Source organism: Ruditapes philippinarum, unplaced genomic scaffold, assembly GCF_026571515.1.
Source record: "Ruditapes philippinarum isolate M1 unplaced genomic scaffold, ASM2657151v2 ctg411_1_1_1_1, whole genome shotgun sequence".
NCBI lineage: Eukaryota > Metazoa > Mollusca > Bivalvia > Venerida > Veneridae > Ruditapes > Ruditapes philippinarum.
The window spans coordinates 118,629-331,159 of NW_026854764.1; the positions used below are offsets into that span (position 1 = coordinate 118,629).

Here is a 212,531-nt window from a genome sequence, read left to right on the forward strand (position 1 = left end):
TTTGTTATTGAATAGAAATTTCTCTTTGGTTTAAAAAAATAAACATAATGACGTTTTTTCTTTCGTTTCTGTATATTGTAATACTAAAAGATTCATCAAGCCAGTTACACCGAAAGTGTAAATGATTTATTGTCATTCTTTTCAGGAATTTAATTAACTAATTTAAAGACATGTGGTACAGTATTACTGCGGTATTTGTACTCTCCATCGCCATTTTGTATTTGAAACTACAGAACAATGCTTCTTATAATGAACATAGGGTAATTGTATCTGATTCACTTGAATCGACGTATATGATTATGTCATAGGGGTGGAGAACGGCAGGGTCAGTGATTGGGCGGCAAGAAATTTGCTGAAGACCAAAAATAATAAACGTGCTTTGCTTGAGGCTGGTGGATTTTAACGACGAAAATCATGGAAAGTTCCACGTTTTGCCGCTTTGGGGCGAATTGCAAGGTTCCAAATATGACTGGGAAAATATTACACGAAGCAGAAAATTCCTTTTTGGGATTGGAGGAAAATAGATCATACTGGGCCGCGGGCCGTGTTCTTGGAGGCTCGGTATTTGATCAATGTTGCTAATACACCAGAGGAATGCCGTTACGACTTTGACGAATGGGGCTGCAAATGGTTGTGAGGGATGGGGCTATAAAGATATCCTCCCATACTTCTTAAAGGCAGAAGACATTCACATTGACGAACTCAAGTCTTCAAAATATCATAATGTTGGTGAACGATGGTGCTGGGGAAGTAGCGAAACCAGCTTTCAGACTTTTTTCTAAGCTGGAAAAATTTTAGGATTGGGATTTTACGGATTATAATGGAAAGGCCCAACTGGGGTTTTTGCAAACCCAAATTTTCCCAAAAAGGGTTTTGGAAGAAATCCGCTTTTCCTATCTTGGAGTCAGTAAGAAAGAAAACCTTGATATTGCAATAAACTCGTTTGTTACTAAAGTGAAACTAAATGATAACGTAGCAACTGGCGTGTATTATATACGAAATAACAGAAAATATTTCGTGCGAGCTAAAAAGGAGGTGATACTCTCCGCTGGGACTGTAAAGTCACCTCAGATACTAATGTTGTCTGGAATTGGACCAAAGAAGCATCTTGAAGATATGGACATCCCTGTAGTTGCGGACTTGCCTGTTGGAGAAAATCTTCAAGACCACATATTTTTTGGACTTCATTCTAAAATTAACAAGTCTATTGGTTTAACACAAGAAAGTTTTAAAAGTTTCTCCAGTCTTATAAGTTATCAACTTTTTGGCACTGGACCGCTTACTTCTTCAGGTGTTGAAGCTACAGCTTTCATGAAAATAGGTGAAAAGAAAAAAGAAAATTTGTATCCCGATCTGCAAATAGCATTGTTTAGTGTGATTCTTAATTACAATGGACTTAAACTTAATAATAAAGTGAGGGATAATTACGAAAGGTTCGTGGAAGATGTAGATGGATTTACATTCTCTATTATAAACACCCACCCCAAAAGTCGTGGTCATATCAGACTTCGCACCAATGACCCCTTTTGATTACCCGTCTAGACCCAATACCTACAGAACAAAAAAGATATAGCGAACCCCATAGCTGGGAATAAAAATATGGGGAAGTATATGAAACTCCTATATGAAAAAACCGGGCTAATGTTAATGATTGAAAGAAAAAGGTTTTTTGTTCACAACACGGTTTTGGTTTGATGCATACTGGGAAAGCGTAATACGTCACCATGGCACTTACATGTTACCCATAATTTTGGGCCCCATGAAAAATGGGTGCCGTAGATTCCCGGGGATTTGCATTTTTTGGGTTTAAATTTCTTGGCGTTTTAAAAGGGGAATTTAAAACCCTTTCGTGTTGTGGATTTAAGCTTTTCCCCAAAGTCATTTTGTAGGAAATACAAATGGACCAACAGTTATGCTCGCTGAAAAGGCTGCTGATATGATTCGAGGTATAGATTCAGTTAAACAATTTAGGGAAAATCTCCCTGTGGATGTTTAATAGTAAGGCTTTATATTTCCTTAAAAGTTTATATGACATATAAGTTCCCCTATCCCTCAAATTTTTTGTGTTTTTTTAAATTATTTAATAAATTTTATGCTTTACAAAGAACTTTAAAAAACCTTTAAAACCCCAAATAAAAGTTTTCATTCGGGGGCGCATTTTTTTCTGTTTTTTTTTATTAAATTCCCTATAATTAATGGGGGATAAAGGAAAACCTAAAGGTCAGGACCCCCTTAACTTACTTCGCATATAAACATACAGAAAACCAATGAGCTGTGAATAGATATTACAGGAGATATGTGACTGTAGCGTATGTGTTAATATCAATTAATAATTATTGTGTAATTTTGGACTATAATAAATATACATGTATGTATGTATGAAATAGATTAGAAAAGGAAGGTGGCACATTTCACCCCTTGTTTCTTAATTACATTGTATATAACAAACTAACCAATTTCAGATATCCCCCCCCCCCCCCTTCGAAGAGGGGGTATATTGTTTTGTCGGTCTGTCTGTCTGTCCGTCGGTCGGGGTAGACCACATGGTTTCCGCTGATTATCTTAAAAACTATTTATCACAGTCTTCATATTTCACATACTAATTTGTCATAACTAGAAGATGACCGCTATTGTTTTTTGGATCACTAGGTCAAAGGTCAATGTCACAGGGGCCTTAAATGTCAGAATGGTATATTGTCTTGAAAACTATTACAAAGTCTTCATATTTCCCAAAGTGATTGGTTATAACAAGTAGATGAACCCCTATTGATTTTGGGGTCAAATGTCAGATACAGAGGTCTTGACAGTAAGTATGGTTTGGACCGCTTTTTCTATTGAAAGCTATTTATCATAAAGTCTTCATATTTGACAAAGCGATTAGTCATTAATGGAACATGACCTCTCTTGATTTTGGGGTCACTAGTTCAAAGGTCAATGTCAAAGGGGCCTTATATGTCAGAATGGTTTCCGCTTATTATTTTGATAAAAATGTATCACAAAGTTTCATATTTCACATATTGATTGCTCATATGTAGTAGATGACCCCTATTGATTTTGAGGTCACTATTTCAAAGGGCACAGGGGCCTTAAATATCAGATTATCTTGAAAGCTATTTATCACAAAATTTTATATTTCACATATTGATTGGTCATATGAAGTAGATGATCCTATTGATTATTGGGTCACTAGTTCAAAGGTGAAGGTCACAGCGGCCTAAAATGTAATAATGGTTTCTGCTAATTACCTTGAAAACTTTTTAACAGAGTCTTCATATTTCACGTATTAATTAGTCATAATGGGGGTCACTAGTTGAAAGGTCAATGTCTTTATATTTCACATATTGATTGGTTATAACTAGTGGGTCATTATCTTTCTTTTTTCCATTACTGAACACTTCCATGAACCCATTTAGGGAAAGTTTCTATAAAAAAAAATACAAAAAAAATACGAGTCAAGGGATAAAAGGAGGCATATGTGTCGTTCGACATTTCTTATTGTTGTTTTAGTGTTTTTGGCTTTTATAACTACAGTTTAAAGTAACTGTAACTATTACTTGTCAACAGCTGACTTAAATTCGAAAGATAGGAAGCTGTCCCTATAGATAACCTCTGTTATATACCATACATGTTACATCGAATTGAAAGTTTTATAAAATTGTGTGCATAAATTCCATTGTCCGTTGCTGGAATTTGATTTCAGGTTTTTCCCCTGTTCTGATTTACCGTTCTGTATTAATTTTCCCCAATCAGAAAGCAACAGGTTTTTCTGAAAATTGTAAAAAACATCCCTGTCGTCTGTGACCGTCACTTTTCATATATAGTGATCATCTGTAGTATCAATTATACATTACAATGGCACAAATAAAAGTTTGATTTGATGATACGAACATTCGAGACATGTAGAAAAGCGTGGACGATGCCAGTGTATGCCACATTGACGTGCTTGGGTCCATCCGATGTTATGCTTTGCTTAGCAGGATAACATCATAGTAGTGTTATATCAACGCCATATGGACACTTTTTTGGGATGTTTTTAAATTCAAAATTTCACCATATTATGTTTAAGTAAAGGGGAGCGTTGGTGGTAGCTTGCTGTTAGCCACTATACCGTCCATGAACAGGCTCAATCAAACCGAGACTGCAAACATTTAAAATTTTTAAAGCGCTTTTTAAGGGTCAAAAAAACCCGTTGGGATCAGGATTTTAAAGTTAATGAAAATTTAAAAAAACATGTAATAAAATTTTGTTGTACGGGCCCGGCCCAATTTTATAAAAAAATAATAAAAATTAAAGGGAAAATTTTTGAAAACCGGGGGAAGGGCCCTTATTTTTTTTGACCCTCGTCACGCCCCAAAAACCAAAAATAAGGGGTTTTTGCAAGGGAAACCACCCTGGAACCCCCCGGGCACCCTGCGGCATCGGCGCAAAACCCGTCGGATACATCCCCTTCGCCTTTTAAACAAACACCTATAGCAAGAAAGAAAAAACTGATAGCGAACAGCATGGTTTCAAATTCAGACTGCGGGGTTCCCAAGGGGGTCTGGATCCTCCCGGGCCCGCAAACCCTTTATTTTTGGTTTTTGCCCGTGACGCGGCTCATTTATTAATTCAACTAACAAATAACTCTTCAATTTTTTTATAAATTTTTACAAACGTTACATTCACGTGGAGACAACTGTATAATAGGCATAATCAAATACACGTGAAGATGATCTTTCTTTGATACAAGCCGATGCATACCGTATAATTACTCTATTTTGATTTAAAAGCTTTTTTGTCATTTTATCATTTTTGTTATAGTGTCAAATGCTTGAATGATGTTTATTTCCTAAATATAATCATTTAAAGAAGATTCTTAACAACAAACAGTAAAGGAAATTGCTTCCACAATTGCCGCAAGGAAACGTTTGTTGTTGTTGTTGTTGGTGGTGGTGGTGGGTTTTTTTTTGTGCGTCGCATTTAAAGTATCAATATTTTGCCAAATTACCTAAACTCAGCCAGGCATTTTGCAATCCCTTTAACGCTCTGGCCATTAATAGGTGAGATGATCGATATTTTGTATCTATTTCATGTTTAACAGGGTATAGTGCGTCGGAAAAGATCGATAAGGTATCGTGACTTATTGAGTAAAATAGTGTTTGATTATAACCAATTATCAAGTTTGTACAAGAACTAACAAAATATTGGAAAATTTAAGTTAACGGACACACTTCATTGGCTGTTCAAATACCTCTATTTTTTATCGAACGTAAATATACCTTTTTAACACTGTTTAATAGTGACACTACGCCGTTCTTATTGACATAATAGTTTAATTTTAGTTAGGACAAGGTTGAGGATAAAAAGTTATATTTCATACGACCTTTATAAAATTAATTTGTGCTTTTTATGAAATATTCACATTCAGATATTTTGGATTTAATCAAGCAGACGATTTTTACTGATGAGTTTATCCATCATTTGGAGTAGACAGGTAATTATCATTTTTCATTTGTTTACATTTCTATCTAGGTCAGTGTACATGTCTTGTAAACACGAATAAAAATCGTTATTAAACATAAACATTGACTGCTATGATAATTATATAAATTCTGCAATAGCAATATGCTTCCGTCACATACTCGGTTACAATGCACATGGTACTACGCATGTTACAGGTATTAAGGGTTTTTAAGGGACCAGGGTGAGTATAAATTGAGATGTAGCTCTTTGTTTATTAACGCAAAATAGCCCTTCGTATCGTACATGAATTCGAGTCAACGCTAGCTTAAACTCCTGAATTTGGTTCATCAATGTTCATGATAGTTATATATATTTTTTTTTATTAAAAATAGATAAAATATTTTATACACATTTTAAGCTATACCTTAATTATCATGTGCATCATTAATCCTGACTTATAAATCATTAAAGGAAAGATATAAGCATGTTTTGGCACATTGTTGACTGATCAACAACTAATTCTTTATGACAAGTTAACTGTTTTAATCCTATCAATTACAAGGCATCAGATATTGTCTGTTTTTACGTTGTCATACATATCCAAGTAACCAAGACCACATATATACAAAGCCCGTTTTATTTTACTATTTTTGGACACATTTAGCTTTAATTTCACGGAATTTTGAACAAGGTAACACACCAAGGTTTATATTCACATTTGACATTATATGAAAAAAAAAAACGGACAATAAACGAAGATATTATCAAAATTCGTAATTGTACCCTATACATTATCTGTAATCAATATTATTGCTTCTGACCCAACACATAATCATCATAATACCAGTCATAAACAGAGTTTTAAAGACCCGACACGTCTTAGTTATTTTCTTAAAGCTTTACCATTTAGTTTAAAAATACTATTATTGTTATTGCTCAATTTGGTTTCCAGTAATAGTTTCTAACAAGTTACTCATTGGCCAAATCTGAGCCGTACTTATTTTGTGTTTCGGCAATAAGTACAATGATGATTATTAAGTATTTTGTATGGAAGTCAGAATACCACTTTGTCTACATTTTGCTGCCTGTTTGACAAACACATTCCACATTCAGTGTTATTTTTTCAGGTGATAAGAATCTAACTTGTTGTAAATCTAATATAATATTATGATACACACACTTTCACTATCTACAGAAGAAAAAACGTTGCTGGGGCTTAATGTGCCTTTAAGGTGTATATATTTGCAAACGCATCATTGTTCAAATTGTGCGAACTTATCTGAAAATGTAAAGCGTTTAAACGCCCTTAACGCAAAACAGGCAAGTAATCGCAATTAATAATCAATTATCAAATTAGTTCTTAGTGCCGTTCTTAATGATCCCTTTGTATATCTATTCCTGATAATTTTTCAAAATTTTCAAATTTGATGTTTTCAACTTACGGACCTCAGTGATCTTAAATATTAGCACCAAGTTGCTTTATGACAGTAAAAGACTCAGTATTTCTGTTAACGAAGAAGTATTATATTTAAAATCCGAAAAGGAAACCGGTAAAAGTTAAGAGTTAATACCCGAATAGGAAATATATCGGTTTGTCTTTTGGTACATTGTAATTAATTGAAACATATATGGGTGGGGGAGAAGAAAGAGTATAAACTGAAATGATTAGAAAGAAGGTAAGACTAAACGAACGAACAGATTATGAATTATAAAAACTAATAAAATCTCGTATACTATATTGATCTCACTGTATATAATCTATGCTAATTTTATGCAAATTAATTGACTTTTGACTTCAAATTATCCATTTCTCACGGCAAATTATCAACGCAGATTTTTAAAAAAATTTTATAGCAAAACTTGAAAGAAACGGAAACCGTGAAACAGAAAATTAAGTAGTCTACGATTCTATAGCAATACCGTGTTTAACAATCACCTCACCAAATAGTGTACTTTCTTTTATTTTGTGTTGCCAGGCAACGTGAAAAATAGCCAATATTTTTATGTCGAATCGTCAAATAGAAGATGATCTAATGACTGTATATAGATAGAATCAAGGAAAATGGTGTGTTGTTCCCATGACTATCTGTTAGCATGATCGATATACTGTCTTAAGACTTAGCATAAGTACCTTTTATAAACGTTTTCATGAGTGTAAATTATAAAAATGTGTATATATTTATTAGAGAGTAAAACAAATAGTTGTCAAACTAAACTTGTGTTGAGTAAAGGATGGGGATTCTTCTATCAATGTGTTTTTGAAGAAGACAATATCGTGTATTTAGAATAGTAGACTAAGGATATATACATATATAAACAATCTAATGAAACAGTTCAAGCGTTGTATTTTAAGTGACAAGTTTATATAAAAGTTGAATAAGAGGGCATTTGACGAGTTTGTGAAACGAGAACGAAAAGATAATAAAAGGACATTCTTTATTGTCTGAATAGAAAATATACAAATAGTCACAGATTTACCTTGATTAGAATCTTCAGAGAAATCGTGCTGCTGAAGCTGTGATAGGGCGTGGCATTTAGTTATGGAAGCAGAAGACAACATTTCTGCGGTAAGGCGCTTATAAAAATTGTTTTTACTTTTCAGATATCAAGCATCTTTTACAGGCTGCAATTGTAAAAAAGCAGCAGAAAAGTTTGCAAGATGAATTCTGTTGCGCCGGTTGACGATTTAGATCCGATTACGGTAAGCCGGAAATAGTGCACGTGACTTTTTTAAAACCTCAGTAATTATACTGCATTTTATTGAAATTTGCAGTCATTTACAGTATTTTTCATTGTGTGTTTATTGTTTTGCAATGCAAATCTTTGAAAAAGAAATTAGATTTCTAATATGCGGTATGAAAACATCACGTAAAACTGCAACTACTCTCTTCAACTTTCTCAAAACAAATTGCCATAGGAAACTTTATTAAGGTAATTTGCACAGAAAAAGAAAGAAATAGCATATAAAACAAAATTTGAATGTCAACATAAGTTTCTAAAAGGTTGAGGTTGAATAATTATGATGATGATTTTATTTTTTAAGCAGTTCCAAGAATTATTCAAATAAGTATAACTAGATTATTATACAGTACATGTAATTGTATATATCTGGATTAAATACAAGTTTGGCAGGTTTTTTCTTTTCTTACCAACAATTTTATTTATTTATATTGTACATGATATTGCATGGACATATTATATGATATAAGTATAATATGTTGTTGTTTTTTTACCCAATTTCACCCAATTTAAATTATTCGTTCTTATTTACAAGTATGGTTTTACTTAATAAATTAGTTGTATTTCACAAAATTCAATCGCGTAAATTATCCCCACATGGGCAAACGTACTGTGATATGTTGATGACCCGTTGAATTCTTCAAGATCTTGTGGGTTTTTTTCATTTCCATGAATATTTCAGGGTGCTGATAGTGGCGCCGAAGAAGCAGACGATACTTTTCCGGAAGGAATTGTAAACCCCGCCTCGTACCGTGAACCGGAAGAGGATCTGGATGGCATTAAGATTACGTTTAATCTGTTACAGGTAGGTGCATTACATAAATAATACATAGCAACATAATTATTAAGTGGTGAGTTTTTACTCTTGATTGGAATTCAGTTTTTAAATGATTTTTTCGGCCATAGACAGTTTGTTTTCATCTACAGTTCCGTTAAATATACGGGCTACTTTCCCGGTATTTGCCGGCTAGGTCATCCATTATCAAACAGTGATAAAATTTCTGCATAACAAGAACACTCTGAAATCAGCCAATCATGATTAAACCTGCTGATCGTTCATAACCGAAAATGTGCGCCAATGTTCGAAACTACAGAGCATGCATATTCACAAAAATGTTACATTCCATCTACATCGTACATTTTCCTGATATCATGATATCATATATCGGAACAAGCTTCATGATTATTATTGTAATCAACTAGAGTCAAATATCAGTCACCGTAGTAATCAAATGTCGTGCTAATTCTCTACAGAGAAGAGTGCGTTAACAAATGCAAATTTCCATAAAGCCACGGCTCATTAATGCTAACCCTCTAAAGCTACTCGTACAACAACAGTCAATCCTGATACCATATATTCCTTCTGATGAGAACCACCGTGGAATTAAGACAAATGTCATGATCTACAGAGATATATACTGAACGGTCTGCAAACTTCTTGCTTTTTACTAATCAGGGGAAGTAACCGATGCATGGAGTTTGCCTATTCCGCCGTGTATACATGTTAAATAGTGTAGAAGTCACGTCTGAGGCGATTGCCACATATGCTGTTCCGACGTAGTTACCGGTACTGGTTAGTCTTGAAATTTTCACTTTAAACAGCAACAACAGTTTTTGGCTCGACTATTCAAAGAACAGAGCTATTGCACTCACACCGTCGTCGGCGTCACTTTGGTTTTGATTTTGCGTGCAAGTTGGTTCTCCAAATCTAGTAAATAAGTTGAATAAATAAAGCGCTTGGGTTTAAACCTTAAACACTTATTTGAGAGCATAAATGGAGGTAACTGTCAAAGACCCATAACTATGACGTGGATTTTGAAATTTGAAGGCTCTTGTTTTACTATCAAGCACTGAAAAAAGCCGAGCACGCAGTCCTACCAACAGGTCTTGTTTTTTTTCCTTTAAAGGCGTAGTACTTTTTGAAACTCCCACCCAGAAATGAGGCTCTTTAAATACTCAGAACTCAGCTTTTTAGTCCCCAGACTACATAATTACATTAAGTAAATTAAGTACACACGAAATATAGTCACATCACGGGTGACCTAAAATAGGGCACTTCAAAATTCTAAAAAACTACTAATATTCTATATTCAACGAAACAGGGTGGCCCTTATGGTGAATTTTTATTTATTAACTGTCAATTGTATATAAATTAGTTCCTCCGGCTTTCAAGTGGTTAAAACTCTTATTCAAGAACCAAACTATTGGCTTTTTACAAATTACATTGTTTTCCATAGTATTGTTTTCATTCTAAATTAAACAATAAAAGGTAAATATTGTCGCCTTGACAAAAACGCGGTTAACTTTTGTTCAATGAAATGTTAATCATAATCATTATTCATTTCAAGAGTTTCTATGTAAGTCATATTCGAAACCGTAGTTTAAAGAAGTCAAAATAGTAAGTAAGTCATTTTCCGATTATTTCAATTGAAACTCATGTAAACAATTATATAGATCGTATAAAAGATCTTAATTTAATCTGAATGGTTTAAAGTAAAGCTTTAAATCTCGATTGTTAAACTGTTAAACATAACATTGCAGTATATATGAAATAATACACCATTTATTCAAATGATTTACAACTACGTGAAACAAATTCTTTTTATTGCCCTTAAGTTTGTTGTAAGGAATGATTTACAAGAATAAAAAAAACGTTGATTTGGAATAAGGGTATACACATGTAATTGTGTAGTTTTCATTTTGAAATAATGCAAGCAGTTGCGTGCACATAGTTTTTCTAATTGGGATAACATTTAATAAAACACGGATAACTTTTGTTATAATGACAGACGATAATATTATTCATCCGCTTGACCCTATGGAGGAATGTCCTATTGACGGTGAACACTTGAAAGCTAGTATATATCAGGTATATTGTTGTATTTCAGTTACATGTACAATTGTACATCTTCTGGCGTCATTTTGCAATCGTTCTTTGAACATTTAATTAACTGTTAAAGATAGCGGTCTATTTATTTATAAGTTTTTGATCTCGAGCAGCGTAAATATAAGCAATGGAATGAAAATATCAGACACCGAACGCCGGGTGGGGTTAGAGAGCAAGAGTCAAATAAATGTCATGAAAATATATTAATTTTAGCCAATCTATGCGCTTATGTCTTCTTGTATGACCTAGCTATGTTATTGATTTCCATCACTTACCACCGATTATATTTTGTCAATTAGAAACGAGCTTAAGATACCAACAATTTTACATTCTAGAATACCAAAATAATCTAAAACCTAATATTTAGCAGTGCTGGTTTATAGTATGAGGTTATTAATTATACATTGTTGAGTACAATACGGAATTCCATATTGAACGAGTATACATCTGTCAAACTTATATTGGACGATGCGCTAGCCGAGTCTAATATAGATTTTGAAGTTGTGTACAAGTCCAATAGAATCAGCATTGACTTCAACAATGGATAATACTGTCTTTATTTCACACAGCCATATTGTTCATTTTAACCATGTGTACTTGGTTCCAACTCGGTTGCCATTATATAATTATGATTTATGTATTGATGATTTGCCATATTTATAATGAAAAAAGTGTTTACAAAAGAATCTGTCATGGAATGTTTGGCCTCTGAAAACGAGGCTTTACGAAGTACAATAGTGATTTAATATAGACTTGGTAAATTTTAACAATACTTGGTGTAGTACAATATGGATTTGCTATGGATTGTTTAAACTCAAAACATGGCAACAAGGCTAAACAGATTAGATAAGATCGAATAATGATTTATGCTTGGAGTGGACATAACACTAAAACTGGAAGATCATTGCTTACATTTTAGTATGTGTGAAATGAATATTTATCTCTAACATCAAGAAAACACAAGATTCCCCATATTATAGTTTCACTACATGTATATGATAATTGCAAAAATGTAAAAACAAAGAAAAACAACAACACAAAAAAAACAACAACACTTTTCATGCGTTTAGTTAAAGTTCAAAATCCAAATCGCCTGTAATAATGCCCCACGTTTTTACAAATGTGTTCAGATAAAAAAAAATGCGACATTGTGTTTATATTTTAGTGCGCCAGGAATAATTATGTCGATGCAGCCCAGAGACTGATGAAAGATGAGAAATGTTTGAAAGAAATCAACAATGAGGATGAAGAAGGTTTAACTCCGTTACATTATGCTGCCAGATATAACCATTTCACAATCGTGAAACTGTTGGTGGAAAATGGAGCAGGTATAATTATTAAATAGGCATTTCTATGACTTCTTGTCGGTGTGCACCGTTAAAAGTGTTTTGCCGTCATGAAATGGGTCATCATATTTTTCGCTTCAAAAATGTCACTTTTACGGAAGCATGGAGAGGACATAGTCGATTTATTTTAATAATCTGTGGGAACAACTTATTTGTCGAAGTATTTTTTATTAATCTGTGGGAACAACATATTTTGTGAGAAAAATCTTTTTTTTATTGGGAACAACATATTTTGTGAGAAAATTTTTTTTTATTCTGTGGGAACAACATATTTTGTGAGAAAAATCTTTTTTTAATCTGTGGGAACAACTTATTTTGTGAAAAAAATTTTTTTTTTATTTTGTGGGAACAAACTATTTTCTGCTCTATTTTTTTTTTTAATATCTTGTTCCCTCAAGATAATAAGTTGTGCAAACAAATTAATTATGTTGTTCCCACAACATAATTCAACCAATCAAATTCTTGCATCTTGTTGTCAGAAAAATGGATAGAGATGTTTTTATTAAACAGTATTTTGAAATGGGTTTGAAGTATCAGGATATTCAAAATATGTTAGAAGAGAGGCACAACATTTGTATCGGACTTTGATTGGTTGAATTATGTTGTGGGAACAACATAATTAATTTGTTCGCACAACTTAATATCTTGAGGGAACAAGATATTGAAAAAATATCGCAGAAAATAGTTTGTTCCCACAGAATAAAAAAAGATTTTTCTCACAAAATATGTTGTTCCCACAGAATAAAAAAAGATTTTTCTCACAAAATATGTTGTTCCCACAGACTAAAAATTTTTCTTTACTCAAATTAAGTTGTTCCCACAGAATAAAAAAAGATTTTTCTCACAAAATATGTTGTTCCCACAGAATAAAAAAAGATTTTTCTCACAAAACATGTTGTTCCCACAGATTAATAAAAAATATTTCGACAAATAAGTTGTTCCCACAGATTATTAAAATAAATCGACTATGTCCTCTCCATGCTTCCGTACACTTTTTAACATTTTCTTTCGTTTTTTCACGAGAAATATATGTTACAATATCTTATTTTTCATACATTTTGTATATTTTTGTAAAATATACAATGACACAATCCTTTTTTCCCCGCAGTTATTTGAGAATTTTCGTCAAAGCTTGTAATAGATTTTTACTTTCTCAATATACATAATTAACATTATCTTCAATCAACCACGGAGGGATGCGATATTTGTAATTTGTAAATGATATTCATTTTAAATTACCATTACATACTAAGTTCAATTACACTGTTCTCCGAAAACATACTTATTAGTGAGTCTTGGATTTCGGTAGGTTGTATACATTTGAGCGTAGTAAAACAAAAGTAAATGTATCCAAATAGAATTGTCATTCTACTTAAATGTTGCGTTAGGTAATAAAGTTAACTAATAAATACCTTATACATAATGATTTATGGCTCGCGTGGGATGTATACAAGTATTTTAATTTCTTAACCTAACTACAGTGTTTGTATCAACGGCACAATGTACACTCAGGAACGTAAGCATATCGTAATGTGAAGGTTATCACAGTGTCGGGAAACAATTGGTTATTCACTTTGATCATTTGTTATTCTGTTTGAGCTCCTATTATTCACTTCGAGCGTTTGTTATTCACTTTGAGCGTCTATTATTCACCTTGCCCGTTTTTATTCACTTGGAGCGTTTTTTATTCACTTTCAGCGTTTGTTATTCATTTGGAGCGTTTGTTATTCACTTCGAGTGTGCGTTTGGAATTCACATTGAGCGTCTATTATTCACCTTGTTCGTTTTTTATTCACTTTGAGCGCTTGTTATTCACTTCGAGTGTGTGTTTGTTAATCCCTTTGAGCGTCTATTTTTCATTTAGAGCGTTTGTTATTCACTTTGAGCGTTTGTTATTCTCTTTGAGCGTCTATTATTCATTTGGAGCGTTTGTTATTCACATTGATCGTTTGCTATTCAATTTTAGCGTTTGATATTTACTTTTAGCGTCTGTTATTTTATGCCTAAATGTACAAAAGATTAGTTGCAATGTTTGACTCTTGAAATAACTCGCCTGGCTGTATTTGGATGTCGCCTGACTGGCTGGATGATGTTTGTCTCTAATTGGATAGTTCCTAAGTTTAGCCGGATGTCTTCTGACTCTAGCTGGATGTCTCCGATATATTCTAGCTACAGCCGGATGTCGTCTGGTCCCTGGTCCCAGCTGAATGTCGTCTGACTGTAGCTGCACGTAGTTTTACTCTATCTGGAGGTCGTTCTTGACTAATGTTATTTACTACGAGGTCCTCTGTAATTTTATCCCAAAACTCGCCATGACTCATATACTATGTAGGTTTTGAATTTCAAGGTCAACCTATACCAATTAAACATTTTGAAACGATCAGGCTTGTTATTCTGGCCAAATTTCAATTATCGATTAGTAAATAGGTGATTTTCTTATTTTGAAGTTTAGATCGATACCCGATATGACTGATATAATATAATAGGTGTGGGTGTACGGTTCATTATTTCCTATAGGAAAATGCGCAGTATTTTTGACGATTTTAGAGTTGAAAAAATATAGGGCAAAATAAATATAGTCCATTTTTATGTTGACAAAAGAATAAACATTATCGTAGCTATAATAATTGATAAATAGTTTTGAATAATTGAGTATTTATATTCGTTTTTGTATGCATACGTGTCCTTGTAAAAAAATTGAGGTCATCTAAAAGTTTAAAAGATATCGTATGTGCCCATTTGTAATTTTAGTTTAAGTATTACTGGCTAGATTATTAAAATACAAAATTTTGCATTTCTGGACAATATGCAAACAGTTGACAATATAAATATATAAATTTTCTGTGAAACTTATGAGGTCCTATACGCTCACATAGTTCCCACATATTTATAAAGAAGCCGTTCAGCTAACTATTTTATAGGCACATGCATTCATAATATTTGCTAGACAAAGGTATATATTAAAGAGATGATGAAAGATCTGAATCATTTTACCCTGAAACCAACTACTGCAAAATCGCGTTTTTTCTATTCAATATATAAATGTGATAAAATGATAGGTTACAGGCCTCTGGTCATTGTCCATATATTTATTTACTCTCTGTGCTGCATAACCATGAAATGGTAAATCTAATTGTGCTAAAGCCATTTGAGTTTGGTAAACTGATAGTCGCGCACCAAACTCGTACACTTTTTTATGTTGACCATCATGCACCTGTTCTCGCACAAATGTTGTTAAAAATTCCGTTGACATACTCTCCTAGCTCACATATAATACGAATGAATTGCAAGCACATCCGCTCTTACATATTACTTACATGTACTTTAAAAAAAGACAAATCTCCAAAATAATGTGAATCGGTTTTTACATCCCTGGGTTGAACTAGTCTAAGATACAAAATATATAGAGGATATTCAAGTTTTTTCTATAAATACATGATTTATTTTCATCGAGTGGTATGAAAATAAATATTTCATGAGTGGCGTAGCCACAAGTGAAATATGGTAATTTTCATGCCACAAGATGAAAATAAATCATGTATTTATAGATAAAACTTGAATTTTCTGTTTATTATATACATTTTTCTCTTTTTTTGCAATAAAATTTCAAAGACTTTCCCTTAAATTTTGTGTACTGCCAGAATTTAAAAGAAAGTAGTCTGGTAAGACACCAGTGAAAATACGGAAAATATGTTTCACTGCAGTGAAAAATAAATTTTTACAGTGAAAATACGGAAAATGAAAATACACATTTTATTTCATCAATATTTCTCAATATTTCATTTATAAGTATATAATAAAAAAACTTATTTTGCTTTTTCGCTAAAATTAAGAAAAATATTTCTTTTTTTTTTTTGTGACTTTGTGTCCTGACGCTGAAACATGATTTGATGGGTATATAATTATATTTTCTAATCGTGTTATTTGAATTGTTTATAGACGTGGAGGTCGGGCTCTGCTGAACGGTCTTTTGGTTTCCTCGTATTGTGCATATATATAGTATACGTTTGTTTGAATTCGCCGTCAGTTTTAGATTAAAACCACTTCCCGCAACAGAATGTATTTATTTTAATGAATTTTGAAATTCATGTGTTCCTCATTATTCTAGAAAGATTAACTTTTTCTGTTAACAAGTATGTTTCTTAAACAGAACGCGAGATTTCGAGTGCAATTTTATCTATAGAAACAAAATACCAGTATTTCATATAAAGTAAAGGATATCATTTATTCATTTAACCCATTTTACTTTGCGTTTTGATTGAAGTTAAAATTGATTTTTGCAAGTTATTCATCGACCGTAAGCTTTAGTTTATTAATTATTTAAATGTTTTTAAATTTAATTCATTTCATTTCAATATGTGTCATGCTTGATGGTTAATGTTAACCAGTCAGCTACCAGGGTTATTTTATGGGATACAAAATTTATTTTTAGACTTACCGGTTTGCGCATGTCTTTGAATTTTTTTCTGCAATGATTGGTCTGATGCCTTCCGTCAATTGACTCCAAAATGCAAAGTCCGAAATATGTTCAAAATAAGCTATAAAATAGCAATTTGTGAATGAAAAATGACTTCCCCTCGTCTTGCGATAGTGTGTTTCTATGACTACGCATAAAACAACGGAATACAAATGAAAAATACTATTTTAATTTCAAACAGAATCAGTTTGTTCTGAGTTACGTTTGGTACAGACTTCATGCAAAAATCGTGAGGAATAAATATTTTAGAGAGTAAGTCCGGTTATTTCTGGATCACCCCTCGTAGTATCACATCTCACACATGCGTTATATGTGAAGAAGCTGGCAGTTTCTTGCAGAACTTGATGTAATAATAATATCTGTCATATTTTGCGGTTCGGATCGGAATATCCGTCCCGAGGTGACCTGCACATTGGGCGGTAACGAGGCTTGACCGATGTCAGATATTTTTTCTTTCATATTCTACTATATGCCAATATATTTTAAATTCTTTTTCTTTATTTTAAATGAAAATGTATATCATTACAACCGTAACTACTTTCTTACAACAGCGTATGAATTACTAAATCATTCATAACGGTAAAATGACGTCATCTTTATCGTTCCATTGTACATCACGCGACTCATCTGGAACCCCCCCCCCCCCCCACCCCCATGCCAGATGAAATTTCCGGCATGGGTAAAACTAACGGAAACGCCAGTCTGATATGCAAGAATAACATTTCCCATATCATAAAGCATTTTCACTCGGGGACAAAATTCCAGCAATGTCTAAATAAAAGTAAGTAAAGTATGTTGGGGCATCAGTGTCATATGGTCACCTTAAAAGTTCTTTCTTGCTTTTTCTCTCTTTTTTACTAAGTTACAAAGCTGGGTAGATTATGTGCGTTTACAACATTTTTATGAGATTCTTGCACATTACAGATGTGAACTCGGAGGATCGCGAGGGGTTAACGCCATTACATTACGCATGTAGGATCAAACGGAAACGGAAGAAATCCAAGCAGACGAGACTAAATTTGGCTCTGAGTGAAACTATGGACAACTCGCCGGTTAGAGGAATGGTAATACATGTTATTGTTTTATCACGTGATCTTAATGCGATACTTTTACTGGGTTAGACAACTATTTGAATGATTGAAATTTCTCAGATCTTATATATTCATCGTTTGATATATTTGGTTGTGAAAGTATCGCCATGCATTCGTACAGGAAAGATGTGTATTAGATTAGTTTCATGGTGCATTCCGTTACACATGCATTTTTGTTTGCAAACGTTACAAAACTTGCATCACGTCCTAATGAAATTCATTGAGTCCAGGTGAAATTCACTAGAGCCGTGTATAATATAAACTATTTATAGTCATTTACAAAAACCCGTTATGATTTTTCCGTACTGACAAAGAATTGAAATACCGGAAAACGAGGACATATAGTCGTGACCCGAATAGGGTTCGAACATACAACGACCTCTGAGCTTAGAGGTTGACAAAATAAGGCGAATGCTAGTAACTGTTTTCATTGGTTCTTTATCACGTTTTTAACATTGATAATTATATACATATTCAGTTAACTATAGTTGACCTGAATTATTTCATTTGAATATTTTTTGTTATAACTGTGTGAAATTTATATCAATTTTGTTGATCATAGACGAAATAACAATGTATTACTGTCATGTTATTTAGTTGTTTAGTCTAAATGTTAATACTGAATAGCAAGACATTTGGTTTGAATGTTCATTTTTTATTTAATTATTTTTCTTTTTAAAAGGTGAGCCCCTTAGGTGGAAACGATTCGGTATTATTTTTAACTGTATAAAATCGCTTTAAATTTTTTCTTAGCTGATTTTCTTTATATCATATGCATCTATTATCTTATGCATATACAAGCAGTATAGTGGCGACGAGTGATGTTAAATATTTCTAATCTAATTATCATCGCCTTTAGTTGCAATGCTTTTCCTTCAAGAAGTAGTATATACACTTACTTTTTATTTCTTTTTTATATATTTTCATAGACCTGTATAATCCTTTTTTATTGAGTAAGCGCCCAGATTGATATGTGACATTTTTCAACTCTGTAATGTTACGTATTAATTTGAGAAATAAAAGTAACCCTTTCTTTTTACTTATGATGCATTGTTTCCAGGCACGGACTCGGCAAGAGAAAGTTCGTTATATTCCATTTGCTGTTTTGCCTATATAAAGCTTCTAATGTTAGCCGCTTTATTTCTTTCATTATGCAATAATTATAAAGAGTAATAATGGTTCTGTTTCCGGTCTCCGGTTCCAAATAAAGTGGATAAGAGGCGATCTTGTTTTAATAGTTTTATGTTAAAATTCGATATATGAAAAAGCGAAAAAAGATAAAAAAAAAAAAAAAACGCGTCTACGTACTGCAGATATAGTTACGATGAAGATAGGTACTGTGATCCGAAACCGAACTATTTTTTTAGATTACTAGATAAAAGTTTTAAATAGATTAACAGATATTTTATTGGCTTATTATTATTTTTCTATGGATTTTGAACGTCAGTCTAGTGAATTTGTGTAATGGATTTACCCTGCTATAAATTTGGGATAGCTTGTTTGAAAATTAAGAGATTTTAATATTAAAATGCAAAAGCTAAGCTACCAGGTGAGGTACAGGTTGGCCTGACTCTATAGTCTTGTATATTTAATCTTATTGCAAGTAGCGAACCATTCTTGGCACATCAAGAGCAATCCTGGACCCTCCTCCACACACAAGTTAAATAAAATAAGAAATAAAAGAAATGGGTACATAAATAAATAAATAAATAAATGAATAAAAGATCAATACAAACATCAAAAACACCGAAAAAAATAGGATGGAAAATAAACACGATAGATAAATAGTAATATTTGTATGTTATCATATATCTGTAGTTTAATGTAAACTTATATGTGGACAATTATTTTCATTCAAATTACTCTGCGAAACAATCAAAACTGGTTGCCAATGCAAGATACCATTCAAGCAGACTTATTAACCGTAACATTGTAATAGACCGTTTTAACGTAACTTCGTAAGAGACCATTGTAACCTAACATTGTAACAGACCATTGTAACGTAACCTTATAAGAAACTATTGTAAGAGACAATTTTCAAATACCATTGAAAAACATCAGACAATTGTTAAATACCGTTGTAAGATACCATTTTAAGAGACTATTGTAAGAAATCATTGTCGCATACTATTGTAACATAACATTGTAACATACCATTGTTGAAGACCATTGTAAGAGATTTTTTTGTAAGATACTAATGTAACATAACATTTTAACATAACGTAACATTATAAGAGGCCATTGTATGAGAACATTGTAGCAGACTGTTGCAGCATACTGTTATGGCTGACTATAGAAGCATACAGTGCAACTGTAACAGACAATTATAACACATACCATTTTAACTTTGTAAGAGACTTTTGTTAAGTTGTAACATACCATTTGACATACTATTGTAATAGACTATTGCAACATATCATTGAAACGTATCATTTTAACATACCATTTTAATATCAACATATTTATTTTATTTTTACGCTACAGGATAGCTCTGCGGAGACACAAGTGGTAAATAATGTATATTGTACTTGTTTGTTGTATACTTGTATCTAATACATATATATATCCCCAAGATGACCAACACGCTTGATAGTTGGGCATTGAAAATCGGTTTATTCATTTAATATTTCGGTCTATATTCAGATGAAAATTTAATAGATATTACTATTTCATCTATTCAGATAATATGAATGGATATTTTTCTTACTGAATAGAATATCCATCGATTTAGAAAACAATTTTATGGATATAAAATATATTATATATATTTTTTATTCTTGATATGAATATCTTAACCATCAAAATATCATTCTAGATGACAGTGGATAAATTATTCTTTTTCCTGATTTCGCATAAAATGTTTAAGTTTAAAGTACAGGCTCCCTAGAAAAGTACAGTTATCAGAAATAACAGGTGCTTGTAATCTCAAGACAGGGTACACATTGAATTTTATAAGCTTTAAAGACATCAAGGTTTTTTCCATCCACTGTTTATTCAATCTATTCATGTGGATTTACAATAAATTACAATGAATGCCACTTTTTATCACAACAAAACAAATCGGTATATTTAATTCATAACAGTAGCACGATGCCAAAATGTACACCAGCAATAAAAAAAAAGTCCCATAAGTACGGTGTCCTTATCGTGCCATTTAGAATGTCGTCCGTCGCGTCTAAGGGTAGACACACGACAATGCGAAGTGACATCGCGACAATGCGAAACGACGCTCGACAACGCGAAGCGATATGCGACAATGCGAAGCGACGCTCGACAGTGTCAAACGATATGTCGCACTGTCGCCTAGAAATGTCGCGGTAAAAAAGGGCGACATTTAAGAAATGTCGCTTCGCGTTGTCGAGTGTCGCTTCGCATTGTCGAGCGTCGCTTCGCGTTGTCGCGATGTCACTTCGCGTTGTCGCGATGTCACTTCGCGTTGTCGCATTGTCACTTCGCATTGTCGAGTGTCGAGGTTGGTAGAAGTGCATACCACGACACTCGACAATGCGAAACGACAACGCGACAATGCGATACGACGCTCGACAATGCGAAGTGACACTCGACATCGCGAAGCGACATTTTTAAAATGTCGAGTAAATGTCGCGTTATTTTTATGATTTTTACACCGCGACGCTCAACATTGCGAAGCGACACTCGACAATGCGAAGCGACACTCGACAACGCGAAGCGATACTCGACAACGCGAAGCGACACTCGACAATGCGAAGCGACATTTGGAATAATATCGTATCGCATTGTCGTGCGTCTACCGGTGCTTGGTCAGAATTTACTAACTCACCGACAAACGGTGCGATCATGGAAGGGGTCGCACTAAACTGCTGACGAATTAGCTGACGATATAGAATATATAGGAAACTGCTGACCAGTTAAACAAAGAAGGATTATCGAAAACTGCTGACCAGTTACACAAAGAAGGGAAACATTGAAGGTGTCAAATTGCCGTTGGTGATATTACAGGCGAGGTCGAGAAATACTTGATAAAATGTTTTTTCAAGATGTCAATATTACAAATGATACATATTAATTATAAAAAATTCAATTGATATATACTGTATATTTCTCAATTTATTTTGATATAATATTTTATTTAAGTACCTTAATGAATTTTCTTCAACGTGTTATATATTGGTTAAAATTTTAAAATGTAGTCAAAATATGATGTACGAAAAATCATAATTTGTTTCAAGTATGTATAAAACTTTAATACACTTGTTACTATAAATAGTAACAAAATTGCCTATGATTTCAACTGATTATGAGTGTCACGTGACCTATTATGAGTTTGCGGCCCGGGGCCGAGAACTAGTTATCAGCCCGCAGAACATGTACACGTGCACAAACTGAAACAATGACGTCATATTTTACGTCATCAAACAGTTAACTGTAAAATTGAAAGTAGGTTGTCAGCACGAATCGCTTTATTTTTATTATGAGAGCTTAGCGTATTTAGTACAAACACATTTTTGTTACTATTGAAATTTGAAGAAATAATACGACAAATTTATTCCGAAAAAAATGAAAATAAAACTTGCTTCTAGATTCTACTGCTTTGAACACACAAACAGTAAACATCTCTGTACAGAACAGTAGAAGAGTAGACAAGAATTTCAACGAAAGAACTTTGTTTGTTTTTTTTTCTTTTCTTTTTTTAAATGCTACTATTAGATCATCCAAGTGTATTAAAGACATTAATACACGTCAGAGTAGGGCCGGAAGGTGATAATCGGCCCTAAATGAATAATGGCCCTCGGGCTAAAGCCCTCGGGTCCATTATTCATTTTGCGGGCCGATTATCACCTTCCGGCCCTCACCTGCCGTGTATTAACCTCTTAATGCATCATAGGTTAAAATATATACATGTACATATACGTAATGTATATTTTAACAAAAATATAATTATTATGTCGTATTTAGTGCAAATATGAAATAAAGTGATTTATCACACACCCGTGCCGATTTTGCGACTCCGTAAATATGGTATTGCACGGCCGTGCATATATTTTGACTTGACGTCATTAGCGTTATACAAACATAGTGTAATGACGCGCTAAATGTTAGCGTTATACTATAGGCGCGTCAATGAAAAAATGACTCTTATTTCTCTTTAAACGGTCTTTATTTTGGGTATGTGATAAATAGAATATTAAATTCGTGTAAGTTTATTACTGAATTTATTGCACTTGTTGAATAAAATAATATTATGCTCGCCAGAGGCTCGCATAATATAATTTTATTCAACTCGTGCAATAAAATTCAGTATTGAACTTACACTCATTCAATATCCTCTATTTCTGTTTCCTTATTTGTTGTTCGTATAATTGTATAAGTAATATTGAACAAAAATTAATAATGTGCAATTGTTATAGTTAATAAGCTTTTTTCATTAAAAAACAACATTTTTTCCACGATATCTTAAATTAAATTTTTGAATCGAAAATGCCCCAAGGGATATTTTAAAAACATTTCCCCCGGAAGTGTCATTCTTGATTTATCTTTTGAAAAAAACAATAAAAAGTAAAAAAATGTTTATTTTAAAAACGGGCCCTATTGGTTTGAATCTGCTGAAAAATTTGATATTTTAAAAAAAATTTCATCCCAAGGGCGTAAAGAATTGATGGGCGTAAAAAATCAAAAAAAGAAAAAAACAAGTACTGGCCTAGGATGGGTAAATTTTGGGGCTTAACGGTACATGGGAAAATCCAAAAAAGGGGGTTTTTGGATTATTTCCATACCCTAAAAGTAAAAAACTTTAAAAAATACTAGTATAGATTTTCTTCAGTATCGTTTGCGTTTACCTTCATGGGTTTTGCGGGGAGATCGAAATTATTTGTAACTTTTAGAGTTTTGTTCTCATAGGTTCGAACCCCAAGTAGTGCCATTTTATAACCACAGGTTTTTCTTCTTGCTCTGTTTTTTTTATCATTATAATTATTCATTTTATTTTCGTTTTCCTTTTTGTTTTCTTCTTATGATATATATTTTATAGTATATATTTATTTTTTATTTCTATTCATTTTTTTTTTTGTATTTTTTTGATCACAGTAAAATAAAATATTCGATCTCATATTCATGTATGCATAAAACCGGTCAAACAATTGACTGTTCTGAGGTAAAAAAAAAAATGTACCAGTAGTCGAACTTCTGTCTGTACGGATAAACTCATTACTGACACGGTTGCTCTACCTGCTGCGCTAACAAGACATATGATAACATGTAGTTTTATTTTCATTTTTATAGATTGTGGCATTGATCTGCCTAACCTATTTTTCGCATTGTTATTGGTCTTTGTTATGTAAACAAAGGCTCAAGTTATCATCCTAGGACAGTAGTGACATATTTGTATACGATACACCAACAGTAAGTAAAATAAATAGTGAAATGAGTACTAATGGAACTTTTCAACAATCATTTACTGGACAATTATTTGCAGTCACCTCCGTATCAGTATAATCAACAAATTATCTTGGTCCACTACCGCCCAGGTACACCAATTATGAATCAAGGTACAAACCAAACTCCCACCATGGGCTATAGCCCTATGATGGAAAAATATAACTCTCCGTCTTGATAAGAATCGACTCCCGACTTGATCAAAATTGACCAATATTGAAAAAGTAGAGTAAACTCAATGTGCTTGAAACTCAATGATCTAGGATATTAAAGGGAAAAAGTTATAGAGTCGCGAGTTTGCGAATGTAGAAAAACAACAGTACATTTATCAGTGAAAGTACGTAATCAAACAACAGAAATTAGCGTCAACTAAAAATAGTGTAAAGACCATAGCCAAAATCTGTGACACGTTAAATTCTATACAAAAAAAAAAACATTCAAACATTAAAAACCCAGGAAGAACTTAGAACAGGGATCTTGGCAAAGAATTTTAAAATGGGCCCAAACTAATTTTTATTTGGCCCCCCCCGGAAGCCTCCCCCCCCATCCCCCCGGAACCTCCCCCTGTTATTAAAAAGTTCCCCTCCCCAATAAAACCCCTTTCCCCAAAATATTAATTTTTTTCCCACCCCCCAAACCCTAATACCCCCCCCCCCAAACCCGAACCCCTTTAAACAAAGTGCCCCCTTTGTAAAAGAATTTAAAAAAATCATTAAAAATCAACTGAGATAGAGTTTAAAGCCCCTCGCTTGTTTCACTAACCAAAACCCCAAAAACCAAAACCGATTGTTTTGAAAATTTCCAAAAAATTTGTCACAAGAAATAGTAAGGGAAAACAGCCCTTCCCTAAAGAAGGGTTCCTTTAACAACATGGGTATGGTGTTGGAGTACAAAAACCCAAAAATCGGGTGCCCTTTAATGCTATGAGGCCCCGAAAAACATTAAATAGAGAAAAAATGTATTTTTTTTGGGAAAAAAAAACGAACCGGGGAATAAAAACCTTTCTAAAAAAAAAAGGTTTTTAAGAAAATAAAAAATTTTGTGTAAAAGTTTTTTTCAAAAAGACAGAGGGGAAAAAAGAGTGTCAAAATTTTGCAAAAAAGTAAACCCAAAACTTTTTTTGGGAAAATGGAAAACAAACAGGCAAACCCACCCATAGGGAAAAAAGAAAAAAAGTATTGAAAGATAGTTTAATTTTTTTATTTGTAGGGTTTTACACCACTGTAGTCTGAAAAAATGATGAACTAAAGATTTATATGTAATGTTTAGATGTTGAATTTAAACGATGGGATTAAAAAATTTCAATATTTTCGCAAAAAAATTCCAAAAGCCCCGGGATGACCATTATTGCAGAGAAGTATTTAAAAATTCAATTGATATAATTTGTCCTTTCTCACACGCTTTTAATAATAAAATATTTAATGATGGCGTATTTCCTGAATGCTGGGGAGAAGGTATTATAGTACCAATTTTTAAAGGTGGAGCTCATGAAGCAAAAAACTTTCGCGGAATTACCTTAAATAATATTTTGTCCAAAATATACTCAAAATTATTTAATTTTATCCATGAAATAATGGTGCTATATCAGTCAAATATATTTCATATTTTAAAAAAAATAAATTATGAAATAAAAATATGAAAGTGGGCGGAGTTTAAAACTTCATATTATTTTAAGGGACTTCTTTCGCCATTTTGTTTGAAAAATCTTGATAAATAAAAAACAACTTTTTGTTGAATTTTGCTTTGAAAACTATCTAGAATGATAGGAAAATGGTCTAACTAAGAAAATTAATCCGAACACCAATATCTTAAAATTCAGTTTTTAACGCTTACGAGTTTAAAAAAGTTGTTTTCGTGAAGTCACAAAAGTAGCGCCAAAAATATCGGTTTCAAAACAAGGGCGGGAATAAAATTTACTGCGCGGGTGGGACAAATTTCGTTGCGTTTGCAAGCAAAAAGGGTTTTTAACCCTTTTTCTTTGGAAAGAAAATTTAAAAAAAAAGGGTTTTTTTTTCTTTTTCGTGAAAAATGGTATATATTTTACTAAAATGATAAAATGCACATATTTTCCTCCCGTCCCCGGGTCGTGAAAATATGTGGCATTTTTTTCATTACAATATCCTTTTTATTATTATAGACTATTAAAAGGGCTGATAAAATGAAAAATTTTTTGATAATCAATTTGGGTTTTCAAAGGGAAAAAGTTTAAAATATTGACTGGTTTTTTTTGTTCTAAACTATAAAAACAAAGCTTTTTTCGAGTAAGAAGAAACTCTAGTTGCATTTCTAGATTGGGAAAAAAAGTTTTCCGTATGATTTGGGGTTTTTTTTGAAAAGGGGGTTTAAAGAAAAATAAATACAAAATAAAGGGAAACAAAATGCAATAGTTTAATGATGGGATTTTTAAATCTTTTGTTAAATATAAAAAAATGATTCTGACAACTTTCAAAAATTGGGTAAAACAAGGAATCCCGCAAGTGCATATTGGGGTTTTTTTTTTTCCCCAATGATATATTAAATAATATAAATAGGAAAATTTCCCGGTATTTAACCCTTTATGATATAAAGGGATTTTTGGTTTTTTTTGCAAGACGCGTAGTTTTTACAATGATCCAAATTATTACAAATTTTCTTGAATGATATAAACCTTTTGAATATTGGGAATTTGAAATTAAATGGGATCTAAACAAAAAAAAGATTTTTTAAAAAGGTTTGACATACATCTTATGAATTTTTTTTGTTTTAAATAAATTGAAATTGTGAAACTTTTAAAAATTTAGGTTGTAAACTTTTTAAAAAGGAACTGAACAGAAATAAAAATAATTGCGCAAAATGCGTTATATTCCTACACAAAATTTTTTTATTTTATGTTTAAACCCTTTTGGGAATTCCGTTTCCCAAATGATGTTTAATTTTATGTATTGTTTTTCCAAAAATTAAAATTTTTGCAAAAAGTGTGGGGGGATTTTTGTGGCCGAAATAGAAATTTTAAAACAAAATTTTTTAGAAGGGTTTTTTATGGTGAAAACAAACAAACCCGTAGATGTGTTATATTTTGGGGTTGGTCGGCCCAAGTTTCCCTTCATAAGGGAAAATAATATTTATAAATTCGGGGGTTAAAAAATTCTTAAACTTTTGAAAAAATATATTTGGAAAAAAATTTTTTTATGGTTAAAAAAAATCCCCACAAAGGTGAACTTTTTGGTAAAAAAGGGGTTCTTTTTAAGGGGCTATTTTAGAGCGACTGGGTTGTTTTTTTATTGGGAAAAACAGTTTTCTTACTAAGAAAAGTATTATTTTAAAAACGAATTTTAAAATATTTACAAAATTTGGGATTCCCCAAAATTTAAAAACCCCCCTAATTAGATTAAATATTTTTTTTTAACTTCATTCGAATTTAAAAAATATTTTTGGGTTTTTCGTTTTACCCAAATTTAGGGTTTTGCTTTTTCCAAAAATTTTGTTATCTTCTCTATTTGGCTATTGAACGTGGACGGGATAGAAAAATTTCCAAGAAAAAAAGATTGGTGTAATTTTAAAGCCCCTTATAAAAAAGGTATCATTTTTTATTAAAATGTTTTAAAAATTCCCCGGGCTTTTAAAATCAAAAAAATAAAGAGTATTTTTTAAAATGGCCTTTCTTTTAAAAGGAAATTTTTTTAAATTATATTGCAAAAACAAAAGCAAAAATTAAAAAATTTAAAAATATATTTTACTATCAAAATTGCGAAATAAAATAGTATCTTTAAGAGATACATATATATATTATATTATTGTTTGCTCTTCTGTAAACCATGTCTTTGTATAAAAAAAAATTGTATTGCTATGGAAACATGTTGTTTTAATGCCAATAAAATATTTGTAGTTGTAGTTGTAGTTAGATATATAAGGAAAAACTGCTGACCAGTTAGATATATAGAGAAAAATATATTTTGCCGTGAAATTGTTACTCATTTTAATAATGTATGCAAAATCTTTATATATTATATAAAATTATGTCGACAATTTATTAAGTAAAAACACTGCTGACCAAATTTAATGTTAATTCAAATTGATTTAAGCCGTAAAACTCTTCTTATTCTATATGGTCAGCAAATTTAACGCTCTTTACATTCAGGCGAGAGAAATGTTGACCAGTTAAAACATACAGTAAGAATCTGCTGACCAGTTAGATATATAGGGAAACTGCTGACCAGTTAGATATATAGAGAAAAAATATATTTTGTCGTGAAATTTTTAATTCATTTTTATAATGTACGAAATTCAATATATTGTATAAAATTTTGTCGACATTTAATTAAGTAAAAACACTGCTGATCAATTTAATGTTAATTCAAATTGATTTAAGCCGTTTAAAACTCTCTTTATTCTATATGGTCAGCTAAATTTAACGCTCTTTACATTCAGGCGAGAAAATGCTGACCAGTTAAACATATATAGTAGAATCTGCTGACCAGTTAGATACGAGGGATGTCCGGAAAGTTCATATAACATCTTCATTTTTTTTATTGTAAAACAATACATACGCTGTACAAATTTTGTCAGCATAAAAATTACATATCTAGCGAACACATTTATCAAAAATTACTGAACTGTGACTAACGTTTGTATTTTTAAAAGTATTTACATACAACATATATACATAATCATGGAGCACTTTGACAACGTCAACGGCGTCAAAATTAAATTCATGTTTACCAACTATTTAATTTCTTCCGATTTCAAAAGCCATTCATGGTACCTGTCTGACGTATACTTTTAATACATGTTATTGCTTCATACATTCATATTTAAAATTATTATTAAAAAATAAAGATTTCACTGGTTCCCATACTGTGGTTGTAAATGTCTGCCTTTTTTCAAAAATGGTTGTAACGCAATCTACGATAAATTTCATTCCATGCTACCCTTTTGGTCCACTTTCTGGAGCGTTTTCTTATACAATATCCTGTCATCACCGCTCTTCTTTTGCTTGTTTGACATTTATTTATTTAAAACAAGTTGCCTTTTAACATTTCCCATGTTAATTTTGTTTTAAAAGGTAAAATTATAATCTCAGTTGGCGCCATATTAGCGTTTTGCTATGAAGTTTAAATATTCATTTACGTTGCTCCGTCCGTTAATTTGACGTCATTTTTGCAACACAAAATGTACGCACCTTCATTGCCTATAATCTACGGAATGCCGTTAGGGCCATTGCCTATGAATGTGTTGATCTGAAACGCGATAGTCGATAGTACGATGGTGAAAAACGCGAAATCACGAAACTACGATGGTGAAAACGCGAAAGTACGATGATGAAAACGCGAAAGTACGATGATGAAAACGCGACAGTACGATACTACGATGATGAAAACGCGATAAACTATCGTGTTTTCACCATCGTATTGTCGCGTTTTCACCATCGTAGTTTCGTCATTTCGCGTTTTCATCATCGTACTGTCGTGTTTTCATCATCGTACTATCGCGTTTTCACCATCGTACTATCGCGTTTTCATCATCGTACTGTCGTGTTTTCATCATCGTACTATCGCGTTTTCAACATCGTACCGTTCGTGTTTTTCATCATCGTACTATCGCATTTTCATTATCGTACTATCGCGTTTTCATCATCGTACTATCGTGTTTTCACCATCGTAGTTTCGTGATTTCGTGTTTTCACCATCGTACTATCGACTATCGAGTTTCAGATTAACACATTCATAGGCGATGGCCCTAACGGCATTCCGGAATGCCGTTAGGGCCATCGCCTATGAATGGTTTGATCTGAAACGCGATACTCGACAGTACGATGATGAAAACGCGAAATCACGAAACTACGATGGTGAAAAACGCGACAGTACGATGGTGAAAACACGATAGTTTTGTCGCGTTTTCATCATCTTAGTATCGTACTGTCGCGTTTTCATCATCGTACTATCGCGTTTTCATCATCGTACTTTCGCGTTTTCACCATCGTAGTTTCGTGATTTCGCGTTTTCACCATCGTACTATCGACTATCGCGTTTCAGATCAACACATTCATAGGCGATGGCCCTAACGGCATTCCGTAATAATCGCCGTAAACAAGCTGTTTATTTACGTATGACATCATAATTTACACTGAATATCATGTTATACTATCCTATGATGTCACAAAATTAAAACGAGAGATTGCATTAAAATTACATCTTTTAGCAACTTTTATTCGAGTAGCTTTATCATCATGAAATCAAAGTGCTCCGTGGTTCGTTGATCATGTTGCCATGGTGATCGGCGCTTTGCGAATATTACTTTTATCATGTTTTTTTAATTTAGAAATATGTAGCAGATAAATACTTAAGTAAAGTATTAAATCATCATATTGATATGTCTGCTGCTTAAAATAATTTTATAGCCTTGTCTACGAACTTTCCGGACAGCCCTCGTATATAGGGAAACTGCTGACCAGTTAGATATATAGAGAAAAATATATTTTGCCGTGAAATTGTAATTCATTTTTATTATGTATGCAAATTCAATTTATTTTATAAAATTATGTCGACATTTAATTAAGTAAAAACACTGCTGACCAATTTAATGTTATTTCAAATTGATTTAAGCCGTAAAACTCTTCTTATTCTATATGGTTAGCAAATTTAACGCTCTTTACATTCAGGCGAGAAAATGCTGACCAGTTAAACATATACACATGTTAGTAGAATCTGCTGACCAGTTAGATATATAGGGAAAACTGCTGACCAGTTAGAAATATAGAAAAAAATATATTTTGTCGTGAAATTTTAATTCATTTTATAATGTACGAAATTCAATATATTGTATAAAATTTTTGTCGACATTTAATTAAGTTAAAACACTGCTGACTTATTTAATATTAATTCAAATTGCAATTATTGCTTTTGAAAATACATTTTTTTTTCCGTTACAAGATTTTTCTATTGAAATATCACTAACAAAGAGATTTTGATAAAACTTCATAACATCATAATTCTTTATAAAACATTAATTCAAATTTTTGCATATCTTTAGAGGTATAAAAAGCTGTTTAATATATCCTTTTAAAATCACGGATTTATATTACATGTAGTAATGTAAATCCGTGTTTAAAATGTATGATATTATGGTACTTTAAATGTATATATTAATTTAGTTTATGAACATAGTCATATAAATGCAAAAATTAAAAATATAATTAAAAGAATAAAAGTAATTTCCCGTCTTTTTATTACCCCCTACGGCGTGTTTATATAACTTCACACCTTCAATGTTTCCTTCTTTGTGTAACTGGTCAGCATTTTCCGATAATCCTTCTTTATTTAACTGGTCAGCAGTTTCCTATATATCTATATCGTCAGCTAATTCGTCAGCAGTTTAGTGCGACCCCTTCCATGATCGCACCGTTTGTCGGTGAGTTAGTAAATTCTGACCAAGCACCGGTAGACGCACGACAATGCGATACGATATTATTCCAAATGTCGCTTCGCATTGTCGAGTGTCGCTTCGCGTTGTCGAGTATCGCTTCGCGTTGTCGAGTGTCGCTTCGCATTGTCGAGTGTCGCTTCGCAATGTTGAGCGTCGCGGTGTAAAAATCATAAAAATAACGCGACATTTACTCGACATTTTTAAAAATGTCGCTTCGCGATGTCGAGTGTCACTTCGCATTGTCGAGCGTCGTATCGCATTGTCGCGTTGTCGTTTCGCATTGTCGAGTGTCGTGGTATGCACTTCTACCAACCTCGACACTCGACAATGCGAAGTGACAATGCGACAACGCGAAGTGACATCGCGACAACGCGAAGTGACATCGCGACAACGCGAAGCGACGCTCGACAATGCGAAGCGACACTCGACAACGCGAAGCGACATTTCTTAAATATCGCCCTTTTTTACCGCGACATTTCTAGGCGACAGTGCGACATATCGTTTGACACTGTCGAGCGTCGCTTCGCATTGTCGCATATCGCTTCGCGTTGTCGAGCGTCGCTTCGCATTGTCGCGATGTCACTTCGCATTGTCGTGTGTCTACCCTTAGACGCGACGGACGACATTCTAAATGGCACGATAAGGACACCGTACATAAGGGTTAACAAATGTCCGTCGATGTTTACTGCTTCGGAAAAAAATCTCTTTTTTTCAATTTTTTTAATTAGTTTTTACATTGTTATCAAAAAAATGGTTATATTTCCGTTATTGTCTTCTCAGGTTCATTTTATAGTAAACTAACGCGGATGAAATAAAGAAATGGAACCCCATTAACCCCCAAAAAAGGATAAAGTAAAAAGAAATTTGTTATACCTTTCGCCCTCTTTAAAATGAAATGTCATAAATAAAGATTTTATATGTATGTTGTACATATATTTTTCTCGTTTGGTATTATTCTAAGTCATAGCATCGTTATGTTATGACGTCATAATGATGGAACCCCACTTAACATTAAGAACAATAACCACGCTTAAAATAAACATTTTGCATACGGTAGATTTAATTTTTTGGGAAAATGGAAAATGAGATAATTATCTGCTTTTCTTAGTTGACTTATTCACTGACATGTTACTGTTTAATGTTGACGTTCCGTGTTGAAAAATCACATATCTTTACCTCTTTGTTTGTGTGTGAAATATATTTCAATATACACATGTAGTTATATATCCCATCTATTGTGCTCATTTACATGTCAACCTTTAATCCATGATAACATCTCTTAATTCTCCTACCACTTACTCAATTTGTGTGAAATGTATAATAATTGAGCCGTGTCACGACAAAACCAACATAATGTGTTTGCGACTAGCATGGATCCAGACCAGCCTGCGCATCCGTGCAGTCTGATCAGGATACATGCTGTTCACAATTATAATTTGTAAGCGAACAGCATGGATCCTGATCAGACTGCGCGGATTCATGCTGGTCGCAAACCCATAATGTTGGTTTTGTCATGACACGGATCATATAATCCTTACAATTCGCTTAAACAGAATCCTTGTGTTTAAACTCTGCTTGAATAATATTTAGATATAAAAACTTTTTCCTGAAGATAAACTGATTCTTCTGCATTGCGGACGACATGATAGTTCAGTATTTAAAACAGATGTTTTCAAACTATAACAATCCTTTTTGCATGCTGATGGACCAACCACTTAGAGTTACATGTATAAATATATGCATACAGTTTTTTATGTTGCCGTCGTTTAATTTTACCCCTAACAACCCTTATATTTATTTGCTGGTATGAATATTTTTAATTAAAGGTCAAATAATAATTTTTCACACGAAAAAAGGCCCCAGGTTTATAGTAATTGTTGTTCATAGATAGCGGGCACAACATAATTGAATGACTTGAAGCTTAATGGCAATTTAGTGCCGAGTTTTCGAATAATTCCAGATCAGTTTTCCACCAAAGTTCTTAGAAATACATTTATCACATACATCGCGGCGCATGAGTGTAATATAGCCATTTAATAAAAACGATATTACACTAGTGTAATAACACTTTGACGTGACGTCATTTGCGCTATATAGAAACATAGCGTTAAAGCGCGCCAATGTTAGAGTTACACTATGTGCGCGTCATTGAAAAATTACTCACTTTTACAGTTTACTGTTCTTATTTTATATATGTGATAAATAGAACATTATATTCGTGTAGTTTCAATACTAAATTTATTAAACTCGTTCAATAAAACAATATTATGCCTGCCAGAGGCTCGCATAATATGTTTTTATTCAACTCGTTCAATAAATTTAGTATTAAACTACACTCATTCAATATCCTTTATGTATAACGTTTAAAAAAAAAATAATTAAAGAGAGACTATAAAGTGATTACATCTTACATCATTTACCCTTTTATTGTGTGTATCTTTGTAAATGTTCTTCCTTTGCTAAAATATTTTATTCTCTCCTTAACTAAGTTGTAACAAGGCTTTAAAGTTTTACCAAAGGTGTAATTTAAATACATCGTCTTTTTAAAACATACATTTACGTGTATACTGCATGTAAAATTTTACGAATGTATTGTAAATGTATAATAAACTATATTTAAATTATATTATGTTATAATGTGTATAGATCTACACGCACCTGAACTGATTATCGTGACTTTTAGGACAAGTCCATTGCTATTTACTTTGCATTCTTTTATATTATGTATTTGAACGCCTTTGTGACCGTTCATATAGCATACGGTGATTAAAGAACATATCCGCACGACACATAATTAGACGGAAAGTCCGAATGTCGTATTTTTGGTTATTTATCTAACGCTGTTTTATTGATATTTTCAGTCGTTATATGGCGGAGTTATATTGATATTTTCAGTCGTTATATGGCGGAGTTTAATTGATATATTCAGCCGTTAAATTTTACAGTGGAGTTATATTGATATTTTCAGTCGTTATTTGGGGGAGTTTTATTGATATTTTCAGTCGTTATATGGCGAAGTTATATTGATAATTTCAGTTGTTATATGGCGGGGTTATATTGATATTTTTCAGTCGTTATATGGCGGAAGACAAATAGACCCGGATGCCTCAGCAATACATTATCTGATCCAGCACGGAGCTGTCATCACACATCAAGATGATTACGGTCTTACGGCACTCCATCACGCGGCGTTACGCGGTGACGAGGTTGCCTGTCAACAACTTCTCTTACATGCCACAGAAGAAATGCCACTTATACATGTATGTTTATATTTATATTTATAACCTTTTCTAGTAACGCATATTAGTTTTATGTGTGGATGGTTTAAACAAATTAATGCGATATATTAAAATTTTACTCGATGAACAATATTTACGTTAAAGTTTAGTTTTATAGGCTATTTGTTTTTTTTCTTTGAAAATTAACACGAATAAAGTTTTCAATGACAAATTGTTTTGAAAAATGTGTATAGTATTTAGAATGTCACTTTAGGTAGCACAGAGATGTTATTAACAAAATCATTCAAAAAATAAATCGTGTGTACTCCCATTGTTTTTTGTTATGGAAACAAAACTTTGAAGTAGATAAATGTTGTTATTTTTTCTTTTTTGAAAGTTGACTATAAAGCATTACATTTTGTTTGGGTTACATATAGTTAAAAGGAAAGTGTTGCTCTTTTTATCAAGTCAGAAAGAAAGTTTTATTTAGAAAAATATGTAACAAATTATTGCATGTTTAAGGCAAAAGACATACAGCAGATGACGCCGCTTCATACCGCGTGTTGTCAGTGCGAGTCTGATATTGCCAGGCAGCTGATACTAGCGGGGGCGGATATTAGGTGTGTCGATGATGAACAGTCCACGCCCCTTCACGAGACAGCTACTGTTGGTGACACTAAAATATTGAGAGTGATTTTAGAGTCGTGCAAAAAGGGTGAACAATGGGACAAAAGCAAATTGGTATGAAAATACAACTTTTTTTCTAATCTTGATACAATGAAAGCTTATTCTGTAAATAAGATACAAATACATAAAAACTCATAAAAAATATGACTATAACTATAACTACATGTAGTCTGAAAAATGATAAAGATAAAAAAATTACTCTTTCATAAATTGTTAAGCAAAATCTTTCATAACGATTTGTAATAAAACTAATGACATAGAAACATACAAAGGCAAATTTCCTTTTCTGTAAAACTATCAAAAGCTAAATTCAATGAACATCAATCAATAAATGATGAGAAGGGGTACATTTTCAGGATACTATTATTTACATTTCAGGCGGAAGTGTTGTCGGACAAAGACGAGGACGGAAACACGCCATTAATGTTGGCAGTGGAGTCAGGAAGATACAAATTTGCCGTAAATCTGATTAATAAAGGTAATTCAAGAAGTTCAAATCAAAGAAAAATGTATATTCAAAAGTACTGCGATTGAAGATCATATATATCCAATTACAGAATGTTCTGACATATATAATGTACGATATAACTTAACAACAATATTTCGTGTATCAGAATGATACTGTCATTAACATATCAAATGTTGGGCGGAGAGTATTGTGTCACCGTTTATTATAGTAACTTAACAGTTTGTCATTTGACAGTCTCTGCGTAGTCAGAACGAACGTTGTCATAGTGAATGCATAAATTATCACATCGTTATCCACAAATAACTAGAAAATTGATAAAATAGTTAAAGAACTAGATAATAAATGAAATAGTTAAAGAACCGCTTTAATTAAGCTGGTGTGTAGGAAACAAGTCCACAAAACATAAGCCCAGTTTACTACTTTCTTCTAGGTGCAGCTATTAATACGACAAACAAATGGCACATGACACCGTTACATCTTGCCGCCATCAAAGGAGATATACGTATTGTGAAACTGCTGATAGAACAAGGCGCCAAAATAAACGCATTGAATCACGAACACCAATCACCATTACATAAAGCGGCTTTGTTTAACAATGAAGACTGCATATCATGTCTTTTAGATAAGTATGTATTTTAAAATGATCAATTTTATAATTAAAACCCTAGCTTCTTACTAGTTTTTGAGGGGCACTTAAATGTTTCAGTATTGTTTTTCTTATTCGTATAGAAGCTGTATGTTATAACATGTTTTCGATTTCCGGTTTTATTTTTTCCGGATATATTATTTTATGGCGCATGCGCAATTTGTGAGACATGATTTATGCACCGCGACGATAATAAGAAAATCAATGTGTACTAAAATTACATTGATTTATTCACATTTTCAGTCGAGAAATTTACGTTGAGCTCCATAAAGACGACTTTATTACAAATACAGTATCGGTGCATTCAATAATACCATTACCCTTCCCTAGTTTAACAAGTGCTCGTGAATGTTCTTTTTCTTCTGTAAATGCTTGAAATGTCTAGCATTTCATTCTACCCTATTAAGGAACTCACAAAAGTAACACAACCGTGTACACCATTGACTTTATGAATATCCAGTGATAGTTAAAACATCAAAATCATCTCCGTTTCAGTGGCGCCAACTTGGAGTCCAAGGATAAAGACAATTTTACGCCGTTACTTTTGGCGGCATGTTACGGCCATGCTAAATCAGTGGAGCTGTTGATAAACAGAGGAGCTGATATGTCAGTAGAGGACAAGAATGACAGAACTGCTGTATACCTCGCTGCTGAAGAGGACCAACTCGATGTTCTAGAAGTAATTTTATGTTTTAATAGCTTTGTTCTATTTAATACGATATTGTGCTCGATTATTTGAATTTGTACTCACCCAGGCATCGGCGTCGGCGTCACATATACGTTTTTGCATGCAAGCTGGTATCTTCAAAACTATCTAAGCGGATTGGTTGAAACTTCACACTCACTTATTTGAGAGGATAATGGAAGGTCACCATCTAAGACCCATAAAATTTACATGGGTTTTGACATATTTATGCTCATGTTTTAATACCCAATCGAGCACGCTGTTCAACTGACAGCTCTTGTTTGTTTATATTTTTACAATTGGATTATTCTTCTACTTTTTCATTTTCACTCACATAGCTGCTGTTGCAAAAGTTAAATATATCAACTTTCAAAAAATAAGAAAAGTTGTTACAATATGATCATGGCCTTTGTTATCATTTTGGAGAGAAAAATGTGAGTGTTGTGTAACAAACCGATGTTTACGAAATGTCATGTATTTTAGTGTAAATGTTTCTAGTATGGTCTACTGTATAATTATTTGACTGAGTCTGTTCTTTAGCCAGTTTTATAATACATATAGTTACATTATAATGAATCAAATCGATTATTGTTTTGTTAACTTAAAATACCCTGAATTTTAAAGCAAGCATATTTATTAGACCTTGTATTTTATATAACAAACAATAACCAACTTTCAAATTTTAAGGTAAGTACCACTAGGTAAAACTATTTTAAAATGATAATTATTCATGTCTATTGTTTCAGGTTTTATTACGTCATAACAAAGAGAAATACATGGTAAATCATCGTGATGAATGCAGTAATGGGCCTCTACATATAGCATCCAAATTAGGTCATCTCAGAATTGTTAAGGTAAGACAAGAATACAGTATGGTTTGTAATTAATCTAAATTCTGTCAGCCGTAATGAAAGACATTTTTATGAAAGAACATCAAAGATTGGCTACGCACAATATAGAAAAGACAGGAGAAAAATATTGCCATCGCATATGTCCCAAATAAGCATCTAGAAGTCGTCAAAATCGAGCTAAAAATGGATGCTAATCGTAATGATTTTCATCAGTGAATGATTTTGCATGTTAACGTTGTTGCAGCAGACGGACAATGCTCGAAATATGACTGTTGTTGACGAAACAACATGTGAATGGATGACAATTGTGTGTTATTGATGATGTGGGAATAACAAAGGTTACTGTTACTGCGTCAGGAGGTCATATCATGGCAGACAGATATATACTACACGTGCTATTGAAGACATTGTGAACTGAGCTATGCATTGTGCATGTATTCTAATTGTTTTTCAAGTAATTTCTAGTAGTTACATGCTACCTTGTCTTTTAAAATTCATATTTTTACTCCTTGTTTACAGTGTTTGCTCAATAATGGCGCTGATCTGTTTTGTAAGAATGATATGGAACAAACTCCTATCCATATGGCATCTGTAAATGGGTGGACAAGGTAACCCTATCACATATACTTGTAATCCTATTTTTTATCGAGATATGAATCCCGTTAGTTTTTTGAGTTCTTTACAATTAAATTCGTCTGACATTGTTGGTAACCTCGGTAACTGTTTAATTTGCATATTGATAAATTAGGTAGATTTTTAATTATACATTATTTGTGTTTTCTATTAAAAAACAACGATTGTTTTATAACACAAAAGGTTGAGAGAAAACGAATTGGTTAATAATTAGACACCTTAAATACAAATGTCTCTGCTGATGCTTGGAAAGTTTTTATTGACCTTTAAAGGTCAATATTTTTCAGGCAATATTAATGATAAAATATATATTTCTTCTTATTTATTGCAGTAATATATAATAAAAAACGAATTTCTCATTGTTTTATACAAATCTATTTGAAGAATTGAAGATGGTGTGCTATAATCTTTATATTACTTATTTTCTTATATACATATCCATGTACTTATATTATATTGTATCATATCAAATGTTTGATCATAACAGTGTCGTTCGTGAGATTGTTAGCAAAGAGAAGAACACGATGAGTGATGGAGACGAGGATTCGAACACGGCCCTACATCTAGCTGCATCAGGAGGTCATGTCAAACTTGTTGAAACATTGCTCAGTCTGGGTGCTGAACCCGAAGTCAGGTATGTTAGGCTACTGTACTGTTAGAATTTTTTTTTAAGTTCAAAAGTAAAAAAAATAGAATGTTGTTCATTCTAAGATTAATACTCTTTCTCTATATTCTAGTTCATTTGTATTTGTGCTAAAATTTATGTTTAATTTCAGCTGTAAGGTTTTCTAGCTCACCGGATGGGGATAGAATTGATGCTAATATTGCTCCTAAGACATATTCATGTACAAATTAAAACAGTAAAAAATAAAACACAACACACAACTATTTAAATATAATTATAATGATTTATAATAAAACATCGGTAAAGAAGTAATTTGGATAAAGAAACAACACGTAGAAATAGTATTCTTTGTTGTTTATTTTTACTTATAAAAAATTAATGCCTTTATTTATAGAAACAGCGCGTTACGGACACCACTTGCTTGTGCCGCTGCTCAGGGATATATGAAAACAGTGAAAGTTTTGGCGGAATCAGATGCGATGATTGATGCCACAGACAAAGTTGACGTAATCCAAAACATCCTTTTATATTCTATAATGTCTCTTTAAGAAAGATTTTACGCAAGTTTGAATTAAAGTTGCAAAAATAAGACACATTTATGCAACTTTGCATTTAATAAACATGATTCTTTAAGCTAAAGATCATTAAAAATGAGTATGCTTGTTGTATTATAATTAAAAAAAGTTAAGATGAAACTTTTTTGACTATGGCTCATTTAAAAATGTACAAATTGAACTGATAATATCGTTACTATTTTATTTCAATTTTAGAATCATAAAAAATGCATGCATGTATAAATATTATAATTTCCTTATTGTTTGTTGTTTGTTTTTTTCAGATGACCCCATTGTTGTTAGCATCTATGAATGGTCATGCTAATGTAGTGGACTATCTTATTGTTAAAAAGAATGCTGACGTCACATTACGTAACCTTGACGGTCATAACTGCCTCGATCTGGCCGTAAAAGAGGATCACCAGTAATGTTTACTTTATTTCATCTTGCATGTCCTCCAATAAGCTGAATTGTTGCTTTTGTAAATTAATTACTTATATTCAAATTAGTCTGAAATTGCACTCAAAATAGGTTTTGATTATGATTGCTGAATTTTTGGACATACATGTAGTACTGTTCCAGGGTTCATAAAATGATCTTCCCATGAAACTTGGGTAACTTTATATTTATAATGATTTGATTACACTGAACAATAAGGTAATACATTATTAAAACAAAAGAAATCAGTACAGGTTATCACAAGCCAGTATATAGTTAAACATCTTTTTGTGAATAAATTGGTTAACTTTTTAATAATTGATAGTTTTAGAGAAATATTTATAGTTATTAAAACATCATGTCTCCAGATTCATGCTTATTTTCATGAAATTAAACAAATTTATTTAAAAGTAAAATGTGTTAATTACTCTATTCACTGCACAATATAGGTACTTATTACTTACGAAGTTGCTCACAATGAGGGACAGATGTGTATTGCGGTAATACTCTTTATTTCTTATATAGGGATGTTGCCATGGAAATTGTCAAATCTAGTTCCTGGAAGCACGCTCTAAGAAACACTGTCATAGAGAAAGGGATGGTTAACACACCACTTAGAAGACTTATCAGGAAAATGCCAGGTATGAAAATCCTCTTCATCATAAAACCATGCTTATAACATTATAAAATTATGATTGAAAAGAAAAGTTATTTCAAATGTTTGCTATACATTTGATTAATGTAAAATCTTGTTTGGGTGATTCATATGATAATGCGGTATCTTTTTTAATAAACGCAGACACGATGTAATATATTTTTTGCGTCCCAATTTGGAAGAAAAAAGGAATAAAAGTTGTTAGAAATAGTATATTATTGAGCCCTTGCTGCTTTCAGGCAGTGTCTCTTTCTGACAACTCTTTCAAACAACTTTAATAATTTCTATTTTCAGAGGTTGCAGAAGTTGTATTCGATAATTGCATTGAGGTCAACAAACCGGAAGATGGTAGTCAGGCGAAACTGAATCACCGGCATAAGGTGGAGTTTAACTTTGAGTTTCTAGACGACCTGTACAGTATACACGAGTGGAGGAAAAAGCGGACAAACAGACGACGAGAGAAAATGAAGATTAAAGATAGTATGATATTTACATTAGCAATATTATAACGCTTATTAAAGATATAATATGCTCATCTTTAAGTGAAATATTTTTATCACAGAAATTTATTGAAATCTATAAAATTCTTACTGAATTTATATGTCTAGTTTGAATAAAAGAATGAATAAACGATGTGTGGCTATTCAAGATCAAGTAAAGTTGGTCATTTCTTAAAAGAACTGCCATGTTTTAATGACACTAATTATTCATAATGTTATCATTCATAATGTGTAGGATTTTAAACTTGTGTGAAGTCAAACATGTTTATTTGATATTTACAAAGAGACTGTGTAGCAATTATCAATATTTTCTAATGTCAAATTTGAGCATGGTATATCTTTAACGAATATATGGTTTACGGAAATAATCTAAGATTCACTCAATAAAGCATGCAAGTTCTGCTTCCGCTGTACTGTTTTGATCAGATTAAGTTAATAAAAACTTCATGCTTGAAAATTTCAGTTGTGAATGGATTCTTGTTTTTAAGAAATGTGGTTTTGAGTAGTTCTACGTCATTGATATAGTTTTGTATGGTTATGAATTGGTGATTACATTTAATGCTAATTGTGCTGAAGGTCTGCATTCTTCTGTTTCAAACGTCGGGTGCATTTTAAAGTCATATCATTTCTCATTAAAGTACGTAATTATGTGTATGTGAAAACTGCCAAATTTGCTTGCATTTACATGTATGTTAAAACAATGTAATGACCTTGCACTCACCAATAAGATACCTTGTTAAAACATGCAAAAGTAAAGCCTTTTCTAAGATAGCTTATTTCTTTTAAAGATATATTTAGAAATGTATAATCCTGAACATTTTGTATGGCATGGCGAATATACTACTGAACATTTGATAGGGATTTTTTAATAGTTTAACATATCACACTTTATCAATTGATACCTGTATATTAACAAAAAACTTGTTTATCTAATGAAAAATAAAGTATAATCTGACACGAAAGCTTATGAGTCATAACTCACTCATAAGTTATTCAAATTTTAATAAGAAAATCCCTATCAAAGATTGAGTAGTATGTTTATACAATGTATATGTATGATGCATGAAGATCATTGCCTTGCTTTTATATTGATCTTATTTATATCATCAGTGTGGGATAGATAATCGCATGTCACGTGATCAACCGGACAGAGATACAGTTATTAAATCAGATCTGCAAGAAATCAAGAACGGTTACTCTTGAATTTCTTTTAAGTTGTCTGTCTATTACATGTATATAGATTGCATGCTTCATGATTTAATGCTACTTACGTTACAGCTGGAAAGTTGGAGCCCGAGAAGGAAATATTAGACGGATTCGACTGGGATAAACTTAAACCATTCAAACCTAGAGGTAAAAATGAACTATTTTTTTTATTTAAATGGTTCCTTTTTTCAGAAGTGCAGTTTCAGATACAGTGAAACGAAGGTAAAGCGGACTCGCCGAGACCTTGGCATTTTGTACGCTTTATCTGAGGTTTCTTATAACCGTTATAACGAATAAGTATTTTATAAATGACCAAGATATTGCGAACATAACTATATAACTTATGGCTTATTACATGCACCACGTAACATTTTTAAATGCAATGAAACATGATTATATTAAAATATTCGTTAATGAAAATATTAATATTCTGAAATCGGACCTTGTTCTTGTTGAGAGAATTTACCTGTTTATGATTCTACATCTTGTACTATATGTACGATAATGAATTTAATACACTTTTCACAGGAAGAAATTATGGTAAATTTTTCTCTTTTTTTTCAGTTTTATAGTTATATTTTCCTAATTTGTTGTTGCACGTTCCGATATTATTTACATTGTACAGCTGATTTAAGTACATTTTATTTACTGTCTGTATTGTTTGCCATGGAGATTTTTTTATATATTATTATTAACTTATTAAAAAAGAGGACATAACTCACATAAAAATTATGTTCATATATATTTGACGTCAGAAAATTGAAACACCTTACCTTTGAAAACCTGCCAATAACTTGTTACATACATAAGATCTAATAGCTTTAATATATTTCTTAATTGGCTGGCCACTTGTAGAAGAAGTATGTATTATCAACAATATCAGCAATATGAATAAGAACAACTTTCTTAAGTCAACCCGGTTTTAAAAATTAAGCAAAAAATGGTAAAAAACGCAAAGAGAAGTCTTAACAACTTCACAAAATTTTGAAAACTGACACAACTTTAAAAACTATATGAAAAAGATATATATATCTATTCTGTGTTTTAAATAATATACGTATTTAACATGTGTTTCCAGCGTCGATGATAACAGATTATTTGTTTGGTAAATGAAATATTAGTACTTTTATCTTTGAAAATGTTTCCCATCCTTACCCTAGATTGCTGTGTCCATCTTTCATTTGACAAACCCATTCATCTTTTTAAGGGAAATTTTTAAAGTATGTACCGACTGAATAGCCAGAACGTGATCAAACAGTACAGGTGTGCCTTACTTTGCCGATTGTTGACATTCATCCCGGGAAATTATAAAATATGTGATTTTAAAGTAGAAAATATTATCACTTCCTACCCATACTAACCTGTTTACGAGCATGTTTTCATGCAGTTTTACATGTTTTGTTAACCATTTAAGTCACACCAATTATAACATGTCATTTGTTTGAAACACCCTAACGAGAAAGTCAAGACCATTGGGAGGTTTGAATATTATACATATTAATGTCGAGGTTGAGTGAAGTTTTTCCAAGTACACAGATCTGTAAATCTGTTAAACATTTACTGGTATTGTATTTCTGTGGTTTAGTTGTTTTATTTGCTGACTAAACTTCACTTACGTATTCGAATCTTACCACAGACTTCGATTCACCCCCTCTTAGGATGCTAGGCGCAACTCAGATGACAGTATTTTGTCTCAATAGTGCAATGCATAGGAGGTTTTAGGTCTTCTTCAACTGCTGGACACTTGGAAGTCGCCGTATAGATTTCACAGTGCCAAGTTTGTCACTTTTCAGAAATTCGAATTCGTTCACAAGATCTATATGTAATGACATGTATTGACTTTGTAATAAAACAATAAATCTCCATGTTTATGTTCTATTGATGCTTTTGTTGTACTTTTGTTTTTTATTAGAACAAATATTTTTGCTTACTTTTTTTGAAAATGTTGACTTCACCTTTTCTTTGTCAAATACAATTAGTTTAGTTATGTTGTGTTTGTATCTTTCATCGTTTTTCAGCATGTAAATAAAAATGTCGTGTTAAACTTTTTTTTTGTTTCCCATTTCATTACCTCATAAACATGTCATAGTTCAATATTTTTATCGTTTTATAAAATTGTATTATATCATCGAATTTTGGCAATGATTTCATCTTTGTCTTGTTTCTTGTTTTGTTTAAAAAAAGTACACAAACATTGTTCTGTTAATTTCCATTTCACACCACATTTAGCTGTTTTGAATGTATGAATATATGAACGAAATGTGACATTTTATTTCCAGATAAAGAGTTAGTTCCGTACACGACAGAATCAAATATATTTCTAAGAAATCATCCAATGAACATCATGGTAGGTATTTACGATATTGTTGTGTTTTCATATCATTATCCTCGGTAGCCCATGCTATTTACCGTATACCAGCTATACAGTATATACATGTACGGAATGTGTACCGTGAGTTCCGACGATACTATATTTTACTTAACTTATTAAATATGGTATCAAAAAGGCCTTCAATGTTAAAACTTGTATGCATGACTTGCCTCGAGATTTCTCTGTGATCTTTAGGATTTTCCTCGGTCAGTGCACATTTTGTGCTGGATTCTGACCAATGAAATGCCTTAGATCAGAGTTAGAGTTTAGAAATCGTCTTCATTGCCTCGGTGCTATATTTTGACTGACTTAAAAATCAAGACATAAATATAAAAGTTTAATATAGTTATTTTAATCACTGAATATTTGTTAAATATGATATGACTTATATTGCAGTATATTGTAGCATATTTATTGTTTGAATAACATTGGTTTCAGCTATACGTGTGATGGATCACTGTATATTTCACAAACGTGTACACTTAGTACATTGTTATACAGTGAATAGAAAACAAACATATATATAAATATACAGATACCAGTATTGTGTTTACCACATTTAGAGGAGACCTCATGAAGCTATATTACGCAGATCAAATCTTGTCTGTAATTACTGACCGCTGTGGGTTCGAATCCCGACAGAAACTTTGGATTCTTTCATGTGAGGAAGCTATCCAGCTAGCTTACGAAACGTTGGTGGTTCTACTCAGGTGCCGATTTATGCCTGAAATAATGCACGGAAGGGCACCTGAAGTCTTCCTCCACCAGTAAAGCTGGAACGTCGCGATATGACCTATACTGTGTCGATGTGACGTAAAACCCAAAACAAACAAACAAAACAAACAACAATTACTGACCATTAAATCATGTGTTGCATTTTGTTTTACTCCAGGTTGCTTCCTCCAGTGAAGAACTTTTAGATCACCCATTGGTAACTGCTTTACGACGTCATAAGTGGGTCAGCTTTGGTCGTCTGTTTTATTACGTCAGCTTCGTATCTTACCTCATTTTCCTTTCGTTCCTGACAGGATATATCTTAGTCACATTACCTCCCTTTGCTATGTAAGTAATTTTCTGACATTACATACCTTTGCCATGCAAGTTTTCGTTTTACGCTTTAGTATTCCTCTTTTTAAATGCTGAATTATTGCGATAACAGATTGCATTGATTAATGATATAGCCCAATGTAGGTTAATCTTTTTAAATAATTGCTTTCGTAGCAATTGCAGTTAATTGTCTTTAAATATTTTTTTCAAGAGCCGTAACTTAGACTAAGGCTTTGTCTTAATATGAAACTTTAAGTTTAAACATGCTGGTACAAATTGATTGATGTCAAGTAAGTGCAGGTCTTGCATGAACCTTATATTGTGATTTTATAGCAAATTAGTTAATAAGCATACTTTTATAAGCGACAGTATGACACGTGACTTAATGGGTGTTAAGGCAGTAAGATATCATAGTTTATACACCGGGTATACTGTACTACATGTTTTAACAAAATCACCATCTTTAACTAGTTGTTTTTCTTTTTTGCCATACCTAAGCCTACAATCACAGGAAACTGTACTATTTTAATGTATTTTCATTCACAGTGACAAGAGTAATTTTGACAGTGTTGATGGTGATAATGATTGTGAGAAGTATGAGAACACGGGGCATAAAGAACACACGTTTGCAAAGATAGCAAAATATGTGATCCTTGTGATGGATATTATCTACATTATCAAGGAGGTATATAATATTAATTAACATTGTCTTTTTATGTTAACCTTCACTCTACAGGAACAGAAAGTTATCAGCCATTAGCCAGACCAGCCTGCATGTCCATGAAATCTGGCATGTCTTTAAATTGTTGGTAGCTCAATATTTTATAAATTTTGATACTGAAATCCCAAAGACTTGGAATTCACTGTTACAAATTTTAAGGCTTACTTATTACCCAAATTCAGCAGGGAAAGAGTTTATGTCAGTTTGATACTTTTACAACCATTACACTCATAGGTCATTGTTCTCTTTTGAAAGTTCGTAATACTGAGCAGGTCTGAATGTATTGAAACAAAGTCAGCTTCTTAAAAATACAATATCAGGGCCCTAGACAATGTTGGGAGGAAGAACTTTTGTATGAACATTATAATACTTTCGATATAAATATGTTAATTCATGTTTATCATGCATAGTAATAATCTTATTAAATAGTACTAAACGTATCAAATGTTTTCTTTTTCAGTGTGTTCAAGCATTTCACGGAAGATTGGGCTATATCAATATAGAAAACGCTTTAGAAGTGTCTGTATTTATATCAAGTTTTCTCCTTGTGCTTGATGTGAAAGCATGCCAGAGCCAGACAGGATACAGAATGGTTAGTGACATTTGTTGCCTTTTTTGCGTGATTTGATTTGGTCTAAATTCGGTTCATTACCAAATTTAATGTAAACATATAGTGACTTTTCGAAATAAAAATGCAATTGATGTAAAATAATATTTGGCAAAAGTGTTTGCTCACAACATTAGCAACTGATCTCGTCTTATTTATTTATTTGAAACTAATGCAATGTAAAGTTAGTTAAAATTGAGTTTGCCTTCTATGTATGGCTGTGAAAATTATGCTTAGGCTAAAGTAAAAGAAAAAACGCGACATTATAATAATTATACCTTATGAAAGATCTCTTAGGCAAATGGCTGCGCAAAGGGTTTCATATCTTTATGTCCTTACTAACTCTGTCATAGGCACATTTGAGATACTACTTGATAAAATGTAGGAGAGTAAAATATATCAATATATTATTGAAGAATCAAATACTTACTTCTACGTGAAAATGGAAAAAAAAAGTTGGGCAACATACACATTCATTATATGAACTGGACTTCTTCTTTGGAGTTGTCTTGCAAAATCAAATTAGATTAGCAAAAATATTGTATACACGACTTACCTGACTTGATTGCTGTTATTGTAAACCTAGTGTTTATGAAATTTATTTTCTTTTTTTCAGCCATGGCAGTGGAACTTCGGCAGCATATCTATTGTTTTAGCTTGGATAATGCTTGTGCTTTTTATTCAAAAGTTTCCTAAACTCGGAATTTATGTTGTTATGTTCAGATACATTCTCTATACTTTCTTCAAATTCTTCCTCGTGTTCGTCTTGTTTATCATTGCATTTGGTCTAGGATTCTTTTGTCTCTTACAGAACCAGGTAAGTCGGTGATTTTATATGTAGAAATAATATTGATTTGAAGGTTAATTAACTATCTAAAAAGGTTAATGTAAATTGATAATTCATTTCATTATATATGAATGAAAATCACATCATATTTCTTATTTTGATGATAAAAGACTGGTAGTAAACTGTTGGTTTTTGATGAACTATGTACTGTAAAACATGCATACTAAAATAGTTAAATTACAGTTTTATTTAGTGTTTGTAAACAGAGTCAAGATACAGTTTTACACATTATTTTAAAAATACGAACTCAAGAGAGATCTTATAAACTCAAATTACAAATCTCGTCATTTTAATTTATTGTGCCCTATTTATAGCATAAATGCTTTTATATAACCCTCTATATCTTTTGATTACGGTCTTTCTGAATCTGAGCATTTAATGTCAATATACGGCGTTATTTGCTTCTTTTAAATGATTGAATTCGATATATTCGTTACAGACTCCCTATTCTACGGCATGGAATGCTATTATACGGACCTCTGTCATGATGATAGGAGAGTTTGACTATAATGATATATTCCATGGCGAGGATGACATGCATTATTGGTTGACATACGTTTTGTTCTGTGCTTTTCTTATTGTCATGACCATCATCATCATGAACTTATTGGTATGTGTTCTTTTACTTATCATTACCTTAATAATAACGTAAACAAAGAAAGGTGGATGAAATTACTACGGCCATTCTGTGAATGATAGATAAATTCTACCCTTTGTTTGTTTATTGTAGCATTGTTGAATTAGTGTTATGCATTTAGGAAATGAATTTTCTTTTTTATCATCATCAACAACAATAATGATTTATAGTGTATCTATATATGTATTTATGTACCGAAATAAGGGACTATATTTCGTAACTTTGAGCTTTTGTACAGCTTTGTTCAACATATTTTGTCTCTTTAGGTTGGTTTGGCTGTAGATGACATCAAAGGTGTTCAGGATCAAGCAACATTGAAAAGAATTGCAATGAAGGTTAGACTGATTATTGTTTTGTAATGTAATTTCAGAAGAAACTTTAGAAGTTTTTGCAACTTTTTTACTTTTTTTGTTGGAATTTTCAGAAATTGGCATTTTTTCTCCTATTGCTTGCTTTAAATTAACAGAAACGTTATAACTGCCAGTAGTTTTGGAGTTTCGAGTTGCTTCAATGGTTCAGGAAGTTTCCTTGTTCTTCTTAGTTTCCAGAAATCATTTAATAATTACAGCTTTTAACTGGATACCCATTACTAGTACTAAATATCTGGTATTTAGCTAATATGTAGCATATATAATAGTAATGACATTTATTTTATTAGTGTACAATGTGATTTTTGCACAGTATGACTTATACTCGTATATATTTGTTATATATTTATATTTCAGGTACAACTTGTGTTAGACATAGAGAGGATAAATATTAAGTTTACAAGCCGCTATTATGAACGGTGTTTGGTGGAATACTACGATGATTATGAGGAAATGCAATTAGCCATACGACACTCAAAGGAGGTAATAAATATAACTAAAATTTTCTATAGGCTTGAAATTAGTTCTACTTTGTAAATGCTAGCACCTAAGTAACTTGCCTATTCTACCAGTATAGAGCCTTGTTTAGTCGGCATTGTTGAAGTCAAAATTTATTTCATTTATTTCCATAACTGAACCGGGTTAGTTTGCTTTCTATCGACAATAGAAACTTCACTAAGTTACAAGTGTAGGGTGAGACCATTGGCCGACTACCGGCTTAAACCATGTAAGGATTGTACTTCGGTCAATATTCTGACGTACCGCCTCCGTGGTCGAGAAGTTAGAGTCGATGACTTCTAAGTACAGTCAGATAGTCTAGTACAGGTGTAACTCTCCAGGAACGTTTGTTAGGAAACTACCCGACTATATGACTGAAATACTGTTGGGAAAAGGCGTAAAATGAAACAAACAAACAAACAAACAATATTCTGACGAGGTTCTGTACCGTTGACAGCTGATATTGCGAATTTTTAATAATGAAATGTTTCAAGTTCTCAATATGCATGTTATCATCCCTTTAAAAAGGGGGAGGCGTCCGTCATCTAGTGGTTTAGGTCGTTAACTTAAATCACTTGGCCCTCAACGCTGTGGGTTCGAATCCCGACAGGGACTTTGGATTCCTCCATGTGAGGAAGCTATCCAGCTAGCCTACGGAACGCCGGTGGTTCTTCTCAGGTGTCCGTTTGTGTCTTAAATAAAGCACGGTCTTCCTCCACCAGAAAAACTATGACCGATACTGAGTTGCTGCGACTCCCCCCCCCCCCCCCCCCCAATAAAAAAAAAGTAATCAGCACGATAATGATTTTTAAGATAAATACACCAGTCTGTGTATTGTGCATGAAACTTAAGACTATATATCAAAATGCACTTACAGTCACAACTTGTATGATTTGTTCCTCATCTTCATGGGTATAACCTTTCCCAACTAAGATACATTTTTTCATTGTAGTTTGAAGATCAGATGCACAAGAGCCAACAGAAAATGTTGAAGAAGGTGGACAAGGTGAAGAATACAGTTAAATCATTAAAGAATGATATCTCTAGACTTGAAGATATGTTAGGAACAATTATGAAAGCTCAAGATATCAGCATGAATACAGATGATATCTAGAGAATCGTGATGCTGACGAATGATATTTCGTGAATAACGATACACTCGGGTTATATTTAGCGAATCACGATACAAAAATGATAGTTATATTTAGCGAATCACGAGGCATACGAATGATATTTTGTGAATCACGATGCCGACGGATGATATGTACAGAATGAACATAATTCAAAGAATGCATGATGGCAAATTAACGAGAAAGTGATTGAAATGATATACATGTGTTAGGATAGTATAGGATATCTAGTAATTTCGATGACATTGGGGAGGTTTCAGTGTTGCTGCACGGATACCATTGGCATGTATCTGAAATTCTCGAGCTTTAGTGCATTTTTGTTATGAGAATCATGATTTTCGAACTGGCATTGGCATTCACTTTTAATAAGTTGTTTTCATTAAGTATGAGTTGTTAATTGAGATTATAATGTATATAATGCATTCATGAATATAAGCTCATATTAAGCTTGTCATACTCGGTTCTAAAATTAACCATGTCAAAGTTACCACACATTCCACGTTTTATTTAATTTCTGCATCCGCGGAAAAAACTTTGTATTTCATAAATAAATACATTTTCTAAAAAAGGTACAATCAATATGCACTGGTGTAGTTAGTTTTCGACCATGAAGCAGCATGCCTCAAGACTTAAGCTTATTTTTATGAAAATATTGAAAATGTATTTAAAAGTAAAATATTGTGCAGTGAACAATTATAGTAATTTACAATTACGGTCCTCGTAAATTACCAAACTGATCAAAATGTGTTGAATTAGCCCTTGCTGCGTTAGACACGCAGTTGAAATATAGTGATAAATACTGCAAAATAGAAATCACCAATGAGTCGTTAATCGAAAGTTAATACTTTAATCGTTTTTACTTTTCTTAAAATCTGCATCATACATCTTTTACGTTTGATTTCATGAAATATTTTGCCTCATATGAAGGCATGCAGCTTTAAGGAAAAATTGAATGTTACTTTTGATAGAGATAGTTGATTCGGAATGAATAAAATGTGTACCAGTGTTTGGTGGTCAGTATGATTTATTTTTATATGCTGAAACGGGTAATATTTATATTTAACGTAGTGAATCATTTTACATAACAGGACTTATATCTATTTAATTTAATATGTAGTTTCTAGTCTTGCTTGGGCGATATAAGTTTATAATGTAAAAAATGAAAAATATTAACTGGAGCTATACGTGTTCTTTTTATTACTGAAAAAGATTTCTGCATGCAGAAGACATAGTTTAGATATAACTTGTTTCAAGAATTTTTTTTTTGGTCCGTCAAGAAAACTGAATTAGAAAATTATGTTTCAAAACTTTATATCACTTCTTGCGTTCACGCATTTATTTAGTAAAGCATATAGTTGTTACTGGCATGGAGAGAGATCACTTACAAACTGATGCTCTTACTGTAAATATTTAAAGGTATATTTTTCTAACTTTGTTCTTCATGTACAAATTTTCAACCACATGTTTAAAGCTTTTTTTTGCAAGGCGTGGTATTCTTAGTTTCTATTTTTATGCATACAATTTGTCGCGATGAAACAATGTATATTAATTGTGCGAAAATCATTAAAAACAATGAAAATCACTATATTACTTACATTAAAAGGGCGTTAAACACTTTTATATATTACTATACATGTATACTACTATACTGCACTCTGTGATAAATTCATGATTTTATATTTATTGTTTTTAAATACTTTAGTATAATTGAAGCATTTTGATACTTCGTATGTCTTGAAATAAATATGTATCTGAACTAATCGTTTTCTGTTTTCTTTTGTTTCTTCATATGAGCCGCGTCACGACGAAACCAAAGTAATGCGTTTGCGACCAGCATGGATCCAGACCAGCCTGCGCATCCGTGCAGTGTGATCAGGATCCATGCTGTTCGCTTTCAGTTTCTCTACTTGTAATAGGGTTTGTAGCCGAACAACATGGATCCTGATCAGACTGCGCGGATGCGCAGGATGGTCTGGATCCATACTGGTCGCAAACGCACTATGTTGGTTTTGTCATGACGCGGCTCAAATGCTGTTTTAGGCCGGTGATATACTGAAGATGTGAGAAATGTTTCACGATGAAACAGTCTTTTTGTGATTCTTGTTGTTTCATTACTTCCGAATGATCCAGTACTTTGTTATGTTGCATACCCACAACGCTTATAGCATTGTATTTTATTGAAATATTAAATGCTTTAAATGACTGTCAAAATTTGTTACTTATTTCACAAATTTATTGATACTATCACCAAAGTGTGTATTTGTATATTTGCACATGTACTACAATCATTAAGTCTGTTTTTCTTATAGTCAAGAGATTCAGTTAGACCAAATGATCGGAAACCAGTCTTGGATTGTAATGGCTATCAAATGATATTAGTGTCAACCATACGAACGACCCGAATAATAATTAATCAAAATACATATCTAAAGCATACACTGGATGCAAGTAAAAATATCTATCTATCTTGCTTTTCTGTCAAATAACTCTCAATGACAAAGACAGTCGAACCACTGAGAAAAAAAAAAGTAAAAAAGACGTATTTAACATACTATACACATTTAGACTAGAGTGTGGGAAATTAATAGGGTTTGTTAAAAGTGTCTGACAATCAGTTATTGCGAGATATGCTCAAATTGCCAACATTCTTATAGACTGGTAAAATGTGGACAATTAAACAGTATTTGGCGGTAAGCTGTTCCAGTGGAAGTCTGTTCTAAAAAGAATGACAATTTGTAGTAGTCTGTTTGTTTGTTTGTTTGTTTGTTTGTTTGTCTTTGGCTGGGATTGCATATGGACATGTTAGAGGGAAAGATAAAATTCAATCGGAATGGCAAATATATCATAAGGTATTTTAAACATTATGGAGACCATACAGTCAATACGACGAAGATTCAGTCAGCATCATTTAAAAGACTCTGGCATCTGGTAAACACTGGATTAGATTGACCCAAAGCGCAGATCCTCTTTCGTCAGATTCTATCTAATCAATTGGGGTTTGCCTAATGGGGAACCAGACATTAGATGCATATTCTAGTTCTGGTCGAACAAGTGTCTTATAAACCATGGCCTTGAGGTGTTCTGAGTTTACTTTTATATAACGGCGTAAGATGCCAATGATTTGGTTTGCCTTTTTGAGTGACCTGTAAATGTTCTCGTAACAGGAGTGATCATTAAAAATTTTGATATTTTGCCTATGTTTCTGCCTAAGAGTAGTTTCATGAAAAATTTAATTAGTTGACATAGGATGTTTCCTCTTTGTGTCGTGGATTACTTCTTTTTTTAAGATTGTTGCCCTGATTTATAAGGGTTATGCATATAGCAGTATCACAGTCTCATCAGAAAATAGGCGAGCCTTTAGTCGGACCTCCTTTTGGGGATGATTTATGTACGCAAGAAAGAGAAGGGGTCTAAACACCGACATCTGGTAGACTCCAGAAGTAACCAGTATGACTTCAGAGGATCATTCGTCAAATACTACAAATTGGAGCCTAAGAATACTTGTTTCTTGTTGTAGACGTATGCAAGAATGTCATTTACTAGCATCTTGATTTTTTTTCACGAAAATCATGTTGGAGATGGTAAAGAATGCACATGTTAGTAAAATGTTTTGTGATTCAAGAGGCGACATTGTGTTCTAAAGTTTTACAAAGTACACATGACAGGGCAATTGACCTGCCATCTTTCTTATAGCATTGATGAGGCATGTTGCCGTCATCTATTGATGTCTGAAAAAGGTTCTAAAGGATGGCCGAGAATTCAGATGCCATTATTATAAGGACAATTGACTTTGTCTTATCAGGGTCACTCGCTATTGTGTTTTTAGGTTGACCAAAAGATTTTCTATCCCACTGAAAATAAGTCTTATTAAGATGTTGGGTATTCTTCGGCATTTCTTACTGTTGATTCCAAGTGGTTACACGTGATTTGCATCATACACGTCCGGGAGTTCCATTATGAAAGTATAAGGCAAGGTTAAAAGGTGGTGATTTACAACTTAACACAGATTACAATTGTTGATTTGGTACAATTTTTATACAAAATGAATATATCAATGTCTTTTGTAATATGAATTCAAGATATCCTCGTATCTCATATACATGTATGTTTATACAATAAACAAGCTGATGAAATATTTTGAATCCTAAATGTTATATTTCATACGAAGCAATCTGTTGATTCCAATCATGAATGGCAAACGTTGTCTATAGAAAGACGCAATCGTATATATATACAACGAGATATTTATATATGCAATATTTTCTCAAATAAAGTAAATGAAGAAAGTTGAATGTCGGGACATTGGTGAGAATTACTAAACAGAAATTGTGATACAAAGGTGGTGAAACATATTCTCTCGGCAAATACAGCTTTGTTCCGCACTGACACTATTCAGGTGATATTGTGACTTCTCAGATTTCCTGGTGGATGTAGATCTCAGGTGCTCCTTCGTGTATTATTGCATAATATTAGCAACATTGGACACCTAAATAGAACCATCGACCTTCCGGAAGATTGATTTGATCTTTTAAAAAATGTCAATACGTCTTTCATATGATAAGAACAAATCATATGAATATTTTTCTGAGATTCATGATAAAAATATGTTTACTCTATTAATTTGTTTATTATCTGCACAGAGCTATATCTAAATATATTATCTGTAATATAAGTCTCTGTTATCTACGATACAAGATCGTTATCCAGATCTTCTACACATTCAGAGAATAGGATATAATTTTACCTTACATAGCGTATGTAAACATAAGATGACATTATCATTAACCTCTTTTGAATTTCAGCAATGCTATTTAAGGACGAGCTAAGGTGCGGCTCGGAGTTGTTTCCCAGAAGAGATCGCAGAAGTTCAACAATTTTAACTTTTTTTTCCAGAGGGGTCATACTTAAATATTTGCAATTTTCTTTTGCTAGTGTTTGACTGTTTTTGTAATTTTCACATAAAGAAAAAAAAACAACATGAATTTAACCAAATTTCAGAGGGATTTGACATAGTAGCAAAATCTGGTAGGTGGGGTCATGACCCCCTTACCACCATCTGGATCCGCGCGCATGTAGTTATTAAACGCGACTATTTTTCTTGATTTTTAAATGATATAGTATAATCGAATAAAGAGCTAGGCTACTGGATGTACATTTATACTACCCGTAATCAATATATTGATCACAAAACTTCACCGGGATCTATTTATATAAATACGAGTATGTAAACATACAATTGTATAGGCTAAATTTGGCGGAGTTGTTAACAAAGTTGAAAACGAATATGTCGAAAAGAAATTTTAACAAAATGGATGATGATCAGATACGGGGATCATCCAGGGTTTTACGAAGTAGTCTGGCAAAGAAAGGCGGACACTTGGGTAAGATTATACACAGATATTTTATTTTATTTGCATGCATTTATGTTAAGATATAATGTCACTAGGGTTTTCCTAAGGGTTAATATAGAAATACGTCATTTCTTGGTGACTTTATGACATGATCATGATACAAAACAGCTAGCAACAATACAGCTCTTTTTGTGGCTATATATAAATATTGAAAATGAATAATACTTATATCTTATTGAAACTTTAAAGTAATATGCATCCATTTCGTTGAATACGTTCATATTGAATGAATATAATTACAAATGTTGAACTGATCTATTTTCAGACGAAAAGTTTAAAAAACGGAAAATGACTGACTTGGATCCTAGATCTTCACAAGGTAGTTTAGTTATCCATTATATAATTAGGGTTGATGAAAGTCAATATTGCTGAGGTAACAGCACGAAAAAGTTCACAGTTTAAAAAAATAAAGTTATTTTTTCCTATAGAATAAGTACAAGAGAGGAGTTATTTCAAAGCCTAATCTTTATAAATGTTAACTTTTGATTTCATTAAGAGAAACAGATATGCATGTTGAGATTCGGCTTTGTTCAACATTTCAACTCTTGAATTTATTTCAGATGAAACTCATGTTTACAGCGATATTTACTTGTAAGACTATTGTAAGCGAATTTGATCAAAAATTTGTTTTCTCTTTCATTTAAAATATATACGGTATTTACATCAATATTAACATACATTTTTATGTATTGTTTGTGAATTTTAGTAAGAAATCAAAGAGGGAGACTCAATCAAACAAAAGTGAAGGGCACCAAAAGGTATGCAAACTTTCAATTTTCATTTTATATGAGGTCAATATGGCAGGTCCTCTGATTTCTGGATTCATTAAGACAACTGGATTGATAAGTCTATTTTTCATCAGAACTCATATATAGAAGTTGGTTATTTGAAATAATTTTCGTTTAATTTGTTCCTCTTCTTAGTAACCTGAACAAGATTTTTCATCATACTTCCTTTATTTTAATTAAACAACGTACTATATAATAGTAAAGTATTTTCCTTTCATTTATACGAGTATATATATAATATATTATACATGTTTTGCATACTTTTTACAGCAATCAGAGACGTCTTTTCATTTTAAATGATGACACAATCATATTTAGTTTCAATCTCAAAAAGCTGTTACTAATTGGTGTAGAGTTACATTTAATCATTTAGTACATATCGAATTATTTCTGTGAAGACAGCAATGCTTCTTTTATAATGATTGTTTAATTGTTGCTCTTCAGTCTCGCAGAGAAACACGTAAGTACCGATGCTAAGAAAGGGAAACAAGGCACAAAGACTACAGTTTGGTCAATAAAGGACAAACATGAATACAAAATACAGTTACCTCTATCTGTTGACACAAGTATTAGCTGGATCACCGGTTGTCATTTAATGGATTCAGGGGAGATAATTATGACCGATTTTTACAACAAAAGTCTGAAGAAGTTGGATAGAACGAGCGCAACAGTCACTGTGTGTGATCTCCCCTCGATACCTTTCGGAATGTGCTATATTGGTAACAACACGGTTGCTGTTTCACTTGGACAAAAGCTCCAGTTTGCCAATATCAGTGGTGATATGAATTTAATGCAATCAGTAGATACCGATCATTACTGTAAAGGTTTAACGTACCACGACTCTAAAATACTTACTGTAAATGATAACTCCGTTTTTATACACAACTATAATGGAAAACAGGAACGCTGTTTGTTTACATATGACTCAAATGCATATTTTCAAGGCATTGCAGTGAGCGATGATGGGCAAAGAATTTACATCGCATCTTGGAACATTGGACTTGTTACCATTGACAACAAAGGAAATCATCTATTTACGTTGTCTGATCCGGAGTTGAACGACCCTTTTCGCTTGTCTTTAGATAACCATGGAAATGTCTTGATTTGTTATCCGCATTCAAACATTGTGATGCAAGTAAGTCCTGATGGAAAGAATGAGATGGGAAGAATTATTAAAGCCACTGATTCTATTGAATGGCCGAATTCACTTTACTTTGACAGAAATACAAGCTCGATTATCGTAGGCTGTGGCGGTTCTGCATATTTATATGTTTTTGATCTGAAATGATACCAGAACATTGAAGATATTCCAGTTTCACTTGATTCTGGCATTTAACTGTAAAATATTGTAAATTTGTTTTGGAAATTTGCCTTAGGTAAATAGATATTACTTATTTCCGACCCAGGTTTGTTTTGTTGTAAAATGTAAATATTTATTTGTAGTAGATCTATATATGTACCATTTATTGAAATAAAAGATTTTTTTAACTAATTAATTCCGATGTCCTCAAAAGATAATGACCAATAAGGTATTTGTTGACTCCATTGTCACTTTTACGCCGGCTACGGTATTCATTTCTAGTAGATTTCCTTTTCTCGAGATAAAATACATTGCAGTTTTTCTACAATTTTATTATAAATCTATTATAAAATAAAAAAAAGATATGTGGAAAAGAACTATATATTGTGTACATTATAAAAATACATTTGTATAGGGATATACCTCTATAATGATCTTAGATCCTCTGGATCTACCATTTTATTTAGAAATTTAAATTTGAACATCACGAATATGAATTGTGCGGGTATTGTTCTTTCTATCAGTAACATTTTCCAGCATATGAGATAGGATTATCAACCTGCTTACTATGGTGGCTTATTTGTGCCATTCGTGTTTTTGCCCCGCGACCCCGCCAAACGAAAAGTCGAGAATAAAGTTAAAATGGCAAGGGCGCGGAGCTAAAACACGTTAATAAGCTCCCCTGCTTATTAGCACATTTTTGCTCCGATCGCCCGCCGTTTTATTTCTTAAATCTGGCCCGCTAATTTGAATGTATTAGGACAAATCAGCCACCATAGCTTACACCCGGTGCTGGAAAAATATAAATTTGCCTTTCAGACTGGTGTTTCCGTTAGTTTTACACATGCTTAAGATGACGTAATTTTTCGCCGTTATAAATGAAGTTGTAATTTCATACATTCTTGTAATAAAATAGTAGCGGGTGTAATACCAGGAAATTTCAATGGAAAAGAATATAAAACATATTCTACTATATTCCAATTATGATGGAAATATAATAGAATATACAAGAAAAAAATATCTGACACATGTTTGGTTTAAAACCATATTTATTGTGCATATATTTGTAAATCATAGATTATAACATACATTTTCAATAACCATGGCTGGACGCGGAGCGAAAACACGCTAATAAGCACCCCCGCTTTGCTTTTTAGATAAATTACAATAAAACTAATACATGGCTGGTAGATGAGCAATTTAGGAGCATATAACAAATGTGTACCACAACCGCTTCTATTGATTGTATACAAAATATTTTTGAAAAAAAAATCACAAAACTAGGTTATGTGGTAAGGCACTTGCATTATTTGTAATTGATAGATATTTTAATATAATATATTAATAGAAAAAAAAAAGAGAAAAAGAAGAAGGAAGATTAAGATGAAAACCAACGTTTAGAGATGAAGAGACAAATGATTTTTTTAGCACATAGACAGTATAAAAACTATTATTATTTTTTAAGTGTTTACCAGTGTAATTGTTAAGTCGTAGACAGTACTTTGCAACATTTACTCGTCATGCAAACCTCCCACTATCCATTATGTATTTTTGGACGGCCAGAAATAACTCCGTATTGTCTGATTGAGAAAGAGAAACATCCCCAAACAGAAGAGTATGAAGAGAAACATTTTGAGTGATTTGACGCACTTTTGTAAGAAAGCATGTACGGTGGCAACTATAAAAGTGACATTCGAGAAGATAGTGATAGTTGTTTTCAGGTTTTCCACAATGGCAAAGGGGAGATTGGACTATATTACGAGTGAAAATGTGATGATTTAGTTTGCTACAATTCATGCGAAGCCTAGCATGTAAGACCTGTGACATTCGTGATCCGCTGTAAAATTAAGCGGGAGTACTATCACGGACTGGCATAACTTTACTTTTAAAAACTTTTAACATGTTTAAAGTGGATGAATTTCTTACATCTGTTGATAGGTTATTCCAATCGCGAACTGTCACGGGTAAGAAAGAATTGTCATATTGGTTAGTTCGGGAATGTACAGGTCTCAACTGGTCTAGGTTTCGAAGGTTGTACGAAGACGTTGATCCAATATTTGGGGGAACGAGATTTGTTAGATATTCTAGTGCAAGACCATTTATCATCTTATAGAACATTATAAGTCTGTGAACGCGTCGTCTCTCTTCTAGGGATGACCAATTCACTTCCTGTTGAAGTTTATCGAGAGAGACCAGTTTGGTTGCTCCCGATACAATACGAGCACATTCGTTTTGGATCTTGTCAAGCATATCCTTTTCAGCCATAGAGCAATTATACCATATAACATCAGCATATTCTAGAATTGGTCGGATGAAAGAGGTGTTTATTACTTCAAGAGATTTCCTATCAAGAGTAACTTTCAGTCTACGCATGATGTGAACCCGTTTCCATGCTTTATTTACTATGTAGTTAATATGTTCATGCAAAGAGCAGTCATTTGAAAGAATGATACCCAGATGTTTGTGGTGTTCTACTTCCGGTATAATTTGGCCATGCATGTTTAGAGATTGGTGGTTTTGCTGATGCATTTTTCTACTTAGCAATAGGCATTCGGACTTTACAGGATTAAAGTTAACTAACCACGTATCGGCCCATTCTGTTATTTTTAGGATATCAGATTGGAGGAGTTCTGCAGCAGCAATTTGGTTTTCAACAACAATATATAAACTGGTATCGTCAGCAAAAATACGGATATGACTTTATTATCATTTATAAAAATAAGAAACAATAGGGGTCCTAAAATTGAGCCCTGGGGAACTCCAGCATTTACTGCATCCCCTGTAGATTGAGTACCAGGTAGCACAATGCGTTGCCGTTTTCCGGAGAGATAATTAGAAAACCAGTCTAATAATTTACCCGAAATACAAGCATTTTCTAGTTTGACCAACAGGCCTTTGTGCCACACCTTATCGATTGCCTTACTTATGTCAAAGAAAACCGTTTTTACTCGAGCGCTTTACAAAATGTATCGTATAAAAGTGTTAACTGATTAACTGTGGAGTCACCTGGTCTAAATCCAGACTGAAAAAGGGGACAAAAAGCGGATAGTGTTTAAATGATTATAGATGTGTTTGAAGACAACTCTTTCGAAAACCTTTTCGATGCAACTGAGTAATGAAATAGGTCTATGGTTGACAGGGAGACAAGTGTCACCTTTTTTGTAAATAGCACATACATTTGCGTCTTTCCAAGTTTCAGGGACTATACACGAAGGAAGAGAGAAATTAAAGAGAGAACATAGAGGGATTGATAATTCAGCTGATGATTCTTTGAGAATATGGTTGTTTATTCCATCTGGGCCTGATGCTTTTCCTGTAGAAAGATTATTTAATGCGTCTTCTATTTCTTGTGGACTAAGAACCAGAGATGTTAGGAGATTTGTGTCAGTTGGAGGAGTTGCTTGTGGGACTTGCTTACCACTACCATTCAGTAAAGTTTGGCTACAAAAATAGTTATTCAGCAGTTCAGCATGTTCGAAGGAATCGTGTATAAGATTGTCAGTATATGGGTTTTTTAAAGGATGTATAGTTTTGTCCGTATTTGGTGAAATAAAATACTTAAGGGTAGACCACCAAGACGAGAGAGGTTCGGATTTAAGTTTATTTGCCATTTGTTCATAGTAATCAAGTTAAGAGCGTCGTATTAATGTGACGGTGTCATTACGAAGTTTCCTAAATTTTTCCCAAGAGGACTCGCTGTTAGTTCGTTTGGCCTTCCTGTATGCACATTTACGTTTTCTAATAGCTTTACGGACAGATGTATTCATCCATGGTACATCGTTAGGGCGTATTCTGACAATTTTATTAGGGATACATTTGCTGTTGATTTCTAAAATATTTTCTGTTACATTGGTTGTATGAATATTGATGTTCAACAAGAGTGCCAGTCGAACTCACCTAGTGCTTGTTTCAGAGTGTTAAAGTCACAACGGTCATACATCCATATGTGTCTTGAATAGTAAAGCAATTTTGGCTTATGAAATTTCAACAGAGCAAATACTGGACAGTGCAACCGAACAGTTTGGTCAAGAAAATGGTCACCGACACCAGAAAATAAAACATTTTTAGCTTTGTCTTTCATGGAGGTGTAAGACTGATGATATCTGTCATATGTTTGCGAATCCGATCGGAATATCCGTCTCTCGGGAACCCACCAATGGGTGATGAACTAGTTCTCGACGGACAAATATTCCGATCTGAACCGCAACATATGACAGATATCATCAGTCTTACACCTCCATGAAAGACAAATCGCGTGTTTTAAATGACGTCAATCCTACGCGCTTTTAATGAAATGCGTCCTTAGAATGATGCCATTATGAATTATGAATGAAATTTATTTATAAATACACTACTGTCGTCACAGACAGGAATATCTAGCTCTCGACAGAGCCTCGTTACCGCCGTAAACAGTTTCCCTCGAGCTAGATATTCCAGTCTGTACCGGCAGCCAGTGTAAGATTCTTATAATTGTTAATTTCAGGTACGTAGAATAATAATATCTGTCTGTTTTGCGGTTCAGATCGGAATATCCGTCCCGAGGGAACCCGGCCTTGGGCGGTAACGAGGCATCCTATCAGTTTTTCCCGATTTCTGTTTTAGAACTATGTCTGAGAAATAAATACCCTCGAAGGGTAGTTTGTTACCTAAACCCTTATAAATGATGTGACAGTGCTTGATTTTTCTTACATAAGGAACTGCCACCCTCGCCACAAATCGTTTGTTTTAAATTTATCAGTGGCAACAAACAATGCGATTAAAAATAAAATAGTGTTGTCAAATCTGATTGATGCACTCAGATCAAACTTTCAATTTAATAATATTAATAAAAATACAATAAATGTACACTACATAACGCCAACAGCAACATTTTATAACAATTTTTAAATTAGAAGTCAAGTGTACATGTTTAGTATGGTGGCTGATTCTGCCATTTCGTTTCACGAAAATAATAAGGCGTTGATACGAAGATTTCTACTCATCGACATGATAATTTTACAGAAAAGATCTCGTGTCTTCGCCTATTAAAATATCGTTCGTTCGTCTATAATATGTCGTGCCCTCGTGTCGACGCCCTCAAAAGTCGAAGGCGAAGACACGATAAGTGATATAAGCGTGTCTTCGCCTTAGTTTTTTTTTTAGGTACGAAGACACGAAATGGCAGAAATCAGCCACCATATTTAAGTGATACTATTTTGAGAATTTGCTAGACTGTGAAAAATTTTAATGCATTAAAAATATTACTTTTCAATTCTACTTGTATAAAATTGTGCTTATAGTATGACTTTGATATATGCAACAGTATGCATTTACATTTGTCGGATCCATCAGAGCGGGAAATACTCTGATCTGTTCTGATAATGTAGTAATGTAATAAAATGATTAAAGCGTCTACTTACCTGTATGAGTCTGATCAAAGTTCAATAAATAGAAACAGTAATCGGGACAAATTAGGTGCATTATAGGATTATATATAGCGTTTTAGTATATACAGTATTGTTACTTATTGTTCCAATTTTTTCCCAACAAACTTAAAAGCGTTCCAGATATTAATGTATAAATATATTGAAAAGTTTTATCCAAGAATTTATTACCACAAGAAATATCATATATTTTTGAGTTATACAGCCATGTCAACTGTCGCAAAGTTGATCAGTAAACCAGGCGAATTTATTCGCAGAGACTCCCAGTTTAGGAAATGGATAACAGGTATGAATATATTTGATTAATTTAATAAATGTTGCTTTTTTCGTAAAAAAAAAATCTAAGTCTGTTTTTAGCTCAAATGATTTATATCTACATATAATGTATTTGTGAATTTTCTTTGTTTTTAGGATGGAGGGATATTTATGAATATGCCTGCGATAAGGGTGGTGATTTTTTTAAAGACTCATATGTTTAGTTGCAATATTAAGAAATGCATAAATTAAGATACATGGTTTAACTATCATGGTAATCGATTTCACAATTGCAAGGTTATATTTCAAAGTTTCATATGGATTTACTAGTAATAAAATCGGTTTTCAGAAGTACTGTTGATGTATAAAAATGTATAAATTGTAAATTTTCGATACATTTAATGATCATTCGTACAGAATTGTGATACAAAACACATTTTCAAAACGATTTGTAAGTGGATGTTTGGAGAGTTCAGATACATACAGAGAATTGTCTCTTCTGCTAGCTCTTTTTAATGCTCTATAAAACGCATTTTTTTTTCTCCAGTAAGGAACTCAGACCTTTTCTTTTCTTGTAGATTTGCTTATTTAAATGTTAGTCTTCATGCTCATCCGTCTATCAATGTAAAATATATATATACGGAATCCCTAAAGAATGCCCAAAGCGACAAAATTGAACATGTTGCAGGCTCGGTTTGATTGCAGTTTACCGTCCACGCCTTCTGGCACTGGTTTGAGCAGAATTCAACATTTAATCATGGTAATGGTGAAATTTTGAATTTAGAAACATCCGCAGATGTGTTCATACGGCGTATATCATGTTACCTTAAATGTGACACATTAGTGCCATTCCATGAAAAGCGGCTTATGATCCCCAATTAAAAGCAGGCAACATATCCTAAGGATGAATATACAATATTCAGGAACCACCCATGTTAAAAAAGGTCAAATAGAAGAAACTAAAAATTCCAAATGACATGTATATACACAACAATAATGCCGTGCTGAACTATCTTCAAAGATCGAAAATATGACATCTTTGATTATATGTACGGGGCGACTTTTTACGGCCTCCACACAGTATTCTGCATACTCATTCCTCTGTCAATTTCAGTTTGCATGCTCATTGTCAATTTGAGTCTGTATGTTTATTCTTCTGTCAACCTCAATATAGTTTTATTTGTAATAGTTATAGTATTTGTAATAGTTATTGTACATGAAACGAGTTAGTTACGAGGATATAGACAATGTTTTCTATATATAAAGATGGATTTTTTCGACCTTTTTGCTTTTGTTAATTTTTGTATTTTGTTTACCACTTTGTCTCCTGATTTACATGACACCTGTTATAACGATCAATGCAGGTATAAAATTCACTCGGCCCCTTTCATGAGGTTAACCCATGGTCATCTCCAGTATTTTACACTATCCGGATGACTGGCCATGCGCCATAAGAAGGTTTTATTTACAAAAATCACTGTGGTACATGTATAATGTTCTATTTTTTGCCAGAAGTCCCAGATATTTATACTCAGTTTATAACTTGAGTAAAATTAGCTATCTGCCACTTATAAAAATGTCGTCTGTTATAAAACATATCAGTAAATCTGGTGAATTTATTCGGAAGGATTCAATATTTAGGAATTGGATTACTTGTAAGAACATATTTATTTTAATTATTATTCATATCTGTATTTATTTTATTCTATTCTTTTCTTTACTATTCATTTTTTATTGTATATTTATTCATATTTTTGTTGTTGTTAGACTGAATGATATTTCATAATATTTGTTCGTTAATTTTCCTTCTTGTTTAAAGGTTAGAAAAATACTAATACTATTAGGAACGGTATGTAGTCTTAAAGTAATGGATAGAACTTAAACAGAAGGTTATGAGTAAATACGATGTTTTTTGTTTGTTTTGGGTTTTACGTCACATCGACACAGTATAGGTCATATCGCGACGTTCCAGCTTTACTGGTGGAGGAAGACCTCAGGTGCGCTTCCGTGCATTATTTCAGACACGAACGGGCACCTGAGTAGAACCACCGACGTTCCGTAAGCTAGCTGGATAGCTTCCTCACATGAAAGAATCCAAAGTCCCTGTCGGGATTCGAACCCACAGCGGTGAGGGGCAAGTGGTTTGAAGTCAACGACCTTAACCACTCGGCCACGGACGCCCCTAAATACGATGTAATACGATGGTTGCACTAACTGTCTATAATTAGTAACACATAATTAGTAACAAAGGAAATAAATATATAAGGATTTCGTATCATGGAAAACTCGATTGTTTAGCTTTATGATATTTAAAAATTGAAACCATTGGAGCATAAACACATATATATTTTGTTTATGAAGAAACCATCCGTACCTTATTATTACTGTTTATTAGTATTGTGAAAATCTTAAACGATGTATCCGAGTATATTACACTATAGAGTGATTTCACTTAGCTTAAAACAGTGTAAAAGTAGAGGTTATATTTATATAAGATATTTGAAGTATTTGAATTCAACATGATGTGATATAAATCATTATGTTTCAACTTTAATAAGGTTTAAAATATGCGTAAACTTAAAGGATAATGACAACAAATCCTAGATTTAGTCTGTTATTGATTCATTTATGTTATAACATTATAAGTAAAAAATCCTCGTGCTACAGATTATAAATGAAGTATAAATTTTCTAAAGAATTTTACTGATCATGTATTATTAAACATAACTGCGTAACCAAAATAACTATTGATAACATCTGTGTTTTAGTTTAGGTCGGATATACCATTTAAGCATGAAAAATATTAAATAACATTTGAGTCTTTACACTCGTTATTATTCAGTTTTTGTGTGTGAAGTACATACTTCTTTGAAAGAAGTTTTGGAGCAACTGTCAGGATTGTGTGAAATTTTACAAGGTTGCAACATTGCAATCATGTTTTACATTAGAACTTATAAAATATGCTGAAAACTATTAATTTACTAAATACCTATATTATATATCAAATGACATTAAAGATATTAACTGTACCTTCTTTCTTTTAAAGTATTCGAACATTATCTCCTGTCAATATCAAGCCTGCGTTAAATTATGGAGGAAGTTGTAATAGTTTGTTTGTTAGCCATTTACATATATTTGCATATACATATAAAAATAATTAATAATGGAAAGAGAAGGATTTTAACGTGAAAAATTAACTCTAATTCTGTATTATGATTCATTATGATGAAAATCTATATTTACAGATCCAATCTCAAGACGGAACATGCACATTACACACATTCAATAAAGTTAGGTCGACACTGTACTCGCGGCTGTCAACACATTATACATGTATAACTTAAAAATAATGGGGAGGGGGGATAAATACAAATATTTCATTATAGCCTACATAATATATGAGCCGCGTCACGACAAAACCAACATAGTGCGTTTGCGACCAGCATGGATCCAGACCAGCCTGCGCATCCGCGCAGTCTGATCAGGATCCATGCTGTTCGCTATCAGTATCTCTACTTGTAAAAGAGTTGGCAAGCGAACAGCATGGATCCTGATCAGACTGCGCGGATGCGCAGGCTGGTCTGGATCCATGCTGGTCGCAAACGCACTATGTTGGTTTTGTCGTGACGCGGCTCATATTATATATTTTCAGCTGACGGTTCCAGCGGATTTAAGGCCGAGGCAGGGCGGTACCATTTGTATGTTTCATTGGCATGCCCCTGGGCCCACAGAACGCTGATTGTCCGGCACTTGAAGGGCCTGGAGGATGTGATATCTGTAAATGTTGTAGATTTACTTCTTACAGAAAAGGGCTGGCATTTTAGTGATGAGGTACAGGCATTTGAAAGTTTTTAAACGATGTAAATCATTTTTCGAAACAAATCACATATACATGTATAAGAAATCTATAAAGCGTTTTTTATAAGTTATATAGGTTTTTTTTACAGGTTATATGACCCAATGTAAACAATTATTTACATATATAATCCGTGCAACTGAACTAGGGTTATATTACAAACAACCCTTTATATTTGACCATATAAATTGTCCAGAATCTTTATAAAGAATTTAAAATACACTAAACTTCCTTTATTAGTGAAAAAAACTAGTGTGGAAAACGTCACGATTGTCAAATTAAAAGCGACGTTACAAACGTGCAGTTTCATAAATTTCCAGTCAGATAATTTTAATGGTCAATTGTCATTACACATGGATTTTCTCTTACACCTACAGCACCCTAACAACACATTAGATACAGTTAACGGATGCAAGTATTTAAAAGATGTATATAGGAAGGCTAACCCAGGTAAATATCAATAATTTCTCAGAGTAAATGATGTTGCTGCGGAGATATAAAAGAGAACACTCGGATAAAAACATGGTTGCTTATTTTAGTGTAGCATTTCATTAAGAAATATATAACTTGTATGATATTTATCTAACATCAGTCATGACCAATTGCAAGGTTCAAACTTGTTACTAGCTTCACCATGATAGATTTAATCACTTCTACTTCACGATAACAAAAGAATATACGTGTGTTCAATTTTCCTGTTATTTCAAGTTATGTAAATGCTAAGTACGCATGCCAATTTGAAGTCCGCGGCTAACATTTAAATTTGTATAATATCGGAGAAAAGGGTGCTTATAATTGTGAAGTTTGAAATTTAGATTGAAAATGTACGAAAGACCGGTGGGGACATTTCAACTTCATGAATTCCCGATTTCAACTTCACGAATTTCCAGTTACTCCCGGAAAACAGGATATTGCATGTACTTGTCACGAGGCCAGAAAAGCTTGCTCATTGACTGGGGTTCGAACTCAAAGCCCTCAGAATATTGTTTCGTATAGTCCCACCAAATTGAACTACTCAGACGCTTATATATATTTTTCGTCCTACTAATGATACACAGAGACACTGGTCAGCTCACGAACTTGATCAAAATATATAGTGAAGTTAACGCAAAAACACGCACACAAACAACACACGATCAAAATGAAATACTCCGCAATGATTTTACACTCGTCGTTTCAGATTATGACGGAGCGATTACGGTACCTGTGCTTTGGGACAAACAGAAAAACACTCTTGTGAATAATGAATCCAGTGAAATAATCCGTATGCTGAACTCTGAATTTAACAGTTTCTGTCAGACGGACGAACAGAGAAAGCTAGATTTATACCCTGAAAATCTTCGAGATGAAATAAATGAACTTAATTCATGGATTTATCCGTAAGTATAAACATGTATCACGTCTTATGCACTTATTTTTAAATTTAAGGACAGTAAGACCTTTCGTTTAGCAAAATAAATGATGAAAGAAACAATCGAACACATTTAACACATGGAAAGTGAGAGCGGTCTCTTATGGAAATTTATCTAACCGCAACAGTTGTTCTAATATATTAAACTGATAACCATGCTTTAATTAATATAATGGAAATGGGTACCACGGATTTATAAATCCGTGTGGGTACATACGACTCTTCCAGTCTACCTTTTTGATTATTTTGATCAAAATTATACAAAACCTTTTTTCTGACATACGACAAAATTTTATATCATCTAATATAAATCATATCATTTTTGTATCACTTAAGTTGTTGCAAGTCTTTTCTGCAATCCATTTTTATTTATCAGAAACAGATGGTGTTTATCGTGATGGGTTTTTATTTTTCAGAAACATTAACAATGGTGTGTAACGTTGTGGGTTTCTTTTTTTCAGAAACATTAACAATGGTGTTAACCGTTATGGGTTATTATTTTTCAGAAACATATGGTGTTTACCAGTGTGGGTTTTTATTTTTCAGAAACATTAACAATGGTGTTTACCGTTGTGGGTTTGCAAGAAGTCAACAAGCTTATGATGATGCTGTTATAAAACTGTTTGACCATCTAGACAAGGTAATTAATTATCTTTAAAGGTTCTCCTCTCTGTGTTTTAAGCAGGGTATTTTCAGGTTTACAAGTTTCACCATTTTTGTTTTCGAGTGCACATATACATTTGATATTGAAATAAGATAAATTTAAGCGTAAAGATTTCTGAACTTCTGATTAGAAGATATATAATTATAGTTTTAAATCTGCTTTTAAGAGTAACAAATCTAGGCTGTTTACTTTCTAATATTTAATTTTATATGAAGTTTCGAAGAAATCAGACAATAATTGTTTGTCATATTTTTGATGTTACGTTAGACTAATAATGTATCATACTAATACATAAAATTGTTGCCTCGGTCAATATGACATTAACCGGTGAATATCACAACATATTCGATGGCTCACTAGTCAAAAATTGTATAATAACAGAAGCACTTTAGGAAAAACAATTGATATATACATTGTATAAATTAAGATGTTCTTTGTCTTGTGACCAGGTTGAGATTATTTTATCTAAACAACGCTATCTAACTGGTAACCAGTTCACGGAGGCAGATGTTAGGTTGTTTACAACACTGGTTAGATTCGACTGGGTTTACCATGGTCATTTTAAAGTAAGTATGTCTTTGTATTTATTTATTTATGGGCGATTCCCACGAGATCCACCCATCAACCCACAAAGAGACGTGGTTACCGGTTCAAGCTGTAGGAACATTGTTGAGTTTACGGATCACACCTGTGATCCTCTGAAGTTTCAGTCATTCTATGATATAATTTGAGTACATTCCAGTTTTTAATATGGCACATTATTATGACCATGTAGATATATATTTGGCTGTTATCTGCGGGCACGAGTTTAGAAAATATTCACTGGCTTAACATACGAACATGTACTTAATGATAGTATACTAGTACTGGGATGGTGCAAACATTATAAATTTCAATTAGAGATATCGAAATAGATACTTTTTATCATTTCAATATGACAAACCACTTTTTGAATTGATAGATTGGTTTTCAATTTGTTAACATCTATATATGTCATCTTTTAATTTAAAACACATGTATAGTATATATTTTTAGTGCAACAAGAAGATGTTGAAAGAGTACCCAAACATTTGGGCTTATGCCCGAGAAATTTACCAGATGAAAGATATCGCAGGGACAGTTGACAAGGATCATATCCGCAAACACTATCATGTGAGTGATTTAAGTTTTTCTCTCTATATTATTCACTTCGTGATATCGGATAAGCAACTAATGCCTACGTCACATTACAAGCGGGGACCGGCCGATATAGAGGGATCGAAGGGACACCGTTGATAATTTGAGATCGGAGAGAAACATTTCAATCATGTCCGGGAAGCAGTAGGCGGTCATTCTCCCTCTGTGGTCAGTTAGGTATACGGACGGTTTCCGAAGGGTACTCGCCCGGCCAACCGGTGAAAACCCTTGGCGTCTTCTTTCTGGACACCGGTCGATACTCGTTTGGTACCCGGCAGACTACCGTACGATAAGTGTCCAATTGCCTTCCGTTATCTGGAATGATCTTCCATTAAATATCAGACAATGCTCATCAGTTGATAGTTTCAAGAAACACTTGAAGACTCATTTCTTCAGAGACTATTATAATAATCTTTTTTAGTCAAATTCAGTAAAGTGTAGAAACTAAGAGACAATGTTTTTCTGCGCATTAACTCTGTGATGAATATCTGATTTTACAATGTATTTATTATCCAAGTAACATTTGCATGTCTTTTACCATGTCCTTTAATAATATAGCCATATTTTTTATTATTTTAAATAACATTACTTTCTTTTATTTGTGATACCATGTTTTAGATTTAGAATTAATTGTTTTATTATTCTTAAACTACATTTATTTATTACTTTTAATGTTCTGATGTGATATTGTACAACGCCATTGAATATGTATTATATGTAGAAATAGGCGTTTAAGCAAATAAAACAGTTTGGAGGACAGCGCAAGATACAGATAGCAAGATGCCCCAATTTCAGAAAAATATGAAAAGGAAGGCGGCGTTCAATGAACGCAACCCCGACATTATCTAGCAAAACAGGATGACCAACGTCAAAGAGCCAAGCAGTACACCAAACAATCTTCTCCTTCTTCTTCACCTATCCAAGTGTTTAATCACTCATACACGGGGCCTCGCTTTAAAGTCTCGTCCGAAAGATTCCTAGTAATTTCAGTTGGTCATCCCGGGAATCGAACCCACAATGTCCAGATAACAAGTCTAGCGATTTAACCGATTCAGCTCTGCACACTGGCCAATGAAAGAATGATGGTGTTATTTGTTATTTATGATTTACCCTGAGGACTTTGGCAGTAAGCCAACAGGAATATACATGCCAGAGTACAGTTCAGCAACCGCATCGTTCGTGGACAGTCTGTCAAACAGTAATAATCTCTTCCTCACTTTCCCAAGGTACTGATAACTTCTGTACAACGGAAGTGACCTTCACCGTCGTCCGGGAATTGAACACGGGTCAAAGGCTTTACCTGCCGTAAGGTCTGTTTAATAACCCCAACGCTATCCTTACGGACATTTTAGGACCATACGTGCGACGTACTGCGTCCATCCGGGTCAGTAACCTGCCGAGACGCGTTCGGTGACCGCTCAGATACCGTTCTGAAACTGGAGGCATATTTGGCGTCCAGGAGGTACAAATTCTAACCGGTATGCAACTGATAACTAAAGGTGTCCGACCGGGTATCGGAGGGTATTTTACCGTGTCTGCATCGTTGCGCTGGCGATGTACCGGATGCCGGAAGAAAATAACTCTGCACTAAAATTTTCCGATTACCCGGACGGTGCCCCACCGGTCACTTGACACCGCAGGGTCACCGGCCGGAGACCTTTAAAAAAATTAGCAATTTCAGCCCGTTCAGGCATCGGTACTCAATCGTAAACCTAATCGGAGTGTAATGTGACGCAGGCTTAAGCAACTAATGCCTAAGTCACAGATGACAAACTACCGCCGAGCGGCGTCTATTTTTCCAAAAAATCATAATATCGACCGATGTCCGGCCGGCCACCGTGATAATCGGACGGCAGCAGTTGAAAACTTTGATTACTTAAAAGCTAACGGCGGCTGGACGATAATTTTTGGGGTCAGTGAGTTGAATAAAAGTCTTATTAGTTGGTGTAAAATTACTAACTAAAAAAAACTAGAAGTATGCTAGAAGTAAAAAACTTAAGATGGCAAAACAGGTAGTAAGTTCGATGCAGGTACTATTTGGATTTGATGTCATGTAAAATGTGTCAACGGCGTGATATTTCCTTGAAGTTGGCCGTTCTTTTCTCACTACAAGTAGACATTATGAATATTGCCTTTAGATACAACACTCAAAACTATTATTAAAATGCAAATCAAAATAAGATTTTTAATTTTGATTATTATTTTTTTTCCTTTTCAGGAGTCTCATACAAGTATAAATCCATTTAGAATTTTGCCAGTTGGTGCAGATCTTGATTTTCTCCAGCCACACAGAAGAGAAAATATTGGAAAGTAGCACCTTAATGACACGTGTACCTGGTATGAAAACACGCGTCTAAAATTAACGAAAACCAATGACAATTTTGTGGACTATTGCCCTGCGTACTTCAATAAAGCGATAGGCGCCATATTGGGACAGGGAACCAGATTATCAATTTTGTGTCGTCACATTCTTTTCAATTAGATGAAAAACAAGGACGATTTTAAACAATTTTTTTTCTAGTTCAATTGTTTTTTGTTTGTTTTGTTTTTTGTTTTTGTTTTTGTTTTTGTTTTGTTGTTGCGCCTATTTGCAGATATTCATCCTGGCGGACGGACAGGCAGACATACACACGTAGGGGACATATGTAACGTCCACTGAGTGATGGTGATAGCCCGACCCGATAGGTTGTATGACGTTTAATAATTTAATCTGTAACTTGTATGACGAGTGACTTGTTTTTCATTATATAAGTATGTTACATATTTATTGATATTTGTACATGTAATTGACTTAAATATTTTATAAATGTTGAGAGCAATTCAAATAAAAAAGGTAAAAAGTATGATACTTGCTGGAGAACGTTTGAAGGACTAGTGATTGTGGGCTAGTAGTTAAAGTGTCTGCCTTTCGACCAAGGGGTCGTGAGTTCAAGTCTTACTCTGGACACGACCTTGTGTAACCTCAAAGGTTACTTTTGGAAGCCTACTCGAATGTGATTCAATATACATTATAATATATTGTTTCATAATTACACTTAAACGAAACTATTATGTTAAAGTCAGTCGTTTATTTCACGAGTTACTTTGAGACATAATTATAAGTAAATTTATATCTTTTACATTGAATATATTGTGATTATAAACCGCAAAATAGTTGAACTAATTCATTATTTAATCAAATATGAGAAGTCGCAGTAAATACTTGACTATTCTCAATAAATGCTGTGATAGTTACAAGTTAAAGTAATTTAAAATGCTATGTTGTTGTTTACTAAGTGCCAAAGTTGGAGTAATTCAGTAAAAGAAGAATAATGTGCTGGAGTTATGATTCTTCATAGATAACATTCGTTTATTATCATTATGATAAGTAACAAATTCCAAGTGAATGCCTAGTTATATGAGCCGCGTCATGACAAAACCAACATAATGGGTTTGCGACCAGCATGGATCCAGACGAGCCTGCGCATCCGCGCAGTCTAATCAAGATTCATGCTGTTCGCTAACAAACCCTATAGCAAGTAGAGAAACTGATAGCGAACAGTATGGATCCTGATCAGACTACGCGGATGCGCAGGCTGGTCTGGATCCATGCTAGTCGCAAACCCATTATGTTGGTTTTGTCGTGACACGGCTCATTTATAGAAACATCACTTGTAACCAGGAGTTTTACTAATTCACAAAGGGAAACAATTCAGTTATTATCCATGCAAGAGTAATTGATTTAATCAGTAACATTTCAAGTGAAAACTTTCAGTGGTATGGGGCTAAAGCTTACATATTAATCTTAATCAACTGATACAGTAACGGAAGCTCCTACATCGGGAAAGGAATAGTTCACACAATACATCAAATAGTCAAAGCTGATACGGCAAATGTGTCAAGAAACTATTAACTGGATAAAAACTGTCTGAGTAGTATGTCTCATATATAGTTGTAACAAACCGTCTTAGTCAGTCGGTATTTTCAAAAACAATAACCCATGAATCAAATGTGATTTGTAATCGCTTGTGTAAATGTCGTTTTTGAGTTTGTTGGTATACGAAATTATAACATAGAAATTCTTTTTTAACAATTAGGAGTTATTGCACTAAGGAAGTAATATAAAAAATGGTAAATTACCATCAGCATTGTATCTATCTAGACAATTGTGTACACCCGGAGTTTTACAAGGCTGAAAAATGTTTGTTGTATAGTTACTTTTGCCATGCGCATTTTTCCCGGCAGAATAAATCCAGTGTTCAGCATGGCGGAAAATTTCTTTACCATATCGGTTTCTCATATAATGTCCCGGATTACGTCCAAAATTAACCCATTGTCCGTCAAAAAGCACCTTTGTTGGTTGAATGCCGGCTTTAACTAATTCTTCACTGTCCAGAACTGGATGAGCAGTAAAGTCACCTTTGTAGCCGTTAACTGTTACTTTAAAATTATTTCTATACCCTAGTTTCGGTGGTTCCTCCATACAACATTCATATGCAAAAGGTTCAAACTTTACTCCTGATCTTTCATATAACTTTTCCATTTGGTGACATTTGGAACAGTTTGTAAGTGAAAATCTTATATCATAATCCAATTCCCAAGGTAGAGAACTACCGAATTTCAATGCACCCATCGCAGTACCTTCCTGAAGTTCACAAATCAAATCAACTTCCTCACAAGCTTTCATAATGAACTTTACAGCACCAGTGTTTAACTTTAAACCGCATGGTGATAATGCAAAAGATTTCCTACTTTGAGTGTCCTGGTGTTCACATCCTCGAGTTACCGTCCGTCCACTTGGAGTTATCATTTTTAATAAATCCCATCTTTGCATAAATTCTTTGTATAAAAACAGCGAATCGTCGACTTTGTCTTTTAAATGGAACATAGAATCAGGACACAACACCGCTTCATCTCCCCTTTGATACATCCCTAGATACCAGTCTTCGTACAGTCCATCATTCTCGTTAAAATCACCGAATACATTAGTTTTCAAATAAGAAGTAGAAGTGACAAACGGCCCTTGTATATAATCACAGAACAGGCACTCGTGGAACGATTCGTCGTATCCAGAAATATACTTTAAAGTGTAGTTTCTATAAACAGACTGAAAACAACCTTTATGCCAATGTCCATTTGGATAACGGAACGCCCCTCCTACTGCGACAACGTATAAACTTTCTAGTTCTCGGACCATTCTTTCTAATCTAGAATCATTGGTAAAAAATTCCACACCTTTAGCTATAAGAACGTATGGTGTTTTCACTTGATGAACTAAACTATTGAGAGCAAATCCTTCGTTTGTATAACTTGACTGCATAATATTCACGTGTGTGTATTTCTTTTTTAAACCATTATTAACTGGTCCGTTATTTAGTGCAATCAAAACCTTTACACCGTTTATAGCTTTAGACGCTGATGCTACAAATCTTTCTACAGGATCATTTTTTGATTCCAAATTATCCTGCTTCAAGTCAAAATACTTTATCACTGTAACAAGACTAGCTATTGGAGAACCGTAATTACACTGATCAACCTCAAACCCTTTGTAATACAACGGAAAACCAAATGCCCCACCCATGTAAGACTCTGGGCAAACATTTTCAGATTTTACGCTTGGTCTTTCAAACAAACCTTTCTCATCAATATTTAAATCTTTAAGTACATGCTTCATCACAGATAAAGCGTCTTTAAGATAACCAGATGTTTTGGATCCTCGAACATGTTTGTTTGCATTGTTTATAATCTTAGCTAGCGTAGCAACTTTTACACCTGTGCTTTGTCTAGCAATGTCCTTCATGTTTATATGATCGGGTAATTTGCTTGCTCGTTGTCTTGGTGGAATAAACAAAACTGGTTTCTGAAATGAAAATAAGTTTAATTTTACTTAAAAGTACATTTATACTTTAGTTCCTGCACAGTTTCTGGTAAATAAAAGTCCGTACATCAACAGAATGTTTCGATATGGAAGATAAGGAATAATATGCTCATCTGATAATTTAATTACTGTTAAAAATATTTGATTGTCAATTCTTGTATTTTAATCTTGTTCTTCAGATAGCTTTTATGTAGTCTCTTGGCAAAATGGTGATATGGTTGGGGGATTAGGGGCTTTAAAGATGGCCTAAAAGACAATGTAAGCAATTTGCTTCATGATGTTAGTACTATTTACCCTCTGTTTACCCTCTACATTTGTCACAAAATGAGTTTGATATAAATGCTAATATAAATCATTACAGTTTAACATAAGTAATTAGGAAATACAACATGTATTCTTAACATCTAAAATATAAGCATCTATACCAGGCTATTTACCGTACATACCAGTATTAAATGTAGTATATACGGAATGTGTACCGTGTATTCCGACGATGCATCTAAACCGGAATTACTCATTTGTTTAATATCGCAGTTGAAAGAACTTCACGAGAGGCGGCGTGGCCGAGTGATTAAGGCATTGGACTAGTTAGAAATCTGGATTGCTAGGCGCTATGGTTCAAATTAGCCCCCAACGCATCTCCCGTCTGAGGCAAGGCTTTGTCTTTTTAACCAAGAAATTTAACACGCATTGCTTAGTACTGGTTGGTTCAAGGAACGGACTCGAGAGTGTTTCAAAAAGCTAAAAGTTTCCAACATAATCGAACTAAAATACCATCGTATAAAAAACTAAAACACCTACGATAGAACATGTCCGATGAATAATTGAATATACATCCATTTGAAACACAAATATTGTTAAATTGTAATATTATTGAAAACGCAATAGATGTGTTTGCATCATTCATATATTTCATTCGTTCCTCTAACATTCCTCTTACATTATTGTATTGATAAAAACATAAAATAAATTTATTTTCAATATTATACAGTGTATGTATACTTACAAGTTCCATGTATGCCATGTACGAAGAAACTGTTATTAGAACAGATGCAACCCCGAGGAAAATGAAACATATCCTCCGTTTATTCTCCATCAATAGCGTCATTTCACTCACTGAAATAAAAGTTGATAATCAGTACTCTTTCAGAGCAAAAAGCAACATTTGTAATGAACAATTACGCATTGAGTTTCAGGTCAATTTTTAAAGATCTAGATCGTAAATTTAAAACCTTCAAAATACGGTTATTATTTTTAATGGGTAAGTTATTTTCCTGCCGTGACATATATCTTGCGAAACAAATAACTGTAAAACCCTCAATTAAGACCACCACCGGGACTGGTCCAAAGTGGTCTTAATTGCGGGATGGTCTCAATTATGGATTTTCTATCATTGCTTACATACTTTATGACAATGGTCTATTTTAGTCATTTTGTATGAACAATTAATATGTATCTTAACCTACAAGTATGATATAAAAGTACGTTATAATATTTAATCTGATGAGAGCAAAAACATATTTGTGAAAAATAATAATGTTAAATTCTCTTTGGTCTGATTTCAATATTAATTATTATATGATGTACATAATTCACATATCATATAGGAAATTAATTCTTCACAAAATAATTGTGCCGAAAGCAACATTAAACCACACTTTAAAATGTACTTTTTCAACTTTTTTCATAAAACAACCCAATAATAACATGTTTTGACACCTTGTGAAATCAAGTGTCGCATTCAAGCAGCTTATAACAAAATAAATGGTCTAAGTAGGTGTTGACTTTAAATGGTCTCAAATGTGGGTTCAAATGTAGAATATAACAAAGATTTGCGGCTGAATCTGGTGGTCTTAAAAGTTGATAAGCGGGGTGGTCTTAATTATGGATCATGTAACTATTGACTTAAAGAACAGAAAAAAATCGTTCTTTTAAAAAATGGTCTTAATAGAAGGGTGGTCTTAATTCCGGGTTGGTCTTAAATAAGGACTGTACATGTATACGTGTTGTGTTCGATCACCAATTGCAATCGTTGATATTCGTATATTTAAACAGTCTTACATACATTGGTCATATGAATGTTCCGCGTGTTTTTATTCTTGTTTATAGTCGTACTATAGACAGTTATATAAATTATCAGTAAATATTGAGGTCCATCTTAATCCTTTAATGACTGTCTAATTTTATAAAGATTGTTGATAAGGTTAATAACATGTTTAAAAGAAGAAAAAATCGGCTTAACTCAAACATACTGGATTTTTTTGATATCAACAGACATAAACATGTACATTGTAATCAGAACATGAATATAGTAATAAAGAATGTGAATTTTTAATTAGGGGAAGCGATAACTCGGCAATGTCTCTGGTGTTGGTATAGACCTTTTCGAAAACCTAGCTAAACACCGTTTTCCGGTACGTTGCGGATTTAGCTCTGGGGAATTTCACCAAATGAAGTACATAACACAGTTACATGATATTTCTATTTTTCTATCATTATTTACCGTTTAAGGTGAAAAAAATGATGTTTTTGAAAATTATCAATATTCCTTTAATATCTATTGCAAACTTTTGTAAAAAATAAATTGTTTATAATGAAAATCAATAAAATTTAAACAGACGTAGTGGAATCTTCCATAATAACTAAGGTTATTTTCTGCGTAAACTTGTGTATTTATTTTATTTTTTTGTATGGAATTATTCATACAATGATATTCAATTATTTTCTTATAAAGAAATAACTGTTTTATTTCAATTTAATTTTAAAAAAGGCCGAAAACATCGAGTTCGCTATTACACTCCATTAGGTGAATTCCCCAGAGCTATGTACAGAAAGTACCGGAAAACGGCGTTTAGCTAGGTTTTCGAATTCGTGAATTCGTAGTTTACCTTCCGGATCACGACAGTAAGCCACATTCAATTTAACTAAGCACAGTTCAGTCACCGCATCGTTCATAGGCAGGCTGTCAAGCAGTTAACCAGCACTACTTGCCTTCACTTTCGCAAGTAAATGACAAGTAAAATGGTTTCCTGCGGGGAACATTTTTAATGATATAAAGATATTTCATTTAACTATTTTCAACATTGTTTGGGGGGAAATAAATAAACGTTTGTATCAGGAATATAGTTGAATTCAATGATCATGTAACTATTGACTTAAAGAACAGAAAAAATCGTTCTTTTAAAAAATGGTCTTAATAGAAAGGGTGGTCTTAATTCCGGGTTGGTCTTAAGTAAGGACTGTACATGTATATTCGTGTTGTGTTCGATCACCAATTACAATCGTTGAAATTCGTATATTTAAACAGTCTTACATACATTGGTCATATGAATGTTCCGCGTGTTTTTATTCTTGTTTATAGTCGTACTATAGACAGTTATATAAATCATCAGTTATTATTGAGGTCCATATTAATCCTTTAATGACTGTCTAATTTTATAAAGATTGTTGATAAGGTTAATAACATGTTTAAAAGAAGAAAAAATCGGCTTAACTCAAACATACTGGATTTTTTTGATATCAACAGACATAAACATGTACATTGTAATCAGAACATGAATATAGTAATAAAGAATGTGAATTTTTAATTAGGGGAAGCGATAACTCGGCAATGTGTCTGGTGTTGGTATTCGTAGTTTACCTTCCGGATCACGGCAGTAAGTCACATTCAATTTAACTAAGCACAGTTCAGTCACCGCATCGTTCATAGGCAGGCTGTCAAGCAGTTAACCAGCACTACTTGCCTTCACTTTCGCAAGTAAATGATAACATGCCAGAGCAGAGGTACAGTCCGATTCACCACTCAGCGCTCTACCAATTGAGCTGTACGGACGGTCGGATAATGTGTCTACATCAGGGATTATACCGTGACTTCGACCACTACTGGGGTCATGACACAATTTTCTTGCCACTAGATATGGTAAGTTCCAGGTAGCAGTCTCGAAAATGGTCAAAAATGCTTCCTGTATCAGCTTTTTTCGACAAATGAATTTATGTTAAACTAATGCTATAGAAAATCATAAAGTACCCACGGTTTTGCAGTATTCGATTTCTAAATCCTTCCTTTTATCAGAATAAAATACATGTATCACAATGAATCAAAATAACACAGCCATCAAATATATTGCCTACACATGTTACAAACTGACAAAAGATATGCTCAATCTTTTATAAGATCTTTCATCTTTGTTAAATTTCATTTAAACCGTCGTGTCTTTTCACGTTGTATATGCGAAATTGAAAATATTGGTAATACATTGTTACGGTATTATAAAAGATTAATTTCGGATTACTTTATTTTTCTGCTTGAATAAACATACAATTGTGGAAAGGAAAATTTGAAAAGGCAGTTTAATTATGTCTTTATTTTTTGTTATTTAAATATTTATTTACATAAAAATATTTCTATATTTAGATCTCTAAATTTATTCAATTAAATATATATTTGTTTACTTATTATAAAAAGAAAATATTTTTAAATATCTATTTAAATTATATATTTGTTTTATTTTTTATGTTTATTTATTGGGATCTATTGATTGATCGATCGATCGATCGATCGATCGATCGATCGATCGATTGATTGATTGATTGATTGATTGATTGATTATAGCATACTGGTCCAAATGACTTGTTTAAACCTATTTTGTTTCAGTTTATTTTGATTCATTGACACATACATATAGTTCATCGTCATACATGATAATTTGTATATTGGCACGTGTCAACCCTATTTTAAACAAATCGAAAAACATACGCACGCGCTCTCGCAGAATACCTACAAACACACACTATCAAGCACAAGTACACACAGACACACTCACCACTTATTTTTATCAATACAGGATATGTGACATATAACTTTTCTTAACATATCATGTTAATTATGTACTAAAATTTATGTTAAATGTCACGATTAGTTCCACATATACAGAATTACAGCAACAACCTTGCACAAGTCTAATAAGGGGCCATGATTCTGTCAAGATGTAAGTCAGTGTGAAAAACCTCATTTTGCCGAATCACTATTTTGGAAGCAGGCAGGTAACTTACTTTTTGAGTAAATCATCTTTCATCATTTCATTATGTTCTTAGCATGTTAAGTTAGGAATCTAAAGAAACAAAAAGGTTAACTTAAACGTTTGCAGTTGGTTAGTTAGTTGCTTTGTTGTTGTTGGTGGTGGTGGGTGATATTGCATTATGTACTTAGCTTTTTTGCATTTTTTCTTTCAATGTTTACAAATATTATCTTTTATATAAAGAGTTACTGACAATGTGGAAATGGTGAGTTTGGTGTGTAACGGCTGTGAGTCTTCTGGTATAAAAATAATGAGATAAATAATGACAAAAAGAATTATACAAAGAATGACATAAAAATGTCGTAAAAATATATAAAAACAAACATTAAACATGACAAAAAGAATGAAGTATAAATGGCATAAAGAATGACACAGAATAAGACAAAAGATGGTATAAAGAATGGTACAAAAATGACATAAAGAAAGAAATAAAATATGACAAATGGTATGAAAAATGGTTTTTGAGTAAAAATGACAAAAAGAATGACAAAAAGAATGACATGAAGAATGATATAAAGAACGGTATAAGAATGGCATAAAAATGGCATAAAGAAGGACATAAAGAATAACATAAAGAAAGGAACAAAAATGGTGTTTTAATAGGTTAGCTGTTTCTCAAGCCTTGTCAAAAGTTTTAGCCGAACCAATTTGCATATAAACACATGCATATGTCTTTTTGATATAAGTATTATAACTGCTAAACGAATATTATCATTTCTTACAACCTTTTATATACATGTATCAGATTAACGCACTGCTTTCTCTGTGTGTTTTATGAAGCAATCATATTAATATAACAATAACACTATTTGAGCCGCGTCACGACAAAACCAACATAATGTGTTTGCGACCAGTATGGATCCAGACCAGCCTGCGCACCCGCACAGTCTGATCAGGATCCATGCTGTTCGCTATCAGTTTCTCTACTTGTAATAGTGTTTGTAAGCGAACAGCATGGATCCTGAGCAGACTGCGCGGATGCGCAGGCTGGTCTGGATCCATGCTGGTCGCAAACGCACTATGTTGGTTTTGTCGTGACGCGGCTCATTTTATCTTAGTGTGCATCATATGTGCCTCAACCCTCATTACATCTCAATACAGCCTCTACGCATCCACGGAATATGTCGTCTTATCAGATTATTGTGAAATTATATGATTAATTCAGCGTTTGACAACATAACTTGTTTTATTGAACATTTATTTAACAAAATAGCATGTTTCATTGATTATTGGCAGAATAAGTCGATTTCCCGATTGTTTGACAAAATTACATAAATGCATGTCATTTGGTGTATGACAAAATTACATGGCACATGGTTGAATTTATATGGAACGAAATAGCTATGTTCTCTGACATAAGATGACAGTCAATCGAGTAACCAAAGCATGATATTTTGACATAACAATATATGTAAAATTGAAACCCTCAGTCAGCCTAAAACAATTAATGTTATTATGTAGCTTGAGTACCACATTTATTTGACAGAATAACACCCAAAACAAATCTCAGTACCTGTCTTTAAATACCCTTATATATTCTTGTTTGTGCCCTTATTTATTTCATTTTTTTTTCATTATTTACTGAATTTGAATTAACATTATGCGATCCTATTATTTTTCAATATTTTGTTCGCTTTTAATCGACCTCGAGGTATTTGATTATAATACCCGTAGATCGTTATATATTTCTTTTATAGACACAAATCACAAACACAATTTGCGTGAAGTACAGCAATTTTATTTTTGTTTTATTTTTTATTCAATCCATACGTGCACAAATCTTTTATCATTAATAGATCTTAGTCCCTACCTAAGCAAAATACACTGAACAAAACTTATAAACCGCATCGAATATTTTAGAATTAATGTGATAACTTTCAGTAAAACTAGCAAACGATTGCATGTGGGGTAAGTACATTTAATTCCAATTATCCATTAGAAATTTCATTAACGTTTAACAATGATTAACAAGAGGGTGAAACATGGCGACCGAAACTTAACGAAAGAGTGTTCTATCGGCATGTGCTTAAAAGAAATGTAATAAATACTTCGTAAGAAACAAATATAGAATTTTCCTTACTAGTAAATTGCATAAAATTTATCCCTGCGAAGCCTTGGAGATATACTTTAAAAAATTGCCTTGAGCATCAGATTTAGTTTAATTTTTTGTATTAATAGTATCACGTTAACACTTTAAGTCTTGGTTAAAGAACATGGATATTTGGAATAAATTGTGCTAACCTACATTGTAATCATTATTTAGTTTTGCTCAAAGGTATAACCAAAATTCCAAAATAAGCAGGGGGAGTTAATAAGATTTTTATTTACGTTTAACTCATTTAGTCGCTAGTTTGTTTCTTTTTTAATATACGAAAAACAAAGTGGTACTTAACTTTCAATAACATGTTCATAAGTAATATATCTACAAACTAAAATAACAAAAAGATTCTATACTACATGTAAGTTTATTTGTGTTTCGCTATGGGAGTAATTCTGTAAATTGTAAATTTCCATCAGCATTGAACCTATCCAAGCAGTTGTGAGCACCTGGTGAAGTACAACGTTGGAATATATTTGTTGGATAGTCAAACCTGTGATGAGCCCCTTTAACACCACTAAACATCCAGTGCTCAGCATGGCGGTACATTTCTTTACCATATCTGTTTCGCACAAATAGTCCTGGATTCCGAGCAAAATTTACCCATTGTCCGTCATAGAGCACTTTTGTAGATTCTAAACCATCCCTGACAGGGTCATCACTTCCCAATAGGGGATGACCTGTAAAATCACCCTTGTATCCATTTACTGTTACTTTGTAATTTATTCTATCCCCTAACTTAAGCTTTTTAGTACAACAATCTGATGCAAAAGTGGCAAATTTTATATTTGCTTTTGTAAATGCTTGCTCTAATTGTTTGCATTTGGAACAACTTTCAAACGAAAACCTTATATCATAATCTAATTCCCAAGGCAGAGATCTTCCGAACTTGGCTGCTCCAAGCGCCGTGCCCTCCTGTAATTCACAAGTTATTCCAACTTCTGCGCATTTCCGCATGACAGTTTTTACAGCTTCGTTGTTTGATCTCAAAGCACATGGTGATAATGCAAGTGACTTTCTACCTTGAATTCTCTGATTTCTACAATCTCTAACTAGTGTTCTTCCTTCCGCTGTAACCATTTTAAACAAGTCCCACTTCTGCAAAAAGCCGGTCATGGGATCAGATTTCACGCCATCTTGGCTTCGCATATGAAACATTGAATCAGGACATACCACTGTTTCTTCTCTCTTTTTGAAAATCTTAAGAAACCAGTCTTCATACAGCCCATTGTTTTCATTATAATCACCGAATACATTACTTTTCAAATATTTAGAAGTAGTTAAGAAAGGTCCTTGTATATAATCACAGAACAGGCACTCGTGGAACGATTCGTCGTATCCAGAAATATACTTTAAAGTGTAGTTTCTATACATCAACTGATAGCAACCTTTATGCCAATGTCCATTTGGATAACGAAAGGCCCCTCCTACTGCGACGACATTCAAGCTTTCTAGTTCTCGGACCATCCTTTCTAATCTAGAATCATTGGTAAAGAATTCTACACCCCTTGCAATTAGAACATAAGGTGTTTTTACTTGCTTAGCTAAACTGTTGAGAGCAAATCCCTCGTTTTTATACTTTGATTGTAATAAACTAACATGCGGGTATTTGTCTTTCAAATTAATTGAACCACTTCCGGAATTAATAGCAATCAAAGTCTGTATACTATTTATGGTTTTATACACCGAGGCGACGAATTTTTCCAATTCATCGGATGCAGATTTCAATTCATTCTGTTTTATGTCAATATATTTTATCACTGTTACAAGCTTATTTAACGGCAAATTATAGTTACATTTGTCAACCTCAAACCCTTTGTAATACAACGGGAAACCAAATGCACCGCCCATATAAGATTCTGGGCAAACACTTTTAGATTTTACACTAGACCTTTCAAATAAAGCTTTTTCGTCAATAGCCATCTCTTTCATAATAAGTTTCATCACATATAATGCGTCCTTAAGATAACCGGATGTTTTTGACCCTCGGACATGTTTATTAGCTTTGTGTATTAATCTAGCCGCAGTAGATATTTTCTCTTTTGTACCTTGTTTGAAAACAGCTTTGACCTCTTCATGACTAGGTCTCTGATATTGTGAATGTGTAGATTCAGCTGGAATAGGTTCACTTAATGTTGACTGGAAATATAATGAAGCTTTTGTTAACAAAATTAAACATCAATTGTTTGGGCTGTACGACATAAGTCTCAGTCAATCAACATTTTATCAAAACAAAGAATCGAATGGTTCGGTATCTGTTTCTTTTAGTCAATCAGTACAAAATATAGGCTCTAAACTTTCAATTGTCATAATGAAAAACAGGATTTAATATAAAATAGATATGTTCTCAAAAGAACATGATAAGAACAAGAATCCTGAAAGTGTTTATTTCCAAAAGCGGTCTTTTAATTTTCCTATTTTAATGTTACATATACATGTAATGCTTTCTGTCACAATCGAGTGTTTTTTAGAATCTGTACCAACATTAACCTAATTTTCAGAAACTAATATTTACCTTCGACTAAAATAGAAATTAAAACAGCTTCAAAGGACGAATGAATGTAACATATTGTTATTGTTGGAAACCAAAACAACACATAATGCACGCGCAAAGCCAGGGGGGTCGTAATAGCGAAGTCTTAGTATATAGAGAAAGAGTTGTCCACCCCGAGCAAATTTAGAAAATTGTCTGCCACAATATTTAAGGTTTTGTAAATAGTAGAAGTCTCCTGCGTGATTGTTTATTAAACATTGATCTTTCATTTGGTAGTTACATTCATATCATATAATGAAACGTATGTCACAGGATGAGAAAAATGTGCAGCCTGACCGGGACTCGAACCCGGGACCCTCGAAATACCGTTCCGCGGCTCTACCGACTGAGCTATCCGGCCGCTTACACATCTTCTCCCCCTATATAGTGAACAGTTCTGAACCGTGACACGTATATACGGGCTTTATAGAAGGACATGGCGGATTGAAAATGTGAATTAAATATTAAATATGTATACTAACTTCCTGAACGGACAGCATGCGTGAACCGATCGTCAGAAATACCAAAATCACCACAATGATAATAAGCACAAGTTTCCACTTCTTCTCCATGATTAACGAGGTTGCTGCCTTTGAAAACAAAGAAAAGAATAAATCAAAATTTATCTTGATTTCCGTGAAAAACCATTCACTTCATTTTGTTGAGAAAAGCATTCGCTCCACTTCGTTGGTGTAAGCCTTCACTTAATTTTGTCGAGAAAAGCCTCAATGAAATGTGTTGATAAAAGCCTCCACTTCATTTGGTTGTGAAAAGCGACGAGTCAAAAGATGTCTGTCTTTATGTCTCGTGTCAGAGTACATTTTTCTTGAAAAGAAGTTAGTATTAGACTACTGTTTTCTGAACCGAGCGTGTCTAAATGTTGCATGCTAACTTAGTCGTTACAACATACTTGTTTACACAACGATACATTCATTTTCATCTTTACTGGACCGTTTGGGAATCGAATGCATTTTATGTGAACACATCTGAGAGAAGGTAACTCAAAAAGATTATATTCTTAAAGGGTACTGTACATTTTACATTTTATTTTAGCCCCTAAGAAGTTCAAATATATCATTGAAACATAATTAGTCTAAGTAAATAATAATTAATACCCGTTTAGTTCCGAGTTTAGCTCGTTCATGCTTTAAAGTGAATTGGTCTATAATGGAAGGTCTGTTAAATGTTAGATATTTACGTTGATAGTGATAGTATTCAGTATCACTCATAAAAAACACGAAAGAATCATACATGATCCGATATAACATATATTTATATATCAGATTATAAATTGTTCTAGACCAAAATATTATAATTATTCACCAATAAAATGGTTATATTACATCACATAGAACTTATAAACATTTTTCCTTTCAAGCAATAGTTTACATGAATATCCAAATTATGCATTTATATAATTTTGCTTTATCAATATTTGAAATACGTATGGAAAATGTGCCCATTGTAGACCAATTCACTTTAAGATGTTGAAGCGAACTGTTTATTGCTTATCCGTCTCAACTTTAACAACAAATCTCATAAGAACCTGATTGTTGATAAAATCAGGAGGAGAACAGTATAACAAAGTGGCTAGGAAAGGTAATACATACGTGGAAACATTAAACAGTGTTAAAGTAATTGCTAACCAAAATAATTTGAGTAAATAGGATAGCAATTTCCATTTAGCGATCAGTCGTTTCATTTTTGTTAGAAGACGTTTTTTTCTTATTTCAGCTGACCATAATAAAAACCAAACAAATTGATTTCCCAAACACATGATAAGAGCATTAAGAGGACCATCTAGGAAATCTGCTGGTCATTCACTCATCAGTTTATGAGAAATTGCTGTTAAAAGATATTTTATACAAAGTCTTTAACTTGGTCGAAGTGATACTGGTGAAGAATTGATAACGACCTGTTCATTCGTTCAAAGTTAAAATGGATCAGTATTTGCAAAGAATAACATTGCAATAGCTGAACGCCGGAGCGTCTGACTTATCAAAGAAAAATAAACAAAAAATATCATACCCGGGACCAAGAGAGTGGTAATTATATTAGATCCTGTCCTGATTCACAAAAAAAATCCGTTTTTATTTTACTCTATATTCATTTTTAATTTTTAATACATATGACTCAATATTCCTGGTCAAAGCAAATAAATCGCCACTTTAAACACATCAATAACTGACCATACCATTATGAAAGTAAATATGTTTAAACACGTTTTAAATAGTACTATTGATTGTCTACATAAAACCCATTTATAGCATTGAATACAATGGTAATGTCACTTCACTTCGAAAATAAATTGAAAATATTTGTAATGTATTGTTGAGAGATTAATTTCGGATTAGTCTCTATGCTCTGGTTGAATGCACTTTAAGGTGGAATTTATTTATTCATTTATTTATCTATTTATTTATTTATTTTGTTTGTTTGTTGTTTGTTTGTTTGTTTGTTTGTTTGTTTGTTTGTTTGTTTGTTTGTACGGAAACGTATACTGTCGTATTTAGTTAAACAACTGTTCTAAAACGTTACAGCCAATATTCGAGAAAATACATATTTGACATGATATTTATAAGCTGCAATTGTTAGTTTTATTTAAACAGATAAGAGCAAGAGTGCTTTAACAAGACTTAAAATATTTCGCACTATATATCGGGATGAAGCATATTATTTTCTACCCGCGCTAGTAGTGTAGAGGAGAAGTGAAGAGAGTGGAGTTGAAGAGGTCATACAGAAGGTATTTTTATGCCATAGTTATATACAGCAGAATGAAATCTGTATAAAAGCATTTTTTAAATATTTCTAACATTGTCTTAGAATTATTATTGTGATATTATAAAGATTACAATCACTATTACAGTCATTTTCGAGTAACCTGCCATTTGTTTTCTTGTCAATTCAAGGGCAGATAACCTAATCTTTATGTCTCGTGTCAGAGTACATTTTTCTTGAAAAGAAGTTAGTATTAGACTACTGTTTTCTGAACCGAGCGTGTCTAAATGTTGCATGCTAACTTAGTCGTTACAACATACTTGTTTACACAACGATACATTCATTTTCATCTTTACTGGACCGTTTGGGAATCGAATGCATTTTATGTGAACACATCTGAGAGAAGGTAACTCAAAAAGATTATATTCTTAAAGGGTACTGTACATTTTACATTTTATTTTAGCCCCTAAGAAGTTCAAATATATCATTGAAACATAATTAGTCTAAGTAAATAATAATTAATACCCGTTTAGTTCCGAGTTTAGCTCGTTCATGCTTTATTGTGAATTGGTCTATATTTAAATGTTAGATATTTACGTTGATAGTGATAGTATTCAGTATCACTCATAAAAAACACGAACGAATCATACATGATCCGATATAACATATATTTATATATCAGATTATAAATTGTTCTAGACCAAAATATTATTATTCACCAATAAAATGGTTATATTACATCACATAGAACTTATAAACATTTTTCCTTTCAAGCAATAGTTTACATGAATATCCAAATTATGCATTTATATAATTTTGCTTTATCAATATTTGAAATACGTATGGAAAATGTGCCCATTGTAGACCAATTCACTTTAAGATGTTGAAGCGAACTGTTTATTGCTTATCCGTCTCAACTTTAACAACAAATCTCATAAGAACCTGATTGTTGATAAAATCAGGAGGAGAACAGTATAACAAAGTGGCTAGGAAAGGTAATACATACGTGGAAACATTAAACAGTGTTAAAGTAATTGCTAACCAAAATAATTTGAGTAAATAGGATAGCAATTTCCATTTAGCGATCAGTCGTTTCATTTTTGTTAGAAGACGTTTTTTTCTTATTTCAGCTGACCATAATAAAAACCAAACAAATTGATTTCCCAAACACATGATAAGAGCATTAAGAGAACCATCTAGGAAATCTTATGGTCATTCACTTATCAGTTTATGAGAAATTGCTGTTAAAAGATATTTTATACAAAGTCTTTAACTTGGTCGAAGTGATACTGGTGAAGAATTGATATCGACCTGTTCATTCGTTCATTAGAAGATATTTACATTTGTTTTTTTTTTAAATTTTGACTTGGGTGGCACCTGAATTGTCTTTATTGGTTTAACAAGGTAAAATAGTGTAAATAGCAAAACAAAGAATACACGTTCATACTTAATCAAAGTTAAAATGGATCAGTATTTGCAAAGAATAAAATTGCAATAGCTGAACGCCGGAGCATCTGACATATCAAAGAAAAATAAACAAAAAAATAACATACCCGGGACCAAGAGAGTGGTAATTATATTAGATCCTGATTCACAATCCGTTTTATTTTACTCTGTATTCATTTTTAATTTTTCATACAGGTGGCTCAATATTCCTGGTCAAAGCAAATAAATCGCCACTTTAAACACATCAATAACTGACCATACCATTATGAAAGTAAATATGTTTAAACACGTATTAAATAGTACTATTGATTTTCTACATAAAACCCATTTATAGCATTGAATACAATGGTTGTGTCACTTCACTTCGAAAATAAATTGAAAATATTTGTAATGTATTGTTGAGAGATTAATTTCGGATTAGTCCTATGCTCTGGTTGAATGCACTTTCAGGTGGAATTTATTTATTTATTTATTTTGTTTGTTTGTTTGTTTGTTGTTTGTTTGTTTGTTTGTTTGTTTGTTTGTTTGTACGGAAACGTATACTGTCGTATTTAGTTAAACAACTGTTCTAAAAAGTTACAGCCAATATTCGAGAAAATACATACATGTATTTGACATGATATTTATAAGCCGCATTTGTTAGTTTTATTTAAACAGATAAAAGCAAGAGTGCGTTAACAAGACTTAAAATGTTTCGCACTTTATATCGGGACGAAGCATATTATTTTCTACCCGCGCTTGTAGTGTAGAGGAGAAGTGAAGAGAGTGGAGAGTTGAAGAGGTCATACAGAAGGTATTTTTATGCCATAGTTATATACAGCAGAATGAAATCTGTATAAAAGACTTTTTAAAATATTTTTAACATTGTCTTAGAATTATTATTGTGATATTATAAAGATTACAATCACTATTACAGTCATTTTCGACTAACCTGCCATTTGTTTTCTTGTCAAATCAAGGGCAGATAACCTAATCTTTAGTCTGACACACCTTATTTTTACAACTGTAAAGGATATCTATGCTCATTGTACTTACTTATTTACTTATTTAAACACAATATATAATATTCTGTATCAGTTTAATCATTATGACACTAAACGAGGCTTGTTTGGAAAATTTGTTTAATTTCTTTGTTAAATACTCAATAACCACAAGAAACATTTCATTTTATTTGTCATTCTTGGTACGTATTTCCATTCTAAAATGCGCTAAAATGACGCCATTTTCACGGAGTTCATTCATAAAATATGATTAAATATTAATGACGCCACTCAAAATCATACGACTCATCTGGCCCCACATTCGGAACTGCCTCGGCTATTATCTACAATATTAATAATATACAATACGGATTGAAAGTAGTTCTACCACGTGGTTTACAGATGTAAACAGAAACAGAGATAATGTAAAACGAATGTATATATTTGACACCTAATGTCTGTTCCGGTACTCTTATGCTTGAAAATATGTCCGACAACAATTTGTTATTTAAATATGCCCTCTGATGTTCAATTTTAAATAAATCCGACCAAATGTCAACAGGTTGGTTTTTTGAACTTTCGGTTTCACAGCCATATTAGTAAATATATAAATAATGTATTGTTTGCTTTTGTACCTATGAATTCACTTATTTCAGGTGGACTTTTACTACATATATTGGAAATAAACATGTCAACAACTCCCAGCATTAAATTACTATTTGTTTACATGTTTAGTTTCTTAGCGTAGGTTAGACCGGAATACTGCATCCGTTCTGTGTATTCATACTATTGTGTTCGAGGTCCTTATCCGAAGACTGACGGAAAGGGCCGAGTAGTTGCGATTGCTGGCCCCAATATCAGTTTGACAGAAACACATGACATGTATTTGCGTTAATCTAGAATACCTTCCCATTGGCAGCAACGCGGTCAGCCTCGTTACTGCTAAATGGATGGGTAACTTCGAGATGTATTTTCCAATCCAAACTGCAAGATATTCATGACTACTTTATAGTTACAAGGCAATAGCCTACAACACTGTTTCCTAGTTACAGAGAACTGTTCCCTAGTTACAGGATAATAATGCGCACATGACTATTTCCTAGCAGCGTAAGTGCAACATGACACAGTTCCCTAGGGCAAGAAGCATTTATTTAATTTACAGTTTATAGTTATTACAGTGTAGTACATAGCATATGACTGTTTTTCAGTCACAGAACAATAGTCAACATATGACTGTTTGCCAGTGACAGGGCTATGGACTGTATTTGACGGTTTCTTAGTTTTCATAACTGCTTCCATAAACGGCATGTTAGATTTTTCAATAGTATTAGGGCAAAAAACCACACAATAGTGGAAGGGCAACATTTAATTACATGCTTGTACTCTGATTTTGTTGAGGTTTGGGTCCATCCAGAGTCCATCATGTATACAGTGGAGTACATGTACTTGCATCAAACATTTTCAAATACAGTAATTTTTAAGGCAACCTTTTTTCTTTGGTCATAATGTTATCATGACACGAACTTAAACGTACAAAAATATGTAAATTACTATCAGCAATGGCATATTTGTCAATTCCTTTGTCTTTCTTAACATGCAGATTGGTAATGGGGACTAGCGTGAACCTTAGCCTTCTGATATGGGAATAGTAGAAATTAAAATAAAACTCTTTCAATGCAGTTTAGCATCTTTATTAGACCTAAAATGTTTTACAAGACTTACGTCGGAATGAAATAAGGATCACATTAATCATTTATGATTTATCATATACTGTTTATCACATAAGGAATTGTATAAACAGTACAAAAATTATCTTACAGTCAATTTTATAATGAAATTATCGCATTCACTTTGTAAAAATTTTTAAACATGTAATGTTCAACTAACAAGGGAATAATGTAACGATTTTTATTAATCTGTTGGAGATCCCCTCTCTAAGACATTCGTATTAGAAGTCGTTTTTATTTTTAAATTACGTAACAAGAAACTGTAAAAAATGAATTATGCTTCCTTAATTGGTTAATTTCACAGAAATATTAGCTGTCAATCACAGTTCCACTGCAAACAAACTCAAACGAACATGTTTATCTGTATATAGTTGAATAGGCATGATTCAAATTGTCAACTGACCCTCAAATATTACTCGGTTTTGGTGTATAAAGATAATTTACTTAACTATGTTTGCAACTTGTATTGTTTGGGTTCCAATCCCTGTCAAAGCATTTTTATTAAATTGCCCTTTTTACTAATTTGTTCATTCTCCTTAAGTAATTAGCCAGGGTACGGATGTTTTTTAAAAAGTGTATATAAATGATACTAAAACGTTTGCCAAGCACAATTCCATATTATCAAATTCAAACGTTTATAGTTAAAATTATAGACGGTAAAAGTACTAGTATTTGATATGTTTACATACCGGGTATATGGTTTATGTTCATTCGAAGATGGTTTTGAAAGAATACATAGACATAAATTTAAGGAGCGGATATGTCATATTTCATTTTTGATTCTGCCAAAAAGTGAGTCTATTTAGCGTGCATGAGTTTATGTAAGATGTGAAAAGAATGAGGTAGTAATTTGTCTCTAAAAGTCATGTAAAAAAATAAAAACATTAATAATGTCTAGAAAAAAAATCATACGCAAAATAATTCCTCTAAATCTAATTAAGCTACTTAGTATTATGTATATCAGAGTGTCATTATACTACAATCAAAGCCTACAAAAATAACCGTGTCAAGCAAAAGGTCATTCCATTTTAGATATAGCAATATTAACAGATTATTTTGACCTGATTTGTTATTTGTTCAATCATTTTATATCAAAATTTGCAATTTTAATGGGATTAAATGTGCTATGAGAGCATCTTTATGCTCAAATTATAAAATTCACTGAATCATCAGTTAATGTAATTAGACCAGGGATAATTAATTTTAATATTAACTCTGATTGATTTCATTATGTTGATTTTAAGATAAACATCATCATGTATTAAATTTAACAAAACAATTTCTACAAGTGAATCATTAATTACATCACATGTAGTTCTTATTACATTGTTTTGACTTTTAAGATAGATAAGCTCTAGACAAATAACTAAACATGGCAAATTATAAAGTACAACTGGTAATGTTGATGTCCCCGCTGTATATGTTAAGACACAAAATAGTAGTATGAATATGACAAAACTAAGTAAAGTATTATCAAAATAAAGCATTCATTATCATAATTGCTGACAAGGACTCATTAATCATTAACACTTTTTCCAATTGACTATCATCTCTCGTATCGTGAGTTTTGGGCAGGACAAGATTTTCTAGCTAGTGACATTTTTTATCTCTAAGTGTCACGTTGACCTTGTAGCTAAGGGTCTTAGTCTTGCACATGACACACTGTCTAATTCATTGTTTAATGTCTCATCATGTTTCATCATAATTTGTAGACTGGACAAGATTTTTGGCCAGTAAGTGTGACCTGCTGATATATCTTGTTGTCTGATATTTTAATAGTCAATTTTTCTTTTGCTCTGGATGGATGTCCGACAAAAAAGGCACAGTCACAAATATTTTCACTTGATTTTTGTTTTAAAGCACATATTTTGCAAAGGGTGTGACCGCGTGGTATAAAAATGTCCAATCCTTATAAATCTGAGTCAATGGTAATTTCTAAAAAGATTAATAAACCACACCATCCTCCATTGTCTATATCTAATGTAAGTATCCCTGTGGTTGAATCTCACAAACATCTAGGCTGTTTTCTTTCAGATGATTCTTCCTGGCATAGACATATTTCTTACATTAAAAACAAGGCTTGGTCACGAATAAATGATATGACACGTCTTAAGTATTTGATTGATCGTAGATCATTGGAGGTAATATATGTTGCCTTTATTCGGTCAGTTTTAGTATATTCTGATGTAGTTTGGGACAATTGTTCAAACTATGAAAAGGAACAACTCGAAATGATACAGCATGAGGCTGCAAGAATTGTAAGTGGATGAATTAAACTTGTTTCCTTATCGGAGCTCTATCACGAAATATGCTGGGAAAGTTTGCTGAGCGCCGTCGTAAACATAAATCAATTTCATTCTTTAAGATGGTAAATGGGATCTCTCCTGAATATCTGTGTAATATTGTTCCTAAAACAGTAGGTGAAACAAGTCAGTATAATCTTCGTTATTCTACAAATCTTCAAATTATACCTTCAAGAACTTCTCTCTACACTAATTCTTTTATTCCTTCAACATTAAAAGAATGGAACAAATTACCATGTCAGAAATGCAAACTCATTAAACAACTTTAAGTCCTATATCAGGGAAGTTGCAAAAGCTATTCTTTATTCTATTACGGTGACATTAAATATCAAGTACTTCACACGCGACTCCGGAGAAATTGCACCTCTCTCAATCAACATTTATTTTAAAGAATATTCTTCAATCGCCTTTTCGTCAGTGTGGCGAAATTGAGTCAACCTACCACTATTTTTATGAATGTCAAAGATTTGATAAAACATAAGACGTATTATGTTTTATACAGTATCAAATATTATAGCTCCTTCATTAGAGATTATCTTGTTCGGAACGGAATCCAAATCAATTGAAGCAAATGAGATTATATTTTTCGCAGTTCATAAATATATCAAACTAAGTAAGTGGTTCGAAATATGATTCATTGAAACATCTTGTACTCATTATCACAGTCGTTTTTTTCACATTAAATTTGTTTTCTCCAGAACCAGCCAAAGCAAGTCAGTTCTTAATGTGCTAGGATAACGTTATAATTATAACATATTTCCCCAAATTCATTATATATGTCTGGTATCCTTAATGTTTTTTTTTCTCTTACATATTATATAAATTCATACACATTGTCTCAGTAGATTGATGCCATCACTTTGTTGTTAATTCAAAATAGAGTCGGAGAAGAACTATATAAGATTTTATATCTTTCTTTCTAATCCATTTCAACATTGTATATATTGAATAAGTGTATATTATGTACTGTGTATGCTAATGAATAAAATGTGTTTAAACTAATATTTAACAAATCATAGCAAGCATATTCGAGAACATTCAAAGGGAATATTTCTAACATATAAAATTCATAGAAATAAACCGCATCAAAAATGAGTGATGCTTGTTTGACGAAATTTGTGTAGAATTAAAAAGCAAAAAAGTGAAGAATATTTCTAAAAAAATAATAAGGATATCGTGAAATGCTCAAAGCAAAGGAGCAAAAATTCTTGAAATGTGGTTGCTAAAGTTATAACCCTTATTAAGTATGTGATTTGACGTGGACATAATATGAACCACGGTGTCTCTTAGAGCCATCTCGACATACACAAAACTCGAAACAACGAAAACACGAAACTAGGATAGTGAAAGTCGAAATAACGAAACTACGAAGGTGAAAGGTACGATTGTGAAAAGTCGAAAGTACGATTGTAAAAGTCGAAATAATGAATAAACGAAACCACAATAGCGAAAACTCGACATTATTTCAAGTTTAACTAACGTACTTTCGACCTTTCACCATTGTGGTGAAAAGTCGATTGTGTGCACTGTCGGAGGTACGATGGTGAAAGTACAAAACTGTGATAATTTCGACTTTTATCAATCATAATTTTGTGTTTTCATTGTTTTGAGTTATGTGTGTGACTTTATCTCCGTCAATGGTAGAATCAAATTAGCCAAAGAGAAAACAAAATATTTATTAAACGCTAAAAATCTTTGTTTTAGTACTCTTGATGTATGACCAAGCAAAAGTGACTATAGTGTCAAGTGATTGTGTCATTTGGCTGCGAAACAGTCTGGATGTTATCAAATAAGAGCAAATAATTGCTTGACTTTTAATAAAATCAATTATGGTTATACAAACTGTACTTTATGAACTTATAGATGAGGTGAATACAGGTGTGGTTCAGGCGACAGTTACCATCAGGAAGACAAAAATAGCAATGTCAAGGAAACAGTCAGTCAGCGTAGAACAATTAATATTATTATCTAGTTTGAGTACCTCATTAATTTGACAGAATCATACCAGAAACTCGGTGCCTGTCTTGAAATACCCTTATACATTCATGTTTGTGCTCTTATTTGTTTCATTTTTCCATTATTTACTTGATTTGAATTAAACAGTATATAATCCTATCATTCATTACAGTTATGTGACTTCTTATTATGTCGCCTCTACAGAGTAGTGGTCCATTCTCCGTCGTCTGTTTGTCCGTCTGTCCATCCGTCACAGAACTTGTCTGGACTACCCCTCATAAACTACTGGTGCTTTTCATACAAACTTTACAGGAATAATAAGCAACACGTCTAATTGTGCATATCAGGGGTATTTTCCGGTTCAATGATTATTGTCAGAGTCATGGCCCTTTTATAATTTTTATTTTTAAAGTTTGTCTGGACTACTCCTCTTTTACCACTCATGCAATTTCAATGAAACTTAACAGGTTTTATCGGTTGCTCAAGTTCTTGGGCATAATGCACGGGTTTTCAGTTGAATGATTTTTGGCAGAGTTATGGCCATTGAATAAAAAGTTATTTTTGTGAGTTGCCAGCTACACTGAAGCTTGTGCGAATTACTTCTCAGAAACTACTGGTTACAGAAATGATCAGTTGTTAGTTTAGTTTTACATATCATCGGTTTTTATGGTTCAATAATTTTTGTTCGAGTTATGGCCCTTTATTATTTATATTTTTAAAGTTTGTCCGGACTACTTCTATTAAATCACTAAAGCAATTTCAATGAAACTTTACAGAATTGATAGGTATGTCAATCATTTGCCCTTATTACAGGGATTTTCCGCTTGAATTATTTTTGCCGAGTTTTGGCCCTTGATTGAAAAGGGTGTAAATAAAATTCACCCGAACTACTCCTCTTATACCACCTATGAAATTTCAATAAAACTTTACATGATTGATGGTAGCTCAAGTTCTTGTGCATGATATACAAGTTTCCCGATTGAATGATTTTTGGCCGAGTTATGGCCCATGAAAAAATCTGTTTTGTGTTGCTAGCTTCAAAGAAGCATGACACGGTCACGCTTTTAAACGATCTTGAGTTGCGTGATTTTATTACCCGTAGAATGTTATATATGTCTTTGACAGACAAAAATCACAAACACAATTTGCTTGAAGTAGAGCAATTCTATTTTTGTTTTATTTTTTATTTAATCCATACGTGCACAAGTCTTTTATCATTAATATATCTTTTTCTAAAATATTACCAACGCAAAAACACTGAACAAAATTTATAGACCGCATCGAATATTTTAGATTAATGTAATAACTTTGATACTATTGCAAGTGGGGTAAGTACTACTTTAAGTTCCTATTATCCATGAAATGTCATTAGTTATTAACAGCAGTATGAAAATGACACCCGAAACAAAACGTGACACAATTCACGAAAGCATGTTCTATCGGCATTTGCTAAAATAACAAATGAAGTGTCATAAACAGTTTATATGAACAAATATAACAGTTTCTTAACTAGTAAATTGCATATCTTTATACCTTTGTAGCCAAAGAGATGTACTTTATAAAGATTGTCTTGAGTTTAATAAATTTTGTAAATAGTACCACGTTTACCCAAGCTGCGTTTTTCAAATATTGGTGAAAATCCATGAAAAGATTTGGAATGAAATGTGCTAACCTACATTGTTATAATTATTTGTGTTGCACTATGGGAGTAATTCTGTAAATTGTAAATTTCCATCAGCATTGTACCTATCCAAGCAGTTGTGAGCACCTTGTGAAGTACAACGATGAAATATATTTGTCTGATATTCTAATATGTCGCGAGCCCCTTTAATACCACTATATGACCAGTGTTCAGCATGGCGATATATTTCTTTACCATATCTGTTTCGTACAAAAAGTCCTGGATTCCGAGCAATATTAACCCATTGTCCGTCATAGAGCACTTTTGTAGGCTCTAAACCATCCCTGACAGGGTCATCACTTCCCATTATGGGATGACCTGTGAAGTCACCCATGTATCCATTTACTGTTACTTTGTAATTTTTGCTACCGCCTAACTTAAGTTTTTTAGTACAACAATTTGATGCGAAAGTGGCATATGTTATATTTGCTTTTTTAAATGCTTGCTCTAATTGTTTGCATTTGGAACAACTTTCAAATGAAAACCTTATATCATAATCTTTTTCCCAAGGCAGAGATCTTCCGAACTTGGCTGCTCCAAGTGCAGTGCCCTCCTGTAATTCACAAGTTATTCCAACTTCCACACATTTCCGCATGAGAGTTTTTACAGCATTGTTGTTTGATTTCAAAGCGCACGGTGATGCTGCAAGTGACTTTCTACCTCGAATTCTCTGATTTCTACAATCCCGAACTAGTGTTCTCCCTTCCGCTGTCACCATTTTAAACAAGCCCCACTTCTGCAAAAAGCCGGTCATGGGATCAGCCTTAACGCTATCTTGGTTTTGCATATGAAACATTGAATCGGGACATATTACTGTTTCTTCTTTCTTTTTAAAAATTCTAAGAAACCAGTCTTCATACAGCCCATTGTTCTCATTAAAATCACCGAATACATTACTTTTCAAATATTTAGAAGAAGTTAAGAAAGGTCCTTGTATGTAATCACAGAACAGGCACTCGTGGAACGATTCGTCGTATCCAGAAATATACTTTAAAGTGTAGTTTCTATACATCAACTGATAGCAACCTTTATGCCAATGTCCATTTGGATAACGGAAGGCCCCTCCTACTGCGACAACATTTAAACTTTCTAGTTCTCGGACCATCCTTTCTAATCTAGAATCATTGGTAAAGAATTCCACACCTCTTGCAATTAGAACATAAGGTGTTTTTACTTGCTTAGCTAAACTGTTGAGAGCAAATCCCTCGTTTTTATATTTTGTTTGTAATAAACTAACATGCGGGTATTTGTCGGTCAAATTTATTGCACCGCTTCCGGAATTAATAGCAATCAAAGTGTGTATACTATTTATAGTTTTATGTACCGAGGCAACGAATCTATTCAATTCATCAGATGCAGATTTTAATTCATTCTGTTTTATGTCAATATATTTTATCACTGTTACAAGCTTATTTAACGGCACAGTATAGTTACATTTGTCAACCTCAAACCCTTTGTAATACAACGGGAAACCAAATGCACCGCCCATATAAGATTCTGGGCAAACGCTTTTAGATTTTACACTAGACCTTTCAAATAAAGCTTTTTCGTCAACAGCCAACTCTTTCATTATAAGTTTTATCACATGTAATGCGTCTTTAAGAAAACCGGATGTTTTTGACCCTCGGACATGTTTATTGGCTTTGTGTATTAATCTAGCGGCTGTAGATATTTTCTCTTTTGTTTCTTGTTTTATAACTGACATCTGATATTCTGATTGTGTAGATTCAGCTGGAATAGGCTCAGTTAATGTTGACTGTAAATATAATATAGGTTTTAATAGCAAAAGTAAATAACAATTGTTTGGGCTGTACAATTTTTTACCCGTTATTACATACCGAACAGTTTATCCAAACAAGGATTCGAATGGTTCCATATTTTGTTGTAGTTATATTTTTTATATTTAGTAAACTAGGACAAAATAAAGATTTGAAGGTTATAGTAAAAACAAGATTTGATATAAAGGCGACCTATTTATTTTCTTATTTACGTATCATACCATTTCAATGTAGCATACATGTATAATGCTTTTTGTGACAATCGAGTGATTTTTGGAATCTAAATCAACATTTACCTACTTTTCAGAAACTAATTATTAACTTCGCCATAAAGATATTTTGCAACCCCTTCAAAAAAAGAATGGATTTTACATATTAATATAGTTGACAACCAAAACAACACATATTACAAGCGCACAGCCAGGGGGTCGTTCTAGTTAATTCTTAGTATAAAGAGAAAAGGCTCTCCATTTCGGAGCAAATTTAGAAAATTGTCTGCCACAGTATTTAAATTTTTGTAACCAGTAGTAGAACCTCGTGCAATTACTCTTTTATTTGGCAGACACATTCAAATCATATGATGAAACGCATTCGGACTACTAGCAGGACATGGCAGATTAAGTATAAAAAAGATATACATATACTAACTTCCTGAACGGACAGTATACCTAAACCAATCGTATAAAGTACCAAAATTCCCACATTGACGATAAGCACAAGTTTCCACGTCATCTCCATGATTAACAATGTTGCTGTCGCTGAAGAACAAAGAAAAATTAAATTAAGATTTATCTTCATTTCCTTGAAAGCACTTAATTTTGTCGAGATTAGCCATCACTTAAATTCGTTGATAAAAACCTTCACTTTTTGTTTTTGAATTAAGCGTCAAAGGATGTCTTTATCTCCCGTATCAGAAAACATGATTCCCGAAAGGAAGTAAGTATAACACAGTAGTTTGTTTCCTGAACCAAGCGTGTCTAAATGTTGCATGACATTCTACCTTAGTCGTTAACAACATACTTATTTACACGAAAATGTATTCATTTTAACCTTATCTTATTTGTTTTCTAATTTTGACTTTGGGTTTAACAAGTTTAAATAGCATAAATAGCAATAGGAAGAACACAAGTAAGTTATAATGGACCAGTAGTTGCAAAGAATATAATTGCAATAGTTAAACGCCGGAGCATCTGAGCTATCAAAGAAAATAAAAGAATTATTTATTTATTTATCATTCATTCATTTTATTTTATTATTAAAAGGTTTTGGATTGATTGAAAACTTCCTATCGACTGCTTTAATACTAGACTATGGTGGCTGATTTCTGCCATGTCGTTACTTCGTTTTGCCACGGTGTAAGGGCGACAACTCGAAAGTACAAAATAACAACAAAAATACAAATTCACGTTTGTCGCACTGTTTTTATCACTGCATGGAATCACTGATGTCCATTTCTCGAACAAAGCTTAACAGATTATTGCCTATGATTTCCTAAGTTCATTACCGCACATATCATGTATATATAACGTTTGGGCATTATCATTGGTATATAGCTTATCATCGTTAAAATAAATTCCTACACAGTTATGATTAATGTTAACTTTTCTTGTAGGTGTTAGTTCAGTACCGATTGAGACAAACTGAATACTCTCAGGCGAAGAAAAGGTAACGGCTGCTTCGTCTTTACTGGTACAGCATACACCCCATGGCTTATGGTCAAAACTACAGGAACTATCAACAGTCATAGTTTCGATATTAACGCGCTTAAGCTTTTTATTTTTGTAATCAGCTAATAACAGCATTCCATCTTCTATCAAACATGAGCCAGATATATCACAAGTTGTTCATCATCTTGTAACTTAACATTCATATCTTTGACAGTCTCAACAGTGTAGTTGTGGCTGGTTCCCATTGTAGATTTTACTCTACCAAAGATTTTAATGTCTCTAGAAAATTTCAGTATTCTCAAATCTACGCGAAATGAAACGTTGTCTTTACATAACATATGAAGTGAGATAAGTTTTCTTTTGAAATGAAATTAAATAAATGGCCATAACTCTAACAAAAATAATTGAACCGAAAAATGCCGATAATGCTAAACTTGAGTTGGTACTAATTATTCTTAAGTTTTGATGCAATTGCACCAGTAGTTTCTGAGGTGTAGTCCGGACAAGCCTATGTAAAGCTAGCAACACAAACAAAACACTTTTTTATTGAAGGGCCATAACTTGGCCAGAAATCTTCGAGCGGAAAACCCATGTAAAATATGCGCAAAAGATTGAGCTACAGATCAATCTTGTAAAGTTGCATTGAAATTGCATCAGAAGTATAAGACTCGACCAGACAAACTTTAAAAATAAAAATCATAAAAGGGCCATAACTCTTACAAAATCTTTGACGTTATACGTCTAGGTCTTACTGTTATGTCATTTGATGGCTTGTTTATATCATAAAACAATATATATATATATAAGCTATAATATTATTGTTATATATATATCAAAGTTATTTTGAATTCAATTCTGGTTTAAGAACGTTTATTAAAACAGTTTCTTTCATTCTTCTTTTGAATGTGTCTGGTTCTCGCATTTTATAGATTGGCATTATATTAAACTTTGGAGTGATGTCTTTTGCGCAAAATGGCAATGTGTCGACTGACTGGTAATAATGCATTGTCTGGATTTCGTATATGTTGGTTGTGTAATGTTACTCGATTTCTTAAATTTGAAGTTTCTCCAATATAATCTTTGGAACAACCATTACATTTCAATGCATAAATTACATTTCTAATGTCGCATGATCCTGAGAATTTGACTTTAAATTCGCGGCCATTCTTGAAATGGTATGTATTTCCTTCTATCATGTGTTTGCACAGGCCGCATTTTAAACTGCTGCATCTTTTTATTTTATTCTTTCTCAGTGTTGAAGAAAATCGTGCCCTGGTCAAAAGTTTTTTCAGATTAACCGGCTAATCTGAAAAAACTTTTGACCAGGGCACGATTTTCTTCAACACTGAGAAAGAATAAAATAAAAAGATGCAGCAGTTTAAAATGCGGCCTGTGCAAACACATGATAGAAGGAAATACATACCATTTCAAGAATGGCCGCGAATTTAAAGTCAAATTCTCAGGATCATGCGACATTAGAAATGTAATTTATGCATTGAAATGTAATGGTTGTTCCAAAGATTATATTGGAGAAACTTCAAATTTAAGAAATCGAGTAACATTACACAACCAACATATACGAAATCCAGACAATGCATTATTACCAGTCAGTCGACACATTGCCATTTTGCGCAAAAGACATCACTCCAAAGTTTAATATAATGCCAATCTATAAAATGCGAGAACCAGACACATTCAAAAGAAGAATGAAAGAAACTGTTTTAATAAACGTTCTTAAACCAGAATTGAATTCAAAATAACTTTGATATATATATAACAATAATATTATAGCTTATTATTATGTCCCTTTAAAACGTTATAAGAGTAACGTCCCTTTACACTGTTTTGACGTCGTTACCAAGCGACGTTATTAACGTCATTATCTTGAAGATCCCTTTAACGGGTGAAACCGGTTGATATTTCTCTTCAATTATTTATTACAGTTTTGTTAATAAACAATTGCAATGTAAACTGGAAAAGGCATCACTTCATTCTTTTTTCCCGCTATTTTTATCCGTATTGTTTTAAACTTTACATTTTGGATATATAATAAATAAAATTAAAATATCATTGATAACTATACGATAAATCTTTTAAATCGTAAATTATAACTAAATAAACACATGCTTTAATAGTGTTCTGAACATCTTAAATAACGAAAGTAGTGAAGGTGGGGGGCAATATGGCTCCATATAAAAATTGAAAATATATGGCCACTTTTTGGGAAACTTGTGGTTTGCTGCTCACTGTTGCTCAGTGTGCTCACTGGTTTGCTAGTCAGTGTGCTATTCTGTACTTTTTGGTTCAGTACTGGTCTGACCAGTTTTTCCAACAGACCAGTACTGAACCACATAGTACGGAACAGAACACTGAACAGTAAACTAGTGAGCACATAGTGCAGCAAAACCCTGAGCAGCGAATATTTAAGCAGTAGGATACTGAAGTACTGTTTAAAATATAAAAAATAGAAAAATAATAAAGAAAAGTTTCGTTTTAGAACCAACACAATTCTTCCCGAAAGAATATATCTTTCATATATGGTCAACTTATTTATTAAAAAGATATAAGTTTAACAAAATATATATTCTGTACAGTGCAGTAAAGTTTATTTGATCTCATGTACACATGTATACATATTCCTGAAATTTAAATTTGTTTACTTGAAGTGTAGTAGATCAAAATATATACATGTCAACACAGTTTATAAAAGTTTTCATTTTGTTTTTGGTTTTTTAACACAATATTCTCATTATATTGTTATCCTACAAAATGGTAAAAGTGTTCTCTATCCATCAATGAAAGGCCAATACGTTTCAGGCCATAAGTTTCAATATCCACTTTTAAAATGTGGCCATAAGTTTGGGGCCATAAGTTTCCCAAAAAGGGGCCATACATTTTCAAATTTTTATTAAAAGGGGCCATATTGCCCCCCCCCCTTCAGTGCTAACGAATTTCTACGACTGAATACATTGGTTCAAAGTAAATAAGTATTAAATAATATAATATCCTTCACTTATCAGCATTTTCCTCGGTATGACCGAAATGCAGTATTCTCGTACGTTAATATTATATTATCATACACCCGTGCTGATTTTGTGACTCCGTAAATAGGGTATTGCACGGCCGTGCATATATTTTGACGTGACGTCATGAGCGTTATAAAAAAGATAGTGAAAAGAGCGCTAAATGTTATCGTTATACTACAAGGGGCAGGACGTGAAGTGATTGCACACTTGGTTCAAACGAGCGAATTGGTTGCAAACTTAACAAAATGGCAAACACGGCGTGAATTTTTGAAACGGGTGAACGAATTTTTGCCAGGCAAGTGGGTTTCTTAGTGATTTTGAAGTTCATTAGTGTGTCTTTTCCATAATGCAATATATATGCCACACTCGATTAAAAGTTTCAGCATTCTAGATTCTGTTTTGACAAAGTTATTGAAGATATAAACTGATCATGTAGATATTTTGAAATTTGACATGTGACTGTTCTGGTCGGGTTTTCTCCTAATTTATTTGAATTTGTAAGTTTTGAACTGCATTTAACAATAACAAAATATGTTTCTGTCAATGCTGTACAAATGGTTTAGTTCGCAAGTCCGAAGATAACATTCAATACACAAAAATATATTGTTCAAGCACATTTTGGTTGCAGACTTATACTTCAAGCATTTTTGGTTGCAAACTTTTGTGTCAATAATGTGGCATACATATTTTTAGCGAGGAATAACTTATCTTTTTTTTTTAAATAATTAGCAATATTAAGGCAATTATACCCGTTCATCTAATAAGAAATATATATACAAATTGTGCATGCGTGCAGATATATCCTAACCCAGGCTCTTTCAAATAGATATAAAACACAATATGCTAAATTGAAGTTCAGTTGTGTTTATCTTCATCATTTTTTTCTCCTCGATATACTTCTTTTCTTTTTACATAGTTTTAGGACTTTTTTTCTTGGCATTATAAACAGTAAAGGAAAAGAAGAAAAAATAGCAACAAACAGCTTTCATTATTGTTCTTTTTTTGAGATTTGAAATAAATTTGATTGTATAGTAGATACAAACTATATTAACATTGACACAAGGGCATTATTCACATGTTTCTTTAAATTGTTCCATATTATTGACCAATCGAAACATCTTCCAAACTCGAACAATGACTTTAAGTAGTTTTGTCACATATCAGTCAATGTAAATTACCAATAGTATATCAGTTATCGGTATATTATGATCTAATAGTTAAAAAAAATAATTTTTAGAATACCAATTGACATATATGATATGTACATCAAATCCGAAATATTGTAAACAAGCATGTCATTTTAACTTTTGGTTTATAAGTACATTTACATACTTTATGTCCAAAGCAACTGCTGATCTTTACATACGAAACAAACAAAACAAGCAATTATCATAGTATTGCAAGCAATCCATAAGTCCCCTACCGGTTAGAACCCCAGCAACATTCTGATGGGCCACAGTAATGTGTTAAGTTTCCCTGCCTAGTAAGGAAATTATGTGTTTACAACCTTGTCATATTATTACGCTGTGGGATTTTAAAGTAAATCCTATAAGGAATGAAGACGTTGGAGTGAAAAATACCAATTTCACGAAAAAAATCTAAGTTCAACAACAAGGGGGACATAATTCTGGAAATAGTCTTGCTAGAGTATTTAGCCTTCTCAAAAATGTTGAGTGATAATAAGAAACATATATGTGAAGTTTGAAGTAGATACATTAGGAAATAAAGAAGTTACTTAAAAAAGACAGCAATTTTTTCATAAAAATTCTAAGTTCAAGGGAGGAAATACTGATAATTTTTGTGCTAGAGTTGTAAACCTTGTCACATATGATGTGGTTGATGACCAGAAACTTATATCTAAAGTTTGAAGTAAACATCTTAAGAAATAAAGAACTTATAGTGAAAAAGATGAAAAATTTAAATCAGAAATCTTGAAATTTAGGCTATTTGTTGCCATAGCAACCAGAATTTTCAACATAGAAAGAAAAGAAAAAAAATGTGCATAATTTCCAGACTGCCATATACCCATATTTCAAGTTTCATAAAAATATTTTCAGTACTTTTTGAGTTATCACTGGATCCAGTTTATGTGTTAAATTTGCCATATTTTCAGACTATTTGTTGCCATAGCAACCAGAATTTTCAACATTGGAACAAAAGGAAAAGACGTACATAATCTCCATACTGCCATCTATCCATATATCAAGTTTCATAAAAATATTTTTAGTACTTTTTGCATTATCGCGGGATCCAGTTATGTGGACGGACGGATTGACGGACGTTCTAACAGGAGAGTAATTATGTGGCTACTCTTTTGTTCTCTCTATTGTTCTTTTTAGCCACACAAAAGAAAAAAGCCACATAAAAGCATTACGGAATGAATGACATCAAAGAGAAAGAACAGTTACCTATTGTCCCTCTAGCCACATAATTACTCTCCTGCGAGTGCGGACTGACAGACAGACGGACAGACGGACGGACAGACGGACGGAGGGTAAACCTAAAGTTCCTTCCGGTTAAACCGGAAGGGGACTAATAACATTTATTGTGGTTATGATCAACTTTGGAAATTTTACCGAGTAACATCGTATGTGTGCACATGTCCTTCTGTTTAGGATGAAAATAATTCACTTACATACAGTAGTACTCTCACATACGTTTGTTTTGTATGAAGTTTTCATTTGCATTTTACATATGATGACATATTTTAGAATTGAAGTATCAATAAATATTTTTCTTCTATATGCTATTATTTTGTTTGCAGGCTTTTACTGATGATTATAGTATTGAACGGAGAACCATGTAATTTGAAACATAAAGCACATACTTGTTGTAAAAGAAGAAAGTATAAATAACATTTATAACAAAAACAAGTAAAAGAACATATATACTAGTAAATGTCAATAATTGCCATTAAAAATAGGTTAATAAATATAAACTACTACAATCCTTTTGCAAAGTTTTACAATGGATTTCAATAGAATAAGAGTAAGTTTGCAACCAAAAATGCTTGAAGTAGATGTCTGCAACCAAAATGTGCTTGAACAAGATATTTTTGTGTATTGAACGTTATCTTCGGACTTGCGAACTAAACCATTTGTACTGCATTGACAGAAACATATTTTGTTATTGTTAAATGCAGTTCAAAAATTACAGATTCGCATAAATTAGGAGAAAAACCGACCAGAACAGTCACATGTCAAATTTCAAAATATCTACATGATCAGTTTATATCTTCAATAACTTTGTCAAAACAGAATCTAGGATGCTGAAACCTTAAACCGAGTGTGGTATATATATTGCATTATGGAATAGACATACTAATGAACTTCAAAATAACAAAGAAACCCACTTGCCTGGCAAAAATTCGTTCACCCGTTTCAAAAAATCACGCCGTATTTGCCATTTTGTCAAGTTTGCAACCAATTCGCTCGCTTGAACCAAGTGTGCAACCACTTCACGTCCTGCCCCTTGTACTATAGGCGCGTCAATGAAATATGAAATATTTTTATTTTTTTTGTAATTATTTTTTTATTCCTTTTATTGCAGGTGAGCAGTAAATGACACTGAGCAATTGTTTTATTTACAACCTTTTGTAAACCAAATATCTGGAAAGCTTTTACTTACATTGTTGACCCGAATATCAAGAGTAAACATCAATCTGGTCAAGTACGCCCTTAATTTCCATTTGCTTATACCATCTTTTAGAAGACAATTTTGTATTTTAAACATTTGACTGTACTTTATAAATATATAGTTAACATACACGATAAGCACAACTTACTATATCATCAACAGTTGATTTAAATATACATACCGTATAATTATCAAGCATAACCTTTTGAAAAATAATGACACTACAAGTATGTTATTTTGATTGTACTACAGTGCACTACAATATCATTTGTGCAAGTGGGTTGAAACGATTTAAGATAGTTAAGTATCACTTTTTACCGATATTTTAAATGTATTTTAGATATTGCTTCGACGACATAAGATGAATAATTTTAACAATACCGCTGTTCTGTGCACCGTTCCGAATCAAAACACAAAGGCGAAAGATGAATGCCATGTTATTTTATGATGTCTTTCTGTGAAATGCATGTTAACTGTACTGAAAAGAAAGAAATAACCTTGCTTTAAGTATTGATATTTTAATATCTACTAAACAGCGTTAATCATAAAAATGAAGTGAAATATTAAAGTTCGCTTTTAATAGCCTATTAAATAATTATGATGACACGGTATTTAGAATGAATATTTACATCCACGCATGTCGTCTTCATAATCAAGGACCTCCCTCTTCTATTCGAAGTTACGGATACCATTGTTGCTTCAGTCTCTTGAGAGGGCCGTCATCCCTAACGTCCACACAGACATGCTTGTGTTTAAATGCCAGAGATTGGTCGACCATCGGTGTGCTCATGTTCCTCCTGGCTACCTCAGTCTCCTTCCTTAACCGTTTTCTTTCCAGTTCAGCTTGATAAACCCACGTTGGTTTTAGAATGTCCGGAATGATGTAGTTTTTGTTCCGTTTCCTCTTTACCTTATTTTGTCTCCGTTTCCTCTTTACCTTATTTTGTCTGATATGGAGCTTGATTTTCAGGTTCAAAAAGCTTTGTATCGACAACGGCAATACATATAAAAGTCTAACTCCTGAACGTGGGCTTCCTTCCAGTGTTCGTTAAGGCGAGAGAACCTAAGAAACACCTTCGTTGAGCACCCTGTAACTGGACACGTCATTCCCCTTCTAGCGCAAATACTTTGCTGTAATGTACGACACAAAAATAGTGATTGGATAAATAATCATCCTTCATAAAATATATAAATGATGACGTAAAAAACAATGAATAAAGTTACTTCTTTTAGCTACTGCAATCGCTTGTCTTGATGTTTATTATAAAGTTTCTGAAATAAGTCTTAATGGTAGAACTTATTTAATCTGTCCAGTCATAATTGTCACTTACTGCAATTAAGTAGAGTTTAAAAACATGAAAAGTTCAATTAAAACTCCTGTATGTTGTAATTAAGGTTGTTACAACTGTGTGTGTGTTTTTCGGTTTATTTTAGCTCGGCGCCGGAAATTCCATTTGTCCGAGATCTCAGCGTCCATGCCGGTCCACTCTAGTAGTCTCATCGGGGACGTCTTTTTCATGCCGATCTTCCTAAGTCCTGTTCTTCGTTCGATGGAGGAAAGACAATACCGGAAAAGCATCAAGTTCCGTGACGGCTGCAAACAGGCGGTTGACATAAAACGGCTATTGTTAGCGCCATCCTCCAGAGTTAGTCACGACAGGTCAACCAATCACCTCTGGTACTTAAGATGACTTGACCTTGACCTGCCGTGTGCCTTCTCCGCGACGTGCACGCCTCTGGAGGGATTTGGAGAAGGTTGTTACCACACTTAGCGGAATTGTATATATGTATATAATTAATATGCAACTAAAACTATTTACAAACATCGAAGAGTATGTAACATATGTACGGTACTACAAATATTTCTCCGCATTATATGTAATTATTAAAATATATGCATTCATTTCTTATTGAAATATTTGGCTTAGACTTTATAGAACATAAATTTCCAAATACCTCCCTTTATTAACATGAAATGTAAATTCGGTAATATCTTTTCAAATATGCTTTTTGACACTTACAATATTGATAAATCTTCATTTGGAATTATATTTATGATACAAAACCATAACAAAAAATGTGACAGGATCTTTAGATAAACTATACTGTATAACCATGTATGCTATGGTTCGTAGCTCAACCTTCTTGTGATAAAACTATCAAAAGTTGAATATAAACAAGAGAAAAAATGCCTGGATGTATAAGTTTAGTATAGTATAATTGTGTCATCTAAACAACGTATATCTACGTACGAGTACAAGAAGTGTATCTCCGGAGTAAGACGAGCTTAGCTGGATTTAAATTTCGACATAAAACTTGTATAACGATGCATAAAATACCACATTTACATTAAAATAAATTCATGTAATTACATACATAGGCAATTTAAAATCACTGTATATACAATACTCTTTAAATGTATAAAGTCATCTGCTATCTATATAGCAAAGTAATTAAACATGGTTGAATATTCAACTTTATATCTATACTCCTTAAAAAAAAACAACAATAAATGCAATAGGTGAAATATCCGACCTCGAATATTATGAAAAATATACATATAAATACTTTAGTTTGAAATATTTATCTTCATGTACTCTTCATAAATGAGCATCTAATAAATTCAACGTCGTATACTGTTGATATAACCATATAAATATAAAATGTAGATAAATGTTTTATCCTAAAATGCTGAAAACACAGATACGCGTATATAGATGTTACAGGTTGTTAAGTTGAAATATTCAACGTAACATTATTCGTAATGCACAATTAATTGTATTGATAAAGATCGTGTTTTCTCACTTGTATCGTTTGTTGCAATGAACAAATAATGGGGAATATATCATTCTCTCCATGAACCCATCGCATTTAAGTTTATAAGGACGGGTTTTTTTTATTTTTGAATATGAAGTAATTCGAACATATTTGTGAAAGCTCTGACCGAAACTCAGAGGCTTGGTCGGTATGCAGCTGAGTCGCACATCCAAATCTCAAAAATGTCTCCGTTACTAGCTTGTCGGCTACCGTTTAAGTGGTGTGAACTTCTAATGGGAAAGTTTCGTGATCATTTTTACTTTTGACTACTGGTCCCAATATATCCAAAGCTAAAACTGACACGGATTAGTAAACAAGGAACTGTTTCAGCGGGACCCTGCTAAGTCCGGACCCGGGTTTTGCACGTGCGCAAAGATCACACTCCTTGCACCTTCTTGCAATATCATCTTTCATGTCAACCAAATGAAAGCGTTGTTTAACAACATTTACTACACGGTCTCTGCTTCAATGCTCAGCGTATTTCTGTTCAATCAAATGCTTAAAAATTGTTTTTCCGTATCTCTTTAGGCCCTACTAATTGCAATAAAACCGTGTCGGAACTTTTTCTCGTATTTTTGTATATTTTTGATAGAAACAGGTTCACGCTGATGCAAAAGTCATCTGAAAGAAAACATCTGGGAGTTATGTGTTTATTTCCGATTGTTCTGGTTTAAGTGTAAAAAGAATCTTTAGTGTATATATCTCCTGGATGACTGTATCGTTCTGCTGCTTTCCAGACAGATGTTTTGGAGTCCACACCTAAAACAAGCTGGTACTTCTGGTGAATCGGAACCTTTCGCACTTTTTTGACAATCAAAGCTGTATACTAAATTCGTCTCTTGGTATTCCACCCCTGTATGATTTTGGTAGACTTAAAGATCTGTCCCTGTATTGTTTGGGGAATTTTCAAGATCCATTCATTACCACGGGATATAGCTATCTATGCTTAACACGTCTGAAACCGAACATAGATGTAGTTTTGATTCCAAGAATGAATATTCTTCTTCTAGACCCTATTTAAACTTAATTCCTTTCCTCGTCAAATCTATGAGCGGCTTTACTTTTTGACAGCAGTACGATATCATTTTCCTATAATAGATTAAGATTCCTACAAAAGCTCGAACAGACTACTTGTCTGTAGGACGTAGCCATTCTCGTATGACTTTGATCTTTTGAGGATCACAAGCGATCCCGTCAGGGGTTATTAGATGTCCTGGAAATACACGTTCTTCTTAAATAGTTTACATTTCGAAGGTTTTGATTTAAATTTTGCTTGGCTAAAACGCTGGAGAATTTCGTGCAGATTTTCTAGTGCGGATTTGAAACTGTCCCCCTAATGATGAAGTCATCTTAGTAAACTAGACTTTATCTACTGAAGAATTTTAGTACAATTTCCATTAGACGCTCGAATGAAACGCTAGCATACACATGCCTCTAAACTGAAAATATTCAGAGCATAAGAAAATTGATTTTATAAAAGATATTTTTAGATATGGATATTGTGTTTTACGGAGTCCAAAATCGGCGTGCATGTACAAGATAGTAATTTAAAATTTTATGTTTAAAAAGGATATATTCAGTCACTGCGGCGGAATTTTAGTTTATATGTCTGCATTTGTAAGACCTAAACAACTATTTAGTTTAGAAAATTTTCTCCCTTAATCAGTTTTGATAGAAATAAATTTAAAAAAAACAGTCATATCTATTATGTTCAATTTATAGACCGCCACACTACACCGTCGCATTTTGGGACAAAATTAATTGAAAAGATGTTTAGAAATACCTATTGAACTAAAAGAGAATATAGTTTTGTTAGGTGATATCAATGAAGACCAATTCAATTCTTCCAATAATAAATTCCGTCACATATTATAACTAAAGAGTGTGACTAATTTTATAAATGCCCCAACTCGAATAACATCTAGTTAACAAACTTTACTTGATCCTATCGCAGCTACAAACAATATGTTTGTATTTGATTCGGGTATATTTGAAACCCCAAAAGAAGTTAGTAATCAAATGATATATGATCAAATTTGCAACCCTTTTGACAACAAAAAATCTACATGTATGGTTTCCTGTGATATTTCTAAAGCGTTCGATAGAGTTTGGCATACGTGTATAATTATCAAATTAAGACAATACAGAATTTCAAGTGATTTAATTTATTGGTTAGAAAAAAATATTTAATGAAAAGAAACCAGAAAGTTTTTGTTGGGACTTCCTTTCCTAATTTACGTTACTTTCATGACAGTGTCCCTCAATGCTCGGTCCCTGTGCCTTTTTTTAAAATTTACGTTATTCCTTTTTAAAAATTACACGACTTTTTGCAGATGATAGTTCTTTAGCCGTGTCTACAAGTAATATGAGTACGATGAACCATATTAGATTAATGGTCTCAACGATGGTTAATTAATTTTAATCTTTCGGAAACCGCGGTTAAGTTCTTCTCATTTTGTAATACAGACCGCCAATAATTGTACTCAATCTGTTTAAAATCTCTGTTTAAAATCAGCTCTAAATAACGCTCCGCTTTTAGATCTGGCCGTGACCAAATACGAATAATTTCTAATGACCTTTCACATAGCCAATCATCGGCGAGCTTTCATGATTTGAAAGCGATGTGGTTTCTAATTTTAACCCTGGCAAAACCAATACTGAGTAGGTAATTTTCACGATGTTTAGAAAAAACATGGTGTTGTCGGTATAGCCGACAGGTAAACTGGCGTAACAATCTTGGCCAGTAAAAATTTACTAAGTTATTCAAGTCAATTTGTTAAAAATTACTTTAAAAAAATTCTAACACAATTTGTTTAAGTTTCACGGATAATTCTTCTAGTGCATACATCGTAAATAGTTAATTACGCTCGCTTATTAATACCATATTTCTCGATTTAACTATTATAGTTAAAGGTTACACCGCAATGATGAGTAATTGAGTATAAACTTGAATTACTTTTGTATGCGCTGCGTTCGTGTAGTTGTTTCACGCCCGACACATGCGTCTATTTTCCCTGCTTCAACGAAACAGGCGAAAGTTGTACATATATAAGGTTGTACTTTCTTTGATTTTTTTTTAAAATTGTTATAGCTTAATCATATAATAAAACAATTATTGACCAGTGCGACATTGAATATTATGTATATCCACCGGCAGAAAATAACATTGACCTCGGCTATCGCCTCAGTCAATATGCCATCTGCCGGTGAATATCACATCATATTCAATGGCACACTGATCAATAACTGAATAATGTTCTTTCCAAAATGAGAAATATTTCATGACATCAAATAGCGCACACGTTCGAGATAATAGTGTCAAGTAGAAAAGTACAGACATTATAAATGAAATAAAATAAGACGTCTCATGAACACATAGGGCAAAATAAAAATTACATAATAGAATTAATTTAAACTTTGCATGACTTTAGAATATGATAACAAAGGTGTCAAGCGAAAAATAATTTGGGTCACCGACGTCGTTTTCGAGTTATCTTGTCATCGATGTTGATATTTTATTTCAGATCATTCCGAAGACCGAATCTTACAAACCTTTTAACTACAATTACTGAATTTCATTTTACATGGTAATCTATAAGAATATCATTGTTTGAATACGATAAAAAAACATTTCAAGCGAACATAATTTTGGGGTCACCGGTCTCGTTTTAGAGTTATCTGCCCCTGAATTGGACGGGTTTTTTTGCTTGATTCATTGGCATATAATTCACAATGAAGGTAAACGATTCCTTATTTTATGTAATTTTCATGTAGCTTACTTTCCTTTGAGTCAATGTGCAAAATTTCAAGAACGTTAGCTTTTCCCGCTTCTTCTCTAAACCTGTGCCTTTTTATTTTTTAAGAAATGTCCTATTTTTAAAGAATTTTAAGTCCCTTAACTCAACTGAAAAATTGTAACAGAAATGATATATGGAATTGTATGCTTTTATATATTGTGATCAACAATAAAAGGAAAAACTTAAGTAGTAAACACAAGGTTTTGTTATCTGTCCTTTAAATGTGAGTTAAACATATTTTATTGCTTTTATTTACACATTTATAACATTATATTATCATAAAATAAACACAAAAGTAGCAAAAGGAATGAACCACGAGTTCTTACAAATGACATCCAAGAAGTAAATAATTCAGATTCAAGGGCAGATAACTCAAAAGTGAATATAGTAACAACCAACATTTTTCGCTCAAAATATTTCTGTAATCATATTCTAACAACATGCCAAGTTTAAGGAAATTCTTATTAAGTTTAAATTCTGCCTGTCTACAATGTATATGAAAACTCCCTAAAACGTTGAGTTACAAAGTTGTAAGAACTAGCTGAACTAGTGTAAGAAGATATCAGGCAAGTTTATTATATAAAACTGAAGCTAACCATCGACCTTTCGTGAGCTCACTGGATAGTATCCTCATATGTACCTGACAGGATTCGAAGCCAAATCAGAGAGGGGCACATGATTCAATGTAAGCGATTTAATCATTCGGCCAACGGAGGCCCCTTTAATATAATATCCGATAGTTTATTGCTTTTCTATATATAACAATAATTTGTAACAGAGTTACCAACGTCCCCCGCCTCACGGAAGTTTTATATGAAGCATAAAATTGTGCTATTTCAAAAGATTGACGTATGAAGGTCCAAAATAATGATCAATGCTAGATCTGCAAATGCAACAATAAATTCATTAAAGAAATAAAATGAAACACAGAATTTAAAAGTCTTACATGTTAAGCTTTGTCCTCTAAGTGTGACCTTGACCTTGGAGGCAGGGTCCAAGCGTTGTGCATGAGATGTCATCTTATTATTGTAACTATTTGTGCCAAGTATTTTAAAAATCTTTTGAACTATGAAGAAGTTATAGATCGGACACAAAATATATCCTATAACTGACTATGTTAATCTTTGACCTCTAAGTGTGACCTTTGAGGTGGGGACCCATGTTTTTCGCCTGATATATCATCTTATTATTGTTATTATTTGTGCAAAGTTGCCTTTTTAATCCTTTGATATATGTAAAAGTTTTGGACTGGACACAAAATATACCTTATAACAGACTTATAAATGTTTGATCTCTAAGTGTGACATTGACCTTGGAGGAAGAGACACAGGTGTTACGCATGACATATCATCTAATCATTGTAACTATTTGTGCCATGTATTTTCAAAATCCCTTGATCTATGAAGAAGTCATGGATGGGACACAAAATATACAATTCAACACTCTGTTAACCTTTGACCTCTAAGTGTGACCTTGACCTTGGAGGTGGGGTGAAGGTGTTGTACTTGACATATTGTCTTATTATTGTGATTTTGTGTGCCAAGTTAGTTCAAAAACCCTTGAACTATGAAGACGTTCTTGATCGGTGACAAAATAGACCATATAAAAGACTATATTATTTTTTACCTCTAAGTGTGACCTTGGCCTTGGAGGTAGGGATACAGGTGTTGCACATGACATATCGTCTTATTAAATTAATTATTTGTGCCAATTATTTTTTAAAATCCTTTATCTATGAAAAAGTTATGGACCGGACACAAAATATACCCTATAACAGACTATGTTAATCTTTGACCTCCAAGTGTGACCTTGACTCTGGATGTAGGTGACCGGTTGTTGTATAAGACACATTGTCTCATTATTGTGACCAATTATGGCAAGTATTTACAAAATCCCTTCAAAGACAAAAAAGTTATGGACCGGACACGATATATACCATCAAATAGACCTTGTTGACCTTGAATGAGCAAGTGCAACCTTCACCCTGGAGGTAGGGGTCTGGTTGTTGCCTTATCATAACAAACATTTGTGCCAAGTTATTCCAAATTCCGGACACGAACGTGTGACAGACGGACGGACAAACAGACGGACAGAGCCTATTTCTATTTCCCTTTTTTTCTTCGAAAAGGCGGGGACAAAAACAAGAGATGCCACATGATAAATATAAATTTTATACAAATATGCAAGTTCCTTATGGTAGTAAATACATAAATGGCAAATTCCCATCAGTATTGAACCTATCTAAGCAATTGTGAGCACCTGGTGTAGTGCAACTTTGAAACTCTGGTTTGTAGACCATCCTGCCATGTCCTGTTTTCGGAGCAGAATGAGACCAGTGTTCAGCATGGCGGTATATTTCTGTACCATATCTATTTCTCAAATAAAGTCCTGGATTTCGGGCAAAATTTACCCATTGCCCGTCATACAACACCTTTGTTGGTTCTATTCCTAACTTAACAAGTTCATCACTTCCCATTACAGGATGACCTGTGAAATCACCTCTGTATCCATTTACTGTTACTTTGTAGTTTGTTCTTTCCCCAAACTTAAGCTTTTGAGTACAGCAATCTGATGCGAAAGATGCAAATATTACTTTTGACTTTGTAAATGCTTGCTCTAATTGTTTGCATTTGGAACAGTTATCAAAAGAAAACCTTATATCATAATCTAATTCCCAAGGCAGTGATTTTCCAAATTTATTCGCTCCTAACGCAGTGCCTTCTTGTAGTTCACAAGTTATTCCAACTTCCACACATTTTTGCATGACAGTTTTTACAGCATTATTGTTTGATTTCAAAGCACATGGTGATAATGAAAGTGACTTTCTACCTGCAACATTGAGACGTTTACAATCACCAGTAATTGTTTTTCTTGTCGGTGATATAATTTGAAACAAGCCCCACTTCTGTAAAAAGCCAATCATGTGATCAGACTGAACACCGTCCTTCATTATTACATTAAACATTGAATCAGGACATACCACTGTTTCTTCTTTCTTTTGAAAAATTCTAAGAAACCAGTCTTCATACAGCCCATTGTTCTCATTAAAATCACTGAATACATTACTTTTCATATATTTAGAAGAAGTTAAGAAAGGTCCCTGTATATAATCACAGAACAAGCACTCGTGGAACGATTCGTCGTATCCAGAAATATACTTTAAAGTGTAGTTTCTATACATCAGCTGATAGCAGCCTTTATGCCAGTGTCCATTTGGATAACGGAATGCTCCTCCTACTGCGACAACATTTAAGCTTTCTAGTTCTCGGACCATCCTTTCTAATCTAGAATCATTGGTAAAGAATTCCACACCCCTTGCAATTAGAACATAAGGTGTTTTTACTTGCTTAGCTAAACTGTTGAGAGCAAAACCTTCGTTTTTATACTTTGACTGTAACATACTAACATGTGGATATTTGTCTTTTATATCTACAGGTGTAGTTTCCGTATTTAGAGCAATCAACGTTTTTATATCATGAACAGTTCTATATACTGATTCAACAAATTTCTCCAAATTATCAGATGTTTTATTCTTATCATTCTGTTTCATGTCTACATATTTAATCACTGTAACGAGACTTGATATCGGAACACTGTAATTGCATTTGTCATCCACAAACCCTTTGTAATACAACGGAAAACCAAATGCACCACCCATATAAGATTCTGGGCAAACACTTTTAGATTTGACACTAGACCTTTCAAAGAGACCGTTTTCTTCAATATCCATATCCTTGAGAATCAGTTTCATCACATATAATGCGTCTTTAAGATAATCAGATGTCTTTGATCCTCGGACATGTTTGTTTGCATTGTGTAATAACCTAGCTGCTTTGATTATTTCTTCTCGTGTTCCTTCTTTGAAAACTTCTTTGACACCAACAAAACTAGGCATCTGATATTGTGATGATGTAGATTGGACTGGATCGGGTTCAATTACAGTTGACTGAAAATAAATAATCCATTAGCGAAAATTATTTTAACTCCATTCTCATTGTGTCAATCCAAACAGTCTGGTGCTAACCATTTTAGTTTACCAGTAAAGCTTTATTTTCAATTCATTGGTTTCAAAATGAATTGTATAGTTTCTTAATATTGCATATTATGATAATATATTATAATCATAATAATGATAATTATTAGTGGTGTTGATAGTGGTAATTTATAATTATAAAATAAGCATGTTTCATATTACTTTCATACAATTTTTTTGCATCATTTACGCTGTATGTTTTATTATTAACGTTGATATGTATTTTTAATTCATGGTATGTTTACATCATTTAGTCATACACTGGCGACCAGATATTAATTCAGTATCCCTAGACTCACTACCTAATTAGATTTTCATCAAGTAACATGACTTCTACATGTGTTGAAGCGGACGACAAATAATATTAACACAATAATATTAATTATCGTGGCGGCATGGCCGAGAGGTTAACCTTTCGTACTACATGTAGTAATCTATTGATCGCTAGCCGCATGGGTTCAAACCCCGTTAGGGGCAAGTCTTTGTTTCCTTGAGCAAGAAACTTTACACTAATTGCTCAGTACCGGTTGGTTCCAGAACGGATTCGAAAGTGCGTATATATCTCATAGCTTCCTACACAATCGAACTAAAATAAATTCTGTATATAAACCGAATATTAACAAATATTTTCGTCAATCTAAGCTAAACATTGCTCTCCTTATTTTGAGCTCTTTGGGAGAGAGAGAGAGAGACAAATGACATATCGAAACTGAGTTCTTTAGACATTAAACACTCCATTTTGTGCTGGTTGGAAGAACTTAATTCTAAATGTTTGGAAAGTATGTCAAAAAATGATCTCGCTAGGAACATAGCAATATCTACTTTAAGTTGTCGTTTCAAAAGTTTTAATTAATCCGAATATAAATAAAAAAAGTACTTACATCCTGTAGAAACAGAACATGTGAACCAACAATCAGGAACACCATAACTCCCATAATGATACCAAGCATAATCCTCCCTCTGTGCTCCATTTCAGACAATATTGCCTCCCCTGAAATCAAATAAAATAGTATTTAACAATGATCTTTTATCAATTAAATCAATTATCTATTAGTACATGCTGTTAGTTTTTTGCAGAAAAGTACATATTGCATGTATTAACAGGGTCATCTTGTATCTCCATTTTTAGGAGAAGTTGTGAAATAATACTATACTTTTGAGAAGTAAATGTCATGTGGTTTTGTATTTTATTATACACTTATTTCATATGTGATTCGGGAACAATCACTATCCCCGACACCGAGGAACAACTGTTTGACTGTTACCAGATCACATATGAAATAACTGTTTTATTACCTGATCAACTTTTTTAATAGCACTTGCAGAAGAAAAAAGGAACATGAAAAATAGTTTTGCACATATGTCAATTATTATACTTAATACTTAAAGTATGTGACGTCAAGTCTAGTTTATGATCAAGATCGATGGACGCTTCAAATGGGAATCCTCTATACGTCAATGACGTCAGAACACACGAGGGAAACAGTCGAAACTATTGACCGGTCAACAATTCGCGAACGTTGACGTGTTTGAGAATTTCAGAAAACAGATAAAAATACCAAATTACATTTATATAAGGTATCAGGTAATAATGTATAATATTAGTGTATACCATGATTGTATATTAATATTGTTCTTTTAATGTATATTATTATACAATTATTGACTAGTGAGCCATTGAATATGATGTGATATTCACCGGCAGATGACATATTGACCGAGGCGATAGCCGAGGTCAATATGACTTTCTGCCGGTGAATATCACATCATATTCAATGGCTCACTCGTCAATAATTGTTTTATTATATGAATAGGCTAAGAATTAAAAAAAATCACGAAAAAGTACAATCTTATATACATGTACAAATTTTGCCTCGTTGAAGCGCGGGATAAAAGACGCACGTGTTAGGCGTGCAACGACTACGAGAACGCTGCTCATACAAAAGTAATTCAAGTTTATACTCATCGATGTGGTTTAGCCTTTAAGTATAACAGTAAAGTAATGATATTTCAATCGAGAAATATGTCATAAAGAACAAAACGCAACAATTATTTTTTAATTAACACACGTAATTAACAGTCTACGGTGTATGGTCATTGAATATGAGTCTCAATCTATATTTAGACTTGGAAAATCCAATTCAGCCAGTTAATATGATACTACATCCCGTGAATATGATTTTATAAAAAGTTATGTTGACTACAGTTTGGACCAATGAGATTGCAGCTATTATTAGATCATATAATAATATTGTATACTTTTATTGTATACTATTACTGTGTACTATTATTGCATATCATTATTGTATACTAATATTATTGTATACGATTACAGTATATTATTATTGTTGCTTGTATATCATTATAGTATACTATTATTGAATTTTATTATTTTATATTAAATTTGTATATTATCGTTGTATATTATTATTTTATATTATAGTATTATAGGATTTCTGTACTATTCTATTCTGATCATGGGCGTTTGTTGCATACTCGTTAGTCTAAGACAATGTTGTTTGATGTTGTTTTTGGGTGTGTTTTTTGTTGTTCTTCTTTTTCTTTTTTAAGCTCTGGTACTGTAGTCCTTAAAAGTAAGCAAGAAAAGAAGGCGTTTGCCTAGAAAGTCAACCATTTGATGTGGATACAGTTTTGTATTGAAACAAAAATAAAATGAAAACATGACTTCACATGTTTTAAGATTATGGTATAATAATTGTAAGCAAATACAAGGTTGCCTTTTATTAACAAGGTTCATACAAATGTCTTACTCATTTTTTCATAAAGTTATTGATATTTTATTATGTAAACAAATGATCAAGTTATTGGCCTAAATCAAAATTGGAAAACTTGTCCAGATCGGTAAAGTAGCAAAACAAATACAGTCATCTTTTATTTCATATATTACAGGTCACGTAGCTAACTGTTAACGGTTTTTATACAATAAGAACCATACAAAGAAGATATAACTTGGTATAACTATAAGAGAAGGGTCAAGTTAAAACTTTAATCCTTTACACATTCCATTTTTACAACATTACTTACAATGGAAGAGAACAATGTGTAAAATCTGGATTACAGATAGACATAATAGACCGTTACATTTAGGTATGAATATTTTTATGTTGGATAGTTTTAATACCCGTTAAACTAATTCGACATAAATCATGTACATGTATCATATATTTACAAACAATATTTGTAAACAGTATTTTATTGGCCAACATTCCAGTATTTTGTATTTATGATAATTAAAGTTTTGGCAAATTTATTGTCATTCATGATTCAAACTTTTTGTAAACATTTTAATTTCAGATGGTTTCGCGTGGCAGTGAAAATATCTATCTATCTATCTCTGGATACTGCCAACCCCTCTTACGAGTGTTAAAGGCAGGAATTTAGTGCACGTCGGATTGTTAGTAAAAGGTGAAGAGAAAAGCTAAAAAGAAAAGTCCAAACATTGACATGCTTGGAAGGTGAGACTGAAAATGTATTCTAGTCATGGTTAAAATGTTAATAGTGAAACAAGATGATAAGAGATAAAATAGTTTAAAAACACTGGGAGTAAGACTAGTACTGCAAACCCACCACTGCCTGTTTGAACTGACTCAGGTTGGGCAGGGTGGCAATGTTACTAGGAAGTTTATTCCATAGTATAATGCTATGAGGGAAGAAAGAGTACTTATGGTAGTCGGAGGATACCTGTATTTGACGTAGGGATAAGGGATGCATATGTCTGGTTAATCTATGTGGGGTTTGAACATAAGTTGGGAGATTAATTGCAACTAGGTTGTGGTATATCTTATAAAACATTATCAGTCTACAGTCCAGTCTGCGATGTTCAAGGGATCGCCAGCCCAGTTCTTCCTGCATGGCTGTGACACTAGAGTGAGGGAGTAATCCCTTTTAACCCATCTTATTGCACGTCTCTGGATCATCTCAACTTTGTCAATATTGGTTTAGTATAAGGAGACCAAATAGATGAGGCATATTCAACCTGTGGGCGGACCAGGGACTTGTATGCTAGTTCTTTTACTTTCTCATTTTTAGTGATGACATTTCTTTTAATAAAGCCAAGGGATCTGTTTGCATTGGAAGTTATTCGAGATATATGTGTATTAAATTTAAGGTCAGCAGATAGATCTAGTCCGAGATATTTAGCATTTGTAACAGACTCTAGGATTTGGCCATGGAGCATATATTTGTGTTTAATTATGGTCTTATTTTTGGTGATATGGATGACTTGGCATTTTGAAGGGTTAAACTCCATGTCCCACTGCTTCTCCACAGAACCATATTGTCTAGATCATGTTGGAGAGTTGGGGGTCTGAGGAGGAATTGATGGTTAGGTATACAGCAGTGTCGTCTGCAAATAATCTGACTTGGGATTTGAGGACAGAAGATGGTAACTTGTTGATATATAGAAGGAAACAGAGGGGCCTAGGACCGAGCCTTGGGGCACTCCAGAGGTAACTGGGACTTCAGATGAGCAGTCACTATCCACAACTACTGTCTGTCTACGGCCAATAAGGAATGACTGTATCCAGTTTAGAATTTGAGGACAAACACCATGTTCTTGCAGGGTATCTAAGAGTTTAAGATGGTTTACTTTATCGAAAGCTTTGGAGAAGTCAAGAAGTATAAGATCTGTTTGTTTGCCATTTGAAAGGTTGTTCACAAAGTAATCAGTAAGTTCAATGAGTTGTGTCTCACATGATCGTCTTTCTCTGAATCCATGCTGAAGATCAAAGAGTATGTTGTGGGGTAAAGTGAGAGGATAGTTGAGAGGCAACTATATGTTCGAGTGTTTTTACAGAGGATGCATGTAAGGGAAATTGGGCGATAGTTTGCTGGATCACTTGTATCACCTTTTTTGTAGACAGGGCATACGTTTGCACGGGTCCAGTCATTTGGAATATTACCGGTGGTCAGGGATTTTTGGAAAAGAACTGCAACGATGTCAGCAATCTCTTCTCTCAGCTCCTTCAGGACAATCGGTCTAATGTTGTCAGGGCCGGCAGCTTTGTTGGCATTGAGGTTGGCGAGGAGCTTTAGTACACCTGCCCTACCGATGATGATGTCATTCATTTGTGGGTACTGACAATACTTTCTGGGATCCATGAGTCTCAGTTTTTGTATACATTGATCTTTAAGTGTGAGTGGTATAATTGGTGAGAAAACTGATTGAAATTGTTTTGTTAAGAATGTTTGCTTTTTCAGTGTTATTAATTTTGAGAGAACCTGACTTTTGATCTTTTAATGGAGACACACTTTGTGAATCTTGTTTTAGAGTTTTTTATAAGTGAGTATAGTTTTTTGGTACAAACTTTACTTTGTGTATTAGTTTCATCATCAATCATCTGCAAGGTTCAGGATGTTTTCTAAGTAAGATTCATATGATTGTTTAATTCTAGCTTTTATTTGCGATTTCAAATTTTTAAATTTTAGCCATTGATCATGATCAGATTTATTTTTATTTGTTTTTGGTTTTTTAATATTTTTATAGAGCTGATCTCTTTTATGAATTAATTTTTTAATGGATTTTGTTATCCAGGGCAAAGATGGTTTAGCTGTAATTCTTTTAGTGGGTATGAATTTTGATATGCCATCCTCAAGTGTGTGTTTGAACTGCGACCAAAGTTCTTCAACAGACAAAGATTCACCCTTTATAAATAAACTCTACAAATAAAACGAAAGAGAAATATTGAAATTCTTTTACACTGCCATTCTTCGTAAATAAACAAAAAAGCTAGCGTTTATTCTAAAAGATACTTTACTTTTTAGACAATCTTCTTTTTTTTTTATTTCCCAATAGTACACATATGCATGCATTAGTAAGTATTTAGTTAGTACACAAATGTACTTAAATTGTGTACCTATAAATGCACACATATACTAGAACTTTCTTGATATGAAAGAGTTGTGTTACCATAGAGGTTTAAATTTGTTTTGTAAAATTAGTAGGAACATACATGTATATGCAACCCTTTTTATCTAAAACAAATCAGTTTGTCAGCACCAGCGGAATAAAATATGAGCAGATAAAATCAATATGAGATAAACAAAACGTTTAAGCCAGAGACATCTTAAGTATACCATGATAGACTGCATAACAAAATAATTAAATGTAATATACATACCTGTCCAATGACTTTAAATTTAATCTATAATTCCCTTTTTGTTTAAACGCTTTTTACGAGACAACTATTTCAGATCACAAAAAAAATATAATTTCAAATATCCACGTTTTAATTTGTCAACAACTTTAAAAAAATGATATATTATTTGTGTTTTGCAATAGCGTCATGTACAAATAGTCCGATACTATATGTCCGTCCAAATACCATAATTATGTAAATATTATGATACTACATAAAAACCTGAACTATTGACCTCGCATGGTTGGTCTTAACGGTCCATGGGAAAGTCCAATAAAGGGTAAGCCTGCATATTCAGTTATAACCAAGTCGATTGCAACACATTGAACGTTATTTCTTATACGACTATACCCCAGCAATGCTATTCAAAAAGTGTCTTCTTACGTCTGTAAGAAGGCACTTTTAAATAACAGTTACTTTCAACGTGGATTTAATACAGTTGAAATACACGGTGTCCTGCTTGGGCAAGTTAAAGGACTCCTATTAGCATGCTATTTGTTTCATCTAAAGTCTTGCCCCGCCTTTCTGTATTTTTACAGATAAAGTAGCATAATTTTACATTCCCGCAAGAAACTTTTCGCGGTTTCCACACCAATCAACGTTGAATTTGTCTCATGCTTATACTTTCGCTTATACTTTCTCATGAATACTTTAATCCTCGTGCGAATCAAAATGTAAGAATCTTCGCGATAATTAATCTTAATTTTCGCATGTTTCTTTCGAGATCTGTAACTTATTTACAGTACCAGAGTCAATAGTGAAAGTTTTTCGAAAGAGAATGTTAAATTTCGCTACATATCTTTTAACAAGAGCCAGTGCGCTCGACTATTCTCAGTGCTTGTTAGTAAAACAAGAGCCTGAATCATGTAGAATTTTCTAAATTCAAAGAGGCCATAGTCAAAATTTACAATTACAATATCTTTCCCTATTTTTCGAATAGTCGAGCGTAAATAAAAGATTGAGTCGTAACATGCTATATTTTAACATGTCATTTCCAGGAACATAGTTACTGTTGATTTTAGCATTGAAGAAATTAACAGTTGTTCGCACAGGCAAAAGTATCGGACCTGGGAAGAAAAAATATGACCAGATTGATAAAAAAAAAACCTGTGTTCATCTTAAAAGTGTCAAAAAAAACAAACAAAAAATGTATATAATGACCCCCTTTAAAAATATACTATAAGTTAAGAGAAGGCCGGAAACTCCAGATTCGAGCCTACGAGCAAGGGATTCATTTCCCGGGCCGTTGTGAAAACAATTGGCCAGACAATTAAAAAAAAAATTTATCACTATTTCACGTTTATATAAAGCTTCAAAATGAGACCAACCCCAAGTCTCTAGCCCTTCCCGTTCATGAAATATCTATCAGGAAACGAGCGACTTCGTGCTAAAAATCCTTGGTAGACATAATTGCGGCACAACAATTCGGTACGTAAACATAGACTAATACATGTATGTCGGCTGACTACGGGTCAAAATTACTTGAATTTACTAAATTATATTACTAAATACATTAAGTTGGACCACTCACAACCGTCAGTAGCATCTGATACACGCAAAATTCGAATTTCAAACCTTTCCACGGTCTTTAGATTACTTTCTACGCCATTGTCAATCAGCTGTTCGATATTTTGTAACGAGTCTTCTGATTGGCCAATAGCAACGAAAACCGGAACGTTTCACACAAGATGCATAATGGCGTAGAAAGCGATTGAAAGACCGTGTAAATGTTTGAAACTCGAATCTCATGTGTATTAGATGCTACTGACGGTTGTGAGTGGTCCAACTTAATGTATTTAGTAATATTATTTAGTAAATTCAAGTAATTTTGACCCGTAGTCAGCTGACATACATGTATTAGTCTATGTTTACGTACCGAATTGTTGTGCCGCAATTATGTCTACCAAGGATTTTTAGCACGAAATCGCTCGTTTCCTGATAGATATTTCATGAACGGGAAGGGCTAGAGACTTGCGGTTGGTCTCATTTTGAAGCTTTATATAAACGTGAAATAGTGATAAAAGTTTTTTTTAATTGTCTGGCCAATTGTTTTCACAACGGCCCGGGAAATGAATCCCTTGCTCGTAGGCTCGAATCTGGAGTTTCCGGCCTTCTCTTAACTTATAGTATATTTTTAAAGGGGGTCATTATATACATTTTTTTTTGTTTGTTTTTTTTTTGACACTTTTAAGATGAACACAGGTTTTTTTTATCAATCTGGTCATATTTTTTCTTCCCAGGTCCGATACTTTTGCCTGTGATATACAGCTGAACATTGCGTCAAGCTAAGCATGTGAATAAGGAAACTTACCAAATTTGGGGTTCAAAACTTTATCCATATACCATTGACGAAAGACATTTTCAGAGACGGTTTCAATGTTGATAAGATTGTTATCTTGAATGAAAGTGAATTATGTCCGATTGAAATAAGTGCACGAAAATTCCGTGCGAATTCAATTTTACCAACACCTTTCACTGCCCAAAACTTAAAGGTCATGCAAATATTTTCTATAATTTTATATTTCAACTTGAACATACATTAAATTTCAATTAGATCTATTTATAATTAAATGCGTTTATTAATTTATCTGTTCTTTAAACTTAAACGTCGTATAAGTCGGATACATTTACCCGTAATTTCTTCAAAAGTGTCTTCTTACAGGCGGAAAGAAGACAGTTCTCTAGGACAAACAACAATTTATCCTCGGCTTGGCCTCGGACAATTTGTTGTTTATCCTAGCAAACGAAGAAAGACTCGTACTGAATCCATTATTCATATTTTAATCCTCATGGAATCAAAATAAAAAATCTTGGCGATGATTTACCTAAATATTCGCATGTTTTTGCCTGAACTGTAACCTATTTACAGTCTATAGTGAAAGTTCTTCGAAAGAGAATGTTAAATCTCGCAACTTATCTATTAACAAGAGCTCGACTGTTCTCAAGTGTTTGATAGTTAAACAAGAGCCTGAATAATGTATATTTTTTAAGTTCAAAGGGCCAAAGTTCTGTCACAATTCATATTTACAATGGCTCTTCTACTTTTTTGAATAGTCGAGCGTAAACAGTCAAAACTTAAGTCAATCTTAAATCGTAACAGGGATATTTTAACTGCCCAAAACAGGACACCATAGAAACTGATTGAAAGTTGTAGCAATGCATAAAATCAATTGGATGGCAATTTCCAGGAACAAAGTTACTGTTGATTTTAGCATTGACGAAACTAACAATAGTTCGTTGGATGCTGCTAAAACTCTATCATTTTTGGAATATCGTCTGACATTATAAAAAAACAACAACAACATTAACAAGACATTTACTGTCCAATCCCAACTCCCAAAAATCATCGGCCATATCCGTTTTCTCAATGACATCAAAGTGTGACCTTGACCTTTGACCTAGAGACCTAGTTTACATGCAACACAGCTTCTCAATGTGATAAACATTTCTATGAAGTTTCATTGAGATTCCCCCACGCGTGTAGAAATATGCTCCGGACAAAAGTTGACGCCGCCCCCAGACCGCCAGTCGGGAACTTTAATACGACCCATTTTTCAAACGGGTGTATACTAACATTTTAAAAATCAAACAATTTTAAATACACTACGATTACGAAATATTAATAATTTGAATAAATCGATCAATACAATTTTATAACCCTCTTTATTATATTTTACATTTCTAATAATGCCGTCAAATTCGTATCGCTTTCTCTGGATGTTGGCCATTTTCTTCAACATTTACCCAAGTGTATATATTCTAACTCATTCCTTTGTAAGCATTTGAAACAAAGGCGACCAAATAAGAACAAGAATCATAAAACTGTCAAATATAATGTCACATGGTCATGATTCGAACATGTTAATGCATGAAAAGAACACTGACGCGGACGCTATCAAGGCACATGGAAATATAGGCTGATCAACGAAATAAGAAGGGTAGACATACAAGTAAATGCAACAGACATTCTGTTGACACTGTCCGAGTTCGAGTTGATTGTTGACCACTCAATACAAATACAGGGAAGTCAATATCTAAGACGAAATTTGATACAAAAAATGCATTTTGGGCTTGATTTAGTGGTTTATATCAACATCGTCCACAAATGTCAACAAATACGCTATAATTTATCGCCATTTAAACAAAATTTGCAGAAAAAAGCAAATACTGCTCTAAAACTTTACATATTTAGCTTCACAAAATCGATTAAGTTATAATGAAGAAATAATCGGCAAGGTGTTCTAGAGTGAAAGGAGATTGTCTTAACAAGCAGCATATTTATACACAATTAATTCTGAGTCCATCCATGAATGACAAAGCTATGAACAAAAGAAGATAGACCTATTCACATTCATCACGTGAGACGTTGTGACCTTGACCTTTGAACTGGAGATCTGCATCCTATACAGGACACATTATCATGTTGTTCACAATTATGCCAAATTACTCTAAACCAATCCAGGAATGACAGAATTGTTGTCAGAACACAACCAACAATGTACTTACTTTTATGAACAAATTTATGTCATGAATTTGGAATATTTGATAGAATTAAGAATAATCAAGATTGCAAAAATGAGTGCTATTCAGTAAATCTCGCTTATTTGCAGTGCCAAAAGATATGAAAATTGTTAAAGTTACCAAGAAACTTTTAATTTATGAATTTATTTAGTGTTTGAATCTCAGCACCAATATTACAAAATCTGGAAGGAAAACAAGTTGGTGTATTTGAAAATTAAAACAAATAATATTATGAGAACGAAGCATGTTCAAAACTGGGAAAAAATGCTGATTTTAACTTGGTTGCTATGGTAACAAAATAAACAACAAAAAAATCGCCTTATGTGTGTTTCTGTTTAAGCACAAGAATATTAACCTATTCTGAAATTTTGATGAATATTGACAAAGGTCATTTTTCACCCTTAGTGAACGTAGCTGTCAATGTGTGGCCTTTGAGCTTCAGACCTAGAGTTGCATATGACACATTGCGTTCTACACATTTACATTAATTTATTTAAAATCCATCCATAAATGACAAAGATATGGATTCGGACGGACAGGCAAACGGGCGGACGGACGCTACAAAAAATATTTTGGGTTCTGTTTACATGTCTGGAGAATACTGAGAATGAAAATTATTAAAAACCTAACATAAATTCCCAGGTCCGCTTATTTGCAAACGATACTGAAATATATACATTGTTCTGACGTCTTCAAACCAATCAGTCACCCTCCAAAATGATCTAATTCGGTTAGAAAAGTGAGAGTTGGAGTGTGATACGAAATTTAACCCCTCCAAGTGTCAAGTTATCCACGTCGCAAAAAGGAAACATCATATTACTTTCATGGAGTCAAATTAGAATCGGTTACATCAGGTAAATGCCTAGGCATGGATATATCAGAAAATCTCACGTGTGATGACCATATAGACAGGACATCCAAGAAAGCAAACTTGGGATTCCTTCGCAAGAACATAAATGTTAAATCCCAAACCATTAAGTCCATATTGCTTACCAGACGTTAGTCAGACCCCAGCTTGAATATGGTTCCGAAGTATGGTCTCCCCCACATCAAAACTCAAATAGATCAAATATCTAAAGAAGAGCAGCCCAATGGATTATGCTAGACCATGGTAAGACCTCTAGCGTCACGGACATGCTTCACTCCCTTAACCTCCGAAACTGGAACTCATACAGATGCTAGCTTATCCCTTCTCTATGAGATTCACCATGGTCTGCTTGCTATCCCTATAGAAGAATATTTGATACCCCTGTCCCGAATACCATGCCGAGGAGTTTGGAAATAACGGTAGATAGATAGATAGATAGATAAAAATGTACAAATAATGTCTCCAATACTTAAACAATAGGGTAGAATATATAAATAGCATAGTATAGTTTACTTGATGCTGCAAAAACAACGCTTTTGACAGTCAAATAGTGATAAATATACTTTGTATTTGTTGTCGTCTAGATCATGCGATGTAGTTGTGTAAGTAGGAAAGTAGGCCTTTTTGGAACTACATGTATTTATATATAATTTAGTAACTATGCTGAGACACGTGACCTCGTGTTTACGGCATGTTGCCTTGGTAACGATAAAAAAAGTAAACGACACGATTTGGAAAATATATTAATAACTATGACCGGGCAATCTCAGGATCGCAAGCCTTATTACTCACAATTTAGAGATTTCTCTAGTGTTTGACAAAATATATGTTCAATATGACCAGTTCCTAATACGTAAAAATTATTTGATTTTTGGTTTCAAAAATTAATTTAGATACAGGTAGCGTTCAAGAATGGGGTAGACTCACATAATCCCGAGTGCATGTGAAGCACATACTTAGCAAAACCGACAGTAATTGAAAATAAAATAAACATACCTTCTGTTGTATCAATTGATATAATCCTTGCAATAGAGACAATGCTGTATTTGTCGAATACTATATGGGGCGAAGGGCGCCCTCGGGAGTTTTGCCTTTTATGGAAAGTTTGAGGCTTAACGTCTTACTTAAATCACTACTTTAAAAATAAAAGTTCATATTATTAATAGTTTTATTTATAATAAAGTACATGTATATTGGTAATAGACCGTTGTGAAATTATAGTGTTCCAGCAATTCATTTTTTTCCGAAGCAAATACCCCATAGATCACCCCTTAAGTAATATTTTCATACCCGATTAAGCACGATTTTCTCGTGTTTTGTATATCAATGCTTGATACATGTGTCCTATTAATTACCCTGAAGTAGATATTTGCTCTAGTGAGTTAGTAATTGCCCTCTCTAGTACTATCATATGCCGAATCGGGATGACTATTTAATATAGTAATTTTGTGCACTTAAACATTTATAATGACAAGGCTACGGGATAAGTAAAACAGCAAACACGCTGTAGAAATGTTGGATACATTCTGGATAAATTAATGGTCTTCTAGACAATGTGTTAATTCTATAATACTTGAATATTTCAATGTTTTGACAATGGTTTAAAGTGTGCATCATTTATTCAAAAGCCGGCAAATGGCGAAGTAAAAGACAAAGATATAACTGCGCCAGCATTTCTTAACGTAACAGATACATCTATGCCACGGTTTTAATTGCAATTTAAGCAGTGAATAAGGTAACGTTTGAACCGAAGTTACTCTGGTACATTCATGACATACAGGCATAACAAGAGCTGTCACCCAAGTGACAAATGACCCCGGAAAGGTTTCTGAAGCATGCAGGTATTATGAAAAGAAAAGAGAATAAAAGTTACTAATTGCTGAATATTGTTCTTTGTATTATTGTACCTGTAATCTCTCATTGTGATAGCATGAACCTTCAAAATATAAATGTGGCCTTGACCTTTGAAGAAGGGACGTGGATTCTGGACACGACAAAATGGTGATATGAGATTCACATGTGTGCCAAATTATTTCAAAATCCTTTAATGCATGACAAAGTTACAGTCTGGACATGATTGTTGTGTAAGTGGGAACACATGGACAAACGAACACGAGCCTTAGCCGCAACAGATTGTTTTGATGTGGTAGACATTTGTGCCAAGTTATTTTAAAATACTTACATGCATGGCAAAGTAACAATACGGACATAGATGTTTATCTTCGAACTCTTCTCTAGAGAATGAGTACATTCAAACTGTAAGTGTGACATTGACCTTGAAGATAGGGACATGGATCTTTGTCGCGACACATCGTCTTGATGTGGCAGACATTTATGTCAAGTTAATTTAAAATCCTTCCATGCATGACAAAGTTACAGTCCGGAAACGAATCCGTGTACCTATAAACAGTGAACTTCAAAATGGCAGTGTGGCCTTGAACTTTGAGATAGGGACGTGATTATTGGACGCGAAAAATTGTCTTGATGTTGTAGACATGTGTGCCTAGTCATTTTAAAATCACCCAATGCATGACAAAGTTACAGTCCGGACACGAATGTGTGTACCTATTTTCTCTAATTGCGATAATGTGAAACTTCAAAATGATAGTATGACCGTGACCTTTGAGGTAGAGACGTAATTCTTGGACGCGACAAATCGTCTTGATGTGGAAGACACTAGGGTCAATTTATTTCAAAATCCCTCAATGTACGACAAAGTTACAGTCCGGACACGAATTAAGTGGGGACGGACGGACGGTGCGATTATAATATGCCTCCCTTCGGGGGGGGGGGCATAAAAAATGAATGGTGCTACTTTATACTTGTACACTGGTTTTATGATTGCGCAGGCATCATCTCTCCGGCAATCGGATCAATAAAGTATATTCTTACAATGCCGCTGAAGTCCGAAAGCTACTGAACGGGGAATTAAAATAAGTGTTTTTAATCATATACGGAAAATTAGATTTTATCTATTCTTACTATGTACTAGTATATATTTGATCAGTAATTTCCTATTCATATTGACAATAAACTAAGGATCTCCAAAATATGGACAGAAAAATCAAAACAAATTGCATATGCTACAAAAATATATTTATTATACATTTATATGTACAAAAATACACTGATACTTATATGGTACACAATACTTTTGACTATGAGTGATAAAATAAATTAACAAGTTGTACATTTACAAATATGACAAAAGCTGAGAAATTCCATAAAAATGTCATCAAATGAACATATCTGAAAATTATTTTATATTCTTTGTTTCACAAAAAAAACTTTGCTTAAGATCACCTCTGGATCACGACTGCTTTAGGGAAACTGAAAATAAAGTAACATTAACTACTGTATCAACTTTATAACTTATGGCTATATTAGGACATTAACATTGTGGCAAATGATGACCTGTTTGACCAGCCACTTCATGTTACAGAAAGGTTTCACTATAATATTATATATTAATGAAATGAAGTATTTAATTAACAAGTTTATTTAGATCAATGTAAATTAATAACTTTACACAATGATAACTGTACTTTTAATTAATTATCATAAAATAACTGTATAAAATATCAAACCATCATCTGTTGTAGTGACTCAATAACATCAATCAAACATGTTTTATACACTGCTAAATTTGTGTAATGAACCAAAACCGGAACTGAATTTGAACAGTCCATTTAAAAAAGAAGGGATTTCAATATATCAAAAATTTGAGCTGGCAACATTACAGAATCTGGTTCGTTTGCATGATGACCTTGCTTGCTTGATTTCATACTGGTGAGTGACACATAGCTTATCATTTTTGGTTCCAGAAGGTCAAGGTTTTATATATACAGTAGAGATAAAATTATGACAATTATATGCCAGCTTCCTATAGGGTATCTTAGGATAATTCATAAAATAAAAATAAAAATTGATATCTGATGTAGATAAATGTAAATATGATAAAAGAAATGTACAAAATCTTTACCTCTAAAATAAAAAAATAACATGACTGGATGGATGGAAATAATATCATTAGTAAATGACTTCTAACTTGTATGTTCTACAAACTTATCAAAGTTTTCTATTAATTATCATAACTATTGTATGTAGTTTTCAATATGATACAAATGTACAAACTGAAATTGTTAGAATAAATGTTCATGCCAAAAAGAAAATAAATTTTCCTCATTAAATCTTGAGTATATATATATAACATCTCCCAATTTTAAACCTGATACAATAACTAATAAATCTATTACTAACATTTATTTTACCTACAATACTCAAGTTTAATTTTGGTTAACTAATTGTATACTTATTATCAATTATTATCACAGTGAAAAAAAAACATTTGGTTTTAATTCATAGAATTGAGGAATTTTACATCTTTTTATATTCTAGAAATAAAAGAAAAACTTATTTTAAGTAAAGATTACAAATTCTCAATCAGGCTGATAAGCTTAAACAAGTATAATATATTTAATGTTTTATTCTAAGATAAAAGATTTTTTTAATACTTAACACAAGTTTCTATCAAAAAAATTCAATTATTACAGTTTATGTTGTCCTTAAAGAAAATTTTAATACATTTATATATCTACAAAATAAAAATATAATACACTTAAAAAAAACTAAAAACATAATTAAAAATCTTCAAATTCATTACATTAAGTCATCTTCATATTTAGTTTATACTAATTTATTTTATGTTTGATTGTTCATTAGCTTATTGAAACAATCTCAAACCCGTTCCTGGAACCAACCAGTACTAAGCAATGAGTTAAAAGTTTCTTGCTCAAGGAAACAACAGCTTGTCCCTGATGGGGTTTGAACCAACGCGGCCATAAATCCTAAGATTACTAGTCTGATGTGTTAACCACTCGGCCAGACTGTCACAATCTTTATATTTGAAACATAATAATAATAAAAAAAATCCCCTTAAATATACTAACATTCTTACTCCACATTATCATTAACTTATGTTCTTGATTTAACTCTCAAGTTGTAGGGGTCAAAGTGACTGAACAAAGGCACCAGTATAGGACAAGGCCAGTCTGAATATTTGTGCAGCCTGCCCAGGCTATATATACTGTTTGCACCTCAACTCTAGTTTTTTAGTATTGGACTTAAATTTCATAAACATAACAAAATAGATCATGACAAATCCATTATACAACATTTGTTATGAAAGAATTAAGTTTATTATCAAATTAAGGCAACAAAGCAATGGGACATCTATAATAACTCTTATAGTATCAATAGCACATTATTTGATACTTGTTAAAACATAGCCCCCATGATGATAGGGATTTAAACAAAAAAAATATTTTATCAATAAAATTCAACACTGGACTCATCTCAGTGAATACGAGATTTCAGTCTTGTATTAAAGCCAAGGAAAAAAAACAAAACATTATATGAGCCGTGTCACGACAAAACCAACATAATGGGTTTGCAACCAGCATGGATCCAGACCAGCCTGCGCATCCGCGCAGTCTGATCAGGATCCATGCTGTTCGCTTTCATACTCTTTAACAAGTAGAGAAACTGATAGCGAACAGCATGGATCCTGATCAGACTGCGCGGATGCGCAGGCTGGTCTGGATCCATGCTGGTCGCAAACCCATTATGTTGGTTTTGTCGTGACGCAGCTCATATATACATGTATATAATTATATCACTTGGACGGATACAACATTTTGAGACGTTGAACACATAACAAAATCAAATAATTTAAGTAAACAGGTTAAAAAGGATAAAAATATACAGTTCAGCATAGAGTGATATTTAAAAAAAAGAGCATGGTCTGGTGGTCACAATCATTTCATTATGAAATCCTCATGTTGTTATTCTTATCTACTTGGTGACAAAATAATATCACTTTATCCAGATAATAAAGATGTGGCACGAAATTTTTTTTGAAAAAAATAAACTATCAAACTATCAAAGAAAATACAATTTCCTTTTCCTTCAAGTATAAAAATGCTGTTAACATTTCATAGTTAGTGAACAGGTCTACAATGGGCACATTTGAATTTTCCATTAGTGTATCAAATATTGATAAAAACAATATAAATGTATCATTTAAGTAGTCTTATAAAAGAAATGTTGATAAAGTTCCAAGTTATTTAGATTGACCATTTATCTGCTGAAGAATAACATTTTTTTCTAGAACACTTTATCATCTGCTATATAGATACATGTAATATCAGATTATGCATCTCACACTAGCTAAAAACTTCCAAGCATAATTATTTTCATGGTTTGTTATTATGTCCCATACTAAATACTATCAACTTAATTATTCTTTGTTTTACAGACCTTCCATTACAGACAAATTGGCTTTAAAGCTGCAAGTCTCCAAATCAGTGAACAAAGTAATAAAAACTCAAATGCACTAATAAGTATACTTAGGAAATGTATAAATAATCACAGTTTATACAACATTTTACATTTTGCTTTATGCAGTATAGAAATTAATTTAGAATGTTCAACCTTATACTTCTACACTGTTACAGAGTAAGTGCTATCATTAGCATACATGTATTTTTGAAATAATTTTGGAAGTTTGTAGATTCACAACTGTGCCTTATACTAGTTTACAATACTTTGTTCTTTTTATATCTTTAAACTTAACAAAATTGCTCCTAAATTTTCACAAAAATTTGCACAAGTAAGGACTACTGCTGCTTCAACACATTTTCTATTGTATAACTTCTATTATAGGTAATACAGACTTTACAACATAAGAATAGAGATTATAGTAAAGTAAAATATTATTATGTTATTAAATGAATTATGTTGTACAAAGAGACATAAGGTCCACGATACAAAATAAATCAAAACATCTTTCCTTCTGAAATCTACTGACCTGTTAAGCATGCCCTTGAATAAACTTACAATTCAAAAATAAAATCCATTGAAAATGTAATAAAAATTTCAGAGGTTTTGTTTCTTTTTCTATGAGAGTGCATTGTAAAATATGTCAGAAAAGAAAATTCTCTGTACAGTTTCATTCCCTTTTCATATAATCTAAAAATAAATATATTAAAAGTTCTGTTCAAGAAAGAAATTTCGATAAACATACAGGTTCTTTTATCTTTAACTGGTTTCTACAAAAATTATTTAGTTTGATTGTGTAGGAAGCTATAAGCTTAAAGACACTCTTTCTAGTCCGTTCCTGGAAATAACCAGTACTGAGCAATGAGTTTAAAGTTTCTTGCTCAATGAAACAAAGACTTGCCCCCAACAGGGTTTGAACCCATAACTATAAATTATACATATTCATTGTACTGTGAATTTCGAGGGTGTACTCAATTAAGAATAAACTGATATTAGCTTCACCATGAAAAAAGCTTGAATTATATGTCTGTCTGAATTTCACCACAACATGTTTGTTAACAAAAGAGCACATGTCTGTTGTTATGATTATTCATGATGTTTATCTAACAAATGGTCAGCAAATCACAGAAGGAAAATTTTTATACTTTTAGTATACATAAAACATACTTGGCACAAATCTTATGTCACAAATAGATTTCATATAGTTTATCATAAATATTACACAGAATTTTTACACAGATGTCACATACAAGTACTATAGTCTATAATAGAAAATAATTATATTTGAAGACTTCGTTTATACATTAATTTTTTCACACATAACCAAACCCTTCTTAATGACCGTAATACATGTGTAAATATGAGGAGTTTATTACAAAATGGTCTTTTCTCCTCTGTTATTAGATTTAATTTACAATTACTTTACATGAAGTCCTAAAATATTCCTGCTTTTTTTTATAAAGATAACAAAAAAAGTAAACCAAAATTGACTAAACTTTCTTTTTTCCTACAAAAAAATGAACTATGGTTACTTTTGACAATACTTAATCTACAGTAGTTAATCATACTTTTCTAAATTTAAACTACATACAAATTACATAAATTCTATTATTTAACTTATTAAGTTCTATTTGAGCACAATCACCGTAAAAAAATTGTAGAAATTAAACTTTGAGCCAACATACTTGTTACCTTGCTTTTGTTTCTTTTTTGCGTTATTTTTTAAAGATAAAAAATCTTCATCATACAAAGGAAATGCCTCCATCTACTCTTCAATGGAACTTTCCTATTAATTTATATTTCATCATCTTTCAACATGAGTTAATCTTTACTTTTTAAAAAAAAGTGAATGCAACAAAACACTTATCATAATTTTCATAGCAGGAAATATGGTTAAAATATTTTGGAATAAAACAATTCTATTATCAAGTTCCTTCAAAAAACTCAGTATTTCTTATCAAGCTTGAGCTTATACCCAGTTACAATGTGACTTACACAATGTTTATTCTCCTGGTTTACTATTTAATCATCATTAAAGATTGTATAATAAGTTTTGACACTATAATGCTCGTTATCGTTACTGCACACAGTTGATGACATTATCTCTCAGTCTTGTAAATCTTCGATGTAATCATACCCCGTCTCATGTTGAGATATTGTCCTATCTGTGGTCATATCATCAAACTGTAAAATAAAATATCAACACATCAATTAAATACCATATGTATGTTTGTTGTTTAATTCTACATCTTTCTACACAATCTATCAATTATAATGGTGATCAATATAGAACAGATTAAGGAAAGGTTACAGGGTATGGCAAACTTTCGACCTTTTCCAGAAGAGAAAGGCCACAAGTGTCTCTTTCAGTGTAGTTTTTTAGGTTAGAGCATGTAGATCAATGAGCCTTTCTTTAGAGAGATAAATAATTTACATAGTTTACTTACTGCACTTTTCTCACTGCGTAACAAATCATCTCCTTCAATGGAAAGATCATCAAGGTCTTCCTCAATCTCCTCTGCGATGCTGCCATTCTGAGCCTCTGACCTGGTTCTTGGACTCTTCTGACTCATACTATGTCTATAATGGTAAAGATATTTATTTTTGGTTGGTTTTAAGTCCCTGTGACAATGTCAATACTAGAACTATCGCTGAATGCGATTCATACCCCCACCAATGTCCTTGACAGAAGACCACTTGGAAAGGTGGTTAAGGGAATAACTTATGTGGCACAAATACATAAAAAGAAATTATCTCTGGTGAAAAAAAGACTAACTGTACAGGTAATAGTATAAATATATATTATCAAATCATGTTCGAAACAGTTACAAATAACCTTTCATTTTCCCAATGTATTAAACATTTTATTTATAAGTCAATTTTTGACCTTCAAGTGTGACCTTGACCTTAATCTGACACAAGGGTAAGATTGGTTTTGCACATCACACAGTTTGGTTGAACATTTGAGTAAAGTTTGAAGAAAATCCTTCCATTAGTATAGAATTTATAGAGTAGACACAATATATTGTCTAGTATTGGTTGTACGTAAATTTGAAGACTTAAAAAGGGGCATAACTTTGTCCAAATTCAATACAGAGTAATGAAACTTGACCTGCATATCTTATTTGCCACACCTCATATATCTTTTAAGTTTCAAGCAAATGCCTGCGTTAGTTTCAGAATTATTCAAGTACATGTTAAAATTTAAGAACATTTTCTAAGTCAATTTTTTGACTTTCAAGTGTGACCTTGACCTTTAGCCGGCACAAAGGTGACATGGATTCTGCACATAACCTTGTTGAGGTGAAAATTTGAGTAAAGATTGAAGAAAATTCTTCCATTAGTATAGGATTTATAGAGCGGACACAACATATTGTCTAATATTTGATTTATGTAAATTTGAAGACTTAAAAAGGGGCATAACTTTGTTAAAATGCAATACAGAGTTATGAAACTTGAACGAACAGCATATCGGAATTGTGACCCTTCAAAAATATTTTAAGTTTCAAGGAAATACCTTTTCTAAATTTATAAATATTCAAATAAATGTTAAATTTTAAGAATATTTTCTAAGTCAATTTTTGACCTTCGAGTGTGACCTTGACCTTAAGCTAGCAAAAGAGCGACATAAGTTCTGCACATCCCCTTGTTGAGATGAACATTTGAGCAAAGATTGAAGAAAATCTTTCAATAAGTGTAGGACTTACAGAGCGGACATGACATACTGTGTAATATTAGATTGTTTGATATTAGACCTTCAATTGTGACCTTGACCTTGAGCTGATACATGGGCAACATGGGTTCTGCACATCCCCTTGTTGTGGTGAATATTTGAGCCAAGTTTGAAGAAAATCTTTCAATTAGTGTAGGACTTACAGAGCGGACATGACATACTGTGTAATATTAGATTGTTTGATATTTGACCTTCAATTGTGACCTTGACCTTGAGCTGACACATGGGCAACATGGGTTCTGCACATCCCCTTGTTGAGGTGAATATTTGAGCCAAGTTTGAAGAAAATCTTTCAATTAGTGTAGGACTTACAGAGCGGACACAACATACTGTGTAATATTTGATCGTTTGATATTTGACCTTCAATTGTGACCTTGACCTTGAGCTGGCACATGGGCAACATGGGTTCTGCACATCCCCTTGTTGAGGTGAACATTTGAGCCAAGTTTGAAGAAAATCTTTCAAGTAGTGTAGGACTTACAGAGCGGACATGACATACTGTGTAATATTTAATTGTTTGATATTTGACCTACATTTGTGACCTTGACCTTGAGCTGACACATGGGCAACATGGGTTCTGCACATCCCCTTGTTGAGGTGAACATTTGAGCCAAGTTTGAAGAAAATCTTTCAAGTAGTGTAGGACTTACAGAGCGGACATGACATACTGTGTAATATTAGATTGTTTGATATTTGACCTACAATTGTGACCTTGACCTTGAGCTGACACATGGGCGACATGGGTTCTGCACATCCCCTTGTTGAGGTGAACATTTGAGCCAAGTTTGAAGAAAATCTTTCAAGTAGTGTAGGACTTACAGAGCGGACACAACATACTGTGTAATATTTGATGGTGTTTGATATTTGACCTTCAATTGTGACCTTGACCTTGAGCTGACACATGGGCAATATGGGTTCTGCACATCCCCTTGTTGAGGTGAACATTTGAGCCAAGTTTGAAGAAAATCCTTCAATTGGTATAGGAGTTATAGAGCGGACACGAAAATGGAGACGGACCGACCGACCGACGGACGGACCGACGCGACAAAGCGAATCCATTATAGCCCCCCCCCCACATTTTGTGGTGGGGGTATAATAAACATTTAATTCATTTATTTAAAGAAAGCTTTATTTTAGTTAAACCACTCATTTAGTCTGCTTCCTGAATTTAACCAGTACTAATGTCACATTGTCACTCAGTCGGGCTTGAACCAAGGATCGACAAGTTGAAATGCAGACACCTAAATCATTAGGCTACAGCTCCCTCATTGTCAGTGATAATAATATTTCTACCTATAGTAGCTTTATAGAAGTAAATAAAGATTTAGATCTCATGTGTCACCCCATGCATTACTTAAGCAGATCTCAGCTAGTTGAAAAGCTTCATGAAAGAAGAACAATATCCCGAAGATGTTCAAAACAATATCCTGAAGATGTTCAAACTATCTGAAATTTGTTAACCAATGCTTCAAACTAAGATCTTTAATATTGAAATTTTGCATTTTGACATAAATGTATTCAATTATATATTTTTCTATTAGAATATAATCAACTTTCCATATAACCAATAGGAAATCCCATAATTATCTTCAGAATATATCAGTGATGCTCAATTCTTAAAATGAGTGGGACAGTCTTTTTATAATTTAAATAGTTTTTATATTGTATTATGGACATTTTTCAATGTCAATTACTGGTCAATCACCATTTAAAAAGTCAATCTTTTCAAATATATATGAAATGTACTAATTCAACAATGAGCATGTCACTTTATATTAATGGTTCCCTAAATTACACACATCCTAAATATTTGATCATTGATGGAACCTACCCTTCACTCACAAAATCATCTTCATAAGAATAGTCCTGTCCATCTGAAATATACATGAACAAATTTCATCATTTTTTTTTTAATAAAATGTCAATTTAAAACTCAAAAGATTGAAAGAGACTTTAATGTAATTTATAAACACAAATCCAAACTTTACTAGCTTCTAGACAAAAAATGTCAAATCCTATCTTCATATGAATCAAAGATATGAAAATTTGAATATTTATGTAGTAAACTGTGCAAAAATTGTAAAAAATATCTGTGTTTTAAAAGCTGACTAAAGGTTGAAAGCCGTGTTTGCTCTGGCAACTGATGCAAGTGAACAGACATTATATAAGATAAATTTAAATGAAACTTGTAAACTCAGCGCAAGACTAATGTATCTGCTTGTTTTATTATTCAAACGCAGTTACAATAATGTGACACAAAGATTATTATTGTAGAAATGTTTGACCCACCACCATCAAGACCCAGGTCAGACATCCGTTTATCCATGGCACGTAAATTCTCAGACGGCTCACCTTGCGCTGTAACAAACAAAACAGTGACTACCTTAACCAGCCGTGCAGCGTGACGTGTTTGATTAAAGTGCATTTTTCAAATTAGCCATTCTAAAGCTGCTTGTTTTAAGTTTAAGCAAAACATTTATCCAACATATCCTGGCCAATTTAACATACATATATTAAAAATTAAACATTAACTCTGCAATAAATGTCTGTATAATAATGTCTTCTCCAATTTAAACATGTTTAAAAACTTTTGTTTTGTTAAAAATGATTTAAGCTACTATCCTAAACTATAAGATACAGCTTCAAAAATATTGATCTTTTTTCCATTATTTCACTAGTGATTCAGAATTTAACTTTTGTACAGATTCTGTGTAAAGTTTTATATAACAAATCAAGTGTACATTAAACTTTGTTTCTGCATGGAAAATTTTGAAAATCTTATAGTTTATTGTGAAATGTCAACTAGACTACATGTATGCTAAGGGGCCAGAACTCTGCAGTAAAAAATACATAACAAGGGCAAGAAGTCTGTACTGTTGTAAAAATGTAAAATCAATTTAATACAACAACCACATTTTCCACTTAGTACAGTCTGACTTTGATATGCATACGGTATTAAAAGTATTTGTATGACACAGAAGATTAAAGTTTTCTGCAATGACAAATGATGTTAAGTCACATATCTTCCCTATTTTACGTCCATGTACAAATTCTTAAATAGTTCTTATACCTCTCTTGAGGTAATAAAACAAAATTAATGAAAACACTAGCTAAATTTTTCATAAGTACAATATCATTCCTACTAAAACGTTATGCAATTAGTCTAAGACTTTGTTATTCTATTTTTACTGTCTCAGAAAATCCCACAAGTTCATGCTATTAACAAGAAAGCATCACATTTCTAGAAAGAAATTATTACATTTCTAGAAAGAAATTATTACATTTCTAGAAAGAAATTATTACATTTCTGGAAGTTAACATCAATTAACACAAAAATCTATTTTTTTCCTAGTCACTAGTATCAACAGTCTGTAACCTATCTGTGTTTAGATCAAATGACTTTTTACTGTATTTTATGAATGGAAAAAATGAGCTTACCTAGCTGTCAAAGCCTTTTACTAATGTCATGACAATTTTTTTTTCTGATACAAAACTGATCTATATTTTCAAATAATGTACTTTGCTCTACAATTCACACTATGTAATGTAGTGAAATACATTATTCATATTTAATCATGGGATAATTTACTCAATCAAAATTAAGTCATTTCTTTTTTCAAATTATGCTATGATTAGCCCTAATTCTTATCCATAATTCTGCATTTTTGTTTTAAAGGTAATATTCTAGTTACAGTAATAACCAATAACATTTTTATTCCACAGATTTCATTTAAAGAGGTTAAACACAGGTGCAATATTTTTGATACAATGGACTAAATCTGCTCTTATTTGGACTATTAGTTGAATTGCTGTGCAAAGTTAGACAATTTACAAAGTGCAACAACAAAACACAAATCATGGTGGATCAAAAACAACTTATTAACAGTACATATTTTCAAATGATTTTTCTTTTCATTTTTTCCAAAATCATTTTTCTTTTAGCAAAATGACCTAAAACTGATGGGTTGCAATGCTTTTCATACCAATCAGTTGATTTCTTTATTATCTTTGCAGATTTTTTCTACTTTAAGTGTTTCATTTATCTATGTAAAAATTTCAGCTGATATTTTTAGTCTATTTAACCTCAGGGAACTCCAGCATAATAGCTCTCTGCAACTGTAAATTTACAGCAGTGCAAAGTTTTTGTTGTTTTCTTATTGTTGGGATATAAGTTTCACAGGCACTTTAAAGTTCATTATGACAATTTTCCAGCTTTACTGGTGGAGAAAAGACCTCAGGTGTGACAGTGACAAGTTGGCATATCAGTAAAACCACTGACCTTCTGTGTGCTAGCTGAAAATCTTCCTGAAACAGGATTCAAACCCACAGCAGTGAGGGAGCTATTGTCATGTTTTATTTATTAAATATTTCACAAAAATGGTGCAGTGTTAGATTACAGTCAAAAAGGGGAAACACAATAATTTTAGATGTCACATCAGTTCACAATGTGGAGAATCCTTACCACTTTGACTGTGGTGTCTAAACACTGGTAGTTGTCCTAAAATAACCTTACCATTGTATTATGTATGGCAAAATATCCCTTTTAAGTAATATCTTTAAGAAATACTCTTTCCATTTACATTTAAATGACATTCTCAATATTACAATACTTTCAGCAAGATGTTTTTTAATTTCTATAATAATATTTACAGCGAAGTTTTACAGCATTATAATCTTTTCTATTATAATCTTGTCAGCAAAAGTATCAATATTTCTAATTTAACCGGTGCAAAAAAATAACACCATTAATAATAGTCAAATTAACCTTTAAAATGATCATATTTACAGCTACATACCAATTTCATAGTCTTCTGTATTTTACCTAGTATTACATTTTTGCATTATAAATCATCATTAAATGTGTTGATGAATAGGCTTTACAGTCTGAACAAATTAAGTTCCTAAATACCTAATCTCACAAACCTGATTTCCCATTTTGAGGTTAGAACGAGACATTTTCCTCTCCGGAATGTACCTGTATTCAACATCATCCATGATCATCTTATAATCTTATACATGTCTATTCACAGTCAGATTTAATAATTTACAATTTATATAATATATAATACACTTACGAGACTTCCTGCCACTGGTACCCCTGTCTCCTGTTAGTGAAGGAAGACCTTGTAATGAACTCATGCCACCAGACTGGCCCCTGCCCTGGGAACCAGTCTTCTGTCCACCAATTCCATTACTCTCTGATTTATCACTCTTGTCTTCACTATAACATACAAATATCAAATATAAATTACATGATATGAATAATGAAACCTTTAACCCTTACTTAAACTACCAAGTTAATTAAATGAATCAGCAAATCTTCCATATTTGGAACTGTTTATTATCAATTTTAGGGGTATCTAGATATACATTTAAGTTTGTCTGCCAACAGTATAGAGTTTGGTCAAGTTGTCAGTCAGCTTGAATACTCTCCAGTGTCAAAAACTAATCACTTTCAGATCAAGCATTAGGTAAGGGTTAAAGGTACTGGTGAGTTTAAATAAAAGTCATCAATCAACAAATAAACCCAATCGTACAGATGTACCAAAAAGACATTTATATAGGTCAAGTTTTATCACTGCCTGAAAGAGAACATAATGATAATTATTAGCCTTTACCAATATTACAGTATATAAAGCAAGTCTGCTTCCTGTCATTGCAAGAAAGGTTCTGGTTGTAATACATTAAGAAGGGCACAGTGATCAGAAGTAGCAGCTGCTTGTGATTGCAAGACATGGTACACACTAAATTGAATAGACTCGTAAGACAGGATACAGTGATTTTATTCATATACTGTGAATTATCTATTTGCTACCTACATATGTGTATATTAGTTTACTAAACTACTATTATGAAATCTTGCGAATTTTTATTATACCTCTTAACATTTAATAGCCAATTCTGGATCAACGGTAAAACAACTTGCTTTAACATTGGTAATTTCTTATTTTGTCTCACTGCTTAAAAAAGGTTTAACTGTAACCCAATATTAAACAATCTTGCTAACACTGACCACACCTGAATTAAATTATTAATCCAATTATGGGAAAAATTAAAAATATGTACTGATTAAAAAGACCATGATCAGATGGCACAGATGTGCACACTGATCTTGGTCAGCACTGGCTGCATGGGTAGAATTTGTTTTTGCAAGCAGGCAATGAATTAATAAAGGTGAACAGTGAGAACAAGGAACTATTTTCTCAATATATCCTACCATTTGTTACAATTATATTAAAAACTAAAATAAACAAAAACATTCCAAATTAAAATTCTTATCAATGCAAAGGATACCTTATATTTAGATTTGATTTTGAGGTTAATTAAATGCTACAGCTTAATATAAACATTGTATTCAGTAATCTGTTAGTGTAATATGCCCCATGCTACTTTTTTTTAACCATTCAGAGATTAAACAAACTTTGGAGATACTTTATATACAAAATCTAAAATGAATATATTTAATAAAAAAGAGAAAATCCAGAAAAATTATCAACATGTATTATAATGAAGTTTCAAACCTTCCAAACATATATTTACATCTTGATGACTGATACACTAAAGTTAATCTAAATAAAAATATTTATTCATTTGTAATTGTGAAACACAATTTTGTAACTTTTATTAATCTCTTTTAAGTCCACTTCCTAAAACTAAACTTGTTTCACATAGTGTGAAGTCCAAGAAACATGATTATTATCAGAAAAGGGCTCGAACCTTATACCCTTCCCTTGACAGGGAGGCTCTTAAACCACTCAGCCACTGCTCATCTTAAACAGTAAGTTCTCAGGGTGGGTGTTCATATGACATTTGTTTCCGTAACATCAGGTCACCATTAATGGGTTTTGCTAATTTTTTGTTTTATCTCTTTAATATTTGTGCAATTAGAATATACCAAGTTCCCGGCAAAAATTTACAGATTACAATGGTACATGTTTTTCTAATGTAGCGCTTGTACTTACTGTGATATGCTTGTAGTGATTTGGACATAGCATTACCAAAATTTAGCCACATTGAAAATTTTCTGTACACATAACAGGAAAAATAAAAGAGCTCCAAAGGAAAAATATGTACCATTTATGATTAGAATCGGCAACTTTCTTCCTTGAAAATGGTTTATGTTTATTATTCATATATTGAAAGATATAACAGAAAATTACAAACTACTTTTCAGCAGTGACCTAATGTTACCAAAAACAATTGTGATCATGTGATCACACACCCCGAGTTCTTGTCATACAAAATATAAAAAAGATCATGCTTAAGTTATTTAAGAAGTTAAACTCTAGAAAAATTAAAATGATACATCTCAAAAGGTGATCAAAAACCAACTCTTAACTTATAAATGTAAAACACTCTGAAAATACATTAAATTTAAAAAAAACTATAAATAAATAAACCCATCTCAACTTGGATCAAACTGGTAATTAAAAAAATTCTATACCTTAACAAAACATTTAATAAACTCCCAACAATAAAGTCAAACCCAGACTCCAAAAAAATTATAGAAAAAAAAAGTGAAAATAAGGTCAACTAAATAAACTGTCTTACCAAAAATACATGAAATAATCACCCCTGTTAACCAAAGAGGAAAGTTTTTAACAATGACATTTTTATTTATTATATACTTATAAATGAAATATTGAGAAATATTGATGAAATAAAATGCGTATTTTCATTTTCCGTATTTTCACTGTAAAAATTTATTTTTCACTGCAGTGAAACATATTTTCCGTATTTTCACTGGTGTCTTGCCGGACTACTTTCTTTTAAATTCTGCCAGTACACAAAATTTAAGGGAAAGTCTTTCAAATTTTATCGCAAAAAAGAGAAAAATGTATATAATAAACAGAAAATTCAAGTTTTTTCTATAAATACATGATTTATTTTCATCTTGTGGCATGAAAATTACCATATTTCACTCGTGGCTACCGCCACTCATGAAATATTTATTTTCATACCACTCGATGAAAATAAATCATGTATTTATAGAAAAAACTTGAATATCCTCTATATATTGTTACATGTAAACATTTTTTTTTTGCTTGAAAAAAAAATGCAACTTTTGCATAACATATTTTTCTTGATATAACATAAAAGTAACACAAAATTAATTGTTAAATAAATAAAGATTTTCTTTTAATTTATGAATGCACAATAAACAATAAACATTCAAATTATAAATGTGTAACAGAAACAAAACTTTGAACAACCCGTACCCAATTTTTAAACTTTAGTTCAAATTTAAAACAAATCCCATTGAATTCTTTTTAATACAAGAAGGGCTGATAACACTAGAACGTTCACCTAAGGACCAGAGATACTTAACTCATGACCCCATTTTGGATTGGAATATGACTGATTCAAGAAATAAAACTAGAAATATGTCCGCAGGTGAGCAGGACGTCTAGACATAGACAAATCTATATTTAAAATGATAAAGACACTTCTGACATGGAATTAAAATATTTTTGATACATGTATGGATGACAGACATAAGGCAGTCACTACAGCTAACATCACCCGCAAAATGGTTACATGAACTAAAAAAAATTTTTAGTAACATGTACAGGGTATTAATTCTGACTAAATTAGCCAAAGCCACAATTCCAAACATCATCAAATGTTATGTTAATCATTATTAATTTACCACAGCAAAAGGCAAACACTCTGTCTAAAGCATAGGAACTCTACCACAGGTCTTTTTTGGGGGGAAAATAGCTATATAAAGTGCTGATTTTGTTTTTCAAAATATTTACACCACCAGTTATCTGCATATTTAATCAGTTCTACTATAATTAAATGGTTTGCATCATTTGGTTTTATAAATATCTTACAGCTTATATTTACTATTCATTTTAGAAAATACGAGCTTTTCCAAATTTGTTGTCATTTCACATCCAGGAAAATAGTTTCTTTCAGTGTTTTATAATTACAAAACACAGAACAAAATTGGCCATAAAATGGAATGATTGGAAAGTTCTAAAAGTGCTTTTAAACTATCTTGAGCAATGCTTTTAGCATCAATAACAACAGAGTATTAATGCACCTTTTTTCATGCATTAACATCTGCAGAAGCACGAGGATGCACTTTAAGCCTGAGCATTCACAGCGAGGAACTTAAAGCATGGCTCCCAGGTTCAAGCATATTCAAAAACATACAACAAAGGTGCCTGCTTACAGGGCATAATGGGCCTTTAACCAAACATGTTTCCTCTTGGGCGTACTTTATAACACACACTCATCATGAACTCGGGCTATTTTCTTTTGAAGTATAATAATTATTTGTAACTGAACTATAAAAACAAATTTGACAAAGGCGTAAAAGACAGATATTCTGAAACCCAAATCCAAATTCTGTTGTTCACAAAAAGGGTAAATCTGTTATATTCACTCATGTACATGATTATGAAAGCTGAATATACGTCAAACACATGTTTAAAAACACCACACAGCATTTACATATATACCAAAAAAATAAAATCAAGTTATATTATTATATGTCTAAATGGAATATAATATTTACTATTTGGACAGCACACCTGTTAAACGCTAGACATCACAAAAAAAATGTTATTATTATGCCATATATACACCATACATGTACAACAAACAAACACTATATATGTATAGTGAACAACCTAGGTTTTCAATAAGGCCAAATTTGATTTTTTATTTGTTCCTCATATCTACCAAATAGCTCTTGGAATTTTTCATGGCAAGTCTAACCTACAAGAATAAGTTCCAGGCCAGTCGGAACTTTAACTTCTTTTTAAGTTGACCTTTGTTATTAATTTGCTGGCTACTTAATCATTGCACTCTCATAATAAAAAACCTATAGACCTACAAAAGACAAACTCAAAAACACGAAAAATCCATTACACATCTTCAGATAATATACAAGTTGGGAAGTCAAAAATATGGATTTTTCTAGAAAGACAAAACAAATGATATCTTTGTGTGCAGTACTTTGATTAGCTGTGAGTTTGTCACGTAACTGATATGTAACAATACTAATCAGACTTTAGACATATAATTTACCGGAAATGACCTTTGGTTCAGTGAATGATTAGATTTCATGTTTCTTAAGATATATATGACTGAAAAGATTTTTTATGTCATATATTACTAACACAAAATCTTCAATCTCTATAACAACAAGATATCTAACTCCTAAGTTTAGATTATTTTAAGGAACTTCACTGAGGTTTTTCAACATGGCAGGACTGTAAATACAGTTTTGCAAAAATTAATTAACTATAATGATGAAAGTCTAAATCAATAACTTCAATTCATTGTCTCAATCTGTTTGCCAGTACATTCATTTTTATTGTGCATAATTTAGGCCAAAATATTAATAAAGCAATATCATGAATATTTAAGCACACACATTTAATATCTCAGTTATTTTATATGTGTTGATATACATGCAGTATATGTCCAGCAATAGAAAGTGAGGTGTGATGATTTACAGTATTGTCAGTAAGTCCAGCAAGAATTGAAACAAGAGCTGTCGGTAGGACAGCAACGCTTGACTATTCTTAGTGCTTGATAGTATAAAAAACCTTGATTAAAAGGTAAAATTTTCCCAGTAGAGAAAAAGGCAAATTTTTTCTTTAAATCCATATTACAGTTATAGGCCTTGGAGAGAGTCCTATTATGCTCTCAAAGAAGAGTATAAAATTTCAACATGTTTCAAAAGCCTTATGTCAATGAACTTTGAAATATTTGAGGCATTACAAAAACTTTAATGTAAATTCTAAGTCGAAAAAGGAGCATAATTCTGTCAAAATGCTTGATACAGTTACCTCCTCCTGTTTACAGGTTGGGGTTATGATGGTCAACAAGTACATGCAAAGTTTTAAGGCCATATGTCAATGGACTATGAAAATATCTGAGATATTACAAAAACTGTAACGTAAATTCTAAGTCGAAAAAGGAACATAATTCTGTCAAAATGCTTGATAGAGTTACCTCCTCCTGTCTACAAGTTGGGGTCATGATAGTAAACAAGTGTGCAAAGTTTCAAAGCCATATGTCAATGGACTTTGAAAATATTTGAGGTATTACAAAAACTTTAACATAAATTCTAAGTCAAAAAGGGGCATAATTCTGTCAAAATGCTTGATAGACTTACCTCCTCCTGTTTACAAGTTGGGGACATGATGGTGAACAAGTGTGCAAAGTTTCAAAGCCAAATGTCAATGGACTTTGAAAATATTCATGGTATTACAAAAACTTTAACGTAAATTCTAAGTCGAAAAAGGGGCTAGTTCTGTCAAAATGCTTGATAAAGTTACCTCCTCCTGTCTACAGGTTGGGGTCATGATGGTGAACAAATGTGCAAAGTTTCAAAGCCATATGTCAATGGACTTTGAAAATATTTGAGGTATTACAAAAACTTCAACGTAAATTCTAAGTCGAAAAAGGGGCATAATTCTGTCAAAATGCTTGATAGAAATACCTCCTCCTGTCTACAGGTTGGGGTCATGATGGTGAACAAGTGTGCAAAGTTTCAAAGCCAAATGTCAATGGACTTTGAAAATATTTGAACCATTACAAAAACTTTAACATAAGTGGTTACGCCGACACCGACACTCGGGTGACTACAATAGCTCTACTTATTCTTATCGAATAGTCGAGCTAATAAAATTACCATTCCCCCTTCCCCCCTCTAAATTTTTAAAAACCCTACTGGTTCCCTTTTCCTTACAAAATTCTAGAACACAGGTTTAGTCTGTGTGGAAAGTCTTAAGATTTTTTCATTGTAATGTGAATTTTGCCTTGATAATGCTTGGTCTTAAAGTCTAATTTTTAAAACAAAATGGTAATAAAAAAATCAGTCAGCATATTTGATATTGTTTTGTTTCTTTTCTTTTCTTTTTCTTTTTTAATATCTAAAAATTAGTAAAAAAATAATAAATAGATTTCTATATAATAAAATAGCTATCACAATTTCCCATCATTGAGTTTAGTAGAGGGTGTATATATGGCAAGCTATATATAGTATCAAGGTTTATCAAACAGCTAGTTTTAATGTTCTGCTTGAACGCTCCAGCACACTCGGCTAGGGTGGTGAGGATTATAAAAAAAATGCTTCACCACAACTAGGTTACAGATTCGAGCCTACTAACCTCCGTAAGGCTGAAAACACCGGTATTTGTGATGGTCGCCCATTGCCACCTCTCTTTCCTTCAGAAGGGCTATCGCCCTTACTATATAGCATGGTAAAAGTAACGTGTTTTAAAACATGAAATAATAACATGTTTAATTAAAATTCTAATGTTTAAAATAAACACACACATATAGTACAGTATGGTGCTTTTTAAGATGAAATGTACAAGTGAAATAAGAAAACAATCTTGGATTATCAAATGTGTAGTTGAAATATGTGTGATGAACATTGTGTAAAAACATATTATTAATATGAATTTCTTTTTATGCAAAACAAATGAAATACTCATTCCGACAATAATGACTTATTATAAAAGTTTTAAAAAATCTAAAAAACTAATATCCTTTTTAAGTCTTAAATGTTTTACAAAATATTGTCTCCATACAAAACTTTCAATAGAAAATGTAAAAATCTTAAAATTGTATGGTTATATGACTGACTATGAACATGCTATAAAGTAGACAAAAAAGTTAATTAAAAAAAAGAAAAAAAAAGATATGAATTTGTTGTTCATGCATAAACATAAAAGAAACCAGGGCTGTATAATACATTATACTGTACATTGTATGATAACTTGGGATAGGAGTAGGGGGCAATATGTATATTTTCAAACAGGGATCCTTATCTCCATGTATAGTATTTTCAAAATATTTGACTTTATTAAAACAACAAAAAGCAGCCAAAATAAATTTTTACAGGACAGGTAGTGAAATGTTGTTTTTATTTACACCTATGCAGAGACTATTAATTCAACATACCATAGTTCAACATGACTTCAGCAAATCTGTGTCAACAATTATATCAGTGACAATTTTCATATTTTACATAAACCTTACTTTAAGGATTACAGACCCGAATGAGCATCAATAAGAATAAGCTTTTTATTACTTTTATTCTTTTCCAGATAGTATTAGACATTTAATTTTTTTAAATATAAGCAAATAGACATCACCACTTCCAACAATTAAATGTTGTTTGGCTGTTGTTTCTTACTTGCATTAAAATATCATATATGTTTTGTTTGTTTTTTTTTCAATTCCTAAAACACAACTGTATTTCTTCTTTGAATATCTTGGTTTATTTCTTGTGAAAAAATGTTCACATTGCTAAAACAGGATACTCAAACATATTCAGTTGCTTAGATCAGGGTTTAAACCACAGACCTCTCAGCATCTGAAGCTGGCATCTTACCCAACATGCTTATAAAACACTTATCAGCAAAGTCAGACGTAAATCTAACATTTCCACAAGGGTCTGTAATCCTTAAAAAAGTGAAAAAGCCATCAAACTAAGAAAACTTTTAATTTTTTGTTGTAGAATATGAAACAGATTAACTTAAGTAAAATCATTTGATTCCCTCTTCGGTTTTTAACTATTATAGTAAGTACAAAAATAAAATTTCCAGCATGCAATTATGAAATGAAAAATAAATGAATACATTATACATTTGTACATTTTTTAAGATACGAAAAGATAATCAAAGGTAATGGTAAAATCTATTTAATTTCATTGAAGCATTTTATCTTCTAGCTTGTGTCAAAATATTCATCTTAGAATGAATAATCTTAAAATAATCTTTAAACAATTAAAATAAGGTTTTATTTTATTTTATTTTTTGGTTGGTTGGGTTTAAGTCCCACCAACCCAGATTAGGTCAAATGGCAACCTACTCCCCAGCTTTACTGACAAAGAAAGACCTCAGGTGCCCCTCTATACATAATTTTAGGTAAATTGGGGCACCAGGGATGAAGAACTATCTTCGCTTCTCAGTAATGATATTCTAAAACAATAGTAACATGTCATTTTAAACCATAATGAAAATATTTACAATGAAATATAATGATTTTACAGTAAATCAGACTGGTTTATTTAACTACAGTATGAGTAAAATTAGGTCTGTAATTATGCAGGCGAGTATATGGGTTATGTTATACACGTTTATATGTGTGTTTTACAAAGCTACATGATGCCTCCTCCTGTTAATGGATTACACAAATATATACACATACATATAAATAACATAATTATTTTCAGTATGCTAGCATATAATATTAAAACTAAGCTCAATATTTAAGCTTTCTCTAGTATATCAAAAGTGAGTTACTTTTTCTTTTCTTTTTCCAAGAAATTTTCAAAATACAGAACTGGGATTTTTTTTTTTTCACTTGTAAATAAAATACAGCTCATACATATGTTCAGAAACATTAAAAACTCTTTAAATTTATTACTCAGTCAAGTTTGCAGTTTTTGCAAAATTATACATATGTCTACCATTCCATTCCTTTACAGATACAGTAAAAGATGTGAAACATTAAGTGCATAAAAACATGTCTAAAACTTGTATTTTCTTTAATGAAAAGTGCAAACAGAAACAAACATGTACAACCACAAAACATGCTGGGTGAATTCAAGCATTATTTTGTCAAACTTAGAAAATGTATACATGCTCTATTTAACAGAATCTAGTCAAGATAAATGCTGTGATTCAAGGGGACAATAACCGAGGTACTGTCATCACCCAGACAGATCAAGACATGGAACATACAGATGTTGTCCAAACTTTGTGTCATTTCTTTTCATAGATATTTCATCCATAAATAATTTTCAAGTCATTATTCAATTCAGTAATTCAATGATAGTTTAATAAGCATCTGTAAGACATGGATCAACACAATAAATCATAGTAATTAAAGGGCTTACTGAAAAACCAAAATTCACAGATGGGTCATAATGAATCTGACTTTATAGTGTAGGAAACGAGGACCGGTTAGTAGGACCCTACCAGTCTATGTCTAGGAACAGTAAGTTTTATACACCAAAATGTTCACAAGGGTTCGTAGAATATGAAACGATATTTCATTTTAACTCGAATGGTCGGATAATCAAGAAATCCAAGATGGCGTCCAAGATGGCCGCCAAAATTCGCAAAAACATTAATTATCATTATTTGGCAATTTTTTAAAAGAATTTCACTTTTGTCTTCACATATAAATATGATAGAAAATACATGTTTACCGTAAATAAATTGGTTTTTGATCACTTTTATGGGAGAAATATAAAATATTTGAAAGAATATCATGGAAAATGTATTAAAAATGACCTAAAAATTAAATTTGATATAAATTTTTATTTCCATGACAACACATTTCAATTTTTATTTCCATATTATACTTTTGTGCAAAAATACAACTTCAACTCTTATCATTTATGTCAATTTTATTGTTTATGGACACTTCTCCTATGGACGTATTATGATTTTAAACGGGTGGGGTATAATTAAATTCAGCTAAAATTTACATCTCTAAAATTGCGCCTATTTCTGATAATTTATTTTCCAATTTTTTGTATTTGTTGTGTTGTTGACTGACTTGTTTTCTCTGAAATACATATAATAGAAAGTGTGATGTAAGCAAATATTGAAATTTTTATCAGTTTTCATGGTTACCCTGGTAACATTTTATAAAAAGATAACATTTTATAGAAATATAAATCTTACGTTATAGAAATAAAACCTTAAATGCATTTAAGCAACTTTTTACAAACTTTGAATGATTCATAATCACCACACTTTTCAAATGACCACAGGTGTAATAATAAATTAATGGTCTTCTCTTGACACCTCACGATTTGTAATAATAGGCCTAGATCTACTGCAGATTACATTGGATGATGCTGTAAAAGGTTACATAACATTGTCATAAATCCAAGTAGTTATTATTATTAATGTTGTTTTATCATTATAATATGTATATACCGAAATAAATTGAAGGCTATGTTTAAGATTTAAAGTACAGTCTCGTATGAATATTAAACAAGTGTCATAGTACTCGGATATGCTTAAATTTGCCACTTGAATATGTTCAAAACCAAGATAATGTGTGTCTACACTCAGATTGTTTATAATTATACAACGTTCTTTCAGAGTATGAGTACTATGACCTAAAAGTTTCATTTTTATGTATTCATACATCATTGCTCCAGTCTGCTATTAGTTGAAAGCAAAAAAGAAACTTTTTGATTAAAGGGCAAGAAATTGGCCTTAAATATCTATAACGTTATATTTTTTAATCTTTAAAAGTTCTCCATACACATGCAAATCTGGTACTCCCAAAATATTTAAGCACAATCCGATATCCAGCAGGTCGATTTCTTTCATTTTATAAGAACCACATAATAATATGGAGCAACAGTACAATCAAATAAATGTAATTTAGTTTTGATATCTAACTTGATTCAAATGACTATAAAAGGTTCTGATAAGCTCTTCAAGCTTGGTCAGACAAAATCACAACTATTGCTTCTAAAGTACCAGTATGTGCGAATTTAACACCCGATCAATCTAAACACACCAATACTAAATGGTGGCTCTTTCGGTAATGTGTTATAAATGCTATCAAAACATTACTGGAGAAGGTAAACACAGTTTCTAAAAATATCTGTTGTTTAAATAATTGTTTAAGAGCATGTAACACGCTTATCACCTGAAGAAATGAAGGTTATGAATATAAAATTATGAGATATATTAAAGTAAAAAAAGGTAAATCAGTAAATTCAAATGTGATGGAGCCACCGATATGGTGTTTGCGCAATCAGAAATGTGATGGTGCCAACCCAACCATTCAGTAAGAATAGGTTTGTGCTATTATGCCAATTGATGTTCATGGTTAAATTAAAAAAAAGAATCTTCAAATTGTTTGAGATAGTATCTGCTATATTCGTATATCTGTAAAAAGTATAAAATGTGCCATTTTCAATTACTTCTTCATCACTAATTGGACTTTCAAGAGAAAAAAGCTAATGTTATTTTTAATGATTTCCTATGTGTAGAATTCTTTATTTGCAAAAATGCGTCTTTAATCTAAATAAATAATATTTGTCTTTTGGAACTTGGTTATTCAATGTGTTTTCTTATATTGGTTTTCGCCGGTCTGGTACGTCAATCATTCATCCTTTTGTTCAATGTTTACAGTAACTTTTACATCGTGTTGAATTGCTTTGGCAAAATTATGCCACACTTAAAACATTTTATGAACATGATGAAAGTAATTTATATTAACTAATGTAACTTTGTCTCCTTGTAAAGGAAAACATGTGAGTTGACTTTTGACAAAAACTCTTGCAACTTCATGTTTGGGTATTTCGTATCGATGTTGCATCCAAAATGATGAGAAAAATGTTCTGTATGGTATAGCAGTTTTTGATTTTTAAAAAACAAACGAGCATATTCTTTTAAAGTCGGATATTTTTAGAAAATATGTTAATCTTTTTCAGCGTTTATGGCTATCATATAAATAAATCACCAACATGTGAAAGAGCCAATGTTTAGTAGGGGTAGGGATGTAACATATTTTGATTTAACTTGTAAGCTGACTGATAAAGAGTACAATATCGTCTGCAAACAAAATGAGGTACACTGGATGAATAAAACAGTAATTTTACTTCATACTGTAGATATCTACATTATTAGTGGTATCATTTAAAAAAAAAAAACAACAAAGGAGAAATGAATGTTACTCCCCTCGCCTTTGGCCTGTGGTGACATGAAACAAATATCGGAAATTTTTTTTTGGCATATTTGGATTAGATTAGACACATTTTTACTTTACTAAAATTGTTTTTATCATGGATATCATCTTAAAGCTAATAGCTGAATTAAGATATTGTTTCCAAAGAGCGTCGCGAATATCTGTATCAAACGCTTTTTCATAATTAATAAATATACACCAGAGTTTAGAAGTGACAAACAGGCTTTTTGTATCACTGAGTGAAAAATTAAGATTGCATACTTAGTATAATGGCCCTCGCGAAATCCGAACCGAGAGTCCATAAAGATAGTGCTATTTTTGCACAATTTGTAAATCCAATTTCGTAACAACAATGAAAATATTTTGTAAGTACATTTACAATAGATATTTACGATGGCACAAAGGTGACAATCATGTGTGTGTGTGTGTTTATTTATCCCATGGCCACGAGTTACTAAGTCGTAGCCATGAGATAGCTAAGTCGTGGCGGCGAGATAATTAAGTCATGGGCTTGAGATACTATGTCGTGGCCACGAGTTACTAAGTCGTAGCCACGAGATAGCTAAGTCGTGGCGACGAGATAATTAAGTCATGGGCTTGAGATACTATGTCGTGGCCACGAGTTACTAAGTCGTAGCCACGAGATAGCTAAGTCGTGGCGACGAGATAATTAAGTCATGGGCTTGAGATACTATGTCGTGGCCACGAGTTACTTAGTCGTAGCCACGAGATAGCTAAGTCGTGGCGACGAGATAATTAATCAATCAGAATACACTATATATATATTATGAATTTTTTAAACTTAACAACTTACTTTTACAAGCAACATTATTCTTTGAAAATACTTAAGATATTCACTTTGAACTTGTCTTTAGGATCATATTAGAAAGTCACCTTCCAAGGCCCATCAGACATTATTTTTGACTATAGCTCTTTGTTTGGACAAATTTTGTTATCGAATTAGTCAGTTTGTACGTACTACGGCCTGTTAACCTTGTATACAGTGATGCTAAATGTAAAATTAATGAACATTCAATAAGTTGAATAAGTGGCACTTTTACAGGCTGGAAAAGTAGGGGCATCCTTGTACTATAACACACGCCTAGTTAATAAGGGAAATTAAAATAAATGGTGTAATCTGACTTAGTAATCCGTGGCCACGACATAGTATCTCGTGGTCACGACTTATCTATCTCGTGGCCACGACTTAGTAACTAGTGGCCAGGACATAGTATCTCGTGGTCACGACTTAGCTATCTCGTGGCCACGACTTAGTAACTCGTGGCCACGATGTAGTATATTGTGGCCACGAGATAAATAAAAACACACACATGTCACCTTTGTGCCACCGTAGAAATAAACTCTTAAGCATCAATAAAAATTGTAGTTGTTAAGATCACAACTCTTATTCCTTTTCAATTTAAGAAGTTAAAAATATTACTTCACCACTAAATAGTGTGTCAAGTTCTCTTATACATGTATGTAAGCGCTCTAAGTGAAGACAGTTAAGAATTTCTGTATCAAAATTCGTACCAAAATTCTCAGAAATATTGGTAAAATGCTGAACATTAATGTCATTATTACATAATTTGCTTCTAGATTTGAATTTCGAAATATATGTAAGAAATTTAGGTGACGTCTTGCTCAAAGATGAAAGTGGTAATTTGGATAAGTTTGTCAAATGATTTTGATATCCACAAAATATAAACAATATTGGTAAAAACAAAACAGTTACTAAATAATTGTTGTGTTCTGTTCGTGATCCTTACAAACATTTTGACTGACCTGCCCAAAACATCAAAAACTGGAACAATGAAGTCTGAATATACACAAAAATGAAATCTTAAGTTCTTAATTCTCTTAAAGAACATTGTATAATTACATGCAATTTGAGAGAGGATGCAAATGTGGCTTTGATTTTAGACATATCCAAATTTAATCATATCCGAGTACTATGAAACCTCTTTAAAATATGCATGTGGAACTGTATTTAAACAAATCCTGCAATATATGTCATTATATACATAATGATGAAGTAAAAAAAAGAGTAAAACTAAGTTGGATTTATATTTTTGTAACCTTTAACAGCATCGTCTTTATTTAAACAAAAATTGTCTGCAGTATTATTATTTTATTTGTTTGATTGGGTTTTACATCACACCGACACAGTATTATTTTAAAAAGCAAAGTATCATCAAGGGAATGAATTTTTTGATTTCTATACTTATTGTTATAACCACGGTCAATTAAGAATGTCATTTGAAAAGTATTGTGATTATGATGTATATATATATTTTGTAAAGTTGCAAAAATATCTTTAAAGGAAAGATTTTGCCTTTTTTCTATAACATGTTACCATGGCAACCATGAAAACTGATGGAAATTTAAATGTATTTTTAAACATTACATTTTTGTATTTATTTCAGAGAAAACAAGGAAGTCTACGTGAAAAAAAACCCAATAATTTGGGCATTCAATCATAAGAATTAGACGCAATTTTAGAGATGTAAATTTTAGCTGAATTTAATTATACCCCACCCGTTTAAAATCATAATGCGTCCTTAAGAAAAATGTCAATAACCATTAAAACTGTCATAAATGATAAGAGTTGAAGATGTACTCTTGCAAAAAGTACAATATGGAAATAAATATTGAAATATGTTGTCATGGAAATGAAAATTTATATCAAATTTAATTGTTAGGTTATTTTTTTATACATTTTCCATGATATTCTTTCAAATATTTTATATTTCTCCTATAAAAAAGGACAAAAACCAATTTATTTACGGTAAACATGTATTTTCTATCATATTTTAATGTGAAGACAAAAGTATCTTTGAAATTCTTGAAAACATTGGCCAATTAATGATAATTACTGTTTTTGAGGAATTTTGGCGGCCATCTTGGACGCCATCTTGGATTTCTTGATTGTCCGACCATTTGGGTTAAAATGAAATATTGTTTCGTATTCTACGAACCCTTGTGAACATTTTGGTATATAAAACTTATTGTTCCTAGACATAGACTGGTTGACCCCCAAAATATGCATGATTTACTTGTTCATTTCCTACACTATTAAACTATTTAGGAATGAAATATCTTTAAATTACATCACATGATGTCCATGCAATTTCAGTACTTTAAAATTACATCTAGAAATACACAGAAAAATTGTATATACATGTATCATATAAAAAATCTCACCTGCCATAAGCCTTAAACCCGGTGCTTGGTGAGGTGGGAACCGGATCGTCGAAGAAATCTTCCTCTGTATCAGTATTATTATTGTCCTGTATTAATTGCTTTGGACCATTTTCCAGATTTCTTTGATTTCTTGAGTCGACTAAACTGCGTTCAGATCTTTCAGAATTACTGGCCTGTAACAGACAAATAATATTTAACATATAGAGTCAATTACCTCCCTTATATGACTATTACAATATCTTTAAATAGTTCTTTATAAAAGTAGATTAAGTAAACATGACGGCCATGGTGGCACTACATCATTCACCTGAGGTCCTCTGCTACAAAAGGTTACAATTTCTTCAATTCATAAGTAAATAATTACAAAAGACATCATGATTACCAAAAAGTTGCATATTTTATACAATATTTATAGAAGAGCGCTACATGTTGAATATCTAAGTTCTGAGCATTGTAGTTTTTCACAAGAATACTTCAATGTTGTTTGGAACCATAAAAATCAATAGAATTCATCTATAAGTAATGACTTCTCCATTAAATCTGAAGGCTGTAGTCTAAAGGATGTTCTAGTTTTAGTTCAACTAGTTCTAGTATTGAGATGGACATACTGATGAAGTAAAGTGAGAGGAAAAAATAGTCAAAGAGTTAAAATTAATCCTGTGATTACAATTGTGCAATTAGAGTGGTAAGTTACCTTGCTAATATGTGAGGAGAGAGATTTATTTGATGCTGGTGATAGAATATCTGAAACGTCCCCAGACACGACACTTCTACACTGTAGGAACAGTCTCTTATACATGGAAAGAAACTCAGAAAAACTGATACCTGAAAGTAAATAAATGTAATTCAGTGAGGTCAAACTATACTAATATTTTTAATAAATTCTGCTTATAAACACACATTAATATGTTTTCTATAATTTCATCAGCATTGCAAATCAATTTTTTTCAAGACTATAAATAACAACAAAACTGATTGCCATATTGGATGAAAAAGAAATTATCTATATGTGGCCTTTTAAGAAATCATAAAAGCACTAATCAATTTCTAACTGATCAAACCTTATATCTTTGAACTGTATGAAAATTCAACTTTCGGTCTTTCTTGAAACAATATTTTAATTTAAATTCACTTTGATTAAATCATCAACTTTTATTTGTATACATGATAATATCAGAGAAAAATCTTCAGATATCAAAACAGTCAGATTAAGTATGGAATTGAAACTTGATGTTTTCATAAACACATTTTATATTCTTGCATATGTAATTATGAATACGAAACAAATCAAATGTAACAACATTAAACATTCAACATAATCTCATACTGATATTCAAAACATAAACTTAAAAAACATTCTGTTTTACAGAAACTTCTAGCATGCATATACAAGGGCGCCATTAAAATAAATTCAAATGTGTATATTCAACAGACAACAAGATTCATACAAAAGATATCCCGATGACCATGAAATGCCCATGTCAGTGTGTATATGTTTGTAAAATCTAAGGGCCATTACTCTAAAAATTTAAGAAACGGTCTACACAGTCAAGTACAGATCATATCTGTTATGTTTAACTGTAGAAGAGATTCATTTGCACACACAAGTGTGATTGATACACACTCCATTTAAATGTGAAAGAATGAACAAAAAAATTAATATTGAAAAACTTATGAGATAATGACAATCCAAAACACAAACAACCAAGAATGGTCTGGATGTAATGACATTATTAATTTAATGTTTAACATGCTTTGTTACAAAAGACTGTTAAACTTAACACAATACAAATATGAGCATGACAAACAAGGGGGCAAGACATTCAAAGTCAGTGACCTTTAAACTAGCCAGCCATTATAGCCTTACTCGATATTATATACAAAATAATGGCATTAATGGGTATGACAAGATTAACATAAAACAAAATATATAACAGAAATTTTGTTATGTTGCTGTAAACAAGCTGACCTTTCCATTCCATCTACAGATAATACACCAGTATAAGTGTACATATATTAATTTATTAACCTATACACCATGTTACTATGTTCTATAGACATTCTATCAGGGCTCATCCGGAAGGGCGATTCGGGCGAAAACTTCGCCGTGTATATTTCCATTTCGCTCTCCCAATTGATCAAAGAGAAGTCGACATCGCCGATAAAATCTTAATTTCCAAAGACTTTTTACTTGGCAATGTAAAGAGCAGAGATTGTATCCGCCCATATGACGACTGCTAATTATCATAATCCAATCAGAGCGTCGCTTTATACTACCCTTCTACCTGTATGCAAAGCGATAGACCGCCTACTCTAAACAGTAAATAATGAGAGCATCGGCTCGAAACGGGTATAATTGTGTGACAGTTTTGCGAGTTTAATACGGGATTAGGCGATAATTATAGATTGTTTTTTCCCCGATCATCTAAACACGTGCATATCTTCCCTAATTGATATACACGCGGTGTTTAACTCGAGTAATGGCGATGTGCGATGGGTTTTTCACGGCTATCACAAAACTGTTGGTCAATTAAAAATAATCAATTTCATTAATGATCAGCGACCGGATTAAAAACTTCACTATAGTTTTGAATGATTTCAGTCAGTTAACATGAATTAAAAATTGTTATGTCGCTCACATCATGGCTACAGGGCGAAATGCCCAAACCTAGACACCTACGCGAAAATTTAAGAAAGCCAATTCGCAAAAATCTTACGATTTATATGTTGTCAACAGTGAGAGTGTTTGACATTGTTATCTTTGTAAAAATGCCAAATTTGACACAGCTTAGGCTCCTAGCATGACATCCCGGAAAAACTACGAATCATGATGGGCATGCTACACATCGGTCGTATATCATGTGTACATGTATATAACAACAAAATTTGTCAGGAAAGAAGTTTTCTTATAGTTTCAATATATATATTTGTTCTTATGTCATAAATATGACCCTCAGATTAAGATTTATCACTATTGTAAATTTCAAAAAGCATTATTTGTAAAGATATTACGAGATAAACATTTCATGAAAATAAAGGGAGGTAATTAGAAATTTATTTTCTATAATTTCTCAGTCAAATTTTTCAATAAGAAATGAATGTATATAATTTTAGTGATCAAATATAATGTGCACAAATGTTTGCAGTACATATTTTACATATTCTTCGATGTTTGAAAATTGTTTTATAAGCATAATTATATGCACATAAATGTGACATTACAACATACAAAAGTACAAGATCACAGAAGAATTTCTGTAATCATTCTTACAGAATAGACAGATATTTTTAAGCAATATCCAATGTAACCTAAACTTCTATTTAAAGTGAGGAAAGTAATATTATGAATTTAATTTATTCATCATACTTTTTCTTACACTTTAATTACAATAAATCTACATGAAAATATATAAACAAATATTTAGAGAAAGCTTATAAATAGCTGATAAATAGATTGTGTTTTTATTATAGTTAAGGATGTATACCCATGCATGTTAATGCATACACATTGGGTTGTTTCCCTTCTCCTTATTTTTCGCGAGTAAGTCACTTCTCCCTAAAATTTCCCCCCAGGATGAGCCCTGTTCTATATCTACTTTTTAGTCTTTATATATGACAAAATATTAAAATATCAGTATTTTTAACCAGTACACCTTTACGGTTACCCTCTACATAAATCTGTATAATCAATTAAAATGGTCTTTTATCTAAATCTTATAGTAAGGCAAAAACCGAGGCCATGACTTCAAGTCAGTGACTAAGCTTTTATCAAAATACCAGAGATAACATTTATTAAGTACATGTACATACATCCATTCCATTCTACTAACACATGCATCAATCCATAATTTCCAAATATATAATATGAATCTACAAATACATGCTTTAAAATTTACCTTTGCTAGTAATCGAAAAATATGATTCTAAAAATAGATCAATGAAATGACATGTTAACTTTTTTATTTATGTTTTTTACTTTCTTTATAATTTGGTCTAAAGTAAACCTGTTATAATCGTAAATATCATATGGAGCCAGGCAGCATCACTAATGCTCCATACACTAGCTGGATAAATTCTTTACATGAAAAGAATCCAAAAACCCTGTCAGGGTTCATACCCACAGCACTGAGGGACAAGTGATTTAAGTCAGTGATCTTACACCCTCAGCCACAGAGGTCTCATTTTGTATCAAGCATGGCAGTCCTACCAGACCATATACTGATAACTGCAAAAGTTTTGCATTTTGATATCTTGAACTAACTCTGGACAGCTTAAAATCCAAAGTAAAAAGCAACCCTCTTGCACAGGTACAGATGTTAGGATTAAATGACAAGTGTTACCATTTTAGCAAACACAGAAACTATTTGAGCACACTTTTACATGTATTATGATATAGCAAAGACCTTATGTCTTTCCATATCTTCAGAATTTTTTTCAAAAATCAATATTAAAACAATTGTCCAGATAAAAAAGTCAGTCTCCAGTAAGTCTAATATATTAAAATATAGGTAATTTAACTGACAATTATATATGAAGAGATGATACTCACTGTTACTTATATCTCTATCAGCTGCCCTGAATTCATCATTCACATATCTGTCCAACATATTTCTGTAATACAATAATTGGACAAAATAGTTCACTAACAAGTATGACTATTATATGCTTCTTTTTATGTCAAAGTATTTTGTAACATTGCACGTAAGGGGAGCGGTGGCCTAGAGGTTAAGTTGTCTGCCTCTCAATCCAGAGATCATAGGTTCGAGCCTTACTTGGGTCACAACTATGTTTCTTCATATGACACCAGTATGGTTGGTTCCTGGACTTGAAAGTGATTAATATAAGTTGCAAGAACTTGTTTCGCAATCTAGCTTAAATAAATGTGTTTAAACCAACAATGCAACCACAAAGAATACACTCTTTTTTTTATACAATTAAACAGCAAGGTAATATAAAAACTGGATAGCTTCCTCACATGACATCATTCTACTTCTAAATGGAAAGTAAACCCATGGTGACAATTTTACATTAACATGTTATAACCATAAAAGCACTTTGTGCAATTTTTTTTTATAATATACAAATATTTTAAGGATTAATCTAGAAACAAACATACCTGTTAAAATTTGGGAACATATCAGTAAATAAATCTCGTAATTCTTCTTTGTCAATCTCATTATTCTTGTCCTGAAATATAAACAGAGGATGTACTGTCTTGAAATGCATCAACTCTAATTAATAAATACAATAATATTTTAAAATCTGCACAATTTAGGACTTGTTAATTGACAAATGAAGTTTTAGACATGTCCATATGACACTGCATCTGTTTCAGTTTATGTTTTTGGGTGAATTTTACAGTAACTTTATATCAACCCATATCAGACTTTCAATTAGAGAAAAACTGCACACAGTAAGGTAGCATTGTCACAATTAACAACAACAGACACTCCAGACATCTTCAGTCATGTCCAAACTTGCTGAATTTGTTAAATCAACTTCTGCAGTTTCCATTTTTAGAGCTATCCATAATAATTAAAGGGAAATCAAGATGAAAACTTAGTCAGTATTTTAACAGTACAAAGCTTACAAGGCTGTGCAATCTGGCCTGGCTCTATACTGGTGGGAAAAGATTTTTTTTTTTTTTTTTAGTTCCAGCAGGTTAAGAATTTAATCAGATATTTCTGATCATAAAGTAAGCTCAAGAGAACTTAATGAAGCTTAGTACAGCATTTTATATGAATAACACAGTAAAAATTCAAACTTACTCTGTCATAATATTCAAATTTCTTTCTAGCATCTGCCAGCTGTTTTGGAGTGAGTTCCTGTAATAATATCCAAATTGAGCGGCATAAAACTTCAACGTCAGCATAAAATTATTTCTTTATCAATTTTCATATTGAATATTCTCTTCCTGTAACTTGTTTTTATATATATAAAAAAATGATATATAAATCAAATATAAGTAAGATAATAAACATTTTAAACTTCAGGCTTAGGTATAGATTTAAGATCAAGTACAAGTATTCATTTATTATAAGTAATTTAATAAACGTTTAAAAGGACATTGTATTTAAATCTACTGGTAATAAAAATAACAGTTTAAAATACAAGTGTCAAGAGTGTTTCAAGTAGCACTTCAGAAAAGAATGATATATCTGTAATATGTCCTAAAACATTTATTCAAGAAACTGTCTTCTTTTTGCTTAGGTGACTTTGTAAAAGGCCAAGACAAAGCTTAAAGAGCATCCTGCATGGATGTTACAGGACAAGTTTGAAGAAATTTTCATTACAGCAGATCACTGATTAGGGATCACATCAGTAGAGAGACCTTACTACTTTACCTGTTGAACCTGAACATTAAGGTTCTGTTCTTTTATCCTAAACAAAATTTTACCAAAATATTTGATAAAAGCTTAAAGAAGTATTAATTAGATGATATATATAAGAAGGTTTAAGAGAGACAGTGTTTACCTGAGGTATAGTGGTGTGTGCATCAGTTTCCTGTTAGTGCAAGAGAAAAACAACATTACAGAATATAACAACAGTATTAGTTAGTGTGCAATACAACTATATGAACCAGGAAATATATAATTTACTATTGTACCTGTATTTTTCAAGGCCAATTATCTTTTTTTTCAAATTAAATTACTTGCAAGTTTTGATCTAAAAAAATTTGACAGTCTTTTAGACTTTGCATAAAAAAACCCATAATTTTCCTTCCTAGTCTGTACAATTATTAACCTGTGCTTATCCTAACCTGTGCACTGACCCTAACCTTCATATTTATCCTAAACTCTGTACCTGTCATAACAAAATCGTAACTTTAAAATCAGCAGCAACAGTAAATGATTGCATGACCAGCATTTCCGGCTCCTGTTTTACTGATAGAGAGTTCATTCCAAGTAAAACAAAATGTAATTTATGACAATAATAATTATTTCCAAAATAAGCAGGTATCATTATAAAGTGGGTGGGGTACTAATTAGATATTTCCTGGTCCATGCACAAAAGTAAGAAGCAAACAGAATCACCACAATTTCATTTTTTCTCACTTAAAATAAAACTGTTATGACTGAAAATATTTTTATCTAAAAATTTTAATAAATAATTTTAATAGGACCTCAAAAACATGCTGTATCTCAACAAGTGTTCATAAAAAAATTCAACAAATATCTTGGATAATTCATAACTCTAAGTTCCATCTATTCTCCTGAGGTGAGGGGGTCAGGATTAAAATTAACTGGTTCCTTATAATGACTGCTGGAAAAAAATGTCAAAAAATTGAAAATATATTATCTACATCTACTGAGCTGAAGTAAAACCTAATTGACTTGAACGTTTATCGTTTTAAGGAAGTCAAAATCTATTTTCAGAAAATCAAGGTCCATTTTTACTAAATTAACATCATTTTTTTAGAAAATCAACATATATTTCACACAGATCATAAAAGGAAGTTAAGTTAAAGAGGAAAGTAACTGGATTAAAAAGAAAACAAGAAATTTCCAATTAAACACATAGAAACAAAAAGAACTGCAACCAAAGTTTATAAAATTGCTTACACCAGATTTTCCCTGTAAATCAAAGACAACAAGTATATAAAAATGCATGTGTTTCAAAGTTTCTTCTAACAATCTCACTAAAGTATTATATATTATCTAAACAGCTTATATTATCTAAATGGTGTGCCAGTTTAACAATGCTCCTATATTACAGTTTACTTAATATTGAACAAAAATTAAGCTAACTAATAATGGACCCATAATAACAAGCATTTGATAGTATTGCGGGCAATACAGTAGTCCCCTACCGGTCCCTCAAAAAGTTCTTTAATTGTCATACACTCCTGTGTATTGCCATTTATAATGAATTTGAGGATGAAGTCTGTATTTGAAAATATCAACCACAAAACATAATAAAATAAGTTTGTCTATATCACAGTAATGTGTTAAGTTTCCATGCTTAGTAAGGAAATTATGTTTATACAACCTTGTCATATTATTACGATGTGGGATTTTAAAGTAAATCCTATAAGGAATGAAGAAGTTGGAGTGAAAATACCAGTTTCTCGAAAAAAATCTAAGTTAAAGGGGGACATAATTCTGGAAATAGTCTTGCTAGAGTATTTAACCTTCTCAAAAATGTCGAGTGATAATAAGAAACATATATATGAAGTTTGAAGTAGATACATTAGGAAATAAAGAAGTTATTTAAAAAAGACAACATTTTTTCCCCTAAAAAATCTAAGTTCAAGGGAGGTAATACTGATATTTTTTGTGCTAGAGTTATAAACCTTGTCACATATGATGTGGTTGATGACCAGAAACTTATATTTAAAGTTTGAAGTAAACACCTTAAGAAATAAAGAACATATAGTGAAAAAGCTGAAAAATTTAAATCAGAAATCTTGAAATTCAGGCTATTTGTTGCCATAGCAACCAGAATTTTCAACATAGGAAGAAAAGAAAAAGATGTGCATAATCTCCAGACTGCCATCTACCCATATTTCAAGTTTCATAAAAATATTTTCAGTACTTTTTGAGTTATCACTGGATCCAGTTTATGTGTTAAATTTGCCATATTTTCAGACTATTTGTTAATATTTAAAAAAATCTAAGTTAAAGGGGGACATAATTCTGGAAATAGTCTTGCTAGAGTATTTAACCTTCTCAAAAATGTCGAGTGATAATAAGAAACATATATATGAAGTTTGAAGTAGATACATTAGGAAATAAAGAAGTTATTTAAAAAAGACAACATTTTTTCCCCTAAAAAATCTAAGTTCAAGGGAGGTAATACTGATATTTTTTGTGCTAGAGTTATAAACCTTGTCACATATGATGTGGTTGATGACCAGAAACTTATATTTAAAGTTTGAAGTAAACACCTTAAGAAATAAAGAACATATAGTGAAAAAGCTGAAAAATTTAAATCAGAAATCTTGAAATTCAGGCTATTTGTTGCCATAGCAACCAGAATTTTCAACATAGGAAGAAAAGAAAAAGATGTGCATAATCTCCAGACTGCCATCTACCCATATTTCAAGTTTCATAAAAATATTTTCAGTACTTTTTGAGTTATCACTGGATCCAGTTTATGTGTTAAATTTGCCATATTTTCAGACTATTTGTTGCCATAGCAACCAGAATTTTCAACATAGGAAGAAAAAAAAAAGACGTGCATAATCTCCATACTGCCATCTATTCATATATCAAGTTTCATAAAAATATTTTCAGTACTTTTTGCGTTATCGCGGGATCCAGTTTTGTGGACGGACGGACTGACGGACTGACAGACTGACAGACAGACAGACAGACAGACGGACAGACAGACGGACAGACGGACGGAGGGTAAACCTAAAGTCCCCTCCGGTTAAACCGGTAGGGGACTAACAAGCAACTCTTTCCATTCTTTTAGTATAATTACCATTATTTTTATACAGTTTTATACTCAACAAGTCAAAGTACTAATCAATATGTAGGCATGGTCAATATGTAGACATAGTCAAAGCATTGATTATAGGTCCATTTGTATATTTACATGTATATTTTAATCTATCTAATTGTCTAAGTCAGCTTTTTCTACATGTGTCCATGTTTCTCTTTAATTCACTTATTTCAACTGTTAAAGTTAACGATATGATTTCGACTTTGTGGAAACTACAGCAGTCTGAAGCCTAGTTATGATTTATTAACTGTATAATATTAACATTTATATTTAGCAAATCATACCTCGATGCCTATAGGTCTTCCCACACTAGTTTTCTCCCCTTGAGGTCTCTTCAATATTTCAGCAAGAAGAGGTACTTTTGGTCCTCCAGTGTTCTCAGATATATTGAGCTGTTTAGCCAAGGTATTTCTACCTTCATATGTTGTGTTCTGTAAATAATAAATGAGCAAAATGTAATCTGATGGAAACTGATACCTTGGTATTTTCTGAAAGTATTAACACAAAAAAACATACATAAACTGGTAAAGTCTTAATATGAAGATAAATTGTTCCATGTATTAATCACACTGGCTTGACATGTACTTGTAGCAATGTTTTGATTTTTCATAATCACTTTGTTCCATTACAATTTAATATCAAACAATATACATATTTATTCTCTTATTAATTTTCTAAGCATTTCATATAATGATAATTGATGACTTGTGTATACCATGTACTAGAGAACTTTAAAAGCCATCACATCCCAACCACTTCCCTGCAGTTATAAGATTTGTAATTGACAACAAAATAATTGTTTTTTGTTACAAAATTCATCTTAAGTTAGCCACTCTTATTTATTTGTTTAATAAACCTCCATAATGTAGAAGCCTTTAGCGTTTCAAACAGTTGCATTAAATTATTAAAATTTTCAACATAATTGTAGACATTTCTCTCGTTGACAAAAATAAGTAAACTACGTGAATATACTTACACAACCAGACTCTGGTTCAAAGACAGCTTGTGTAAACTCTAGATTAAAGAAATCAAGGAATTCCCTCACTAGTCCTACTACAGCTTGACCTAAATATTACAAAAAAAGAATGACAATATTATACAAGCTAATACTTTTTTATTATTATTATTGAATTCTGTGCAAAGAAAACACCCAAAATTACAGTTTTATCTATGCTGATGGAGAAGGATATAACATACCCCTTCATGAAGTATTTAACATACAAGCTGGTTAATGTACATGAAGCTAGATAGAATACCAACCTTCTATAAGCTAAAAATAAATACTTCATGGAATGATCTTTAAATTACAGAATGCATACAGTTATACAAAGAACTGAAGATTGTAACAAGTTTACAACTTTGTTTTGGAGATGAACTTCAAGTTGACTTGACATTTCTATTTCAAAGACTGAAATGAATTTAACATACTGTTTAGTATATATATACTCAGTATCTACTCAATTTAACCTTATATCATCATATGCAAAGATTCATAACTCTTTTATAGTACCTCAGACAATGTAGAAACAACAACTGTAAACTATGTTATAAGGCATACTTGAATAGACAGCTGAAAGTTTAAACATGAACTTGTCCATCTTTTACTTTCAGCATACTGTAACCATTTATCATTTAAAGGTAAAACCTAAATAATTTTATTATTGACTGAATAGCAAACAGTGTAGACTACATGTAAGGTCAGATCATGATCTGACTGTATAGATGTACTGTCTGATCTTGGTCTGCACTGGTTGCAAGAGAATATTATACATTCACCGTCAACAGCCTAAAGGTTTAACAAAATGATTACCTTCTTTTGTTGTTACAAATTTGTTCAGGTCTGGATTCTGGAATGGTGTTTTATTCTGAAAAAAGCAATAAGGTGTTTTGATGAATTCACAAAATAAAATGTATTCATTTTATTTTTTACTGAAAAACACTTTTCAATTAGATAACTTAAGCAAGCATTCACATCATGCTACAAGTGCTTATTAAACATTTTGTTTGTAAATTAGCAGGTACAAATGTAGCTGATTACCTGATTACTTCCAAATATTTCCTTGTACAGTAGGCTTACTTATAATTTTCATAATGTTTAAATGTGAAATACATCATATTTATTTACATATAATTTATGCAGAAAATAACTAAAAGTTAGTAATTCACCTGAATGGACTCCTGTTCTTCTAGTGCTAAAAACACACTAGCTCTCAGCTGAGCCTGAAGTAGAAAAAAATATCATCCATTATAATGTATTACTTTAATGTTTCTGTTGTTTTGAAAGTAACTGTTGTTTTGATATTCCTATTTAAAACTAAATTTTCACTCCAGCTTATTCTAACAATACACAACCAAAAACCTTCCAACAAATGTGACTATGCCACATGGGCATTATTATAAGGTCACTGAGAATAAATGTTCAGGGAGGTTAGGGAGGGTAAGTGGGGCAAAAAACCTTTCAACATTGTGAGTGTGACTCATCATAATATATCTCAAGTCATTTCAAATGCAAGTGACTGATTCTTTTTCTGCAGAAAAAGTTGATCATAATCTACATATTTGCAATGTACATTTTCATATCTTCTTCCCAATTTGCTATATTTCAATCCCTGTCATTTTGTTTTAAGTCACACTTCAGCTTTTACCAGTCATTAGGAAGACTTAGGATGCCTCTTCGTAAATTAGTAGTGAGTACCTTAAGTTAGAATCATCAACCATCCACAAACAAGATAAAAGAATATTTGAACAAATTTTCTGTATGATATATTTTTATAAACCATTAACTGAAGCTCACATAGGTAAGTTACTCTAGAAGAGTGTGATTAAGACTTCTTTTCTTGAGTCAAAAGACTATGCCAGACCATGGACTATGCACAGACTCCCTGTATGATCTTGCGTGCTCTGGTCGCGTAAAAAAGCTTACTGATTAAATTCTGACTTTATAGTTATTATCATCAATAGAACATTATCCTCACTCATTACATACATGAAATGTAAATGCATATTTCAACATGCCTTAATATATTAATGTTTAACATGTATTATATGATGCAAATTGTGACCATGTTAAGGACTGGACATAAACAGTTGATCTTTAACAAAACCAAACAAACTTTACAAATAAAGCAATAGGATTTTTTTCTTATACAAATATATTTATACTGATCCTTAAAATAAATACAAAGCAACTTAGCAAGGCATTTAGACAGTATTAAACATGTATTACAATGTATACTGACCTTCTGTCTGGTTTGACCAATTATAATATTATGGTGAAAAGGTTATTATAAGTGGTCAAACAGGTGGTTATTTCAGAATAGCATAAAGGTCTTTATCCTTTAACTTTTTCTTAGTGGGTCAAATAAAATTTGTGTTACAAAATATTACAAGACAATGATCAATGGATAATGAACTATAAGAAAGGTTAATTTCTTTAATAAATCTCAATTATAAAGGTTCAATGAAATAATATGCCAAGCTTTTGAAATTTTATCATCAGATCAGGTCTTGTTTAGTGAAATCCATATCAGATAAGTACATGTATAAATTCATACAAAATATATCTCATATACATAACAATGTTACAAGAATGTAATAAGACACATACATTTTGTTATAACATTTAGCTTGCTGGGACTGAAACTGATTTGCTGTCTGTGCAATCAGCCAGGCTGTTTAAGTAGCTACATTTTTGTATTTTAATGCTGAAATCTGTAAAACATTTAGAATACTCCGAATTCAAAACAAGGCAAATCCAATAGATTGTATTAATTCAGTAACTTCATCACTTTCTACTTGTTATGATTACTAAGAAAGCATTTTTGTTGCTCCTGGACATACCTGTGACATATGTTTAATATGTAAAGTCACCAATACATCAACTGATCAAGTGACAATGCTGAAGATTCATAACTATGTACAGATATTTATATTTCCATATTTATAAAGGTCCATCTATAGACATATTAGTTATAAGATATAGTCACCATACTGCTTCAAATGTTGTTACATACAATTTATAATGTTAGGGCGAAATCTTCATGATAAACACTTCTAGCTTTAAATAATAAATTCTCTTTACTTAAATAAGCAACAGTTTCAAATTCAAACCAGGGACCAAGTACATTTCACAAATGTAATGAAAAAGATATTGATTAAAGAGAACACATTGATTAAAGAGAACAGCAATCTGTGGTAAACAAAGCAATTGTCATTTTATACACTCTGCATGTCTGCAGTTTCCATTTGGGAATTAGACAATTCTAGTAAAAGTGAGATAAAAGTTATGCAGTATTTCTTTCTTATCTTCCTGATTTAATGCAAAGGACTTTTTGTGTTGTTTTTTTTTTAAATTTGGAACTGCCAGAAAATTTAATTTGTATACATCATTCATCTAAACTTGAAGAAAGATTAAATCTTTTCTATAGTATTGATTTCTGGAACAAACTTGGAATGGTTTAATAGTAAGTTTGGCCATGATCCTCTGTCTAGAACTCAAACTGATGATCCTAGATCACCCAACAACCTGGTCAACATGTTGTTCTACCCCACTCCCCTTTATTTCTTTCCAGCTCATTCTTTTTAGTTAAAAATGAAGATTTTTACTGTGTTACATTTATTATATTATAACATACATTATGATTGCTCAGAGATCATACTTATCTTACTATAATTAACTTTTGTATTTTAATATTCAGAAGGTAAGACTGGTAGATAAACAATATAATTAGCATAGTCATGTAACTTTACGTTTGGTTCAAACTATAAAAAAAACCCATCAAAATGACAGCATAAATATTTCAAAATGACCTTATTATAAAATTCTTTGTACAAAAAAAACCAGATAATAATTCTATTACATATACAAAAGATCTGATTATCTATGACATGTTATTGTTACTATGTTTATAAAATATTTGGATTGAAGAATCAAATATATAGCAAGATAAAGCCTGAAAAAGGCATTATGACATGGTGTGAACACGCAAAATCAATGTTTAAATGTATCAATATAAATGATAAAATATTTCAAGTTTTTATCATAAGTTCATCTAGTGATTTGTAAAGAATCTAACAGCATGACTGAACTATCATCAACCTATCAGTAATCCAAATAGTTTATACTTTGATTGTGAGGTTTCGACCGATTTAATTTGCAATCAAAACAAAGCATAGTCTTGTGTCATTTAAAAAAACAAAACCTAACGTTTTTATTTTGGTATGTAACTTTAGCTAAGTGTAATTAATTTTACATGTATCTTTTAATTATAGTTTTACTGTTTGTATTACAAAATGACTCTTCTTTATTCAGTTCAATGTGAAAACTTTTAACTTTTTAAGACTAAATCTTCTTGATACATGTCTGTGAAACAGTCCACTGTCCATTTCTGGATAGTTAACTGCTTATTTTCTATATAGAGATAAATTTGAATTAAAGATCACATTGACCTTGACCTTTAACCATTTCACACAACATGAGCTATCAAAGGAGACAGCATGCTCAACTAATTAAATATTTGATGCAATAAAGAAAAACAAAACCATAAAAACATCAGTTATAATATTAATATATTTTTATAATCAATACCAATGAAGTACTCAAATGTCAAACTTTTTTGCACCACATAGCATGCACAGCAAAAAAAATTTATTTCTCAGAGAGATCAACTGGGGCCCTTAAAACAGAAATATATATAAAATAAACTAAGAAATATACTCAGAATGGATTAAAAATTGTATGTTTGTGCTATTCTTAGCCCGATTTAATTTAGGGTTATTTTTACAATTAGGATAATTATTGTTCTGGAAAAACAGAGCAGGCTAATGACCTGAAATTTTGCACACAAGTTGATAGTCTAGACCTACATCAAATGAAGTAATAATCTCGAAAAATTATTTCCTATCCTGTCATGTAAAAAAACCTCAGTGGAGTCCCTTTAATATTAAAAAAATTGACACACTCACTTTGTTTCCTCTCCAACTTTACATTGTAGACATACACACTAGGATATAAGTTGAATAAAACTTTGAAAATATATTTCTTAACTTTACACAAATGCTAAGCATAAACAATTAGTTTTGAATTCGCTATTATTTAAGATAGAAAAAAAATCCTATGGATAAACAAGAAGCGCCACAATGCGACGAAAACCAGGTTTTCAACGAGCAAGTTTTGATGTGACAGCAATCAATAGGTCAAAGTGCACTGAAGTTATTGAGTAGATACTGAAAATTCTATTGTAAGCAAATTACCTTGACCTTGCTCCCAGATATCTAAGTGGCAATCCAAAGCTGCCACTCAGCAAGTTCGGTGACACAAGGTCAAAGCAAACTCAAGTTATAACATGAAAACTAAATGCATAAACCTTGATCACAGACACCTGGGTAGCAATCCCAAGCTGCCTCTTGATATAAGCTACCCATTCATCAAGTTTGGCGTCAATAGGCCAAAGCAAACTCAAGTTATTGAGCAGAAAATGAATTTCTATTTTTAGTAACAGTGACCTTGACCTAGATCACAGACACCTGGGTAGCAATCCCAAGCTGCCTCTTGATATAAGCTATCCATACACCAAGTTTGGAGTCAATACGCCAAAGCAAACTCAAGTTATTGAGCAGAAACTGAATTTCTATTTTTAGTAACAGTGACCTTGACCTAGATCACAGACACCTGGGTAGCAATCCCAAGCTGCTTCTTGATATAAGCTATCCATACACCAAGTTTGGTGTCAATAGGCCAAAGCAAACTCAAGTTATTGAGCGGAAACTGAATTTCTATTTTTAGTAACAGTGACCTTGACCTAGATCACAGACACCTGGGTAGCAATCCCAAGCTGCTTCTTGATATAAGCTATCCATACACCAAGTTTGGTGTCAATAGGCCAAAGCAAACTCAAGTTATTGAGCAGAAACTGAATTTCTATTTTTAGTAACAGTGACCTTGACCTTGATCACAGACACCTGGGTAGCAATCCCAAGCTGCCTCTTGATATTACCTATCCATACACCAAGTTTGGTGTCAATAGGCCAAAGCAAACTCAAGTTATTGAGCGGAAACTGAATTTCTATTTTTAGTAACAGTGACCTTGACCTTGATCACAGACACCTGGGTAGCAATCCCAAGCTGCCTCTTGATATTACCTATCCATACACCAAGTTTGGTGTGAATAGGCCAAAGCAAACTCAAGTTATTGAGCGGAAACTGAATTTCTATTTTTAGTAACAGTGACCTTGACCTTGATCACAGACACCTGAGTAGCAATCCCAAGCTGCCTCTTGATATAAGCTACCTACACACCAAGTTTGGTGTCAATAGGCCAAAGCAAACTAAAGTTATTGAGCGGAAACCAAAAGTTGACGCCCGCCCACCCGCCGACTTCGGCATTACAATTACCCGGTTTTCGTTTTTTTTTTTTTTTTGAAAACCTGGTTAAAAACATTATTTATCTATCTACCTACCTACCCTACCCAAACTGACATGGGTCATGTGAGGGGAAAAAAGACAATTTTAAGGCTAGCTTCATTGATATGTATAGTACTTAAGTATCTACATCGCTGATGAGTTGAAATACAACTAATTCATATAGATAGAACATTATCAAATACAAGTATGTGCATTTACTTATTATTTACTACGTCTTACAAATATTGAAAATTTTATGCTTGTTATCATGAGAGCTTTCCACATCACACCTTATTTCATATTATCTCTCATGAAAATTTGTATTTTAACACCCATGACAAATCATTATTTTACAACTCATTTTAACTTTCTTGTGATTTTGATATTGTTTTTTTCCACTTTTTGGGGAAATGGGTTGGTGCCCTTTGGAGGGGCATGTTACGTGATATGTATGGCGCGCCGGTCGTGTTTTTGTGACGAGAGATTTACTTCTAAAATAAAGGATTTATATATCATATTTATGGATACGTTCTAGATCATTATGTGTCATACGAGGGACTAATTAATTCTGAATGGGAAATAAACGTAAAAACAGGCAAAGTAGTGGAAATATTTGTGAAAAAGAGAAAAACAGTAAGATTTTCAAACCAAGAGGCCCGTCAGAGGAGTCGGAAATTTCCTTGAGCGAAATCTTAAATGAGACAAATGTTTTATATTGCACAAGTGACAATGTAGGAAGTGTGTTTGGTGGACCTTGTCCAGGATCGGAAATGTCAAGCAAGCCACCGGTCGGCCGAAGGAGGGCCCCACTAACGCTGATATACTACAGGCTTCGCGAAAGTTGCCGGACCGTCGGACATGTCCGACAAAAATTAGGCCGGTCCGATATTTTTTTCCGAGTTCCAGACCTTATGTCCGGTACTATACCGGGATATATCCAAGACCAATCAAGACCGAGTTTTCTCCCTTGAATAAAAAAATGTAAAACGAGTTTTGATTCGCCGTTTCATTTTTAGTGTCCAATCAAATTCTAGATACATACAACTTTCAATGATCTTGTACTCGGAAGAAAATGTCGGTGTTACTGCATTATTAAATTATTACGTTGGCGCTACGCCAGGCAAAAAACGTAAATTATCTAATGAAGGAAAAAAGCGAAACAAAAGAAATACGAGTCCAGGCGCCTGCCGAGAAAATTTGTGGGTAAATGGAAAAATGGCCGCTTGTGGTTGGTTTTTAACGAGGAAGAAAATAAGATGAAATGTACCGGATAATAATCACTGGGTGTCAGACCTCGAGGGGGTTATAAGAGATTTCTGATCTTGCGACCCTACGCTGGATAAAGTAAAGTAAAGTACATTGTGTCATAAATTTTATAAAGATCATAATGATGATGATGATTTTGATCATGAATATTTAAATTTCCAGACAATCCATCAATCTAGTTAAACTGATGTTTTATTTAAGAGAATAAAATTGTGTTGCAAATCTTTAAAAGTTCCTATGTCTTTAAAAAACAAGAGGGCCATGATGGCCCTGAGGTCGCTCACCTGTATATACCCCCCCCCCCCCCCCGGCCAATTTTTACCCAAGGGCTTTTATTTGTTTATTTGAACAGACTTGGTAGACACCCATAAGAAGATGTTTCATGCTAAACATCTAAGTTCTAGCTCATTGGGATTTTTAAAAGAAGATTTTTTTAAGTTTTTACTATACACATATAGTTAAAAACAATGACACCCCTGGGGCAGGGCCAGTTTTGACCCCCGGGCTTTTATTTGAACAAACTTTGTAGATATTTACTTAAAAATGTTTCATGCTTAATATCTAAACTCTAGCTATTTGGGTTTTTTCAAAGAAGATTTTTAAGTTTTTGCTATACACATATAAGGAAAATCAATGACCCCCAGGGCGGGGCCAGTTTTGACCCCAGGGCTTTTATTTGAACATACTTGGTAGACACCCATTAGAACATGTTTCATGCTAAATATCTTAGCTCTAGCTCTTTGGGTTCTTTAAAAGAGGATTTTTTAAGTTTTTACTATATGCATATAGGGAAAATCCAATGACCCCCTGGGGCGGGGCCAATTTTGACCCCAGGGCTTTTATTTAAACAAACTTGGTAGACATTCACTAGAAGATGCTTCATGCCAAATATCTAAGCTCTAGCTCTTACGGTTCTTTAAAAGAAGATTTTTTAAGTTTTTACTATATGCATATAGGGAAAATCAATGACCCCCCGGAGCGGGGCCAATTTTGACCCCAGGGCTTTTATTTGAAAAAACTTGGTAAACACTCACAAGAAGATGTTTCATGCCAAATATCTTAGCTCTAGCTATTTGGGTTCTTTAAAAGAAGATTTTTTAAGTTTTTACTATATGTATATTCGGAAAATCTATGACCCCCTGGGCAGGGCCAATTTTGACCTCAGGGCTTTTATTTGAACAAACTTGGTAGACATTCACTAGAAGATGCTTCATGCCAAATATCTAAGCTCTAGCTCTTACGGTTCTTTAAAAGAAGATTTTTTAAGTTTTTACTATATGCATATAGGGAAAATCAATGACCCCCCGGAGCGGGGCCAATTTTGACCCCAGGGCTTTTATTTGAAAAAACTTGGTAAACACTCACACAGAAGATGTTTCATGCCAAATATCTTAGCTCTAGCTATTTGGGTTCTTTAAAAGAAGATTTTTTAAGTTTTTACTATATGTATATTCGGAAAATCTATGACCCCCTGGGGCAGGGCCAATTTTGACCTCAGGGCTTTTATTTGAACAAACTTGGTAGACACTCATTAGAAGATGTTTCATGCTAAATATCTTAGCTCTAGCTCTTTGGGTTCTTTAAAGGAAGATTTTTTAAGTTTTTACTATATGCATATAGGGAAAATCAATGACCCCCTGGGGCGGGGCCAATTTTGACCCCAGGGCTTTTATTTGAACAAACTTGGTAGACACTCACTAGAAGATGTTTCATGCCAAATATCTAAGCTCTAGCTCTTACAGTTCTTTAAAAGAAGATTTTTTAAGTTTTTACTATATGCATATAGGGAAAATCAATGACCCCCTGGGGCGGGGCCAATTTTGACCCCAGGGCTTTTATTTGAACAAACTTGGTAGACACTCACTAGAAGATGTTTCATGCCAAATATCTTAGCTCTAGCTCTTTGGGTTCTTTAAAAGAAGATTTTTTAAGTTTTTACTATATGCATATAGGGAAAATCAATGACCCCCTGGGGCGGGGCCAATTTTGACCCCAGGGCTTTTATTTGAACAAACTTGGTAGCCACTCATTAGAAGATGTTTCATGCCAAATATCTAAGCTCTAGCTCTTAGGGTTGTTTAAAAGAAGATATTTAAAGATTTTTCTTTCGGTTGCCATGGCAACCAGAGTTCTGCATGGAATTAAATTCTTTGAACAATTTTTAAAGGTGACCACCAAAGGAACATTCCTGTGAAGTTTGGATGAAATTGGCTCAGTGGTTTATGAGGAGATGTCGTTTAAAGCAAAAGTTTACGGACGGACGACGGACGGACGGACGACGGACGGACGCCGGACGAAAAGCGATCACAAAAGCTCACCCTGTCACTTTGTGACAGGTGAGCTAAAAACACAAAGGTATTACCATATACATATATTTGGAAAAAAATTCGGTCAGACAAAAGTTCTTTCGGTCAGACAAGAATTGAAAGTTTGTCTGACCGAATGTCAGGCAAATGTTTCAGCAGTTTCGCGAAGCCTGATACTAGCTTATTTGGAGAAAATTAATGGGAGAATAGGTGACGTGGAGAAGAGGCTTGACTCTTTATCTGTGTTAGAAAAGAAAGTTGATGGATTTGATCGGGAGTTAAAAAAGTTATGGAATGCAATGGAGGATAGAAATAAGAAGCTTGATACCAGACTCTCATGTGTGGAGGAGAAAGTTGAATGCTCAGATTTTAGCGTTGCACAGTTAGAGAGCAAAGTGATCCAATTTGAGAAAGAGCGGGATAGTTTGAAAAATGAGGTAATCTATTTGACTAGTCAATCTATGAGAAACAATTTGATATTTACTAATATTACTGAGGCAGATGATGAAGACCAGCATAAGACAGAAAGGTTGTTAAGAAGCCATTTAGTAGATAAACTTAAAGTAGCGCAAGATTTAGTGGCAGATATGAAATTCGAACGTGTACATAGGATAGGGGAGAGAAGTAGAGGAAAACCTAGGAACATTGTGGCTAAATTTGTTTTATTTAAAGATAGGGAATTCGTTCGTAGGCAATGGAAGCAGCTACAGGGAACACAGTTTAACATGTTTGAACAATTTCCGAAAGAGGTGATAGAGAAGAGGAGACGCTTGGTACCTAAGATGAAAGAGCATAGGAACAAAGGGGATAGGGCATGGATCGCCTACGATATGTTGTATGTGAATGGCAAGGCCGTCAGAGAATAGGATTGCGCGGAGGGTAAACTTAACATTCTTTCTTGGAATGTAAATGGACTATCTGCTGACAAAAAAGATAATGATGCTTTTGTAAATATTATTTCCAATAGTGAGTGTTTTTTATATGAAACTTGGGCATGTTCTACCAGTAACATTGAAATAAATGATTATATTGTACATAATTTTTATAGAAAATTTAAACACCGTAATGCCTAACGATCTAGTGGTGGTATAGCTTTATATTATAGAGATAGTTTAAAAAACAGCATTGAAATAGTAAAAAATCATTACGATACTATAATATGGCTTAAACTTGATCATAATTTTTTTAAGACTCAAAATGATATTTATATTTGTGGTGCTTATATATGGGTTGAAAACTCTCCTGCGTATAACGTTATTAATACTGACTTATTTGATCTTTTAGAAAATGATATATTTATATATGAACAAAAAGGTGATGTATTTGTCACTGGAGATTTTAACAGTAGGGTTGGTAAAAAGAATGATTTTATTGTTAATGATTTTTTTAAATTCATACACAGATGATGTTGACTATACACCTGATGTGAGCCTATAACGGGCCTCAATTGATAATGTAAATAACAGTCACGGTGTTAAACTTCTTGATCTTTGTAGATTTACGTAAAAAATATATAAAAAGTTACTATTATAACAGACCATCTATGTTTAAATTTACTGAATTATTGTGTATTAAAAATAAAAAAAATATTAATAAATGTTTGCAAATATATCAAAGAAGCTTTAAAGCTAAGAAATTCAATTTTGAACTCTCAATTGTAGTTTATCCTCTCATGAATTTGGTGCTTGTAATTGTTATGTTTATATTTATTATAATGACCCGCCATACATATATTTATGTGATTATGTTGTATATATTATTCAATACATGTTAACAAGACGATGTACTTTGTATAAGTCTAGAAAATAAAATTTCTGTTCCTTTGGAGGGGGAAAAATGCAATAGGAGGGGGAATTTCATTTCTTCACAAATGAGAAGAAACGGAAAAGAATCCAGTGTATATTTTTAACTACTTCTAACTTTGCTGTCCTGATTACATATTTCAATGCAATGTCCCTCTCATTTAACGAGGAACTAGGTGCCGCAGACTTGGTTTCAGGAACCAATTTATAAATTTGTGATGTATCATCAGCGTTCTCGCTTTTACCTGAGGTAGCCAAAGGAATTTGTTAGGGAATTTTGTTTGAATAGAATATCTAAGTACTATTTACTGTAGAATTTTTTTTTTCTTCCTGTAAGATTTACTGTTGTGCGACATTGTTTTCTTTCCGGTAGAAAAGGGGAGCAACTCTTGAAACACAAGTGTAAAATTTCTTACTATACGGATCTAAAAGTAAAACATTGACAGCAAAATTTAAAGCGTTGCATGTTAAACTTGTTGGGACATGAGAGTAGCTCCCCTAATACCTACCTGGAACCGATTTGTAAACAACCTTGCTAAACAGTAAGTCTTACAGGCATAAAATAAAACATTTTTCGACTGTTAGTTGGAAAAGAATTATACAGGGAAGTCAAAGCTTTGCCTTGCCATGTGTATATTTAAAAGCAAATTAAATTTTTTTAGAAAATGAAAAAATATTGGGTGCTGCCAAAGGTGCTATGGCCTGTATTTTAAGAAAAATTCTACATGTATAAGATAATTCCTAAATCGGAAGTGTTCTCCCGCAAGACGTGCTTGGTTCCCCGTTCCGCTCTAGGTCAATGTATGTGAAACAGAAGCCGGAGAATACTTTCTGTAGGAATTACCTTCTAAAAATATTGTCTACATGTAGAATTTTTCTTAAAATACAGGCACATACTGACATAGGACTTAGTGCCACTCGTGGACTGTGGAGGATAAAACCATTTAAAAGTATGTAAAATTCAGTTGTTTGTATGTGTGTTCGACCTGTTTGATATCTTTGTTGATGTATTTCAAGCGTAAATACCAGGCTACAATGTAAATGTCATGACGGTCTCATCTTTCGGACCTGGGTGATTTCTGACTTTCAGGCTTTACTGCGGTAGTTTTACGTGTAAATAAGGATCTGTTCATAGTCAGTTATGATAGAAAATTTTTAATTTGCATTGATTCCATGCGAAAATCCGACGGTATTACCACCCGGTGGAAAATTTTGACACTGAGAACGGACATACCCATAATTTTCGTACTCGGATGTTGCATACCTTGTCTATAATAATATAACAGTGAAAAATTTTTTTTTTTTTTTTAGTATATTGATATTTTATTGCATAAATAACAAGGTTAAACACATTTTAGGTCAAATCAATGCCACTAGCACCTTTGGGCGCTGCAACAGCGAATATTCCGATAATGGACAAATCGCAATTTTTCAAGTAAGTAAGTAAGTAAGTAAGTAAAGTCTTTATTTACTGAGGCTACACATTTGGTTTCCCAATCTTCCATGTGGGCCTCAAAACATAAATATACATAAAATATACATAATTTACATAATGGTTATACAGCAAAATTTTCAAATAACATACATGAAGACAAAAATGCATAATATATACATGAAAACACAACAAAAACAATGTACATTCAAACAAAATACATATTCAAAACACAATGCATGTACATACATTACTTTACACTAAATCCATGCAAGATCAAGGTACTTATGTGAAATTCCAACTGTTTCAGATTTACGAATAGAAAGAGGGATATTATTTTATAGTTTAGGGCCAGAATATGTCAGAGATTTTCTTAAAATTCCTTTTTTAGGTTGTGGCACAAATTAATCTGAATTATTTGCTGACCTAAGGTTATGCTTATCTCTTTGATGAATATATTGAAATTTGTTTTTCATGTTCTGTGGAAATGAGCCACTGTTTAACGATTTATACATAATGACAGCTTTTATTGTATTTTATTTTTTCATCCATTTTTTATCCAATTTAATTCATTAAGTAACTCAGCAGATGGAGCATCATAGCTTTTGTCAAGAATGATTCTTGCAGCTCTTTTCTGAAATTTTATGATATCCAAAATCTGTTCATTGTTACAATTCCCCCAGACTGTACAACAATAATCTAAATGTGGTAAGATATAAGCATTAAAGAACAGTTTTCTTGCATTTACATCAAGGTATTGTTTAATTCGGAGAAGAAGGTACAACTGAGTATTGCATTTCTTTAATGTCTTGTCTACTTGGGTTTTCCACTTAAGATTATTGTCAACATGAATACCTAGTAACTTTTCTGTCTCAGAAAATTCAATTTCATGTTCTTGCAGATGTAATGGTTGTAATTGTTGTTTATTTCTATTGGATGACAGGTTCATTGCTTTTGTTTTCTGGGCATTTAGCATCATTGCATTTTGTTTGCACCATAGATTAATATTGTCAAGGTCAGTTTGAAGTTTATTATGTAAATCTTGTGTAGAGAGACCTGATGCTGTGAGAGTAGTGTCATCAGCAAAAAGATCTGCCTCTGAGGTTTTCAAATGGAGTGGTAGATCATTTATGTATATGATGAAAAGCAGAGATCCAAGGACAGATCCTTGAGGTACCCCTGATATGACTGTTGCTGATTTTGATAGGTTGCCAGATACAGTGACCTTCTGTGTTCTATTTTCAAGATATGATGTAAACCAGGTAATTGCACCAGAAGAAATATGATAGTAATAAAGTTTTTGGATGAGTAACTTATGATTTACAAGGTCAAATGCCTTTGACAAGTCAAGAAAGATTGTGCCAATTAGCTTTCCATCATTTATTGCCTTAATCCAGTTGTCAACAATATTTGTCAATGCAGTTTCGCATGAATGTTTTGTTCTAAATCCTGATTGGGTGTTGAAAATGAAATTATACAATTCTAGGAATTGTTTTAAATGATCAGACACATGTTTTTCAAATATTTTAGAAAGTATTGGAAGAACAGATATAGGTCTATAATTATTCTTATCTGATTTGTGTCCTTTTTTGAAGAATGGTGTGACCTTAGACTGTTTTAATTTTTCAGGAAATTTACCTGTTGTGATACTCAAATTGATAATAGTAGAAATTGGTCTACATATAACAGGGGATGCAGTTTTTAGAAATTTAGCACTAATGCCATCAAGTCCAGTAGCCTTTGTAACATCAAGAGAATCTAATGCTTGTTTGACTTGACTTGGATCTATAGGTGGAATATCAAATTTTGGTGTATTTTGGTCAATTTTGCTGTTTAACATTTCTTTGAGTATGTATTCATTTGCACTTGTTAGTTTTGTAATATTTTCTGCATTTTTGAATAAATTTGAAAAAAATGTATTAAAAATTTCTGCTGTCTGTTTAGGGTCATAGACTGGATTTCCACTGTCGTCATTAATGTAATTAGTTTGGTGGTTTTCAGCTTTTCCACTCAAGTCTTTTAAATTTTTCCATAGCTTTTTAGGATTTTTGTTGTTTGAAGATATCTCTTGATTAAAGAATTCTTTTTTTGATCTGTGAGAAAGCACCTTGACTTGCGATCTCCAGTATTTAAATTCCTCAATGTTATTTCTCTTTTTTGCAAAATCTCGTTCTTTTATTGCATTAGCTATTTCATCTGTGAACCATTCATTTTGGTTTTTGCGTTTTACCCTTTTTTGTTTATACGGAGCATGTAAATCTAAAACTTTTAGAAATAAATCGTAGAAAGTGTCAAGGGCATCATCAGGTTCTGTAAATACATCAATTAATGACCATGGTTGATTTGATAAGTCAACTAAAAAGTTTTCTGCATTGAATTTTTTTAAATACCTGTAGTTTATAGCGAGCTCGACGAGCTGGCCCGAAGGGCCTGCTCGCAAAGCGAGCTTTACGGTAACGCGAGTACCTGCTAAGTGATGGTTTTGAAAACTTTCGTCCAAAGTACCGAATTGGACACATCGCAACCTTTCGAATATAAAGATAACGATAAAAACTGAGGAATTCTGACTGAAAACGGATGTGGTGGGTGACTGGTCACCTGCGCACGTCTATGGGAACCATAATTGGACAGGGAACCAGAATAACGGAAGCTGTGTATAAAAATTAAAAATTGAAGGCGCCATTTTGTTTGAAATCTGATAAATAAAAACAATTTTTTTGTCGAATTTTGTTGTGAAAGCTAGATCTATCTAGAATGAAAGAAAATGGTCGAACTAAGGAAATGAATCCGAACACCAATATCTTTTATTCAGTCGTTAACGCTGTACAGACGTTTAAAGTATTGTTTACGTGACGTCACAATGTAGCGCCAAACAGCAGGTGCAAAACAAACAAATCAAGTACGCTATTTTAATGTCGCAAACGTTTTAAGTTTTACATTTATTTCAGTTTAGATAATCTTTATTTCGCTTGAAAAATTATAGAGTGAAACAAAATAAACAAAGTTTTATCAACGTTTTCAAAACTCGTTATTCATTTCACGACAGGGGCGGAGCCATATTTAACACAGTACGTGTGACGTCACACGCACTCGTTACTGCATTTGAAATAAAAATGAGTGATTATTTCATACTATTTCACGTAAAAAGTACATCGAGCTCGCTTTGAGGCTTTGCCTTTTTCATATTAGTTATATGTAATGGGCCTTTTTTGATTTTTGCAAGTAAACAATTAAAGGTGAAATGTTCTACTTCTTAAAAGCGTAGTCTGATACCCTGTCTTTGTTATTTTCCCGTCCAAGATAAAGTGCGCTGGGGACTAGTAAAAGGAAGCGTTGCCGACCAAATGACACTTTCAAAACGAAAATATAAAATAAAAAATGATCAATTGCCTTCCTCTTTCATAGGCTTTAAATACTTTCATATTGTTATTATTTATTTTTGAAATGTCAAAGCAAACCAGTTAGAATTTCGCGAAATCCTACTTTATGCATTTGGGACGCCGCTTTAATTACCCCACCCACAAATTTAACATGTCGCAGCAAGTATCGGCACAGCTTGGTCGATTAAATTTGCGTAATTAATGATGCAAACACATTTTAAGTTATTCTATTCTAAAATATATGTATTTTAGGAACTCCTACCCTAATTTTCCCCAAAACACCATTGGTTTCAAGTGTTTGTGCGACTAAATCTCTGAGCTCGGTGTCCTCGTCGGCAGACATGTTGAATTTTCCAAAACAATGGATATGCGCATGCTCAACAAGAGTGTAACCTAAAGATTAGGAAGCACAAGCACGGAAAATGATGGTCTGCGTAATTCTCCATTAAGTGATCTCTCCAAGTCGGAGCATCTAGGGTATTACTAATAATAACCTCAGACATAATACAGATTGAAATTATTTCTATCATCAAACCCTTCGCGTGGACGTATACATGTTATATTCTACCATGTTGTGTTAGATTTAGACAAAACAAAGAGTGTACTTTAATCTTTGAAAATGTATACTTGTACTTGTAAGTAGTTTACATCCAAAGGAAAATAGAGTCGAAGATCATAAACTGATGGACGTTTCATTCTTTAAAAAAATCTTAGTCTCGTTTATAATTTATACCTTTAAATTTAAAGGTCATAATTTTAACCAAGGTAGCAATAAATTGTAGAATTAAACGTCACACATTTCAAAGTATTAACTAACGATAAACTGGATGCTATTGATGTTTTGTTATTGAACCTATTACACTATTTGAAGTTAAAAAATATATTGATAAATTAGATGAGCATAAATCAACTGGTTTGGACGGCATTGGTCCAAATATTTTACGTTACTGTGGTGACCACATCTAAATTGAGTTAATGATTATTAACAGTTCTAGTGATACAGGCTTATTCCCTGACTCTCTCAAAGAAGCTTACGTTCTACCTATATTCAAAGGTGGCGATGAATAAAAATCCAAGCAACTACAGGCCTATATCTATTCTGCCTACGATTTCAAAATATATTTGTAAGACACGCAGCAAATCAAGTTCAATCCTTCTTAAATGTAAAAATACATTTTTAGGTATTTATATAGATAATACTTACTTTGTCCAAAACTTTATTCAACTTTTATACATTTTTGAGGCGTCTATCTTATCATTTGACAGATGAAATGAAACAGTAATTTTATAATGCATATATATTGTCGAATTTTATTTATTGCTTTACTGTTTGGAGCAAAGGAAATTTAAGATCTTTAAATAAAATAGTTAAAATAAAGATATACTGAAAGAACTTTGGCGGATGTCGTTCAATGAACGATGTAATTGTCATTCCAGAATTCTTTATTATAAAGTTTGTAATAACTCATTTAGCTCTTTCTTATATATCTGAAATTTTGACCTTTTCTAATTCTCTGACATCTTTGAAAGGCCCAATATGCCTCAGATTAGCTATAATTTTTATTCTTAAAAAATTATTTTTGGTATCTGGTTACAGTTTCCAAATATTTTCTTATTTGCCATATAGATAATTATCTTTTACCTCTTTTGTTAACTTAGCATTTTGTAAATTATAGTGAATAAGTATTTTGTGTGGAAATCAAAATACTACTTTGTTTACATTTTTCTACCTTGTAGGAGAAAACTTATTAAATTATCTTATTTTTTTTGCATACGTGGAGAAACCTCAAAAGTCTCCCTGCTTTAGAGGGGATGTAATAATGTATACTATAAAGCCTTAAAAAGAGATGATTTATGTTATGATATCAAGATTAGATAACTCTTTACATGTTTAGTTGTATAGTTAATGGGGTTGCTTCCCTTTACTTGATATTCATTAATGCTGATGTTATATATATGATCATGCCTCTCTGATACCTGGGCCATTCTCACTTGAGCTCTAGTCTTAACAACATGTATTAAATGGTTATAATAAATAGTAGAATAATTTGAATCTTGTTATCATCCATACAACATAACAATTTAGAAATGCTGATTGGTTAAAATCTGACATCATTTACGCTTCCGTATTTTATACGGACAAATAATTTTCAAAAGTAATCAAGGCACTAGCTGAAGACATATACGGATCAAATTCAAGGAGCTATTTCTTATTTACTCGTAGCGTAAGGGACTCTTTTCTTTGACTTATAATCAGTATTATAAAGACCCTTGAATCTGCCACTGCACTGACCAAGGGTTATTTACTGAAATGACTCCCACATAATCATTATGTCGGCAAAGTGCCTCAAGGCATGCAGTGTTTTGACTGAAAACATAAAATAACAGGAAGCTCAAACGGGTTTAGACTAGTAGCTAGTCTCCAATAAATAATAATTTAATGCAATCCAGTATTTGCTCCTATGTGCCTTTTTTAAAGAAAAAAAATTAAAGAAACTTATAAGCGACCCTGATGGATCCGTGCCTGAAACTATACTGTAGGCATCTAAATTTACTTTTTTAATAGTGTCATAGATAGAGTTAAAATAATTGAAAAGTATTCTTAGAGCTCTATGCTGCTGTTTTTCAACTTTTTCATTTTTTGTTTTAGAGCCAGACCATGGGACAGTACTTAAAATTGGAATAAATAATAGATTCATTAATAAGAAGTAAACACTCTGAATGAAATATTTTCCTTATTCTTAAAAGTACATTTAATCAATTTGCAGCTTGTACACATTCTGGTCATTTTTTTAAAATCAAAGTTAAGTTAAAAATCTATGTTCACCCTAATGAGTTTTACACAATATTTACATTTTATTATTACATTATTAATTAGGAAGTTTTTAGTTGTAGTTTTTCTAACAGCTATGGGTTGAAACTTGCCAGGATTAGCTTGCATTTTATCAATGTTAATTACATAGACTTTGCTTTTATTTTCTAGAGTATTTTTTCAGCACATTTACGTTTGGATTAAGTTCTAATGGGTTTTAATAACCGCCCATCATAAAGTCTCACACTTTACTCGTCTGACTTTAAATCAAAACAGGAAAGGGAAGTAGTGGCTCAATCGTGAATATACTCTTACAACAGATATTTCCTCAGTTTTAGGTTAAAGATATACTATGCTCAAATTTGGTTTTTGAAAATATTAATATTTTTTAAACAATCTCTAATGTATAAAGCATTTAAAGTAGATATGTTATGTTTTGAACTCTACACACTATAGGTGGTCACAATATGAATATATAGTGTCATTAAAAGAACTGGCAGTTTTGTTTTGTTTTTTAAGAAAAATACCAACTTTACTTGAGCCGTAAAAGGGAATGCAGCTTTCCATACATAATTTATTCATTCTTTTATTCAAATCAAACATATTCAGTCAGAATTTTAACGGATTTCAATACATTTCTAAGATAAAAATATTTTACCAAAAGATGAGCATTTCTAATCTTAAAATCGGATCTCAGGAATCTGCCTAGAATCTGACTGGGTAGAAAACAACACAGGATATACATTGACCAATGACACGGAATTATATTACATGTATTTATATTAATTAATATAAACTTTAATTAAAATCCGTGCCAATGAGAAACCAAGCTTACTCTTGTGTGAGTGGTTCTTTCGGGTGTTTATTTAACTTTGTGGCGTATTTCACGTAGCACCTGCTCATGAAGAAAAAAATAGAAAAAGTATGTATATTTTGTACTCTGACGGTAATTTAGAAAATTTGATTTTGTTCCAAAATGAAATGTCTTTAATTTTTGTTAAAAATTTTGTTGCTATGGTCCCAGCCAATTAACAATTTTCGTTTTTTGAAATTGTCCAATCAAATGCGAGGTCATGAAAGGTCACTAAGCAGCTGGAAATTTGAAATTTTGAAGGTGGACACGATTTTGGTAACTAAAAAATAAACTTTATTATTTGAGCGTTTAAAATGTGTGCATGTTCTTTGTGTTATTTAAGAATGTTCATTATATTGAATTAACATTTTGTGTATGTCCTAACCCAGAAATATACCAGATATGTGTTTATTTAAATTGTCCAGGCTGAAAATAAATTTTGAAACAAATTATGAAAGCATGTTTATTTTGATTTGCCTTATTCATGTGTCTATGTGATTTCTGTGATGAATTATTTTTCAAATTACTATGATGTTAATCATGTCAAAGATTTCATAATTAATATGGGCATAATAAATGGTAGCAAGACACCTCCAGACACTTCACCCCTCAAATTTTGAAGACACTTCACCCCTCAAGACACTTCACCCCCCAAAATTACTAATAAATAGGGACATTTTTTAAAACCATCCATAATTTTATCACTTTTGAAGATTTTCTTCCCTGCAAATTCTGCAGGTAAAGTGCACATTGGACGTGTTAGTGAAAGGTGTGAAAGTAAAAACTGATGAATCAGTAGTTCTGGCTTCCAAAACTTTATAAGCCGCTTTTTAACATTTTTGTTTTTCATCTGATGCGGCATTAAAGTTTTGGATTAGACCCGTTACGAAACCTAACCAGAATAACATAAGTTGATTTATTCTTGTTTTTCACTTGCAAATACACTTGACCCAATCAATTCTTGTGCATTTTACGATAAAACAATCATTTTAATATCATTCTATACCAATTAAAGTATCAAAATATTAATACCGTCATTAAAATTGCCTATTTAACTGTAAAATATCAATTTACGCCCACTACAGTTGGCCATGACATTCAGGTGCCACGCGAGATCTCGTATGACGTCATTCGCGGAACAGATTTTGAATAGAGTCGTGTACTATATTTAGAATATTTTGTTGACATGATTTCGATACTTTTATTCAAGATAATGTTTTTATTTATTTTCATTAATTTTTAAGTACTTAAATACGATTGTATTGAATATAAAAGTCAGTTAATCACCTTTTTCAATATCTTTAAAAAAAGTAATTTATAAAAATATTGGAGGCACATGGGTTCGTAAAGGTCAATCTCGTAATCACGTGATCAAACACTTTGGCAATATGGCGGCCAAGTGCCGAAAATTTTACCTGTCGGAAACTATTAGTAGTTTATGTTCGTAATAAGATTTTTATTTGTCCATCCTTGGCTTATCAACAGATTATATATAGTTTTATCAAAGTATGCTTCACTTTACTTCATGGCATGTTCGATGAATAAATACGAGCGTGTCAGATTCCTGGCACGATTATTGGTGGACTTTCCCTATGGGGTTATCTTCAGCGTTCACGTCATGTCATAGTATATAAACGGGTACGCTGAAGACCTTAAGCTAATGAATCAGATATGATGAAATTATGAGCACATTGAGAGACATTGAAAACTTCAACAGGCTGGTGAAAATGCCAGATCGGGCTTAGATATAAAAATCTCATATTTCTAAAAAATAATTAATATGTTTCTTTCTCACTTGTTTTGTTTATTAAGCATTGATATTTGATACAAATCAAAATAAAAATATTTTGGTTATCTTTTATTTTCTAAGAATTATTTCCCTTTTTCCCATTTTATAGAAACAAATATATTTGAAGTTCATAAAAATTATATTGTAATGTAAAATTCTAAATAGAAATGTGTCCAACAACTTCATTTTGCTCTAGATTATTGCGCCAATACCATTATTCTATATATTTGGATTAAATATTCTGTTTCTGGCATTTATATTTTGACAATTCTTTGACACTGAACATTAAACTTCGAAATTTTCTCTGAAAACTGAATGAAATGTATGCTGACAGGTGTTGGGCGCAATGAATTAGAGTATAAAGAAGTTATTTAACCTATTTTGTTTACACTTTGCATATGTAACATACTTTTTAAGGACTTCAAAAATTATGTGTTATAAAAACATGAAAAAAGGGAAATAAATCTCACAAAAGTGACAGTAGCCAAATATTTTTTTTCTGTTTATGTCAAATATTATTCTCAATAAACAAACTAAGTTTAAAGGAAATATCTTTATTTCTTTTCTAGATATATGATATTTTATGACATAAGCCTGATCAGGCATTTTCACCAGCCTGTTCAAGTCATTGTTAGAATGTTTTTATTAATATTAGTACGAGTGAAAGAAAGATTTTAAGTAAAAACACAACAAGTCAACTCAAACTGTATCTTAACCTGATTGAATTGGTCTGGACAATGTTCCCTGGAGCTGGTTCCAAAGTGTGATAAAGTGGGGGGGGAGCAGGGGGAAACAAGAACTTATGATAGTCTGATGTAACCTGTATTTTCATAAGAGAGAGGGAATGCATATGTCTAGTAGCCTAGATGGAGTTTTTATGTTAGTGGGAAGGCTAATGGCTACAAGATTAATGGTAAATTTTAAAATACAGTCTAAAGTCTAATCTGCGATTGCTCGAGAGAAGTTCAGAACACTAAATCTTACTGCATGGCTAAAACTGATGATATTGACAAAGGGGAATAGACATGTTTTAGTTTACCCAGCATATTGCTTGTCTTTGGACCATCTCTATTTATCTATCATCCATTAATGTCAAACCCATCTGGGGACATGTCTACGCATAATTTTTACCTCGATTATTCAATAAGAATAAGTAGAGCTATTGTAGTCACTTGAGCGTCTGTTAACCACTTCTGTTAAAGTTTTTGTAACACCTCAGATAAGTCCATTGACATATGGCTTTGAAACTTTGCACACTTGTTCACCAGCATGCCCCCAATCGGTAGACAAGAGGAGGAAACTCTCAAGCATTTTGACAGAATAATTACCCCTTTTTTGACTTGGAATTTACATTCAAGTTTGCATACCACCTCAGATATTTTCATATTCCATTGACATTTGACTTTGAAACAAGTTGAAATTTTATACACTTCTTTGAGAACATTATACAATTTATAGGACATTCTCCAAGGCCTATAACTGTAACATGGATTTAAAGAAAAAAATTGGCCCTTTTGTTAACTTGGAAATTTACATTATCAAGGTTCTTTTACCATCAAGCACTAAGAATAGTCGAGCCTGCTGTCCTTCTAACAGCTCTTGTACTTATGAATGTGTGTGTCCTGTAACACCCCTACTGACAAAATAAAAATAATAGAAAAACCAGCTGTGTCCAGGGCCGGCAAAATCAATTGTATTGCCCAGGTTGTCCCACAGCCTGTATGGTTAGGTGAAATTTTCAAGAATTAACTATGTAAATATCATACATACAAGTTAGAAAATGCTTCACTTAAAACGGACAAAAGTAAAAAACAGATTTAGCCGGCCCTGTATGTCATAACGGGCCTATAAGATAGTTTGGTATCATATTTCGATTATAGTTGCTGCAGTAGTACTAGTACTGATTCAGCGATTTTTTTCCAATTTTCAAAACAGCCTGTGGCTTTCGAAAGGGGAAAATATAGCGCGTTAAAACAGAAAAGGGGGGTTAACCTGAAATCAAATTCCAACAACTGAAAATGTAATTAATCCATACATTTTATATAAAATTTTGATTTCAATTCAATTTAACATGCATGGTCCATAGCAGAGATTATCTATAGTGACCAATTTCTGTCTTCTAGCTGATATTAGTCAGATGCTGTTAAGTCATAATTCTGGTCAGGAAGAGCGTTGGGCATTTTAGGGGGAAATTTTACCTATTTTGGGCTACGGGAAACAGCTTTTATTTGACTGTAAAATACAGTGAAAAAATCACTGTGATTGGAGTTAAAACTTTCAAGTTTCAATGTGGAACACCACATCATATGATCTTATAACTAGAGCATGCTATAAGTTAAATAAATATGTAAAGTTAAAACCCACCATTAAATATGATTATTGTGTTTCAGACAAGCTTCTCTTCATCCTTAACTTCTTCTCGAAAAGGAAATATTTAAAGAGCATCATCTACCTTCAACACCACAGTTTTGGCAGCACCATTGTAAAAAGAAGAAATTCTTGTATCATAAAGAACAACATCAAGTGCTTAAATATCCTGTAAGCTATACAGTACATCGTTATACTTCTAAATGTGATGAACCTTGTCTAGTTTTAATAGAAGTTTTAAAATGTAATTCTTCGGGGTTTATTTTGCAAATTGCAATTTAATTTTGTTTGTTATATTTATGCTTTGGGCTGCTATACAAATATTCATATTAAATCATGTCAACATATTGAAGTATTTTAAAACCTCTAAAATTCTTTTTATTCTTCATGTTCAAATTGTCATATTACAGCATTATTTTCAGATTAAAGAGGCTAGAATATTTTTGCCAGAACTTTTTTCTAGGACAGTAAACAAACTCATCCATCAAAATGCCAGAAGAATCCAGACTCAAGACCTACAAGAACAAGGGCAGAGATTTAGATGTAAGTAATATTACGCAAAATTATGTTTAGAGATCAAGTGAATTAAATACAGTTATAATGAATAGAAAATAATTGAACACATTCAAATTTACTTAGAAATTTTGCCAAAAATTTTTGGGAAAATCAGTTTGTTTTCAACAGATTAGAAACGGAAACAATTTAAGATTAAAATGTATAGCCAAGTCCTATGCTATCTAATCTGTTACAAAAAGGATCAATTTAGTGAAGGGCCTTATTTAATTTTAAGATTTTAAAGTAAATAAAGCTATATATCTGATGCATGCAGTTTATAAAAAGATTTGTTAAAATTTGACGATTAAAAGTTACTTAAAATTCATTAAGCAACAACTCTTTTGTTCTAGAAAAAATCTTTTTACACGCAGGTTTCATGTGTGTTTAACAGATACATGCTATGTCACAACTTTTTGAGAATCAAACATAAGATATTTAAAGCAACATGATTTTAACAATTCTAAACTTTTTAAAAATATTTCATTAGATATATAGTTTTATACACATTAACAATGTTCTCTATTGTAGGAGATGCGTCGTAGAAGACAAGATGTATCTGTAGAATTGAGGAAGCAGCGTAAAGATGACCAGCTATTGAAGCGTAGGAATGTTGCGGTAGAAGATGAAGGTCCCACCAGCCCACTAGCTGATGCTTCCAATAAGGTATAATATTAAGGCATGTAGTGATAATTATAGAGCGAAATTTAAAGGCACCCATCCTGACAATTTCTCAGTCTGCCCTTTTGCCCCTAAAACACGGCCCTGTTGCACTTACATGTAGCTTGCTTCCCTCTTGTTAATGTTAATACACCATAATTTGTCAACACCACAATGTGTCAACCAATTATCAGTAGCCTACATAATTATATCAGCACTTTCAAGTACACAGACTGAAGCCTGTGGCATGTTTGTCATTTGTATCAAACGCTGCAACCGCTTTTTTTTAAGTCAACCTGATTAGTGTTGCTCTTGTTTGAAATAATTTATAGTTGACAGGATTATATAAATTTTAATAGTATCTACAAACATAACTATCTTTTTTTTCACCATCAAGTCTGTCTTTGTTTTAGCAAAATGTTGGACCTTCATTGACTTTGCCTGAGATAATTGCTGGTATTAATGGAAATGACACAGCCCTTCAGATGCAGGCCACCCAAGCTGCTCGTAAACTACTCTCAAAGGAGAGAAATCCTCCAATAGATGACATCATCAAGGCAGGGGTTATCCCTCGAATGGTAGAATTTCTGTCACATACCGACAGGTAATGGAACAGTTGTACAAACATATATTTTTTCATTTGTCAACATCTAGTCACAGTGTGAGTCTTCATTATTTATTGTAACTTACTTACTGCTTTGATATATATAGTAAAGGTGATATAAATATATATTAAAAAAATGAAATAAAAATGTAAGTTTAAAAATCTTGCTCTGAAATCTTTGAAATATGAATTCTTTACTCAAATTTTACAGGCCAGAACTTCAGTTTGAAGCAGCCTGGGCATTGACAAATATAGCCTCTGGCACCAGCGAGCAAACAAAAGCTGTTGTAAATTCTGGGGCTGTGCCCAAGTTTGTAAAACTGCTAGAATCTGGCAACCAGAATGTTTGTGAACAGGCTGTGTGGGCTCTTGGCAATATTGCAGGTAAGTTTCTTGAGTTATCAATATTTGTTAAGAATGTTGTATGTTGAATCATCTATAAAAGTATGTTTCTAAGGTCAATGATGACCATTTTGATTTGTAATTTTTATGCCTTACAGGTTATTTTTTACTTAAGCATTGTGGAAGTAAACCTCCATTCGCACTAAAACTTATATTTAGAAATATCTTTTGCACACTAGAATTAAAATAAAATATTCATTTGAGCTAAATATACTAGTAATTGTGATTATGAACATTTCAACTGCCTACAAGATGGGTGCTGCAACTTTTCCTGTAGTATACGATTATGAACAAGCATTACTTACATTTATTCCTTCTTTTGTTTCCAGGTGATGGTCCTGATATGAGAGATTATGTAACAGAATGTGGTATCTCTGAACCTCTACTTAGACTGGTGCAGGCTGATACAAATGTGAGTACTTATAATTGTTAATGTTGTATCTATTAATACTACTGACTGAGAATATAGTAACAGATTATTATTTAAGATTATCTCATCCTAGTTTAATTTTATGTTATTTTTATGCCCCCGGGCATATAGTAATTGAACCGTCTGTCCGTATGAGGTTAACCTAGAACGGCAAGTTGGATTTTCTACCTGTACCAATGGCTTCTAAGTTTACACACTTACTAATCAATACAAAGTACATGATCTGGGCAAGTTTCATAACTCTGGCTTTCATATTTACCAAGTTATTGCCCTTTTCAGCACTTAGAAAATGAATAATGATTAACCTAAAACAGCAAGTTGGAAATATCTTAAGTGCTATCTTTACTAATGGCTTTATAATTTTCACACTTACTTATCAATACAAAGCACATGATATTGCCAAGTTATATAACTGTGTCATCCATATTTCCCAGTTATTTCCCTTTTTTCACTTTGAAAATAGGGCCTTGTCTGGTTAACCTATTTCGGCAAGTTGGATTTATCTTAAATTTCTCCTAATTGCTTAATTTCTTTACTGATATCTTTCATATTTAGAAGGTGGATACCTTTGATGGTCCTCCAATTTTTTTTGGAGTAAGCGGTCTCTAGGGTCAAGGTCACTGGTTTAAAAAATAAATATAAACCTTTTTGCTCATACAGCCTTTATTTTTTAGTTGATGTCTTAGTTTAATACAAACACCTCCTTCTTTGGGTGTAGAATGGGGTCATTTGGGTCAAGGTCAATGTTACCAATGTCAAGGTCACCAATGTTAAAAATAGATTTTTACAGGTGTATTGACCTTATTCTATAGACAGATATTATTTATAATTGATAGAAACATAAACTTTGATGGAGTTAGTGGTCAGTTGGGTCAAGGTCACCAGTGCTAAAATAGATTTTTACACATTTGCTCATACAGCCTTTATTAAGTGACAGATATATTTTATATTTGGTAGGAAGATAACTTGCATTGTATTCATCCTTTTGATTGGGATAGGGATCAGTGGGTCAAGGTCACTTGTGCTAAAAATAGATTTTTACACTTTTGCCCATACAGCTTTTATTTATTGACAGTTGTATTTCATATTTGGTACGAAAATAACTTGCTTGGTATTCTTCCTTTGGATGGAGTTAGGGGTCAGTTGGGTCAAGGTCACTTGTGCTAAAAATAGATTTTTACACTTTTGCCCATACAGCCTTTATTTATTGACAGATGTATTTCATATTTGGTAGGAAGATAACTTACATGGTATTCTTCTTTTGGATAAAGTTAGGGGTCAGTTTGGTCAAGGTCACCAGTGCTCAAAATAAATTTTTACACTTTTGCCCATACAGCCTTTATTTAATGACAGATGTATTTCATATTTGGTAGGAAGATAACTTGCATGAAGTTAAATATTTTTCAACTTCACAAGCCAGAGCAATGACTTGGCAACTTATATTTTTCACAATTACAAAATGCCATGACTTTGTCAAGTTATAAAACTTGTGTTTACAATTTTTTGGCGATTTTTCTGTCCATAACTGAGTGAATGGGTAAACATTTTTTGAAGTATTGCTACTGACAAGAATCTGAGCCGGGGGCATTTGTGTTTAACAAACATGTTCTTGTTTTGTATAAGATCCTTGCACATGTGATACCCTATTGAAATAGTTACTAAAAATATTTTTATTCTAAAAGATAATCAACAAAAATTAATGGGATTTAACTTTTTGAAACTGAAAATTCCACTCCCACTTGTTACTGTATTTAGTTATTTCAAAAGTGCTCTTATTTTATTTATTAAAAAAGTAAATTTACTTGTGGTTATTTTAGGCATCATTCTTGAGAAATGTTACCTGGACGCTGTCTAACCTTTGCCGCAACAAAAACCCACCACCAAACTTCAAGGTGGTAAAACAGTTCCTTCCTACGTTGAACAGATTATTGTTTCACCAAGATAAGGACGTACTGACGGACACATGCTGGGCATTGTCCTATCTTACTGATGGTACCAATGATAAAATACAGGAAGTTATCAATAGTGGTATGTATATATCAAATATTACTCTCCATCATTACTTGCCGCATTGTTAGACAGATATCATGTGACATTGGCATTGTATCAAATACCTGTTTGAAGAAGTAGGGCTTGACAAGATTTTCACTTGCTTAATTCATAGTAATGTTAAAATATAATCCTGCCAGGACTATAGATTCTTTTACTGGAGGAAGCTATCCAGCTAGCAACGGAAAGGTTGCTTGCACTGCTCGGGGTGCCCTGCAATGGTGCATGAAAGAGCGTCTTTGGTTTTCTCCACCTGTAGAGTTGAAGTTGCCATATGAGATTAACAGAGTTTGTGTGACTTAAAACTCAACAGAACAACTGATTTTTCTTCTTTTTTTTTGAAAGTGTTGTTTATTTGACTTGAACTATCCAGATGCATAATGTGCAAACAATAGAATACAGGGATTCCATTAAGTTTCAAATTTTTGAAGTCAGAGACTGCAAAATCTCTGATTTTGGAAGTCACGTTATATAGGTAAAGAAGAAAAAAGATCAAATTTTAGAAGTCACAAGCCAAAATCAAGGAGTAAATGACTCCCAAACTTTCATTAATGGTAGCCCTGCAGAATAGATATATTCTTGTTAAATTCTTACATAAACAGTTAATATCTAGGTTCTGTGACATGCCTGAAATAATGACCACATAGTCATCAAAACTTTAAGTAAAGCTAGAAAATCACCATAGGAAATCTTAACCATATTGTTTACAAACCTGTAAAAATATGTAATAATTATATGTATTAATTTCTTTTATTTCTGAAATTTATAACTTGTTTAGATCAGTCAACAAAGAGCTTGTTTTATTACAGGTGTTGTTACACGTTTGATAGAATTATTAAACCATAAAGAAGTATCTGTGATTACACCTGCCCTCCGATCCATTGGTAATATTGTCACTGGAGATGATACCCAAACACAAGTATGTTATATAATCTATATACTGTAATATTAAACATTTCCTTCTTACTGGAAATATTTCATTTTGAAAAATAAATTTTACTTTCATTTATAAATAATTGTAAATTTCCCTTTTTAAAAAAGGAACTAATATTCTTAAAAATTATAGGTAACATCCATGAAATAAATTCATTTATCTAAGTTTGTATCCAGTTGTTTGTTTAGCTAACATCTGACTGAAGGATTCCTGCAATAATGTAAAGAGTGGGTTGTCTTTCTTTGACTAGACTGTTTACAAAATGGATGACTCTTTATTAATCAGCATACCACAAAAAAAATGTACATGTATGCCTCTATTAATCAGCATACCACAAAAATCAAAGTTGTGGTCTTCATAAAAATGAAAGTTTGTTTCATTTAGTACAGTAAAAAAATTAGGATCTTTTTTTTCCTTTATTTGAAAACAAGTTAAAGGTCCACCAATCTTGTTATATTTGGGGTCATTAAAAAAGGCTTCTTTCTTTTAAAGACAGCCAAGTACTGACTATGTAGTTGTAAGGTATTTTTGGCAGGGGAGAGGGGGGGGGGGGAATTTTGTCATTGGAGTTAGGTATACCTATTAAACCTGACTAAAGAAGGAAGAAAAGGTAGAATGACTATTACATTCTGTACAAATATGATTTATGTTTCAGCATGTGATAGACAGCAGTGCTCTGCCCGTGTTCCAGACATTGTTATGTCACAATAAGTTAAATATACAAAAGGAAGCCGCCTGGACAATTTCGAATATCACAGCTGGCAATTCTGACCAGATTCAGGCTGTTATTGATACAGAGTTACTGCCCCTGATTATTGACATTCTTAAAAGTGTAAGTATAATATGATAGGGCTCCAGATAAGATGCATACATGCGTAAATTACGCTTTAAAATCGCAAATAAGCATACAAAAAGCGAAAAAATTGTATACAAATGTATACATTGTAACAGTATGCAATAAGCATAAAAACATTATTGAGGGATTTACAAAAATTTCAAAGATTAAGAGAACTCCTCCCAAATTTCAGATTTCAAGTTTTACTCATTTCCCAAAAAAATCAATGAGCAAATACTCATTGTCCTAAAAAATTATCTGGAGCCTATTATGATTACCTTGATATTTAAGTTGTTTTTACTTACTTGCCTTGCATGATTTTAAAGAAAAAGACATTGTGATAAGTTCAGAATAGGTAAGGACAACAACTCATGTCCTGACTGGAAAAGTGATACCAAAGAAATGAGCAACATTGTATGGTAATTTGCCAGTTTTAGTGTCTATCTCTTTTTAGAATGTTTGTCCATTGGCAAAGACAATTACTCATATTGTTTGTCTAAATTGCATATAAGCATTGATTGGCTGTCTATGAATTAAGTTCAGCTAGCTTCTGAGAAAAAAAAGAGTAGAGAATGATTAAAAGTGATTCGGATAATGTTAATTATTTAACCTGACAAAGTTGGTAAGTTGGCTATGAAGTTAAAAAGTTTGTTGACTGTAGTTTTTATAGGCTGTGTTTTTATATAATGACAGGGAGACTATAAGAGTCAGAAGGAAGCAGTATGGGCTGTGACTAACCTGACATCTGGTGGCACAATGGAACAGATCGGGTTCCTAGTGAACCTAGGTGTGATCCCCCATTTATGTAACATGCTCACTGTTAAAGAATCCAAGGTGATTTTGGTCATCCTTGATGCTCTAGGAAATATACTGCTGGTAAGTGCTGTTGTTTGAACTTATGAAAAAGCCATTGTGTTTTTAAGTCTATGTTTCAAGAAGGTCATAAACAAAATGGTTGTTAAAAAAAAGTCATTGTAGTAAAAATACACTTCTGTTCTTAAAAACATTTTCCACTACAAAAGTGTTCTTCATACTAGATGGATAATAATGTTTCTAACTATAAATCGTATGTCCCCAGGGCCAAAATACCCTTCTTTGTAGAGGCCGAATATAGGCTGCTTCCCCAATCAAACTAGCCTCTTTTTTCCCCCAGTTTGGTCCTCAAAATTCCCCAGTCTTTTGAAATTTCTTATAGAATTTAGAACAAAATTATATCGAGGTGTTGAATTAAGGTCTTTTACTGCCTTATTAGTATTTCCCAGTGCTTTTTGCTTTTCTATTTTGAAGAACTTGTTAAAAGTTTGTGTTAAATTTGAGACCCTTTTTCCCACAGTATGCCAAAATCACGCATATTTTCCCCAAGAAAAAGGCTAAGGCCCCTTCCCCAAAAATGGTGTTTTTTGGCCCTGTTTTTCTAGGAATAAGCTATCCGACTTACATAATATTATAGAAGGTTTGTGGTTATATTGAGGTAACCATATGTGTCTACAAAAAAAAACCAACACAGTCCTGCATATGAGAAGAATCTCCAAATACTGATATTATGATATATTTGCATGACATGTGGTCAGTGGCTGAATGGTTATGTTTGTTTGCTTCACTTGCAACTCATTCTTACCTTCTTCGATCCCCGGGAGATGCTTTGGTAGTTTAGCGCGGAGGAAGGTAGTCTAGTACTGGTGTAACTCTCCAGGAACGATGGTTAGGAAACTACCCGCCTATATGACTGAAATACTGTTGGGGAAAAGGCGTAAAATGAAACAAACAAACATTCGTACCTTCAGTAAAGCATGAAAGTTACCATATGACCTTTACAGTATTGGAGTGTTGGTGTGATGTAAAATCCTAAAAAAAAACTATGTATATATATTTATAGGCAGCTGAACGAGCTGGTCAGAATGTTCTTGATGCCCTGACAGTTATGATAGAGGAAGCTGGTGGCCTGGACAAGATAGAGGCACTACAGAACCACGAGAATGAGACTGTTTACAAGGCAGCTTTAGAACTCATTGAAAAATACTTTGGTGGAGATGTAAGCTATTTTCATTGTCTTTAGAATCTTTAGTTTCAAATTTGTCTTGTCTGGTGTAACCAAATTAACCTTAAGTAACAGTTATTCATTAAAACAGGATAATTTGTTGATAATACGTAGGGAAGACTTTTAAATAACTATGTATGTTTTTCTGTTCTAATTTGACTAAATTATAAATTCATTTACTTACCGGAGCATCTGTGGTTAAGGTCATAGACTTCAAACCACTTACTCCTCTGACACTGATATGTGTTTGAATCCCAACAGGGACTTTAGATTCTTTCATGTGAGGAAGCTTTTCAGCTACCTTAGGAACATTGGTGGTTCTACATTGGTGCCAAAAATATTGTGCATTAATATTTGAATAAATTATAATATTTGTAGAATATTATATGTCAAGATTCCAAGAAGAAATAATATTTTTATTATGAATAAAATATTTGAGGAATATTTGCATCAGTAATATGTGTGTGTTATTTGCAGGAGGAGGATGAAAACTTGGCCCCGCAAGCAGAGGAGGGTGCCACTAGTTTCCAGTTCACCGCAGCAACTAATGCTCCTCAACAATTCTCCTTCTGACTGGACCATTGTTCTGCTGACAGCCTGTTTCATCGTGACGGCTAGACTTCAACCAGATCTCACAGCTTTATACTCTTGTCAAAATTTGAGATTTCATTTGTAATCATAGTGACTAGATAGTCCCAACTTAAAGCTAGTAAAAAAAATGTGACCCAACTAGAACTGTGAAAAAATATAAAGGAATGTAAAGATATATATAAAATCTATACATTGTTCAGATATAATATATTTGTATTAAGAATTCATTGTTACATTGTAAAAGACGTACATGTATCATATCTTATCATATGGTGTAGGTTTTAATCATTTAAACATTTTTGAATACCCTTGTTTTGTCACAGGAAATTCTTTATGTAATTGAATTGATTCTCACATGTTTGACATTATATGATAATCATGTAATATTGCAATGTTATATTGTTTACAATTAAGAATATTGCTGAACTTTGTATGATAAGATTTTAATTGTTGACATCTGAATCATTGATTGATTGCAATATACAAGGAGATAACATGGAACATCATTAAATAGAAACTAGATTTATCACTTACCCGTGTCGATTTTGCAGCTCTGTAGAAATGACATTGCACGGCCATGCAAATATTTTGATGTGACGTCATTTCTGTTATACAAACATAGTGTAAAGACGCGCTAAATGTAAGTGTTATACTATAGGGGCGTCAATGAACATTGATTCTTTTGCACTTTAAACAGTCTTTTTTTCTTTTCTTTTTTCAGTTTGTGATAAATAGAATATTATATTCATGTAGGTTCATTACGGAATTTATTGAACTGGAATAAAATAATTTTATTCAACTTGTTCAGTATTGAATCTACACTCATTCAATATTCTCTATGAATGCCTATGGATATTGACATTACACATGTTTTTCAAGGTTGACTCAAAAAAGTGTTAAAACAAACCTTTTTTTTTTTGCTCCATTATATTTCTGCTTGATTATTATAAAGTTTAGTGGCATGTTTGGAATAAATGCTTATTTTAATTTCAGGGAATAAGATTCAGTATTTCATAAAAACAGATAAAGATATTGTTTTACAGAATTAACATTGCTTTGTCATTGTACTTTGTGTATAAGTGAGATGTTTGTTTTGTAAATATATATACAACAAAGTAAATGAGATTGTAATAGGTATTGAGATATTATATATATGGGTAAAAATGTCAGAATATAAGAAAGTTTTTCCTGTATGATTTGGTTTACATGAATATCTTGATGTATAATTGTTCAATTATGTAGAGAGTGAAATGTGCAATTGTTTAATTATTTATATAACCAAAGTGCTATAATCATCTTAACAATTGAAACCATGGTGTGTTCAAGTTTATTTTTCAGGTACTTGCCCAGATGTATTCAAGGTCTTTACATGTGTTCATTTTTTGGAGTGTCTGTGTGAGAGAAAAAAATCAGTGCTAATGTCCTAAATTTTGTTTTGCAAGAACCAGAATTACATGTAACTATGGGTTATTGAATTATACCAGCTATTTGACAAGTTTATTCATATCATGAATTTACAAATTTATCTACATGACTTTATGTCCTGTCATATTTTTGTGAAAGTTGCTAATTTTGTTGTGAATTCACTGAAAAATAGTGCAAATGTTCCATTGAAATCATGATTATTTTTGTCCTCTTCACTGTTATTCTACTCTGTCGATCTTTCTCCTCTTTACTACATTTTCTGATATACAATGCCAATTATCTGTGCTAATGAATCGTGAATAAATTCATGTAAATTTTTCCTAAATGTTTTATTCATTTACTGTTGCCTTCACAGAGTATAATTATACCCCCACCAAACATAGTGGGGGGGGCTATCTAGGGATCACTATGTCCTGTCCCATCCGAATTGGAAACCAGTACAGATATTAACTTGAAACTTTTATTTGCACATCAAGGCATATCACAATGTGACTATCTTTGTCAAGTTTCATAACTGATGGTTCATTTGACAGGATAATCCCCCTTTTTATTAGCTCACCAGAGCTGAAGGCTCAGTATCAAAGGGGGATGCTCCGGAGTCCGTCATCATGCGTCAAAAATTGTCTTCTTCTCTGAAACTACTAAGCAGATTTACTTCAAATTTGGTCTGTAGCATCCTTGTGACAGTCACACTTGAATTTGCTCATGTCAGTCCAATTGGCCCCTTTTAGGGGTCAGCAGAGCTAAAAATAGAAAAAACCTTTAAACATCTACAGAACTAATTAATGGATGATCACTTAACTTTGTCTGAAGCATTCATAGGTAGTCTTTTATCAAGTTTGCTCATATGAATTTGATTGGCCCCTTTTAGGGGTCTCTTGATCTAAAAATAGAAAAACCTTTAAACATCTTCTACAGAACTAATTGATGGATGATCACCAAACTTTGTCTGTAGCATTCTTAGGTAGTGTTTTCTCAAGTTTGCTCATATTAATTTGATTAGCCCCTTTTAGGGGCGCAAAAGTTAAAAATAGAAATACCTTTAAATGTCTATTTCTAGAGAACTAATTGATGGATGATCACCAAACTTTGTCTGTAGCATTCTTGGGTAGTCTTTTATCAAGTTTGCTAATATTATTTTGATTGGCCCCATTTAGAGGCCGCAAAAGCGAAAAATAGAAATACCTTTAAATGTCTATTATCACAGAAGTAATTGATGGAAGATCACCAAACTTTGTCTCTAGCATTCTTGGGTAGTCTTTTATCAAGTTAGCTCATATTAATTTGATTGGCCCCTCTTAGGGGTCTCTAAAAATAGAAATACCTTTAAATGTCTATTTCTAGAGAACTAATTGATGGATAATCACCAAACTTTGTCTGTAGCATTCTTGGGTAGTCTTTTATCAAGTTTGTTCATATGAATTTGATTGGCCGCTAAAGCTAGAAATAGAAATACCTTTAAATTTCTACAGAACTAATGGATGGATGATCATCAAACTTTGTCTGAAGCATTGTTGGGTAGTCTTTTATCAAGTTTACTCATATTATTTTGATTGGCCCCTTTAAGGGGTAGTTTTTTTATCAAGTTTGCTCAGCCCCGTTTAAGCTAAAGCTTAAGTGCCCCAGGTCATGGAATTTCTTCAAATTATTGTTTAGACATATTCTATGCTCAAATTTAATATTAGAATATATTGACATTCCAACACTGAAAAGCAGTTGTTTCTGGTGAGCGACTCAGTGCCATCATGGCCCTCTTGTTAACTTAAATATCCAAAAAATCTACTAAAGTGGCTATTGCTATATTGTAATGAATAAATTGTCTTCATACTTGGACGTAACAATCCTCAGTCAAATGACCTTGACCTTCAAGGTCAAATGACTGGTTACAACTTTATTAAATATCCAATCTCAGAAGCCCTTGAAATACCTATGCACTGTCCGTTTTAGTTTGATAACTAATGGAAAGTTTGACATAATTTAGTCCCTTATTATTTTCCCCTGCCAAAAGGCGGCGGGGGATATAGAAATATTCTCCATCCTTTCGTCCGGAGCATATCTCAAAAAGTATTCGAGGTATCAACTTGAAACTTCATAGGTGGATAGATCATATTGAGGAGGATAGCAGTGCACAACATTGATAACTACCCTGCATATTTATTCAGTTATTGCCTTTTGTTATTTTTTAAACTTAATTTTTCACCTGAGCGGAGCATAACTCAAAAGTCTTTGAGATGTCAACATGAAACTTAATAGTCAGGTGTGCAGTGCACAAGAGTGATAACTCTATCCTTCATAATTTTTTGAGTTATTGCCCTTTGTTATTTTTCATACTTTACTCCGGAGCTTATCTAAAAAATGTTAGAGGTATCAACTTGAAACTTCATAGGTGGATAGATCTCATTGAGGAGGAGTGCAGCACACAAGAATGATAACCTATTAGCATTATTTTCAGTTATTGCCCTTTATTATTTTCAGCCATCAGTATTCACATATGTTTCAAATCTGTAATCACCATCAGTTTTCATTACCAAAAGACCTTACAATTGAATTATTCTGCTCTTCTACATAACATTCTTCCAATGAGCAAACACATTCGCCGGGTGATGGCCATGTTAACATGTCTGTTGTTCAAATTGGCATCAGAAGATTAATTTTCTTTTACCTATCTATCTCCCTTCTTTTTTTACCAAAATAATTGTTAGCAGATGAATATACATTTAGCAAGGCAATTAATTGTAGTTATTATTATTGGTACACAGATGAAACATGATAAAATATTATATATAGGTACAGTTCAACTTTGGCTTCAGACAACTAAATTTTCAATGAGTTATGTTGATGGGTTGGGGAATGAACCACCTTCAGTGATAGTTCTAGTTTAAAAATGGGGTAGGCCATATAATTAAATTAAATTTTGACTAAAAGTTGCTGTGTTGTACACCAATTTTTCAGTCGGGTTCTTAGACCTTTATTCTGTCACATTTGATAAAAATCTAGCAGAACAAGCTTGCGATGATAACTCGTCTGTAAATAGATCTAAAACACTTCAATCACTATAGTTAGGTAACAGATGATAGTGCAATAATCATATCAAACGTTCTTCTGATAGGAAAAAAATATGTTGCACACTTTATCTACAATTTATCTGTAGCAATATTTACAATGAAAGGTGTTGGATATGTATTTCAACCATATCCAATTACATTTTAATTAATATCATGATGACAAAATTCCATGTTTTACAACCACTTAACCAGTATACAGTACAATACAAATTGTTCCACTAAAATTCGCTGCGTCACGACTCAGAAGAAAACGATTTGACCTGTTTTGAATTTGGAACAGTATATTTCTAGTTCACGTACCACACTATGCCTCAGAAATGATTTTTTTCTATTTTTGTAGAGATAAAAAACATGGGTTTGGTTATGTTTTATTAACGGATATTAGTTATTTATCATCAGAAGTCAATAGTGCTGAATGTGAAATAATTTGTCATAAAGGAAGGAAAATGTGAACAGTGGTTATTTGACTTTGTTGCAAAATATTAAATCACCATAACTGTTCTTGTTATCAGACAATAAAATAAATTATCTTTACCAAAAAATACACTCAGCAAAGTTTTTTTTAAGTTGCTTAGCTCTGTAGTTTCTCTTAGTAATATAATCCTATTACCCCGGATATATTTCTGAATCCAAACTTTTCAAAGAAATCAGCAAAAAAAAAAACAGAACAGAGTAAACAAAAACACAAAAACATCACACTTAAGTAGATATAAACAAGATAAATGAACTATTTTATTTTCTTGCATATCTTGTAGAGTCTAACTTACATAGTATTCTCCCTTTATTCACAAACTGAACTAAACTGTTACAAGGTTAGCTTTTAAAAAAGCTAGTAGCGACTCGCTTCGTAATTTTTTTCAAGGGGTGTGTTTAAATGTAAAAATGACAGTTCTGTTAGCTAAAGAGACTTCAGCGAACATCAAAATAAAAGTGTAGTCAACACTGGCCCGGTGCCCGATGGCCAG

The 212,531-nt window shown here is 32.6% G+C and overlaps 10 protein-coding genes across 27 annotated transcripts; 5 read left to right on the forward strand and 5 right to left on the reverse strand.

Moving 5' to 3' along the window:
• The first annotated feature begins 465 nt into the window (after positions 1-465).
• LOC132740987 (oxygen-dependent choline dehydrogenase-like) lies at positions 466-1,530 on the forward strand. Its single transcript, XM_060729060.1, has 2 exons — positions 466-561; positions 799-1,530. Exons 1-2 carry the CDS (start codon positions 466-468, stop codon positions 1,528-1,530), a joined length of 828 nt encoding a protein of 275 aa, XP_060585043.1.
• Positions 1,531-5,084: 3,554 nt separating this feature from the next.
• On the forward strand, positions 5,085-52,938 carry LOC132740970 (transient receptor potential cation channel subfamily A member 1 homolog). 6 transcript variants are annotated; one of them, XM_060729029.1, is made up of 30 exons: positions 5,085-5,473; positions 8,045-8,143; positions 8,864-8,986; positions 12,234-12,396; positions 17,816-17,955; positions 18,665-18,691; positions 20,467-20,490; positions 34,866-35,054; positions 35,535-35,753; positions 36,078-36,177; positions 36,599-36,794; positions 37,310-37,493; positions 38,246-38,353; positions 38,870-38,958; positions 39,471-39,617; positions 40,003-40,114; positions 40,447-40,586; positions 41,126-41,241; positions 41,550-41,735; positions 43,034-43,108; positions 44,040-44,066; positions 45,241-45,308; positions 46,225-46,394; positions 46,926-47,064; positions 47,561-47,692; positions 48,324-48,524; positions 48,994-49,164; positions 49,458-49,526; positions 49,917-50,042; positions 51,010-52,938. In XM_060729029.1, exons 2-30 carry the CDS (start codon positions 8,102-8,104, stop codon positions 51,169-51,171), a joined length of 3,645 nt encoding a protein of 1,214 aa, XP_060585012.1. In that variant the 5' UTR covers positions 5,085-5,473; positions 8,045-8,101; the 3' UTR covers positions 51,172-52,938. The 6 variants fall into 6 exon arrangements, with proteins under 6 accessions (XP_060585012.1, XP_060585014.1, XP_060585013.1 ...); XM_060729031.1 differs by lacking the exon at positions 44,040-44,066 and having other exon boundaries at positions 5,086-5,473; XM_060729030.1 differs by lacking the exon at positions 20,467-20,490 and having other exon boundaries at positions 5,086-5,473.
• A 3,469-nt stretch (positions 52,939-56,407) lies between these two features.
• Positions 56,408-59,002, forward strand: LOC132740963 (uncharacterized). Its single transcript, XM_060729021.1, has 4 exons — positions 56,408-56,568; positions 56,864-56,917; positions 57,305-57,356; positions 57,831-59,002. The coding sequence occupies exons 1-4, from the start codon at positions 56,472-56,474 to the stop codon at positions 58,672-58,674; spliced, it is 1,047 nt and encodes a 348-aa protein (XP_060585004.1). The 5' UTR covers positions 56,408-56,471; the 3' UTR covers positions 58,675-59,002.
• Positions 59,003-64,153: 5,151 nt separating this feature from the next.
• On the forward strand, positions 64,154-74,846 carry LOC132740972 (glutathionyl-hydroquinone reductase YqjG-like). Of its 2 annotated transcripts, none has more exons than XM_060729035.1 (8): positions 64,154-64,395; positions 68,017-68,195; positions 68,598-68,670; positions 69,401-69,599; positions 70,178-70,271; positions 70,745-70,861; positions 71,331-71,447; positions 73,690-74,846. In XM_060729035.1, exons 1-8 carry the CDS (start codon positions 64,239-64,241, stop codon positions 73,783-73,785), a joined length of 1,032 nt encoding a protein of 343 aa, XP_060585018.1. In that variant the 5' UTR covers positions 64,154-64,238; the 3' UTR covers positions 73,786-74,846. The 2 variants fall into 2 exon arrangements, with proteins under 2 accessions (XP_060585018.1, XP_060585019.1); XM_060729036.1 differs by lacking the exon at positions 64,154-64,395 and adding an exon at positions 65,864-66,019.
• A 542-nt stretch (positions 74,847-75,388) lies between these two features.
• On the reverse strand, positions 75,389-81,615 carry LOC132740973 (uncharacterized). Of its 2 annotated transcripts, none has more exons than XM_060729037.1 (3): positions 81,360-81,615; positions 78,335-78,444; positions 75,389-77,310 (listed from the first exon to the last, which is right to left on the reverse strand). In XM_060729037.1, exons 2-3 carry the CDS (start codon positions 78,434-78,436, stop codon positions 75,559-75,561), a joined length of 1,854 nt encoding a protein of 617 aa, XP_060585020.1. In that variant the 5' UTR covers positions 78,437-78,444; positions 81,360-81,615; the 3' UTR covers positions 75,389-75,558. The 2 variants fall into 2 exon arrangements, with proteins under 2 accessions (XP_060585020.1, XP_060585021.1); XM_060729038.1 differs by having other exon boundaries at positions 81,356-81,615.
• A 1,893-nt stretch (positions 81,616-83,508) lies between these two features.
• LOC132740974 (uncharacterized) lies at positions 83,509-91,441 on the reverse strand. Of its 2 annotated transcripts, none has more exons than XM_060729040.1 (3): positions 91,309-91,441; positions 87,520-87,627; positions 83,509-86,643 (listed from the first exon to the last, which is right to left on the reverse strand). In XM_060729040.1, the coding sequence occupies exons 2-3, from the start codon at positions 87,607-87,609 to the stop codon at positions 84,886-84,888; spliced, it is 1,848 nt and encodes a 615-aa protein (XP_060585023.1). In that variant the 5' UTR covers positions 87,610-87,627; positions 91,309-91,441; the 3' UTR covers positions 83,509-84,885. The 2 variants fall into 2 exon arrangements, with proteins under 2 accessions (XP_060585023.1, XP_060585022.1); XM_060729039.1 differs by lacking the exon at positions 91,309-91,441 and adding an exon at positions 89,066-89,243.
• A 7,882-nt stretch (positions 91,442-99,323) lies between these two features.
• On the reverse strand, positions 99,324-110,247 carry LOC132740964 (uncharacterized). The gene is made up of 3 exons (XM_060729022.1): positions 110,137-110,247; positions 102,275-102,384; positions 99,324-101,604 (listed from the first exon to the last, which is right to left on the reverse strand). Exons 2-3 carry the CDS (start codon positions 102,362-102,364, stop codon positions 99,868-99,870), a joined length of 1,827 nt encoding a protein of 608 aa, XP_060585005.1. The 5' UTR covers positions 102,365-102,384; positions 110,137-110,247; the 3' UTR covers positions 99,324-99,867.
• A 6,716-nt stretch (positions 110,248-116,963) lies between these two features.
• On the reverse strand, positions 116,964-133,286 carry LOC132740975 (uncharacterized). 2 transcript variants are annotated; one of them, XM_060729041.1, is made up of 3 exons: positions 133,146-133,286; positions 121,484-121,593; positions 116,964-120,515 (listed from the first exon to the last, which is right to left on the reverse strand). In XM_060729041.1, exons 2-3 carry the CDS (start codon positions 121,571-121,573, stop codon positions 118,761-118,763), a joined length of 1,845 nt encoding a protein of 614 aa, XP_060585024.1. In that variant the 5' UTR covers positions 121,574-121,593; positions 133,146-133,286; the 3' UTR covers positions 116,964-118,760. The 2 variants fall into 2 exon arrangements, with proteins under 2 accessions (XP_060585024.1, XP_060585025.1); XM_060729042.1 differs by lacking the exon at positions 133,146-133,286 and adding an exon at positions 126,743-126,925.
• A 4,793-nt stretch (positions 133,287-138,079) lies between these two features.
• LOC132740980 (centrosomal protein 43-like) lies at positions 138,080-190,526 on the reverse strand. Of its 9 annotated transcripts, none has more exons than XM_060729046.1 (20): positions 190,423-190,526; positions 174,739-174,792; positions 174,383-174,437; positions 173,549-173,637; positions 172,857-173,003; positions 170,688-170,699; positions 169,600-169,629; positions 168,894-168,950; positions 168,242-168,312; positions 167,675-167,736; positions 167,022-167,048; positions 163,820-163,950; positions 163,126-163,298; positions 154,356-154,436; positions 149,773-149,796; positions 147,297-147,442; positions 144,511-144,579; positions 144,053-144,095; positions 140,936-141,068; positions 138,080-140,672 (listed from the first exon to the last, which is right to left on the reverse strand). In XM_060729046.1, exons 1-20 carry the CDS (start codon positions 190,501-190,503, stop codon positions 140,595-140,597), a joined length of 1,563 nt encoding a protein of 520 aa, XP_060585029.1. In that variant the 5' UTR covers positions 190,504-190,526; the 3' UTR covers positions 138,080-140,594. The 9 variants fall into 9 exon arrangements, with proteins under 9 accessions (XP_060585029.1, XP_060585034.1, XP_060585030.1 ...); XM_060729051.1 differs by lacking the exon at positions 144,511-144,579 and adding an exon at positions 146,684-146,719; XM_060729047.1 differs by lacking the exon at positions 170,688-170,699.
• Positions 190,527-193,944: 3,418 nt separating this feature from the next.
• Positions 193,945-208,475, forward strand: LOC132740979 (importin subunit alpha-1-like). The gene is made up of 13 exons (XM_060729045.1): positions 193,945-194,101; positions 198,005-198,152; positions 198,404-198,524; positions 199,065-199,199; positions 199,607-199,797; positions 200,009-200,181; positions 200,529-200,611; positions 202,447-202,657; positions 203,488-203,597; positions 204,268-204,444; positions 205,141-205,323; positions 206,324-206,479; positions 206,963-208,475. The coding sequence occupies exons 3-13, from the start codon at positions 198,471-198,473 to the stop codon at positions 207,056-207,058; spliced, it is 1,569 nt and encodes a 522-aa protein (XP_060585028.1). The 5' UTR covers positions 193,945-194,101; positions 198,005-198,152; positions 198,404-198,470; the 3' UTR covers positions 207,059-208,475.
• Positions 208,476-212,531: the final 4,056 nt, after the last annotated feature.

Excerpts from the sequence above, each read along its gene's own strand:
- LOC132740987 (XM_060729060.1), top strand. The coding sequence starts at position 466 with ATGACTGGGAAAATATTACACGAAGCAGAAAATTCCTTTTTGGGATTG. Across the intron at positions 562-798 it reads GCCGTGTTCTTGGAGGCTCG|GATTGGGATTTTACGGATTA; the intron begins GTATTTGATCAA and ends GAAAAATTTTAG.
- LOC132740970 (XM_060729029.1), top strand. The coding sequence starts at position 8,102 with ATGAATTCTGTTGCGCCGGTTGACGATTTAGATCCGATTACG. Across the intron at positions 12,397-17,815 it reads GTTGGTGGAAAATGGAGCAG|ATGTGAACTCGGAGGATCGC; the intron begins GTATAATTATTA and ends TGCACATTACAG. Across the intron at positions 48,525-48,993 it reads TTTGTCTCTTACAGAACCAG|ACTCCCTATTCTACGGCATG; the intron begins GTAAGTCGGTGA and ends TATTCGTTACAG.
- LOC132740963 (XM_060729021.1), top strand. The coding sequence starts at position 56,472 with ATGTCGAAAAGAAATTTTAACAAAATGGATGATGATCAGATACGGGGA. Across the intron at positions 56,918-57,304 it reads GGATCCTAGATCTTCACAAG|TAAGAAATCAAAGAGGGAGA; the intron begins GTAGTTTAGTTA and ends TGTGAATTTTAG. Across the intron at positions 57,357-57,830 it reads AAAGTGAAGGGCACCAAAAG|TCTCGCAGAGAAACACGTAA; the intron begins GTATGCAAACTT and ends GTTGCTCTTCAG.
- LOC132740972 (XM_060729035.1), top strand. The coding sequence starts at position 64,239 with ATGTATAAATATATTGAAAAGTTTTATCCAAGAATTTATTACCACAAG. Across the intron at positions 68,671-69,400 it reads ATATAGGAAGGCTAACCCAG|ATTATGACGGAGCGATTACG; the intron begins GTAAATATCAAT and ends TCGTCGTTTCAG. Across the intron at positions 70,862-71,330 it reads TTTACCATGGTCATTTTAAA|TGCAACAAGAAGATGTTGAA; the intron begins GTAAGTATGTCT and ends ATATATTTTTAG.
- LOC132740973 (XM_060729037.1), bottom strand. The coding sequence starts at position 78,436 with ATGACGCTATTGATGGAGAATAAACGGAGGATATGTTTCATTTTCCTC. Across the intron at positions 77,311-78,334 it reads ACATGGCATACATGGAACTT|AAACCAGTTTTGTTTATTCC; the intron begins GTAAGTATACAT and ends TTTTCATTTCAG.
- LOC132740974 (XM_060729040.1), bottom strand. The coding sequence starts at position 87,609 with ATGGAGAAGAAGTGGAAACTTGTGCTTATTATCATTGTGGTGATTTTG. Across the intron at positions 86,644-87,519 it reads GCATGCTGTCCGTTCAGGAA|TCAACATTAAGTGAACCTAT; the intron begins GTTAGTATACAT and ends TTATATTTCCAG.
- LOC132740964 (XM_060729022.1), bottom strand. The coding sequence starts at position 102,364 with ATGGAGATGACGTGGAAACTTGTGCTTATCGTCAATGTGGGAATTTTG. Across the intron at positions 101,605-102,274 it reads GTATACTGTCCGTTCAGGAA|TCAACATTAACTGAGCCTAT; the intron begins GTTAGTATATGT and ends TTATATTTACAG.
- LOC132740975 (XM_060729041.1), bottom strand. The coding sequence starts at position 121,573 with ATGGAGCACAGAGGGAGGATTATGCTTGGTATCATTATGGGAGTTATG. Across the intron at positions 120,516-121,483 it reads ATGTTCTGTTTCTACAGGAT|TCAACTGTAATTGAACCCGA; the intron begins GTAAGTACTTTT and ends ATTTATTTTCAG.
- LOC132740980 (XM_060729046.1), bottom strand. The coding sequence starts at position 190,503 with ATGTCTGCCGACGAGGACACCGAGCTCAGAGATTTAGTCGCACAAACA. Across the intron at positions 168,313-168,893 it reads AATTTGAATATTATGACAGA|GACAAGAATAATGAGATTGA; the intron begins GTAAGTTTGAAT and ends TTTATATTTCAG. Across the intron at positions 163,951-167,021 it reads TTTTTCGATTACTAGCAAAG|GTATCAGTTTTTCTGAGTTT; the intron begins GTAAATTTTAAA and ends ATTTACTTTCAG.
- LOC132740979 (XM_060729045.1), top strand. The coding sequence starts at position 198,471 with ATGCCAGAAGAATCCAGACTCAAGACCTACAAGAACAAGGGCAGAGAT. Across the intron at positions 202,658-203,487 it reads ACAGGAAGTTATCAATAGTG|GTGTTGTTACACGTTTGATA; the intron begins GTATGTATATAT and ends GTTTTATTACAG. Across the intron at positions 205,324-206,323 it reads CTCTAGGAAATATACTGCTG|GCAGCTGAACGAGCTGGTCA; the intron begins GTAAGTGCTGTT and ends ATATATTTATAG.